At 33.9% G+C, this 288,358-nt stretch overlaps 3 protein-coding genes and 1 non-coding gene across 6 annotated transcripts in view; 3 read left to right on the top strand and 1 right to left on the bottom strand.

Annotated features, from left to right (window-relative positions):
• Positions 1–65,046: 65,046 nt before the first annotated feature.
• TSPAN19 (tetraspanin 19) lies at positions 65,047–86,123 on the bottom strand. The gene is made up of 9 exons (XM_074325336.1): positions 84,265–86,123; positions 80,559–80,651; positions 80,399–80,471; positions 77,601–77,725; positions 76,248–76,322; positions 71,534–71,644; positions 69,350–69,493; positions 68,112–68,195; positions 65,047–66,851 (listed from the first exon to the last, which is right to left on the bottom strand). Exons 2-9 carry the CDS (start codon positions 80,622–80,624, stop codon positions 66,783–66,785), a joined length of 747 nt encoding a protein of 248 aa, XP_074181437.1. The 5' UTR covers positions 80,625–80,651; positions 84,265–86,123; the 3' UTR covers positions 65,047–66,782.
• Positions 86,124–86,235: 112 nt separating this feature from the next.
• On the top strand, positions 86,236–270,320 carry LRRIQ1 (leucine rich repeats and IQ motif containing 1). Of its 3 annotated transcripts, XM_019754918.2 has the most exons (28): positions 86,240–86,278; positions 89,909–90,053; positions 91,174–91,285; positions 93,274–93,365; positions 94,574–94,691; positions 95,223–95,446; positions 98,819–98,893; positions 102,074–103,717; positions 104,623–104,775; positions 106,721–106,871; positions 127,328–127,521; positions 128,179–128,306; positions 135,925–135,998; positions 139,921–140,014; positions 156,175–156,354; positions 158,237–158,683; positions 163,755–163,965; positions 170,588–170,707; positions 187,847–187,936; positions 188,606–188,727; positions 189,255–189,350; positions 189,609–189,691; positions 197,942–198,043; positions 238,377–238,509; positions 240,796–240,856; positions 241,381–241,530; positions 249,461–249,581; positions 269,843–270,320. In XM_019754918.2, exons 2-28 carry the CDS (start codon positions 89,913–89,915, stop codon positions 269,983–269,985), a joined length of 5,259 nt encoding a protein of 1,752 aa, XP_019610477.2. In that variant the 5' UTR covers positions 86,240–86,278; positions 89,909–89,912; the 3' UTR covers positions 269,986–270,320. The 3 variants fall into 3 exon arrangements, with proteins under 3 accessions (XP_074181435.1, XP_019610477.2, XP_074181436.1); XM_074325334.1 differs by lacking the exon at positions 98,819–98,893 and having other exon boundaries at positions 86,236–86,278; XM_074325335.1 differs by lacking the exons at positions 95,223–95,446; positions 98,819–98,893 and having other exon boundaries at positions 103,359–103,717.
• Positions 230,025–230,133, top strand: LOC141570250 (U6 spliceosomal RNA). Its single transcript, XR_012494258.1, has one exon. It is a non-coding gene; the product is annotated as a U6 spliceosomal RNA (small nuclear RNA).
• A 17,282-nt stretch (positions 270,321–287,602) lies between the features above and the next one.
• Positions 287,603–288,358, top strand: part of ALX1 (ALX homeobox 1) — a 20,930-nt gene continuing 20,174 nt past the window's right edge. Inside the window, exon 1 of the mRNA XM_019754924.2 lies at positions 287,603–287,886. Coding sequence (XP_019610483.1) covers positions 287,661–287,886 — 226 coding nt within the window. The 5' untranslated portion in view covers positions 287,603–287,660. The remainder of the gene's footprint in view (positions 287,887–288,358) is intronic.

The raw sequence follows: 288,358 nt of genomic DNA, 5'->3' as shown, positions 1-288,358 counted from the left end.
GGAAGGCAGATTCAACTGCTCCATACTGGCTGCTGAGTATTGATTCTTTCATTCATTCATTTTTTATAAGTTATTGAACCCTATGACTCAGACTGTAAGTATATTGTATAACAATGTTCAAATATAACACATGGTTTTTGCTTAAAAATAGAAATCTACAACTAGTTAAGAGAGGGAGAGATAAAAACACAATTGGAGTACATTATACTACTTTCCCAAGGCAGCCAAATGTAAGCAAAAATTCCAAGAAGAAATAGAATAAATATTTATCTCTGAAGAGCCAATATTCACTAAAATTGAGCTCAAGTTCTGTGTTTTGAACACTCTACAATTTTGATTGTGTGTGTCTTAAAATTACACAAAAATTTGCATTTAGAAACCAAATCCTGCATGCTGATATCAACCTGGCATTTCTGGGATATACATTTAATTGTCTCTCTCAGTGCCCTCTTACACACCCTGCCAGTGAATACAAGGACTGTCATAACTCAAACTTTAGCCTTGACTTCTCACGTTCGCTTCCATATCTTGCTTTTCTAAAATCAACCATCTCACTTTTCCAAGGACTGTACTACTTCTTGATTCAATAATGTGGAACCTCTTCTAGTTTCCTCAAAATCAAACTGATTTTTCGTACTTCTGAATCTTTGTTCATGCTGTTTTCCATACCTAAACTACCATTGCAACTTGTTCCCCTAGTAAACTCTATTTATCCTTTAAAACTGTCTTATATTTACACTCTGTGAAGCCTCCTCCAAGGCCACAGAGTTAACTAGTCCTACTTGTTCCTCTGGAATTATATTTAAAAGTTTTTATTTTGCATATATCACATAATATTGTAAATGTTTGCTATTTTCCTTCTGTCTCTGCCTGGAGAAAGAACCTTGAGACTAAGAGGCATAACATTCATTTATATTTTAATTATCTCTCACATTATTGGGATACAGTAGTTGTTAAGTAAACATTAATTGATTAAAATGAGTTTAATGACCATTTTATAAGGTATTGTTGTTGTTGTTGTTTTGTGCAAATGAAAGTGATTTCTAAGTATCTACATTTACAATTTGCCTCTCAAGAAGAACTAGTTTGCCAGATTCTTCTAGCCAACACTACTTCATAATTTTCTGTTAGACTCACAGAATAAAACTAGATTAATAAATTAAGATTACTCTTGGAGAGCCTAGATGGCAGGTGACATAAACACTGCACCTGCCCACTTCAATGAACAAACTAAAATTACAAATAAATTATAGAACAATCAACCTGGACAATAATCTGAAGTCTGATTTAACAGAAGTTTTATAACTAATAATATAAAAAAGAAGCCACATTGAGACTGGTAGGAGGGGCAGAGATACGGAACAGAATAACACCAAACCTCCGTGTGGCAGTTCAGAATCTGGAGGATTATATTGGCTGAGGAAGTTCCCCTCAGAGGCATGAGGGACCCAAGCCCCATGCTGGCCTCCCCCGCCCATGTACTGGTGACAGGAAGAGGAACCACCACAACAGGCGGTTGTGAAAAACAGTGGGGATACTGACCATCAGGACAGTCCAGAAGGTGGCAGGAAACACAGGCATCCTCTTAAAGGGCCTGTGTGCAGACTCTCTCACTCCCAGGCACTCACCTTGGACTCCAGTAAGGGACAATAACTCCAACATACAGGTGGCAGACTGAGTTTTGTGGCTTTGAGGTAAGGGCTAGAGGACAGTCACCACTTTTCCTGTGAGGGGGCCTTCTCCCATACAGCCAGCTGGCTGGCACCATCTTTCCTGTGTTGAGCACTCCTCTATGCTTACGGCCAAATCTGAATCTGATTGGTCTGGTAAGCTCTGCAGCTCTGCTCTGCTGACTCACTGGGACCTCACCCCACCTAACTACCCCAAGAGGCACTTTCTCCAAGAGCAGCCAGCCCCACCAGCACTGTACTCTTTCTTGGAAAACTCTCAGAGTTCAACAGACCCAGGATGGGTGGCAACTCTCTTCTGTGTGCTCTGAGACTTTTGCTGAGTAGCTTCAGGCTCAGCACTGGCATCAAACCAGAGTTTACATTAACTTGGTGACCACAACTCTTCCCACTCTAGTGATTCCCTGAGACACTGCCTCACCCAACTTGCATACTGCAGGAAGCTTTATCAATGGCAGCAGGCCTCAGGGTGTCCTGGCCTTTTTGTGGAGCTACCCTGGCCCAGGACGGGTGGCAGATAACCTAGGTTTCCAACATGGCCTCCCCTACACACATCCAGGGTTAGCATAGTCAGTAAACAATGACAGATTGCTTTGCAACTCCTACCAGGTAGTTCTCAGCTGGTAACAGGAAGTAGGTAAACTGGGCCTGCACCAGAGCCCCTTGAAAGAGGCCCCAGAACCAACAATCTTGGAGGTTGGCTTCAGACCACAGCAGAGCACCCAATTAGCCCCACAAATGGCACACACAAAGGGCAGTCTCAACAGGCACCACAGCCAACTGGGGCAAATCCCACTCAGTGGGATAAGCCCCCTGCAAAGAAGCTTGTAAGCTGTGGATGTGGCCAAACATCAGCTAATCAGGCTGAAGGATCAATCCCATCTACTGACTTGCCAGTAGCAACAAAGGCTCAACTATATAACAAAAAGGCACATACAACTCACACAGGGACCCTCCTGGAGCACCCAGTGCATAAGAGCAGGAAGACTGTGCCACTGGGCCCCACAGAACATCTACTACATAAGGCCACTGGACAAGACTGGAGGACATAGCAGAGCTACTCAATACATAGAAACAAACAGAGAGGCAGCCAAAATCAGGAAACCAAGAAAAACGTCCCAAATGAAAGACAGGACAAAACTTCAGAAAAAGAACTAAACAAAATGGAGGCAAACAACATACCAGATACAGAGTTCAAAACAATGGTTATAAGGATAACCAATAAACTAGTGAGAACTTCAAGAAAGAGAGGAAAAAATGTAGAAACCACAAAACAAGAACCAGTCAGAAGTAAAGAATACAATAACTGAAAAAAAAAAAAAAAAATGCATTAGAAGGAATCACCAGTAGAGGAGATAAAGCAGAGAATCGAGTCAGTGATTTAGAAGACAAGGTGGCAGAATAGGCCCAATCAGAACAGCAGAAAGAAAGAAAGAATCCAATAGTCAGGATAGTTTTGGAGACATCTGGGGCAACATCAAGCATGACAACATTGGCATGATAAGAGTACCAGAAGGAGAATAGAGAAAGCAAGGGGTTGAGAACCTATTTGAAGATATAATGACTGAAAACTTTCCTAATCTGGCAAAGGAAACAGACATACAACTTCAGGAAGCACAGAGAATCCCAAACAAGGAGAACCTAAAAAGCCCAACCAAGACACATTATAATTAGAATGGCAAAGTTTAAAGGCAAAGACAGAATCCTAAAAGCAGTAAGAGAAGGGCAACTAGTAACTTACAAGGGAGCTACCATAAGATTGTCAGCTGATTTCTCAACAGAAACTTTGCAGGCCAGAAGGGATTGGCACAAAATATTCAACGTGATGAAAAGCAAGGACCTACAACCAAGATTCTCTACCCATCAAAACTATCATTTAAAATTGATGGACAGATAAAGAGATCCCAGACAAGAAAAAGCTAAAGCTCATCATCACCAAGCCAGTTTTGCAAGGAATGTTAGAGGGACTTCTTTAAGATGGAAAGAAAAAAAGATCAAAATTATGAATAATAAATGGCAATAGCTACATACCAACAATTACTTCCCATGTAAATAGATTAAGTGCTCCACTCAAAAGACATAGGAGGGATGAATGGATAAGAAAACAAAACCCTTAAAATATGCTGCATACAAGAGACAAACTTCAGATTTAAAAACATAGACAGAAAGTAAAGAGATGGAAAAAAGATATTTCATGAAAATGGAAATGAGAAAAAAAAAACAAAAAAAAAACAGCAAAAATTCTGAGGTAGCAATACTTATACCAGACAAAATAGACTTGAAAACAAAGTCTATAACAAGAGACAAAGAAGACCCAGTAAGCCCACTTCAGGATATTTATCTGAAGTAACCCAAGTGCTACTTTGAGGGGATATGTGCATCTATATGTTCATTGCAGCATTGTTTACAATGGCCAAGATGTGGAGGCGGCCTGGGTGTCTGTTGATGGATGAATGGATAAAGAGGTGGTGCATATTACAGTGGAATATTGCTTGGCCGTGGAAGGGAATGGGTTCTTGCCATCTGCCGTGGCATGGATGGACCTGGAGAGTATTTTGCTGAATGGAGTGTTGGACAGAGAAAGACAGATGCAATGGGGTTTTACTTATATGGGGAATCTAAAGAACAAAATAAACAAACAAAACAGAAACAAACTCATAGATGTAGAGAGCATTTTGATGGTTGCTAGATGGGGTGGGGGCTTGGAGATGAGTGATAAATGGGAAGGGATTGAAAAGTACAAATTGGTTGTTACACAGTAATCATGGGATGTAGGGTATAGCATAAAGAATATAGTCAATAATATAGTAATAACTATGTATGATGTCATATTGGCTATATTTGTTGGGGTGATAGATGGGAGGGGGTTGGGGGACAGGGTGTAAAAGATGAAGAGAGTAGAGAGTAAGAAGTATAAACTTGTAATTATGAAATAGTCATGGGGATGTAAAGTATAAGAAATATAATCAACAATATTGTAATAACTCTGTAGGGTGCGAAATGGGTACTAGACTAGTCAGGGGGATCAAGTCTTAAAATATAAATGTCTAACCACTATGCTGTACACCTGAAATTAATATAAAATAATATTGAATGTCAAGTGTCATGCAGGGCAGCCTGCAGGGTCTCAGCTCCCACTCCCCACATAAGAACGCAGGATGTGGCCAGGCCAAAAGAGGAACACCCATGGAGCCATAAGTAGGGGAGTCATACCACTATAGTCTCATTGGAGGCTGGAGTCACCCAACATGCGACCTGCTGTCCACTTTTGTGCCAACTGACCAACTCCCCCTCCCCAACTGACCAAGCAATGCAGCCCTGGCAGTTATATCAGTGGGCAATTGGCTAACTGGCTACAGCTGACGGCCAACTAACCACAGCCAACAGCCATCTACTACCCGAGTCAGCACCCCTCCACGTGAGGCCGAGAGCCTGGAAACTGCTCTCTGGGGCTCTGTCCCCACATCAACTGTAAGTCAAAAAATTTAAAAAAGGGGAAACGGTGAAGGGGAATAAGAGGTTTAAATCAAGTATAAAACAAATAAGTCATGAGGATGTAGTGTACAGCATAGGGAATATAGTCAATAATATTGTGATAATGTTACTGGGAATGACGTTGTACCTTGGCTCTCCGTCTTCTTGAAGGAAAGAATTCAGTCAAAAAACAGAGTTTCTGCAGCATAGAACAAACAGCAAGAAGTTTATTAGTAAAAACTAGTACACTCGGAGACATGGAGCGGGCTGACCCAAGAGAGGGAAGCAGCCTCGCCTTACATTGTGTGAGAGTTATATTTCTATGGCTAGAATTCTCTACCTCTTTCCCTCTCATTACCTCCCTCTCCAGTACCTCTCATTCTCTGAGCTGGTGTACCTCATACTCCCTTTTTTCTTCCAAGGTTGTCTGAGTTCATTACAATGGCCCTGAAAAGTAGGGTGTACATACTGATAAGTGGAATGGTTTCTCTCTCTCCAACATGTTTTTCTTTTTCTAACGATATATCTTGATCTCAGTACCTTGCTGAGCAATCAAGGTGTTTGTGCCCCAAGTAAGAACAGCTGCAAGGGGCCTCCTTACTGGGGCTGGTTCCTTCCTTCTCCTGCTTATTTCTATCTACTTACCCTATCAATAGTGTGGTACAGCGTCAGATGGTTGCCGGACTTACCACTGTGATCAGTTCTTTAGGTATATAAATGTTGAATAATTATGGTGTACCGCTGAAACTAATATAATGTTGTATGTTAGCGGTATTTTAACAAAAATCTTTAAAAAATAAATTAACATTACTCTATAACAGGAAGTAAACCTCAAAGAATGGGATCTCAGTGTAGCTAACGTATTTTTCAAGCATACAACCTTGAAATATGTTAAAGACAGCTAATTCTCTTTTATTATATCTTCACCTGGAACCACTTTTCAAAACTACCAACATTTATCTTTTGTTCACAACTCCAAACGAGGAAACTATGTATGTGTTTCCAGGTGAAGTAACTCCTAGGTACTCTAGGAAGTACATATTTTTCAAATGGTGGAGTACTCAAATTGACAAAGAAAACCTGTTACTCTAAAAGGTACATATCAATCTTTCTATTGATAAGAAAGTGAGATTGATAACTGAATTATCTAGATTCTTATTATTTCAGGTGAAACCCAGTAATATTACAGTAAAAATCTTAATGATTTCTGTGCATTGGCTTCTTTCAATATATTATATTTCTGTTATCTCACTGAATTAACACATTAGTCCAGGTTTATGTATCTTGACCTTTTGAGAAATGGTTCCATATTGGTTGCCTGACAATGTTTGAACCATTTCTTAATAGTAGAATAATTCATCTGCCACTGAGAAATGTTTTTATAATCATCAGTGAAACCAGCAAAATAATAACAAAATTAGAATGTTTGTATCTGGGCCAGGGTTTTCTCTAGTTATTGCAGTGCTTTGCCTGGGGTAGCGGTGGGGAAGATAAATTTTAAGGGAGAATTCCTTAATGCCCTCATATTTTAAAATTTCAAAAAAAAAATCCTAATGTTCCTAAATTTTACATTCATTTTAATACAAATAATAAAGTTAGTTTAGAACACAAAGTAAATGGCATATAAAATGTATAGCTATACAATAATGACAACAAGCACCAAGATATAAAAACAGAGGAGTTAGTTCTAGAATAAACTTTTAAGAGGTGATTCATTCTACGCTGGTTTAGTGTGGAAACTTATTTATGAAACTGAGAGCAATTACGACTTCCAACCTACTTTTATTCACCAGAGGACATAAACGAATCTATGCTAAAGGAAGAGCAAGCATCAGCCCATCTTTTCACCCTTAAAAGTAGTTCCCTTGATTTTTGGAATTGAAAGCAATGTGTCATGATTATGTTCGTGTGACTGGAAATGAAAGTAGAAAGTGACTGGACATAAAATGAACAACAACAACAAAAAAGGCAGTTTCACTGATGAACATAATGGTACTAAACAGCATCTAGATTCTGTGATTTTGTTTCCTTTACTGTGTTATTATCATGATCTCTAAATTTTCCTGCATTTGCATCTGTAATTCTCATCTCCCCCACCTGATTTCAAAAGAAATCACTGCATACTCTGTGTTCCATATCTTGTGTTCTAAACCCAGATGCTAGAGTAATTTTTATGATCTCATACTCAACACTGTTACTGCTTAAAATTGGGCAGTGAGTGTGATTTTATACACAGATATTTGCAGGTAGTATTAAAAAAAAAGGCTAGCAATGCTGGAATTATGAAATCCAACTTTGTTACCAGGCTTCAAGTCAGTATTGGAAAGTATACAGGTCTTCTCATATACTCAACATTGTTTCCCGTCCACATTACTGCAAATACAGAGATGTCACTCTGGAAGGAATAAGTATTGTCCATTAGAAATAAAACCCTGTGAATGATGTTCGATGAAAACAAATAGGTGATTGATAATTAGCCAGCAACAGAGGGTGAAAGGCAAATATTGTCACTAATTTGTGGCCAAGTCTGGTATCCCTGAAAAGGATGGAATTATTAAAAATACTACCAAGTACTGTTTTGCCACAATTATTTGTAGCCAAGCTCCCCAAGCATATTTAAACAGCCCACTGCTGGCACCTTAACCCAGTGTTGTACATTTTCAGACATCAAAAGTGTTGTGTTTATATATAGATACTGGAAGCAACCAGACACATTGGAAACGCAGTGGAAGTAGAAATATTCCTGATGCAACCTCAAAAGACTGACAAATATAGCTGTATGTTTCATTTTGAAATTCAGTCCACTCTAATAACTTGAATTATACGTCATTGCTAAGGACTTTTAGTGCTCACAGAATACTTTTTATAATCAAAAACTGCAAATTAATCAAATAAATACAGGTAAAATAAAATAAAACAATGCAATCCACACAGTGATTTTCCATGTTACACAAGTTATAATGTGTAATGTTACATTTCAAGTGATTGACTACATGAGGCAATGAAAAACATCACTACATCACATGTAATGTAGATTTAAAATGGAACAATGTTGTCTTTGTCAGATTGTACCGATGTTTTTTACATTTCATAAATACCTTTTTCTTTTTTCAATTTTAATTAAGCTATAACTCAAACCAACAAATTTCTTTTAAAATACAAATCATGTTTCTGGGCAAATTTGTACATGTTCAAAAAGTTCAATCAAATGTTAGAAAGGATTAAGAAAGCCATAGTCGGGTAAAATGAGTTTAATACACATATCCTATTATAAGGCACTTATGTGAAACAAAATTAAGATTTCTAAATGGATTAAAATGTTCAGTCTTATGGTATGGTTTAGTTTCTTCTAAGACATTCTTCCTTTTGCAGCTTGATATTACGAAACAGTCATTTATAATCATAGAAATCCATTCCTTTATTTATCTGTTAATCTCACGTTTATTAATTGCCTTCTATTGAATTGTTTTTAAGGAATACTGTATGTAGTTGATATCTGAATTTTTTCTCTTCTAGGCAGATAAGAATGTTCAAAAAAGCAATTACATCTTCTTGAAAATGATAAGAGAATCACAGAATTAGTCAAATTTGAACCTGATCTTGAGCAATGCATGGGATCCCAATAGTTATAGATGAGTGAGAGTGATATTTCAGGGCTGGGGGAAGCATAGACACATGTGAAGAAATAAGTAAGTGCTTTGTTTCCTTCCTTCTTTCCTTCCTCCCTCCCTTCCTTCTTTCTTTTAATTTCCTTCCCCCTCTCTCTCATATTATATCTTCCTTTCCTTTTTCCATCTCTTCCATTCCCCCTTCCCTTTCTTCAATCCATAAGTACTTTGGGGACAACTATTAACCATAATGGATAATAAGATCAAAATAAATAACCCCTGTCCTCTAGAACCATAGGGTCAAAATGCAATACACCTCTATTTGTTTGGTAGAAATAAAAATGATCTCTGCAAAACAACTTTTTTCTGTCCTTCTTAGAATTCAGATAATAGAACAATTCTATAAATATAAATATGTTTTTAAAATAATACATTTTGTAGAAGGTGGTTTTAAATCCTTGGGGTATGTCAAGAGGCCACAAATTATAAATTGCCCTAAGTCTATTTAGAATGTGATAATTTAGATAAGAAGAAGACAAATAAGTTGCCTTTTACATGAAATATTTAAATTTCTTTGAAACTCATTCATACAATTAATAAATATTAAATCTGACTCTACTGTTATGCTACGTGCTAGCATCTTAAAAATAATGGTTCCAGAACTTTTTAAAGAAACTGCGTTGCTGATAATTTTTCATTTGGCTTAAATAATTATCAAATGAAACCTGTGAGTACAAAATCAAATAAAAAGACATATTGTTTCTTAAAAAAAAAAAAAAGGATAACTTGATGAAGAAAGGATAGAGGGGTACTATATATATAAACTTAAAGATTACACACACACAGTGGAAATGTTCTTACATTGTTAAGAGGACAATCTTACCTTTATATGATAAAATCTAAATTTAAATTAATCGCAATTATTCTGAGAAATTAATCTATTCTTCAAGATAAGACCTTCAAAAGAGTGAAATATTCTTTATTTATATTGCCAACTATAAAATTGCTTTCATTTGATAGCCAGAAAATCTGACAGTTAATTAAATGTTAAACACATTTCATAACTCTTAAAGACAAAATGGATCCTGGCAGTAAGATTTGAGATATTCAAAGTTATTTCTGTTCAGTATGCTTTAGTTTGTAGTTTTCCAATTTAATGTACGTCTGTGGCCAAAGTATTTTTTTCTATTATAAACAGTATTCTTAAAATAGAGATTCAATAATTTTTTCCTCTGTTAAAATTTTTAAAAAGTTTCCACATACATTAAATTACCTAATATAAATGAGGACAGTTAAATGAAAACATTGCCACTATTTCATTTAACATAGAACTTGCACAAGATTATTTTAACAGATGTCTGCTTCACACTTTACATTGTTTGTTTAGACATAACTTGTCATACTTTAAGGGGGGTATTTTCTACAAAAATCTAAGACAAAAGTAGCGTGGATTACAGTGTAAATCATCATTATTCCATTATTTAATGCAGTGCACAAAATTCGGCCTATATAGGCAGTTCCCAAATTATAAACACAATTATCTCCAAAACTTTATTTATAAAAATGTATTTTTCAGAAATGGGAAATGGTGGTGACTTCCCTAGACAATCCCATCGAATGTTTATTTCATCCACAAATCAGATGTCCTAGTAAACATTAATGCTATATTAATTTCTGTGTGTAAGATTATTCAGAGAACATAAGATACAAAAGAAGTAAAAACTAAGAACAATATAATTGGACAAATTGTAGTAGGAATTATTAATGAGAAATAAATGGAAATGAGCATTTTATTTGGATTATTTTTTCAAAAATTTATCTGGGTAAATACATACTATCAAATCAAGGGTTTTAACAAAGCAATATACTGTATTAGATATTATTGTTACCTCTAATTATTCCCTTTAATTGTTTATAACTTTCTTTCCAAAGTGTTAGCCCAGTTGTTTGTAAGATTGATCTCAGTTCCCATTAGGCACTGTGAGTAATCTAAGCCTTTCATTCTCAATGCTGGCAGCACATTAGAATGAGAAGGAAGGTTTCTTAAAATTAAAGATGCTAGGGTCTCATTTCCACAGCCTCTGATTAGTCCTTTTTGCTTTTCATCTCTTTCTTCTGTGCAACCGTGATTGAGAATCACTTGTCTAAGTTAATCATAATATTACTGTCACCTGTCCAGTGAGTGTTTTAGGAATCAGGATTGGTTCAGATATGGGCATTATTTGTGGGTCCTGATTAGGCTGCAGCATTTCATCTCTCCAGACAAATCAGAGATTAGATGCCCACAGACAGATGAAACTTACAGTGCATTGCCTATGGGTGATGCCTAGTGACAGTTCTATAACTTGCCTAAGACATAGCAGAATGGCTCTAGTTGCATTTTATGATATCTCAGCTGATACCCTTCATGAGTACAGGCATTCTTTCTCTCTGAACATACATACCTGACATGTGGTGTGAAAGGAATGCTTACCCAGTTCATGATGTTTCCCATTCTAGAGGAAGTTAGAAGAACAGCATGGAGTTTAAGATTTCATCTTAGTTAAATAAAAGACCAACTACAGCAGCCCTAATTTGTAATAGGAGGTTGTAAATTTTACAGTTTCTCGCCCATCTCTTAAGAATGGAGCTTTTCCAGGGGGCTATCAAACAGATCAAAGAGTGAGACTTCTCTAAGGATGAGGGTTTCTCAGGTGTTCCAAACCTGAAAAACTTCCAAGCTGGAAGTTTGCCAGTTTCCAGTGTTTGCCAGACTGTTCATTTTAACATCTAACAATCTATCACAGTTGTGAGGCTGCTGGTTTTCAAGGCGACTTTGGAATTGGGATAGGGCAAGTTAAAACACTGTGAATGTCATTCTTTTTAACCAAGTATCTGCCATTTTTCTTGAATAAAAAAACCATTCAGATTGTTGTAAGACTTATTTTTATAGTTCTAAAAAGTTAACTTTTAACAATTGATAGCTTTCTCATAGTTCCTATGGAGAAATGGATTTTTATTGCCCTTACTCCAACACTCCGGACATACTAGGTTCCACCCATTTTGAAGGACCAGTTTGCATTCTTTTTATCTGTTTTACCTCCAGTTTAAATTTGGTCTAAAATCAGATGCTATTTCTTTACTCTAGATGGTTAGAGCCTTTCTTATGGCCATACGTAGATCAAGATGGAAAATCTTTGTGTAGCTGCTAGGGTCAATTATAAAGAATACTTCAATGCTCATGGCATAAAATGTGTTAAACCAGATATTATTTTAGCATTGGCAGAGAATAATTTGTTTATTTTCTTTTGATGCTTTGGAGAAAGAAGGAGCTGAGATAAATAGGGTATACTGGAATACTATTTGTCAGTACACATAAATAAATTTAAAAATTCTGAATAACAGAATGCTACACTCTGTGGCTGGAGAGTAAAATAAAATCCCATATCATATCCTCAGAGCAAAGTTTTTTTTTCCCCTGGGGCTTATGAGGAAGAGCATGGCAATTTGTGGGGTGAGAGAGCCACTCTGAATCAAACATCTAAAAATAGATGGTCAGGACTGACTATGCGTGGTGAACACACAATGTGATACATAGATGATGTATTACAGAATTGTACACTTGAAACTTATGTAATTTTACTAACCATTGTCACCCCAATGAATTTTAATTTATCAAAAATAATAATAATAAATAAAAGTAATAATAGATGGTCAGGGTATATCACCTGTTTTGTTTATTTGTTTGTTTGTTTAATTAACATTTATCGGGGTAACAATTGTTAGTAAAGTTACATGGATTTCAGGTGTACAATTCTGTATTACATCATCTATAAATCCCATTGTGTGTTCACCACCCAGAATCAGATCTCCTTCCATCACATATATTAGATCCCCTTTACCCTCATCTACCACCCCTATCCCACCTGACCCTCTGGTAACCACTAAACTATAGTCAGTATCTATGAGTTTTTGTTTCTCATTTGTTTGTCTTGTTCTTTTGTTGTTTTTGGTTTATATGCCACATATCAGTGAATTATATGGTTCTCTGCTTTTTCTGTTAGACTTATTTCGCTTAGCATTATAATCTCAAGATCCATCCATGTTGTCACAAATGGTCCTATTTCATCTTTTCTTACTGCCAAAAAGTATTCCATTGTGTATACATACCACAACTTCTTTATCCATTCATCTATCAAAGGACATTTTGGTTGTTTCCATGTCTTGGCCATCGTAAACAAAGCTGCAATGAACATTGGAGCACACGTGTCTTTATGGATAAATGTTTTCAGAGTTTTGGGTAAATACCCAAGACAGGGATTGCTGGGTCATATGATAATTCTATTCATAATTTTTTGAGGAACCTCCACACTGCCTTCCATAACAGCAGCACCAATCTGCATTCCCTCCAACAGTGTATGAGGGTTCCTTTTTCTCCACAGTCTCTCCAACACTTGTTACTGTTTGTCTTCTTGATGTTAGCCATTCTAACTGGGGTGAGGTGATATCTCATTGTGGTTTTTATTTGCATTTCTCTGATGATTAGTGATGTTGAGCATTTTTTCATATGTCTATTTGCCATTTGTATGTCCTCTTTGGAGAAATGTCTCTTCAGGTCGTCTGCCCATTTCTCAATTGGGTTGTTTGTTTTTAGTTGTTGAGTTGCATGAGTTCCTTGTATATTTTGGATATTATCCCCTTATAGGAGGCACTGTTCGCAAAAATCTTCTCCCATTCAGTTGGTTACCTCTTTATTTTGTCGATGGTTTCCTTTGCTTGCAGAAGGTTTTCAGTTTGTTATAGTAATATTCATTTATTGTAGCTTTTAGTTCCCTTGCCTTTGGTGTCAAATTCATAAAATGCTCTTTGAACCCAAGATCCATAAGTTTAGAACCTATGTTTTCTTCTATGCAGTTTATTGTTTCAGGTCTTATGCTTAAGTCTTTGATTCATTTTGAATTAATTTTGGTACATGGTGACAGATAGCAGTCCAATTTCATTCTTTTGCACATGGCTATCCAATTCTCCCAGCACCATTTATTGAAGAGGCTGTCTTTTCTCCATTGTATGTTTTTTGCTTCTTTGTCAAAAATTATCTGTCCATATTTATGTGGGGATTTTTTTCTAGGTTCTCCATTCTATTCCATTGGTCTATGTGTCTGTTTTTCTGCCAATATAATGCTGTTTTGATTATTGTTACCCTGTAGTACAATCTAAAGTCAGGGAGTGTGATACCTCCAACATTGTTCTTTTTCCTTAATATTGCTTTGGCTATTCAGGGTCTTTTGTGGTTCCAAACAAATATGATGATTTTTTGTTCTATTTCTTTAAAAAATGTCATTGTGATTTTGATGGGGATCTCATTAAATCTGTATATTGCTTAGGGTAATATGGCAATTTTAACTATGTTGATTCTTCCAATCGATGAGCATGGAATGTCTTCTTCAATTTCTTTGAAAAATGTCTTATAGTTTTTAGCATATAGATCTTTCACATCCGTGGTTAAATTTATTCCTAGGTATTTTATTATTTTTGCTGCAATTGCAAAAGGAATTGTTTTTGTTTTTTATTTCTTATACTGAGATTTCATTGTTAGTGTATAGGAATGCAATGGACTTTGGTACATTGATTTTGTACTTTACTGTATTCGCTGATTATTTCTAATAGCTTTTTGTGGAGTCTTTAGGGTTTTCTATGTATAGCATCATGTCATCTGCAAAGAGTGACATTTAAATTCTTCATTTCCAATTTGGATGTCTTTTATTTCTTTCTCTTGCCTGATTGCTCTGACACTAATAAACAAAATCAGAAATGAAAAAGGGGAAGTTATCATGGATGCCAAAGAAACACAAAGGACATCCAAGAATACTATGAAGGACTATATGCCACCAAATTCAATAACCTAGAAGAAATGGACAAGTTCTTAGAAACATACAGCCTCCCTAGGCTGAACCATGAACAATTGGAAAATCTAAATAGACGATCACAAGTAACAAAATTGAATCAGTCATCCAAAACCTTCCCAAAAGCAAAAGTCCGGGACCAGATGGCCTCACTAGTGAATTCTACCAAACCTTCAAAGAGGATCTAATACCAATCCTGCTCAAACTCTTCCAAAAAATTGAAGAAGAGACAGTACTCCTTAACTCATTTTATGAGGCCAACATTACCCTGATACCAAAACCTGGTAAGGACAACACAAAAAAAGAAAACTACAGACCAATATCTGATGAATACAGATGCAAAAATCCTAAACAAAATTCTAGCAAATCGAATGCAACAATGCATTAAAAAGATTATTCGTCCTAACCAAGTGGGGTTCATTCCCGGGGACAAGGATGGTTCAACATATGAAAATCAATCAATGTGATACATCATATAAACAAAATAAAGGACAAAAATCATATGATTATATCAATTGATGCAGAAAAAGTATTTGACAAGATACAACACCCATTTATGATTAAAACACTTAATAAAATAGGTATAGAAGGGAAATACCTTAACATAATATAGGCCATATATGACAAGCCCTCAGCTAATCTCATAATTAATGGTGAAAAACTGAAACCCTTTGTGCTACATACAGGAACATGAGAGGGCTGTCCCCTATCACCTCTGCTTTTCAACATCCTCGCCAGAGCAATCAGGCAAGAGAAAGTAATACAAATGATATAAAGCTATCCAGCAGCAGAAGTAACATAAATGGTAGGAAGGTAGCTATAATCAGAAAGAAGTAAACGCTTTCCCCAGGGAAACCCTGAGGTTAATCATAATAATTAATGCTAGCTTCTGCAACAGACAGCATCCACATTTTAAAGGCTTACCACAAAAGATTTATTTATCATTTACATCACATCTAGTGTAGCTCAGGTTGCTCTTCTACAAAAACTTTGTTCTAAGTAATGACTGAAGAATCCAGAATGTTCCTATCTGGCAACTACCATTTGTAAATTGTTTCCGGTTACAGAGAGGAGAAAAAAGCAATAAAGTGAAGAGACCCACACATCCTTGGCTGCATTAAACCAGAGTGAGCCATCACCTCACTTCCTCTCACAATAAATTGGAGATAAATCACCATCTTCACCCAGCTAGACATGCAGGGTCTCTGAAATGTAGAACGACACTTCGGTATTTGATGAGCATGACAGTTTCTGCCTGACTTTCACAACCTAAAAACCAAACAAGAATCAACATGAAACTAGTTCTTCTATTGTCTCCCTGATCGAATTTGACAGTTCCAACTTCCACCTTGTCATTTCTATCAGGTAGAGTTTCCTTCGGCTTTCTCTTCTCAGTGACTGATTGCTAAAATTAAAAAAAAAATAAAATAAAATCCACTAATACAGCTTTATATTTTCTATATAAATTATTGAAGTGATCATAATTATATATCCAATTTTACTATGTAAGAAAAGACATAAGGAATTAGATATCATTTTAAAGTCAGAGTGAAAGTAAAATTGATTCAGTAGTTCTGGGCAAGATGGCGGAGTAGGTAAACACTGTACTTGTCACTTCCCATGAACACATTAAAATTACAACTAAGTAATAAAACAACCAACCTGGAGAACCATCTGAAGACTAGCAAAACAGAACTCCTATAACTAAGGATATAAAGAAGAGGGCACCTGGAGACTGGAAGGAGGGGAGGAGATGTAAAACAGGCTGGCCCCACACCCACCTGTGGTCGGTCACACAGCTAGTGAACAGTGAGGCTGGGATTTAAATTAGCCTGTCAGACTCCAAGGTGTGTATCGTAACATAACATTGTAGCCACTATTACATTATACTGTCTTGCTACTGTGCTGTGACTAAAACTATGGTTTCCTTTCACAGTCAACATAACTCTCATTGATGTAATAAAGGCCTTTCCTTGGAGAAATGCATATACATATAAAGAATTAATGTTTATATTTCAAATTGATTGCCTTAAAAGTTAATGCCTGTATTTTAAATTTATATTTTTCTTTTACAAAATTTGGAATTGCGTTCAGATTCAACTTTCAGATTTGCTTCATATCAACAATGCCTTTCCAGTACGTTGCTTATTTCTACCTATTTTAGCACAAGTTTTTCATCTGTACCATAGCTAAATGGCATGGCTACTGTGAGGTGAAGACAAAAAAACAAAAATGTTGTAATGTATTAGCACAGTGTGTGAAATATACCCACCTTTTAATAAGTATAATTAGTAATAATAGTTCTTTAGAATTCATCAACAGGTTTTGGTTTTACAATATTAGGTGGGGGAAGTGCTCCCAGCATGACATAATTACCATTCCCATAAGGATTATAACATAGTTATTCTTTTTGCAATGTTTGTAACATCCTCTCATGTTTACTGTTTCAGAACAGTAAAATACCTTGAGCATTATGAGGCTTAGTTGAATAAAATTTCACTATATATATACATTTATAAGCTTACAATTCTTGACAAGTTAAGGTTTATTGTTCAATATATCCAGAGTAGCCTGTTGTTAAATGTCATGGTTAAGTAACTATGTAGCATAAAAAGATATAACCTATTGCTTTACTATTTAATTTCAGTGATATACTTTTATTTCAAGAGAGATGAATAAAATGCTTCTAAGTTTGTTCTTAAATATAAAATACTTACATAATATTGAGTTTATTAGATCATTGCATTGGCTCTTTAAAGGTACATATGCATCAACAGTGCACTTCGAGTTTTATTTCCATTGGTAATCTTATTTAATGGCAGATTTCTTCATATCTTTAAATTAAGAAAAAGGACATAAAAATCCCTTACTTCTATTTACACTCCAAAAAAAGTCAACAAAAAAAGCTGTGTTGTACAGGAAATAATATACATTTAACTTGTAAATGCCACAGGATTTATTCCAAAATTGTAGACTAATGTTCAGTTATGAATGTACACTTTGAGGATTAGCCTGTGGGTACAGGAAACAACATGTTTAAGAGATCTCCTTTTCAGAACAGTAAAATACCTAAAGCATTATGAGGCTTAGTTGAATAAAATTTCACCATATACACACATTTATAAGCTACAACTCTTGACAAGTTAAAACTTCATCAAGAATTCAACATCAAATAAAAATGAATTTCTACCAGTAATGTTGCATGAAACCCTAATCCAGACAGAATATTACTAACACCTGCATTCTTTGTCCAAGTCACAGTTGCCCCTGTGCTAATTTTAAAATGTGTTTCTATTTTCTACATTCCCCTTGAAGAAAATGTAATAAATAACTGGCACCACATTCTCAGGAGATTGTTTTCAAAAGGGCAAGACTTTAAAAAGTTCCATTTTCCTAGAAGGGAACAGATCCAAGACAGTAAAAAATACACATATGAAGCTACAAAATATTACTAGCCTTTCATAAATTAGCAATAGGAATGTAAGAATAAATATATTAACAATACTCATCATAGATATAAACATGGAAAAATCAGGATTGAAAAATGTTCTCTATCTTCCTCATAGCTTTCTCTTTTCCTTCTTCCCACTTTAGAACATATTCAAAAATACCTTTCTTGTTCTGTTTATTTGGTTTTTAGGAAGAACTTTATTAGACCACTTAACAAGTCACTTAACCTCTCATTGCCTCAGTTTTCTCATCCACAAAATAAGGAGGCAGGATTTGAATATGATTATGTGACCCACAAAATTTGTGGTGTGTAAAAACCAACATGCATGAGCTTGTTGAAATAAAGATTCCCAAGACCTGCCTCACAAATTCTCATTCTCTAGGGCTTTATTAGTTTCAAAGCCTCTTACTTGCGTTTTTAAACAAGCCCCTAGAGATTTTTGAAGCAGGTAGTCTGCAGACTCCATTGTGAAATCCTGAAAATATGGTAAATTTTCCCCAAACTTCATCCCACATCTCATATGTCCCAAAAACATTCTTTTCTCTAGATTCCATAAAAATAATGAAAACTGATTTTCTGGCTTATAAAAGTGAAGAAAGAAATTTTGATAACATTAAAACATTCCAATTAATCTATTCAATTTTTTAGCATCTATCTGGAGGCCGTTCTACAAGTCAACAGAGTTTTGCAAGAGAAATATATCTTTTTTCAGGGATTCGATTGTAGCTTATGGAGCATTTCACTGAGTATTACAAAACTATACAGAATACTATTATGCAAAGCAAGCAGCTTTCTTTGGAAACTGTATTGATCTTTTAATATCTTCAAGGTTACAACAGAAATAAAATTAATAGACACGTTGTCTTTTTATCTTGAATTTCTGTTTGTGTTAAAACAGTTAAAGAAATCAAAATTACAAAGTTTTAGACCTTAATTATACTCTAGAGCCTATTTTACACATTTCTGTCCCCTGTAAGGTGTTATCAGCCTATTATACCCATAATCATGGTGTATTTGTGTTTGTGTTCTCATTGCACAGTGCCTGCCTCATTGTAGACACTCAAAAAAGTTCACAAGTGAATGAGTGAATAAATACATGGAAACAGAATAAATGAATCCCATCACTGAAGTACTTACAGAGAGTGAAGTAAGGTACTTGACATCACTCATTTGGTGAGTGACAGGCCTAGGTGTAGAGTCATTCAGATCCTGAGTCCCAAGAAACGCTTTTAAACGTTTGTGCTGTGCTTCTGTGAATAAAGAACTCTTAAGTTTTCAAAAACAATGTGTTGAAAGCTGCCTCTCATCTTCACTCATCTCTACGTTCATCTTCCGCAACACAGCTTGAAATACTGAGGGTAGTGACATTTTATAATATGTAAGAAATCTTTGTTTTTTTTATGAGTTTCAACTTTACAAAACAGCATAATGATTATACATTTACACCCCTCAAAAAGTGATAATCCCACCGTCTATTATCCATCTCACATTGTACATATGAAGCTACAATACAATTGATTAAATTCCCTATGCTGTACTTTGCATCTCGTGACTATATGATGTGTATGTATATGTATATATATATGAGCATGTATAAATAATTATAATTGACAGTTGATATTATTTTATATTAGTTTCAGGTATACAGTGAAGTGGTTAGGCATTTATATAATCTATGAAGTGATCCCCTGATAAGTCCAGTACCTATCTGACACCCTACATAATCTTTACAACATTATTGATTATATTCCCCATATTATATTTCACATCCTCATGATTATTTTGTGACTACTAATTTGTACTTCCTAATCCCTTCACCTTTCTCACCCATCCCTCAACACCCCCCTCCATCTAGCAACCATCAATTTGTTCTCTGTAACCATGAGTCTATTACTGTTTTGTTTGCTCATTTATTCTGTTCTTTAGATTCGAGGTATAAATGACATCATGTGGTATTTGTCTTTCTCAGTCTGACTTATTTCACTTAATATAACATCCTCTGGGTCCATCCATGTTGTTGCAAATGGTAAAATTTTATTCTTTTTTATGGCAAAGCAATACTCCATTGTGTAAATGTACCAAAATTTCTTTATCCAATAGTCTGTTTATAGGCATTTTGGTTGTTTCCATATCTTAGCTATTGTGAATAGCAGTGCAGTAAACATAGGGGTGCATATATTTTTTCTAATTAGTGTTTTGGATTTATTTGGATAAATACCCAGGAGTGGAATCGCTGGGTCATAAAGTAGTTCCATTTCCAATTTTTTGAGATACCTCCACACCGCCTTCCATAGCGCCTGCACCAATCTGCAATCCCACCAACAGTGTACGAGGGAACTCTTTTCTCCACATCCTCACCAGGACTTGTTACTATTTGTCTTGTTGATGATAACCATTCTGACAGGAGTGAGGTGGTATCTCATTGTGCTTTTTATTTGCATTTCTCTGGTTATTAGTGATGTTGAGCATGTTTTCATATGTCAATTGGCCATCTGTTAGTCCTCTTTGGAGAAATGTCTATTCAGATCCTTGGCCCATTTTTCAATTGGATTGTTTGTTTTTCTTGGTGTTGAGTTGTACGTGTTCTTTATAAATTTTGGATATTAACCCCTTATCAGATATATCATTGGTGAATATTTTCTCCCATTCAGTAGGGTGTCTTTTTGTTTTGTTGATGGTTTTCTTTGCTGTGAAAAAATTTTTAGTTTGATGTTTATTTTTTCTTTTGTTTCCCTTACCTGAGGAGATATATCAGTAAAAATATCACTAAGGGTAATGCCTGAGAGTTTATTTCCTCTATTTTCTTCTAAGAGTTTTATGATTTCAGGTCTTACATTTAAGTCTTTAATCCATTTTGCATTTATTCTTGTATATGGCATAAGGAGGTGATCTTGTTTCATTTTTTTGCATGTTTTTCCAGCACCATTTATTAAAGAGATTGTCGTTACCTCAATGTAAATTATTGCTTACTTTGTCATAAATTAAATAACCATATAGGCATGGATTTATTTCTGGGATCTCTATTCTGTTCCATTGATCTATGTGTCTGTTTTTATGCCAATACCAAGCTGTTTTAATTACTATAGACTTGTAATATAATTTGGTATAGGCAGTGTGATACCTCCAGCTTTGTTCATATTTCTCAGGATTGCCATGGCTATTTGGGGTCTCTTGTGGTTCTGTATAAATTTTAGGATTATTTGTTCTAGTTCTGAGAAAAATGAAATTAGTATTTTGATAGGTATTGCATTGAATCTATATATTGACTTGGATAGTATGGACATTTTAATTATATTTTCTTCCTATCCATGAGCATGGTATATGTTCCCATTTATTTGTATGTTATTTAATTTCTCTCTTCAATATCTTATAATTTTCTGAGTACAGGTCTTTTACTTCCTTGGTTAAATTTATTCCTAAGTATTTTTTTTCCTGATACAATTGAAAATGGGATTGTTTTATTAATTTCCCTTTCTGATAGTTTTTATTGGTGTATAAAAATGCAGCTATTTTTCATTATTTTGCATCTTACTACTTTACTTAATTCATTTTTCTAAGAGTTCTAAGAGTTTTCTGGGGAAATCTTTGGGGTTCTCTATAAATTGTATAATGTCATCTGCAAATAATGACAATTTTGCTTCTTCCATTCCGATTTGGATGCCTTTTTTCCCCCTGTCTGATTGCTGTGACTAGAACTTCCAGCACTATGTTGAATAAAAATAGTGAAAGTGGGCAATGTTGTCTTATTCCTGATCTTAAAAGGACTGCTTTAAGCTTTTCCCCATTGAGTATGATATTAGTTGAGGGTTTGTCATAGATAGTCTTTACTATGTTGAAATATGTTCCCACTTGGCTGAGAGTTTTTATCATAAATGGATTCTGGTTCTTGTCAAATGCTTTTTCTGCATCTACTGATATCAACATATGATTTTTATTTTTCATTTTGTATTTGTGGTGTATCATGTTAATTGATTTGGGGATATTGAAACAACTTACATAGCACCAGGAATGAATCCCATTTGATCATGGTCCATGATTTTTTTAATGTATCACAGAATTTGGTTTGCTAATATTTTGTTGAGGATTTTTGCATCTAACTTCATCAGGGATATTGGCCTATAGCTTTCTTTTTTTGTCATGTCTTTGTCTGGTTTTGGAATCAGGGTGATGGTGAACTCGTAAAAAGAGCTTGTGCACAGCCCCTCTTCTTGAATTTTTTGGAATAGTTTGAGGAGTATAGTTGTTAATTATTGTTTGAGTATATGGTAAAGTTCACCTGTGAATCCATCAGGTCCAGGACTTTTGTTTGTTGGGAGCTTGTCGATTACTGATTTAGTTTCATTAGTAGTAATAGGTCTGTTCAAATTTTCTGCTTCTCCTTGATTCAACCTTGGAAGATGCTGTACTTCTAGAAAATTATCCACTTCTTCCAGATTTTCCAGATTGTTCAATTTGTTGGCACATAGTTGTTTGTAGTATTTTCTTACCCCTTTTTTTTTTTTTTTTGTATTTCTGTGGTGTCAGTTGTTACGTCTCTTTCATTTCTGATTTTATTTATTTGGGTCCTCTCATTTCTTCTTGATGAGTCGGGCTAAAGGTTTGTCACTTTTTTTTTTTAACTTTTCAAAAATACACCTCTTGGTTTCATTTATCTTTTGTATTTTTTTTTAGTTTTTATTTGCTTATTTCCACTCTGATATTTACTACTTCTTTTTACTTCTTTCCTTGTACTCACTTTGGGTTTTGTTTGCTGTTCTTGTTCCATTATCCTTAGGTGTAAATTTAGTCTATTGATTTGAGATTTTTATTGTTTCTTTAGGTAGGTCTGTATTGCTGTGAATTTCCCTTTTAAGACAGCTTTTGCTGTGTCCCATAAATTTGGGGTCTTTATGTTTTAATTTTCAGTTGTCTCAAGGTAGCTTTTGATTGCTTCCTTGATCTCATTGTTGTCCATTATTTAGTACAATGTTATTTAGTCTCCATGTGTTTGTACGTTTTCAAGGTGTTTTTTTTTCCTTGTAATTAATGTATATCTTCATACCACTGGGTCAGAGAAGATGCTTGATATAATTTCAATCTTCTTAAATTTATTGAGGCTTGTTTTGTGGCCTAACATGTGGTCTATCTTGGAGAATGTTCTATACATACTTGGAAAGAACGTATATTCTGATGCTTTTAGAGGAAATGCTTTAAAAATATCAATTGAATCCATCTGTTCTAGTGTGTAATTTAAGGCGACTCTTTCCATGCTGATTTTCTGTATGGAGATCTGTCCATTGGTGTCAGTGAGGTGTTCAAGTCCCCTACTATGCTTGTAATACTATTGCTCTCTGAATTTATGTCATTCAATATTTGCTTTATATATTAGGTGCTCCTATGTTAGGTGCATAAATGTTTATTAGGGTGATATCCTCTTATTTGATTGATCCCTTTATTATTATGTAATGTCTTTCCTTGTCTTTTATTATAGCCTTCATTTTAATGTCTATTTTGTCTGGTATAAGTATTGCTGCCCAGCATTTTTCTCATTTCCATTTGTGTGAAATATCTTTCTCCGTTCCTTTACTTTGGTCTGTGAATGTCTTTAGTTTGAGTTGGGTCTCTTACAAACAGCATATGCATGGATGTTGTTTTCTTATCCATTCAGCTACCCTATGTCTTTTGATTGGAACATTTGATCTATTTATATTTAAAGTGATTATTGATAGGTACGTAGTTATTGCCATTTTATTATTCATATTTTTTATCTTTGTTTTTTTTTTTCTCCTTCCTTCTTCTTAAAAAAGTCCTTTTAACATTTCTCGCAATACTGGCTTGGCGGTAATGAATTCCTTTAGCTTTTTCTTGTGTGGGAAGCTCTTTATCTCTCCTTTGATTTTAAATGCAGGCCTTGCTGGGTAAAGTAATCGTGGTAGTAGGATCTCATTTTCCATCACATTGAATATTTCTTGCCACTCCCTTCTGGTCTGCAAAATTTCTGTTGAGAAATCAGCAGATAGTCTAATGGGAGCTTCCTCGTAAGTAACTAGTTGTCTTTCCCTTGCTGCATTTAGGATTTTCTCTTTGTCTTTAACCTTTGACATTTTAATTATAATGTGTTTTGATGTGGGCCTCTTTGGGTTCATCGTGTTTGGGACTCTCTGCACTTCTGGGGCTTATATGTCTATTTCCTTCACCAGGTTAGGAAAATTTTCAATCATTATTTCTTCAAATAGGTATTAAAATTTATTGGGGGTGACAATGGTTAGCAAAATTACATAGGTTTCAAATGTACAATTCTGTAATACATAATCTATATATCACATTGTGTGTTCACCACTCAGAATCAGTTCTTCCATCACCATAATTCTTTTTTTTTACACTCTTCCTTCTCATTTCAGCTCTCACACTAAACAAGTGTGCTTTCTGTGGTCTATCTAGTGCCTTGTTTTTCATATTTTTGTGTTTTTTGTTAGTGATTTTGCTGTTTAAAATGACCCCAAGCATAGTGCTGAAGTGTTAGCTAGTGTTCCTAAGTGCAAGAAGACCATGACGTGCCTTATGAGAAAATAGGTGTGTTAGATAAGCTTTGTTCAGGCATGAGTTACAGTGTTGTTGGCTGTGACTTCAGTGTAAATGAATCAAATATATATATATATATATATATATATATATATATATATACATATATGATAAGATATCTTAAAAATAGAAATATACAGAAAACAAGGTTCTGTATTAATCAGTTGAAGAAAATGTAACTAGAGGTTTACAAAAACCTAACTGTATTTCTCCTGGGAGCAGTGCTTTAGTATTCATGAATTCAGTGTTTTCAGTAACTTTGTAGAATGTAGATATGCTAATCAACTATATATGGGTATTAAATGAATCATGCTGACTAGGTTGATTGAAATAAAGAACTCAGATCATCTGAAGAAATACTGAAGACATACTGAGTACTTCAGATCATTTTAGAGGTTGATAAAACTCATTATTAGTTTCATTTCAGAGTTAAATATATTTCTGTTCAACAGTTGTTTTTTAATTTATTGAGGTGACAATTGTTAGTAAAATTACACAGATTTCAGGTGTACAATTCTGTATTACATCATCTATAAATCCCATTGTGTGTTCACCACCCAGAGTCAGTTCTCCTTCCATCACCTTATATTCGATCCCCTTTACCCTCATCTCCCACCCCTCTCCCCCCTTACCCTCTGGTAACCACTAAACTGTTGACTGTGTTTATGAGTTTTTGTTTCTCATTTGTTTGTCTTATTCTTTTGTTGTTTTTGGTTTATATACCACATATCAGTGAAAGCATATGTTTCTCTGCTTTTTCTGTCTGACTCATTACACTTAACATTATACTCTCAAGATCCATCCATGTTGTAACAAATGTTCCTATATCATCTTTTCTTAGTATTCCATCGTGTATATATAACGCAACTTCTTTATCCATTCATCTATCAAAGGACATTTTGGTTGTTTCCATGTCTTGGCCACCGTAAACAAAGCTTCAGTGAACATTGGATCACATGTGTCTTTAAGTATAAATGTTTTCAGATTTTATGGGTAGATACCCAGGAGAGGGATTGCTGGGTCATATGGTAATTCTATTCATAATTTTTCAGGAACCTCCACACTGCCTTCCATAACGGCTGCACCAGTCTGCATTACCACCAACAGTGTATGAGGGTTCCTTTTTCTCCACAGCCACTCCAACACTTGTTACTATTTGTCTTGTTGATGATAGCCATTCTGACTGGGGTGAGGTGATATCTCATTGTGGTTTTTATTTGCATTTCTCTGATGATTAGTGATGTTGAGCATTTTTTCATATGTGTATTTACCATTTGTAAGTCCTCTTTGGAGAAACGTCTCTTCAGGTCGTCCACCCACTTCTCAATTGGGTTGTTTGTTTTTTTGTTGTTGAGTTGTATGAGTTCCTTGTATATATGGATATTAGCCCCTTGTTGGAGGCCCTGTTTGCAAAAATCTTCTCCCATTCAGTTGGATGCCTCTTTATTTTGTCGATGGTTTCTTTTGCTGTGCAGCAGCTTTTAAGTTTCATATAGTCCCATTCGTTTATTTTAGCTTTTACTTCCCTTGCCTTTGGAGTCAAATTCATAAAATGCTCTTTGAACCCAAGATCCACAAGTTTAGTACCTATGTTTTCTTCTATGCAGTTTATTGTGTCAGGTCTTATGCTTAAGTCTTTGATCCATTTTGAATTAATTTTGGTACATGGTGACAGATAACAGTCCAATTTCTTTGTTTTGCACGTGGCTATCCAATTCTCCCAGCACCATTTATTGAAGAGGCTGTCTTTTCTCCATTGTTGTTTTTTGCTTCTTTGTTAAAAATTATCTGTCCATATTTATGTGGTTTTATTTCTGGGATCTCAATTCTATTCCATTGGTCTATGTGCCTGTTTTCTGCCAGTACCATGCTGTTTTGATTATTGTACCCCTGTAGTACAAGCTAAAGTCAGGAAGTGTGATACCTCCAGTATTGTTCTTTTTTCTTTAGATTGCTTTGGCTATTCGGGGTCCTTTTCGTTCCAAACAAATCTGATGACTTTTTGTTCTATTTCTTTAAAAAATGCCATTGGGATTTTGATGGGGATCACATTAAATCTGCATATTGCTTTGGGTAATATGGCCATTTTAACTATGTTGATTCTTCCAGTCTATGAGCATGGAATGTGTCTTTCCATTTCTTTGTGTCTTCTTCAATTTCTTCTAAAAATGTCTTGCAGTTTTCAGCATATAGGTCTTTCACATCCTTGGTTAAGTTTATTCCTAGGTATTTTATTTTTTTGCTGCAATTGCAAAAGGAATTGTTTTTTGTATTTCTTTTTCTGAGATTTCATTGTTAATATATAGGAATGCAATGGACTTTTATGCGTTGATTTTGTTGACAGCAACTGTACTGTATTCGTTGATTGTTTCCAATAGCTTTTTGGTGGAGTCTTTAGGGTTTTCTATATGTAGCATCATGTTGTCTGCAAAGAGTGATAATTTAACTTCTTCATTCCCAATTTGGATGCCTTTTATTTCTTTCTCTTGCCTGATTGCTCTGGCAAGGACTGCCAACACTATGTTGAAAAGCAGAGGTGATAGGGTTCAGCCCTGTCGTGTTCCTGAATGTAGAGCAAAGGGCTTCAGTTTTTCACCGTTAATTATGAGATTAGCTGAGGGTTTGTCATATATGGCCTTTATTATGTTAATGCATTTTCCTTCTATACCTATTTTATTAAGTGTTTTAATCATAAATGGATGTTGTATCTTGTTAAATGCTTTTTTGCATCAATTGATATAATCATATGATTGTTGTCCTTTATTTTGTTTATGTGACATATCACATTAATGGATTTGGGGATGTTGAACAATGCTTGTGCCCCGGGGATGAACCCCACTTGGTCGTGGTGAATAATCTTTCTTTTTAATGCATTTGTTATATTCGATTTGCTAGAATTTTGTTTAGGTTTTTTGCATCTGTATTCATCAGAGATATGTGGTGTCCGTGATAACTTCCCCTTTTTCATTTCTGATTTTGTTAATTAGTGTCTTCTCTCTTTTATCTTAGTGAGTCTAGGCATAGGTTTGTTAATTTTGTTAATCTTTTCAAAGAACCAGCTCTTTGTCACATTAATTTTTTCTATTGTCTTTTTGTTCTCTATTTCATTTAGCTCTGCTCCTATTTTTGTGATTTCCTTTCTTCTGCTGACCTTGGGTTTCATTTGTTCTTCTTTTTCTAGTTCTTTAAGGTGTAACATGAGGTAATTTATTTGGGATTTTTCTTGTTTCTTGAGATAGGCCTGTAATGATATAAATTTCCCTCTTAAACTGCTTTCGCTGCATCCCAAAAATTTTGGTGGGATGTATTTTCATTGTCATTTGTTTCTATGTATCTTTTGATCTCTCCTCTAATTTCTTCTTTGACCCGGTCATTCTTTAAAAGCATGTTGTTTAATCTCCATGTATTTCTGTTTTTTCCTGCTTTCTTTTGTAGTTGATATCCAATTTCAAAGCCTTGTGATCAGAAAATATGCTTTGTATGATTTCAATCTACTTAAATTTGCTGAGGCTGATTTTATGTCCCAATATATGGTCTATCCTTGAGAATGCTCATTGTACACTAGAAAAAAATGTATAGTCCAATGTTTTAGGATGAAGTGCTCTGTATATGTCAATTATGTCCATTTCATCTAATGTGTCATTTAGGGCTGCTATTTCGTTATTTATTTTCTGTTTGTGATCTATCCACAGCTGTCAATGATGTATTTAAGTCCCCTAGTATAATTGTGTTTTGGTCAATTTTTCCCTTTAGTGCTGTTAGTAGTTGCTTGGTATATTTTGGTGCTCCCTGATTGGGGGCATAAATATTGATGACTGTTATGTCTTCTTGTTGCATAGTCCCTTTTACCATTATGAAATGTCCATCTTTGTCTCTTGTTACTTTTTTCACCCTGAAGTCTATTTCATCTGATATCAGTATGGATACACCTAATTTTCTCTGGATACCATTTGCTTGGAGTTTCAATTTCCACCCTTTCACTTTGAGTCTATGCTTGTCCTTGTAGCTGAGATGTGTCTCTTGGAGGCAGCATATGGTTGGGTTTAGTTTTTTGATCCAATCTGCTACTTTGTGCCTTTTTATTGGTGAGTTCAGTCCATTTACATTTAGGGTGATTATCGATATGTGAGGATTTCCTATCATTCTATCTTTAGTTTTCTGGTAAGACTGTGTCTCCATTGTTTCTTTGCCTTTTTGTTGTTGTCTATTATTTCTGTGTGGTGGTATTCTATGATGTTTCCCTCTGTTTCTTCTTTTATTACAGTATGTATTTCAGTTCTAGATTTATTTTGAGTGGTTACCCTTAAGTTTATGTAATCATGCTAGGGCTTATTTTCGGTTAGGTCTTATTTTCGGGGAAGTACGGTAGCCTCCTATCTTTCATAGGTTTACTTCTTCCTGAGAGCAATTTGGAGATATTGAATATAATTTGTATTTTCTCCACTTTCTTCACACATAAAGATATGAGTTTAATAAATCAGAGCAATCTTCTGGTGAGGTTTAGTTGACCAAATTGTCTGATTTAAAACACATTTTAAAGCAAATCATGTTCACTATTTAATATCTAATCATCAGTATTAAATTTTATCTCTATTTTCTAAAGATAGCAAATACTCGTAGAGGAAAACAAAGCCCAGGCCACAGGCTGACAACTGCTTTACTTTAAAAACAAATACACAAAAGAAAAACAAAAATAAAAACAGAAAACAACACCTAACCTCCAAGAATACATAATCCAAAAATTACTTAAGAAATATGGTGTCAGTTCACATATGCTTGAGTGTAGTCCTCTCTTTAAATCATAGAAGAAAATGACAAGTTTGTATTTTTATTATACAAAAGTTAAAAAAAAAAAAATCTTTCAATCTGCTCTGAAACATTGGTGCCTTAATAGAGCTCCACCACATGATCAGGAGAAAGGACTGGATCACGACCTCGCTAAACCCTAGACATCAGAGGTCCTTCCTATAACTAACTATATAACTAACTAGTACACTGAACAAGTGGGTGTCATGAAACGTAATCGGAAAGCACTTGTTTTTGCCTCTGTGGGGGAATTATTTCTTGCCTCTAGGAGGGCAGTTCCATGATATTACATCTTTTTCTTATGTAATTAAAATTCCCTTGACCTCTTTAAATCACACAAAAAAGTATCAATTCAATATTTAGAGCATTTGGTCCTATGTACTCGTCAAAGCTTTCAATTTCATTTAAGTTTATAATCTCCTTTTGCCGCAGGCTTCCAACTCTTTAATTACAGCTTGGATTCCTCAGAGTTGGAACAGAGGGAGGCAGGAAAGAGGGGGGAGAAATCCAGGTCTTACTTGGCTGGTATTCTTGTACCCTGTCTTCATTCTTAATGTGCATACTGGATATTTAAAGCCGACAACGTACTTCCATTTTAGCTGTGTTTGTGCATCCTTCAGAGGCTCCCTCAACCTGAGTGAATGCTTTTCTTCTCTCTTGTGGCTTCTTGCTTAATCTTGCAATCCCTAAGAATATAGCAATATATCACTTAAGGCTGAGGCTCTTCTGCTATTGTTAAGTTATCCTACTAGCTAAAGCCTGAGATTATCTGCATGCTAGCTTTCTTTTTCATGCATCCCACACGCGCGGCCCTCAGGAAATACTCAGGCATCCTTTTCTCCTATAAGAAGTGAGAATGAAAGTTGATCCTAACTAGGAGGCAAAATCCTTTTACTTTAGCCCACCTCTGCCATTTAGATTCATGCTTGAGAGCCTGTAATAAATGCAATATACTTCTCTAATCTTAGGGGACAGATATCAAGTTTTCTGAGCAAACTGTTGAACTGTGTCTACTTGTGAGGAAGAGGTAACACCCCACTACACTGCTCTGGGAAAGGTTCTAGTCAGGATCTAGCCCCTCACTCCTTTTATCTTTATGTGCCCAGGTAAGTGGGGGTTCAAGATTCATATAACTGTTTTTTTGTTTGTTTGTTTTTATTCTATCCTTTTTGAAATTCTTCAGCACAGTCTTATTTTGGTATCTGAGTAGCAGAATAATGTAATATAGTTAAAAGCATTGACTCTGGAACTATATTTCCTAGCTTCAAGTTCCAACTTACCCTTTCTAGCTTCAGTTTCCTCTTCTATAAAAACTTGACTGGCATTGATAATGCCTACTTCTTACATTTACTATGATGATTAAATAAGTTTATAGCATAGGACACTGAAAAGAGTGGCCCAGAAGTCAAGATGAGAAGAATCTTATTTTAACATCCTGATAACATTTTCATTATTCCAGGAAATGTTAATCAAAGCTGGAATATCAAACGTGGTGGAGAAGTTAGCTGTATACTAGGTTGGAGGATGAAGTCTAAAGATACTCTTTGAAATTAACCTTGCATTAGCCAGAAGACCTGGACAGAGGTTCAATATAGCTACTGAGTAACTTGTGTGATCTAAGGTAGGTCCCTTGATAACTTGTATGTGCTTTGTCTCATTTATATGTAACATTCAATGTTTTTATCCCCATTCTAGGACATGCAATTTCTTTGAAAAGCAATTTATTCATTCAACAAGTACTTATTAAGCATATACTATGTATCAGGTACTCTAGGCCCTGAGGAGATGGCAGTATACAAAACCTGAGAAATTATCTTTGCCATCATGGAGGTTTGATATTAGTGGCTAGATCAAACAACAAACACATAAAATATGTGTTATGTCTTATAGTTGCCCCACTGCCACATGGGGACTTGAGCTTGGGAGATGAGGAATGACGTGGATGTCCTCACCACCTTGTGACAAAAGTAATCCCATGTTTAGGATATAATATAATTAGCATTTCCAGGCAAATAAGGGTGGTAAGGCTGTGAATAGTGTTCTGGAAAGGAAAGAAGGAGGCTTTTACCAGGAGCGTGCATAGTTCTGGAGTCTTCCTCTTTTGCTGGACAGTGACGACATTGATGTCAGTAAGGAATGGTCTTACTTAGAACACACAGATCTTCTGGGCTCTCTTGACTCCTGATGGAGTCTGGAAACTGAGGAAGAACAGCCTTACCTAGAGGTCCTTGTCCCATGCTCCTTTGTGATTCTTAGAGCAAGACATCTCTAATACTTTCTGTGGTATCCTGCAGATGGGGGCATAAAGGAAGAGGAAAAATAATCACTTGTTTAACAGGATTACATGTGTTTTAGAATTCTTTCCAAACAGACTGAAACACTGTTTCTGTGACCTATAAAAGAAGAACCTAGAAATACAGGCATCATTTTAAAAATCTTACATCTGTCAGATTGTCTAACATTAAAGAAGACTGACAATGTGAAATGTGGGTGAGAATGTAGACTAAACTGAGCTCTCATATACTATTAGTGGAAGTGGAAAGTGGTACAACCACTCTGAAAAAAAGTCTGGCAATATCTGTAAAATGAAGCATACACCAGCCCTGTCGTCCAGAATTTATTCAAGAGAAATGGAAACATGTTCACACACACACACACACACACACACACACACAAATACAAGAATGTTCATAGCAGCTTATTCATAAAAGCTCAAAACTAGACATAGCTTGGATGCCCACCAATAGGAGGACAGATAAATAAATTGTGGCTTATTCATGCAATAGATGACTACTCAGCAATAAAAGAAAAATAAAAAAAATAAAAAAATGAAACTACATGGAGAAATCTCAAACACATAGTGCTGAGTGAAAGAAGTCTTATACAAAAGAGTACCTGCCTTATGATATGTATGAAATTCTAGAATAGGAAAAGAAATCCATGGAAAGAAAAAAAGAATAGTGGCTGTTTCTGGAGTGGTGGAACAAGGATTGATTGAGAAGCATGAAGGAACTTCCTGGGGTGATAGTAAACTTCTGTATCTTGATAGTTTAGGGGGTTACACAAGTGTATGTACTGTGAATGGTTCCTGAACGTATTGAATGGTACCCTTAAGGCTATTGCGTTTCATTGTATGTAAATTTTATCTCAAGAGGAAAAGTAATTCTGTAAAATATGAAGCTCTAGATAATGCTATACATGCTTAAACATTGGAAGAATGCATGCAAGTTATTTATAAAAGCATCTAAAAACAATATGGACTAATGAATGAAGAGTGGGAAGGATAGATAATTATGTGATCAGCAAGTATAATTAATCATAGAATCTAGGTGGTGGGTACATGTTTATGTACTATAAAATTATTTTTTATGCTTGATAATTTTTAAAATGAAGTTTTAGGATAAAAGTCTAGTTTGAGGTAGAAATATGATCTTTTATTATCATGCCTTGCATATTGCAAAAATTTAAACAATATGAAAATCTCATAGCTTTGTTATGAGGTAATAAAGATGACAAAATATGTATTCATTCACTCAATGATTATTTATTGAGCAACTCATTATCAATCTCCGATAAGGACAGGAACAATAGACTGTTCCTGATCTTATATTTGAATGGAGGAAAAAAAGATCTTTATTTTATAATTATTCTGCTAATAAATAATACACTACTTACATTGCAAATAATTTTAAACAAAATAATTTTCCTTTAAAATCCCCAATGCTGCTTGGATATTTTACAAATATTTGATTATAAATTAAATCAATAAAGAATAATGAAGTATTATGAAAACAAGTTCTAGAAATAGGTTTTGTGGTTATTCCTATATTGAACCAGTAGCTACCAAATTATCTCCAATTAATGTGCTTCATATCTTTGATGTGAAGTATAGTCATAGAATATTAGTTTCTGAAATAAGTTCATCAAAATCCAATCAGTTGAATAAGTAACCATTAAGAAGCACAATGCAGAACATTTTTAAAAATAAAAATAAAAAAATTCTTTTTTTCTGAAACATAAGCCCACAACATCACAAGATTTGTCTTTAATACCTACATAATGTAAATTACATCTGGCATGTCTCCTTTCCAAAGCCACAGTGCCCAGACATAACTAAAGTAAATATCTTTAAGCCAGTTAATTTATAATCTCATCCAGTGAGTGTATATGCAGCTGTCAAAAAACATTAGTCTTCTAGTTACTGACTTTAAATACAAATCCTATTATCTCTATTACTGAAAATGCTAAAAGCAAGCTTTAGACCAGTAGGACCTTAGGTTCAGTTCTCCTATTCTTTCTCCATATTCTTCTGTGAATTTGCCCATCTGACCTTTCCCCTAAGCTCTAGTCTTATTTCTCCTGTAGAATACTGAATATTTTTCTTTAAACATTGGCAACACTAAACTTTTCACCTTCCTCCCAAAAGAGTCCTATAACTTTCCTGTTTTAATCATAGCTCTACTATTTTCTCATCATTCAGATGCTAAATCTGATCCATTTTTCTTTTAATCTAGTGTAGTAAACTGCTGAATTTTGTTAGTTTTTTCCCCTCAAAAAGGTGTTTCATGCCTCTTTCTTTCTCTGTTCTCATTACCACCAGCCTTGGTCAATGATATAGTATTGAACTATTGCCACAGCTTTTAAAAGTAGAATTTATTGGGGCCGGCCCGGTGGCTCAGGCGGTTAGAGCTCCATGCTCCTAACTCCGAAGGCTGCTGGTTCAATTCCCACATGGGCCAGTGGGCTCTCAACCACCAGGTTGCCAGTTCAATTCCTCGAGTCCCGCAAGGGATGGTGGGCAGCGCCCCATGCAACTAAGATTGAACACGGCACCTTGAGCTGAGCTGCCCCCCGATGGCTCAGTTGGTTGGAGTGCATCCTCTCAACCACAAGGTTGCTGCTTCGACTCCCACAAAGGATGGTGGGCTGCACCCCCTGCAACTAGCAATGGCAACTGGACCTGGAGCTGAGCTGCGCCCTCCACAACTAAGATTGAAAGGACAACAACTTGACTTGGAAAAAAGTCCTGGAAGTACATACTGTTCCCCAATAAAGTCCTGTACCCCTTCCCCAATAAAAAGAAAAGTAGAATTTATTGTTATTATTTAAATTTTGTTTTTAAAGAATTTAAAAAACAATTTTTGGTGCTTCTATGAGCTAGTTAAAAACTATTCACATTTTGTTGTATATGCTTCTAGTTGCTTAGTACTCCTTTGAAAACATTATTTTTAATTGTGTATAAAACTTTCTCACAACACTAAATTTGCATATTTAATCCCTATATTTTCATATTTATTTCATTACTAATTTTTTTATTATAAATAACACTGATATGGACATCTGTTTATATACATGTTTGTATGAATCTCTGATAATTTCCTAGAGATAAATGTCAAGAGGTGAAAATAGTTAAAAAGTATAAATTACTGAAACTTTAAAAATTATCTTGTCAAATTGAGACAGGTTAGTTAGTATGACATCAGGCAGTTAGAGACTCCTTGGTAGACTGAGCAAAAACAGAACAAAAACAGAACACCAGGCAACCGTACCAGAACAAAAATGTCATCAATCATGCTCTGGGACAAATGGGTTTGTTTCAATGGTCTCCCCCCAACCTGAGCAGTAGAGCGAGTCTGGGAAACACTGTATCCATAGGCACCCACATCCCAACATCCCCCTCCCAGGTAGAAATAAAGGTATATAAACACAAGCTTTTGCCTTAGCTAGTGGGCATTCCAGTTTTGGGTACCCCCTCCTGCTCAGGAGCTGTAACTCTTTGCTTACTGTAATAAACTATCTTCCTGTGTAACTCTTTGCCTATCCCTGGTCCGTGTATCCATTCTTCGGCTCCACAAGACTACGAACGCCGGCATTCACTAAGCAACATCCTGCATCAAAATTTCCTTCCAAATCTACTTCCAACAGTGTATGAGTATCTGTTTTGTCACCCTTCAAAAAAAAAAATAATATATATATAATTTAAAAAAACATTTCTTAATATTATAGCTTAAAATAGTATCTTATTTTAATTCTCAGCCCTATTTAATTCCCAACAAAGTCACTTTTTATAAATTTATTGGCCATTTATAGTTTTTTTGTAAATTACCTATTCATGTCTTCAGTCCACTTTTATTTTAAAGGCTTTGTCCTTTGTTAATTCATTTTGCCATAGTTTTACAATCAATGTGTTTGTCTCCAGCTACGCCCAATTCCAACATATCCTGTGTTTCATTTCAAGAGGAATATACCTAATACAGCATTCACTTGTCCAAACTACAAATGGTTTTCCATTCTGCTACAGAATCAAGACTTTAACATCCAAGAATTCAAATTTCTCTATCTAAGCCTATCAGCACGTATCATCATCCTCAACACCAATGATATCTCCATCCTTCCCACGTGTGTGCAAAGATATTCTTCTTTAACAGCTCCCCCGCTTCTCCATCTAAAACTTACCTTTCCTTTGGACTCATGCCCTGTGTATGCGTAAACCTGACCTGATAACTCCAGCTCACAAGAATCTTTCTTGGTGGAATTTTGAGTGTACTCTTCCACTATTCTACCTGCCTGACACTGCCAGAAATTGGGGACACTTTGCTGATACTTTCCTCTCCTTTATATGTGTAACCCATGTCCAAGTACTCTTAATTCTACTTTACAAATACAGTCGAATTCTCTTACTTATGTCTCTGAACACTGTCACCATCCCAGACCACATCTCAATCCTGCAGTACCTCCTTCCTACCTGTAATTCATTCTCTTTTAAAAGGCAAATCTGATCACAGAAATTGCTCTCTTGCTTACAACTCTGTCAATAGACTTTTCCTGCCCTTAGGATATAATCCAAAATCCTTTACGTGGCCTGCAGTATCCTCCAGGATCTGGCCACTCTTCATCATCATCTTACTACTTCCTCACCCTCAACCCTGCTCACTATCATCCTCAAATGCCCTAAACTTAACCAGCACGTTCTTCTGTCCTTCTTTCTCTGAATTACTCTCTTCTCTGCACTCACAACCTATTCCTGAAGTTACCAGCTTAAATCTAACTCCTTCAGAGTTCACTTCTCAATGCTCTGGACTAGATAATATTCCTATATTGCCAAGGTTTACAGCAGGGCTTGTGATAATTTGTATCACTACCCTATCCTTGCAGTTATTATTTTAATATATGTTGCCTTTACAAGAGCAAAGACCATGTCTGTATTTTCAACACTGTACCCTGAGTGTTAAGCAGAATGCCTTGCAAAAACAAGAGACTCAATAAACATTTTGTGGCATTAAAAAATAATAGTTAAAGCCTAGAGTATCCTATACTTAACTTGCTGTTCTCTCACTTATTCCTGTGGTTCAGTTTTATTTTGCTCATCATATTGCATTTTTTCATGTCAAAGACCATGTCCCATGCTTCTCTATGATCCCAATACCAGAGAATAGTTCTGCCACACAGCAGACATTAAGTATATAACCAGCTGAGATAAATGTGCAGTTGAAGAGTCACAACTCTGACCTTTTGAAAAGACTTTGAGGGGCAGTTGGTTAAAACAAAATTGGGAATGAGGGAAAAGAGAAGAGGAGATAAAATCATCACTATGGGGGTTGACTAATAATCAAATTATTAATATTGATAATCTTAGTTTTCCAATTGCTTTGTTTTCTTCTTAACTGACATGAGGAATTTTCTGTTAATGCAGAAAAATTAATTGCTTGAATGCAATACAAACGAGAAGTTAAATTTATTTTAAAAATTGTCATTTTGTCCTTATATAATAAGTATTATTAACTATTTTTTTATTGCCCCATCAAATGATTCTTTTTAAGGATCAATTTAATCAGGTAAAGAGACTTCGAGAGGTGGGTGGTAAAGTCAAGGAAAAACCCAAATCAAATTTCAAAATAAAACTATAGTTAAGTCTGAATTACTTAGTGGCAGCTGAACCCAGTGAGGATACAGCCATATCCACTACCTTTCATTGCTGTAATTAAGTATGGCCAGCAGCCAACAAATGTTGATGGTCAACACTGCACAACCCAGACTGGAGAGAGAAAGGCAGCTTTGGGATTGCAGGGGAAGGATGACTATTGAGAGCAATTCTGTTATGGGAAGCCCAGAACATTCTCTTTATCTAGAACAGAAATGCTAGGATCTAGTCCTCAACTCAGACCCTCAGTAGAGCCTAAAATCACTATCAGTTAACCACTGCCAAATTATTCAGTGTCTCTGGCTGTGTGTTGTTTTCTCAGGTCTGTTGTGTTTCAGAGTGGAACTGCCTTTTTCTTCCTACCATCCACACCTACCTCATGAGCAACAGTTGTTTTTTGTTTTGTTTTTCATAGATGGATGCAGTGCAAATACTTCCTTTGAAATAGTGTATCATATGAACCCCTGGTCCCAGTCTCTGAGTTCCTGCATCCTCAGAATGCAAATTTGAGTTGAGGGGTCAAAGGGAACTGACTTGTTCTTCAGGATTGAAGAATTAAGCACTCTAGGAGAGAACTTTAGGGGTAAGAAATAGGGTCCAGGTGAAGAGACCAAAGGGAAGAGTTTGTGTGTGGAGAGGGTGGGAGAGGGAGGGGGCAGCATGGAAGGCTGTCACCTGCCCCAACGATGATTCCTTCTCCCAAATCTCCAGTTGAATGTACTGAAGTCCGTAAAATATGTAGTCCAAGTAGACTGCTTGTACAAACTATTGAAAGAGCTAAGATTCATTTTCAAGTTAGCCTGAGATAGAATAGCAGAGGCAAAAGGGACATGGTCTCAAGCAGAAGCAAGAATCTCTAAAGAGTAATTCCCAAAGAAGAGAGTGTGGTAAGATCTTTGAACATCCACAGTTTACTAAGTTTCAGTGGCTGCAAAGGGGCCAAGTGTCTAAAACTAACATTCCCAACTAAAATCTGTGTTTCATCTTCTTTGGCAGAAAGCAAGAGCATTACTTAAGGAAAACACAGTAAAATTCAGTGACATTATACATTAATTAGTTGAAATAACAAAGAGGCTAAATAAAAGGAACAAGTTAGAATCATCAAAATTATTTAGGGAGAACAATCCTGTAAACTAAATCAGTGATTAAGTTTATGGGATTCTTTGACATATTATGCAAATTATCAAAATATAAATTACAATTCTATTTCTTCCATTAAAGTTTTTATCTTGAACCAAGTTATTTTACAGTCTTGTTGAGACTGTTTATTTACACATGTGATTGATAATATTTTGCAGTATGTGTCAAGGCTGGATGAGAATTGTATCTCTCAAAACTATGATTTTCTTTATGCATAACTAAATTGAATATTAAAATATATATTTTGTTCCCATTATTTATAATTTAATTATCTAAAACAAGCTCATGCTGATTAGTAAAATAAATGTCATTAAATAATTTCATTTTCTTAATTTTAGTAAAGGACTCTTATGGAAAATGAAATAGGGGTATGCAGGGTAAAATACAAACAAACAAACAAATCTTCTAAGAGAGTTCTGAATAATATAGTCCCCATAAACAGATAATTGAGTAATTTATTCTATCCTTATTATGCCTTTTTTGTTATATTTCAAGATAGATCCTTCAGTTTTATATAGAAAAAAATAAATGTGCACATTTAAAATATTTCAAATTATGATATAAGGCAATATTTTAATTTCAAAACTCAGATAATATTGTTAATTTCTGGTTTCCTGTTTATTTGTTTTCCTTTTTTCATTTTAATCTGATCTCTCTTTTTTCTGAATGGACACTGCTTCTACTTCGGGCAAAATCCTAAAACAGTAAGCCAGTACCTAGCAATAACACATATTTATGTGAAAATGTATGATTTAAAAATATATTTACATGTAAACATTCCAAACCCACGTGTTATTGATTTTTCTTAGTTTACATACAGGGAAACTGAGACTCAGAGGGTTGAATTCCAATATCATATTGCCATCAGTGGGAAGGAATGAATTCAAGTCCCTATTTCTGAGTTAAATACATCGTTTTTAATTTTACCAAAACATGGAGAACACAGAGGTAATACAGATATACATAAATGGCACCGAAAAGCCTAAACCACTTTTTGTGCCCCAAATATTTAGAGATTTCAGATGATTCTATCTTTAATAACATTATTAATTCATATTTGCAATAGCAACATGAAAAGTAATACTGCCTCAGTGAGTTAGTTAGGTAATGTGCTCCATTCCTCTCACTTTAATTAGTTGAATAATTGCTTCAGCTCTTTGTCCATAGAGACTTAACTTGAGACTCAATTTTCATTGCACGAAAACCACATTCAGATTTTTCCAAAATAATCTGTTCAATTTTGTTCACCAGAATGATTGACAGCTGTTCAGAAAGAAGAAAATCCAACAAAGCCAAGCATTGAGAATCAGGGAGCCATAAAAATATATTTTTTTTAACTCTGAAAACAAAATTATATCACTTTGTATATGTATACATTTGTATATTTATGTCATAAAGTTCATTGACTTATCTGTATTTATATTTTTATATATTTATTTCTGGATCTTAAGTACTAAGTATTTTTAAAAGGTATGTGGGATCTCCAAGTTTGAAACACATTTACTTTAAGTAAAATCCGGAGAAAGAGAGCATGCACAATGAACTATGCAAAGATATAGAAATTAGAAATTCAAATGTAATGTAAACTTGACTGCATTTTCTATACATGACCTGTATTTTGTGTATTTCATATATTTCTTAATATCTTTAAAATGAGATTTAGCCTACTCATGAAGGCAATTAATTGATTTCATAAGAAGAAGAAAGAAAATCATTTTATTGAACTGGATTCAGCTCAGTATTTTAAAGCCTGTGCAATCACATGGCATATGTAAAATCCTAACACTTAGAGGCAAACTGACTTTGAATACTTTGAGCTGTTTCAAACCATCATGTGTTTGTGTGTGTAGCATGTGACATAGAATAGCCACAGTTCTTGCCATCTGTAATGTTGCCCTTAGCAACAGAAAAGCATGTGACTGTTCTTATGTGACTTTGCTGGCCTGCTAACAGTGTGTAGAAGGATTTAAGCAAAATGAAACAGACAGAAACATTGCTCCAGTTAACTGGAGTTTTCAAGTGTGTTGTAATCATAATGCAGATTGTTAAGGGAAGATAAGTAAGAGGTAAAAAAACAAGTAGAGAAAATGAAATGAAAAACTATGGTAACATAAAGGGGTACTGTAAAGCTGAATTTAAATGATGTACATGTAGAACAGATGTGGTCATTTTATTCCTTTGTCGCCATCATCGTATAATTTGTATTTTGTAAATAAGACTAAACCTTACTCTGCTGCTTGATATGAACAGAGTCGTTCTAGAATCGTAAGCACCTTCCCCTGTTATCATCACCGTTAAGAACAAGATTGAGGATTCTGTTAACTATTACCATGCTCACTTAAAGGAAGCTAGAGAAATACATTTTTTAGAGGAAATTCCTTTTTTGGAGTTCATAAAACAGCTTCAATTAAATAGAATTGCAAGACCACATATATGGAATAACATTACATAATCGTGCTTAATGCAAAACCATGAGATTGTTGCAAATGCAATTTTTTTTAACTTGGGTAATAATAATTAAACTGTGAGAGGGAAGGTTCTATAGAGCACATATGAACCAACTCAATTTATTCACTGTGTTAAGAAACTCTGGCTCTATACCTTCAACCAGAAAGAAAAAGATGCAAATGTACTTACACAAGGACCAATGTTAGATGCATATCATGGAAACTAATAAGCTTCTGTGCCATGTACTCTTCCTTGTAAGTTTCAATGCATTTGGTAGTCTATTGTAAAGAGAATTATGATGGAGAGAATGAATCTCAAAAGGGAAACTTTACTGTCTTTATGTTTATTCTTGTGAAGAGTAGAAGAAATACATGAACTTGACACTTACCAAATAGTTCAACTGATGGGAGAACCAACAAATACTTAACTCTTGTGATATTTATGTTCCCTTATATAATTTCATTGCAAAAGCAGTATGACGTACATGGTGTTATACCCATTTTACAGATGAGAAGCTTGAAACTTCAATAGCTCAAGTGACTCTCCCAGGGCTATCCCTTAAAAATTGAATGTGTATTTACACTCAATGGAACCACACACTTGCTTACTACTAAGCCGCTTAGACAAAAGCATGTCTGTGTGCCTGCACATTCAATATCATAAGGTCCTGTACAATTGCAAAAGCTGGGCAGTGCATTTTAATCTGAGCTTCCAAAAGGCAAACCAATAGAATAAATACATGATCAGTTATAATTCTCTTGATTTTTCAACAGATATTTGCTCGGTACCTCCTCTGTGTGTGCAGACTCTGTGCTGGGCTCTAGAAATACAAGGGAGAGAAAACAGACCTAGTTCTTGTAAGGCAAAGGTTCTGTGAATCAAACTGGAGTTTTAGCTCAGTGCTCAATTATGTCCATTGATATTACTCATTGCTGTTGTAGCCGTGTAATGGACAGTGCTTACATATACAACTTTTTCCTTTCATTGCCTCCAAACAAATCTTCACACATCAGTTTCAACTGCAAATTACGTGTGATAGAATAAAGAACAAGAGACTAAAAAGTGCAGTAGCTTAAACAATGTCATTTCTGTCTTTTAGTTGTTAATCTGGGTTGATCTTTTAGTGCTGGCATGCCATCTCCATTGTTAGGGACCCCGACACTTTCCACTCTGTTGCTCTGCCATTGCTAAAATATTGCCCTCATCCACAGAGCAAAAGATGGTTCACAATCACATCCACAGTTCAGCCCCAGAAGGGGAAAAAGGAAGTAGGGAGAACATGGGTTTTCATTTTACGGTTATGGCCTAGCTGTTGAAAACACCACTTCTATTCACATTCATTGAGCAGAAATTAGTTACATCGCCACCTGAGCTGCAAGTGGGGTCAGAACATTCAGTCTTTGGTGGGTGGATACTAGTCCAGATAAGTCTTATAGAGAAGAATTGGAGGAGAGGAATTGAAGACACAAATGTTGATGTCTGCCATAGTCTGCCAAGCCCAGTCCACTTGAACCCCTATGTTCTAACATTGCTGACTATCTGCAGCTGTTTGCCAAGCTACTTACTCTGAAAACTGTGGGTTCATGCACAGAATGATGCAATATTATTCTGAGAAGAAAAATATTTTGGAGTTTATTCTTTCATACCTCTTTGCATGCCACATAGTGAGCTTTCATTGTAAAGGGGTCATAAAGCTGAATAAAGGTCAGATGGGAAGGGCCCCAGGCAGGAACAGCAAGATTTTCCTGTGAGCTTAATGAAAAAGAAATCGGAAATAATCCTCAATGTCTTTTCAACATTGATAAGAATTCATAAAGAATGTGGTATTCATAACATCTTGTTATTTTTCCTCTACTGAGAGCAATATGCTAAGAGAAATATAGCGAAAAATAAAATACAGATGAAAAAGATGCAAAGGAATATGGACATAGAAAAGTATTGTGTGTTTTTTTGGGTTTTTTCCTGCTGAGGAAAATGCAAACCCTTTTTCTCTCTGCTAAAAAAAAAAAAAAGACTGTGGTGCTTTTGAAAAGCATGTGACTTTTAATTAATAGACTTTCTAACATTAATCCAGACCTTGAAGTTCTCTAATGTTTGATAGATTAACGCAAAAGAATGTTAGCCTTTTCAAAATCTATTGTCTGTTTTGAAAAAGGTGTCATGTGTCTTTAGGACTTAGATATTGCAAATAATCGTATAGTTGATTTTTATTTTTATTTTTTGATCAAACTTTGATTCAAAAGAAAAGAAAAAAGGAAGTTGGTGTCTGACAGTCCTGGCAGTCAGTCTAGGTGCTCTGACTCCTCTGTCAGAAGCAACAGCACCTGGGCAGCTGCTCCCAGATGCGACACTCTGTCTCCTGGGTTCTGAGGAAGGAACAGCGCAGGCTAGTTGAGGCGATGGGCTTTCTCCTTCCTGTAAAACATCGCAGATAGACGATGGCCATATTAGTTTGCTGGAGCTGTAAACTAAGCCACAGATTACGTGGCTTAAACGACAGCAATGTATTTTCTCATGGTTCTAGAGGCGGAAAGTTCTGAAGTCTCTCTCCTTGGTTGGCAGATGGCCTCCTTCATTGTACCCTCACAGGGATTTGCCTCTGTGTGCATGCATCTCTGCTGTCCCTCTTCTTAAGGATACCAGTGATATTGGATATTATGGACTGAATGTTTGTGTCCCCTCCAAAATTTGTATACTGTAATCGTAACCCCAGGACGATAGTATCAGGAGGTGGGATTTTGGGGAAGTGATAACTTCATGAGGGTGGAGCCCTCATGAATGATATGAGGGTCCTTAGTAAAGAGACCCCAGATTGCTTCCTGGACACGTTCACCATCTGAGGACTCAGCAAGAAGGCACTATGTATGACCCAGAAAACATGATTTTACTAGATACTGAATCTGCTGACACCGTGACCTTGGATGTCCAGCCTCCAGAACTGTGAGAAAATAAATTTCTGTTGTTTATAAGCCACCCAACTTATGGCATTTTGTTATAGCAGCACAAATGAGCTGACATTGGATTTGGGCCCCACCTTTATAACCTCATTTAACTTTAATTACTTTAAAGCCCTATCTCCAAGTATAGTCACAGCTCAGATTAGGGCTTCAAAATACGAATTTTGAGAAGGAGATACAATTCAGTCCACAACAGTGACTATTATATATTATACTTCTTTACTTTAGCATTCTATTTTTCACTTTGTTTCAGGTTGAATAAATAAAAATATTGCTAATTTTATTCATATACTCTCTGCTATAATCATATTACTATTACTATGAACTAAGTTTTATAAAGGACTCTATGTGCTTATTTGGCAAATGTACTGATGTCTATTAATTAATTAATTCATTCATTCATTCATTCATTCATTCATTCATTCATTTATTCATTCATTTCATTCTTTATTCTCAATCCCATTTCCACCATGACATTTGTGGTTTTTTGTTATGTGCATGCATCTATTTGCAATTCACATAAATGGTATTGTGTTTAACACATTATTCTATTTCTTAACTTTTCAGACTCAACATTTTGTTTTTAAGTTCCACCCATGATTCTCAGTGGGGTTGCTCTGACTTCTAGGGAGTACTTCGAAAACCTGTGGGAGTATTTTCATAAAGACTTGGAGGACCACACTGGCTTTTAGTGGATAGGATCCAGGAATGACAGATGCCATATAATATGGGCACAACCCACAAAGACTGCATCCTACACTGCTTTTGAATGTCCTGTGTTTTGAATTATCTGAGAAAATAAATGAATTTTTATATAAGCATACATTATTTTATGCAATTTGAAATAAACTCATGTTTTTTGTTTTTATTTTCAGGAATGCAACTACCAAATAAATCAAAGACTATACTTTGCATTGCTTAGAATCTACCAAGATTTGGTCACCATTTTGTAATATCGCCTCTTCTATCAGTGCTATATTTATTGTTTATATTTATTATTATAGTTATTTTGCTGTATCTGAGTTGCCAATGCAATATTGCTATCAGTATGTGTCTCTATCTGTCACATTCACAGTAGTTGCAAGCTTCCATTTTGTTACTCTTTTCTTGTAGTCACATGCAAGTCACACGCAAGTATTTACGTATTGAAATATGTATAATTTTCTCATAATTACTTTTCAATTATTTCTCCATTATTTTAAAATTAGAGCATAATATGCAATTTTTAAATTGTTAGTATAGGTGGGGTTTTTCTAAGTGCTAATATTTCTGAATTCCATAAGCTTGAGAATATTGATTTAATGCATTACTTCTAATTGCCACATAGGACTCTAAGGTGTGCATCCACTACTTTTGCCTATCAGCTCTCAAGTGATGGACACCTATCTTGCCTCCAACTCTCCAGAGACCCAATCTGTGCTGAGATGAACATCTAATGTCCCCTTGTGCATGTGTGTGTGAAATATATATAATGTGTAATCATATGACTTTGCAGTTATAAAATACTCCATGACATTCATATTGACATGTGAATTTCCCTGGAATATTTATGCAATTGAAAAATCGTAGTGTATATGTGTGCTTCATTTGAGTACGTACTGCCAGACTGTTCTTCAGAAAGTCCACACTACTCTATGCTTTCAGAAGCAGTACTAAAGCTTTACATTGACATCAACTTTGGGGTTATTCAGCCTTCCACTTTTCACCAGGTCAATATAATGACATAATAACTTATTGCTGTTTAATTGTGCATTTCTTTTTTATTTTTTTAAACTAATGAGTTTGAACATCTCATTATGAACCTCTTATATGATGGTCCTTCGGTTTCTTTTTTTGTAAATTGCCTGAACATATCCATGCCCATTTTTCCACTGGGAGTTGTCTTTTTTTTTTTTTTTTAATCATAAATTTCTAAGAGTTTCTATATATAATAGCTAAAATCTTTATTGGTTTTAAACATTAAAAATGTCTTCTTCCCAATATTATCTATCTGTTAACTTTGTATATAGAGTCCTCTGCTGACCAGAACATTTTAGTTTTGATGTATTCAATTTTTTTCCATAGAGTTTGTGCTCTTAACATAAGGGTATTCTCTTTTATTCTATTAACTTTATAAATTTATATTTCATTACAAGTATTTTATTCCATCTGACTTTCACCTTTGTATGTGAAGTTCGTTAGGGATCCTCTTTTATTTTTCTCCATATGGGAATTCATTTTCCCCAGCATTTTTACCAAATATTCCTATATTTGCTTTTGATATGTGGTGGTAAATTTATCACTTATTTAATGCCCATACATACACAGGTGAGTTTCTGAGTTTCTGAGTGTTCTGTTCTTTAAAGTGTTATTTTTTCTGATCATTCTACAACTACCCTTCCTTATTCTTTTGGTTGTTCTAGGATTTTAGTATGTGGAAGGGTATTTCCTCAATCTTTTTTTTTTTTTTTTTGGTTGTTGTTGTTTACATGGGTATTCATAAAGCTTTATTCTTGAATATAAATTTTGGAGCAAGCTAATTTTTTATTACTCAAAATATTCACCTGGAATTTTTATTGAAATTGTATTAAATGGATGAATTAAATTGTGAAGAATCGATATAATATTATTCTTGCCATGAGTATGAAATTATTTCTATTTTGCATCTCATTCATGTCCCTTTTTAAAAACAGTTTTCTCTATAGATGTTTGTGCAACCTGAGTTATTTTATTTGAAATACACTTCGTAGTAACTTTTGCTATTGTAAATGGTATCTCGTTTTTATTAGATTTCTATTATTGGTGGGACAAATAGTGTAAATTTTGAATTCAGAAAATTGCCTCAGCTATCTTATTAGTTCTAAAAGCATTCACCTTGGTTCTATTGTTCTTGTTAAGTAGATGATCATCTTTTCTGCAGATTATCAGTTTGTCTTAACCTCTGTTTTCACATTTCTGTTTGGCATCCAATGAGCACTTAGAACTTGAGATATTTTATTCCCTTTAGTGTAGTCTCTTTTTCTTTCCCTGGAGCTCTTTATTTTCTAATTTTACTTCCCATATCTATCAGCTTTTCTCATGTAGTATCCTTCTGCCCCTTCCTGGGCGAATTCCTTAGATGGAACTTTCTGACTCACAGCTACGTTCTCCAGTAGCGAGCATCTTGCTTTTTCTTCCATCCACTCTGTTCATTTCAATCACTGTATTTTTCATGCTTAGTGTAAAATATCTTAACTTGGAGTTTGGGGGGGAGAGTATCTTTTGTTCTCATTTCTATTTATTCCTATCTATTTTGTCTCTTTAAGTATATTTATCAAGCTTTTTAAAAATTCTTAGTTTATCTGTTCTGTAATACTTCTTCAGATGGTACATTTTGTTCAACTTTTTCCCTATCTTTCCATTGTGGTAATTGCACTTCCATGATTTATGCTTATTTTTGTCTATGAGGTCATGTTATTCAAAAAGACATCAGTTACTCTGGTAATGCATATGAGAAAAGGCCAAAAGCCAGGTTCTAGTCTGTGTCTGCCCTGGTTAGTTTAATGAGATTAAAGTAAATGACCCTCCAAAGTAGAATGAAATGAAAATAGCAGTATGTTGTTTATTTTGAGTTTCTGATAATCTATGCAGCAAATCTGTTGTGATTCTTGATTTACTACCTTGATATCTGTGGTCTAGATCACATATTCCAACTTCTTTGGTAAAAGGCAAGATACTGATTGTCTGAAGGAAATGTGAGCTAATAAAAAAGCAAAATATGTAATCAAAATTAGAAACAGAATCAGTGTGAAAAATAATAGAATAGATGCAGCTGAAGAAGGAATTAGTGAACCAGACTGTCAGATTGACAAATTATTTCAGAATGCAGCAAGATGCAATAATGTAGTATTTAAAATAATAATAATAATTTAAAAATACAACTAAAATACATAGAGGATAGAAATAGAAGTGTATGGAGTATAATATGGATGAATCATTTAGCCGATGAGCAGGCAAACCAGCCATGTCTAAACATATCTCATAGTACACTTTAACTTGTGTGAAGCTATAGAACTATATTTCTTTGTGGAAAATAAGACAATTCCTAACTTTAGTGATCAAAATGAAATGAAAGTCAAGAGATCAAAAACCTGATGTCTTTTACCCATAAAATATGTTTAAAAATTGCATATCAAATGTCATTCCATTTGGATAAGATTCATGAAAGTGTTTTAGAGAGGGTTTTTCTCATTGCAAAAGATGTTCATCAAACAAGAGATAGAATATTAGTGAAATTTCAAATATGGTTAACTTTTTATAGCATGTTATAATTAATTTAAAAGAAATTCAAGAGTCTCTGTGAATAATTCCATGAGGCAACAGGACAACTGAAGTCATTTGCATTGCTACTGAACTTGACTATAAGTTGGTTTGAAAATTTTAATTGCTTTTGAATAGACAATTGGAGCCATGAAGAGGTGGCAACAGCTCTTCGTGTTGCCATGGTAACATTTCCTCCCCAGCTGAGGAAGCTGTATAGAAGAAAAGATATAGGTCAGAAAGTGTTTACACTGACAAAGCAACTGCCTATTAAAATCAAATGCTTTTGTAAACATCAAATGCCAAAGGAGAATTGTGAATCCTAGTTCTAGGCTATTAAAGACAGACTGATTCATCTTTGGGATGATGGATGTAGCAATCTGTGCTGTGAAACACTCAAGGTCAAGAATATTCTCCTCCCTGCATATTGGCAGTTCAACGAAAAAGAAAAAAAGAAAAAAAATGGGGCCATGATAGAACTTCTCTGCTGGTCTGTTTGTATTTCTTGAAATGGAGATATATTCAATTGAAGCATTCTCCCTGAAACAGTTCATCACACAATTAAGTACTCCAGGGTAAGAAAGATCAACTCTGTGTTTAATAAATATCTGTTGGTTAGTTAATTCTGTAGCTTGATTTATGACCAAAATCTCTGAAGTGCCACTGAAGCAAGATATAACTAAAGTGAAGGAGGAAATAGGGGTAAGAAACACAGGAAAGAACATATTAAAGTTAGTCTATAGCCCAGAGGTAAATAGAATGAAAGAAAGAACAAAATAAGGAAGGAAAAAAAAGAAGGAAAGAAGGAAGGAAGGAAGGAAGGAAGGAAGGAAGGAAGGAAGGAAGGAAGGAAGGAAGGAATAAAAAACACTGGGAAGTATTGGATGAAGATGGCATTTGCAAGACTGTGTAAAATGAAACAACCGTATCTTTCTCATCTGGAGAATTCACACTTTGCATTTTTAAAGAATTTGGTTTGGAGGGCATTAACTGGATGCCCAGTTCTAAGGGTAGTGTCTGAATGGCTTACATTAATAATACATTCCATTCTCCAATGGACAAAGTAATTAATTCAAGGATGGGCAAATGATCCAATCTGAACCAGTACTTACATGTTCTTTGGTATTTCTAAAAAAAGAAATCCCCAGTCTTCTCCTGGAGTAGCATAAGAAGATTTGAGGTCTTCCTGCAGCCAGCTGGGGGACCACAAGGGAAAAGCTTGAAGCCGATAGAAGTCACCAAAGAAAGCTAGAGATAGAGATACCCCCAGAGGAACATAAACCAAGACATGGATCACGTGACATTTCACCCTTGAACTGAACCAGACCAGAAAGCCTAACTGCCCATGAACTGCTCAGTTGCAGGGCCAATTACAGCCTTGGTCTTGCCTAAACCAGTTCAAGTTGGGTTTTCCATTTTTTGCTTTTGAGAACGAATTCTGATAAACCAATTCCCAAATCTTCTCACTCCTTTGAGCCAGAAGAAGATAACTGAAGTAATTGAAGCACAAAATAATGGTTGTAGCCTTGGGTTTGGAATCTATAAAAATTCCTTGAACATGCATTATGACCTCCAGTGGGCAACGCACTAGAAAGGATATGAAAATGAAAAAGACAAAGCCTGTGACATTAAGAGCATAGAAATGAGCCAGGAACTAGGATAAGTAACAAATGCTTAGCAATGAGATCCATATTTTATTTTCACCATTTACAAATGAGAAAATTGAGGCACTGAATTTAAGTAACTGCTTCAAGAGGTGACAGAGTGATGAGGGAAGGATCTGTGAAACAAGGCACTTTGAATTATACAAACTGCCAGCCAAGAAATAGGTAGTAGCAGGTATTTTGAGTAGTCTGTATTAAATTCATACACCCATATATTCCATCTGTTTATTGAGACACTGTATCTATTAGTAATAAAACAGCATAACTGCGGTTATCATACATAATTCGGCCTTTGTCTCTGTTTCCTAGGAAGACAATTAAATCCTGAATTTTCCTCCCTGGTAAAAGTTTTTGTTATTCATAGTGGACCCTAACAGTTTATACAAATGAGGTGACTCACAGGGGGCCCCTAGGTAACTTATGCTAACAAGATGATGTAGGATGGGGTAGGTCACTCCAGAAACACCAACCATATGATTAAAGGGTTAGAGCTTGGGGCCACATGTTATCAGCAAAATTCCTGACCTCCCAGGAAGGGACCAAAGACTAGAGATTGAGTTCAGTTATGTGGCCAATGATTGAATCAATCCTGCTAGTGTAAAAAAAAAACTGCAGTAAAAGTTCTGGGCACCAAAACTCAATGAAGCTTCCTGTTTCATAAATATGCTGATATGATGGGAGGGTGATGCACCCTGATTCCATAGGGAGAGAGCATAGAAGCTCTCTGTTCCTTCCCAAACCTTACCCTCTGTGCTCATTCATTTGAAGAGTGGTCCTGACTTGTATTTTTCATTATTTTTTAAAATCCATAATCATAAATACAGTGCTTTTCTGAATTCTGGGCATCATTTGAACGAATTATCGAAACTGAGGGTGTTATGGACACCTGCAAATATACAGCCAGTCAGCTAGAATTGCTGTGGCCCTTGATGACACTTAAGTATGACTGCCATCTGAATGAAGATCAGTTTTTTTGGGGGATTGTTCTCTTTAATTTGTGAGGACTTCCCCAACTCCAGGTGGTTAATGCCAGAATTCAATTGCAGTACCCTACTTAGTTTTAGACCAATCGGGTTGAAATGGAATAATAACATGATAATGAAATTTCAGGGCTTTGCAAAAACTAAGAAAATATTGTTTAACACAATGGCATTTGGGGGAAAAAAAACATTTTCCTTAGGCTTTTTTCTCCAGTATGGCATCACTGGAGTTCCAGAAGAGCTTTAGGGAATGTTTGGAACTTTTAGGAGACAATTTGATGAATCTATGAAGAGGGTTATTTTCCAACAGCTTCTAAATAAGAGCTGCTGATATTCACAGCTCACAGTTGGAGGATGAGACAAACAAGAGAATTACAATATCGCATGAAGGCAGCCATGTATGAATTCCCTTCTGCACCTCCTTCCATAACAGGGACAGATTACTTTCGAGATATTTTGCTTGCTGTCAAAGTCAGCTGAGGTGAGTTGAGTAGAAAGGAGCTTTGAGGCTCATGTAATTATGTGACTGTAGAGCATATATGGAATAGACCCAGGGTTCAACTTCAGGTTATATAATCCCTGTGTGTTTTTTTTTTCTGCCATAATGTGTTGGTCTAAGGATTAAGGTGGGTTTTCCTAAATCCAAAACCAGGAAACACGTCTTTGCATATTTATTATTTATGATCATTTTTATGGTTCCTGAAGGAATACTTCCTCACTTCTCCTTCACTCCACAGTACCCTGCACAATTACTCCCCATGAAAGAAAATCACTAGCACTGCCAGGAAGTATGAAGTCCTGATTTAACGTCAGTGATCATGATTTTATAATGTTCTGTGCAGCTATAATATTTTCCTTCGTAAACTCCAACTACTCCAGAACTAGCATAGACTTGGCTGCTGAGATTAGGGAGAGATAAGGATGGTTGTAAAGAAGTTACTAATGAGTTATGAATTCTATTAAATAAAAAAGGAGGTAAAGACAGGAGGTGGGTGTAACAGTGAGGAGGTAGAGGAGTCAATAGACGGGAGGGCTACAAAGATAAAATAACTGTATTTATGGGGCACTTGTGGGCAGAGTGGCAGAATTTTGAGCAGATACCAAAATGTTTTTCTAGTCTCACCTTCAGTCTTCTGCGTTCAAAGGCCGAGTCCCAACTACCTTAATTGGTTGGATTTAAAAAAACAGATTTACCAGGTCTGGCAATTAAGTTTGTGAACTTGTTGCAATGATGTTGCTAACTTTTTTTGGTATCAGAGGGATTATTCATTATGAATTTGTACCAATTGGACAAACAGTTAACCGAGTTTCCTATTTGGAAGTGCTAAAAAGGATGCATGAAAAAGTTAGACAACCTGAACTTGTCGCTAATAATTCATGGCTCTTGCATCACAATAATGCACCAGCTCACACGGCACTGTCTGTGAGGGAGGTTTTAGCCAGTAAACAAATAACTGTATTGGAACATCCTCTCTACTCACCTGATCTGGCCCCCAATGACTTCTTTCTTTACCCAATGATAAAGGAAATATGAAAAGAAGACATTTTGATGACATTCAGGACATCAAGGGTAATACGACGACAGTTCTGATGGCCATTCCAGAAAAAGAGTTCCAAAATTGCTTTGAAGAGTGGACTGGGTGCTGGCATTGGTGCATAGCTTCCCAAAGGCAGTGCTTCTAGGTGATCATAGTGATATTCAGCAATGAGGTAGGTAGCACTTTTTCTAGGATGAATTCGCGAACTTAATTATCTGACACATATTACTCAAAATCAAACACTTGTAAGACCCAAAAATAAACACTAAAACTGATCATATTTTCAATATCCAACAGACTTGAAAAGCAAAGTTCCTAATGCTGTAACTGTTTTGTTCACAATTTATTTCTAAGTTATTGATCATATTCGACAGATTTTCACATAAAATCATTCTAGACATTTTAAAATAGCGCCCCCCTGAAGTAGTCCTGAATCAGGCGCAGAACAACTTACCACATTCTACCTGCTATTCCAGGAGACTGGGAGGGCGGTTCAGTGGCTCATCACGACAGGAAACACTCCTTTTCTCAAAGTCTACTCCATCACCCTTTCCCATGGCACCTCATGTACAAGTAGCTTCCTCAGAGCAATTAGGAAACTGATGTAATATAATCTTCAGAGCAATGATGAAGCTGGTATAATTTGTGTATTTTTTTAAAAATTAAAGTTTATTGGGGGTGACAACGGTTAGTAAAGTTAGATACATTTCAAGTGTACAGTTCTGTAATACATCATCTATATATCACATTGTGTGTTCACCACCAAGTAATTCACGTATTTTACAAATACATAAATAATGTTCATTTACAATGTGCTATGTATAGTTTTAAACACTTTACAAATATCGAATCCTTTAATCCTAACACAGTAGTACCTACTCTATCGGAATACTTTTTTTGGGGGAAGGGGGTTCACTAGCATTTTTTTATTTTATTAGTTTCAGGTACACAAGACAAAGTAATACTTAGACATTTCTCATTTATATCCCTCACACTGTGTGAACCCACTTCCCCCCATCCACTATCCCTCTGACATCGCAGAGAGCCATTACATTTCCACTGTCTCTATTCCTAATGCTGTATTACGCTTCTTGTAAGTATATACATACATATATATACATATATATACATATATACATATATATTTAAAATTATAGTTGGCATTCATTATTGTTCAACTTCAGGTGTAAAGTGCAGTGATCAGGCATCTACATCATTCCTGAGGTGGTCTCCCACATAAGACAAGTGTCCATCGGATACCCCAGAAAATCTTTACAACATTATTTACTACATTCCCCAAATTAATTTTCAAAACCCCATGTCCATCTTGTGGTTACCGACTGTTTTCTAATCCCCTCACCTTCCCCCTTATCCCCACATCCCCGCCCATCTAGCAGCCCTCAGTTTTTCCTCTGTCTCTAAAACTATTTCTGATTAGTTCATTTACTTATTCTTTTCTTTAGATTCCACATATAAGTGAGATCATATGGTATTTCTCTTTCTCTGTCTGACTTATTTCATATAACATAATGTTCTTGCAAATGTTGCAAATGATATGATTTCTTTCTTCCTTATGGCTGCATAATACTCCATTGTATAAATGTACCACAGTTTCTTAATCTAGTCATCTACCAATGGGCATTTCAGTTGTTTCAATGACTTGGCTATTGTGTATAGTGCTGCAATAAACATTGGAGTGCATAAAGATTTTTGAATTAGAGTTTTGGATTTCTCCGGATAGTTACCTAGGAGTGGAATTGCTGGATCATAAGGTAGTTTCATGTTCAGATTTTTGAGATATTTATTGATGGTTTCCTTTGCTGTGAAAAAACTTTTTAGTTTGATGTAATCCCACATGTTTATTTTTTCTCTTACTTCCCTCGCACGAGGGGATATATCGGTAAAAATCTTACTCCAGGTAATGTCTGTGAAGTTTCTTCCAGGAATTTTATGGTTTCAGATCTTACATTTAAGTCTTTAAGCCATTTTGAATTTATTTTTGTATATGGTGTAAGGAGGTGGTCCAGCTTCATTTTTTTGCATGTATCTGTCCAGGTTTCCCAGCACCATTTATTGAATAGACTGTCTTTACCCCACTGTACATTCTTGCTTACATTGTCATAGATTAAATGTCCATATAGCCATGGATTTATTTCTGGACTCTCTATTCTGTTCCATTAATCTATGTGTCTGTTTTTATGCCAGTACCATGCTGTTTTGATTACTGTAGCCTTGTAGTATAATTTCATGTCAGGTATTATTATACCTCCCACTTTGTTCTTATTTCTCAAGATTGCTGAGGGTATCTAGGGTCTTTTATGGTCCCATTTAAATTTTAGGATTATATGTTCTATTTCTGTGAAAAACGTCGTTGGTAGTTTGATAGGAATTGCGTTGAATATGTATATTGCCTAAGGTAATATGGACATTTTAACTATATTAATTCTTCCTATCCATGAACATGGGATGTGTTTCCATCTATTTGTATCTTCTTTCATTTCTTTCTTCAGTGTCATAATTTTCTGAGTACAGATCTTTTACTTCTTTGGTTAAATTTATTCCCAGGTATTTTATAATCTTTGGAGCAATTGTAAATGGGATTGCTTTTTAAATTTCTCCTTCTGATGTTTTATTATTGGTGTATACAAATGCAACTGATTTCTGTTGCATTAATATTTGAATATTAATTTTGTATCCCGCTGCTTTACTAAATTCATCTATCAGCTCTAATAGTTTCTTGGTGGAGTCTTTAGGGTTCTCTATATATAGTATCATGTCATCTGCATACAATAACAATTTTACTTCCTCCTTACCAATTTGGATGCCTTTTATTTATTTTTCTTCTCTTATTGCTGTGGCTAGAACTTCCAGCACTATGTTGAATAGAAGTGGAGAAAGTGGACAACCTTGCCTTGTTCCTGATCTTAAGGGGAATGGTTTTAGCCTTTCCCCATTGAGTATGGTGTTAGCTGTGGGTTTATCATATATGGCCTTTATTATGTTGAGATATGATCCCTCTATTCCCACTTTCTTAAGGGTTTTTATCATAAATGGCTGCTGGATTTTATCAAATGCTTTTTCTGCATCCATTGATATGATCCTGTGATTTTTATTTTTCATTTTGTTAATGCGGTATATCACATTAATTGATTTGCGGATGTTGAACCACCTTTGCATACCAGGGATGAATCCCACTTGATCATGGTGTATGATCTTTTTAATGTATTGCTGAATTCTGTTCGCTAATATTTTATTGAGGATTTTTGCATCTACATTCATTAGAGATATTGGCCTGTAGTTTTCTTTTTTTGTAGTGTCTTTGTCTGATTTTGGTATCAGGGTGATAGTGGCTTCTTAAAAAGTGCTTGGGAGTCTTCCCTCCTTCTGGATTTTTTGGAAGAGCTTGAGGAGAATAGGTGATAATTCTTTTTTGAACGTTTTGTAAAATTCACCTGTAAAGCCATCTGGTCCAGGGGTTTTGTTTGTTGGGAGATTGTTGATTACTGATTCAATTTCCCTGGTGGTAATCAGTCTATTCAGGTTTTCTGTTTCTTCTTGAGTTAGCCTTGGAAGGTTGTAGGCCTCTAGAAAATTGTCCATTTCTTCCAGATTGTCAAATCTGTTGGCATATAGTTGCTCATAGTAATATCTTAAAATTTTTTGTATCTCTGCAGTGTCTGTTTTAACTTCTCCTCTTTCATTTCTGATTTTATTAATTTGGGTCCTCTCTCTCTTTTTTTTAATGAGTCTGGCTAAAGGTTTGTCAATTTTGTTTATCTTCTCTAAGAACCAACTCTTGGATTCATTGATCTTTTGTATTGTTTTTCTGGTTTCTATTTCATTTATTTCCACTCTGATCTTTATTATCTCCTTCCTTGTACTCCCTTTGGGCTTATTTTGCTATTCTTTTTCCAGATCCCTTAAGTGTGAAGATAAACTGTTGATTAGTGATGGTTCTTGTTTCTTTAGGTAGGCCTGCAATGCTATGAATTACCCTCTTAGGACTGCTTTTGTGGCATCCCATAGATTTTGGATCGTCATGTTTTCATTTTTGTTTGTCTCAAGATATCTTTTGATTTCTTCCTTGATCTCCTGGTTGACCCATTCATTATTTAGTAACATATTATTCAGCCTCCATGAATTTGTGTGTCTTCCAGTTTTTTTCCTGTAGTTCATTTCTAATTTCATAGCGCTGTGGTCAGAGAAGTGAATTGGTATGATTTCAATTTTCTTAAATTTATCAAGACTTGTTTTGTGGCCTAACATATGGTCTATCTTGGAAAATGTTCCATGTGCGCTTGAGAAGAACGTGTATTCTGCAGCTTTGGGGTGAAATGCTCTGAAAATATCGATTAAATCCAAGTGGTCCAATGTGTCATTTAAGGCTGTTGTTTCCATATTGATTTTCTGTCTGGAAGACCTGTCCCTTGTTGTCAGAGGTGTGTTGAAGTCCCCTACTATGATAGTGTTACTGTTGATCTCTGTCTTTATGTCAGCCAATATCTGTTTTATATATTTAGGTGCTCCTATGTTGGGTGCATAGATGTTTACTAGGGTTATGTCCTCTTGTTGGATCGATCCCTTTATTATTATATAGTGCCCATCTTTGTCTTTTTATGTTCTTCATTTTAAAGTCTATTTTGTCAGATGTAAGTATTGCAACTCCAACTTTTTCTCATTTCCATTTGCATGAAATATCTTACTCCAACCCTTCACTTTCAGCCTTTGTGTGTCTTTTGATCTGAGGTGAGTCTCTTGTATACAGCATATACAAGGGTCTTGCTTTCTTATCCACTCAGCCACCCTATGTCTCTTGATTGGAGCATTTAATCCATTTACATTTAAAGTGATTATTGATAGGTACATAGTTATTGCCATTTTTAAATTTGTAGTTAGATTGTTTTCATCTTTCTTCTATTTACAGAAGTCCTTTTAGTATTTCTTGCAATGCTGGCTTGGTGGTAATAAATTCCTTTAGCTTATTCTTTTCTGGGAAGCTCTTTATCTCTCCATCAACTTTAAATGATAGCCTTGCTGGATAAAGCAATCTAGGTTGTAGGCCTTTGTTTTCCATCACTTTGAGTATCTCCTGCCACTCCCTCCTGGCCTTCAATGTTTCTGTAGAAAAGACATTTGATAGTCTTATGGGAGTTCCCTTGTATGTAACCCTCTGTCTTTCTCTTGCTGCTTTTAGGATTCTCTCTTTGTCTTTAACCTTTGCCATTTTAACTATAATGTGTCTTGGTGTGGGCCTGTTTGGGTTTATCCTGGTTGGAACTCTCTGCACTTCCTTCATCAGGTTAGGGAAGTTTTCGGACATTATTACTTCAAATATGTTCTTAATCCCTTGCTTCCTCTCTTCACCTTCTGGTATTCCTATGATGCACATGTTGTTGCGCTTGATGTTATCCCAGAGGTCTCTTAAACCATCTTCATTGTTTTTTATTCATTATTCTTTCTGTTGTTCTGTTTGGGTGATCTCTGCTAACTTGTTTTCTGAGTTGCTGATTCGATCCTCTGCTTCATCTAACCTGCTGTTAATTCCTTCAAGTGAGTTCTTTATTTCAGTAATTGTGTTCTTTCGTTCTAACTGGTTGTTAATTATGATTTCTACATCCTTCTTTATGTCGTAGCGCCTAAGCTCCTTAAACATTCTTATCATCAGTGTTCTGAACTCTGTCGCTGATAGGTTGGTTACCTCTGTTTCATTTGGTTCCATTTCTGGAGGTTTCTTCTGTTCTTTTATTTGGGACATGTTTCTTTGTTTCCCCATTCTGGCTGACTCTGCGTTTGCTTTGATGTATTAGGTAGATCACCTAGAGTTCTTAGGTCTTGCTGGGTTATCTTATGTAGTATGTGTCCTTTATATTTGACTTGCACTACTTCGTTCTTCTCCTTGCGCGTGCTCCAAAGGTGACTCTTGTGTTGTGTACATTGTCCTGTTAAAGAAGATCTTTAATTGCTTTTTGCTTGTGAGTAGGTGGGGTTAACTCCTAGACTGACTAGTTGTGAGAATTGGCTATGCCCACAGCAGGGTGTTGTGCTGCGTGAGGGTTGACCACTTAAATGTGGTTTGGCCTCTATGGGCTCTTGTGCCTGTAGAGATTTCCCTTTGGGTGTATCACTTGTAGGTCAAACCCGGTAGTACTCTGGTTTGGTCTGGAGTTGGCCTCCGGGTGTGTTGAATCTTGTGCCTCTTAAGCTGGGCCCTGGTAGAGCAATTTCAGAACAAAGCAAATCACCAAGCACAACAACATCAACAACAAAGAAAAAAATCAAATACCTTCACATGTAAAAACAATTGACAACCCCGACTCAACACAGGCAAAGATATCAAAGATATAGACAAAACAAAACAAAACAAAAAGCAGAGCGTCTTGGCTTAAGCCCACCAAGTAATCTCCAGGTTGTATTCTACTGTACCAAAGAGTCCTCTGCATATTGTGCAGGCAGAGCCGGTCACCTGGTGCCCAGAGTGACATTGGAACTGCAGATTTAGATGCGTGGGGCTGAGTCATCTGGATGGTAGTTTCTACAAAGTCAGTGCAGTTTCTGCTCTTGCCTGCACATATGCACACTGAGAGTAGCACCACCAGCCAGGTGTCCAGTTCTCCTGAGTCTTAGGGCACTTCTTCCGTGTGTGCGTGGTGTGTGTGTGTGTGTGTGTGTGTGTGTGTGTGTGTGGCGGGCGGGAGATTTCTGAGTTGCTGAAAGCCCCGAGCTGCATCTGCCGCTTATTGCTGATCCCTGCGAGTGCCTTTGCAGTTGTAATTGCCCCACCCTAGGCAGGCCAGAAAGGGTGGGTGCTGGGGAGGGAGGGGTCTTCTCTCTCCCAGCCCAGCCGTGTCACACTCTTCCTGCAGGCCAGAAAAGGTGGTGGCTGGGGGTGGAGGTGTCTCTTCTCTCTTAGCCCAGCAAAAATCCCACTCTTCCCAGCCTCTTCCCTGGGTCAGAGCTGCAGGCCAGTCTTCCCAGAGCCTGAGCCCTAAGGCTCCTCTGTAATCTGACACGACTCCTCAGTTCAGGGGCCAGTTTAAGTCTCTGAAAGGGCAGGGGTAGGATTGGAAGAGCAGGGGGAGGGGCCCAGGTATGGAGTTTGTGTCCTTTATCTGGCCTAGGGCCCAACTGGAGGTCTCACTGAGGTTATTGCCTCAAATGCTGGATATGCTGCCCCCTTGGGGGGAGAGATCAGCTATGGGACACAGGGAAAGAGCCCACATCCTGGCTTTTGTGTTCTCTGTTCCATCCTGGGATCCCCTGCGTCTCTGCAGCTGCAGATGCTGGCGGTCGCGTTTCCACTCTGCTCCCTTCCCTCTTCCCCTGCTCGCCTAATTTGCCCACTTTCAAGTAATCCTTGCACGAGTCTCTTAGCTGTTCTGCGTGATGAGCAGAGAGTCCTTTGATGGGTTATAGATGTCCTGTTTGTGATAAAATCCGGAGGAGAACTCAAAAAGTGCGCCCTGCTGTCCCCATTCCTATGACGTCACCAACAGGTATACTTTTTATTATATGTAATTTTCAAATGAGCTACAGAGAGCAGACATAAGTTGCTGAAGTTTGTAGCTAGTAATTGGTATGATTTGAGGGCAGATCACCTTATTTCAAAATCATGAACGAACCACTCCACTTTCCTGTCTCCATTTTCCTGTGGTGTTTAAACACCATTAGGTTTCTGCCCGAGGGTGAGTTAGAGGAGGCATTCAGTGAAACAGGAATAGAATGAGCAGACATGGAGAGGAACAGGAGACTTCATGTGAAAATTCTGGTGAGCTCAGACTGATTTATTGGCTGATTTTATGGTGGGATGGAATAGGAGTGGCAATTGAGAAACAGTTATAAGCTAGTAATAGTATCAACTACCAGAATAAGCATACAAAGCACATATTTTGAGTGAAGGTAATAAATTTCTGTGTAATGATAGCATCATTCCTCCACTTCAAGCTCTTGGCTAGAAACTGAATTCTTTCCAGAGAGTGTGTTGACTATTCCAGGTTCAGTGATTCACTAGAAGGACTCACAAGACTCAGCAAATAATTTTACTCATGGCTAAGATTTATTACAGTGAAAGAATACAAAGCAAAATCAGCAGAGGGAAAAGGTGCATGGGACCTAAGTATGGAAGAAACCATGGACCAGCTTTTGAGAGTCTTTTTCCAAGTGGAATCACACTGCACACATTACATTAGGTAATTCATCAGAGGCTTAGTGCCCAAAGTTTTTACTGGGGACTGGGCACATAGTTACCCTCTCTCTAGCATGTATATGAATTCTAGCATCCCAAAGGAAAAGCAGGTGTTCAGCCTAAACCACATTACTTGTATAAACAGTTCAGGCACAGTGAGCCATTCTTATCACTTAAAGATTCTTTTTATATCAGTAGGGAACAGTTTATCAGTCGAGTTCCCAGGTGCAAGCCAAGGGTCAACCTTGCAAGAAGGATTTCCTAAGGCTAGGACGTCTCAGGCCTACTATGCTAACTCTACTGCACAGAGCATCTCCAACAAAATGTCCTGTATAAGGTAAAAGTTATTGCCTTTTAGTCTGAGTATAAGAATCCAAGTGAAAGAGGCATCCATGCTTTCTTTAATAGATTTATTTGATGTATGCTTGTGATAAGAGACAGTAACTCACAACGCTCAAAGCTGGCTTACATGTAGACTAAATGAGGGCTCAGGATGGCAGTCTTGCAAAGATGGCCCAAGTGTACTGGGAAAACCTTAGTCTATGCATCAAGATTTTATGGAGCAGTGATCCTAGAGGGCTTAATGAGATCTGGATGCCCAGAAAATGAGAGGACCCTTTTTTTAAAAAAATCTTGCCAACACATGAGTCTCCCTGTAGAAACCTAGGGAAAGGAAATGTTCACCCAGCTAGGGTTACGATATTGGGGCTCATAGGTTTAACTTAGAGAAAATAAAGACAGGTGAGGTTTCTGAAAAAAAAAAAGCAAAGCAAAACACAAAACTAAATTTTCTGATGGCAAATCCACACCTGGTACAGTTTATAGATTGAATAGAAATATCAGCAATATTAAAGTATTGGTAGGCTTTGAAATACACTAAAATTGAAAGATGGAAAAATAATGGTGATATTTTTAATGAAAATGGGTGAATATATGCTACTATAAATATATAACATAAATGTATGGAAATTGGTATAACCAATTCAGGGTAATCTGTTTCTTGTGTTTATTAAGAATTACTAATTTAAGTCACAGTTTCAGGTATCCAGTAATAGTTCAGGCAGGTTGGATTTAAAAGAAAAATTTTAAACCAGAAAGTCAAACATCAATACACACAAAAGTAAACACTGAAACTCAGTATCTTTATATCATACAGACTTGAAAAATAATCTTCCCAATGTTATGACTGTTTTGTTTCTAATTCATTTTGAGGTTGTTTATGTTTGCCAGATTTTTTAATAGAATTGTATACCTTTCAAAACACATTGTATTTTTTTTTTTTAACACAGAAGAAAGTCTTATAATCTCAATTGACTTAAATTTGTGGTCCATGACAGTCTAGCCATTTTTCATTTATTAGAATTTAGATACATTAGTGATATACTTAATACAATGTGAAAATTGCTGATTTTGTTAAATCAGATTTTGTTAAATATTTCCTAATACTTTCAGTTTTCTAGAGTTTCCATAGTAATAAAAAACATTTCAAAATGAAAAAACAAAAACAAAAACAAAATTTCCTCCTGAGCAAAATGAAATAAATGAATAAATAGTAAAAAACTTACATTGGAATATCAGTTATAAAATTTGACTTACCCACACTTCAACATGTCTATATTTTAGAAAATTCAGGAAAGGATTGATTTTTTCATGTATCTTTTTTCTAATTCCACTACATATAATACTTTAAATGTTATTTATATACATACACTTACACACACATTAAACTAACTTTTTGTATTTTCCTTAAAACTGTAGCAATCACTACAGACATGTCCTTTACATGTTTCCTGTGAAATAAAATATGCAAATGCAATGAACTATTAATTAGAGAAATCAACAATTCTGCATGTTTCATTCCATATATCTTTTCAGACATCCAGGAGAATGTCTACTGTACTTGAATACAATTAGTAATGAGTTTTAATAATTTTCAACAATTATACACTTTGTTTTCACATTACAAATGCTGTTGTACAAAAATATTTTCTTTTACGTTGTTCCACATATTCAGAATACTAGCAAAGGCTTAATCTGTATAATTTATTTTGTCAAGGAATAGCTTCTGTTCTCCCTGGTTTTATCATTCATATAGTGTTAAAAACCCATTGTTGTTCAATAAATATAGATTTACTGGAATATGCCATTATTCTTTTTCATCTAATGGGTGCTTCAAAAATAAATAGGAATGGAGAGGAAAAATGAAAATAAATAAGAGACTAAACAATGGAATATAAGAAGTAGTATAAAATAAAAGTTTTTTTGTTTGTTTTTTTGCTTTTGCAGTCCTATATCACGGCAGTGAAAACATTCGATTTTTGTTTTTTTCCTTTTGCCAAGAAGTCTTACATCCCTGAATAATTACTCTCCCAATTACTCTCCAGAAAAAGAAAATAAAGTATACAAATATTAAACAGATGTTGCAGACATTAAACAAAAACTTAGGATTATCCGACAGTATTTCTATTGTGTTATTTTTTTAAGTGTTTCAATGATATCCTTTTAAAGAAGATTTTGTTTAGCTAACATTCATCATTCAGGTTCCTGGAGAAAGGAGATGTGGGTGGCAGTGACTAATTGAACTAGCAGCTACTAATTACCAAACAAGTTTGGACAGATGATATTTGTGATAGCCTAATGAAATCAAAACCATTGAGTACAGTCAGCACCCGACAACCTAAGAGGGCAATAGGGTTTTATCTGATGGCATACTGAGTAATCTGACTTACTATAGTTCATTAACACTTGTTGGCCACCTACATTGCCAAATATTGAGCAAGGCTTTGGAACTGCAGAGATGGCTCAAAACATCACTAGCCTTGAGTTTCTTGCAGGCTAGTAGGGGATTCAGACACATGAAAAATCATTTCTGTAGGATTTTTGAAGTGCTAAATGTTAACTTAAAATACCTTGCTTCTCCCAAAGTCTGTAAGTGGTGACTCCATCTTTCCAGTTACTCAAGTAATTTTTGACTCCTCTTTTTTTTCTTTTACCTCTACACTCAACTATGGGCACATTATGATGACCCCACCACAAAACATGTATACAATCTGATCATTTCTCACCAACTCCACCTATATTCTCTGGCTAAACTTACTATCATCTCTTATCTGGGTTAGTAAATAAAAATATCTGTTCTCCCTGCTTCCGCACTTGTGCCTTTTAATCTATTTTCACCATGGCAGCAAGATTGCTCTTTCTGAAATACAAGCCTACCATGTCACTTGTACAAAACATGTCAATTGCTTCTCATTTTTGTTTCAGTAAACTCTAAATCTCCAGAGTGGTTGACAAGCCTCTAGAAGACCTTTCCTCCCTCTGAACATTTCATCCCAGCCTCCCCGTGCCTCCCTAACCCCACTTCAGTCTAGTCACACTGGCTTCTTTGTCCTTCCTTGAAATCAGCACGTTCACTTTTGCCTCAGGTCTTTTCTTCCTTCCTGCTTGCTGTTTCCTCTTGCTTGCAGTGTCCTTTCCCCACCCTCTCATCGCCTTCATTTCTTTACTCAAAAGTCATTTTCTCTGTGAGGCTCTATGAGACCTTCTTTGCACATACTATTAAAAACTGCAATCCTCTTAATTCCCCAACACTTTGTATTCTACCCTGATTTATATTTTCTCTATACTTCTTCCCACCATCTGATATATTAGTTTTGTTGTTTGGGCTCTCCTGACTAGAATGTAACCTCCGTGAGTGCAATTTTGTTTGTTTGTTTTTGTTTTAGTCACGATTCTCTAGCATCTAGAAAACTGCTCAGTACATAGCAGTTACTCAATAAATAATTGTTGAAAAGGGTTCTCCTTCTTGAAGTGCTCTCTGATCCTCTAAGGCAAACTTAGGATGCTCTTTTTTATTCATATGTCAGGCTGTGTGATTGAGTTTAACTAGAGGGACAGGGCTGGCTACCTAATTTACAGAGCCTAGCACAAAATGTAAATGTGACATCCATTGTTCTAAAATTATTAAAATTTTAAGATGGCAACTGCCAAGTATTAAACCAAGTATGGGGCTCTGCAAAGGAGAGGCTGTATGGCCATGAAGCCAGCCCTGTAGGGGAACACGTGTCTCTTCATCTTCATATCCCAATAGGTAGCGATGGTCCTGGCACATAGTTGGTGTGCCATAAATGCGTGATGACTGAATGCACATATCCTTATCTATTAGATAGATTAGATAGACTATCCTTATAATAGAAGCATTTGAAAGTATTCCACTTGTGTAGCATCATCACAAAATCACCCTGAATTTTAGAAGCATAATTAAAATGAAGAGCCTGAAGCAAGTTAAATGTGTTTATGTAAGCGATACAACATTTTGAAGGGGAAGTCAGGATTAGGTGCTGCCGTAAATTCTAAACTAAATTGAACAGTTCAATTCTAAACCAGATTGATTTTCAGAACTTAATGTTTTCTATCTCAGAAATTAAAAAAAAACACACAGAAGACAAGATTAAAGAGAGAGACATGATCATGATATACTCTTTTATTTTACCAAACACGTCTTTATTTTTTGCAAGGCGTAAACCAACATCCTTCAGATACCATGTTTCCCAGAAAATAAGACTGGGTCTTATACTGTATTTCCCCAAAAATAAGAGCGGGTCTTATATTAATTTTTGTTCCAAAAGATGCATTAGGGCGTATTTTCAGGGGATGTCTTATTTTTCCATGTACAACAATCTACATTTATTCAAATATAGTCATGTCATCTTTTTTCTGGATCTTCATCAGAACGTACTAAATGCGTCTGTCTGGCTGACGATCTTAACTGGGGCTTATTTTTGGGGTAGGTCTTATTTTCAGGGAAACACAGTAATATTCCGGAGAATCATAAAGCTGATAGGTTCAGTGAGTGGTGCATACATTTTGTGAGTTAACGGTATTAAATGAAAATAGGAAACCTAGTATGTAGAAAACCTTTTTTATTTCCTTGATGCAAAAACAAATATATGTAATCAAATAATCTATATTTATTTGATTACCAGGAAGTTCATTTTCAACTCCCAAGTAACAGAGAGATTTTTACTATTAGTGTATTCTTGTGGCATATTTTTGAGAAAATAGGAATTTGAAAGAGCTTTAAATCCCAAGAGAATTTTCCTTAAAGCATAGAAGGCATATCTATTTACAGGTTGCTTTTGAAAAATCTCGGTTATTCTATTTTCTTTTGTGCTGACTTAAATTTTTTTTTCTATAGGTCTCTGAAATCTGCAATGTACTGAATACATGGATAAAAAAAGATATGACTAAATTAGTAAATGACAGTGAACCTTCTATAAGAGTGGGAGCAACGTGGGATCTTTAGTTAATCTATCCTTTTTTCATTTTCTCAAGGTCAAGACAGCCTTTTGTTATAAAAAGACAACAATACAGTAATACCTCACATCTGAATAGTTTTTATTTTTCAAAGGATTCTTTTTCTGTTCTCATAATATTATTGCTATAAAAATAGAATGGGTAGGTTATTTCTGTATTCTTCAGAGAATTGTGCAGGCACACATGGAACAAAATTCAAGGAAAAAGAAGAAAATGAGGAACAAGAGAATTCAGTGATAATTTAGAATAGACTTTTTTTTTTTTGGCTACAGTTAAAAATTGATTACTACTTTATTATTTTATTATTGCCACAAAGTATATTCAAATCTCTAAAATGTTAAGTTTATTATCCACTTGTAAGCATTACCAGAAGAGAGAAATACATGATTAATTCAGTATACAAGTGTCATGAAGATTTTCAATTTTCTTTTAAATCTCCTATAAATCAGTATTGTTTTATTAAATTTTGCAAATGTTAGGTACATATTATAATTGCTTACTTAATTAGTATTTTCTGAACATCATATAGGTATTTTTTCTACATAAAAAACTCAAAACATTGTGTGGTACTGCAGCGCATTTTGAATTAATATATGCAGTGATATCCTCTGAATTCAGAAACTAAGTCAAGGTCAAATTCTGAGCTACAGAGTATTTTGATATTTTCTAATTTTTGATATTTTAGAAAACAAAAATTAATAAAAAACTCATGGAATTATTTGTTATAATTTCAATAATTTTATGTTACCTATAACCAATGACTTCATTAAGTAATTCATTACACTACACTTCATTAATGTAATTCATGAGTTTTTTAAGAATAAAATAATACACAATGATTATTTTGAGAATTAACTCAAATCTTCTGTACAAATTAATATCCAAAGATCACATTTCTGCATATATTCTATTCTTGATATGTCTGAGGAAAGAGACAGTTAATGAGATTTGCAAAACCTAGAAGAAAAGGAAATAATAAGAGATCAAAATGTAATCAATAAGAATAATTTATAAAGTTAACGCTACGTATATAATCATCCAAATGCGTACAGTAAAGGGAAAATGGATAAAACAGCGTAAGAAAATTTCAGAGTAAGGGACTACAATGGTGAATAAAAAGTCTGCAGGGTGGGTCTGCTAGAGTACCGCAGTAGTCACCAAGTTCATTTATAGAGGAATAGACTGTTCAGCTTTACTTACCTTGGCTGTTATTGGGCTAGCTGCCTTGATGAACCTTTTTTTCTGTTTGTTTGTTTGTCATCTAACTATATGATCAATCCTACAATACTGCCTCTTTTTGGCATAGGATCATGAAAACTGGTGTGTAAAGGGTAGATATTAAAATAGAGCACAGATACCATCACCCCTCAGTGTTGTCTTAAATATCTCAGCATGGACACACAAGAGAACAAACATTTCAAAAGAACGATATTAATGCTCATACAAATGTCTTGGTTTACCCTCATTCTGAGACTAAAACTTACCAGTTGAAGAGAATTTATGGAACCTTAAGTCAGTGTTTTTGTGGACCAACATAAAAGTAAATTCAGTATCTTGCTTTGGTCAAACTCTGCATTCTATATTCATTCCAAGATTATCTAACACTGCGATAATCTACCCACTGTCACAGTTTCCTTGAGTCCACAGCCTTCACTTGCTCTCATCAGTCTTCACTGAGACTGGGAATCGAAGTCCTGCTTCTAACTCTCAACTCTGCAGTTGGTAACCCTCACGTTATGGAATATGTCTATTTTGCTTCACACTGTATCTCTAACATCTAGTACAGTATCTGACAAACATGTTCTCCCCCTCTCCAAATTTACTGAATGAATGAATGAATTATTGCGTCTATGAGTGAACAGAATTACTAACATCAAACATCTGCCTGGATTTCAGAAGTTTACCAATTTGCAGACTCCTCAACATGGTGGTCTCACTGCCAAGACAGGAAGTATTATTTTTACATATATGTCACAAAGCAAGGAAGTCACTACCTGCCAGGATGACCACTTATTAACGGGCTCCACCCACTTGATTGATTTAGGGATGTTACCTACAGTTGAGACCTACACCTGTCCTTGGTGTGAAGAGTCTCGGGGTCCTGGTTCCTATTGGATTAACTTGTCTGATTAGGTCTCCACCTGGTTGTTCTACAGTTTATTCTGTATAGCTTATACTTAATATTTTTTATCTTTAAACACAGGAACAAAAGCTTACCTCTGTAACCAAAAGGCCAAAGTTAATTCCAATTAATGTTAAAGCATTAGCTTGATACCATGTGTTGATTTTGTTTTCACAACCCTAAGGAAAAGAAGTCACTTAAATTGATTTGGAGGCAGATATAGTCTTATACATAATTCTATCACAAAGAAGAAGAGACATAGAGATTAGAAATTTACCACAGTCTAGGGGAGTGTGGGGTGGGAGATGAGGGTAAGGGGGATCAAATATATCGTGATGGAAGGAGAACTGACTCTGGGTGGTGAACACACAATGGGATTTATAGATGATGTAATACAGAATTGTACACCTGAAATCTATGTAATTTTACTAACAATTGTCACCCCAATAAATAAAAAAATAAAATATATTTAAAAAAAAAGAAATTTACCAAAGTCTAAAAAGCAAGTCAATGTCTAACTGGAGACTGGACTTTTTAGTCCAGGGAACTTCATATGATAGCAGGGCACTTCAGTTGCTATTTTTGAAATTGCTGAGATGCTGGCATGCAATTGAAATCAGAGATTTATTAAGTTTTGAGAGGGATTTGATTTTCTGCAGACCATTGTAATTCAGCAGGGTATATACTACTACCTAAAATGATTAGTACCCAAGTAGGCTAAGCTTTAAAAAAAATAATGCCCTATTTATCTATGAATAAATTATGTAATTAAAAGTTACATCTTAAAATTAGAATTACATTAGTATGTGAGCTATACAAACTGTTAGAAGTTCTTGGGATGGGACTCCCTAGTTTGTCACTATCTCATTACCTATAAGTAGCAGCAGGTGAATCTGTACTCTTGCTTCAGCCACTGTTACCTGAACACCACTTTTGTCATTGCTGGGTCCCCTCCCTTCAGGTTTTGCTGATCCTTACACCACTTTAACTCTGCTATAGCAGTTCTCTTCCCAATATATTTGCCAAAAGTGCATCCTCCCTCTGCAAGGATTTGGAAAAGATGGTTGGAGAGAAAGGTTGTCGGTATCAGTTCTAGGAGGACTTAGATGACACACTCCCAGAGAGTTTATTTATTTATTATATATCTGAAATAATACTACAATTTACCTAATTATTGTTTCAATGTAGTGAAGTCACTTAAGAACATAATCATGGTTATTAATCACCATGAATAACATAATTTTTATATAAAAATTTGCTCTGAATTCTAAACTGACCTGCAAACAGAGGGGAGGGGACCCTATAAATACTAGCAGCCTTGACTTATCTTTACCTCTAGGTAAATTGCATTCAGTGGCTCATCACAAAACCACTTTTTCAATGTAGAATTCGTGCAAGAACATGGCACCTGTTCTGAATTTTCTTTATTCTTATTCTTTATCCAATCGGTGTAATTGTGTTGGCCACAACACTGTAACTAGAAAGAAGAGTCTATGAATTTTACTATAAAATACTTCAAAATAAAGTTAATTATATAATTCCCATGCATATTAAAAGATTTTCATGATGAATTTATTCATTTATTCTCCATTGAAATGTAGCGAGTTGAACAAATAAGTACATTTATGTTTGTTTAATCTATCTTTGTTGTTGCTATTGTTGATGTTAACCAGAGATAAAAATCTCTACTTATACAAGTGGGCTATGTTTGGATGAAATTGTTCTATCTGAATTTATCTTATAGGAGCCCAGGATGAAAGGTATGTTTTATTTTTACTAAAGCTATAAATCATGTTTAGGGCCAGAACATAGAAGAATCACATTAGCCACACCTGCCTCTTAACTATAGCAGTTATCTTTATATTTATGCCAAATATGCTGCTATATGTGTTTAATATACATAAAGAGATTCAGGATTATTTCTACTTTTTTAGGATTAATGTGAGATGTAAATTTTTTTATTATGTAAAAAACTGCCACAAAGAACCAAAAAAAATATGGTTAGGAAGATAGTCATAAGAATGACTTAACATCTAAGAAATGTCTAACTTCCAATCCTATCAAGTTGAGTTGGGAGGATATGAAAGAATCAGATTATACATTTATCACCTAGGAAATAAGAAAATGTTGAAGTGAGTATTTCACTTTTGATTGCTTTTTATACTTTTTTTGAAAACTATAACATCAGTACTGCCTATGTTACAATATGTGCCAACAATCTTGGCACAATCTTGGAAATGTTGAATGACTAAAATAGAGCTTTAAAGTTTGGATATTGAAAGTTACTTCAACCAATCAAACCTAATAAACTATATCAATTATATTCTTGGTTAGAAACTGTAAGCTGGATTCTCATTAATTATACTATATATATATAGTATATTATAATATACTATAGTAATGCCCTATAGTAATTATAGTCATACATAGAGCTATTTTCTTGTTTATTGGTTTATGACCATAAGAAACTTCCATACTCTGCAATTTGAAAATGCAATATATGTACAGATCACATACATTAGAGAAAAAAGTATGCAGAGTAAAAGCATTTATAATTACATTTCAATTCTCCTAAAATGCATTTGTTATAAAAATAATAACTGTTTTGTGTGAGGCCTCTAGTGTAGCAGTTAAGAGTACAAAAATCTAGAGCTAGATTGTCTGGGATTGAATCTTGGCTCTGCCATTTATAAACTGGGTGACACTGGTTCAGTTACTGAATTTCTCTGTCGTTCACCTATAGAATGAGGATAAGAGTTCTGGCCTCATTGGGTTGGAGGATTAAATGAGTTTTTTTAATATGCAAACCACTTACCAAAGGGCCTGTTACTATGTAACTGTTTCTTATTTTCTTTATCAAGCAATTACTATGTTCCATGTGCTGATCTATTCCTGTAAATTACTTGGCTGATCATACCAATTCCCTTCCCTGCCCAGAAAAATCTGAACTGTTAAATAATAATTCTAGCAACATTAGCTGATAAGTGTGTGTTGCTTACTATGTCCCAGATCCACGGCTTTCTAAATGTTTAACATTTTATTTCATTAATTCCTGCCAACCAAAGGTAGGAGTTATTCTGCTTATGTTACTAATATTTTCATGAAGTTCAGAAAATGACTTGTCCAGGGTCACCAAGCTATTGCATGGCAATCCCGACATTCAGGCTCCAATGGGAACCACCATGCACTGTGCTGCCTGCAGGGACTGTGCTCAGACATACCTCCCACAGGGGCAGGGGGCAGATGACCCCTCCTTCTGCCACTTTTATAGGTGAAACCAGGGTAAAATGCACATCAATTAATCCAGAAAAGGAGATGTAAAAGGAGATGTAAGTTACACAAGGAAGATAAAACTCAAGATCTATAAGTGGGGAAACTGCAATTAAACCCTGTTTGGAAGAAATACTATAACCTTTCATTCCTCTGCCAGCATCCCCTGCCCCTCCCTGTCTCCCCACTACCCTACAAGGGTCACATTTCACATTTAATTTTTAGTTTCATGCTAATTGTGTCTTACTGTTTTCTGTAAAGTATTCAGAATAGTCCACTTTGGGATGTCTTCAGGCATATCTTCAGATCCATACTGAGAAATGACTAAGTCTATTTCGTCATGCCATACTTGGTGAACCTGTTGAAAATTGTATCAAAAGTGAAATTTTGATAGAAACTTTCTTTATGGCTCATCATAAAAGAGTATTGTAAGTCAGTCTGCTATTTTATGCTTATTTCTAGGTGCTTTTTTTTTGCTTTCTTATAGCTATTTTTAGCAATCTCAGTGAATGTGAATGTACTTGGTCTTACTTATGCATTCAAAAGTTGATATGACATTCACAACTAATTCCTAATTTGGTCCTCAAAATTACCAAAAGTTATGAAGGACAAATACTATTCCCATTTAATGAACAAGGACACAGAGACTCAGAATATTTAACTGTTTGCTTTGTGTACATGAATAAGGAAGAGGAGCTGAGACTTTTAAATATGATTCATTTAAATTCTAGTGTAATGTTTTTCATAGCATTATGCTGTCTTTGAATAATGAAAATGAAATAACTGATAAGAATACTACAGAAATTAAAACATCTGTACAAGTTAAACTCTTACACAGTTACTTACATATCTACACTGTAATACATTTAAGATTAGAATAACATGAAGTATTTAGATCTGTAAGTTACCTATTTAACTTACTCTCTAAGTTGATTTTTACTTAGAATAGAAAATGATATATTTTTCTTTTTATATTGGTGTGGAGAAAGGGCAGACTTATGTTCTCATTTACCCTCTAAGCATTATTTGGAAGACTGGGGTTCATATGAACCACACCTTAGTACATATAAGTAAAGATGATTTTCATAAATAATCTGCCTGACCAGTACATAAATAAAATGCCCTCAGACATATTCAACTTGATAGACATCCATTGAAGCCTTAATACATCTCCAAAATTGAATAAGACACTGTAAATGGCATATAAGATTTAGACTCTCCCCCCCAAACTATTAGAAACAATAAACAAATACAGTAAGTTGAAACATACAAAATAAATGTACAAAAATCCATTGCATTCCTATAGATAAACAATGAAATTTCAGAAAAAGAAATGAAAAACAAATTATTTTGCAATTGCAACAAAAATAATACCTAGCAATAAACTTAACAAAGATTGTGAAGGACCTATACACTGACAACTATAAGAAATTACAAGAAATGGAAGAGGATAAAAAGAAATAGAAAGATATCCCATGTTCATGGATTGGAAGAATTGGCATAGTTAAAATGGCCATATTACCCAAAGGAATATACAGATTTAATGCAATCCCCATCAAAATCCCAATGGCATTTATTCAAGAAATAGCACCAAAAAATTTATCAGATTTGTATGAAATCCCAAAAGACCCTGAATAGCCATAGCAATCCTAAAAGACACTACAAAAAAGACACTACAAAAAAAAGACACTACAAAAAAAAGAAAACTATAGGCTGATATCCCTAATGAACATAGGTGCAAAATCCTCAATAAAATATTAGCAAATCAAATTCAGCAATATGTTAAAAGATCATACATAAATATAAAGAACAAGTTGGGAGGTTTCACACTCCATGACTTCAAATGATACTACAAAGCTACAATAATCTAAATAGCATGGTTTTGGCAGAAAAACAGAACACAGACCAATGAAATTGATTTGAGAACCCAGAAATAAATCCACATATATATGGGCAGATAATTTTCAACCCAGGAGCCAAAAACATACAATGGAGAAAATAAAGCCTCTTTAATAAATGGTGCTGGGAAAATTGGAAAGCCACATGCAAAAGAATGAAACTAGACTGCTATCCGTCTCCATATGCCAAAATTAACTCAAAATGGATCAAAGACCTAAATATAAGACCTTAAACAATAAATTGCATAAAAGAAAGCATAGGTATTAAACTTATGGACCTTGAGTTCAGAGAGGATTTTATGAATTTGACCTCAAAGGCAAGGGAAGTAAAAGCAAAAATAAATGAATGGGACTACATAAAACTAAATAGCTTCTGCACAGAAAAAGAAACCATCAATAAAACAAAGAGGCAACTGACCAAATGGGAGAAGATAATTGCAAACAACACCTCCAATAAAGGGCTAATATCCAAAATATATAAAGAACTCATAAAACTCAACAACAACAACAACAAAAACAATCCAATTAAAAAATGGGCAGAATACCTGAAAAGACACTTCTCCTAAGACATAAAAATGGCCAACAGATATATGAAAAAATGCTCAACTCACTACCTATTAGGGAAATGCAAATCGAAACCACAATGAGATACCACATCACACCTGTTAGAATGGCTATTATCAACAAGACAAGTCATAACAAGTGTCAGAGAGGTTGTGGAGAAAAATGAACCCTCAAACACTGCTGATGGGAATGTAAATTGGTACAGCCACTATGGAAAATAATATGGAAGTTCCCCCAAAAAATTAAGAATAGAATTACCATACGACCCAGCAATCCCTCTTCTGGGTATCTACCCAGAAAATATCTAAAGACTTATTCATAAACATGTATGTACTCCTATGTTCAATGCAGCATTATTCACAGTGGTCAAGACATAGAAATTCCCAGTGTCTTTTGATAGATGATTGGACAAAGAAGATGTGGTATATACACAATGGAATATTTCTCAGCCGTAAGACAAAATGAAATAGTGCCATTTGCGACAATATGGATGGATCTTGAGACTATCATGTTAAACGAAGTAAGTCAGACAAAAAAAGTCAAGAACTATACGATTTCACTCATATGTGGGATATAAAACTGGGAAAGCAAGAAACAAGACAAACAAGCAAAACCTCATAGACACAGACAACAGTTTAGTGGTTACCAGAGGGTGAGGCGGGGGGGGTGGTAGAACAGGATAAAGGGGGTCAAATATATGGTGATGGAAGGAGAACTGACTCTGGGAGGTGAACACACAACGCAATATACAGATGGCGTATTATAGAATTGCATGTTTGAAACCTATAGCATTTTACTAGACAATGTCCCCAATAAGTTTAATAAAATTTTTAAATTAAATTTATTGGGGGTGATAATGGTTAGTAAAATTACATACGTAAGCTTTAAAAGAAAAATATAGAGCGCATAAGACCTTAATCCGGTTTGAATGCAGAAAACAAATCAATGTCAACAACGCTGTTATCTCTGGGATCAGGTAATAAGAGTTTGAGTCCAGGCTCTCAAACTCGAAGCCATCATATATTTAAGCAAGTATTTCCCCTCTCGAAGCTTCAGTCTCCTGTTCTTGAAAGTAGGACTAATAATGTTTCTCTACGGGTTGTTGTGCAGATTGATATCCCTAGAAAGTGCTTATCATAGTCTTCTGGCACATAGTAATAATTGTTAAATTATTCTTTTTATTCTAAAAGTAAGTAGAGAGCAGTATATGAATAATGCTTAAGTACATATGGGTGACCCTGATAAACTATATTTATGTGTTAAGGGTCCTTAAGTGTTATATTCAAGTTCTATCACTAGGTGCATAGGTTACAAGCTGATGGGTTGGGATCTGGTGCTTTGCCACCAAAGCGGATTTACAGGACTCACCTGCTGTATGCGCGTGTGAACACACACACACACACACACACACACACACACACACACACATTCTGGATGTGGAGAGAAGAAGTTTTAGCTACAAATGCCAGGCCATTGACCTTAAGTAATTAGATATCCGGGTTAGATGCCAAGCACAAGAGAAGAAATGAAGTTGGATGGCAGTGGTGTTACATAGGAAAGATTCTCCTGGGGTTTGGCTGTTGCTTAGGAGTCTACATATAGTGAGAATCTGAATGCTAGGAAGCAGAGGAATTAATCAGGGGCTCCTAAATTAATAAAGGGAAGGAAGAGAGCTCTTAAATAGCTCCTCTATGACAGGAAGTTGTCTGTTAATGATAACTCTATGAGGTAGGTGGGTGCTAACTTCCCTTCATACTTTACAGATGAAGACAGAGCTTAGGGCTATTAAGCAGCTTGTTGATCTCTAGTCATAATGCAGATCTGGATGACTTCAAGTTCACGCTCTTTTCACTAACTGAGGATCTCTCATGATACAAAGACAGACCTTGACTGCAATGAACCGCTGAAACTTCTTAAAGGATTAAAAGTAACCATAGGCTCTAATAGGTAAGTTTTTGTTACATAAATTTTTTCAGGCAATTTATCATGTGCTGTTTTAAATTGAACTTGATAAATATAAACCTTGTTCTAATTAATTTAACTATCACTCCTGACCATACCTGTGCAAAATATATGAATTACTCAGTCCACCTTACGTACTTACATGAAATTGCTAAATTTCAAATTAGTACAAGTCTAAAAGTATTTCTTTATAAGAATAGAATATAGTAAAGTGATTGGGTCAGCAGTAGTACAGAGAGCAGGCTGGGCTGGCGGAGGGGTGGGAGGCAAAGCAATTTTGGATTTTCCACACTCAGCATCACCTCTTCTCCCACATTCCTTGTTACTTCTGCAAACAGAGTTAAAGACAAGTGCTTGAACACATCCTTCCAATCTAATCTCTGGTCCCTTCCTATATAGAATTCTAGTACTTCTATTGACTCTCCCCATCCCCCAAAAAAGACATTCACTTTAGCCTTGTATATAGGCCAATAGTCTCAAAAATCTAAGGTATCCAATTATCTTTAGATTTCAAATAAAAAGATGATCTTTCCTTACCTCCTCTTTCTTTATGAAGATTAGTGCTGAAAGTACAACCTGAACACCAAAGGCCCACATTAACAGCACTGCGTACTGAAACAAAAGAAAAATAGAGATGACAACTATGCTTGTAAAATATTTTTAGATGCTACAATGATGGGAAAATGGACATCAGGTGAAATACTGTCTTAAAATATACACAGGCACCACTGAAGTTTCCTGCCCTCATATACATGCGTGACATTTTAAAAACAAACAAACAAACAAACAAACAAACAAAACAGAGGAAAAAAATGTCACTGAGCATTTGGGTAAGAGTAAGATAGAAAGAGGTGATAGTATTTCATGACAGTATTTCATGATAGTATTTCATGACACCCCTCGCAGACTACATGGTCTGATGGAGTTGTTGATAACTTCTTCATTCAGATCTAAATCTGTCACAGAAGGAAATTCAATTAGTACCTTTGAGCAATAGACTGAAAACCACAGTCCAGAGTGACCACTCAGAATTTCAGTGATAAATAAAAGCTAAGTATCTTGGCATTCTTCCTGGCAAGACACATGACTGCAGTTAAATGTCTTATCTGTTTGACAGGAGAGTGCCTGTGAAATTAAAATCACTTAGATTTAAAGAAATTGTAACAACTATATTCCATCTAAGGGTGTGAACCGTGATCCATACCTACCATATGTATGGTAAATGGCTTATGTTCAGGTCCATATTCCTGATTATAATTTATCTTTTCATGCTACATGCCTTGGGGGCGAAGGAGAGAGAGACAGAGAGAGAGAGACAGAGAGAGAGACAGAGAGAGAGAGAGAGACAGAGAGAGAGAGAGATAGAGAGAGAGACAGAGAGACAGAGAGAGACAGAGAGAGCCAGATGCTGGGATCTGCCTCTCTCAGCAGTTACATTTCTCTTTTTTTAAATAATAAAGTGTGATCTCAGTTATGTTAGGTTTCTACATGGTGTGCCCATAGGAGAAAATGTGCTGACTACAGGATGTTGCCTTTTCCTTGCTAAGCTACATTGCTCATTGACTTTAATATACTTTATTCTGATTTTAGTCTTCAGATTCTTAAGTTTGGTTCCTTGTAGTTCACCCTAGGAGATATGTTCCTATTGATACTGTGCTAAAAATTAATATCTAAGTATGCAAGTGCTGAGGTACAGAGATGACCCATGGAAAACTCTTCAAGAAAATTCTACCTGGAACAGTTTCTCGGGATGGGGCATTTCATTTACCTTATGCCCAGGGGCACACTATCCTGCAGTGTTATGGTAACATAAATAATTCAGTTCATTTGTGTGACTTGGACAGTCAACATGGAAGATACACATTCAGGATATTGAAGTGAAATACATACCAGTATTAGGAGACATCTGATTTCACTGTGAATTCCCAAATAACCCAAGAGACAAACCAGAACAACAGCCGATCCAGTTCCAATCAAAATTCGAAAAATACATACTATCAAGTAATTATTTTCATCTGTGGAAATCACAGAATAACTTATTATTAAGTGATATTTGTTTTCTGTTTAATAATAAATTCAGTAACCCAAGTTTTCCCTAAGCAATGGTTGCCAAACTGCTAGTATTCTTTCACTCTCTTTTTAAAATCTCATTCTAGGTCCTCTTACTTACTCTTAGCAAGAGCAAGTAACTTTTCTTTTCTTCCTTTAGTGCCATGATGGATAATGTCTTCAATCTCAGAACATCTCTTTTATCTTTACATCATCTTCATTGTCTTCTATAAAAGAAGACAATTTTTTCTAAGGTGAACTCTTCTATGACTAATGTGCATCCAAACATTTATGTATTCATTCATTCATTCAGTCATTCATTATTTCATAAAAAATTAAATACCTAATATGTAGGTTAAGTTACCCTGAATCTATTACTAATATGAACCCATTAAAACTATTATTTTCTTCTCTTCACTTCTAGACTGAGCTTTGTGCTAGAGAATTATATATATATATATATATATATATATATATATATATATTCATTCAACAGACTGTTAAATGCTTAGTGCTATTGTACAGACTATAGAACACTAAATGCTCAACAAATATTTGTTAAAAAAGCGGGGGGGGGGGAATAAATATATTAAATATGGCCTAGGTTCTATGGGAGAACAGTAGAGGCAGTGGTATGCTGGAGCCAGCTTGCTCTGGCTCATAAAACCCAATTGCCGATTTTCCACAAAATTTGTAAGCCGACTCAATTCACATTGGCACCTTGAGCTCGGCCTTTATAGGAGTATTTAAAGCACGGAAATCAGCAAATACCATAAATCAAGACTCTCCATCTATTTTCCAGCACACCATTGGGAACAAGAGCACCCAATCCATTGGGGGGGGGGGGAGTTTGGTAGGTGGGCAAGGTTACTGGATAGGCTTTAAATGATAATTGGAAACACCTAGGTTGGAATGATAGCAGCACCTGAGACACACAAAAGCACAGCTTGTGTAGGAAGCTCAGCTTTGCTGGTGCTTACAGTTTGAGGCATGTGAGACTGGAAAGGTTTCAGGGCCCAAATTATGGGCACTTTATATGGTGTTTTCCAGTCTTCCTCACTGGAATTAAACTCTATGAAGACAGGACCTTTATCTTTCTTTTATACTACTGTATCCTTAGCTCACGGGATGGTGCCCAACAGGTAGAAAGTGCTCTATAACTATATTCGTCATATGAATAAATAATGGCAGTGGTGAGTCAGAGAAAGGCTTTTAATGTTACATGGTTAAATTCCCCTTTTAAATTAATTACTTCAGTGGTATCTGGAAGATGGCTGAGAGAGGAGGTTAGGGCACCAGGCTATTAAAGTCTATTACAGTGATGGAGAATAGATGGAGATGTTAGGTGGCATGGTGGTATTATGAATGGAGAGGTGAGGGCAGGTAAATTTAAAAAGAGGCAAATTAATTGAAAGATGGAAGTAAAGAAGAGGGGAGGACCCCACTGATTTTGCCTCAAACTGTTATTTTCAGTTCTCTGTACTGAAACCTCAAATGAGATTTCACTAAGTATTTTAAATGCACAATTAAATAAACAAACAAACAAAGAAACAAAACAATATTAATTTTGGCTCCAAATGACTCATTAGAGCCAATGGTCCGGCTAGGTCTTATTTTCGGGGAAACACGGCAAAACCTTGTGTAACTTTAAAGTATACAATGTATTGGCTTAGTACATTTATATACTGCAATATGATTACTATAGTAGCATTAGCTAACCCCTTCATCATGTCACATATTTATCATTTCTTTTTGAGTTGAGAATAATTAAGATTTGGTCTATTAGTGACTTTGAAATTTATAATACAGTATTGTTGATTATAATTATTATGTTGTGCGTTAGATCACGAGAACTTAATTATCTACTAATTATAAGTTTGAACCCTTCAACAACATATCTCCAATTCCCCCACCCCACAGCCCCAGATAACCGTCATTCTACTCTCTCTTGTTACAAGGTTAGTTCTTTTTAGATTCCACATATAAGGGATATCATACAGTATTTGTCCCTCTATTTGATTTATCTCGCTTAGCATAAGGCTTTCAAGGTCCATCCATGGTGTCACAAATAGCAGGATTTTCTTCTTTCTCATGACTGAATAATATTATATTATATATATATATATATATATATATAAGATATGCCACATTTTAATATATGGCATATATATATGCCACATTTTCGTTATCCATTTGTCCATTGATAGACACTTAGGTTGTTTAATAGGGAATATTATATTTTATTTCTAACCATATGATGGTGAAAGTAGATGGTAACTGAGTCTTAAAAGATTTAAATAATTTTAACTTGGGCAGTGAAACTATGTTGATTTCCATTATCTTTTCAAGTTTACAGATCTGTAAAGGTCCAGAGTTAGCAGAATAACCCCAATTTTCCATTTATATTATCCCTCTTAGCCAAAGTTCCTAAATATCTTTCCCCAAATTCTCTCTCCTTTATGGTCTTGACTTTAAGTACTATTATTTAATAAGCTGTTTCTAAAACTGATTGACAGACCTTCAGAGGGAAAACTGAGTTTTAAAGAAATACTGCCACCTGCTGAGTACATCATGTATGCAATTGTTTAAAATGGAATATCTTATTTCATTCAGAGAGAAAAAGGAAAACAGGCACATACCTAGAGCAGTGATAAAATTATTTCTATCTAATAAAAGCCATGCAGCAAATCCCATGAGTGAAAGTCCAAAAACCTGCAAAAAAGAGTCAATGCGATTTTTAGTGATTGCCAATAAAAACACATTACATTTTCTTTACTAAATAATTTTGAAGGGTCTTACCAAAAAAGCTCCATTAACGAGAGTAAGAAAGTATTTTAAAATTAATGGTTTGCTGTTCCTTAACATTCTTTCTCTCCCCAGATACTGATGATTCTGAAAAGATAAGCCCAACTTTTACTATAAACTCTCGCCACAGTAACAATGTTAAATAATTTTGCGTACTAATGTCGTTTATTTGTATACTTTTCTTCTCATACCAGTGTTCAGTATAACATTCCCCTCTGCCCTCGAGAATATAAGGACATATTGGAGATACCTTGAAACTGTACCTTTTTTTCTCTATCTGTATTTTTGTATAACATCTCAATAGCTGCCTTACGGAACTTGCAATTTTCAGAAAGTAAAATATTCTGTATAGTTTGCAGTCTTAACACTTTTCTCCTTGCTAGAAAGCTTTACTTCACCTCTCCATGTCCCTACTCTTTCCCAGAATGTCAGATCCTCCTTGAGTTTTTCCATTGCCTAATTTCAATTTTGACCTATTTTCTCCTTGACTTGTCTTTCTTCCTACATTGTCTCTGAGGCTTTAAGGGAAGAGAGTAGGTCTTATATACCATTATAACGCCAGAGTCTAGCACATAGTAGGTACTCAACAGGTAATTGTTGAATGAATGAATTATACAGAGGGTGACAAAAATGTATGCACATTTTAAGAAAGGAAAAAAAAAGTGTATTAACATTGTAATACAATGAATGACACTAGCATTCTTTTAATTAACACCATCTTTTCAGCAAACATCATACTACACATTGTTAAGTAATTCAATTCAACTTTGAGAAATAATACATAGATAACATGTCTTAAAATGTGTACATTTTTTGGCACCCCAGTATTATTTAATTTGTCTATAATTTAGGGCATATACAGTGTAATTTAATGTTGTTTTAATTAAAACGTATTTTCCAGAAAGCCAATTTTCCTAAAACCTCTATGGAAAAATTAACACCCCATTCGTTTTTGGTGCTTTATTAGATACCAAAGTTTTAAATTTTCCTGGGTAAGTTTCTGGGTTTTCTTTTTTCCTTCATTGTTTTAATTCTAGCTAGCCCATAAAAAATTGTAATTTACGTGTTTTAATACATGCAATGACCACTTCACATGATGACAGATTTAATGGGACAAAGTTGAAGCTATTTTTGCCTAGTTAGGAAGAAACCAATCTATTTGTTGGCATGACATACGCATTGGAAAGTAGAGACATAAGAAATGTTTAGGTTAGAGCTCACGCACCTCCCTCTCTACTTTGACCTGAGTGCACATTCCTCCTAAAAACTCCCAAGGTGCTTTTTCCCCCGGGTTGAGGGAAGCCTCCCCAGGCGTTGTATTCCATCCTTTACTTTGAACTCTCCTGCTGTCTTTTAGTTTCTCCAATTTCTGGCCGCTACTTTTATTCCTGGATTCCTCCAGTGCCTGGCCTGTTTGAATGGGACACTTAGTGGGAAAGACTGCCTGAGTTTTAGTAGTCTGCCATGACAAAATAACTGCTTGAGTTAAAGCCGACCCATCTGCCTAATTTTTTATTTGTTTCTCCCCAAGATGTAGTTCTGTATTTATTTATTTATTTATTTATTTATTTATTTATTTATTTATTTATTTAGCATCAATTCCATTTACTTCAGCATGTGAGAAAGTTGTGCTCTTCTCATATAGGATGAACAAAAACTTAGGCCGAAAGTCCTGACCTCTGTGAATAAGAAAGTAAAAGGAGACTATGAATGAGATCTCGCTGAGTAACTCTGGTGTGAAATGCTGAAGGCATATACTTGACTGTTGTTTGGTAGTAATTAGCACATTAGAGTCAAAGCTAAAATATTCTATTAAAGGACCCAAATATAAATATAAACTGAAGTTTATGTTTCTCTCAGTCTAAGTCTAAGATGGGTAATTTTTTTTCTATGAAATCATCTTGGGAACCTGGGGCTTTCTCCAGCCTGTTCAATATATTCCTCCCAAATGTGCTTAAGGTGTCATCCTTTATCGCCCGCAGACAACAGAAGAAGATAAGTAGCCTCAGTCAAGCATCTTTTAACCAAGTGAGGCTGAAGCTGCACATTTCTCAGCTCACATGCCCCTGGCACAGACTTAGTCATTTGGCAATACACAGCTGGAGGTGGAGGCAACTCTGTGCCCAAGATGAAGGCAAGAATGACAAGGTGGGGAGAGCCAAACAAAATGCCTGACAGTTAGGAAAGGGCATTATAATAGATAATTAGAGGGAGAAAAAGAGGGCTTGGATACAATTTCCATATGCTTTACTATGGAGAATAATCAAAGATGATGAGAAGGATTCCTGTAGGATGGGAAAATAAAAGAATGATCATAATCACTGGAAATAGAAAAAATGTTTGAAAAAATTCATAAATTTAATATTTAGAAATTGAGTTTAAATTGGTACAGATATCTTTGTGCACCAGAAGTGGATAGTGTAAGCTATGCAGTCTTGGGTGTCATCCATAGAGAGGTGATGTTATGGGAATGAATCAAAGAGAAGAGGGATTGACTATTGCTAAAAATGAGCAGAGGTCTGATGGTAGAGAATGATATAATTAGGAATTTGGATTTTTTAAAGCAGACTTTTACAAAACAGAAGATAAGCAAAGCATGATCTCAGAGAAACCAATAGAGGAAGAAATTTCACAAAATGGTGTTAAATAATATAGAGGTCAAAAAGCGTGAGATAGTTTGAGGTAAGCAGTTTTTAAGATAGATGGAACACTGTTCACAAGCTTTCCAATGAAATACATGGGGACATGGTCAGAGTGGCAAGAGATGAAAGATAAGTGGACTCAATATAGATTATGAAGGATCATGTATGCTTTGCTAAGAATTTGCTTTTATTTTCTGAAGGTAATGGGGACCCATAATTCTGTCACCAGTGTGGAAGTCAAATTAGAAAAGAAAACTAAGGCAGAGATCATTTTCAAAGCTAATGCATTAGTTCATAGGAAATGAATGTGGTCTAAATTGCAAGATGGCTGTGGAAGACTTATAGGATATCAGAGATAAAATAGGAAGTAGAATTGCCAGCATTGGGATGTTAGAGGCAAAGATGAAACTTGAACCCTGGTCTGTAGAACTTAAATATGCAAACTATTAGCATTATCCCATATCCTAAAATGTGTCATTTATATTAATTCTCTTGGTTATCAAAATTTTGTAAATTCGGCACTATTATGGTATCACTCTCAGAGTAACCAGTGAGGAAAGAGACTCAGGAAAGTAAAATAACTTTCTTGAGATTGCCCAGTTATTATGTGGCAGAGCTGAGGTTCAAACCCAGAGATATAAATCATGTAAGTCATCATCTGTAAATGCCCATTATAATAACACACAACTTAAAGGGATGTTGTGAAAATTAAATGAGATATTTGCAAAGCACTTAGACCATTGGCAGTCTAAATAGCTATTTATCTTATTATACCCCATTTTAGTATAGAAATATTAAAATTATTATACAGGGGAGGTGGGCATGAGGATGCAAAATGGGATGGGAACTGTCGGAAAGAGATGGACTCTGAAGTAGGTGGTTGTGGCAGCTGCAAGGAGAGAGCACAAAAAGGTTAGAGAGGAAACTTGAAAGTCTGGAGTAGTCTTTCAGTGGAAAGAGAGAAGCAGAGGTCTAAGAATTCAACACATTGGGTTGCATATTAAAAATATTATGACTCAATAATTACCCTTAAGAAAATGAAACAAACAAGCAAATACCTGCTACACAGCTATTTGAGCACTACAAGGATCTTCCAGAATATTTAAATCACATTACTGCCATATGAAGAATAAGTCATCTGTTGAAGAATACTATACTTTAAAGTCCACCATCAATTACCATTTTCAAACAAATCTTATAGTTATCTAAGGAACAAGCAGTTCTCTATCATCCTTTCATTCCCTCAATAAATATTACATTCTTTCTAGGGAAATACATTGTGTTAGGCCAATAGCATATAAACCAACCAGACCTGTGGATAATTTTCAAAATAGGATAAAAGTTAATGAAAAGAACAATGCTTATTATAAAAGAAAAAGGAAAAAACCTACTCAGGTTAAAAGGGTTGGGGCAAACTAACATACTCAATTTTAGGCTACAATTTCTAGGAAGGTTGCAATTAAATAGATTTCTGCTCAACACTGCATCATTACATAATAATTTCAAGTTAAATTGATTTATATTCTATAACTATTTGAGATAACTATTGTAGTTTGTTCCTTAATTCGTGATTTTAAATAGTGATCACTAAGGTGTGACTAATTGATACAGTTGTCAGTTTTCTTCCAAAGTGAAAAATGACGTGAGAATATAAGAGATGTAGTAACACTCACCATGGATTAATTTTTCAGAACTTCCAATATTTTTATTTTAGCTCTCAATTTGTTTGACAAAGTAAACTTTAAGCAGGAAAGCAGTTTGGACATCACCTTCGAATTAGCTGATTACTAAATTAGCTATTTAAAATTTATTTTAGAAATTATTTGATTACTAATGAATTCTAGTTTTTTAGGAAAAGACTGAATAGTTTCAGAAGTACAAATAAAATTAATGTTAAGATTTTTACATGTGAATTTCAACATAATATTGTAGCCTGACCATTTTAAGTGAGGAGTTTGAATAGTCTATGCACCAGCAGTAAAACTAAACTGAAACAAAGGGGGCATATTAGGATGGACTTCGATAATGAAAATATCCTAAATTTAATTAGATCTAAAACCAGGAATAGTTTATTTTTGAAAATCATTATCTTTCTTGAATGAGGCACTACTATGTTTTTTTAATATCAAAAGTCTACTGATTTCTCACTCTACTATTATCTAATTATTACTTCTTATGTTGATGTACAAGTTTATTGTTACCAGGAAATATTCTATTTCCTTTGAAAGTCTCAAGGCAATGTTTGCTTTTAGCTTATTGTATCTAAGATATCTTTTACAATTATGATTAACCACTTCCTCTTGGATTCAATGCTTTGTTTGTAAACTTTAAAAAATTAAAATCAAAATATCCATTATTAACTAAAATGAAATTTCACATTTTGTACATTATATATTTGCTACACACACAAAAAAAAAGTTGATCAATTTTTAAGTTAAAATTAAATAGCATGATGTATACTTAAACTTCAAATTTTATATTAAAATAGTGGGTGTCACCGTCAATATTTTACAGTAACACATATTCCAGCAAACAATTTTTCTAATTTCTCACCCCACACACCTATTTATTTAGAGGTTTTTGATAGGCATTGAGTGATATTTGACATGTTTTCCTTTTTCAAAAGAAATTGTTGTCATAGAAGGCAAACAATTTATTGGCTTCTCTTTCATATTTCCAGACCTCACAAATCACTATTCAGGATTAAGGTTTTGTGGAATGAACGATTTACAGATAGGCAACTCTACATTCACTAGTTGCAAGTAATAAATATAGATAGATTAGAAACGTTTTACTGATCAGGCTATCTCTACTTGGGTAATCGTAGCAAAGTACTATTTCTTTATTAAAAACTTTCCAAAATTATTTAAATATTAAAATCTACTTAACTTCCGTATCCCGCTCCTGAGATGCAGCGTTCGTTCTAATTACGAATGGATATAGTTTGTCCTACTGGAGCACCGGTAAGAACAAACCGGTCCATCTTCCTTGGGATTGGATGTTGCCATAGTTACACTTTGTTTGGAGCCACTGGGCGCTGTCTTCCTACCGAGCCCAGGAATGTAGCTGCTGGTGGGTGAGCCGGGGCCCCTCAAGGCAGGGAGGGGTCCTTGGTGTGGGAGCACAGGTAGTGCTGTGGCTGCGCCGGAGCCAGGTCCCTCTGCGCTAAGGCCGGGCGTTAGGGCAAAGCCGGGAGGAGGACCGCGGGCCGAAGGGGTGGCCGCGCGAATCTGTGGGGCTCGAGCCTCCCTGTAGTTTTGGAGATTTTGGCAGCTCACTCAAAACTCGAAGAGCCACTCTATCTAGTGAGCCTTCGATAATTACTTTTTTTTACCGCCGTTAGGTGACACTGTCTCCCTCTCTCCCTCCCGATGATCTTCTCTCTGTTCCTTTTGCTTGCTTGCTTTTTTCATATATAATTTTCATGACTACCTTTTAAAGTAGATTTTGTTCCCCTTTCTTTATAGTTGAACTCCAGTTGAGTTCCTTAAGATTTCCTACTTTTGGAAGCTTTAGTCAAGTCTAAGTGATTTATCAACTTGAAGCGGCTTAGTGTAGCCCATTTGCTCTGGGATCCATCTAAGCCTGTCCGGTAACCACTAGCTGAAGGAGGCTGTCGGGGGCTTGAAATGCAGCCAGTCAGAATTGAAATGTGCCATGGGTGTAAAATACACATCAGATTTTGGATAATTAGTATGCAAAACAAGAATGTAAACTTTTTACATTGATCTTAATATTTTTTATTGATTACATGCTGAAATAGTATTTTGGATAAAATGAGTTAAATAAAATATATTATTGAGATTAATTTCACCTGTTTCTGGTTGTTTTTTTACAAGTTGCTACTAGGAATTTAAAATTACATATGTGTTCGAATATGTAATTAGACAGGGCTTATCTAAAGAGCCAATAGATGAGCAGAGTGGTACATATAATGGAAGTGACTCTTCCTTATTTTCCTGCCTTTCAACATAAAGTTTTGGGTACTTGTGCATTCTGCTATATAGCCACATTAAAACAAACAAAACAAATAAACAACAAACAAACAAAGAAAAAACTAATTTCCACCTAACAAAGCTTTGAATCGCACTTTAAGTTAGTTTGATTGCAGGATAGCATTTTACACTGGTAGTGTTGTTTTGTTTTCCTTTGGAGGAGAGAGGGTAAAATTTAGTGTTTTTAAACCAACTTTTAAAATTATAAAAGTAGCACCTATTCATTATTTAAAAAATCACCTAGCATAAAGGTATGGAATGGAAATTAACAGGTCCCCAGTGTCTTTCAGAAAGTTTCTATGTCTAAAAATTGTGTGTATGTGTGTATGTGATTACATAAAAGTGATGTTACTCTGCCTATTTTTCTGCCACTTATCTTTTTTCAGTCATTCCTTCTTGGCTACCTTTCCAAAGGAGAACAGTAAATGTATTTTTTTAGAGGTTTGTATATTATTCCATTCTTGGATCCATTATAATTTATTTAACTGTTTTCTTAGTACTTAGGATATCTTTAATTAATTTTTTTATTAGTTTCAGGTGTACAAAACAATGCAATAGTTAGACATTTCACCTCTCTCAAAGTGATAACCCCCTTCTCCAATCTATTGCCTGTCTGACATCATATATATCTATTACAATTCCATTGACTCTATTTCCTATGCTATACACCATATTCTGTGACTACATATATTAAATTATAGTTCACATACAATATTATTCAACTTCAGCTTCAGGTGTACAGTGCAGTCAGTGGTCAAGCATCTACACCGTCCATGAAGAAGTGGTCTCCCTAATAAGAAATGTTCCCATCTGACACCCTACAAAATCTTTGCAACATTATTGTTTATATTCCCTAAACTGTCTTTCATATCACCGTGGCAATGTTGTAGCTGCCAATTTGTGCTTCCTAATCCCTTCCCCTTCTTCCTCATCCCCACCCCTGTCCCTTCTAACAACCATGTTTTTCCTCTATATCTTGAGACTGTTTCTGTTTACTTTGCTCATTTATTCAGATCTTTAGATTGCACATGTAAGTGAGATCATATGGTATTTGTCTTTCTCTGAGTATTTCACTTAGCATAATGTTCTCTAGGTCCATCCATATCGTTGCAAATGGTAAGATTGCATTCTTCTTTATGGCTGAGTAATACTCCGTTGTATAAATGTACCACAGTTTCTTAATCCATTCGTCTACCAATGGGCATTTCGGTTGTTTCCAAGTTTTGGCTATTGTAAATAATGCCGCAGTAAACATAGGGGTGCATATATATTTTTTGAATTAGCATCTTGGATTTATCTGGATAGATACCTAAGAGTGGAATTGCTGGGTCATAAAGTAGTTCCATTTCCAGTTTTTTGAGATACTTCCATACTGATTTTCATAGTGGCTACACCAATCTGCATTCCAACCAATAGTGTACTAGGGTTCCCTTTACTCTACAACCTCGTCAGCACTTGTTGTTTGTTGATTTATTGATGATATCCACTCTGACTGGAGTGAGGTGGTATCTCATTGTGTTTTTTATTTGCATTTCTCTAATGATTAGTGAGGTAGAGCATTTCATATGTCTGTTGGCCATCTGAATGCCCTCTTCAGAGAAATGTCTCTTCATGTCCTCTGCCCATTTTTTAATTGGGTTGCTTGTCTTTAATTAAATTTTATTGATGCAATTGTAGATTCACATCCAGTTTTAAGAAATAATATAGAAGTATCCCTTGTGAACTCTGTATAGTGTCTCCCAATGGTAATATTTTGTAAAATATATAATATCATGACTGGGATACTAATATTGATACAATCTCCTTATCTTATTCAGATTTCCTCAATTTTACTTGTACTCATTTGTGTGTATATTTTCTATACGTTCGTACTATCTGAATATGCTCCCTTACCTACTACCACAATCAAGATACTAAACAGTTGCAACACTACAAGGATCTCTCATGTTGCCCTTTTATCACCATAACCCCCTTTTTCCAACCCAATGTACCCCCAGCTCCTGGCTTTCACTAATCTGTTCTCCATTTATAAAATTGTGTAATCTTAAAAATGTTATAGAAATGGAATCATACAGTTATGTCATGCTTTGGTTACTCAGCATAGTTCATGGAGATTCATCGTATCTGTGCCATGTATTGGGCATGTATCAGTTCATTTGTTTTATTGTTGAGTGTTATTCCATGGTAGGCATGTACTAGAGTTTTTTAACATTAACCTTTTGAGGGACATTTTGGTTGTTTTCAGGTTGGGACTATTATGAATAAAACTTGTGAACACTCATGTACAAATTTTGGTGTGAACATAAGTTCTCTTATACGTATTTTAATCTCTGAATATTCAAGCTGTTCAAAGGTATTTTGCCATTAATCATTTCCATAAGGGTGAGTTTTACTGTGGAGTATCTTGGTTCAGGAAGGTAAGCCAGCCCATTCCACGTAACTTTTCCCTTAGAGAATTAAAAGACTATTATTAGAATCGATCATTTTATAGTCAAACATTAAAGAAAAAAATGAATGAATGGAGAGATAAAACAATGTTCTTTAATATATGGTGCATCCCTAATAACGTATGATAAAAGTTTGTTAAACTAAAACATGTTTACAAGAATAGTATTTGATTGGTATGACATATTAAAGAACCCATAAATTTTATTGGCCTATTAGCCTCTTTAACGTTCTTTAAATGGTTCTGTGTTTTACTATGAAGGACGATGGAAGACAACGACTCTGATGATGCAAAGCTCAAAGAAGAAATAGAAGCAGAGTTGGATAAAATCAGCATTACTTCCTTGGAAAAAGATGATATTGATAGTGATTCAAAATCAGAAACCCAGAGTGATGATAGTGATAAAGTAAGTATTAAGTGTTGGACTTTTGAGCCTTTTAGCTGCAGTAAGTTTTTCAGGAGTATATTCCTTTCTCAGTTTGTTTTATGTATTTATTTCATTTTTAACCTTAGGATCACCTTTAAGCAATGTATATTGATAGCTATTTAAATATAAAAAAAATATGTTGAAAATAGAAATCACCATATGTATATATGTGCATGTTTGGGTAAAATTAGGGTTATACTATATTATGTATATATATATATATATATATGTTTGCATATAAATTTGTATCCTGCTATTTTATTTACTCATGAACATTCTAATTTGATCATATATAGGTGAAAAGCAGAATTTATATGAAGTATTTAAACCTATAGAAAGTTACTGTTTGAGAATCAAACATATTGTCTTGTCATATGTGTATTTTCCCTGTTTATATGCTTAGAAAATTTATTCATGGATTCATTCTTTTACATTAAAATCCTTAATCAGGTATTTTCAGGTATATTATGTAATGAAGATCTAATTTGAAATTTTCTCATGTTTCACTTGTTTTGTGATCCACTTCTCAATTGATGTTTCATATCTTTTGTTTATATTTAGTTGTTATATATATAATCTATCCAAGGTTACCTATTCCTTTCTATTATTCTGTTAATTTTTCCCCATTGCAATTTTACATTTTTAAATATCAAATGGGTTAAATTCCTTTAGTTGTTTTGCTGTTTCAAATCTTCTCAACTAATTTTTTTCCAAAAATACTCATTTGTAAAGTTTCAAAAAATAATTACACTTTGGGTTTCAATTAGGATTTCAATAATCTACATATTACTTTTGGAAAAAATAATACTTTTACATTACTGTGTCTTTTTATCTACAGCTAATTTAAGTGAAAAGAAAAATCCTGAGATTCTTCATTTGATTATGAAATCCAAAAGAGTCGTGGATAATTCATGACACTTGAAAATGCAAAGTAAATTTTGACCAAGTGTATTTGTTTGAACTATGCTCTTTATATGGTGCCTTTTATTTCTTTTACACATTCTGCTCAAATTTTGGGTGTGGAATGCAGGAGGGAATAATTGACACATAGTTTTTTGATAAACAATATTATAGTTTCTTTCATTATTGAAACTTTTAGGATTTAGTTGAATTACCTGAGTCAGTTCTTCACTGTATTAACATCATAAAGAATAAGAGTAAAACGGCTGAAGAACTCATTCTTCAGGACTTAGAAGATACTGATGTTTTAAGTAAGTATAGTTTTCATTGCTTGGCAGATAAGTTTTCTGTAAGTATGAGTAATTTATAATTTAGAAAATTAAACCGCTTGAAGTTCTGATCTCTTATGCATATGTATATATGCATATATATGTATATGTATACATATATATGTATGCACATATATACATATATGCATACATATATGCATATATGCATACATATATATGTGTGTATATATATATACATATATATATATATACTTTAATATAATGTCTATAGTATGTTGGACTGTTCAATTTAGTTTATTTACTCATTTTCTGTACTACGTTCCTTATGTCTCCAATAAATACTAGCCACCAACATTTGTTTTCACCAATCGTAATTAAAACCAGACATTCTATTTATATTAAAGAAAAGAAACCTAATTTTGGGACTGACTTTTTGGAGAAAAATATAATTTATATAAAAAGCCTAACGATCTTTATTGTCTTCAACTGAGCAAATTTACTCCTTGGAATTATTCTAATAATAATAGAGTAATCGAAGATTTAACTAAAATTAATCATGGTTTGGTTTAATGAAAAATGGCAACAACTTAAATGTTCAACAGTACCTTGGTGTGTTCAACAATGCACCCATTCAAAAAGGTGGCTTAGACAAATATTTAATGACCTAAGAAATATTCACGGTATGTTATTAAAATTGGTAGAAAATTCAATGTTATTTATGCAAGACAATTATTTAATGACATAAGAAATATTCATGATATATTATTAAAATTGTTATAAAAATCAATGTCACTTATGCAAATATTAGCATACATTATAATGTGGATATTCATTGATCTTCATTCAACAAATATTGCTGTGTGACAGTGTTGTTCAGATCATTCTAGCCACTGAAAATACAGCCGAGAACAAAACAGGCAAAGGTTCTACTCTCCTGTTCTAATGTTCCAGTGTGAGGAGAAAGACAATAAGCAAATAAATAAATATGTAATATTTCAAGAGATAATTGCTGTGAAGGCAAGCAATCAATGTAAAGGGATAGAGTTTGGAGGTTGCTATTATAGATAAGGTAGTCAGGAAAAGCCCCTCTGAAGAAGTGCTAGTTGAACAATGACTGAGAAGGTATCTTAATGAGTAAGAAGATGAGCCACGAGGACATTTAGTGAGCTGGTGTTCCAGAAAGAGGGAATTGTAAAGGCTGAGGCCCCTTGACTGGGCTTAATGTGTTTGAAGAACAGTAAGCCCTCATAATTGTATATAAGAACACCAGGGATCAGATCATATACGGCTCTTATAAACCATGGTGTGGAACTGCAGTTCTGTTCTGCATATATGAAGGTTTTTGAGTAAGGAGTGACAGTATCTGACTTATATTTTGGGACAATCATTCTGGTGACTGTAGATAAGATGCCTTGAGGTAACAAGAGTCTACACAAGACTATTTTGATAGTATGGTTAGACATGACAGTGATTTGAGTAGAAATGATGAAATGGTCACATTCTAGAAACCATTTTTAAGGTAGAAGAACCAAAAGGATTTATTGATGGAATGGTATAAGAGGAAGAGAGGAAAGTGGCCCCAAGATTTTGTCCTGAGCATCTGTGTGAATGGGTATGTAAACATTATAGATGCTTCAAATTTTGGCAGTGATTTTCTATAGTTAAGTTATAGGGGAATTTAACTTGTTTATATATTTTGAGTTGTGTTTTATACAATGAAAATGTAAATATATTGGCAATTATATAGCTTAGTTATGAAAAAAATCAAAGGGCCAATTATAGAAAATTAGTTACATAAAAGGTTATATAACTACAATTGTAGCAGTGCTTTAGAAAACTGAGAAGATCCCGTTTTTTATTCTTCACCATTTTTCTGTTGTTTTGAGTTACTGATCAAGAATATACTATGATAAGATTTGAGATTAAAGGATGATGAATGGGTTTCGGATTTTAACATGTTATGCCCTACTCTAGTATTTAAAGTTATGATATTTTTTTTCTTTCTCTAGGCTGTAGTTATGGAGCAACTTCTAATAATCATATGCATTTGAGGATAGAATTACCAACTGGATGTAAAGAAAATCCAGACCAATTAATGAAGGTATATGTTCAGCATTTGACTAGAAGTACTCAATATTACAGTGAGAAATCTACTTTTCCTTCTTAGGATGGTATTTCACGGGTTTAAAAAGTTTACTGATTTAAAAATTAATTGTATTTAAGAATATAATTTTTGGTTTTATGTTTTCTTGGCATACAATACAAAACCACTCAAACTTAATCTTTAAAAATATTAGAAATAGTGATTTGAAGCATCAATACTTGTGAATTGAATGTGCTGTTGATAAAACAGAACTGCAGTGCATATTTTTCCCTAAAAACTGAGAAAAATAATGAATATAGTCTATTGTTTATTACCTTGCTAAGGAATGTACTGTGTTCCAACAGAGACTTTAAATATTCTATAGAAACTTTAAACATAGAACATCTTATGTTACTTTTTTAAAGATAAAATTAAATATCCCTGAAAAAGTCAGAATTAAGGAGAGTTAGCTAACATTTTTGGTTAACCTCCCCATCTCCCCCAAAATATATTTACAGGAAAAATCTCTTCTACAATTCAGCATCTTGGATTCATTTTTAACTCTCATTTTACCTAACTCTATTTTTTTTTAATCTAACTCTATTCCTACTCCCTAAGATGTCTAAAATAATATGAAAATTACTTACATGATGTCTATTACTCTTTTTTTGGTAACACTGAACCTTGAAATATTAGTTTTGAGTTATCATACTGCCATTTCATTGTAATAGAGAACCTATTTCTTTCCAACTAGATTATAGTGGATATCTAATTATAGACAAGTATTCATCAAAATTACGACTTATGTATAATTCAGACTAGAGAATAGTTCTGTTTTTTAAATATACTGAATATATTAGCAATTTGTATAGGTGAGCAATAACTACAGATAAGATAGATAGAAGTGTATGAGGAGAAAAACAAATATTAGTAGAAACATTCTGAAATTATTATCAGGTAGTTTAATTGAATGTTGTGGATTAAATTATAGAGCGATTAGAGTTCTGCAAAACATAAAGAGGGTAAAATACAATCGGCTTGCATAGTAAAACATTTTTATTCACCATAAAGACAATAATTACTAATGTGTTATAGAATAATATTTGAGAGAGGTTTGAAGTAAATGAAGTTCTGGACATGTGTATATAAATATTTAATATATTATTAAAATGATAGATTTACTATTTTGGTTATCTTTAATTATTGGTACTCTTTTAACCTCTTAGATATTATCTGAAATAGAAAAGGAAGAATTTCTGAGAAGTAAAACCCGGTGTGGCAGTCCTGATTCTGTTCCAGAGCCTGCTCCTCATGACTTGCCTGTAGATGAACATGTTTTGCCAGGTGGACTAAACTGCTCAATTATATTTTTAATAAATTTTATCTGATCATAGCCATCTAAGAAAATTTAGAATTTTTTTTCTTTCGACAAAGAAAAGCACAATCACAATATTTGAAATTATGCCTTTACTTATTTAATTACATATTCTCATAGTTTTCTTTATATTTCCTAAATAAATTTGATTTAAATATATTTATAATTTTTCCACATATATAACTGACTGCAATACATATACCCAACCTTCAATTTATTAAGTGGCTCTTACCTACACACGCACACACACACACACACATTATGTTTTTATATTAAGTTTTATGAAATACCTTAAGACAAGTTATGTGTTTTCTTTATTAACTGCAATGGAATTTCCAGGTATATTCAAGACTATATTTTTGTGTATTTTATCACTTTTTTGCTTTGGTGATATGCTGAAATTATTCCTTCATTTCAAAATTACTTTAATGCTTTATATTGGATCACTTTTGACAGGTTTGATCTTAAAAAAATAATAATATTCCTCTTCATGAGTGCAGATGATGGTGAAATAAATTTTGGATACTGTGAAGTGGAGGAAAGATGTAGGCAGTCTTTTGAGGCTTGGCAAGACAAACAAAAAGAACTAGAAGACCAAGAGAAAGAAACACTCAAAGCTCAGAGGGATAGAGAAGAAAAGCAATTTCAAGAAGAAGAAGCAAAGAGACATTGCTGGATGAAACAATTTGAAATTGAAAAGAATAAATTAGAGGATATTCGGAAGGTAAGAGTGCTTTGGTACTCTTGGTTTTTATTTTTCATACATTTTTTTTTTTTGAACCACAGCTACTTCTGAAGTGTATTGATATTTTGGATTGTAGTGTAGACTGAGCTCTGATCTATGGCTTTTAATTACTCCGGATAATAGAAGCGATTGACTATAAATTGAAAATATTTAATATGAGCTCCTTGATTAGTTTTTGTTGAAATTCATTGGAATTTCAGGTACTGCTTTGGATTATGGGAATGCTTAGATTCTATGAGATTTTAAAAAGCATCCTAGAAAGGCTGACATTTACAGCGTAATTTGTTGCTTTTTTATACGCTTCTAATCATAGGAAAAGGTAACAATTTTATTGATACGCAATGTGGTCTGATAAATAGCAATTATGTAAGACATATTTGGCTAAAGAGGTTCAAGCATGTAGATGATGCTTTTGTACTTCATCTATCTTCATAACTGAGCTAATTCCTTTGACTAGAAATTTTTTGGTGTGGAGGAGATTTGTGTTGTTTTTATTTTGGTTTTCTGCCTAACATTACCCCAGGAGGTCTACACTTTCAGTTGACCGTAGTGGCATATTGAGAAACTGGTAGATTTTTAGGACCCTACTGGGGAATATTAGATCTTCAGAATGTTTACAAAGCAGGCAGGACTGACTTCTCTGTCTTAGATCACTTAAGTTGACTTAGCTATTACTCAGAACTTGCTAGATTTGAGTATTCCATATATAGAAAGAACATTGGCACATGCTCACCTGGGCAGTTCAGGGTATTCTAACCCTCCAAGTTGAGTACATTGCATTTCCTAATTACATAGAAAATAAACAGATTAAAAATAATTATAATATTGTAGAACCACTTTGGTTATGGCTTTTTTAGTAGTATACAATTGATCTTTAGCTTTCCTTTGGTTATAGTTACCTTCCCACACACTAAATTAATGTGGTCATTTCCATCATAAAATCATGATTTTCAAAAAATGACAGTAGGTTTAATGAGTTCCTTAATGCATGCTTTCTTATGCCTTGGGGCTTAAAAGCGTTCCAGAAGGGCCATTCCAAAATTTTATAATGATGTTCTAAATATATGACTGACTTCCTTTTAGTGTTTTTTTTCCTGTGTCTTTTGTTAGCATCCTCTTCTTACTCCCCAAAACTGCTATTGTAAATCTCTTTCCATAAAAGTTCCACCTCATTATTAGCATATGATCACACAACATTTTTGCATCAATGGACTTCCTCTCCTTTCTAACCCCATATGTAGTTAGCATCAACCTCTATATTCACCCTTTTTTTTTTTTTGCTTTTGCTTCTATCTCAATAACAAAGATTTTTTCCTTCTACCAAAGGTTAGCTTTTCCTCCTCTGTTCTATATTCTATCATTTTCCAATTTACCCCTGGTTTTTCCTATATGCGAAACACCTCATCAACTTCCTCCTTTCTTATTGTTTATAAGCATGTTAATTTTCTCCCATCATACAAACGAAACAAAGGAAAAACCATGCGATCACCTTTGCCCATATATCTCACTTTAGCAAGCTCTTTAGCTTTGCTCATCATAGTCAGGCTTCTTAAAAGAGTAGTTATTTTTGCTATATCCATTTCCTTGCCTCTCATTATTGTAATCCTGCTAGGTGTTTACCAACATCCCACTGAGTGAAACTGCTTGTGATAAAAATAACCAATGACTTCTGGGTTTATACTCACAGGTTCTTTTCCAGTTCTTGTTTTGGCCTCTGTAGCAATTTACACCAGTAAAACATTGTTGACCATTTCTCTTTCTCTTGGCTTCTCTGGGACCGTACTGACTTGATTCTCTTTCTTACATGTTTGGAAGTTCCTCCTTTTTAAGCTTTTTTTTTCTCTCTCCTTGAATGTAGTACCCAAGACTTTCCTTCTTTGTCCTTCCTTTTCTTATTCCATATACTTTGTCTCTCAATAATCTCATCCTTCGCCTTGGTTGCTCAGAACCAAGTCTATATTGATAACAACAACAAAGAAGTGAACTACATAGCTCTCCTACAGGTACGTCACAGTCAGAACTTAATGTACCTAAAACTGAGTGTATTGTCTTTCTTTCTGAATCATGCTCCTCCCCTGGTATTCATTAATTTGATGAGCCATACTACCAGCATAGCCCAAGCTAGAAAAGTGAGGACTGTTTTTGATCTTCCCTCTCTCCTATTACCCTCTTCCTTTTAAGAGTTTTATTATCCATCTTTCCATCCATATAGGTACTGCTCCTTCCTACTTTAGGATATCCTAAAATCTAGCTTGGAATGTTCACTGTACGCTGTAATTGTTCACCCTACTTTTAATCATCCACAAATTCACCCACCATAGTGCTATCTGAAGGATATTTATTAAAAAACAAAAACAAAAAATGCACATTATTTTCCTTCATAAATCCTATCAAAAGTTCCCAGAGCTCATATATGGTAATGTCCAAAGAAGTTTTCCCACTTCCTTCATATGCAGTCATTTAACAATCTGTGGCAATTTCATGTTTACATTGTCTTTGTGTCTGTTCTGGCTCCTGCCACGCTCTCTACAGAAGGCCCTTACTGATTCTCACGTGGGCTTCTCTCGTACCTGCCTTACTGATCTCCTTAGTGGCCTTGGCTTTTTGTTTCTAACTCTAGCTAATGTAACATTATGATTTCCATGAAAGCGGAGCTGTAATTTTCCTAGTTCAAAAACATTTAATAAATGTCACTGTAAACTATTGAAAGCCAAGTCATTTCAAATATAACCTTCTGCATGAAACCTTTATGATCTTCCAATGATGAGACCTATTTCTACTGTGACCCTTTATAGTCTTCTCTTACAATAAGCTTATATTGCTAAATTTGGGGTAATGTGTGAACTTGTGATAGGTAAAATCTTAAAAGGATTATATTTTACTGATTAGTTTATTCTTCAGATCCCTAACAAAATATGTTATAATAAAAAGTTATTAAAAGAAAATCATTACCCACTGAACTAGTTTATTATATAAATTAAATGGGATGGTGTAGAGAGAAAAATATTATAATGCAAAGCCCATTTTACAAACATTATTATTTATAATTTTACATTACCCAATAGTATTTCTAGCCAATGCTCTTTATTATGTGAATAAACATATTCAAATAAGTAAAACAACTTTCCCAGGTTACAAACATCTTTATCTATTCAAAATGAGAACCCTAGCTATCATTTATATGACACTTTAGATTGAGATTAAAGATGTTATCCCAGTACTAATAACTGAAAATCAATGGGTGAGCTATTTTAAACATTGTTTACAAATATATGTAGTGAGAATTACATATAATGGACATAATGTTCTTTGATATGTGAATATAATATTTTAATATTGTCATCTGTTCAGCAAGAACAGGACAAGATGAATGATGAACTCCATAAAGAAAAGAAAATGTGGAAAGAGAAATTTAAACAGCATGAGGTATCTATTAGTTGTTTTTACTCAGTGCAATAATCATTTTTCCTTTAAAATAAATGACTGTGCTTGAAATAGACATTTTAAAATAATATTGCCTAACTGGTATAAGATTTAATTTACTAAAGCTTTAAACATTCATTAATCATTAGAAACTCTTCTTGAAACAGAATGTCCTGAAAATTAATATAAACTGGTTAGTGAGTGAGCATGTTTATATAAAATTATAATTCCAAATTTCTTTTGAGGTTGGAGGAAACATACAATTATGAACATATCATTACGATTGAAAATTACTGCATTTCTTGAACACAGTTCATTGAATGTGCTAAATAACCCCATTAAATGTAAGATGATTCTGATAACACATTTATTAAAATGTAACTTTATCCCAATTTCTATATAAAATTATTTTAAGTAATTGCAAGTATAAAGTAGATAAAATTTCCCATACTCCTGCTGTTCACCTTTCTTTGTATTTCCTTCAAGTCTTCCCTTTATTTATATAAACATACCCCAGAAAAGGTAGGTTTTTACTGGCTATACTTTTTTTTATCATTTTTAAACAACTTTATTAAGATTACATACAACAAGCTACATTGTACTACATATAATAAACTACACATATTTAAAGTGTACAATTTGATTAATTTTAACATATATAAATCATTCAAGCCATAAGCACAAACAAAATACTGAACAATGACACCATATCTGTTTTCTTGCACCGTTTCATAATCTCTCTTTTCTACCCTCTTCAGAACCCCCTTTTCCCTCCCTCGGCAACCACTGATCTGTTTTCTGTCATTATAGATTAGTTTGTGTTTTCTAGAATTTTACAAAAATGGAATATATACAGTTCTCTTTTGTCTGACTTCTTTCATTCAGCATACTTTTTAAAAATATCGATCCATGTTCTTGCATATTTAAATTGTTTTTCCTGAGTAGTATTCCATCATATGAATATACCTTATTTTGTTGATCTTGTCACCTATTGATGCATATTTGGGTTGTTTTCAGTTTATGGCTATTACAAATAAAGCTTCTGTAGATATTAAATGTATAAATTTTTGTGTAGATAGATACTTTCACATCTCTTGGCTAAAAGCCTGGAAATGGATCATTGGATGGAATCATTGGTGAACATTTACCATTTAAAAACATTTTTAAAAGATTTTTATTAGAATATAGCTAACATACAATATTATGTTAGTTTCAGGTGTACACTATAGTTATTCAACATTTATACACCTAAAGAAGTGATCAGCGTAAGTCCTGCAACCATCTGACACCGTACCACACTATCACAATATTGTTAACTGTGTTCCCCATGCTGTACATTACATCCCCATGACTTTTTTGTTTTATTCCTGGAAATATGAACCTCTATTCTCCTTCATCTTTTCCCCATTTTAAAATTTTCAATTACAATTGACATTCAATATTGTTTTATATTAATTTCAGGTGTACAGCATAGTGGTTAGACATTTATATAATTTAAGAAGTGATCCCCCTGACTAATCTAGTACTCACTTGGCACTATACTTAATTAATACCATATTATTGACTATATTCCCTATACTTTATTTTATATCCCCATGACTATTTTATAACTACTAATTTGTACTTCCTAATCCTTTCCCCTTTTTCACCCACTGTCAACCCCCCTCCTATCTGACAACCATCAAAGTATTCTCTGTATCTGTGGATTTGCTTCTGTTTTGTTTGTTTATTTTGTTCTTCAGATCCCACATATAAGTGAAATCACATTACATCTGTCTTTTTCTGTCTGACGTACTCCACTCATCACAGGTTCATCCATGCCCTCACAGATGGCAAGAACCCATTCCCTTCCATGGCCAAGCAATATTGCATTGTATATACGTACCACCTCTTCTATATCCATTTATTCATTGCGGGACACCCAGGCTGCCTTCACATTTGGCCATTGTAAACAATGCTGCAATGAACATATGGATGCACACGCCCCTCAAAAGAGCATTTTGGGTTTGTTCAGATAAACACACAGAAGTGGGATTACTGGGACGTTCTTTGTCTCTTGTTATAGCCGTTGTTTAAAAGCCCATTTTACCTGGTATGATTATCACTACTCCAGCTTTTGTTTGTTTCTTTGTTTCCATTTTCATAACATATCTTTTTCCCATCTCTTTACTTTGAATCTATGTTTGTCTTTCGGTCTGAAGTGAGTCTTTTTCAGGTAGCACATATAAGGGTCTTGTTTTCTTATTCATTTAGCCACCCTATGTCTTCTAATTGGAGCATTTATTCCATTTACATTTAAAGTAATTCTGAAGAGATAATAGTTGAAATGGTTTCAAATTATTAAAAAATCAGAATATTCAAAGATGATTAATGATCCCCAAGTAGAATCCATACAAAGAAAATCACAACTAGAAATTTAATAGTATAACTATTGAAATTAAAGACAAGGAAGGAAAAGTCTTAAAAGCAGCCAGTGGGGAAAAAAAGACACATTGCATAAAAAAGTATTTTCATTGCCTCACATTTGTGTGAGTTTTCCTCAGATATTTGCTGAATTTTGTTGATATGTTTATTTGTGTTTTAGGAGTCTTGTGACAATGATATTTTCTCACCAAACTGCAAATTATCTCGTTTAACTCACTATGTGCTTATCAGTTCTGTTAATAGTTGAGAAAGGATAAGGTGTGTGACTGGGCTAGTTCTTCATATAGCTCATATGTATGTTTTACCTCACCTTCCTGTATCATAAGTCTCACACAAAAAAATTCCCTGCTTCTGCAGTCTCTGTGCTAGCTCTAGGAATCTCCTTTATGACAACCCTCATCTCAGAAAGTTGAAGTCCTTTTTTTCCACACAGATTTTGGCTTATGTTTCTCTTGCTTTTTGTTCTGTGTTACTCTGATTTCATATGCTTTCTATACTCAAGGAATGCCTCAATTTATTCTGCATGGCTTAGTATAGGCATAATATTTAGAGTATCAACTGACATAATAGAAGCTCCTAAATATTAAAAAAAACAACTTAATATCCTTTAAAATAAATGACTTGAATTTTTCGAAGTGAATTTTACAGTAATTTCATTATGATTTCAATTTTAGTTTTGTTTTCAATTTGTATTTTAGATTATATTTTAATAACATCACACATTTAGTTTATGCTGACTACTATTCATCTTTATTTTAGGAGTTTATTAGAAACTTGCACTTACAAATGGAAGAAGAAAGAACACGATTTAAAGAACTACAGGAAAAAGAAAAAATACGTTTGTTAAAACTGCAACATAATGCAGCTGTAAAAATTCAAGCTAAATATAGAGCATTTGTGGCCTACCAAAAATATGGCCCAATCATAAAAGAACAAATAGAAAATAAGAAAAGGAAAGCACTAGAGTGGAAAGAAAAGGAAGCAAAAATACGAAAGATGGAAGAAGAAAAACGAAAAAAATTAGAGGAGGAACAAAGAATAGAAGAAGAGATAGAAAGGCAGAAAAAAGAAGAAAGAAAAAGGAGAGAGGAAGAATATGAAGAAAAAAAGAACATCTTGAGACAAGAAAAAGAGCAACTACTACACAAAGAAAAATTAAGATTAAAAGAAGAGAGAAGACAACAGCTAATGATAAGTAGAGCATTAAAAAATGGAGAACGTAATGCCGAACATTTAACTGTCAAAGATACATCAGAGAATCAGGATGATATAGTCAAAAAGCTAGGGGATGAAAAGTCAAAGAAGTGGGAAGATGTTCCCCTTTGGTTAGTTGAAGAATCGAATAAGGGAGAAAATGTAGATAGACAGCTTGTATTAAAAAAATCAATACAAGTGCAATTAAAAGAATCTATATCAAGCCAAGCAAATTTGGCAGAATTTAAAATAGAAGAAAAAAATGAAAAGCTAGCAAAACAACAATGTTCAGAAAAATTGGTCAAGCAAGAAAGAAAATATGAAAATATAGACAAAAAATCCGAATTGGAACATCCAGAGCTAAAAGATAATGTGAAAGAACAGTTTCTGCTGCAAAAATTAAAGTCTCCAATACAAAAAGAGGAAACCTTGAAGCCTACCATAAATAATAATATAATACAAGAAACCAAAATGATAATATTAGGACATAATCAAGAAATTAATGAGGTGAAAAACAATGAAGCACAGAAAATAATCAAAAATAATCAACAGAGTAAGATACGAAAAGTAGAAAAAGAAGAGATATTAGAACAGAGTGGAACATTATATGAAGAGAATAACAGTTCAGTGATTTCAATGAAACAAAAACGAATTTCAATGAAACTAATATTACAAAATTCTGAAAATATAGGGGGAAATGTAATACCACAAGAAAAAGCAACTGATGTAAAATCTAAAGAAACTGAGGAGAACCCCAAAAGCAATGCTCTGAATAGTGACGTGATTTGTAATACTAGTGATGCTATGATAAATGTAGAATGCAAAATAACCAAACAAAATTGTATTTTAGGTAGACATACTCCTTGTAAAGACGTGGATGGCTATAACACAAAAAACTCCTTGATTTTTAAAGAAGTAAACTCTCTGAAGTCTCCGGTTAAAGGAAGTGCAGAAGAATGTCATGAAAATGGAGCTGAACGTGAAAGTATGGTGACCTGCTCTGTACCAGAGCCAACACTTCTATCTTGTATTGAAGAAAAGAGACGAGCTTGGATAAAATCATTTAAACCCTGGTTTGAAATTTTAAAGCAAAATCAACAAAAAAAGATTGTTACGAGAAAGAGACTTGTAAAATGCCCAGCTGACGTTCTGCCCCCTTTGAATACACTAGAAATTCTTCAGTGTGGCCCTTGGAATACTTTACAGCAGGTATTTTGTAATTTTATAATACTTTTTCACATTTAATTTGAATTGGTTCTCTAAAATGTAACCTTTTAAATCTTAGTAGAAGGCATATTTTATTTTCAAGAATTCTGTCTCAATCAGTGAAATTGCTAGTGTAATGTTCCCATTTGAGAGGGGATGTATTTAAAGATCTCAATTTAAATTATTAAGGGCATCTTCTCCCTCAGTGAAGCGCTGTAAAAAGCTTTGATTTGTACCTTGAAGCCTGTGTTTAAGGGCCCTATAGCCATTATCAAGTTTCTAAGAGTGAATACATCTGGGAATGTAGGGTCCAGCTAGATAGAATAGGAAATTCCTAACTGATACTCCCTTAGTTTACTTTGGTTTTGCGCCACACCGCCACCTAGTGGCGCCTTTCTAAATGAAGTTGATTTCCCTGTGCTTAACACATGCGGTGAAAGAAGGGCTTATGAGGATAGAAGACTAGAATTTTTATAAAAACATGATTACTTAGTAATGCGCTATGTAAACATGGTGGTTATGTGCCTGGACTTTAATATAGTTGTCACCAAATATTATTAATTTGTTTATGGATATAGTGCAATTCTGAAAATCATGTCAAGGACATGAAAAACAAGGAAAGTGAATTTGGTGAAAAATTGGCATGAGCTAATAAATTATTGTTATTACTTTTATGCATATTCCTTTTGAACGTAAACTGGTAGTGGATGATTGCATTGTTTTGCCTTTCTATATGGGGAACAAGAGTCCAGATAGCTGAAATGAAATTGAGTTGTTAATAAATGTGGGTTTCAATATATATCATTATTTTTAGATGATTTTTTTAAAACAATGTTGCAAGGCTAATATAGTTTATATTCATTATTGTTAACTAATATTGTGCATGCCAATTTTCCTGATTTCTCTAGGTTACAACAGTTACATTTCAAGATTTGCCAGGTTGTAGTCTTTCCATATTGGCAGAGTGTACAAATCTTCAGTTTCTGTCTCTTCAACGCTGTGGATTAACTTCTTTGCATAGTCTGAGTAACTGCAAAAAACTGAAATATGTTGATGTGCAGGTATGCCCTCTGTTCTCATAATTATTTTTCTTATTAAAATAAAATATAATGTGGATTCACATTTACATTTCAGAAAAGAATATTTTAAAGAAACATTTACTAAAATAACATGTACATTATGATCAAGGCCAAAAATTTGTGAGAACTATAGAGGTAAGATGATTTGGTGGTATGTCCTGGAAATTAGTTATTTCTTCTTGTAGATGATTGCTTTTGTTACTTTTTGCTGGATAACAAATGACCACATTTCTTAGTAAATTACAACAACAGACATTTTATTTTGAGGCCAGGCTGGTCCAAGCATTTCTTCTGTTTCATATTGTGTTGACTGGGTCCCTTATATAATTTGCAGCTTGGGCTGGAATGTCTAAAATGCCTTCTCCTATGTGATTGGTACCTTGAGAGGTTGGGATTTCAATCTCTTTCTCTCTCTCCCCCCACCTCCCCCCCACACACACACCCTCCTGGACTTCTTTACAGGGTATCAGAATCCAAAACAGCAAGCTCCAATATACAAGTGCTTATCAAGCACCTACTGCCATCATGGTAGCTAATGTTCTGTTGGCCAAGCCCTTAGTTCATGTCGCAGGGAACTGTGTGGATGTATAAATATTGGGTTGTTAGGTTTATTGGGGGCTTTCAAAGTAACAGTCTACCACAGTCTACCCTCTGGCTCCTAATGAGTCACATTTTCCCCACATGCAAAATACTCTCATGTCCCAAAAACCCCAGTCTCATCAACTTACGGCATCAGACTCAGACTTGAAGTATAGAGTCTTCTCATCTAAATCAGATCCAAGTGGAGATGATCTGCTCTGATAGTTCTCTCAACTCAGACCTGTGTGTAGTAAACTAAGAAGTTACCATCCCTCTCCACACTGCCACACAAACACCCACATACAATGGTGAGACGAGGCTTCATTAATTACAGTAGTCATTGCCACTCAAAATGGGAGAAAACAACAAACCCATAGCAGTCCCTGGTCCATAGCTGAGCACATATCATCAATTCCTTAATAAGGACTCTCTTTCGCTCCATGGTAGTAGTTCTCTGTGACTCTTGATTCTGTCCACTGGGCTTTTGACTCCATTATCAAGACATACTTTCTTTCCCTAAAAGTGCCCCGTTCTGCAGCTGGGAATTTCTCTCAGCCTTTTTTTATTGTTGTTTGTTTTTAAATAGAAGGGTGGTGGGGCAGGGGCGGAGGAGTCCCTACAGGATTCATTTTCATTTTTAATTGAATTCTTTTCAGTTCAAACTGGTGGTACTTCCAACAATATATTTTCTTTTAAAACTTTGTGGGTTTCCTATGCTTCATATTAAGTTCACTCCATTAGACAAAGGCTATACTCATAAATATTTTTGAGAGAGATACAGTGGACTAAACCCTTACGTTTCTGAAAAGCCCATTTATCTTTCTGAGTTTTTCAAACACAGAATTGCTGTTGCGTCCTTGACACATGATCTGGACACAGAGACCAATATTATGCATTGCATAAATGTGTGTATATAGTGCAATTATAAACGTATACATGAGATATATATTTAACTCATGATGTTAGCGTTTCTTTAGAAAGGAAGTGATGAGGAACAGAAACGGGAGATTTCAAGTTTTTCAGTGTCTGCTTTCTTTAAAATTACAGTCCTGTAAGAACTATGACCCAATGTTCACTCTTGTTCATTTAGATTGAAATATGTTGTTATATAATCCTCTGTATTTTGTATATTTTAAAAGATTGTTAGTAATTACAAAATCAGTTAAATACTTATTAGGTTACTTAATATTTTTATCTAGATAGTATAACATTCTACACAGCTTTTTTAAAAGTTAGAGATTCAGGTATTCATTTGGAGATCGTATCAACCTTCCTTTTATTGCCAGCTTTAAATGTTTCATTAATAAGCCATTGAAATAAAACTAATTACATTTATTCTTTGTTTTAGGAAAACAATATTGAGACTATCAACTGTGAAAATTTGGAAAATCTCTGTGTTGTTCTTCTTAATAAAAATCAACTGACTTCTTTTCATGGTTTCGATGGCTGCACTAATATCCAGAATCTTGAACTTTCACATAATAAAATCACTCGAATTGGTGAGAACAATGGAATTTGAATATATAGGCATTTATTTCTCATGATTATATTTTGTTTCACTCTTTTCATTTTAAGAATAGGCCACCATCACAATTTTTTTTTAAAGTTTATTCAGGCCATACTTTTAAAATCTTTATTGTAATTTATCCAAGGAAATAGAATTATTTTTAATGTGTATAAAAGGAATATGTCCCCACCACTGGCAAATGCGTAGTTGTTAGAAGCTCTTCTATTACATATTCACCTCCCGTTTACTTTTCTTATAACCAGTAGTGATCTGAGCTCCACTGGAGAACATAATGCCCCAGTTTGCTGCCATCATATTTTTATGGATCCAACGCTTTCTACACTTGTCAGCAACTGTCATAACTGTTCCGTGGTAAACCCTTTCATCACTACTCTCCTTGCCTACATACATCACTTGCACTAACCTTTCCTTTAGATGAGGCTACTAATACTGCCTAAAAGAAATAATTCATCAATTTGAATCTTTCTAATCTTCCCTATCCCCACCATTTGTATATCTGAATGCCGAATATCTATATCTGTTTTCACCCTCATACTTTATAATCCATATAATCCAGCAATGAAACTGTCTTTCCTTGTTTAAGGCCAGTCCTTCTATTTCTATAAATACTGTATCTATCAGTCTCCTCTGGTACCTTACTCCGTCATTTATCACCTGTCTTACGTCAAATTCTTTCTATTGCCATCACTTTGACCATCACCTCATCTGTCTTCCTTTGCTGTCAAGTTTTATGAAAGAGTGTTCTGTTCTTGCTCTTACTTCTTACTACTCAACTTCTCTCTTTTACCTACTGAAATCCAACTTAAATTTCTATACTGTGTGTTCAGTATGATAATTCTAAAATAAAAGTCTCATTATATTCTTTGCTACCTGGCTTAAACTGTTTTGTTCTTTTTTATTATTTAACTTGTGAAATTCTCAAGGGACTTGATAGGGGCTTAACCAATGGTTAATATATAATGAGGATTTCCCCCCAAAAAAATCAGGAACTAGATAAAAACTTTACTCTGGTACAATACTGATGGTTTAAAATTTTGGACCCCCAAATGGTACCATCTTTTCCACTTCCTCTGTCTACAATCATTAGGAAATATGATCTAGATTGAAGTATCAGCGAGTGGGATAGGAGTAGATGGGTAGTAGAAGCAAGCCGACTTTCTGTACTTAGGCCTGGTTCTAATTAGGCCTCCTTGATAATAGTTTTGTTTGTTTGCTTATGTTTTGTTTTTTCTTTCTTTTTTATTGTTGAAAACTTCAAACATTTACAAAATAAATACACAAAGATTCCATATAATTATAGTCACGTGTGTTTCATCATTGATTTTTCTTGGTTTTGATTTTATTTTTTTAAAGCAAATCCCCAAAATACAATTTCATCCTTTCATACTTCAGGAAATGGTTTTTAATAATATGGTTCTTTCTAACTTAACCACAGTGCGTTGTGACACCTAATAAAATTGTGATTTTTTTGTGTGTATCAACTGATAATCCATAATACAATTTTTCTTATTTTTCCAAATGTATCTGGGTTTATTTGAATCATGCATAATACGTTTTATTTTTATCCAGGTCTTTGAAATCTCTCTAATCTGTAGCAATCCTTCCACTTTTTCCTTTATGCTACTGATTTGTTGCAGGGCCTATGTTAATTTTCCTATACAATGTCCCACATTCTGGATTTGTCCATTTACTTCCTTTTAGTGTCATTGAAATTTTTTCACTAAGTCCTGCATTTCCTGTAAATGGAAGTTAGCTCAAAGGCTTGGTTAGATTCATATTCAGTCATTTCAGCAAGACTTTTTCATAGGCGGTGCTCTGTGTGTCATCTTGCCTTAAATTAGGAATCATACAGTGTTTGTTTACTGTTGATTATGGTACAATTGAGTACTGGGTACAGCTAGTGATAGCCTAAACCCTCCATTATAAAGTTATTTACCAACCTTTTACATAATACTTTCATTCATTGATTAATGTGGCCTGAGTCCATTAATGCAATAGGGGATGCAAAAAGTTAACTTTTTCAATTTGATCATTCTTCCCATATTTTTAAGCTGGAGTCCTTTATTTAATATGAACTATTTAGTTATCATGAAATAGTTTGTAGAGGAAAGACAGGTATAAATGCCTGCCTTTGTATTGACAAATACAAAGTAATAAGAGCTTTCAGTTGTGCTAAACAATTTTTTTGCTTTATTTATTTTGCTTCGTTTGTGCACTTGTTTTTTCTCTCTCTCTCTCCCCCACACCCCATCTCCTTTTTTTAGTATTCTTATGAACTCAGAAATTTTTTATAATACAGAATATTTCAGTCAGTTGCTTTATTATGCTTTTTGATACTCAAGTTGTCCTGCCCTGTGAATTTGATTGAAGATATAAAATATTGATATCTCCAATTCATGTTTATTTTTTAAACTTTGTAATTGTATTTCTGTTTCTTACACTGTAATCCTTGGTTGATAATAACATTAATATAACTATTCACTCTCTCTTATAATATCCATAAAATAGCTTGAAAACAATGCCAATATTACTAAATATAAAACTAAATTAATTTTAAAATTTATTTGCATTTCTTTTTATCCTTGTGCTTTGTCCCCCAAAGTGATACCTGAAGTGTTTTATCTTTGTAATTGTTATGAATTTAAAATATAATTAGTTCACTTTTCCCTTTTGATTCAATTTTTTTTATATGTAAAACAGATGTTTCTAAAGTTAAACTACATTTAAAAAAGGCATGCTCAAAGAGATTTCGTTTTCATCCCTGTCTTTTTCACTCTGTTCTCCCATCTACTTTTATATATAGATGACTTTGCATTTATTTATATATAACATATATATGTATATAATATATGTGCAGCACATGTGTCTATATGTGTGTATAAATATACATACATACATAAAACAAAGAAATATATGTATATATGCTAATCCTTGGCTTTCAGAAAATATAGAACATTTTAAGTACTGTGCTTTATCTTGCTTTTTATCACTTAGCAGCATGTTATGGAGTTCATAGCATTCTTTTTCCATAGCTGCATAGTATTCGACTGTGTGGATGGACCAGAGTTTATTTCACTTGTCCCTGTTTGATGGACATTGGATGCTTTCCAGTCTTCCCCATTGCTATAGTGACTACTCTGATACCTACATCATTTCATACTTTTTCAGATATATTTTTAGGTTAGTTTCCCACAATAGATATTGTTGGGATAAAGGACATCTGTAATTTAGGAAGATATTGTTAGATGCCATTTATATGGATTGTACCATTTTGTACTCCTTCCACTAATATATGTTAATAACGGTTTCTTCTGATTTCTTTTGTTTATTATGTTTTTATTTTTTTATTTTTGAGTTAAATATTCAATCCCTTTATTTTTTTAACCTTCTTCAGTGTTGTTGACATAAATGCTTAAGTCGCTAAGCTTTCCTCTGAGTACTGCTTAGTCCATAACTTCTGATATATAGGTATTTTCATCGGTTCCACAATTTTATGATGTTTTTATCTCTTAGCTAAGATTTTAAATTTCCATATGGAAAGGACTTTTTTGTTGTTGTTATTCTTTCAAGTTTTATTGCATTATAGTCAAAGAATGATTTTGTACCATTTCTGCTTTTTTGGAACTTACTGTGGTTTTTTTAACCTGTGGTCAATTTTCAGGAATGTCATGTGTACTTGAGGAGAAGGTGATTGTCTTTTTATTTTTTACTTTTTATTGGAATGTAGTTTATGTTTTCATCTTTAAGCTCTACCTTAGCGATCATTTGTTTTAGGTGTTCTATGTCTACGTGATCTACCTTGGAATGAGGGAGTTGAGCTAGTTTAAATTTGTCTGTTGTTTATCAGCCTATTTATTTTTGTGTATCCTTTGATTTCTGCTTTATGAATGTTGCTCCATATAATTTCATAAATGTTCTTAACTGTATTATCTTCATTGTGCATTTTAGCCTTGAAAATTCTAATTTCCCTTTTTTGTCTCTTTAATGCTCTTGAGACTAAATTCTACCTTGTCTGCTATGGTTTCTTTTTGTTTGTCTTTGCCTACTTGGCCACTTAAAAAATAATTTTCTGTAATCTTTCTGAATCACTTTGTTTTAGGTGTGTACTTGTGTACAGCATAGATTTGGGTATTCTCTTTTGATCCAAACTTAAATGTTTCTTCTCTCATATAGACCGTAGACATTTGCATTTATTAATTCAACTTATGTACTTGGTCTCAGCACTGTCAGCCCCCTCAGGATGATGCTCTCTTTCTGAAGGTCTTGTTGATGATAATACATCGGTTCTTCCACCACCAGGAGACTTCCACTTCTTATTTATTCATTCAGTTTCCATAATTCCCTCTGGATGAGTGTTGTTCAGCCTGGATTGTGTTGTTCCTGGATACTTATTACCCCACTTAGAAAAAAATTTCAGCTTGTAATTTCTTCATTTCCTATTTACACTGGAAGGATAAATCGTGTGTATTTTTCCTTTTACTCTTTATAAATTTCTGGAGGAGGTATGGGGAGAGTAGGATCTAGGCAGTCACAATCATCTCCCACTTTGTTAAATATGGGAAAATACAGTTTCTTGCACAAAGCAAGCTTTTGTTTTGCAAGCATTTCAAGGCATACTTTTGAAAACATAATGTACAATATTCTTTAATGCGTTTATTTGCCTATGTGTCTGTGTTGACTTCTCCCATATGGAAATAATGCTACTTTTGATTTACATTTTTTTGTTTTTGTTTTAGAGTTTTAGTTTAAAATATCTATAGAAATAATTTTGTTGTTGTTGTTGTGGGAATGAAGGCAAATGCATTGATAATGTCTGTTACTATATTGGCACACACTGAAGCAAGCTTTAGAAAGAAAAAGGCTGTTTGTAAAAAGAAATGCTTGAACTCTCATTCACTTCATTTTCATTGCCAGCAGTACTCTATGGGATTTTTTGTAGCCAGTAGATTTCCTGGGATAGGATATCTGCAAGATTTATGTGAAAACTGCCTGCGTATTAATTGATGTACCTGAGGTATCTTTATGTAGTACAGAGCAAAGGAGGTAAAAGACATCTTTGCTGTCTGTTGGATACAATGAAAACACTGTATTTATTGAGTGTGAGAACAGTATACATGAAAAGGTAGATTTTCCGAAAACCAGTTGGAGTCTGTTTTTCATCTTCAGGACTGCTTACAGAGATTCTGGTTGAGCTAAGTGAAAAGCATAGATTTTGTCTTTCAGTGATAAATTGATGAAGGGGCACAAAGATAGATTTGTGTTTAAAAGTTAATAAGTTACTATTCCATGCTATATTTCTTAAGGAGGTGAAATAAAATTGGAAGCAGTACCACATATTTTACATGTGTAGTTTCAAGTGTAATTTGTTCCTAATTCTTACTAAACTATAGTTATTTCAGTAGTTAATATGTAATTTTAGCTCTAATTATTTTTATTAGAAAACATTAATGCACATTTCTACTTGACCTTCTTTGCATTTAAATGAATGAGCATAGCAAATGTGTCAATCTCTTTAAGGCAATTCATTTGAAATTATTTATGCTGAATGTTTTCCATTCTAATTAAACTGTTTAAAATGTAGAAATGGAAACACAATGTGAAATATACTATTTTTAAGTAATAATTTAAAATTTAATTCTATAATTGAAAGGCACAAAGTTAATAGAATTTTGTTATTGCCTTTAGTATTTAAACATGCTGTACCCTGTGGTTATGGAAAGAGATGGTTTTGGTTATTATTTATCATAACTGAAATATAAATTAAAATATAATTAAAATATCTCTAAAATATGTTACATATTTAGGTACAAATTATTCTCTGGCCAAATGTAGTAAAATATAAACTATAGACTCATACAAATTTTGTAGAATTTAAAGAACACTGTGTACATTTTTATATTATTTTGTATAATTGTTCCATTTTATTAACAAGGTTTTCATTGTAGAATACTTTGACTTAATTGAGTTATTCATGCATATTTTGAATGCACAAAACAATTGCTTTAAGTTCTTAAGTTCATTTTAGGTTGATGATTTTACAGATGAATTTATTTTAATCAAACGAGATTTTATTATACTTTTTATTAATTTCAAATATTTTATGATTTTTTTTTCTTTAAGTTACGTAACTATCATTTATAACTCAATTTAACACGGGTGGATTGCAGTTTAAATATAATGGTTTATTATAATGTCATTATTATATCTCATGCTGTTTTATTTTGCCTAAAATTTCCCATGGGTAAATTTTAGGCAAAATTGATAAAGCATTTTGTTTTCTACAAATAATTTGGAAAAAATATTTCTGAAATGGATGTTGCCACAGTGATCATTAAAGTTTACAAAATTGATTTTTGGAAAATCTTGTGTATTTTTTCTTTAGTTTTTTAATGACTAGCCAAAGCAAATGAAAAATAGTTGATAATTTATAATCTAGTTTTCTTTGTTCTTCCCATATTTATTTTGAATTTGATTGACTTTCTAGAACAAACATTTTGAAATTAATTTTGAAAAAAATGTATGCTGTATTAAAAAAATAGTTTTATGAAGTTTACTTTCAAAATTGTTTTATAAATTTTAAAATATGACAATGTAAATATAGTAATAGATAACTTTGTTTTTAACCACCTGGCATTTTATGTGCTTTGTATATATTAACTCATTTTCTTTTCATATAAGTGCTTCAGTTAGGTGCTTTTAAATCTTTTTTTGTTGTTTTGTTTTTCAGGTAAGAACTGAGGCACAGAGAGGTTAAGTAAATTATCAAAGATCACACCGTTAGCAAATGATAAGCCAGGATTCAACACTCAGCAGTCTAACCTTAGTACCTAATTTTTTAATTACCTCATACTGCCTCTCTGATAATTGTGCATTTAATATTTAAGATTATCACTATTTTGTAATACAGTATTACAATTCTTTATGCTGAAAATGTAATGATTTTAAGGTTTATTCATTAGTATGTTTATTAATGAGCAATTTTATTCAGCACCTACTATATGCAAGCACTTTTCCAGGCACTAGAACCCAGCACTGGGATATTACTGAGGATGCAGCAATAAACTAAACAATTGACTATCCTGACTTTCAGCAAGGTTATCTTAGTGATATGTATTTATATATAGAGAAAGAGAATACAGTGAATTGTTATATTTCATTTATTGAATATTGGTAAACATGAAACTAAGTATAATGTTAATGTGTAAAAGCAAACAGTCATTTTTATTTCCTTATTCAAAAAGCTTTTGTCTGCTATTTTATGAAAACTTTAATCTGGAAAATGTTTTTTTTTTAATACCAGCAGTTGTTTTTTAATAAATTTCAGGGAAAACATTGCTAGAAAACATCATTATAAATTGATAGAGCTATTAAAAGTTTTTATTGTTGTTTTTGTTGTTGTTGTTTTGCTACTGCTTTATTTTCAGGTCATGCTTCTCTCTAGAAAAGTAATACTAGTATAAGTATGAAAGATACTGAAATAATTCAACATTTTCGCATAGCTTCATTACTAAGTCGTATCTCATATGGGAAATGTCGCTGGGTTAATTCTTGCTACCCGATGTTGTCTTTGAAACATTAGAAAATAATGAAATAAAATAAAATAAATCTCTGGATATTTTTCTTGTAGAAATGTTTACTATTACATACTTAGTGAATTCTTTGGATACCACTAGATGGTGCTAGCTTACTCTTTAGTTCTGAAATGCAACACAATGCCTAGTACAAAGCTGAAAGGGATTTTACAGATCTGCCAGTCTAGGCTTCTCACTTTTCAGATGAAAAAACAGACCAACATAGTTTTCATCTAACTCCTGGCAGAGGTGGGGCTGGAAGCCAGGTTTCCTGATTCCTGTTTCAGTATTCTTGTTTCCATACAACATGTATGATCCTGAAGGACTTTTTAATTAAAATTAAAAATATCAAATGCAACTCAGCATGTTTGTACATAACTGTCAAACATATCAATCACTGAGGGAGCTAAAAGAGGGAGATGCTTACCAAGCACTTATTTAGTGAAAACCTCCAGCCTAATTTAACATCTTTAGTTTGTCTGTTCCTTACAGGAGAGTTCCCCCCACCCCCAACCCCGTGGTAGGAATGTTTTATTAGACTATAGGCTCATTTCTGTGGGAGGAATTCTTTGAAATAGATATTTGTAGTAAGTATATCCAAATGCTAATTTTGCCATGGGCAAGGGCCCTTTGAGGGATAAACACACTTGGCTTGAGTTTTATTCTGTGGGACCCAAGAAACTCTTAAAGAGCTAAAAAAGAATACATTGAAGCAGTAAACTCAAGAATGTTTAAGCCATCCTTTATATTTATTATATTTAAGTCCATTGAAAGAGGCTCTGAATTTTGTTTGTTTATTTATTTATTTATTTATTTATTTATTTGTGTGTTTTGGGGGGGGGAGGGGGATATTGTTTTATTTTGTTTTGGATGGGGAGTGGAAGGAATACCAGAAATTTTGACTGGGAAAAAATCATTTTCTTAGATATGTTGAGGAGTAATGGTGTTCCAAGGTAAGGCTTCCCCTAAGTCTGTTTTGCTCAGTTCTCATCCTTCATTTAACAGCAAAGAATTTATAAGATTAAAACAGGATGGGTGGCAATTTATTCTAACTTCTCATCTAGATTCTCCCTTTTGATCCAAATGCATTGACTGGATAAAATTATTGTTTAATCAGTTGTGTATAGACTTTTTTGAGTGTGTATCAAGATCCTCTTCCTTCTTCAAGGTTTAGCTCAAACATTTCTCTTTAAAGCCTTATTTGGTCACTGCAGTTATAGTTTTTAAACTCCTTGTTTTTATCGAGGATAATTGTTAGGACCCAATGATAGCTATCATTTTTAGTACCTAACATGTCAGTGTTATGCAAGCTACTTCAAAATATTATTTTTAATTCTCTCAATTTTTAATTCTTTCAATAGTATTATTTGTGAAATCACCCCCATTCCACAAATAAAGAAACAAAAATTAGTATTAAAAATAAAAAGAAGCAAAGCCTCAGAGAAGTTAAGTAATTTGTTTATATTCAGAGTGCTAGTTTTGAAATAGGCATGTTTATTGAAATTCAGGATTGCCTGTCTCATTTCTCATCATGCTGTACCGCCTCTTGATTAAATGGGGTACTGAACATGTTAGCATAGTCATGGAGAAAATTATACACGTGACTCCCATGATGATTATAGATGGTATATCTTTATTTTTATAGCCAGTTTTTTTCCTTTAAATATTTTTGAGGCCATGCTATTTGTTGCATACAAATTCATAACTGTCACATATTTCTGTTTTGAATTGACCAATTTTATCATTTGTAAATATCGCTTTTAATCTGTAGTAAAGCTCTCTGTCTTAGTTGTCTCTGTCTGATATAACCAAACTAACTTTCTTTTTAACTCAGGGCCCTTGAACACTCTTAAAAATGATTGCGGACCTCCCTCAAACAGCTTTCATTTATGTAGGTTATATCTGTCAATATTTACTGTATTAGAAAAAAGTAGAAAAGTGTTTTTTATTAATTTCTTCAGAGCTTAACATAATAAAGCCTTTGCATTCATAACAGTTTCATAAATTATAACTACATTTTTAAACAAAAAGAGTGAGAAGAGGGTCACTGTTACACATATTGGCAAATCTCTTTAACGTTTTGCTTAACACAAGACAGCTGGATTTCCATATTTTTCTTCTGCATTCAGTTTGCTAAAATATCACACCTCATGTTCCCTCTGGAAAATTCCGCTATGTGCTCTTGAACAATTGAGAGTGAAAAAGGCAAATAACGTCTTAGAATTATTATGAAAATAATTTTGACTCCATGGAACCTTTAAAAGCATCTCTGTGGAAGTTGGGCGAGGGGAGGGGGAAAGCGATATTTCTGGACCACACTCTGAGAATCACTAGTTTAGTGCTTATATAATAATATATCTTTTTCTTTCCTTTTACTTACAATATTTACAAATTGTATATTTGGTATGTCTCTTTACTGTAAAAATGTGTTGTTTTTGTTTTTTTATCAAAGCTGCCTAACAAATTCTAGCTTTGATTTGTAGAGTTTAGTCTCTAATAATCAATTTAATGTAATCAATAATTAAGTGCAATTATCAATATTTTTTTTCCCTCTCTCTTTTCTTGCCTTTTTGGTTGAGATTTTAAATTATTCCATTTTTCCTTTGTACTATACTACTGGTTATATATTCTTTTACTATTCTTTTGGTTTACTATAGATGTTGCATCATGCCTCTTGATTTACCAAATCTAAATTTATTTGGTACTTTCTTCTTTTTCCAAGGCAATGCCAGGGTCACAGAACACTTAAACCTCCTTCCAACTTAATGTGCTATTGTCGTGTATTTTACGTGTGCATGTGTGCATGTGTGTTTGGAATGCCTTAAGACATTATTATTTTATAAAGTCAGTATCATTTGTATTCGCCGACTTTTTAAAACATTTTGGATGTTCTTTATTTTATCTTTCATGTATGATATTCCTACTAATGCAGGTCTCCTGGGGAGAAATTCTTTCAGATTTTATTTGGTTCAGTATAGTTTTAACATAAATACACACACGTGCATAGATGTGTGCATGTATTTTGAGATATAGACATACCTTCTGACGTGCATTTTCTGCATTTTGACCATATTCCATTTTATTCTAGCTTTCCTTATGTTGATATGCATCAACCTAATTGTTGATCCTTGGAAGATAATTTTCTTCTTCCTTTTCTAAGATTTTTCTTTTTGTCTATTGTTTTCAACAGTTTACTCTGATGTTCCTACTTGTGTAGTCACCTTAGTATTCACCCTACTTCAATCCATTGTACCTCTTAAATCTGTGTCTTGGCATCTTTATTCAGTGTTGAAAATTCTGAGACATCATTTCATAAATATATATATAATTATGCGTATAAGAGGATTATATATTCCCCTTATATCCTATAATCCTCTTATACTCATATTCATAATTATTTTATATATCTTTTGCATCTCTATGTATCACTCTGGATGTTTTATTAGGATCTAATTAGTTCACTAAATATCTCTTCAACTGTGTCTAATATCATGTCCAATCTATTCTTGAAAGTCTTGTTTATAGTTATTGTAGTTTTTCAGTTTTAGAATTTTGTTGCTTTTTTAAAAATTCAATTAAAGTTTATAATATCTAATTTGTAAATTTTCAATTTTACGTCTTATTTAATGTGTTCAACGAAGTTTTGTTAATTTCTGTGACTGATAACTTCATTATATGGATTCCCTGTGGATGGTTTGTATTTTCTGTTGATTTTCTTGTTTTTTATTCTCATCATGTTATCTCTTTGCTTTAATTTTTTTATTATTTTGCAGTCAGAGAATAATAAGGAAAAACCTGCAGAATCAATTTGAGTTTATGATTTATTTTCCTCTCAGAGGTCTTCATTGTTTGCAACTACAAGCACTTGCAATCTCTGAGCAGCTGAATGCATACATATATTGATATTGAAATTATTTAAAGCCGGACTTCAGTATCTTGGGAGCTATTCTGTATTTGGATTAATATGTAGGACATGGAGGTCTGACCAAAAGTATGGTAGGGATTCATTAGGTCTCGTTCTCTGAGGAACAGATATAATATTGTTGTTTTTTCTCTGAGGAGAACTGTGCAGTCAACATTTTGACCCCCTACTGCTGCAAGCTCTCCTTTCCTAGAATTAATTGATTTCCTTAACACTCTTTTTCTGTAATTCTATTTTAGTTCTTTAATACCTTGAACAGATATAATATTGGCCTTTTTTTTGCTTGTTTGTTTCTGGTTATCAACAAACAGAAGAATTGTTTCTCATTACCTACTCCATCATTACTGTAAACAGAAAGCCTGTACTACATTTTCTATTACCCCACCCCCACCCCCCGCTTTTGTCTTCTTTTAGCTTGAAAGTTTGTTCTTTAGAGAGGATTTTTCAGATGTCGGGATAATCTAGAATCCTTTGTACTACATTGTGAGGTAAGTTTTATGATCACAATTAAAGTGATTTTCAGCTGCAAACCTATGGGAGAGTCAACTTGTGTTTATTAATTTAAAGGGGGGATTTTTTTCCCCTTTTGAAGATTACTGAGATTTGAGACAGTTTAATTTCCTGTCTTCCGGTAGGGTACAGCTGATCGAGCTTCTATATTTAATTGGGATTGTCTGTTATACTTGTCTATGATAGGTGAATTTTTAATTTTGTTTCCTCAAACTGTGAGGCTATAGAAATTGATCTTTCTATTCATCAAATTTAATAAATTTTCTCACACTGAAAGCTCACGTCTATTTGCCTACCATATTTATTTAGATTTTGGACTGAGACTTCTTTACTTTCTACGTAACTCATTTGGAGACATTTTTAAAAATGTAATAACCATCTGTAATTATTTTCAGAAGTATAGGTGATAAGGCTATATCTGAGCTGATATTTCTGCAAATTGAATTTCATATTTTTCTAAGTAACTTTCAATCTACACAATTAGTACATGCTTATTTAAACATTAGAATATAAAATTATAAAATAATAATCCATAATTCCACCATCTAGATATAGCCAGTATTGATGAAGTTTTCAGATTGTTTTCTATCCATTTAAAAAACCACTACTGTAATATTATTGTGTAATTTTCTTTAATCACTTAACAATAAATTTTGAAATTTTTTGCATGTCATAATTTAAAAAAATCTAATTATGTTTATCCTGTAAGAGATAGTTGACAGCCAATCGTTCCTACTTTTCCTATATAAATAAATGTACTAAGGGTAAAGTTTAATTAAAGGAAGTTTAGGTCATTGATTAAGTAAAGTTGAATTAATTAAACATTAGAAAAAAGTTTAATAATACCCGTGATTATTACAGTATACACATAGAATATTTTATATTCTAATATTAAAAAAACAGTTAACATTTTAGTACTGCTTTTGAGATGATGCAGATAACAGCTTTACCACTACTGAAATAGAATATCAACTTGATTATTTAAAAAGTACAATGGCTTATAAAGTAAGCAATGTTGAGATATATTAAGACATTGAAACCACTAAACTATTGTCTGTGTCTGTGAGTTTTTGTTTCTTTATTTGTTTGTCTTGTTCCTTTGTTGTTTTCAGTTTTATATCTCACATATCAGTGAAGTCATATGGTTCTCGACTTTTTCTGTGTGCCTTATTTTGCTTAGCATAATAATCTCAAGATCCATCCATGTTGTTGCAAATGGCACTATTTCATCTTTTCTTATGGCAGAGTAGTATTTCATTGTGTATATATACCACATCTTCTTTATCTAATCATCTATCGAAGGGCACTTTGGTTGTTTCCATGTCTTGGCCTCTGTAAATAAAGGTGCAATGAACACTGGAGTACATACTCATATATCTTTACGGATAAATGTTTTCAGATTTTTTGAGTATATACCCAGGAGAGGGATTGCTCGGTCAAATGGTAATTCTATTCGTAATTTTTTGAGGAACCTCCACACTGCCGTCCATAGTGGCTGCACCAGTCTGCATTCCCACCAACAGTGTATGAGGGTTCCTTTTTCTCCACAGCCCCTCCAACACTTATTATTTGTCTTGATGATGATAGCCATTCTGACTGGGGTGAGGTGATATCTCATGTGGTTTTTATTTGCATTTCTCTGATGATTAGTGATGTTGAGCATCTTTTCATGTGTCTATTTGCCATTTGTCCTCTTTGGAGAAATGTCTCTTCAGGTCCTCTGCCCATTTCTTAAGGGGGAAGAAGGGTGATAGATGAGGGTAAATGATCAAATATATGGTGATGGAAGGAGAACTGACTCTGGGTGGTGAACACACAATGTGATGTATAGATGATGTATTACAGAATTGTACACTTGAAACCTATGCAATTTCACTAACCATTATCACCCCAATAAATTTTCATTAGAAAAAGAAAAGATACTGTAAAATAATCTTATGGTGAGCAAAAACCATCCACATGTGAGTTGCTGGCTAGAAACATTCATTTTCCTACAGACAATTTACTAAATTGGGACATATTTTAAAACTCCCAAAAGTATTACTAAACAATAGAGCGGGAAATTATATTACAATGTTTTGGCTTCAGAATTTTAGACCACAGTTATTTGGCTTCCTCATACTTATGATGATAAAATTATCTCATTTCCACTTCCATCTTCCCTTTCCAATTTTGTCAGTTATAATATCATTTTTGTTGTTCAGTAATTTATTAAAACATGGGCTTTCAATTTATCTATTTTAGACAATACTAACTACTCTTCAAGAAAATAGAATAAATTAGAATACTTATACTTTCTCTAATCATTTTTCCCCCTCACTGTTTTTATTATTCACAGTAGAACTTATGACTCTGTATGTTCTTTAGCCGCATTGGATTTGTATAAAAATGGGTCAGTATCAGTGCTTTTTACAACAACTGCTTCTTTCATCTTTTTCTTGTCTAGATTACATGGTTCATTAACTCTTTTTATCTTATTTTTCAAAGATGAGCTAATGGATGCTGTATTCCCTGAATTCCTTCACGTTTGAGGATATCTGTCAGTTGCCTTGATACTTAAATGAGAATATAGTTGTGCATTGTGTTTTTAGGTCACACTTTTACTTGGTACTCTGTGGACATTGCTTCATTGCATATGTGATATTATGTGTTGCTGTAGTAAACCTTGACACTAATTTTATTTTTTTTCTCCTAACTGATTTCTGTCTAAATATCTGCATAACATTTCTTCATCCTTGATCAGTGACATAACCAAGAAACATCCTATTATCAATAAATCCACATAAATTTGTCTCAGTACGTAATAGTCTTTTCAGACTGCAGATTAAGTTATTATTTCATTCCTGGAAAACTTTGGGTTTTATATATTTGAAAAATTTTTTGGCTTGAATCTATATTTTTAGTCCTAGATGACCCATATTTTGGTTGACTTTATCTGTCTGTCATGTATTTTATTACTTAATTAATTTAAGTTATATCTTTTTATCTTTTGCTTCTTCACTTTTTATTCTCAGGGTGATTATCTCTGCTTTGTGAGCAATTCAATCTTTAGCTCTCTGTTCTATCAGTATTTCTAAATGATTTGTTCTGGCTTGGTCCTTTTGGTCCATTTCATTAGCTATATCTGTCGTTTTAATATTTTTCAATTCTGGTTACATTGAATTTCTTTAAGTGTCTTCAGACTAGAATACTTACTATATTAGTTATATATTGTTGTAAAGCAAAGTACCCTGAAATTTAGAATTTAAAACTGCAAACATGTATTACCTTATGTTTTCTGTGGATCAGGAATCTGGTAGTGGCTTAGCCGGGTGGTTTTGGCTCAGGGTCTCTCATGAGATTACAGTCAAGTTGTTAACCAGACTTGCCTTCATCTCAGGGCTCAATGAGGCTGAAAGATCTACTTCCAAGCTCACTAGCATGGTTGTTGGCAGACCTCAGGTCCATGTGTTTCTTAGTTGATTTTCTTTTCTTTTTCTCATTAGGCTAATTTTTAGGTTATATAATCAATATTTGTTGTTGTTATTTTTTTTTTAAATACATATCCTTCTTCACTGTTATATTTAGACCAGTGTTTTAGAGGTCCTACCAAGTCTCCTTTTTACTATTTCAGTGAATTTCCTTTGAAATTTTTATCTTAAAATCTAAATATTCTCTCCCATCTATGTACAGAGTTCTCCACTTTGGCTATATAACAAACCCTTTTGATGGATAATAGAATCAGGTTTTCTCAAGTTTTTCTTCATTTCAGCAACCATTTGTTGTTGGTAGTGAAGATCAGGATTAAATACAGGGTAACAGTTCTATTCAATAATATTCTGATTTAATTTTTTTTTAACTATTACACAAGAAGTCCATACATTCTCATTTAAAGAATTTAAAACTAGAGAAGTATACAGGTAAGCAGTGAAATTTTCTCTCACTCTTATACCTCTCTTTCTTATTTTGTAGGAGTTAACAGTTGATTATAAATCAGTCAAGACCTTGTCCTATACAATGCAATTACAGATGTGTAGACTTAGATTCAGTTATACTCAATAGTTAAAAGTCTATATATGTAACCTAGGTTTTCCATACAGTACTATATCATGGACATTCTTCTATGTCAGACTACTTCTATTGAACATTGTTTGTATTCATTTTATAGATATTCCATAATTTATTAACTATTTCCTTACTGATAGATGTTTAGCTCCATTTCTTTTTTTAAATAATATGGCAAATTTTATATATATATATATATATATATATATATATATATATATACACACACACACATATATATGTATATACATATACATATATACATATATGTATGTATATATAATTATAATTTATATATACATTAATTTATATACATATATCATTTTATAGTTTTGTGTTTATTTCTGTATAATGGGTTTCTAGAAGGAGAAATGCTCAGTCAAATATGCCTCTGTATCTGGAGCTTGAAATCATGGTAATTTAACCATATTGGAATCTCTCACAGATTGTAGAATAGACTAATCATACTTTCGCTTTTATTGATTAAAAATCATGTTGTCTTAATATTTGAAATTAGCAGATAAGTTTTATTTTATTCTTCCTAGTTTAACATGTCACAGACTGATAGTTGTTTCTTACATATTCAGAGAGCCCTAAAATGGAAGCGTCTATGGCATATTTGAAGAGTAGCTAGGAAGTTAGCACGTTAGATTAAACCAAGATAAGGGGAGTGAGAAGTAGAGGATGAGTTCAGAGATACAGTTTTGTGGGCCATTTTAAGGATTGCATTATCAAATATCTAAAAAGTTGTCTATACTCATTGTCTCACTCACACTGCACTGTGGCTTCTAAACTGATTACTCCATTGGTGCCTCTCGTGAAAGCTGCTTCAAAGCTGTGGCCTCTTCATACTCCTTTGCCCACTCTGGCTCGCACTGTTGACCTTATATAATATAAAGTAAATAAAAATGCGTTTGATAATTGTAAATTATATATTATTTTATTCTAATTTTTACTGACCGCTATCATCATCACAGAATTCTGTTTGCCTTTTCTTCCTTTCCCGATTGTTCTCCTACTATTTCTGCTATTTCCTTTCAGCTTCTTATGTCAAGTCTTTCACCTTTCCTCAGTATGTAACCTAATGTTTCATTCTTGGTTCTGTTTTGGGGTGACCTTTGAAAAGTTTCACAAATGTGTTCCCCACTCTAAATGAGTTAATAGAAAATTCTATTTCTGATTAGCTCTGAAAAACTTAAGAGCAATGTGCTGGGCTTTTAAAAATATTGAGTTTCTAAAGTAGATTGTGTAAGACATTTAAATATGTGATAAAAGACATTTTAGGTTACACAGCTACAAATTAATATTAATTAATATTTCCTTCTGCCTGGAATCACAAGGCATACTAAACTCCAAAGTGTTTTCTATTTTAGCAGTTTAAATTACATTGTGGTTAATATATATTTACTATTATATGTAATATACTATTTATAATCCCTTTGAATTGGTAATATATCATTGGTCTGTTATTTTAACTTAGTCAAATATTTTATAGGGCAGTAAGTTCACTCCCTGAATAGCATGAGATAACGATTTTCTCTAAGTCATAGTTGCTGTTTTACATTACAGGAAAATACCAGTACACTGATCCTAGATAAGAACTTAAAAATGTATGATTACTGTCTGAATTTAAATTTCAGTCTCTCTTTTCGTCTATGGGTCTTCTATACATTTTCTTCCTTCTCATAGATAGTTCATATTTACTTTTTATTATAAGAAAATTTACTTTTTAGCATAACATTTTATTTTTATAAGAAATAATCACTTAATACTAAGGTGATTTCACTCAAACTATGAGAGATATTGCCATTTTGAAATATAATTTTTCTTGACATGTATCTCTATGCAGTGTTTTTGCAATACACTTATAATCTTAACTATTATCTGAATTTTAAAAACATCATGTGGAATTATGCTTTCTTGTGATATTTTGATAATGCTACCTGATTGTTTTATATCTCCATTTTTTTATGTAAACAGGGTGTATGCTTTTCTGTAAATGACAGTATATAATCTAAAGAGCAAATCTTAATTAAATACTTTAAATTCTTCCAGGATGAATTTATTACGTACATTTCAGGTATGAGTTTTTATACATAATTATGCTTCTTTCAAGATTATCTTTAAATTTATTATCAAATGACTTTTTTAGTGGAAAAACTCATGTCTATTCCAACATTTAATTGAAGAAAATATTTTGTGGGGTTTTGACAAGAAAATCAAAATGAAGCTTAATTCTGCAAGGTTCAGCCTCACTGGCTCTCACACGTGAAATATTCACTGAAGACATTCTGCTTATCAGTACTTACTCTACACTTTAAATGATAGTTCCGTTTTTACAATTGTTTATGTCATATAACAGGGTTCTACCTGTAAAGAACATATATAGTCCATTATTCAATCTAAACATTTTCTAGTTTTTAATATTTCCCATAAAACCTTTTTTTCAGTTTTATTGAGAAATAATTAACATACATCACTGAATAAGTTTAAGGTATACAGCATGATAGTTTGATTTATATATATTGTGAAATGATTATTACATTAGGATCAGTTAATATCCATCTTCTTATATAGACACAATAAAAAGAAAAGAAAAAAATGAAAATAATTATCCTCGTGATGACAACTGATAGGATTTACTCTCTTAACAACTTTCTTATATATTATACAGCGGTGTTAGCCATCGTCATCGAGTTGTACATTATATCCCTAGTATTTACTTATCTTATAACTGGTAGTTTGTACCTTTTGATCGCCTTCCTCCACTTAACTGCACGCCACTCTCTGCTTCTGGTAACCACAACTCTGGTCTCTTTTTCTATGAATTTGGGGATTTTTTATTTTTTATTTTTTTAGATTGCACATATACGTGAGATTATACAGTATTTGTCTTTCTCTGCCTGGCTTATTTCATTTAGCACAATGCCATAAAGCTCCATCCATGTTGTCACAAATGGTAGGATTTCCTCATTTTTTTATGTGTGAATAATTCTTCCAAGAAACTTTTACGGACTTCCTCAGCATCTCTTTCCAATGCTAACTCCTGATAGCTTCTTTAAACAACATCCTCAGTTTTTTCCTTATGACCACTGAGTTATAGTCTAAGCCTCCTCTGATAGTTTTTAGATACTATCATATTGATTTTATCTGAGCATAAAGGAGTCCACTTGTGACAATCTTGAAATACCTGAGTAATACTTGAAATACTTGAAATATTTGTAGAAATCACTCAGGGGAGGTTTGTTTATATTTGTAAAAAATATAGTCCTTGGAAAATACAAGAGATAGTTAATTTAATTCAGAAGGATGTCTCATTCTTTCTAATTTATTTTTATTTTTTAAATTTATTTTCAATTCCAGTTGACATACAATATTATATTAATTTCAGGTGTACAACATAGTGATTAGATATTTATATACCTATGAAGTGATCACCCCCATTAAGTCTAGTACCGATCTGACATCATACATAGTTCTTAAAAATTATTAAATATGTTCCTTATGTTATAACTTACAACCTCATCACCATTTTTTATAACTAGCAATTTGTACTTAATCCATTTCACCTTTTTTCACCCATCTGTTTCACTCCCCTGCAATCGGACAACTATCTATTAGTTCTCTGTAACTATGACTTCGTTCCTGTTTTGTTTGTCTGTTTATTTTGTTTTTTCAGATTCCACACGTAAGTGAAATCATATGGTATTTGTCTTTCTTTGTCTGACTTATTTCACTTAGCATTCCACCCTCCAGGTCCATCCATGTTGTTACAAATGGCAACATTTCATTCTTTTTTATGACAGAGTAATATTCCATGTGTATGTATGACCTCTTCTTTATCCCTTTCTCTATTAATGAACACTTAGGTTGTGTTATTTCTTCGTTGGTTTTAATATGGTTGCAACTACTTCATTTGAGAATCTAAAGTAGATATCTCAATGGTAGGAAAATGGCATTCTAGTGTTATATATTCAAACTTAGGTAAGGATTCAAAATTCAAACCTCTGAAACTGAGTTAAAAACTTTCTTTTTTTTTTTTTTAAAGAAAGACTACTTCCATCTATCCTTTATTCCGCTGAAATTTGAAAACAAAACATTGAGTGCCCAATGTATGCCTTTTAGCATTTTGTTCAATTTTCAATTGATATATAATTTTATCAGTCAAAAATATACCTCCCAGGTGCTAGTTTAAATAATAATACCTCTTACACTGACACATTTTTCACCAGGAATTCTATCTAAGTCTTCACTTGTAAGTAGAAATACTGGGAAACACAAATATACAATTATTTAGGAAAGCAAAACAAAACAAAACAAATTCTCCTTTAGACTCTAGAAGAATGATGATACAAGTGACCTTGGAAATTTTTCTTCCAGGTGGTTTAGAATCTTTGAAAAATCTTCAGAAACTAGTTGTGGACCACAATCAGTTAATCAGTACGAAAGGTCTTTGCCATACTCCTACCATTATATACCTGGATTGCTCACATAATCATCTTACTGAAGCTGAGGGGATTGAAAACTGTGGATTGCTCCAAATACTAAAGTTACAGGGAAATTATATAAGTGAGGTAATTGCTTTGAATTAATTTATATGATTAATGCAACGTTTTTTTTCTTTTGATGGAAATATCAACCACCCATTTTAAAAGCAATTTTGATTAATTTTCCCTTGTTCTTTTTTGATTGTCAGCTATATCTGATTTTCAGTTTACTTTGAACTATTACATACTTTTCTCTATTTAAAAAAAGTATTTATCATAATTAGAATATTTTCCAAAGAAATATAGTTTAACATTAGTTTTTCGTAATACCAAAATATAATAAATCATAACTTTTAGTTATATTTCAGTATGTTGTGGGACCAAATTCTCTTCATGAAATTTTAATTAATATTATTCTTCATATTTTATAAAAAATAAATTCTAATTATGAGGTTAATTCTTAAGAAATTTTATTTATACTAAAATTCTCGTAACATTATCTTTAATTTATTATATACAGTTTACCAGAATCTATATATATGTGTATATATATATGTTGTTATATATATATATTATATATGTGTGTTATATATAATATATATATTATAATATATATTATAATATATATATATATATATATATATATATATATATATATATATGTTGAAGTTGTTACTTTTAAATTTGGTTAAATGGCAAACATATTTTCTTTGCTATAAGCTAATGACCTAAATTTAAATGCAGCTTCCATCCTTAGCGAATCATGTTCTACTAAGAGAATTGTACTTGGATGATAACAGCATTTCAACTGTAGAAGAACTTTCTTCATTTTGGCTGCCTTTACTACAGAACTTGACTCTTTCTCAGAACAGGTAAAAACAAGCTTTGCTTGAACAATAAGCGCAATGAATGATAAACTAAATGTGTGATCTTCATAAAAAGTAGAAACGCTGTTAGTTTTTTCTAGCAATTCAGTGAAAGAGCATAATAATAAACACATACATAACTTATAAATATAACTTCATAGATTTTAAAAAATTAGTGTGTTGACATACTCTTGAATTTTAGTAGACTTTTAATTTTCACTTATCCGACTCTTTGTTTCTTCTTAAAGACATACTTGTAGAAATCTCTCAGGGGAGGTTTGTTTATGTTTGTAAAGAATACGGTCCTTGGAAAATACAAGAGGTAGTTAATTTAATTCAGAAGGATGTCTCATTCTCTCAAATGGTACTTATTAAGTCAGGGAAGAACGATTTTTACTCTGCTCTACTTGCATGTCGTTTTGTAACTGTTAAGATTGATGTAAATTTGATTTCCCTAAGGATATAAAGTAACACTTAAAAAAATACCTTAACATTAATTTGAGATGGGTACCTGCCACAGAAGATCCATTTGAAACCAGCAAACATCTGGATCTTTGCAGAGAATAACTGTCTGAAACCAGGAGCACAATATGTGTATGTCTTCTTCTGCTTAATATTTCATTGAGACATATTTGCTAATATGATTAATTTGTTCATGAAAGGCACATGAAATAGGAGAAAGAAACCACCTTTAACCAGAAATTTCTTCTTTGAGTTATACAATTCTTGCGAAACAAGTGAACAAGGAAAACCCAATGTTAATATGCATATCTATTTTTCCTTTAAAAAAATAAAGTTTTCTCTCAATCTCTGCCATAATAGTGCTTGTCCTTTAAGCATGTATGTCCCAAATTATTTAATTTGCACTTAGTAAACTATTCCACTATTTAACAACAAATCAAAAAATTGAATTTTATTCAAAAATCCCTGCAAGTTGTTTTAATCAGATCTAAAATATAAAAGATGATTTTGCTTTCAAAAGACATTGATTCCAAAGCCAGCTCTATCAGATTAATTACACTGTTTAACTAATTTGGGCCATCCACAAACCCATTGGATGGTTTCTCAATATTTCTGGGTAAGAAATAACATTTTAATAGAAATAGCTATCTTTAGATATATGCATTAAATCACTCAGTAATTGACATAGCTAACTTATACCATAGAAATTGATCTCAAGCCACACTGATGAGCATAAGATTTTAAAAGATTAGAAATATTTAAATCGTGATTTGTTTTTTGAGAAATAATGTTTTTAATTTAATTGAGGGGGGGTTCTTTCTTATTGTTATTTCCTAATTCTTTTTTGCCTTTAATTTCTTTGGATAATTTAAATCATCAAAGAAATATTCTACTTTTAAAAGTTAAAATTAATACTAGTTGAAACTTTTCCCCTATGAATCCAGTATGGCTAGGAATTATATAAACTACACTATTAAATTCTCTTTCAGAATTGATAACAATAAGTGGTATACTTAAACCAAACAATACTTATTTAGAATTTTGTTTGTTTAGCTTTATAAAATTTGGATATTGAGGTGGTATTTGCTATTTTGGGGGCTACAAAACATAGTAATATGTATCCTTACCCTCAAGAAACTCTTGGAAATAAAAATTTTTTTGAACTCAACTATATTAAAAAAGGTAAAATTATTATATAATATATGCTGTTTTGAATTTTTTTAATAGTACTGCTACCTTTATTTGAATATAGTTTCTGTGGATCTCAAAACTTTTTGCACATGTAACCTACCATTTCTGAGAGGATGAAGCAAGAAGGTCTTAGGGAACCAGGAAAATGTGATTGATATGAATGGACATATATAGTGTGAAATTATTTTCTACAATCATAGTGAAAAATATTAACTGTAAAAAGTACACATCTTACATTAATCTTTTACACGTGCATTGAATTTTTCAGAACCATAGCAGGTTTGGTAAAAGTGAAGGTCAGCAGATCTAAGTTTGAATTCTTTATCTACAATTTATCTGTCAGTTGACATTGAACAACTCTGTTTTTACTACCTGAACTTCACTTTTTTTTAATGTGTGAAAAAAGGTAGCAATCCCTATCTTACCTATTTTATGAGGTTTTAATGATGAGCCAAAAGGAAAATGTATGTGAATACATTTTGGAAACCTGAGAAGAATTTTGTAAGTGTGATATTTGGATTTGTGGCTGGTATGTCTTTTAAATTGTGTATATTTTTCTTTTAATTTTTGATAAATATTTTCATCACAAGGAAGAAATTATGTGTCCATATGCTTTTTTTCCCCAACAAATGAAATACATATAAAGAATGATACTTAGTACATATTGTTTGAAATACTTGTTTCATCCTGACTTCTGTTTTAAATTTTGGTTAGGACATGTGACTGTTTAAGTTTGACTCAGCGGAGTTCTAACTTGAAGACTCTCAGGCTTCATAAGCCTTTCTACTTCCAGTGAAATTCTAAGTAGGAGCAGAAAGGGGAAACTATTACCCATTGGCTGCTCATTGTACAAATCTTTTGCTTTTTGTCGACTTTGAAATTTATATCTTTTTTATGCCCAAGGCTAATGTGACAAGGTCAAATGGTATTAGGTTTTCACTAATGTCCTTTGTCTTTCTGGTTTGAATTTTCTTAGAAAAAAATACACAGAATGTCAGTAAAAAGGAAAAGTTCTAGAGGTTTTTCTTTTGTTTTTGTTGTTTTTTTTTTTTTTTTAAACAGGATACTACTATTAGGTTTCTACCATCCTAATGAATAGTCATAAAGGTGAATGAATAGCCAGTTTCTTGATGACATTTCCACAAAAAGAGCATGATTCTAAAAGCATGGCTATCTGAAAAGATAAAATTCAATATTATAAAAATATTTGGTGAAAACAAATATTTCTTTATTTGGTATCTGCAAAGGGGATTTTTGTTTTTAACTCTAAAACTTTATTGGCTATTTTTATTTGATGTCTTCATATAACCTGTTATATATGTTACCTATATATTACCATATAACTTACTGGTTGAAAACAGAGATATTCTGAAAAAAGAGAAAAACGCTTAATCTTTTATCGATTAATCTTTCCAAATCCTTTCAAGGGCAAAGACTTAGTATTATAAATATATTAAAGGTAGAAAACAAATAATAATTTTCTTGTTAATAAATACACGTGTTATAATTATATTTTCACTTGAAGAACTTCAATTTGTCACTTATAATAATGATCTAAAACATGCCTGATAGGATATGTCATAATATTAGGGCTTAAATCCACTAATTATATATTGTCAAAGTTTTAAGTTTGTCTTCCTTCCTTCCTTCCTTCCTTCCTTCCTTCCTTCCTTCCTTCCTTCCTTCCTTCCTTTCTTTTCTGTATACATGTGACGTTTCAGTAAATTTTGCTATTAAAGAGTGTGTGTACAAATAATGAAGTGTATGTGTAAATATAATAGCCAATATTTATTCACTTTTTCTTTCATTACCTTGGGGTTTTTTCTCACTGGAAATTGTTTTTAAGAAGTAGTGTGTATAGGTTCAATATAAATAGTAATATTATATATAGGATTGGCTACATTCAGAAAGACCTTCTTCCATCCTATTATTTGGTCTATTTTTTCATCAGTAGTATCTTATATCTCTTTGCTAATATAGAACAGGATAGTACAAGAGAGGAGTCAAGGGAAATAGAAGGGTTAGTTCTATGCCAGACCCATGAGGCCTTGATTCACAGCATTACTCTGTAAGCTTCTGACCTTACAATAATAGTATTTCCACCACCCCACCCACGTCATGGCAGAGAGCTGTTAGAAACAAAGATGTAAAAATCTCCACCAGGATAACTGGAGGGACAGTATTGAAAGAAAGAAGGAAGGAAGGAGGGAGGGAGGGAGGAAGGGAGGGAGGAAGTGAAGGGAGGGAGGGAGGGAGGGACGGAGGGAAAGGAAGGAAGGAAGGAAGAAGAAAAGAGGAAGGAAAGGAAAGAAAGTAAAAGAACTGGAAATTAATGCATATATATAATATATATGTGTGTGTGTGTGTGTGTGTGTGTATATATATATGTGTGTATATATATATATATACACACACATTTTTTGTACCCAAAATACTCCTTTAGTTGAAGCATATTTTGAATAGTTATGGAGTTCCAACATTTATATGGGGGATTAGTTCAGAATACTTTTGTATTTGTGATGTGAATATATATATATATATATATATATATATATATATATATATATATATATGTAATGTGTCTTTTATTTACTTATTTTTATTTTTTATTAGTTTCAGGTGCACAAGACAAAGTAATACTAGATGTTTATCATTTATATCTCTCACACTGTGTGAACTCCCCTCCCCCATCCATTATCCCTCTGACATCGCACAGAGCCATTACATTTCCACTGTCTCTGTTCCTAATGCTGTACTCTGCTTCTTGTAAGTATACACACACACACATATATATAATTCTAGTTGGCATTCATTATTGTTCAGCTTCAGCTTCAGGTGTACAGTGCAGTGATCAGGCATCTACATCATCCCTGAGGTGGTCTCCCAAATGGGACAAGTGTCCATCAGATACCCTACTAAATCTTTACAACATTATTGATTACATTCCCCAAATTAATTTTCAAAACCCCGTGGCCATCTTGTGGTTACTGACTGTTTTCTAATCCCCTCACCTTCCCCCTTATCCCCATCCCAGCGCCCATCTAGCAGGCCTCAGTTTTTCCTCTATGTCTCCAAAACTGTTTCTTATTAGTTCATTCACTTATTGTTTTCTTTAGATTCCACATATAAGTGAGATCATGTGGTATTTGTCTTTCTCTGTCTGACTTATTTCACTTAACATAATGTTCTTTAGGTCCATCCATGTTGTTGCAAATGGTAAGATTTCTTTCTTCTTTATGGCTGCGTAATACTTCATTGTATAAATGTACCACAGTTTCTTAATCCAGTTATCTACTGATGAGCACTTCGGTTGTTTCCATGTCTTGGCTATTGTGTATAGTGCTGCAATAAACATAAGAGTGCATAAAGTTTTTTGAATTAAAGGTTTGGATTTCTCCAGGTAGATACCTAGGAGTGGAATTGCTGAATCATAAGGTAGTTCCATTTTCAGATATTTGAGATACCTCCATACTGTTTTCCATAGTGGCTGCACCAATCTGCAATCCCACCAACAGTGCACAAGCGTTCCCTTTTCTCCACATCTGTGCCAGCACTTGTTTGTTGATTTATTGATGATAGCCATTTTGAATGGGGCGAGGTGGTATCTCATTGGGGTTTTTATTTGCATTTATCTGATGGTTAGTGAGGTTGAGCATTTCTTCATATGTCTGTTTGCCATCTGTATGTCCTTTTTAGAAAAGTGTCTCTTCATGTCCTCTGCCCATTTTTTAATTGGGTTGTTTGTTTTTTTGGAGTTGAGTTGAGTGAGTTTTTTATAAATTTGTGATATTAACCCTTTATCAGATATATCATTGGCAAATATCTTTTCCCATTCAGTAGGATCCCTTTTTGTTTTATTGATGGTTGCCTTTGCTGTTAAAAAACTTTTTAATTTGATGTAATGGCACATGTTTATTTTTTATCTTACTTCCCTCGTGCAAGGGGATATATTGCCTAAGGCAGTATACATATTCAACGCAATTCCTATCAAACTACCAATGACGTTTTTCACAGAAATAGAACATATAATCCTAAAATTTATATGGGACCATAAAAGACCCCAGATAGCCTCAGCAATCTTGAGAAATAAGAACAAAGTGGGAGGTATAACAATACCTGACATCAAATTATACTACAAGGCTACAGTTATCAAAACAGCATGGTACTGGCATAAAAACAGATCCATAGATCAATGGAATAGAATAAAGAGTCCAGAAATAAATCCATGCCTATATGGCCACTTAATCTACGACAATGGAAGCAAGAATGTACGGTGGGGTAAAGACAGTCTGCTCAATAAATGGTGCTGGGAAACCTGGACAGACGCATGCAAAAAAATGAAGCTGGACCACCTCCTTACACCATATACAAAAATAAATTCAAAATGACTTAAAGACTTAAATGTAAGATCTGAAACTATAAAATTCCTAGAAGAAAATATAGGAAGAAACTTCACAGATATTACCCGGAGTAAGATTTTTTGTGATGTGAATATATTTTATATGAAGGAATTTTTGTCTTATATAAAGATTTAGAAGAGCTGGCTAAATTTTTATTTACAAATAGCTAGGGTAATGTGATTTTATGTTTAGAGTAAGTATAGACTTGTCTTAGTTAGAAATGTAAATCAACTAAAGTTAAATTTCCTTTCATAGTTTTTGTTTCCAAAATGTGAATATTTTCAGTATCTCTTATGTTTCTTGCTTGAATATAGGTTCTTAATGATAAGTTTATCTTAGAAAATGATAGAAACGTGTAAAAATAGGAGGGGAGTTTATTATTATTAGAATTTGAATATGGATGAGTTAATGAGTATTGATTTTAAATATTTATATATTTCTATCAGATTTAAATCTATTATATTGATATAAAACATTTTCTATTATTGTGCTCCTTGGATGAATATTTCCAATTTAAAAATAACCCATCTGGTCAAAAAGTGAAAATAAATATTTCTATGAATTCACCTCTTAATGGTTTAAATTATATGTTTGATCCAGGAAAAATGAGTAAATAATATAAAACCTCTGTATATTTGGCTTTACACAAAGACAAAACAAAACAATAATAACAAAATACCCACTTATTTAAATCCCAAGTACACATTAAAATCCATGATACTTGTCATTGCAATTGGTAATTGCCTGGTAATTTAGAAATGAATATAAATTTTCCATTATAGAATACTTAAAATTCTATAATTATTATATTTTAATAAGTACTGTTAATAAATGTTATTATGATTGTACCTTATTTTATAAATACAATTACATATATAGTACGTATAATTGCATATCATCATAAGGTATGGCAATTAAGTTCGTGAACTTTTTGCAATGAAGTTGCTAACCTTTCTGATATCAGAGGGATTATTCATTATGGATTTGTACCAACTGGAAAAACTGCTAACCAAGTTTACTATATGGGAGTGATGAGAAGGCTGCATGAAAAAGTTAGATGAAAACGACCTGAACTTTTTGCCAACAATTCATGGCTCTTGCATCACGACAATGTACCAGCTCACACAGCACTGTCTGTGAGGGAGTTTTTAGCCAGTAAACAAATCAATGTATTGGAACACCCTCCCTACTCACCTGATCTGGCCCCCAATGACTTCTTTCTTTACTGGGAGATAAAGGAAATATTCAAAGGAAGACATTTGGATGCCATTCAGGACATCAAGGGTAATACAACGACAGCTCTGATGACCATTCCAGAAAAAGAGTTCCAAAATTGCTTTGAAGGGTGAACTAGGTGCTGGTATCAGTGCATAGCTTCCCAGAGGGAATACTTCGAAGGTTACCATAGTGATATTCAGCAATGAGGTGTGTAGCACTTTTTTCTAGGATAAGTTTGTGAACTTAATTGTCAGACCCTGGTATAATTATGTTATGTAAGTGTATGATTTTATAGTTAGTTCCGTAATATTAAGGACATTCTAATTTAAAATTTTTATGATTTTTTTTTTCAGCTTGACAAAAATCATACCACTTTTTCATTTTGTTTCTCTGGAAAAGCTAGATGTCAGCAACAATTGTCTTTCTGGTAAGTTTAGAATAATATATAATTTTTAAAAAATAGGCTTTTGAGTTTCTGTTTCATATATAGTGAGGGGTTGTTTTGATACATGTGTATGTGTTAATGGCATTAACAGTATATATACGCACACACACACGGTAAGGTATAGAGAAAGAAAATTTTCTTTTTAAGGTCTTAGGCTGGATCTAAGAATTAAACTGACACAAGACAGGAAAAAAGAATACAAGTTTTAATTTTTTTTTACATGTACATGGGAGTTCTCACAAGAAAAATAAAGACCCTAAAAAGCAATTAGAATTAACCACTTAAATAGTGAGTTGGACAAAAGCAGTGAACATATGACAAGGCAAAGGTGCTTGGGCTAACGTAGATAATTGGCTGGAAAAGTGACTAGGAAATAAGGGCTAGTTTAACAGGTGTGTACACATCTCTCTTAGCCTCTACTTCCCATCCTTGTGATAAGAATGTCTCTTTGCTCATGGTTTAGGGAGGGCATCTTTTACATAGGAATTTCATCTCCTACTTAAAGAAAAAGAAGGAAGGTCAGAGTATCCCTGCATCTGCTGTTTTTAAGTTTCTATTCTGGCATATTGAGGCTGCATGGCCTTAACTCCTTCAAAGTCATCATGAAATAATTTAATTAAATCTTTTTTCCACTTTTAAAATCATTTTACTTCCACATCTTTCTGGTAGGCCTGAGCAAATGTCACAATGATATTTTAATTTTAAATTTATGCATCTTTTACCTGTAAATTAAGTATCTTAGTATAGATGACTAAACAAACTTGTTTAACCTGTTGACTCCTAATAGGTATAGAGGAGACACCCATTAAAAATGTATTAAATTAATTACTGACATTTGAGACAAAATGGATGAATCTTGAGAGTATCGTGCAAAGCAAAATAAGTCAGAGAGAAAAAGTTGAGAACCATATGATTTCACTCATAAAACTGAAAGAAACAAACAAATAAGAGAAGCAAAAACTCGTAGACACAAACAACAATGTAGTGGTTACCAGAGGGAAAAGGGCGGGAGGAGGAAAGTAGAAAAGGGTAAAGTGGGTCAATATATGGTGAGAGAAGATTTCACTTTGAATGGTGAACACATAATGCGATCTACAAATGATGTATTATAGAATTGTATACTTGAAACCCATATAATTTTATTAACCAATGTTACCTTAATACATATAATAAAAAAAAATGTACTAAATTAAAGACTGTTGATTGTTTAACTAATTCCCCCCAAATTTCCCCATCCCCATTCCCAGTCAACCCTCTCATTGAGATAACTCTGGTTTTAATTTGTCACCACTGGTTAATTTTGGTTGTTCTACATCTTTTTATTAATGGGATCAAATATTACATTCTCTTTTGCCTCCAGTTTTCTTTGCTGAGCATTCATATGATATTGTTGTTTATATATCAGTAGTTTGTTTTTGTTTGTTTGTTTGTTTGTTTGCTGAATGTAGACCATTGTATTAATATATAATATATCACAATTTGTCCAGTTTCCTGTTGATTGATATTTTGATTGTTTGGAGTTTGGGGCTAATATGATTATAAAGTTCCTATGGAAATTCTTGTACAAATATTTTTGTGGACATATGTTTTCAGATGTCTTGGGTAAATATGTAAGAGTGTAATTGCTGGGTAATACAGTAGACGTATATTTAACTTTTTGAGAAACTGAAAAAACTATTTTCCAAAGTAATTGTAACATTTTAAACCTCCACCAGGTATGTATGAGAGTTCCAATAGCTCCATTCTAGAGGGTGTTTCGTATTTCATCGTATTATCACATTCTGGTTTTAGTTTGCAATTTCCTGATGAGTAATGATAATGTGCCTCTTTGCATGCATTTATTGATGATATCTGTGTATTATTTTGTGTCTATTCAAGTGTCTTACCGTTCTTTTAATTTGTTTTTTTCCTTATGATTTGAATAAATTCTTTATATATTCTAGATAAAATACTTTGTCAGATACATGTTTTGAAATATTTTCTCCCAGCCCTCTTTTGATGAAATTTATCATTTTTAATAATTATTGCCCTTTGTAGTATTTTCCCACCTCCAGACTGTAAAGGTGATTTTCTATGCTTTTTTATAGAAGTTTTGTACTTTTAGTTTTACCATTGGGTCTATGTTCCATCTCAGATTAACTTTTATGAATTGTATGAAATAAGGGATGAGTTCAGGTTTTAACATGGTTATCTAGTTCCAGCATCATTTGTTGACCAACCTTTTCTCATCTTTGAAATACTTTGGTGTTTTTGTCAAAAAAATCGATTTACACTTGGCTACTGTGGATGTGTTTGTATTAACTGGTTTTCTCTTGATAAGTCATATTTTTCTATTTTTTTATATGTCTAGTGATTTTTAAATCTATCTTGAATGTTGTACATAATACAGTGTACTGAGTCTGGACATTATTGTCTTCCTTTTTTTGTTCTTTTTTATTTTATTTTTTTAATTAAAATTTATTGGGGTGATGTTGACTTCCTTTTAAAGTTTGTTAAAAATAATTCTCTGAAAGATAGTTAAAATATAAATGAGTAATTTTGTTTCTGTCAGCCTTAATTTCATTCTCTCCTAGGACAAGTCATTTTAGTTTTCAACGCTTAATGCATGCCCCTACCCCAGGCATTTTCTTCACTCCTAATGCATAATGCATAGTCTTTCTGGATTTAAGCTAAATCACTGAGATACTCAATTGGGTTTCATTCCGGCTGGGCTGATACTCCAATGTCTTTCATTACTGCATGACCTTGAATGTCATCATTCAGCTCTTAGCCCTACAGAAGGTGATCTCTGCTAGGTTTTTCAGAGTCTGGCCCTGCCTATGTAATACTAGCCCTTGTCCAAGGACGTGTGGTAAATCTTCACATAGACTTATTTCCCCAACTCTCTCCCCCACAACATATACACACACAGCTACTTTTCAGTACATTTTACTATACGTTCCAGGTTCAGTTCTAATTTTTGCATCCTTTCTCAGCAAAACAGCCTCTTTGCTTGTTCTCCACTTTCCTGCTCTGAAGTGGTAAAATGCTTTCAGGAATAAAACCATTGCGATTGTAGGCTCACCGTGTATGCTTCCATTCTCTCAGTCAGGCTTAAAAACAGGTGCTTCGTATATATTGCAGAGTTTTATGATTGTTTTCTGTGGGATAGCAATTCCAGCATAAATTTCTCTGTAATGTACCCTAGATGAACCTACTATTTTTACATTTGAAAGTTTAATAGGTCTGTGTAATTCTATTTAAGTATGTGCTCAATTTTACCACTTATCCTATTACTTTAGATTTTCACTTTTTCAGATTTGTGTTCACAGTCTTCCATGAACTCTTTCAAGCCCTTTACACACATTATTTCATTAATTCAGACCCTATGAGATAGTTATGAAACTGATCATAAATCAGTTGTATGATTTGTGTAAGTTCACACAGCTGTTAAATAGTATAAATAAATATTCTGACGGCAGAGTCTGTGGTCTTAATACAGTCTCCTTTTAAAATATGTGGCATATAAAACTGAAAACAACAAAAGAATAAGACAAAAAATGAAGAAACAAAAACTCATAGACACAGACAATAGATTAGTGGTTACCAGAGGGTAAGGGGGAAAAGGGGTGGTAGATGAGGGTAAAGAGGATCAAATATATGGTGATGGCAAGAGAACTGACTCTGGGTGGTGAACACACAATGTGATATATAGATGATGTATTACAGAATTGTACTCCTGAAATCTATGTAACTTTACTAACAATTGTCACCCCAATTAACTTTAATTTTTAAGAAAAGCAAATTTTCTGCATAGAAAAAAATTTTGTTTATTTTCTTTAATAGCTAATTAAATAAAATGATCATTAATCTGTGAATACTTTATCTGAGATGCGTTTCATAATGATTCTTATTATTTTTGTAGATCTTACAAGTGCCTTAAATGGGTTTAATGCATGCTATTCTCTGTGTGAATTGACTCTCATGGGAAATCCACTTCTTCAAGAAATAAACTGGAGGTAAACAAACATTGTTGCACCCTATGTACATACTTCATTATAGTTGCAGAAAACATAGTTTGATGACAGTTGTTCTGTGTATACTAATTGCTTGGGAAAAGTTAATAAAAATATAAAAATTACTTAAGACAAAAAAGGTTTTATAAAAAAAGTTTTAAAATATCTTCAGTCTAAAATAATTTTTTGCATATGTATGAACTAATGCAAATTTGAAATAATAATTCTGATCCATATAATTGATTATGTGACAATTTTAGTATGGTGTTAACTTGGGTTTTGTATTTATAGAAAATGTATTTGTTGGGAATTACTGTGTATGAGTCATCTAAGTCACATAGCTTGCTACTTAAAATTATTTCCATTCTGCCTATTATTTGATTTTGTTTCAATTTCTTAAAAGAGAAGTTTGGTATCTGTTAAGTATGTATTATAAAAATATCTGAATTCATGTCTCTCACTGGAATACTGCAGTATCTAGATGTAAATGAAGAAAAATGTTTTGTAATTTTAAAATAAATTTTCTTTTATAAAAAAGCTTTTTTTCTAAACTGAAAGTTATATTATGCTAACACCTTTTCCCAAAGTTGACTAGCGTTTTTTCTTATAATCAACTTTCTTGAGACAATTTACATATAATAAACTTCATCAATTTTATTTATGAGTATGTGTAAAATCTATCACAGATAAGATATTGGACATTTCTGTCATCTCAGAAAATCACCTCATATGCTTTTGCAGTCAGACTCCTCTCTCCAGCATCTTTATGGTTTTTGTTGTTTTTGACCTGAAGTCTGCTGTCATTCTTATCTTAATTTCTCTGTTCCTGAATACTTTTAAGATTTTCTCTTTATCAGCAGTTTTCCACAATTTGATTACTGTGTGTTTTGGTGTGGTTTTATACACATTTACTCTGCTCAGGATTAATTGAATCTCTTGGACCTAATCAATTTATTGTTTCCATAAAATTTGGAAATTTTTTGGCCTTTATTTCAAAGATGTTTTTTTTCCCTGCCTCCTTCATGTTTTGTCCTACTAGGACTCCAATTTACAAATATTATACCACTTGATATATCCCAGAAGTCGCTATTTATCTATTCTTTTATTTAATGTACTTTTTTCCTGCTTGGTTTTCACTCTTAGTAGTTATTGCTCTTTTCAAGTTCTCTGATACATTCTTTCTGTTTATCTACTCTGTAATTAATCCCATCTATACTATTTTTCAGTTCAAATTTCAAATATTGTGTTTTTCATCTCTAGAAGTTTCATTTATGTATTTCTTTTTAACATTTGAAATTTCTCTCCTAATCTTGCTCATGTTTTCCTGAATCATCTTGAACATAGGAGAATATTTACTTATTTAATTTATTTTTTAAGATTTTTATTAAAAATATAGTTAGTGTACTATATTATACTGTTTCAGATGTACACAACAGTTTATAGTTCCAAGATTTATATAGCTAAAGAAGTGAGCTTTAGCTATATAAGCGTGATAAAAGTCTAGCAACCATCTGGCACCATACCATGCTATCACAATATTATTGACAATGTTCCCTGTGCTGTACATCACATCCCCGTGACTTACTTGTCTTATACCTGGAAATTTGGACCACTTATTGCCCTTTACCTTCCCCTCCTTTTTAATTTTTCAGTTACAGTTGACATTCAGTATTATTTTATATTAATTTCAGGTGTACATTGATTAGATGTTTATATATTTCAAGAAGTGGTCCATTCCCTGACTAGTGTGTTACTCATCTGACACTATACATAGTTATTTTCATATTATTGACTATATTCCCTTTGCTTTACTTTACATCCCCATGACTATTTTGTAGCTACCAATTTGTACTTCTTAATCCCTTCACCTTTTGCTGGGCCCCTCCCATCTATCAACCTGATAAATCTAGTACCCATCTGATACCATGCGTAGTTATTACAATATGATTGACTATAATCCTTATGCTATACCCTACATTCCCATGACTACTTTGTAACAACCAATTTGTACTTCTTAGTCCCTTTCCCCTTTCATTGACTCCCTCAACCCCCCTCCCATCTGGCAACCATCAAAATGGTCTCTGTATCTATGAGTCTGTTTCTGTTTTGTTTGTTTATTTTGTTCTTTAGATTACACATATAAATGAAATCACATTGTATTTGTCTTTTACTGCCTGATGGTACTTCACTGAACACAATGCCCTCCATGTCCATCCATGCCACTGCATATGGCGAGAACCCCATTCCCTTCCATAGCAGAGCAATACTCTACTGTATATGTGTACCACCTCTTCTTTATCCATTCTTCTGTGGACAGACAACAGGCTGCCTTAACCTCTTGGCCATTGTAAACAATGCTGCAATGAACATATGAATGTACACATCCCCTTGAAGGGGGCATGTATTTCTTTGTTTCCTCATTTTGGCCTCCTCTCCATGTTTGTTTCTTTGTATTACATAGGGCTGCTATGTCTCCCAGGCTTGCCAGGTGGCTTTAAGTACTAGGGGTCCTGTGGGTCCCAGTGGCACAGTCTCCCTGGTCACCTGAGCCAGGAGTGTTCCTTGTGTGGGTTGTGTGTGCCCTCTTGTTATAGTTGAGCTTTCATTGCTGTGGGCATATCAGTGGGTGGTATTGACCCCCCGGTTGACTGGCTGTGGGGTTTGGCTTATGAATTGCTGTGCTGGGGCTTACCCCAAATAGTGGGATTCACCTCAGCAGGCTCCGGTACCTGTTGAGACTGCCCTTTGAGTGTGCCACCTGTGGGGCTAATTGGGTGGTGCTCTGCTGTGGTCTGAAGCCAACCTCCAAGTATGTTGGTTCTGGTGCCTCTTGGGAGGGGCTCCAGGGCACACCCTGGTCAGTCACTGCCTGTAACTGGCAGGGGGAGTACCTGGTAGTAGCTACAAAGTGATCCACAGTTGGCTGCTGCCTGTGCTCCATCTAGAGATGTGTGGGAGAGGCCACACTGCAAACCTAGGATGGCTGCCACCAGTACTGGGCCTGGGGTAGCTCCACAAAAATCCAGGACATTCTGAGGCCTGCTGCTACCTGCCGGCTCCTGTAAGGTTCAGCTGCTGATAAAGCCTCCTACGGTAAGTACATTGGATGAGGAAGGGTCTCAGTGAGTAAGCAGGATGGAGCAGTGGAGCTCACAGGCCAATCAGGATCAGATTTGGCCTGTGGGGGTGGGTTCAACACAGGAAGGATGGCACCCACCTGCTGACTGCTTGGGAGAAAGGCCCCACACAGGGCAAATGGGGACTGTCCCTCCAGTACTTGCCCTGAAGTTACACAACTCAGTCTCTCCCCATATGTCTCCGAGACTCCCAGTGTCACCATTTCTCCACCGGAGACCAGGGTGAGAGCCGGTGTGGGCCCTTTAAGAGGATAGCTGGGTTTCTCACAGCTTTCTGTCACAGCCTGAAGTTATAGGGCTTCTCTTCCTAGGACCAGGACTCTGGGCTCGGGAGTCTGGTGTGAGTGGCTGGGGTCACTCACTCCTTCATGGAAACCTCGGTGGCCAAGATATCTCTCTTGATTTTCAACCACCACACAGGTGGGATTAGCACATTTCACATCTCTGCCATTCCTACCAGTCTCGCTGTGCCTCTTCTTTATATCAGCAGTTATAAAACTTCTGTTCAGCTAAACTTCAGATGGTTCTCCAGATTGATTGTTCTATAAGTTAGTTGTACTATTGATGTGTTCACAGGATGAGGCAAGCACAGCGTTTATCTACTGCGTCATTTTGGATCTCCTCCCACTTCCGGAAAATGTTTATAATAGCTCTTTTAACATTCTTTTCTGCTAGTTCCATCATCTCTATTATTTTGAGGTTGATTTTCATTGACTTATTTCTGATTCTTGGTCATATTTCCTTGCTGCTTGCATGATTGGTCAATTTTGGTTGTGTTCTGGACATTTAAAATTTTATATTGTTGATTTCTTAATTTTTTCCCTTTAAATAGCATCTATTTTGTTTCTGACATGCAGTGGCTAACTTGCTTGGAATTAGTGATATACTTTCAAAGCTTGCTTTTAAGTTCTTAAGAAAATCTTTAGACTAGTACTAATTTAGCCCCAATACTACGGTGCTGACTTTCTGAGTATTCTCCCTGATGCCTCTTGTATGTATTTTTTTCAGCTATTGCTGATGAGACTTATTCCAGCCGTACATGGTTTCCTGTGATTTTTCTGCCTCTTGCTTCCCAGTGGTTCTTTTCCTTGTCCTTACATTGATTTGTCTCACACATCCTCAGATCATTACACATTTACTCAGGTGAATTATATCCCAGAATACTGAAAGACTTGTGTATGTCCACTTTGTGATGTTTCTGGTGATGATTCTGGCCTAAACTGTTGTCTCGTTTAATTTCCAACAGGATTAGTTAAATGGTTTAAACATGATTTATTGTACAGTTGGCACTTGTGTCTTATCAGGTATGGGTACATCAAGGCAGGGCAGGCCAAGAATATACAGGGCTAATTTAGCCTAATTTTGCAAGGTGAGTTGGCAATGTGCTAAATGTAGGGAAAGGCAAATGTTTACTAAAATTCAGGTGGAAAATCTATTTCAGGATCCTCAGAGTTTAGATCAAGTCAGCAAGTCATATTAATTTTATCAGGTAGTGAAAATACAACATTTATAAACAATATGTAGACAAGAAGGAATGAATGATTTTTAAAAGGGTTGTTGTGACATCTGATTTTAGGGCAAAATAATAGACTCTTTGCCCTTATTTGGTTTCCCTGTGATATATGGCCACAGTCAAGACTTCAGAAGGAATATAATATATCTTAAAGAGGAATCAATGATCTGGTTATGTTTAAACTTTCTGTATCTGATTTGATCCAACTGTAGAACAAGATAAGAGAGTCTAGGGAGTAGTCTCTGTTCCTTCCCTTGTCTGAGGCCACTGCAAACCTCAGACACTCTCTTTCCGTATGTATTGACTTCCTGAATTTGTTAATGCTTCTTTGGTTAAGAAAATAACAGCATTTTCACACTAAGTCAAACACCTGTGCAATTTGCTACTCAGTTAACTTGTATATCACAGTAGAGTTACTGTCTTTGCCAGAAAGCCTTTTTCTTTCCTTTTCTTTAAAGCTTGGTTTTCACATAAGTTTCTAATGTTACACCGTTTTTTCTTAGGGAGACCTGGTATGTATCCACATGTTTTAGAATAGAATTTGTTGACTTCCCCTTTAGAAACATGTTTCCAAGTACAATTTAAGCTGTGTAGCATAGAGGAAAGGGTATAACCCAGTGCAATGATTATCAGAGTTGTGTCTCCAGACCAGCAACTTCAGCATCACCTGGAAACCTGTTAGAAATGCAAAAATTTGGACACTGTCCAGACCCACTTAATCAGAACTTAAGGAGGGTTGCCCAGTCTGTGTTGTAACATGCTCTTTGGGTGATTCAATGCATACTGAAATTTGGAAATCACAGTGTTTTGAACAAGGACTTTCTAACTCTGCCCTATACTGAGTAGATCTTGGTCAAGTAACTTAACTTTTCTATGTCTCTGAATCCTCATTGGTAAAATGAGGATAATAATAGTACCTGTCTTATGGAGTAGTTATGAGAATTTAATGGGATAATACACACATTTTATTGAGAACAATACCTGTAACGTGGTAAGCACATACAAAAAAATCTATTTTCCAAACCTAGGCTAACCGGACCATATCTATCTATCTATCTATCTATCTATCTATCTATCTATCTATCTATCTATCTATCTATCTACATATACATACATATATATACACACACATATATCTATATATTTAGTGTGTATATGTTTAGTGTATATATAGATATGTATATATATTTAGTGTATATCTATATACATATACACACACACTTAGTGTAAGCCTACTATATGCAACCAGTGTCCTAACTTGTTGGACATTATACAGGAAATCCAATATAATCCATGATTTGAAGTCATTTTATAATCTTGTTAGAGATATAGACAGTATGATAACCATGAAAACTAATAATGATAGCAAACACTCAAATAGTGTTTACTTTGTGTCCACTGTTTCATTTAATCCTCACAATATGCATAACGGAATAACCACCTAGTATATCCATTTTATAGTTAAAGAAAACGAGTCACACACAGGCTAAATAACTTGCCCAGGGTGAAATAACTAGCAGGTGGAGGAGCCAGTATTCAAACCCATGCAGACTGGGTCCAGAGTCTGTGCTGTGAACTTAGATTTCAGTACCTAACACTAGTGTCAAATTATAGTTGTAGGCAACAGATATACTTTAAAAATTTGGAAACACCACCTTAATTTATTGCAACTAAGAAAAACAGTCTTTGCTGAAGAGGCATACCTTGAATTAAACCTCTAAAGGTTGGTAAGTTTTAAAATCAAGTTAAAAGCAAAAAAAAAAAAAAAAAAAAAAAAAATCTTCTGATACAGGAAATATCCAAGAAAAGGCAGGAATGTGAAATGTGAGGTCAGGCTCTTTTAGCTGGCTACTCTATTCAGGTGTAAAGTGGGTACACTGGGAAATATCATTGGAAAGATATAATAAATCAAGTACTTAAACATTGTGTCAGAGAGTGGGCTAAGTACTTATACGTATCACTTTACTGCACAGCAACTCTGAGTTGAGTTCTGTAATTATCATTCTCATTTTACAGAGGTATTTACTGAAGCTTCGATACTTGTGATATGCCCAGCTATGATGTGAGTAAGTGTCAAGGGAGGGATTTGGGTTCAGAAGCTTGGAATTGAAACACTATGCTCTGTTGTTTCACATGATGTATTACCACCAGATTGTTAAGGGCCCTGTGTGCTAGGATTAAAAAGAAAGTCTCCTTTACACTGTGCTCATGGAGGGGGACTACCGCATCGTTGATATATGTTTAGCCTTGTAAGTAAACTGCTCAGGTGCATATCTAGTTCCACCGTTTCCTGTTTACCTTGCAAGGGTTATTTAATCTTATATATCTGAGTTTCTTCATCAATAAAATGGGTATAGTAATCGTTCCTACCTCATAGGATGTATTCATTAGGGTATGCTACACAACACTAGACACAGAACTCAATGCATTTTAATACAATAGAAGTTTATTTTTTGTTTACGTTATATCTGATGTGTGTCCTGTGTAATCTAAACAGACTCAGAAACTCAGGCTTCTTCCGTTTTGTGCCTCTATGTCATGCAACCTCAATGTAATCTGACTTTTTACAGTAGTAGATTGTGGTGGGAGACAGGGGAAAAGACCACAGGGAAAACAATAATTGACATTTAAACACTCTGCCATCAAAAGTGGCAATGATCATTACTCTCATATTTTATTAGCTGTAACCAGTCATATGGCCAAATACCTGCAAAAGAAGCTGGGAAACATAGAGAAGCACATGCATATCAGAGGACACTATACAGACCAAGTCTATAATGAGAAATAAAAGTAGGTAGTTGTGCCCATTATTCAAAGCAAGCTCTTTAGGGGTACTGGGTTTTCTATTAGGTTGTGGGCAAATAAGACATGAATTCTCTTGCTGATCTGGTATCAGTTTCCATCCAAAGAGCTGCCATGTTGCCAGTTGCAACAACTAGAAACAAACCTGTATCCTGAATAACCCTTGAGTTCATTTATTTTTATTTCTGTTTGTATGGAGCATAAACATTATTTTGTTAAATAAAATATTGTCGTAGTAAGTATATTTATAGGTTTATTATAAATATATAAAGATATTCACATTTTACACTTACTAAGTACATATACTTTACAGCTTTAAAAATATTTAATTAGAAATAATCAATACTGAAAGAAAATAGGTAGTGTTTATATAATATTACAAATACACATGTAATTTAGCTATTAAAATTTCTATATTTAAATGAACTTTTCTGGATTAAACGCCAATTTGAAACTGTTACCTATCTAATTCCACGTAGATTAGTTGGCCTAATACAGCTTTCATAATTTAAAAATGAGATTAATTTATCTAAAAGGTTAGTATCTTGTAATCTATAAAATATGGATTCGTTAATGAATGGATCAACTCAAACTTTAAGCAGTGCATTCCAATGAACTTTACATAACCCCCTGTTACCAACAAAGGGATTAGTTGTAGATTTTCCCAACTGGCTTCTTACTTTCATGTCTAGCCAGTGATAACATGGACAAAACTGATGTACTAAAAAAATCTCTTTTTAAAACTTAAACCACAGACCCAGTTTGGAATCTCCTTTGGGAATGTGTTTCATTCGCTAATGATTAATAGGGCTTGTTAAGTGACAGAATATTCACCAGGAAGTTTTCACTAAATGAAATATTGATTCAGCCCTTGACTTGGAGGAGCCCAGCTGGAAAAACTAATGTTGAGATCCACAGTATTCTTATACTTCATTTCCAACATGAATCAACTGGTTACAGCACTTTCTAATACATTCATCATAGACTCTTATAAGGCTGCATTTGAAGTTAATTAAGTCCAATCTTTACACCACTAACTTACACGGATCTGAAAACTGTTCCCTTATAAACAAAACAAAACAAAAAAGAAAGAAAGAAAAAAGAAATTAAACACTAAATCCACTCTAGATATTTGTTATATAAACCACAAATTTTAAGAAATTGTCACACTTTTGAAGTTGCCAAGTAAACTAAATTTTCTGTCTTAAGGAAATTCAGAATATTCTGACTGAAATAAATCTTTTGGGAACTTTTTTACCTAAAGATGATAAATAGAACATCAAAATATTCCCAAGGTAAAAATTCATGCCCTACTGGCCCACAGTCTCTAGAATTATTCCCTATAGCTAAAGTGGTGTACTTAATGATATCTGTATCAATAACCATGCCCAAATTATAGTATTTTGTGATAAAATTATCATTTTGCCCTTTGTAGATCCAGTGTCAGTTAGCATCAGAATATTACACATAATGCCAGTTGTAACACCTGGAAACAAACCCAAGTCCTGTATTACATTTGAATTTATTTATTTTTAATTATTTTGTTTCTCAAGGGCATGGACACTTGTTTTATTAAGTAAAACATGCTGTGGTTAAATATTGATCTGTTTATTAATCTGATAAAGCAAATTCTTTTTCCCCTCTCTATGATTGTATTAAATGATTTGGTAAAATGGCTCTTCGTTTTATCATCAGTTATTTCCGAACAGAAAGTTTGTTTCCCCTATATATTTGATATGTACTCTCTAATTTCACTGTTAAATACTTTTCTGAAAAACTTTCATGCAATTTATATAAAACCAATGGCTGTGCTAACCAGTGAACACATTGTTGGACTATAATTGCCCAGGTCCATAATACCCCTTCATTTAGCAAGTTCTTCTGATATCATTGATATATAGGTTATTCTATAAGTTTCCAAGAAAGCTGTATTTTTCTTGAAAATTAGAGACAATTATCACATGATTAGAATTTCAGAGTTGTTTTTTTAAATTTAAACCAGAGGTCTCTGATTGTAGAGTACTGTATGGTCCTCTATTTTCTTCCTAATGCAGTGGTTCTTATTCTTTAAGGTGAACAAGAAAGGCTGTATTTTAAAAAGAGAGATTCCCCCAAACCCACCAGTACATGTCTTTGGTGTAACTGAAGAGTCTGCATTTTATTTATTTATTTATTTATTTATTTATTTATTTATTTATTTATTCATTCATTCATTCATTCATTTTTAATCAATTGCTTTAATTAAATTAGGGTGATCTAAGTTTACAAATTCCTATCCATAAGGGTACTTTTTAACGTTTAATGAAGAGTAACTTCTTAAGAATTAACTAATAGTTCCTGAGACTATATAGCACATTGAAGTCAATAAAACCTGGAATTATGTGGTTCTTGACTTTTTCTGACTTATTTTGCTTAGCATGATAATCTCAAAATCTATCCTTATTGTAGCAAATAGCACTATTTTATCTTTTCTTATGGCCCAGTAATATTCCATTGTGTATATATATCACATTTACTTCTATAATTATAAGAAAGAAGTTGAGATAGAGCAAGAGACTAAAGAGAGTCAGAAAGATATCTACCACCTACATTTAATATTATTCTACTTGAAATTATTCTATTTTATCATTAACAAGATTAACAAATCTTTGGAAAACCAATGCTTTGCTTGGTTTTATCTTTTCTGCAATATTTTCCTTTACATTTGTGAACTGAAGCTGGCTTCCCTGTGAAATTTGTCTTCACATTCAGTGACTTTTATTTTCTAAACATTTTAGTACAGTAGTTGTGTTAAATCTAGCTGTTTTGATTTTTTTCTTTCATACATTTTTTTTTAAATTTTTATTTGTTGGGGTGACATTGGTTAGTAAAATTATATAGGTTTGAATTGTATAATTCTATAATACATCACCTGTATATTGCATTGTGTGTTCACTGCTCAGAGTCAGTTGTCCTTCCATCACCATATATTTGACCCCCTTTATCCTCATCTATCCCCCTCCCCCATTACCCTAGGGTAACCACTAAACTGTTGACTGCGTCTACGTTCTTTTGCTTGTTTGTTTTGTTTGTTTCAGTTTTATATCCCTCATATGAGTGAAATTATATGGTTCTTGACTTTTTCTGTCTGACTTATTTTGCTTAGCATGGTGATCTCAAAATCCATCCTTGTTGTAAGAAATAGCAGTAGTTCATCTTTTCTTATGGCCCAGTAGTATTCCATTGTGTGTGTGTGTGTGTGTGTGTGTGTATATATATATATATATATATATACACACACACACAGATATATAGATATATAGATATATAGATATATAGATATATAGATATATATCACATTTTCTTTATCCAGTCATCTATCAAAGGAGCCTTTGGTTGTTTCCATGTCTTGGCCACCATGAATAATGCTGCAATGAACATCTTTACAGATAAATGTTTTCAGACTTTTTTGGGTAGATACCCAGAACAGTGAATGCTGGGTTATATCATAATTCTATTGTTAATTTTTTGATGAACCTCCATATTGTTTTTCATATTGGCAATACCAATTTACATTTCCACCAGCAGTGTATGAGGGTTCTTTTTTCTCCACAACCTCTCCAACACTTGTTATCTCTTATTTTGTTGATATCCTGTTTCCCCGAAAATAAGACCCAGCTGGACAATCAGCTCTAATGCGTCTTGGAGCAAAAATTGATATAAGACCCGGTGTTATATAATATAATATAATATAATATAATATAATATAATATAATATAATATAATATAATATAATACCAGGTCTTATATCAATTTTTGCTCCAAAAGACGCATTAGAACTGATTGTCCAGCTAGGTCTTATTTTGAGGGAAACACGGTAATAGCCATTCTAACAGGTGTGAGGTGGTATCTCATTGCGATTTTGATTTGCATTTCCCTAATAGCTAGTGAGGTTGAGCATTTTTTCATACATCTGTTCGCTGTTTATATGTCTTCATGGTAGAAGTGTCTGTTAGGTCCATTTTTTAATTGGATTGTTTGGCTTTTTTTGTTGTTGAGTTGTATGATTTCCTCATATATTAAGGATATTAGCTTCTTATCAGAGGTGTTGTTTGCAAATATTTTCTCCCATTCTATTGGTTGCCTCTTTGTTTTATTGATGGTTTCTTTTGCTGTGCAGATGCTTTTAAGTTTGATATAGTCTCATTCATTGATTTTTGCTTTTACTTCCCTTGCAATCTTTTCAGTAACTACCCTGCCGGCTTCGAGGCACACATAGAGATCTAGCCTTGAATTCTCATCTCAGTGGATTTAGAGTGAATAAGTTAAAGAAGAGATGTGTTAGACTCTGTGGTTCTAAGGCAAGAAATTGCCTTTCTTTTCTAGACACATCCTCAGTTAGCCAAAATGAGACCTGAAAGGTGGCTGCTGAAGAGAGTCTTATCAGTATTACTGCATCTGCACTACACTGTGGGTCCTGGATCCTGGTGAAAATTTTAATATGTCCAACAGCTTACTCTTATTATTTAACCAGAAATGATTATACCCTAAAAGAAAAAAAATCAGCTTTACCTAACTCCTAAGAAATCCAACATATAATAAGAAAATCTGGTTTATTAATTTTTCTTATAAGATACACCTATTTCAAAGACAAGAGCTTGGCATTGGCATACCTCATTCCCTATGCTCCTCACATCCACTCTGGAGACCAAGTCAGAAATTTACTTGATGCTCAAAGATTTAGAACTGTTGGTTATTCTCAATGACTGTTTCCTTCAAATTATTGAAGTCTTATATTTACTCCTCTATAGTTTAGGAAATTTAATCTAAAGAAACAGGAACAGTAATAGAATTAAAACATCGTCTTTTTTAAGTTGGAAAAACAGTACAGTCTTAACTTGCATTACCCTTTATTGTCACTTCTCAAAAATGAAATTTTATACCTGACATTTTATAATTATAACTAAATAAATTATTTTGACATTATAGTCATCTTGATAAACTTCACTAGGCACATTGTTGAAGATGTAAAATACAGTGGAGCTTCATTAGTAATGTAATAAACAATTTGGTAGGGTGGCGTATGGATAAGATAGTTCATCTCTCCATTATGTTTTTTATTTATTAAGTTTATTGGCGTGTCACTGATTAGTAAAATTATATAGGTTTCAAATGTACAGTTCTATAATACATCATCTGTATATTGCATGGAAACAACCAAAATGTCCTTTGATAGATGATTAGATAAAGAAGATGGTGGTACATATACACAATGGAATACTATTCTGTCATAAGAAAGGATGAAATACTGCCATGAATCTTGAGATTATTAAGCTAAACGAAATAAGTCAGAAAAAGTCAAAAATCATATGATTTCACTTATACGTAAGATATAAAACTGAAATCTCCATTATATTTTCATTATTGCCAGTTTCACTTTCAGAGAGTAATCTTTCCCTGCTTTGAGAAGAGCCTTGGTGAAAAATTTCACATTATGTTTAAAATTGTATCTCTGTGGTAAATAACTCTGACTACCTCATCACCTTATGATGAATAGATATTATCTTAATATAGCATTCTGCTTTTGAACCATATCTTAAAATGAATCCCACCAGAAACACAATATATGCCATTTATTTCACACTTTGTGTTAAATGTGTTCTTTTGGGGCAAACACTGGTAGTGTCAAGCCTACTAAAAAAGTTAAAAATATCTGGACCCAAACTTTCTTAATTAGCTCGGACTCTTCGTTAGCAAAGCATTAAGCTTTTCATCTGCTTCTTAATATTGTAAAATATCTGATAATTGCTCTGAAGATCCAAATTTAATTATTTTCTCTCTAATCTTATTTAAATATTGGTAAAGTATAAAAGAAAGGCATTATTTGTGGAGGGTAGGGAGTTAATTCATCATCTCTTTTTCCAGAAAATGAGAAACTTTAGTGTTCCTCTTTTGGACTTTCATGCAGGGAGATGTTTATACCTCTCTTGTGATTAATTTTATTTAATATCAAGACTACGAAGATCATAGCTATACAGAGGACTACATTATGCTTTTTGTTGGCCCTAGGGATTTTTGCCTTAATAGAACCCTTCCTTAATAAAAAACATATTAAAATTATATTTTACAACTGTGCTTGTATAAATGTATATATCAATCCTGACTATATACTAGCTAGGTAGAAAAAATAACTAATACTAGGCTGTCACTGGAGTTTTCCTTGTTGAGCCTTAGCATGTAGTAATCTTAACCTTGCTATCCTTCACTTAATGTTTAAGAACTGGTTTGTTTTTTAATTAATAAACTTTATTTTAGAGCAATTTTAGGCTAACAGCAAAATTGAGCAGAATGTTCAGAAAGTTCCCACATGTCCCTTTGTCCCCACACACGCCCCCACTATCAACATGCCACATCAAAGTCGTACACTGTTTACACTCGATGAATCTGTATTGGCACATCATTATCACCCAAAGTCCACAGTTTACTTTAGGGTTCCCTCAGTGTTCTGTGTTATGGGTTTGACAAATGCATAATGACATATATCCACCATGAATATTACACGGAATAGTTTCACTGCCCTTAAAATCCTCTGTGCTTCACCTATTCATTCCTCAACTCTACCTTAACCCCTGGCAACCACTAATCTTTTTTGTCTGCTTGGTTTTGCTTTTTCCAGATGTAACATAGTTGGAATCATAACAGCATATAGCCTTTTTAGATTGGCTTCTTTCACTTGGTAATATATACCTAAGGTTCGCTCATGTCTGTTCATAGCTTGATAGCTCATTTCTTTTTAGAGCTAAATAATGTTCCATTATATGATGCACCACAGTTTATTTATCCATTCACCTATGGAAGGGACTCTTGGCTGCTTTCAAGCTTTGGCAAATACAAATAAGGTTGCTATAAACTACTATGTGGACATAAGTTTTCAGTTCATTTGGGTAAATACTAAGGAGCCTGATTGCTGAATCAAATGGTAAAAGTATGTTTAGTTTTGTAAGAAACCACCAAACTTCCTTCCAAAGTTGTAGTATCATTTGCATTTTCACCAGCACTTAATGAGAATTCCTGTTTCTCCACATCCACACCAGTATTTAGTGTTATGAGTGTTTTTTATTTTGGCCATTTTAATAGTAGGCAGTGGTATTTCATTGCTGTTTTAATTGGCAGTTCCTAAAAAGTCATTACCATACCCAAGGTCATCTAGATTTTTCCTATGTTATTTCTGGGAGTCTCAGAGTTTTACATTTTACTTTTAGGTCTGTGATCCCTACTGTGTTAATTTTCATAAAGAATGAAGGATCTTAGTCTAGATTTTTTTGTTTTTTTGAATGTGGCTATCCAGTTGTTCTAGCACCATTTATCTTTTCTCCATTGCATGCATTTGCTTCTTAGTCAAATATTAGTTAACTGTATATATGTGGCTCTATTTCTGGGCTCTCTCCTTTTGTTCCATTGATCTATTTGTCTATTCTTTTCCCAATACTACTACACTGTCTTGATTACTGTAGCTTGATAGTAAATCTTGAAGTCAGGTAATGGTAGTTCACTAACTTTGTTCTCCTTCAATATGGAGTTAGATGTTCTGGGTGTTTTGCCTCTCCATATAAACTTTAGAAGTTTGTTGATACCCACAAAATATCTTGCTGGTATTTTCTTTTTAAAAAATTTGTGTTAAGTTTATTGGGGTGACATTGGTTACTAAAATTACACAGGTTTCAAGTGTACAATGCTATAATATATAATCTATATATTTCAGTTTGTGTTCACCACCCAGAATCAAATCTCCTTTCATCACCATATATTTACTCCCTTTGCCACCTTCTTGCTGGTATTTTGATTGGGATTGTGTTGAATATATAGATCAAGTTGGGAACAACTGACTTATGGACAATATTGAATCTTCTTGTATATGAAAATATCTTCATGGGTCATCTTTTCATTTATTTCGTTTTCTTTCATATATTTTGTCAGTTTTGTAGTTTTCTTCATAGGAACAGTGAGTTTTTAACTAAGGAATTTTACTCACTCAAGATGCCCATTTTGGCCTTGCAACCATCAATAGTAACCTTGTGAAAAGAGGCCAGTACTCTCCTTGGGAAAATCTTGGAGAGTACTTCGAAATGGCTAAGCTTGGTAGAAAATTCTTGCTGTCTGACCTGTGTTTTCACAGCATTATTCTTTTAAGTTGATACTGACTTTTGCTCATATCTTGAAAATTTTTATTATTATAATCCTTAGCAATTTCAAGGAGAGATAACATAATTTTCAATTTCCCAGACCATGAAAACCAGGGGAATCCCTACCCTTCTTGTTTTAGCCCTACTCTCACTATATTTTACCAAGAGAAACAATCAAAATTCACCTTTATTTCTCAAATAAATGGTAACTTTTAGTCAAACTATTTTAATGATATTATTTTTTTAAAAGTATATCTGATATTATTTTTATAATGTAGTCTTTTATTTACTCCCTGCCCAAGTTTCCAGCTACTTGAATTTCCCATTTATGTTTTTGAATAAAGCAGTTAAATATATGTTAAGAATGCTAAAACTTGTTTTGTACATGAGATGATACCATAAAATTTTAAGACAAATTTAGCAGTATAATTTTCTCTACAAAATCAATAACTATTTCTGAAATATACTCTGTACTTATTTAAGTAATAGGCATATTGTTATAGATATACACTCTCTTTTTCAAGATTTTCTCTTTCATGCTTTCAATAGGCATTCTCTGCTTAAAACGTTGCCTGCTCTAAGAATCCTCAATGGTGAAATGCTAAACTCTTTTTCAAAAAGCCACACTGAAGAACACTATGGACTAGAATTGGAACGATTCCGGATACTTTGTCAGTCCCAGATTAGAGAATTCAAATTACTAATTGAAAACTATGATACTGGAAATGGGTAAGACTATTTGTTATCTTTCCCTTGTCATAATGAAAATATGTAATGCAATTGGTACTTATGATTAAAATATATTGTGATTAACACAACCGTATTTTCTTTTTATTAGAACAGTGTGTCTTAGGGATACTCTTCCTTTAAAAAAGTCTGAGCATCATCTTTTTATTGTTGGAATGCTATTAACATGTATTTTGAACATAATTTCAAAACTAAAATCATAGAGAAAATAAAGTATGAGGATAGCTTCAAGACAATATGTAAACATTCATTCAGTCATTCAATTAGTCAGTCATAAATTTATTCAACAATTGTGAACAAGACACACAATCATCTAATTATACCCTCAAATAATTCACAGATTAACATAAGAGATAATCAGATAAATAAATTGTTACATGGGGCAAGGTAAGTTTTATAATACATGCAATATGTATTATATATAAGGTGTGTTACACATATATTTATATGTTAATATAAAGCAGTCAACACATGTACATATTCAGAGGACAGAAGCTGAGATTACAGTCCTAATAAAATATCAGAGAGCACTTCCCATTCCTCATCCCAAATTCTGAATGCACTAGTATGAATGAATTACAGTTGATTCTTCTGTAACTGTGTTTTCTAATTTGCATTGCTCCAGAAGATAAAAATGAAAAAGGATTCATATTTCACTTATGATGATACTCCATTATAACTGGAACAATAATATGTGCTTCCAAATGACTAAACTTAATTACTAAATGAGATGATTAAATTAGATTTAAATTAAATTTAGGTTTTTCAATTCCATTGGACAATTTATTGTCATTGAAATTTTAACATCGAAAATAGAATATATTTATATGTTTAAGCATGAACAGTAGTAAATTTAACAGCTAACCATAAACATTTGCTATCCCAATATTGAATTGAACCTTTCTGCATTATTAGCCAACAAAATTAATGAAATACAAACTATCAAAAGTATATTGGAGGATTCTATGCTAACATCTAATAATACCTTTGTGAACATAGGACTGTCTAATTATTTCTACATCTTAGGAAATATAATTTTCATTTTGTACGATACAGGTAAAAGTTTTATATTTATTTATATCCTGCATTGTTTCGGAAAAAAAAACTTAAGGCAGTTTGGGCTATATATTAAATATAGTCAGAATATATATATTGAAAGTCAGTAAAATTAACAGAAAAATAAAACAGAAATAAAGGAAGATAAAGAAAATGTAGCCAAGAATAATGTTCACGCAAGTGTGAAGTCCTTTACATTTGCTATTGATAACCGTAAATCTAGTGAACAGTTTGATTAATTACACAAGCTATAACCTCAATAAGATAAAAATACAACAATTGTTCAAGAGAATCACAACCATTTATGTCAAAGTATTTGAATTTTCTTTGCAATGCTTTTTTTTTTCCAGAGAAAAATGGGAATAAAAACTTTCCCATAATATAAGTTCTCAGTTTAAAAGTCCAATACAAATATTTTGCATGGCAAGTGTCAATGTAGAAAGTACTTTTAACTTTGTTTCATAAATAACTTCTCCAAATTTAGGCAGCCATGATGTCTCATGTTTATGGTAATAAAAGCATGGATTTTTCTCATTCATTTGTACCAAAAATACCAACAATAAAAATGGTTCTGAAACTTCCAGACATTTTGTCTGGATTGACAAGTTTAAATTAACTAAACAAGGATTTCGAATTTTGTTGGAAATCAGATCAACTTTTTGTCTAAACAACCTGAAATAGGTTTTTAATGAATGTTGTAGTAAAGTTTAGTGTTCATGTAAGACCACACAGGCAAAATTTCAAAGTTTATACAATTTTTATTTGCTGATATGTTTCTTCTTATTAAATGTTCTCATTATTTCCTCAGAAACATATTCACCTTGGATGCTGCAGAAAATCTCTGTCATTATTTTAAGAAATTGATGACACTGAGTAATGAATACCGATGTGCACATGAACACGGGGATATAAGTTTTGCCAAGACAGATGAATCAGAAGCCCAGCAAAATCATTTGGCTCCTACAGACAGTGATAGCACACTGCAGACTGGAGTTCTCCATTCTTGTGCAAATGAACATAAACTGAACTCACCAAATATTTCTGAGAAATGGATGGACTCTGGTTCTAGTCATTCTCCATTAACCAACTCCTCCTTGTATGAAGATATGGAAGGAATAAATCAGGAAAAAACAGACGAGAAAAGAGAAGAGAGTAGGGCAAGACGTATCCCCACCAAAAGAATCACATTTGAGGAAACAGTAATGACAAGTTCTCTGCTGAGAAATCACCCAAATATTGAACATTGTGAAAAAATGTAAGATTTATATCATTTTTATTTTACAGTTGTGTATGTTTTATTTTTTATAGATAATATTAAGTCAATGTTACTAAATAATAACCTGGTAAAGGATTTAAATCATAATATTTCATATTAATTATCTTAATTATGTTTTTATGATGTGCACAGATTATTAATTATAGTATAATATAGTATATATAAATTTTGGCAGGGTCTGATTAATTGAGTAGTATTCATTTAAAATGAGTCAATGTAAAATTATTTTTCTGCCTTCTAATCTCTAAATAATTAAAATGAATTTTTAAGGAGAAATAAAACACTGTTATTCTCAAAATAATATTAAAATACTTTCTAAATATCTTTTAAAATACACCTTTTCAAGTGCTATTTATCTGCTTATTGACCTAGTAAACATTTAATCAGCATCTATGCAAGTATTTGAATGCATGTGCTATAACTTTCTTTGATATAACAACTCTGTGAGGTGGGGCAATATTCTTCGAGATTAGTCACATATACCACCCCCTTCCAACTATTAAACACTTTTAAAAAGGAAATGGTGGCTTTAAATTTTTTTCTTTTTGTTTAACAAGCAAAGATGGTTTTTTACTATGGCCTGTCAACTTTTCCTGTTCTTTTGACTTTTGGCCTCATTATAAAGCCAACAAAATTTAAAAGGGTCAAATTCAGCTTCTATAATAACAGGTGCTGAGCAAGGCAGCATGCAGGATATCACAGTAGATAATCTTGCTTTTCCCAATTTTCATTCTTTCAGTTGTCAATGTGAATGGTGATTTCTTTTCTGGGAGCTATATTAAAATGTTTAATATACTGAAATAAACATGTATTTCCTAATGCATTTTTTTCTTTTAATTTTACTGAAAAGCTCGTTAACATCTTGATTTATATTTTACCAACTTATTTAATTGATTGCTTTTGCTCTATAGGGAGGAAAAATATTTTTTTTCTTCTGCCCATCAAAATTCTTTGCTGGGACCCCTGTAACAAAAGATAGATTAATGACAGAAACCCTCACAAATTTATTTAATACGAATTCTATGTGATATGGGAGCCTGCATAAAAAAATGAAGACCGAAAGAAAGAGTTAAACCAGAGCATATTTAGGTTTGATGAAGAGTGGAAGGTGTTGGAAATATATGATATGACAAAGGATATTAGATAAGGATAGTAAACTAGGGGAAATTTAGCAAGACTTCTTCATTCATATTCCTGTTGTCCTTCACCTTTGGATAAGAATACTTTTCCTCTGTGGAAAAGAGAGAGCACCTCTTACATGAAAGCCTTATGACTCACTTCCCCAAAAGGTGAGAAAATCCTTACTGCGCAAGCCTTTTCTCAGATTCCTTCAGATTAAAATATTCAGTATGCCAGGGTACCAAATTTTGGGGTAGTATGTGAGAAGGACCAAAGTTTTACCACCCCAAAATGCCATGTGGGATATTGATTTTAAGCAGATAATTAGGTAACAAAATACTTGGAAGAAACCTTTGACTCTACCCCTTTACCTGACTAAAGGACCTGCTCCAGGAAAGGGGATATCATCACAGATCACTACAGTTTGATATAAACTAATGTGTAATACAGAGGAACCTAACAAGGCCCATTTATTTAGTCTTTTCTGTGTCACTTTGTTAAATATGACCTAGCAAACATTTATTTACTAAACATTTGCTTTTCATCTCCATGTGAATTGCCTTTGAAGTCCCAAACCATGACCCCCCGCCATCTTCTCTGTAGCCAAAGAATGGCATATAAACCTCAACTATCCAATGCCTCTTTGGATCTCGTATCTTGTATCACTGCCGAATATACATCCATAATAAACTTGCACAGTTTCTCCCATTAATCTGTCTCTGTTAAATTTGATTATTAGCTTAGCTAAAAGAATTAGAAGTGGGAGGGAAATTATTTTTTGCACCCCCATACATGTCCTGAATCCTGCTAACTCTAAACATGTAATATACAGATGATGTATAATAGGGTTGTACACTTGAAACCTATATAATTTTATTAACTAATGTCACCCCAATAGTAAAATAAAAACTTACATGTGTAGATATATACCAATGTATTAGCTGTTTATTAAAATCATTTTTATAGTAGCAAAATTGGAAACAATCAAAATGTGCATCTTCAGAGACTGGGTAAAGTATGTAATGTAGTCAAACAATTAATACACCTTTAAAGAGAATGAGGTAGACAGAGTGAGAAATGGCCTCAAGAAATTACGTAAAAAAGAAAGTTATAGAACCAAAAATTAGCATGACCCCATTTATGCTAATGATAGCTAGATAGATAGGTGGACGGTAGATAGATAGATAGATAGATAGATAGATAGATAGATAGATAGATAAATGAATAGATATGCAAACTCTCACACATATATAGAGAAAAATTTGAGGACCTTCAACTGCTCAACTGTTAAAAGTTAGCTCTGGAAAATGAAAATGTGGAAAGATATTTCACTTTTATCATTTTAAAGCTGAATTTTACAATGAGAAGCATACATTTTATAATAAAAATATTAAACAAAACCAATTGAAAATAAAATGCCACTCTCAGATACCTGAAAAACAAAAAAAAGAAATTTCACATTTACAATATTTAGACATTCTTAATCCCTGGTAAATAAAATAGCCAAATGATGATAATAAGGAAGGATGGAGAACTGAAAATATAGACAAAGCGAAGACTTAAAGAATAAAGGGAAAATCAAACGTGTACCCACTTACTGAATGAACTTTGCCGTTCAGTGATTCAGGAAGAATCACTGTCAGGTGTGTAGATGTTTTCTAAGTGATTTGTGTATGTTTCTTATGCTAAGAACATTTTTATCATTATTTTGGCTAAAAAAAATTGATGATGATGGTGATGATAATGATGATGGTAATAGTAATAATAGGAGTTGTTTTTCCTCAATATGAAGAGCATCCTAAATTAAGGAAGCCCCAAAGTTAGCTTTCACTGCTTTCAATATAGTGAAAACAATCTTTGTGTTACTGTCACTGAAGAATATATTCCTAATCAACCTCCTCCCCAGCACCCCTGCCCCCACCTTTGGAAAACTTTGATGATATTGGACTGAGGAATTCAAGTATTCAATGGCTGGTCAGTTTTAGAAGAAATTGACAATTACAGTCAGTGAAACTTGTATGTATCTGTAGAGAAATGTATGATGCTGTCTCAGGTTAAATGTGTTTTCTTTAGTGTCTCATTCTTTATCCGTTATGCGTTGCAAGTACATTTTCAGATTCTTTTCTTTGTCACCCAAAGCACCTATTATAGTGTTTTAAAATTTCCTAACTCGTTTTTGTTCAGAAGATGAAGGAGTGAATTGATGGTTGAATGACTGAATGTGAATTAAACCCATAGCAAAATTTACAAAGTTCTGTTCACCCTGGAGAGAGGAAATGATTTGATGGAATGTGATGTTAAAAAGCAAAATTCAACCAAGTAAATTTGAAGATCTAATTGGCTTTATTATTAAAAGATTCATGAATCGGGTAGCATCCCATCTAGCAGCTAGAAGGGGTTATACAAAATAAAAGGTTTTTATAAGAAGAAGGGTGAGATAAGGGAGCTAGTAACAAAAGAAAGGATTATTTGGGGTCAGGACATTTTTTCTTCGGGGGAAGAGAACTGAAGTGGTTTGTTTTTTTTTGTTGTTGTTGTTGTTTTTGTTTGTTGGTTGGTTTGTTTTATCATAAAGACTGCCTCTTTCTCTGGGGGATGGAGAGAGCCCATATGACAAATTACCTTACTGGTGCTTGACCAGAAAATCCAGACTGGTTGGGTAAGATTATGTTTCTGGGAGAGGCTGAAACTACAGTTAGATCAGGTATGAAATCTAGGTTTAGTGTCATCGTTTTTTTAGTAGGAGTGATACCATTTTGGGCCTGTGTTTTCTCTTTAACAGTGATTATTTTTTTCTGAGTATTAGGAGTACATGTAATTTATCTTAAGCCAGAAGTTTTGTCTATTAACTTCAATTTTCTATTCATAGCAAAATAGATTGAAGGCTTCTACAGGCTTTAGGTAAAATGCTACTGGTGCTGCTGCTGATGATGATAATGATAACAATAGTAATAATAATAATAATGTAAAATCTGAGAAAATAGTTACATCATTCTTTTCTAATTTTCCATAAATACATAACTATGAGAAAAAAATCAGTCATATCTGGCAGAGTTTACCACTTAACTCCACTTTGCTTTAAACTCACTAGTACAAAGAAGGATAAAGTATCATTGGCTGTGGCAATTATAAAATTATTGAAAACTGTTTCAAGGGAGCACTGGAGAAGGATACTAAGCAAGAAAAGCTTCTTCATATGACTTTTAAACTGAACTGAGGAATCAGAAGAGAGATTAAGACAGAATAGTTAGCATTTTGACTATATACCTCGATAATATTCCTTCAATGATCTATGTGGGAAAGGAGAAGGTATCCAATTAGGAAGAGTTAAATAATTAAGCACACTGAGAACCCACTTACAATCAAGGTACATTTCTATTCAAGTTTTGCTAATGTTATTGCGCAGCCTAGGGGGATGTGGAATAATCACAGCATGGATTGTTTCAGTGCCAGAAATTGGCAAATACACATGTGGGCTGGCAAAGTGTTATTGTATGATTAAGTATTTGTCCACAGGCAGGGAGGAAAGTGAAGCTAGTAAAGACCTGATGGATTGGCCCTTCCTCTCCAAATCTCATCTCTCCATTGTGAACAGGATCCCACCCTCTCTTGCCGACTCCACATTGGCTCCTATATATTTATCCCCTCTCTTCTGAATCACCACTGGATCAACATCCTCAGTATCGTTCAAAATCTAAATATCTCCTTCCTTAGAAGAATCAAACAAATACCCTTGTACTTACATCCCTGTCTAAGTTACTGGCCCATTTCTGTCTTTCATAGTTGAAGGTTTCCATACTATCTTTACTTCTATGACTGTAGTTAAACAAAAGATGCAGCCTTATTTTTAAGTAGTTTATTTATGAAGACCTCTTATCTTCAACTGTGTATTTTTAGGTACTAAAAATGTTGTCTTTTCTCCTCTTAATAGTATGGCAGCTACGATAATCCAGGCATACTGGCGTGGTTACATTGTGCGCAGACAGATTCATTTCTCCACAAAGCGACATACTGCTGCAACAGGACCCATGGGATCCCGTCCAAATTCCTGCATCAAGAATCAAACTATTTTAAACCAAGAAAAAAGAGAAAATACTGAGACTATCCAAGAACAAAGGGAAAAGGCTGCTATTCTTATTCAGGTTACTTTTAATCTTTTGGTGAAATAGTATTAGCCACCTTTCACTTGGTTATTCTGTATAGCAGACAACCCCCAGATCTTAGCGTTTTACAAATAATGGATGTATTTCTTATTCATGTGACATGTAAGCTGCAGGTTTGCTGCAGGTCTGCTGTGTCTCTGCTTAGTATCTAGGCTGAAGGAGTAGTCTGTAATTTGGAAAGACTATTCTCATGCCTGAGGGCCAAGCTAAACCACACAATCATATTTAAAGCCTCTGCTCACATGTATCAATTGTCACATATGCTAACATTTGGTTAGCCAAAGCAGGCTGCACTTGGCCTGATCTATACAACCGTTTTTAGAAGCACGTTTTAAAATCTAAAATAATTGTTACAGTCCTTCAAATGCACATTTAACTTAAAAATTAAGAAAGCAGATAGTGAATATGCGTAGACTTGATTCAACTTCACCAAGACCAGATTTCAGAATGAAGTTCAACCTGATCATATTCATCCTTTATTTCTTTACTCAGCAAATATTTTTTAGAACCAACTATTTGTCAAGCACTGTTCTAAGGCTCAGGAAACATAACTATGTTGTTGTATAAAAAAATACAAGATCTCAGCCGTCATGGGGTTTACATCCTGGTAGAAGAGGCAGACATGAACTAAATAAATACACAAAATAAGGTCTATAGAAATTCATGCTACTACACCTGAACTGAATCCTAGTAACTAAACACCAATTTAGGGCTCCCCTTTATTCACTCATTCAGCAATTATTTTTCGGCACAAAAGTCTCACTAGCTTTCATTCTGTGAAGGTGCACAGTTAATAAATAACTACGCTAGGTAGTGATAAGTACTAAGGGAAAATATAATATAAATCAGGAGAAGTGGGATAGGGAGTATCAAGGGCAAGTTTATCATATTAGACAGGATGGATATGGGAGACCAGCGAAGATGACATGGAAGGCAGTGAAAGAGGAAGCCGCTGGGTATCTGGAGAAAGTTTATTCCAGGCAGAGGAATATCAGATTCAAAGGCACTGATATAGGAGCATACTGCAGTGTTTAAAGAGCAGCAAGAAGCTAGTGAGACTGGAGAGTGACGAAGGGGAAAAGAGTGATACGTATAAATCATACGTCATTATAATGATTTGGGCTTTTAGTCTGAATGACATGGGGAGATACTATAGGAATCTGAGCAGTAGACTCACATGATCGAGTTTACTTTATGACGTGATTATACTGTAGGAAGGCAGGAATGGAAGCAGCAAAATCAATTAGAAGGCCTTTGCAGAACTCCAAACGAGAAAATGGCAGCATGGGCAAGAGTGTCAGAGTAGAAGTGATAGGAAAATTACATTCCAGGATCTATGTTAATTTATCTTGAGGGTATGCATATATACTTTGAAGGCAGAGCTGATATTATCAATTCATGAGGATGTGGTATATGAGAAGTAAGGAGGGGTCTGGGATGCATCCAAGGTGTTGGTATAAGCAACTGGAAGAATAGCTTTAAAATAAAGTTGCTGCTTTGGCTATTAAAGTGATAGTTTTCAAAAGAATTATCTTTGCTTGGTTCTAATGAGTATATTCAGTATTTCAGTGGACTTGATTTCTCTGGACTGTACTCCTAAGGGCAATGCCTCGTCCAAACTGTTACAAATGCCTGAATGGTGGTGGGAGCCGGGGGAGGGTAGTGGGCTCAAGGTAACTGAGGAAAAGAAAGAAACCTCAGGTCCTATCTCAAAATATGATACTGCTGCATGAACAATGAATGTGTCATGCAGTCCAAACTCTCTCTTAGCATCAGCTGATGAGCAATACATTTTTCAGCATTGACAGTAAATGGATATTCAACTGTTGCTTCATTTTGTTCAATAAAGAGAAATTCATTACTTTATAAGACAAGCTAGTTCAGTGAGGGACATCTCAGTTGAATGTTCTTTTGAATATTTTGAATTTCTTATTTCTGTGAGAAAAGTAAGCATAAGTTAGCTTTTCTTTGCAACTTAGAAAACGAGTCTATTTTGTGGTAATCATGGTACTTAAAGTCATAGAAGTCAGCTCAAATTCCCTTTCTCTTCTCCTGAGTACAATCATCTAGATTTTAAAACCATTCATCTTAAAACGTGAATACTAGGCTGCCCAACCATCCTGGGGAGCAGGACATGATATAGAAGAAACAGCCTAGGCTTTCTTTTATTTTTGGTTATGTTTCAGAATTTTTCAAATTTATTTATTAAATTTACCAGGGTGACATTGGTCAGCAACATCCTAGGCTTTCGAGCATGAAGATTTCATGAATGACGTGGTGAAGACTGCTCACTCTCACTGAAACTTACCCTCTTCACTTCTTCCTAGCATGCAGCCAGCTTTCCTCACACTTGAGCACTTTACGATGGCCCCTTTTCTGAGTTCCAGTCAATAGAACATGACTGAAAGATATGTGCATCACTTCCATATCTGGCCCCTAAAACTTCCCACTGACATGCCTCCGTATGCTTTTCCCTTTCTGGCCGGCTGAAATGCAGACAGCCTGTGAGGCCGCCGTGGAGGTTGTCTGTTGGGACTGCAGTCTGCAGAGCCTGGGTACCTGAATCGTTTTATGTGAACACCCTCCCCCATGATCTTGTCTATCCTCTCAATGTTTGTTATGTGGTCAAGAAATAAACTATTGTTCCTGAGTTATTCTACAGTTTTGGATATTTTTTGTTAGAGCACTTAGCTTACCCTAACTAATATGAAGGATGTCAGATACACTTTGAGAAGTAGCTAGTGTTCAATGTAAATGTGGGAGGTAATGGAATTTCAAGTATAGATAACCGTGGAAGAAAAAGAACATAGGATTTCATATTACTGGAATAATAAGAAGTTGTAGTGCAACTAGACTACCGTAAGTACTAGGATATAAGGAAACATAGGAGGAATGTTGTCAGAGATGTGTGAAGGATTCTAACACAGAATAATTGTATGGTATGCTCTAGGATGGGAGTTGATGGTAGTTGGAGAAGAAAAAGATATGAGATGTGTCGAATCCAGATATAGTTGTCTGGCCAGGGAATTGATTTGAACATGTGAAAGATGAATTAATCATAGATGGATTACCGGGAGGAAAGTTGAAGCCTTGACAGAAATAAATAAGTTAGAAGGAGAATCTGAACATCACTTATCACACATGTATATTACCATCATTTCTCATCCACGGAATAGAGATGGCTGCAACTTGAATTCCTGATGCACATTATTGAGGGAGATGTCTGTTAAGTATCATACCAGAAAAATACACACTATGGATTATAGTCTAGAGCTTTGCTGAAGTTCTATCACTGATGAGTTGGGCTGGATCCACTGTGAGCTTCAGTGAATAAATCTTTGTCACTGAAGGCCTGGATTAAAGAATTCCCTCTCCACCCTCTTTTCCCTGGGTCTGTACCTAATGTTGATATCTTCTGTCATCAAGTCTTCTATAACCAACACACTTCTCCCTTCTCCTTACTAGATTATTTGAAACAAATCCCAGATATCATTCTCTTTGTCAATAAATCAGTATAACTTCTATAAGATCTATTGTTTTAAGTATAACTGCAGTACATTACCAACCTAAAAACCAACAATTATTTTTCAAAATCACCAAATATTGAATTAATATTCAGATTTCTCTACTGGTTCATAAATATTTGTTGATAGATTTTTCTTCATCAAAATATAAACAGGGTCATCCCTTTGCCATGGGTTTATTCGTTACTTAAGTCTTTAAGCATATAATAACCCCTTCTCTCTTCTCTTCTTTGCAATTTATTCATTGAGGAAACCAGGTCTTTTGTCCTGTAAAGGTCTATGTTTTCTGAATTTTGACAAATGCATCCTTATGACATCATTTAATATGTTTCTTATTCTCTTTGTTTTCTGTAAACTGACAGTAAGATCTAACATTTGATGTGATTTGGGTTTGGTTTTTTAATTGAGAATACTTCATAGGCGTTGGTATATAGCACAGTGAGGAGGGAGGTACAAAGTGTCTGGTTGTCTCTCTTTTAGGAATATTAGTGGCCATTGATAATCACTGCCTAGATCAGTTCTTTTTTAATGATTTGCAAAATGTTGATACTCTATCATTTTTTCTTTATTTGTTAACTAAAATATGTCTATAAAGAGAAACTTTGTCTAATCAACTACTTAGTTAATCTGAGGTACAGTTTATAAAAGGCAGATCAAATGCTTGATGCTCTCCCTTTATTTACCAATTTTTAGATCAGTGAGCTTTGCTAGCATCCTCCTGAGATCACCATAATGTGTTCTGTCATAATGTGCACATAAATTTTTTAAATGTATGATGTACCTAATTCCATTGCAGTTATAATTCTTATTGGTACTCACATTGTCCTTTATTTAGCCAGTGGTGGTCTATTCAAGTTAGCTTTTAAAACACAATTTAGTAGTCTTTGAAAGTTCCTTTTCTTTTTAATGCCACATCATGTTCCAGGTTCATTTTTCATACATTCTGCCTCAGGCCAGAATTCAGTCATTGCTGCAAATATCCTTCGTTCCTTTAGTGGAAATAATATTTAAAGACTCCAGTCTGGATTGTAGGAGTGCTTTAGGATTTTAGGACTGCTTATTTCTACTGGTGGGGTCATTGTTTTTAATTTTTTTCAATATACTGATCTTAAAAATACATACTTTTAAGAAAGAAATATATGGGTTCATACGGATATTTTAAAATTAAATTTAGGACTATAGCATTTTTACTTATTTGATTTTATATTTGCATTTCTTCTATAGAAAGTCCTGGTTCCTAATGACATTAACATAAATGCTCTTTTTCTCGCCCAGTATGTATGTGTGTGTGTGTACGCACATACATACTGGAAATAAACAAGGGACACACAAATGAGAAAAAAAAAGGCTCTATATTCAGGGTGTGCTGTAGCAAAGCAGTCAGCCACCATCACTTGTCATTGGCACAGACTCAAGGGAAGTAAAGGGAGTGGGAAATTGTTATAGTGGGGAAGAAAGAGAGAGAAGGCTTTAGGCATGCTCTGATTGGAGGTTGTCGGCCTCGGGAAGATGGGTGGCAGGCCACTAGAACTGGGCATCTGATGTGATTGGTTTGGGCAGCATATTTAGCTACATCTGGTTGGTCCCAAGTTAGAAGAAGTAGGGACAAAAAATAGAGAAGCTGGCAGTCATTGACCAAGTCTTGACCATTCTTGGCTAATAGTTGCAGAGGTTGTGGTTTGGCTTCCTAGGCTGTTTGCTGTGGGGGTTGTCATATATGGTCTGTCCATTGTCTGTATTTTCCACTTCTCAATATATATATTTGTCAGCTTAACAATATCAATATTATTACTAACATTATGATTACTGAAAACATATTTAAGGCATTTTTTATAATTAAATTTCTCTTTGGAGTATATTTCACTAGGGATATAGTCAAGTAAATCTATTTTAAAGTCACTTTAAATAACTTCTATACGGTTATGCCCACAGCATGAAACATATTTTTATATTTTTCTCATGAATTTTTTCACATTTGTTTTACCATAATCTTAAACATGTACACAGTTCTGAAGTCAAATCCAAACAAGGTATATTCAGAGAAGTCGAGCTTATATTGCTGTAATTTCTACCTGAATCTCTGCCGCTATAGTTAATATTTTTTACAATGAATTTTATGACTTATACTTTCACTTTTTAAGTATTAGAAACCACATATACATATATTTAAATACATATTTATATAACATATATTTGTTATATATTTATATACAATCTCTCATAGATAAATGGTAACATGAATTTATCTATGAAAACAATTAAATATGAAGAGATGAAAACATCCCACTCTTTCTACCTTGTTTTTTTACACTTAATATATCCTGAAGTTCACTCCCTAGCCGTATATAAAGATACTCATTTTTTAAATATATGGTGACAGAAGAAGATTTGATTCTGGGTAGTGAATACACAATGCAATATATATAGATGATGTATTATAGAATTGTACACTTGAAACCTAAATAATTTTATTAACCAGTATCACCCCAATAAATTTAATTTTTTTAAAAGCTGTGACATTTTTGGAGTTATAGTTAGGAAAGCTTTCCCTTCTCCTAAGTTATTGAGGAATCTGAATGTTTTTAATTCTATTATTTTGTGTTTAGTTTCTTTAAAAATGAAATCAGTTAATTGTTATGGGTGAGGATACCACTTGTCTAACATGGCCATTTACGTATAGTAAAATTTTCCTAAATTTGTGTTAGTTTATTTTATACATAGTCATCTGAAAATTAGCAGAATTGGTTTTCCTTTGTATCTTTTTCTTCTTAGTTTAGAGTGGGTCCTGGAGGAATTATCAGATAATTGATTGGTTGACCTACATGTGCAGTTGAGGGAGTTTTAAAGATTCTTTTCTGCTTACCACAAGGAAAGTCTCCTGAGATTCAGAACTTTAGACACAGGCAGTTGTTTAATTTATCTTGCAGTTCTAAGTGTCACATAAAGTTCAAAACACAGATTACTGAGCCATTAAACTAAAGTCTAAGATGTTTTATCTTCCTAATGGGATAATACAGAGAATCTGGTTTGGAGTTTGATCTATAACCTTGTATAACATGCTTTAAATTTTTGTTTAGGCCATTTGGAAGGGCTTTCTTTTGCGAAAGAAACTGACAGCAGCTCTAGAAGCTATTAAGAATGACGAATCTGAAGAAGAATATGAAGAAATAGATTTAGAGGATTTTACATTTGATGAAGTAAGTACCAAGAGCATTGGTCTTAAAATGTTTTTAGTATACTATTTTGAAGTTAAACCAGTTTCTAAGGTTTAACTACACCTTAGTGAAAATCTATAACGGTGTTATAAATTTTTTTACAGATTTTTTTCAAATAACACTTGAAAAAGTATGCTTTTAATTTCCTAAAATCTTCATTTACCTACAAGCTCATACAGTGTGTAAACATGGTCATAGCCTATTTACAAGAGTTCCTGTGTATTCTTCACCCAGATTTACTCATTTTGTTTATCAATTATTCTTCATAAAATATAACTATGACCTTATTAATGCCCTGTTCAACAACTGTCCATAGCTCCCTGTTGTCTAGAAAAGTGAGAACATCCGCCTTAAACTGTCATTTCAGTGTTCTACAGTAACAAAGAAAACTCTCCAGAAACATCCACCACTTCTCCCTGGTTTCTTCCATATGCTCCAACCAAACCGAGCAACCTCTTACTGTGCAGAGTACTTGCCATTACATTCTTAGTTTTGCTCATCTGTTCTATCTTCCCTAGATAGTTCTCAACCGTCAGATTAAGATATAGAACATACTAACACCCCTGAAAGACTTCCTTATGCCTCCATAGTATTCACACCTCGGTTATCATAGAATAGCTTTGCCTATTTTTGAACTTCCTGTAAGTGGAATTATAGACTATGTACTCTTTTTTCACATAATATTATGTCTGTGAGATTTATCTATGTGGTTGAGTGTAGCTGTATGTATGCCACTCTTCTGAATATACACTTTTTATCTATTCTTTGAATATATCACTTTTTAAAAGTGGTATTCTATTTTAAAATAGTATTGGTAGATTATTTGCTGTTGAATTATTTCTACTATTGCCTATTATGACTAAAGATGCTATGAACATTCTTATGCATGTCTTTTGATATGTTTATTCACATTTCTTTTGGAAATAGAATTTCTAGGTGATAGTGTTTACCTACGTTTAGTAGATAGTGCCTAATGGTACTCCAGAGTAGGTTTGTGGTGGTATCTCATTTTGATTTGCATTTTTCTCATAACTAATAATGTTGAATGCCTTTTCATATTCTTACTGGCCATTTAAATGTCTACTTTTGTGACATGATCAAGTGTGCATTTTCAGTTGAGTTGCACATCATTTTTCTTACTAATTTGTAGAAGTTCTTTATATATTCTGAATACTACTCTGTTTTCCCTTGCAAATGTCCTCTCTACATTCTGGGGCTTTCTTTTTTATTCTATTTGTAGTTTATTTTGATGAACACAATGTTTCTAATTTTAAATTAAAAACAAAATGTTTTAAATTTAAACCAAAGTTTTTAATTGTAAAATATAAGAAAATTTTGCCTACTCTTAGATCTAGAAATATTCCAGAAACAGATCTAGAAATATTCTAGAAACTTTACTAACTTAACTTTTAGAATTTAAGTCTATGATGCATCTGGAATTAATTTTTGTGAGTAGTGTGAGGAAAAGGGTCAAGATCCCCCTATACACACATTTGTTGTTACAGACTTTTCACAGTGGATTGCAATTGAAGCTTTGTTTAGATTCAGGTAACTGTGTAAGTGGGTTCTCTTAATTTTTCTCATTGTTCTGTTGTTTAGCCTTACACCACTACTTTATTGGTGTATAATTTATAATAATTTTGATATCTAGTCTTATAAGAGCTCCAACTTTGTTCTTTCTCTTCAAGAAAGAACTACTACTGCTCTGTTGACCCTTTTTGTTTTTGTATGAATTTTAGAATCATCCTGTCAATTTACACAATTAGTATTAGGATTTTGTCTGAGATTGCAGTGCATCTGTAAATCAATTTGGGAAACCAGGTCATGAATATTACATTTTTAAATTCATGAACACAGAATATCCTACTATTTATTTAAGTCATTTAAGATTCCTGTCTGCAATGCTCTGTAATTTTCTTCATAGTGATATTGTAAATTTTGAGTTAGATTTATTCTTAGGTATTTGATGTTTTCTGACATTATATTTATTTTTGTAAATATATTAAACTCATAGTTAGCCACTTTGTTGAAATCACTTATTAATTTTAGTAGTTTCTCTCTCAAGTCTTTTGAATATTCTGTATATACAGTCACATCACCTGAGGATAATGACAGTTTTATTTTTATTTTTTCCAATTCTTATGACTTGCATTATTTTTCTTGCCTTATTATCCTGACTACTACCTCCAGTAAAATGAGCCTGGATACTACTGTTAGCAGACATCGTTTTCTAGCCCCTGGTCTCAAGGTGAACGTTTTCAATATACCACCACTGAGTAAAATGTTTACTATATGTTCTTGAAGAAACTATATTTGATTAAGGGAGTTATGTTCTTTAACATCTTCTTCCCTTTCCAAGAGGTTAATATGATGATGATTATGATGATGATGATAATGATGATGATGATGATTCTATGTATGATTTGTATTTTGTTCTTGTATTCCTAGAATAAACCAACTTCACTATATTGTATTATCTTTTTTTATATCTATGAATTTGATTTGCTAATATTTTACTTAGGATTTTTGCATTTATATTCAAGAAGTGGGCCTGTAAATTTTCTTTCTTGTAAAACTCTCTTCAGATTTGCTATCAAGGTTATGTTGACCTTATACAGCTGGTTGGGAAGTGTTTCCTCTATTTCTATTATCTGGAAGAGTTTGATGTAAGATTGATGCTTGTTCCTTAAAAAATTGTCTCAGCATATAATCTATTTTGGGAAATGTTCTATACATACTTAAAAGTAATGTGCAGGGGTGGCCGGTTAGCTCAGTTGGTTAGAGTATGGTGCTGATAACACCAAGTTTGCAGTTTCAATCCCTGAATGGGCCACTGTGAGCTGTACCCTCCTTAAAAAATAAAAAAATAAAATAAGAAAAAATAAAAAAGAAATGCAACATTAAAAAAAGGAATGCGCATTCTGCAGGTGTTAAATATATTGTTAGTAAGAAATTAATTGCTTCACTTTTATTAATTGTGCTTTTCAAATCTTTTGTATCCTTAGTGATGGTTAGGGTAGGGGAATTCTATCAGTTATTGATAGAAGAATGCTAAAATCTCTTACTATGATGGGTGTTTCTCTAAATCAGCTGTTAATTCTAAAAAGTTTGCCTCATACTTTGAGGCTATGTTATCAAGGCATACACATTTAAGATAGTTATATCATTGTATTATTAAACCTTTTAACATAATAAAAAATTTCTTCTTTAACTCTAGCTTCCTTCTTTAACTAACTGCAGTGATGACTTTTTCCTCTGATATTTTCATAACTACAGCTTTCTTTTTATTGGAAATTTCATAATATATATTTCTCTAACCCTGCTCCTTCAACATTTCTGTGCTTTTGTATTTAAAGTTGACCCTTAAAAGATTATTTTTATATTTTGTTCTGACATTATTTTTTCTTTTTATTTATGTAGTTACACTATTTTAATTTATTTTAATTAAGAGTGTAATTAGGCTTATATATGTCATCTTTCTATTTGTTTTCTATTTCTCCTATATGTTCTATGTTTCTTTTTTCCTTCTTTTTTATTAATCACATATTTTTGATTTTTCTTTTCATTTCCTTCATTAGCTTGCTAGTTTGTGGTTATCTTTTTCTTTGCACTTCATTCCTTCCTGCATTAACAGGCTTCCACCCGGGATAATTTTCCTTTGCCTAAAGGACTTCCTTTAGCATTTATTTCAGTTCAGGTCAGTTTTTGATTGCTTAAAAATCTATTTTACTTTAACTTTTGAAAAATAGCTTCTCTAGGTATAGATTTTTAGGTAGGATTTTTGTGTTTAAAGATGCCATTTCATTAACTTCTGGCTTCCACAATAGATTCTGTTGAAAATTCAGTAATAAAACTTATATTATCTTCTCTGAAGATATTTCCACCCTAGTCCCCAGACTACTTTTAAGGTTCAATTTCTGTTTTTATTTTTCAGTATGGATATGATTTTCTTTGTATTTTCTCAGCTTGGAGAAGGGAAACTCATATGTCTTCTTGAATCTGTGGTTGATGTATTTTATCAGTTTGGGGAATTGCTTAGCCAGAGTTATTTCAAATATTTAGCTTTTTTTAAAATTCTCTTCTTTGAAGTAAAGTGGCGCCAAAAACACATATGCTAGAATTTCTCTCCATTTTACATGTGTTTCTTAGACTCTTTTTTAAATTGTTCTCTTTATGCTTCTATTTTTTTTTTTTTTTAATTTGGATGTTTCCTAGCCTGTAATTCACTAACCATCTCTGTTGAGTTATTTAAGTATTTTTAGTCTATCTATTGAATTCTTCATTTTAGTTATTGTATTCTTCATTTCTGACTGGTATTTTCCTGTGTTTTCTATCTCCAGTTTTATGTTTTCTACCTCTTTGTTGAAGTTTTCCTTGAGTTCCTTGAGCATCTTTATAACCAGCATTTTGAACTCTGCATCTGGTAGATTTCTTATCTCCATTTTGTTTAGTCCTTTTTTCTGTAGCTTTGCTCTGATCTTTATTTGGGACATGTTTCTTTGTCTCCTCATTTTGGCACCTTCCTGTGTTCCTGTATTAGATAGAGCTGCTACGTCTCCTTAGTAGAGTGGTCTTATGTACTAGATGTGCTACTGGGCTCAGTGGCACACTTTTCCAGGTCACTTGAGCTGTGCACTCCAGGTGTGTCCCTTTTGTGGGTTGTGTGTACCCTCATATTTTAGTTGAAACTTACATGCTATTTACACATCAGTGGGAGGAACTGACCCTCAGAATTATTGGTTGTGAGAACTAGCCATGACTGTAGTGGAGGAGCTGCTGTGTGGAGCTGACCCTATAGAGCAGGATTTGTTTTAGCAGGACTCTGGTGCCTGCCCTTTGGGTGTGTCATTTGTGGAGGTGATTGGATGATTCTCTAGTGTGGTCTGAAGCTGGCCACCAGGGGTGTTAGTTCTGGAGCCTCCTGGGAGGGGCTCTGATGCAGGTCAAGTTCAGCTGCTGCTTGTGCCCTGCACAGAGTCACTAGTATGAACTACAAAGTGATCTGCAGATGGTCATCACTTGTGCTGGGCTTGGAGGTACCTGGGAGAAGCTAAGCTGAGAACTGAGGCCGGCTGCCACTAGTGCCAGGCTTGAGGCTGCTTAGCAAGAGGTATAGGACACACTGCAGCCAGATGCTACTTATTTGGGGCTTGTGAACCTTTGAGAGATTTTGGGAAAGTCTGCAGCATGAGCCAAGAGACACCATTTGTATGTAAAAGCCACTGGAAGTGGCTTGGGTGGGCCCATAAGTTGGGTGTAGTAGGGGTCTCCGAGAATCACCAAGGTGGGGTGAATGGTATTAACCAGGTTGATGGAGACTCAGATATGAGGCCCACCTAAGTCTGCATGCTGGTGGGGGGGAGGCTTAACAAAGAACAGTCTGTCTCCCAGCACTTCTGTCTGGGAGAAAGCTGTCCTTCCAGCCCTCGCTTGAAGCCTGAGAATTCAGTTCCTCCCCATATGCCTCTGATGCCTTTTGAGATGCTGCCCCAGTGCTGGAGCTCAGAGCGAATAAGTCTGTTAGTAAGTCTATGTGTGGGCCCTTTAATATAAACTACTGGAACTCCAGCTTTTCTCTATCTCCCTCAGCCACAATCGCCACTGGTTTTCAGAGTAGTGGAGACTTCTCTTCCTGGCACTGGAACCCTGGGCCTGGGGAGCCTGGTGTGTGGCTGGGACTGCTTGTTCCTCAGGGGGAACCTCCAAAGCCCAGATATCCCTCCTTATTTTTAACTACCACATGTGGATGTGGGACCAGTCCATTATGCATCTTTGCCCCTCCTACCTGTCACTTCCTCTTTATATCATTAGTTATAGAACTTCTGTTTAGACTCCAGGCAATTCTCAATGATGGTTATTCTGTAGTTTAGTTATAATTTTGTGGTGATCGTGGGAGGAGGAGAGTAGAGCGTTTACCTACTTCGCCATCTTGACCTCCCTGAACATACTAATATGGCACTTTCAAAGCTTTTTTAGTTAATTGCAACATCTGGATCACTTGTGGGTTTATCCATTGACAGTTTATCTCTTGTATTTTGAATCAGTTGATTCTTTTTCTTAGCATTTAATCTTTGATTACATATCAGACATAACGTGTAAAGAACCTGGAACATGTTTTCTTTCTCTAGAGGATTTAATAATATTCTGGCAGGCAGATATTATATGGTCAGAGATCCTTTTGAGGCTTCAAGCTTCATTAGGGCTGATCTATTTCTGGTTTCTCTGAATGCTACCCCAGTATGGTGTCTCACCTGAAAGTGAGATATTTACCAGGTTACCTTCATTCTGTCTCTGAATTCTAATCCCTTTCTCCAAAGCATAGAGTGACTGAACAAATTTCTTCTTAGCTTTTTAGCACCCCAGCTGTTGCTATTGCTCTTTGACTTTAGGAATCTCTCCTATGCCTGCACTACTTTCAATTGACAAGCACATGAAGGGAAATGTTGTACATGACAGCACTGACATTGCACTGGGTGTCTGTCTACTCCTGAGGATCTTGTCCCTTTGATCCTAGCTGCCTTGGTATCCCTCACTTCAACCTCTGTCTCTTCATCCCAGTGAAACCACTACAAGCGGGCCTCAGATTTCTGTTGGGCTTCTCTTTCCTGTTAGCAAAATTGGGAATTTCCCTGAAGGAAAATATGGAGGGAAATATAGGCTATACATCAGCATGCGACTCTACTCTCTGGGATCTAGACTTTAAATTCTGACTGCTTTGATTGCTCTTGATTGCCTTCCGCTCTTTTTTCTTTTTAATCCATTATTTATAGATGTTCTCAGGAGGATCTTAATTCTAATTAAACCTAAAACAGAATGGAATGTTTATAAATGAATATTTCAAGTCAATGATAACCTCAAATGTTCCAGGCATTGTTTTCATCACAGTGAACAAAAGAGATAAGATTCCTGACTTCACAAAACTTACATTTAACTTGAGTTGACAGGGAATAAATATATAAATATACAGAACACTATAAGATATTGAAAATTACTATAAAAACAAACTTTAAGGGATAGAGCATAGAATCTGATTGGAAGATCAGGGAAGGTCTGTATAAGATATAATATTTTAATAGAGATGTGAAAATAAAATGAAGGAATAGCCACAGGGTAATACTTCTCTGGGCTAAGTATAAGGCAAGAATGGGAGCCTTGAAACAGGAACTCCATTAGTATATTAAAGGAACAAGAAGTTTACAATAGGTAGATATAATTGGTAGTGGAGAAAACTCAGAGATAAGAAAGAAACAGAAAAATGGCCAAGGCTCATTCCACATGTGAATAAAGCCTGGGATATAATGTCACAAATTTTAGATTTTATTTCAAATGTGATAGAAAATTATTATTGTTTTTTAATTATATTCGTTTCAGGATTACAAAACAATATAATGATTAGACATTTACACTCCTCACAAAGTGATAACCCCTCCCAAGTCTACTTCCCCTCTGACATCATATATAGCTGTTACAATATCATTGACTATGTTCCCTATGCTGTACTTACATCCGATGACTATATATATATATATATATATATATATATATATATATATATATATATATATAAAATTATAGTTGACATTCAATATTATTCTACTTTACCTTCAAGTGTACAGTGAAGTGGTCAGGCTTCTACACAATCTATGAAGTGATCCCCCTGATAAGTCCAGTACCCATCTGACACGCTACATAGTCTTTACAACATTATTGATTATATTCATCATACTGTATTTCACATCCCCGTGACTATTTTGTGACTACCAATTTGTACTTTCTAGTCTCTTTACCTTCTCCCCATCCCCCAACCATCCCTCCCATGATACAGAGAAAAAAAACTTATTGTGTTTTCAGCAAGAGAGTTAATGTTTTTGTTTTAAGTGGATGACTTTGTTTACAATGAAGAGCTTATTCTTTAGAGCTAGGAATTTTTTTAAATTAAATTTATTGGTGTTACACTGGTTAGTAAAATTAAATCGGTTTCAAGCATATAATTCTATATCATCTGTATATTACATTGTGTGTTCACCATCAAAGTCAGTTCTCCTTCCATCACCATATATTTGACCCCCTTCACCATCTTCTATCATCCTCCTTCCTCACTTACCCTCTGGTAACCATTAAACTGTTCTTTGTGTCTATGAGCTTTTGCTTGTTTATTTGTCTTGTTTGTTTGTTGCTTTCAGTTTTATATCGAACATACGAGTAAAATCATATGGTTCTTGACTTTTTCTGTCTGACTTATTTTGCTTAGTATGATAATCTCAAGATCCATCCATGTTGTTGCAAATGGCGGTATTTCATCTTTTCTTATGGCTGAGTATATTCCATTGTGTGTATGTACCACATCTTCTTTATTTAATTATCTATTGAAGGGCACTTAGATTGTTTCCGTGTCTTGGCCAGTGTGATTAATGCTACAGTGAACATAGGGGTACAAATATCTTTACGGATATATATTTTCAGATTTTTTGGGTCGATACCCAGAAGAGGGATAGCTGTGTTGTATGGTAATTCTATTCTTAATTTTTTGAGGAACCTCCATATTGTTTTCCATAGTGGCTGTAACCAGTTTACATTCCCGCCAGTAATGTACAAATGTTCCTTTTTCTCCACAGCCTCTCCAACACTTGTAATTACTTGTCTTGTTGATAATAGTCATTCTAACAGGTGTAAGGTGGCGTCTCATTGTGCTTTTGATTTGCATTTCCCTAATAGATAGTAAAGTTGAGCATCTTTTCATATATATATATGTTCGCTGTTTGTCTACTTTGCAGAAGTATCTATTTAGGTTTTCTGCCATGTTTTTAATTGGATTGTTTGTTTTTTGTTGTTGTATTTTATGAGTTATGGATATTAGCCCCTTATCAGAGGTGTTGTTTGGAAATATCTTCTTCTATTTGGTTGGTTGCCTCTTTGTTTTGTTAATGGTTTCTTTTGCTGTGCAGAAGCTTTTTTAATGTAACCCCATTCATTTATTTTTGCTTTTACTTCACATGCCTTTGAGGTCAAATTCATAAAAAACCCTCTCTGAACCCCAGGTCTATAAGTTTAGTACCTATGCTTTCTTCTATGCAATTTAATATTGCAGGTCTTATATTTAGGTCTTTGATCCATTTTGTGTTAATTTTGATGTATGGTGATGGATAGCAGTCTAATTTCATTCTTTTGCATGTGGCTTTCCAATTTTCCCAGAACCATTTATTGAAGATACTTTCTTTTCTCCATTGTATGTTTTCAGCTACTTTGTTGAAAATTATCTGCACATATATATGTGGGTTTATTTCTGGGTTTTCAATTCTATTCCATTGGTTTGTGTGTCTGTTTTTCTGCCAATACCATGCTTTGATTATTGTCACTTTGTAGTATAAATTGAAGTCAGGGAGTGTATATCTCCGGCCTTATTCTTTTTTCTCAAGATTTCTTTGTATTTGGGGTCTTTTGTGATTCCATACAAATCTGATAATTTTTTGTTCTATTTCTTTTAAAAAGTTCCATTGTAATTTTGATGGGGATTGCATTAAATTTGTATAATGCTTTGGACAATATGTCCATTTTAACTATGTTGATTCTTCTAATCCATTAGCATTGAATAGCTTTCCATTTCTTTGTGTCTCCTTCAATTTCTTTTAATAATGTCTTATAGTTTTCAGTGTATGGGTCCTTCACATCCTTTGTTAATTCCTAGATATTTTATTTTAATTTATTTTATTTTTTATGTTTTTACAATTGCTAAGAATTAAAGCCAAATACCAGTTAGGAAGGTATTTGCCTTCGTTTCACATTTTTTACCTGTTTCCCATTGCTGTCACTTCATTTTAAAATTATCTTACAACTTCAGATTACATAACTAAATTATTAAAGCGTCCCTGTGTTTTCTTATTTCTTTTTTTAACTTTCCTGCTTACAAGTATAAGACTTATCTAACCAGGTCTTCCCTTTCATCACTTATTTAGGTAATAAAAATAGTTCCTTTTGGATTCAGTCCATACTTCCCTTTTCTTTAAAACGTATCACAGTATAGTCCTATACCATCTGTTCAAATTTATTTTTTCCCTTCCAGCCCACAAATTACTGAATACTTACACTATGGCAGACACCATACTTGGAGCTGGGATAGGTACACGGACAGTTATAACCTGGACTCAAATTTAGAGCACGTTAGAAATATATTTGGATATTTGCATTGAATTACAATTTCTTAGAAAAGTAAATATAAAATTGTCTTGATAAACTGGGCTGGATTAAAAACTCTGAATCAATCTGCCATGAATTTTTTGTATTGGTTTTCTGCCTCTCTGAAATGCGATTGCATTTAAGAAATGGTTAACCAAAAAGGCACTAATAAACAAGAATCAGTTTGTTGTAATTTTATTAAACATAGTTTATCTTAACTTAATTTTAAGTGCCAAGAATTGTGAGGGATCTGAGATTTTTATCCTGCATGCAGTCTAACAAGTTAAGCTGCCACACTTTCATGGATACTGGCAGACGATCTGAGACATTTATTACTTGTCACATCAGGCTGCAGGAGCTTCATGTATATAGAAGTTCCTCTTAGCCCCCTAAGTTCTACAGGGAAGAATCTAAAGAATTTCTCCTATAGAAATTCTGAGCCTGGAAAATCCCATGTTTCTTAAAGGGCTGCTAGCAATTCTGCCCATCCCATGCTCTAGAGAAAGTCATTATCTTTATTATATCAAACAACAAACACATTTTGACTTCTGCCCCAGAGGGAAATACTAAAAGACTGTCTCCATCTTCCAAGCCTGTTAGCTGTACTAACATCTTTGAAAAGATAGTCTGGAACAAAAGCTACCATAAGTCATTCAGAAATGTTAGACACCAGGAGAAAATTGGCTCCCAACCATATCTACCCCTTGTAGACTACACGGTAAATTTTCCCCTAAGTAGCTACTCCAGTGGTCACTCTGAGTAATCTGACAGGGACTAGGACAAAAACCAGTAGGTTATCCTCATGATACATTTAATGAAAGTTACTATTAGTGTCCCAGGTGGTTTTCCCTCTATGTTTCTGTATTTACCTTCCAACTAGACTTGAGGGTTTCATCCAGGTTTAGCGGCCAGTAGTCGCTATTATGCAGACTCCTTCTTGGCCCTCAAGGAGGAAGTTTAAGGCAATTCTGCCATCTAAAACAACCCTGACCAGTGAGTTGAGGCTGACTTAAATACTTTCCAGGAACATAGTTGGTATTTTCTTAAACACTTGAGGGTGATTTATGAGCAGGGCATCTTCCAGGTGGCATTTCTGTGCTCCTCGGGATGACAGAGAATCGGGGTGGGGAAAACATAGGAGATAATGACATGGGAGGTACAGGATCTGTGCTCTGTCCCTGCTGTCAGGCTGTCCCCTGCTGTCATGAGAGAATTCTCAGTGAAGTTAAGGGAAATAACTATAAATTATAGTTCACAACCTGCTGGAAAGGGATGGCAGACCCAGCAATAAGTTAAATTTAAGGTGCTTGCAGCAGTTTGGGAGAGCCTTCCAGGGCCATTTTTCTTGAGGAAGAAGCAAAGCTTCAGGGGTAGTTCTGAAGGACAAAAGATCATTAATATCCTTCATTTCCCTAGACCTCTCAGAATCGAAGGTGTTCCCTGCAAAGGTACCACGCACGTATTCTCCATCTACCTCCTTACAATCAGAGTGTTCCATTTCACTTAGCTATCACTCCACTTTTTTTCCGAATCATTCTCTATTCACACCTAGCTTTCCTCTGGAAAACACACGTAACTGTCAGACTCCAATGCAGAAAGCTGAACAACTATGCAACATTTCAAGGGTCACAGTTATATGCCTAAAATCAGCTGATGGATAACCTGGAAAGGTATCAACAGTGGTACATTATTGAAGGTATAATGTAGTTAAATTTCCAAAAGCAGGTAGAGGCAAGGATCCGTGCAATGGGACCTCATCCACCTTAAGACAAATAGGGCAATTTTGCAGAAGTCACAAGTCTGGCATGCATTGGTAGCCTCCACGTCAGAATCAGAATTAGGCACAATCAGGGACCTGATTCTAGTCGTCGTCTCATCAGGTAATGGACCCTTACCATGGACATCCATAGGAGTAATCAAAACAGTCCTATATGCAGCTGTAATTTGCTTCCCCTGTGTGAAGGCCCTAAACAGAGTGTCTTTTGTCAACATGTTATAGCTTTCCACATGGCAGATCAAACTGTGAGGCCATTGGCTACTGTACAAGAGTCTGTTGAGTTTCAGCTTAGCTGAATCATCCCTGAACCAGGCCCAAGCACATAGAACCAGAATGAATTAAAGTCCCTCCAAGCCAGCAGCTTTGGATCAGGCCATGGAGTGGAGATAAAGTTTTCCTGAGAAGTATAGCTTCCGCTTTTTCACGTGAAACCAAGATGCCATGGGGGCCAGGCTGGCTATTCTTTTTGACAAGTGAGGCTTTGGGAGACCTTCATACCTTGTTAGTCTTTGAATCTGAGTTGTTCCACCCCAAATGGGAGGCATCAGGCCAGAGAGTCACAAGGCCTCTAGGGGTCAGTCATTGAGTTTCTAACATAGTCCAGTAGGAAGGTAATAGCTGTTTTTTTTAATAGGAATATGCATGGTATCTGTGTCGGAAAGGCCACAAATCCAAAATCACAAAGGATGCTGCCAGGTGAAGCCAGAGGATCCAACTGGCAAAATCATCGGTCACAGAAAATTGTATTATCTCTACTACTGAAAGGATCTGATAAGATGTTGGGCATCCTTTTTGTGGTAAAAGGCTGAAGAGACAGGAGTTTTTCCGGGCTGCTGGAGAGAGTGAACATCATACATTCTCTCACATAGTCAACTTCCAAGGAACTACTTGATGCACAGGCTTCAGAATGGAGGTTCCAGGATTTTGTTTCATTTTATCAGCCAGCCCCTGAATGCAGAGGTGTGTGATAATATTCACCATAATCAGGGCAGCTGAAACTAAGGCTTTTTTAAATTGAGATATAATTCGCATCTCACCAACAGGGTATCATCTATATAGTGAAAGCTTTGGACATCAGAGGGACCACACTAAATCCTAACCCAGTAGTTGTTCCACAAGTGACAAAGCACAAGAGAGTTTATCACATTAGTGCTTCTCTACCTGCAACTTTCCCCTATTGGGATAATCCCCTCTGGCACTTAGGGGATAGAAAAGTAAAACATGTAACAGGTCAATTTCTACTCCACATTCAGAAGCAACAACAGTACGCTGAATTGTCCTAAAGGGCCCCACTACAAAATAACTTTACCTCCTTCCTTCCCTGTGAGCATGTCCAAACCCCATCCATTGAATCAGTGTGCCACATTCCACATGAGTCTGGGTCACATAGTGCCCACTAAGATAGGGTGAGACACTACCTTTTATGCTCCCAGGATGTTTGCTGTACAAAGATCCTGAAAAAGATTATCTGCAAAAAAAGCTGTCACAAAACATGCAGAAATGTGGGAGAACCATGGAGAATTGTCTCCCAACACTAACCACCAAGCACCTAATACGTACTACTCATAATGGACATCTGAAATAGCGATGAATAAGACATTTTCTTGGTCCTGAGTCCACAATGCACAATCTTTTTAAAATAATTATTTTAGCAGAAGTTTTAATGAGCCTAGGTCTCAATCTACTTTGTGGGGAATTTTTGCCACTTTGTCATGAAATATCATAATAAATATCTAAAATAATATTAGGTCTGATGTGGCTCAGTGATCTACGTTGGCCCTTTTATTTTGGACTTTTTAAAAAGTAAGTTTTATAAAGTTGATATTATTACTGATTGACTTAATTTAACAGTTTATTTTCTCTTTTACATATGCTCTTTGCGAGCAACATACAATGAACCAATGAACTTGTCTTTAAATTTTAACAACCAATCCTCTTATGAGTCCCAGAGACGAGAAAAGCTAATATATCATAAATACAGAAAGCCACAACAGTCAAATGTGGGGTTTTTTGTTTGTTTGTTTTGTTTTGTTTTGCTGCGGACCAAAGTCAAATTCAATAAGTAGATAGGAATAATTTTTGAGAAGGTGGCAAAATGCATGCAGCTGGGCAACTTTCAGCTCTAGAGTTCATTTTTGATCACTGTCTCAAATTAACCTCACAGACTATTACATATTATAGTACATTGCAGGGAAAGAAAGAAACAAACAAACCTAAATTATAGGCAAGGAAAAAGCTAAAGAGAAGTGAAAAGAGGCCTACCTGGAATATAACAGTCTCCAACAATAAGGGCAGTGATGCTTTTGCATAATGATGAAGGAGAGGGTTTAGAAAATGAGATTTGGGATTCAGGATAAGCAAAGGTTCCAAACTGTAAGAATGTTGAGATGCTACAGAAGTTGTCAAAAAGTGTTAGAAGAAAATCTGGGGGGCAGGATAGCAAGAGGCAAGTTGGGCAGAAGAAGAAGAAAGTATTGGGGCAGCGTAGGGGGTCATGAAGGGTGTAGATAAAAAAAAAAAATCAAGTCACAGCTTTTAGAATTTCTAGAACTTGTTCTACTCTGACTTACGGCTTAGGGAATGTCTGATCCTAGTGTTATGTGTCATATGAAAGCATTATACTAGATGGAGTGAAAATTTTTGCATATACATAATACAAATAAACATGAATGTTATTTTCAGGTCCTCTTTCTGATAGCCTTATGTTCTACTCTCTCAAAGTTGGATTATAGAATAATGATTTCTTCTCAAAAGCCAAATGGATATATATCTGATCAAATGCTCAACTGTGATCACACCATTGCAAACTTATCGAAGTTTAAGTTCATTTTTAATATATAAGTAAGTTTGATAATAGTATTCAAGTAACCAGAAGGCTTTCCAGATCCTTAGTTGTAAATTAAAGAATATCTGAACAGAAGCTTTTCTTAAGCAACAACTGACATTTCTATAAATATCCAGTGCTAAGCGTGATATATTAATATACATTTTTAAAACAGTAGTCTATTTATAGCCTTGGCCAATTCTTCCCGACATTTTGAGATTTTATTTTTTTCTCAACATACTAAGTACTGCCAAATATACTTGATAGTAATAAGCTTGAACTCATAAAGCATTAGTTTTGATAACATTATTTGACTATAATTATATAATTACTAAAAGTTTCTTTATCATTTTATATTAAATATTATTTATGCTGCTAGAAGATTTTTAATGAATATCCTAGTCTTTAATGTCTGGCTCCCAAAAGAGAAAAATGAAGAGGCAGGGAGAAGGACACCAGCCCTTTAAATCCCCTGGAAGTCACTTAGCTGGTAGGGCAGAGGCTTACACTAGAGGAGGTGCAAGAACAAAGGCTCTTTGCACCCATTTGCATTTCTGTAATCAGAAGAAACAATCAGCAATTAGAGGACAGATCCCCAATATTCGGAAGACAGCGTCCTCATTGTCAATCCTGACTCCTCCAAGCTGTGTGCAAACCAGTGCAGGAACACATGAACAGCTGCCTGCCTCAGGGTCGGGGAGTGGAAGATCGATAGCTGCTACTGTGCTAAGAGCTGAACCGGACCAAAACTAACCACTATGTACCACTCAGTTCTTCCTCTGGAAGCTAGAAGCCTTCACTAGACTCCAGAGTTCCAAAATCCTTACATCAGACAGATTCTGCCAGTGCAATTGTTGTCTAGTTGGGGAGATGGATTCCTGGTGCTTCCTTCTCTGCCATCTTCCCAGAGTCGTCTGGCATACTGCCTTTTATATATTGTCTCTACAGCTTCACATCTTCTCTTCACTTTAGCATTTTTCAGAATAGGGAGAATACTAATTTGATGATAGCTGATATGCTGTAGGTCTTGATAGTTCCTGAAATAGATCTGGATTTCCTTTTATTTGTCATTCAAAATAAAGCATTACAAAATCAGAGACCTGAATCCTGTTTGCACTTTTGCCTCAATTCACATTCTTAAACCAGATATATATTCTTAAACCAGACATAACTGGTAGTATATAGCTGTGATATATATGTTAATAATCTCTGACTAGAAGGAATGGGACAATGTACCTGTATAACAACTATGTAGAGGTGTCCTACTGCATAGATATTGAAATAACATGAATTTGATTAGGTTTCCTAAGATTAAATGTTAGAAGTAAGTCTATCATTGCACTGCTAGCCTGTGGTCAGGATGTCTTAGTCTTGCCTTCCCAATGGTCTTTCAAGTGATGGTAAAGAAAGTTTGAAATGGTATAAATGGAAAATTGCTCTGAAGTCTCCTCAGAATATAATCATTCTAGTTTCTAAATTATAAGTATGTCTGATCATTTTAGAACCTTTTAAGAAACAAGTTTATTAGTATTCTGATCATCCTTTTTTCATAAAGATTCAAAAAACATTAAAGAACCACAGAAGTTTATTCTCAACTATATTAGATAATCCAAGCAAATAAAATTTAGATAATTATATTCTCACTTATACAAACTAGCATAACTCGTGTAGTTCCTTTGTAGACAGATAAAAAAAATTGGGGAATTACATAAATGGAATAAAGATGTTTGAAGATAGAATGAAGGAATTTAAAATAGTATCTTTTCAAAATTTGTATTTTTATCATTGAACTACTTGAATTAGAGAATATGATATCAACAACCATGTTTCTTATATTGCCATAAAATTCTTTTTTTCCACCTATTAAGAAGATTTGTGAAATTTTGGGGAAAAATTAGGTAAAAGCTATCTTACCGTGTTTATAGAAAAATTGATACTAATATGTTAAATACATTTTCAATAGTGAGATTTAATGGAAAATATGGTATATATTACAATGAACTAATAGATTATTGCCTTCAGTTACATCTAGAGTTGGCTCAGAGTCATACTTATCAAACAGTAAAATACACTGAACAATCCACCACTTCTCTTATTTTTTTAGAGCACTTCAGTACTTGAGTTCTCACTTTATCCCACTGGGGATAAAAAGAAAAATCTTATACTGTTTTTAAGAATGCTTGCATTAAACAGATGCAAAACATCTCACAATAGCAAGTAGCACATTTTCCTGTAAATAAAAATTCTGATATACTTTCGTAACTTTTGTAGCATATAAGACAATTTAAAGACTCTTTGTAAAAGTTATGCAAGCTAACTTATGTACATCGATGTTTTATTTGTGCAGGCTGCCTTAGAAAAAGAATGGCCAGCTTTAGATTCCGCCCGCTTCCCTTCACAAACACTGCTTCTCCCAAACCAGCTGCACTGGCCAAAGGTAACATGTCATGGAAACATCTCAGTGCTCAATCTTTGCTCATTTTTTAAGGTTATGCTATGCAGCAGTGATTAATAATACAATTTATTGACTTGAAAAACATAATTACTTTTAGAAGCCTCTGACTTCCTCCTCGTCCCCAGATGTAATTATTCATGTAGCTTTTCTTTCATTTGCTCCTCATTTTTTTCTTTATTTTGGATTTCTTTCAACACTTTGTTTCACAGTAGCAAAAAAAAAAAAAAAAAAAAAAAAATGATACACTTCAGCTGCATATTTGGCAGTAGACTAAAATCACTAGTTGAAAGCACTTTAAAAATATAAAAATATGCATTAAGAGGGTAACAGCTGAAGATTTTCAGTCAGAGGTCAATGGACTGCAATATCTGCTATTTATTTGATAATCTTTGAAGTTTTTGTTTCCTGAGATTTTTTAAAGATCTTTGCAATTAATCATTTTGTATAGGCAAACTATACCAAAAAGCATATTCCTTGCCACTATAACAAAAAATATTTATATGTGTATTCCATAAATTTTATTTTCATTTTCAATTTTTATAAGTTTTCCTTAGGAGGCTACTTTGTACTATGCAAGTAGAGTAATACAATATTAATCCTAGAATTTTTCAATTTATTTTAAAATCATGTACATTTTTTTTTTTTGATAAGTTATCTGGAACCTTAAATTATGATGACACTTCACTTAATTTACCAAGTCATCCAACTCAAACATGGCTATGTAATAAGAAAGAAAATGTGTTTTCATCGGAACACACACAGTTTAATGGCAGGTAAGCTGAATTACTCCTTTAGAAGATCAACCTATGAATGGCATACCTTGAAGAATACTATACTCCTTACAAAATTAATAAAATAATTAAAATAACAGCAAGTTTATTTGATTAGAAGATGGAAGAACATTTAGTGTTAAGATATAATGATTTTCTATAGTTTTCAGTGTAAGAAAAATGTGTAAGGTAGATTTATTCAAGCAACTGCAAAACTTAAATAAAATAATGTAATTAATTGTTTTAAACAAGTAGATTTTTAAATACTGTTATATAGGTAGAGATAAGGATTAGAATAAAAATTCCAGTGCTGCATTTCTTTCGACAAAAGGATTGAAATATGCTTCAAGTAATTGAAATGTAAACATTTTAAATTAATGGCAGACATTTATTGCTTTTCAAGATAAAGCTTTTCTGTAACTTAAATGGATTTTATTTTCAAGTTTGAGACAACATAAAAACCCTTGTAGTTTTAAAAAGTGCTTATATACTTGTGTTGATTCAGTTGTGTGGCATTTTTCTATTGCCAGATCAGAAAATAGAACTTTATCCCAGACACCTGAATCAAAGACCAGCAGAAAGAGTTTGCTAAAATCTGAAAAGGAGGAAAAAATTTCAGAAGAATGGTATGTAGTCTACTTTACACTAAACTACTGAGACTTAAAATTGAGAGATTTTTAAATGTCCAAGGCCGATGTTTTTCAAGATTTCAATAGTGCTTTTATTTATTTTTAAGAAACTATATATCTGTTAAATTACAGATTCTTAAATTGGAATCCAAATTTGTTTTAATATAATTCAGATACTTATGTTTATATGTATATGCATATATAAATATGATCTGAATATTTGTTTTGCCTTTATTTAATTTAATATTTTAACAGGGGCTTTAAAGATATTTCTACTGCTCAGCAAATGCTGAAGAGAGCACAAAAAATGAAATCAAAGAAATTAAGGAAAAAATTGGGTATGTAATCAATGCTCTTTGATTAACTGTGTGTTTGATATGGAAGAGGCATTGTTTTAAAATATTTTAACTAAATTGCATTTAATAAGAACAGAAATGAAATGCACAGATATGAGTATGTCTAAGGTAATAATTCTCCGAAAAACAAGAAAACTTAGAGCAAATTATGTTATTGCATTAAATAATTTGTTATACTCTTAAATGCTATTTTTACTTTTCTCTTGTTTCTCATCTACTTTGCTATTGATTATTCTATCTATCTTACTCTGAAAATTATGCTTTAATTTATTTCTAAGCTGATTTATTTTGGCAAAATTTGATTCTAAACAGCGTCTGCTTCATGTGCTTATTCCTTTGTGTGTTTTTAAATTGCTTGTTTATTAAATAAAATATTTATATAAATTCATCAGTTCCATGAGTATCAGCTACAGAGTCTTCAGAACTTGACGCTTTGGGAAAGGAGCACAATAATATGTATCTTTCATGATTATGCAGAACTTGGGAAATGTTCAAAGGCATCTTTTCTTCTACCCTGTTTGTCAGGCTAATTCTTCACGTCATTTATCTTTCTTGAATACCTTTAATCATTTTAGTGTTAATTACTTAATATGTGGAGTAGTTTATAGTTGTCAGGGCAAGAAGTAGCAGGTTATTGTGACTTTATATCCACTTAAAAACTATTTAAAATTATTTGCATATTTTATATAACTTTGCATTTACTCATAATTTTATAAATATTTACTCCTGAACTCATAAACTTTAATATAAGTAACATGACTTTTTAAAAACTGTTTTGGGCTTCTCTTGCTCATCGTTTCCTTGTATTAAGATCTTAACGTCAGTGAAATGTTTCCATAAAAGTACCATTAGTCCTGAGAAGAGCAAGGAATCTATATTTATTCTATAGTTCTAGCTTAGAAAAGCAGACAGAGATGCTTAATTTTTCTAGTTATCATTTTTAATCATTAGTTTAATACAATTCTAAGAAATATATACTACATATGTATTTAATTTAAAAATAAATAAATAAAAATAACTAGAATACTGTTGGTTCCCAAGGAATAACTAATATTTGTTGACATGCACTTACTAGCCATTGATAAAACACTGATGATTCATTTTCATATTCACAAATGTTCAACTTTCCTTTTTTGGTGTTATATTAGTGTAGTGATATCTTGATTTTATTTTTTTGAGGTAACTAATTTATTTTGTTGTGCACTGAAAGTTTGTCAGGTTTGAAATATTGAAATTTTAAGCATTTTTAAGGAAGATGTAAATGTATGCTCTATTGCCAACTTACTTTGCACCTCCCACACTTTTATTTTGTAAAGTCCTATTAAAGTTTGTCAGGGCTCTATGAACTGAATACAACGAGGTGATTTCCCAGAAAAATAGTAACTCAAACCGTTCATAATAGTGAGATTCTCAGTCCTGGAGAAGTAGAATCCAGTACAGTAAATTTGATGAACACTTTTTATTGTTTTGACATATATTTCTATTCATCTTCAACAGTATCAACAAACATTATTTAAATAACTGTTTTAAGAATGATGAAAGTTTCTGAAACTTCTGGGGCAAGTTCAAATATCTGAATTATATAAGAACTGATTTAGCCAGTGTTAAACAAATAATTATTACTTATTTAAGTTCAATATTTATATTGTTATTTTTTTTTTTTTTTTAGATATTTACAGTGTTTGCCTAGTCTCTGATAGTGAAGCTAAGAAAAAGTTTATTGTGTTAGAATCAGTCTCTGGAAACATAAAGGTCTTTCTTGCTAATTCTTGTAACAGTGATTTTTTTTTTTAGGTTGAATACATTTTTAATAAATGAGCATAGTAAATAATATGTTTTAGCAAAAGTTTCAACAAGGAATATATGCTCACACATTAAAAAAATCATTGCTTTAATGGCCAAAAATTAGACATAATTATTATCAAACAAAAATTAAACCTCTTTTCATCTGTCACAAGGGGGCATGGTAGGGTAACAAATAAAAAATTACCAGACATCCGAGTTAACAACCATATCTTAAATTTAACATTTTGACAGTGGTCATTAAACATGACCTGTTAGGTAAAAAAACAAAATGACAATTGTATAATTTTTATGGGGATGTTGAATTACATGACTGTAAACCCAGTTCCATTCTTATTACTATGTTAGGTTCTGTATCTCTTTACTAAGCCCCCCCCCTTTTTTGGGGGGGCTTTTTGTTTTGTCAAAATACTATTAAATTAATGAAATAAAAGCCCTTTTATTCTCTAAAATTTGAATTCTGAAACGTAAGTCTTTGTGATAACCTTTAAATTGTCCTCACACTCTCTTTACTCCCCTTCACAACAGATATATAGAATCGAGATAAATATTCAAAGTAGGATTAAAGATGGAAAACATGAAAATCAGTGGGATCTTCTCCAATTATGATGCTCTAATCTTCTACTAGGTTGATGATGTAGCATTTATGTCATTTTTTATCTGTGAGCAAATTATGTAAGACTCTGTAACTTGGGTTTTCTTCTTATAAAATAAAGCATTTTCTAGTACTTTTCCAATTTTATAATGCAATCAGCCTGTGATATGCTATTAATTTATTTGAATCTGCCTAAAATAATGGCCAAAATTTTAAAATTTTACTCACTAATAAATTAAAATAATATTTTAAATATTTAAATTCTGTTGAAAGTTAATTTTGTATTAACAATTTTCAAACGTTAATGGAGATATATCTTACATAGACAACTGTCCAGCTTAAAATTTTCAAGCCACCAGAGGGCAACATTGTCCATAAAACTACTGGAGACCAACCTGCTCTGTCTGGGTTGGGAGGGTGGCAGGTGAGGATTCAGAGAACAGAAACTTAATTAAATGGAACCGGTTACATCCTACACTCTAACAAAGTGGTGATCCTCAAGGAGGTGGAGTATAAAATGCAGGGGGTATAGAAATTTTAATTCAAATTTCTGCCATGAAAAGCCTTAGAGCACATTGCTCTGTAGCAAACACTTAATATTTCCTTTTTGTATATTTTACATATATTTATTAGCCAAGGGATATATAAGTCAATAATATTTTATTTATGGTAAGAGTGAAAATAGGGCAAAAGGCATGGGGTCATTACCTAAAGAAAGTTGTAAATAGAGGCAGAATACCACTTAGAACATTGGTTACCACTGAGTAAGGAAGAAGCAAGGGACTGAGGAAACATGCAGTGTGGGCTGCCATCCAGGGAGACTCCACATTGATGCCTTCTAGTTTAAAGCAGATGGGATAAATGAGCCCATCTGCTTTAAACAAAAGGAGCAGGAGGAGGAGGGGCAAGGGGAGAGAAACTGATGGGAAGCCACAGGAGGCAATCTAACATTGTGAGGAGTTACCATGATTTACTCAGTTTGGGTTTGGTTCTAATTGTTGTTATTCCTAGGAAGTTGTTGCTCTTTCCCTCATGATGGACATAAGCAGGAACTAGTTATAACTGGTCTTGTCTTTTGGGGAGTGGTATTTGTTTGTCCTGCACAGAAGTAATTTCAGAATGTGGAGATCTGTGTTGGAAATGAGCAGATACCCAGGGAAGTTTAGAGTTTAGTACTGCAGTAAAGCACATCATGTGTTAAGGTGGGAATCGCTGGCTTATTGAAAACCTGAGAGTCAATAACCTAAAAGTTACGAGCATGATTGGTGGCAAGACTGAGATGACTCAGGTGGGGAAAGAAAGTGAGTGACTGACTGGTCTTGACATAGAACACTCAAAAAGAATGAGTTGAGTATAGGGATTTTGGTGGAGAGCAGATGGTAAGATGCTTGAGGGCTAAGGATAGAAGGATGGAGCCATAATGAGGCTTTCCAACATTTATCATATTTATGCATTTCACATTTCCTAACTAAAGAAGAGGAAGAGCACAATGAAGCAAATAAGGTTAATTTGGTTAGAAATGTAAAGCCACAACCAGGGTTAAGAATTATTTTGTAGCTGTTTGTAACACCTAGCACACTTGTCAAGTACTTGTTAAACATTCAGTGTTTGCTAATTTTATTTCAATGAAGAAAATAGCTTAAGATGGTTGGTAACATTTAGTTATAGCCAAGAATTAAGCCAGCTAGAAAATAAGACAGGTTAACTTTTTAATATGAATTAAGCAGTTCATTGGCTATAGCAAAGAGATCAGGTTACAAAATGGTAAGATAACTATGTTACAGGGGAAGTATCACAAGGGAACAGTATAGACAAAACTGTAGTAAAAAAAAGTTTATTGATGATTTGTTTTGTTTACCTCAGCGATTTCCAAAAAGAATTCACAAGAATTTTGATGAAATGTTACTTTGTTGTGCTCTCAACAAATCAATAACAAAACCCGTTTGAACATCAGATCCTTGAGGGTCAAGACTCTACTTGTCCCCACTGAATTCCCGGAACCTAATGCCATGCCTGGTATATGGTAGATGTTCAATAAATAACAGTTAACCAAATCAGCCACAAATTAGATAAAAGTCACTAAATTTTATAACATTTGACTGTATGTATATGTATTATAGTAATTTAAGTACATGTTTATATTTGGGAAGGCAACTTTAAATAAGTAAATAATATGAGATGATGAAGCATAGCTAGTCATTCAACCTTAACATAAAACTTCTCACAGCACTATTGTTCTTGGCAATACAGAAAACGGGTAATTACCAGATTTTTCTGTATGAAGTTAACAAGAATGACATAAACCAGTAAACTAAGATTAGGATTACAGAAACTGAAAAGGGATTACACAGTGAAGGAAATAATTTCAGGATATTCTAATCCCTACATAAAATCATGTTACTTAGATGAGATAATGGATATAAAGTGTTGAGTACAGAGCCACGCGCATCATAGAAACTCAGTTTACTTATGGGTTTCTTTAAATATTTTATAAAGATATATTGAAGACCTATATCCCAGGCACTGGGTAAGTCATACTGGGAGATACAAAGACTGGGGAAAAAAAACACAGCAAGATAGATGCACTATTGATGATCTCAGAGGAGTTGATTCTAATGTACAAACCTGACATTACAATGCAAGAAAAAGGTGTCACAAGCTGTACTCATTATCTCCAGGCTTTCTTACTCAATTGTGTACATTTTGAGGGTAAGAATAGTATCTTATTCACGGTGTTATCTCCAGGGATTATCAAAATCAAGTCATCCCCACACCCACCCCCCTCCCCCGCATCTAGAAGTATTAGGTTGGTGCAAAAGCAATTGCGTTTTTTGCAATTTTAACCTTTTAAACTGCATTTACCTTTACACCAACCTAATACTATGTTTCTTGATTGTTATTATCCTTTTGCAATTTGAATTGTTTTAAGTCAATTTAAAGTGGTATAATCAGAATGTTTTCAAATGAAAGGTTAAGGAGCACTCATATACTGTTGGTGGGAATACAGATTTTTGCAGCCACTAGGGAAGGCAGTGTGGAGGTTCCTCAAAAAATTAAGAATAGAATTAGTATATGACCCAGCAATCCCTCTCCTGGGTATCTACTTAAAAAACTCTGAAAACATTTATCCATAAAGATATATGTGCTCCGATGTTCATTGAATATTCAACCTTACAGTGGCCAAGGCATGGAAACAACCAAAATGTCCTTCGATAGATGATTGGGTAAAGAAGATGTGGTATATATACAAAATGGAATATTCTTCAATAAGAAAAGATGAAATAATGCCATTTGCGACAACATGGATGGATCTTGAAATTATTATGCTAAACAAAATAAATCAGACAGAAAAAAATAGAGAACCATATGATTTCACTGATATGTGTGATATAAAACTGAAAACAACAAAAGAACAAGGCAAACAAATGAAGAAATAAAAACTCATAGACACAGACAATAGTTCAGTGGTTACCAGAGGGTAAGAGAGGAGGGGGTTGGTAGATGAGGTAAAAGTGATCAAATATATGGTGATGGAAGGAGATTGACTCTGGGTGGTGAACACACAATGTGATATATAGATGATGTATTATAGAATTGTACACCTGAAATCTATGCAACACTACTAACAATTGTCACCCCAATAAACTTTAATTTTAAAACAGTAAAATAAATACAAGGTCATTGAAAATGTAGCACTCATTATGTGCTCTTGAAAAATAAAATTGCTTATTGAGTAAATTGAGCTAAACAACTCTTAAATATTTTATATGTATTAGTTTATTTAAGCTTAGCTTGCTAATAGTATGAGGCAAGTGCTATTGTTATCCATGTTTAACATAACTAAAAATCAAGTTACAGATTGTTATTTTCCCAAGGAGTGCCAAAGAATTTATAAAGGGTCCATAGATTTTATTCCATGTACTATATTGAGTAAAACAAAATTGATTATGAATCCATCAATCTATTTCCAATATATCCCACCTTACTCTATGAAGGATTTAATATTTTTTAAGACTATAAGTTAAAAATATTATTGTTGTTTATGTTGTAATTATATGTTTACTAGCTGCCATTAGTGGAGCAGCTACACTTATACAGGCCCAAGTCTTGATGGGTTGCACACATTATCTCATTAAATCTCACACTGATACTTTAAAGTCAATATTATTTCTGTTAGACAAAGGACGAGGCAGAGGGTGAGAGCAATTTGTCCAGTCATACAACTAGTATAAATTGGAGCTTGGATCTAACCCAGGTCTGTTTAACTGTAATGTCTTTGTTCAGGAAATACATATTCAAATAGAAAGGCAGGAAAATGTGAGGGAAAAAGAGCAAGTTATAATACAGTATCATTACAGTGTGTAAACCCATGCTGATCTGTCTTCCCTGAGTGACTAATGCTCCTTTTGACTTGCCAATGTATTTTTGGAAATTACTTAGATGTTTTATTCTATTAAATATATATACAAGGTTTTTTATTATTCTTACTGATAATTCACATTGAATACATCTAGAAGCTCCCAACTCTTATAATACCTTAGGTCACATATAATTATGAGAAGTGACCGAATATTGACATATATTTTCCCTAATCTTGAGAAATACACTCTCTTAAAGCATGTAAGTCATGCTTAGTAAGGATAAATTATTACTAGAAGACTAATGGAAATCTTCATTTTGTTCATGCTTGAGAATAACTGCAAATACTATTCTGCTTTTCTAATTTCTAAAAAACTGTTACCTTAACATTTAATTAAAATATGTATTTTGAGCTTTATGATATTTGAAATCTTATTTTTCCATTTAGTATATTCAGTTCTATTACATAGATCTCAATCAAGGATTCTTAAAGTGTCCTTTTGCAAGATGATGTAAGATATTAAGAAAATGTACGCTGACTTAAATTGTGGTTTTATGGTAACCTACTTTATTATTTTTTTATTGAGGTTTAAACTAACATGCACCGTTTTGTTAGTTTCAGGTATACAACTAAGTTAACTTAAATGCATAACTGTCCACTCTTATTCTACTCCCTGTTACTTACTTAACTATTTACTTTTCTTACAGTTCATCAACAAGCAAGAACCTTTTGTCTTAATTCAACTGCACCCAATTCCAATTTACTATTCTACAGAACCACTCATTACAAATAAAAAATTATACAGCCCTTCATTTACAATTATCCTATGTATTTTGTAAAATCAATACATTTAAATTGTCTTGGCTCTAAAAATATATAGAATTTGTACCGCATTGTTATGTAAAATACAATATATTAGGGCAAAAGAGAACCTATTAATTTATCTGTAAAATTAATGAAATAATCATTTTCTACCTGTTCTTCATTCCATTAGTGGTAAGGTAGTTATCTTGCTTCCATCTCATCTATGTAGTTTAGAGGAGAAAAATGTAGGGTATATGGTTATTCCTGTAATAGCTTTCACCTATTACGCATTTATGGAAATTTTACTTTATTCCATCAGAAATATCAGGAATTAAGAAAGGAGCTGAGATAACAGTGAAGCAACTCCCCAAATAAAAACATTAAAAATATGATGCCATAACTGGAAAATTTAAATGTAAATGTTTTCACATTATTAGCATTTCTATTTTTGTATTAGGTAGTGGCTATGTGTTTAGTCAGATATCCAAGAATATATGAATGGTTGGTTACCTTTTCATATTATGAGTCTTTTAAAAATATCATCATCAATTTGACAGAGTTTTATAGAGTGGGTATCATTTTCTTAATATTATCATAAAAATATATAGCCATTTCAGAGAAGGAATGAGCCAGAGCTGAACTTTTGTCTTATCTTGCTTTTTTTGTCTAGATCCCACTGTGAACCTAGCATTATTCAGAAACAACAAAAGTAAAGTTTCTGTTACAAAATCACCAAAGAAGACACAACCCAGTAGAGATGGTTACTTTGAAGGTATGTTTTAATCACAGATACATAGAAAGGTAAAAATTCTCAGTTGTTCTAAAGTACATATATGAAAATTGTATATAAAATATAATTAAATAAATATCAAAATATGACTCTTGGAGGTAAAATACTAATTTAGTGTACTGATTCATTAGCACACTAGCTTAGTATTTGTATTAAGCTTATATAAATGTGAATTCCTTGTAGTTTTTTGTGAAACTCTTATACTGCTGTATCATTAATGTTACTAATTTTTATTTAAATTTTACACTGACAGATATTAGCCTATATCAAGGGAAGTGATCACATGTTGAAATTATATTCTGATATAGTCACTTTACTGCCAATATACACAAATTGCATTAAAAGTCAAAATCAAACTCTGGAATTTTAAATAATTTACTATTTGAATTTATTTGAAGTTTGCCCAACACACTTTTTTGGGTGGAGTATTGGCACATCTAAATGGCCGTTTACATTTCTGATTTTAGCATTCAGAAGAATTGTGATTTACATTATTAAATAGAGGTATTTAAATGTAATAGAGCAGCAAACATGACCTAAAACAAGTTTGCTATTGCTTTCTCGTTAATATTAAAATGATGATAGTTTTACCTATACTTTTAGATTGCAATTTCTAATAGGAAAAATGGACTCAATTAAATTTGAATAGAAGTAAACTGTTTAGAATTTTTAATATTTTGTCTTCGGTAAATTTTAAATAATTCTCAAAATTTAGGCATCATTGTAGCTTGATTGAAAATAGATACACTTTGACATATATTTCTATTCAGTAATATCTCAAACTAAAGAAAATTTTGATAACCGTCTATTTTGTACTTTTCTAGAGATGCCTTTTAAGTTCGTAGGGGTGGAAGACATGGGGTCTAGAATTTTTGTTAAAGTGTATAGCAATAAATATATACATAGAAAAATAAGTAAAGCAAGTAAGGCAAATTATTGAAATTGTTGGATCAATAAATGCTGGTATTTGGAGGTTTATTGTGACCATTTAGTTTTTTTTAATATTTAAAATTTTCCATAGTACAACATTTAAAAAAATTTGGTGACTATTGAAGTTGTCAAAACAATATTATTTCAAAAATATTTATGCATTAGTATTTTAATAGAATTAAAATATATTCCCAATATAAAATAGGGTTTCAGTTTTAATCAGGGTTAATTTCTTGTTATAGTGTTAACTTCACCAGTCAGTATTTTTAAAAGGAAAAGTAGGAATTTTGCTAAAATCAATATCAGTTCTACGATATTGCCTTGTTAAATGGTTTCTTCAGAAAGGAAAAGCCTAGAAAGAAAGATAATTGTGGCATTTTTGCCCTTTAAATTAGCATGTATGACAATGTACTACAGATTCGGAAAGGAGAAATCTATCCTAACGTGTTCTATTGCAGTTTTCTCTTGTCCTGTGAAATGTAAAGCTATGTTAACATCAAGAATAGTATTTATATGTGTGTGCTATATTTATTAATTTGTGTACTAATATAAAATATACTAGGAACAGTTCAAATAATGATAGAGATAAAGTGGCCTATGGAACATGAAATATTGCTGTATGATAGGATGTGTGTTTTTATTTTCTTTCCCACATGAAATGTATTTAGTTTACTTTTTTTTTTCAACTTCAAATACATTTAGCATTTCATTTATGTCTCTATTTGACAAAATGGTCTTCATGCTATACTAGATATTCTAATGATTAATAGTTATTTTAAGGCTCTCTTTTATTTTTGGAAGGAATGGTCTTGGTAAAAACCAGTTTTGCATGGCAAAACTATTTTCCCCTCATTAATATGTTTATTTCTGCCCCATTTTTTAAGGGGAAAGAGATAATTTGATCATTGCTGGCCAGGGTGAACCCCGTATTATCTAACTGCTACTCTGGCTTCACTCACCTCCTAGAGTCACACTCTTATGGTCTGGCCACAAAGGCCAATCAACGCCCAAGTCAGCAGCTTGCCTAACCTCAGCTTCCCAGGACAGGATACATTTTTAAACCAGATCTTTTGAGATGAAACGTACATAGTATAAAATACCCATTTTCGTACAATTTAATGAACTTCTATATATTTACATTACACAACCATCACCACAGTCTACTTTTAGAATATTGGACACACACAATGGGATTTATAGATGATGTAATACAGAATTGTACACCTGAAATCTATGTAATTTTACTAACAATTGTCACCCCAATAAATTTAATAAAATAAAATTTAAAAAAAAAAGAATAATGGAAAGATGTTTCTTTTTTTCTCAAACATTTCAAATAAAATTAATAACTGGGCATCTTATCCCCCATAAATGAGGAAGATCAGAATTAAATTTTGCTGGAAGTTTGATAGAATGATTCTATGTGAAACAGTATCTCAACACAATGGCCGGCTGTCCCTGTTTTATCATTGCCTTGATTTTGTTGAAATTACATTATAGTATTTGATTATTTCTGTGTAGGATAACCATTTATTTTATAATAACATTGTCTGATTTTTAAAAAATTAAATTTAAAAATGCTTTCTTCACTTTACAATATTTCCATGATCCTGCTTATAAATTGTGCTAAAATTCTTTGATTAATATTACAGACTTTATTTGCACATCACTAGTAAGACAGAGAAGATTATAGATGTACTCTTGGTCTATGGTAAAATATATGCTTAAGTTTGTGGAATATTTAATACAAATATCAAGTTATGTTAAATGATATAAAGTGAATAATTATACTTTTTAATAAACTATGTTTTACAAAATATCCTTATATTTTGCCATATTCATAAATGTTGACAATTTTTGTCTAACTTGCCAGATTTAAAACTTTAACCCAATTAAGGCTGAGGAAACTTTGACCACACCTATTTGCAGGGTAACCTCATACTTGTGCAGTGTTTCAGATATCAGTCAGTTATTTCTATGATACACGATTCAGTACCTGAGGATTTTACAGATTCAACATTGGTTTACTTGATTTATTTGTTTATTTTCAATATTTGCATTTATTTTATGTCAGGTACCTGTCTTAGTTTATCCTGTATCACCCAGAATACCTACATGGTTTTCATTATCTGATCTTGCCTTGGAATCTGATTCTTGATTTGTCACTTTCTTGTTTATTACCTTAAATATCTCCTACCAAGTGTCCTTTTTGTTTGTTTGTTTCAAATATTCCATTTGGAGGCCTGATATACTCTTCTATAGGTATCACTGGAAGAAGCATGACTTAATTGATGTAAGTGTGTACTCTAGAGTTAGTGTAACACAGTTTGAATCTTGATTCCACCATTATTGACTATGTAACCTTGGCGACATTATTTGACTTACCTTTCTATTATTATTTTTTAATCTGTGAAATTGGATATTAGTAGTACCTAGTTGTTGGGGATTATGTGAAATCCTATTTGTGAAATGATTGCAACACATAGTATGAATACATAGTACATGCTTAAAACTTGTAATCTTTAGTAATGGTCACTCATTTTTAAAGTATAGCTTTATTTTTTCTCTTATTTGCTATTGATACTATTTATTGTATTTCTTGCTAAGTTTTATGCTGAGTTTTACTTAAATTCTCTGATTCAGCCTTATCAGAGACTCTGAAAATGTATTACAACTGTCAACATTTATCAGATAAGGAAACAGGTTTTAAGGGTTTGATAAGTGACTTGTCCAAAGTCATACAGAGTATAAGTGGCTGGAGGTAAATGGGGATAATTTCTTTATCAAAACAAGGCTATCAAAAATCAAACAAAATACAGAATTCAAGAGCAAAGGCTCATAGGTAACCCTGAAATGTGTACAAATTTAGAAGCAAAATATTTATGAAAGAAATAAAGGCTAATTATTAAATCAGGTAAAACTCTGGGAAACTCATAATCAGTTTTGTTATTTCTTTCTCAAAGCTTTAATTAACGTAATTAAGAAACAGTTTAGTGCCAACATGGTGATAAACATCTCATCTGTTCCCAGTAATTAGCTACTACCTCAGCTAATATTAATATTATCATGATTAACTAACATAATTAAGTACCAAATATATTAGACTCTAAGTAAAGAATGACCATATTTTCAATCACCTATTTTAGTTTTTAGATAGATGTGGACCTTTTCACACAGCCCAAAAGTAAACACCATGCTTTGGCTTTACTTATTACTTTTTACTTATACATAAATTTAATGACTTCCCTGCCTTAATCGGCTGAAGTTTTTAAATTTGCTATTCCTAAAGCCAAAATCAAATTCGGACTTCTGGCTTTGGCCAAGGAAGGAAGCTACACAAGCCAGGAAAAAAATTGGACCTGGCCCAACAACCTTTTCAGAGAGGAAGGTTTTGTCTTAGCTCCTCCATTATCTGGGGCAATTTTCCTTGATTTTAAAGTCAAGTTTTCTCAATTCCCAGTCTGGTGCTGTCATCACTAACATGCTTCCTATTTTTTGTCTTATAAAACTGAGCATTTACACATACCATATGTCCATATACATCATAGATGTTGAAATATTTCTGTATTAGACTTTTGAGTATTGAAGGCATTAAACGACGTTTAATTTCTATAATGTTTACTTCAGACCATTTCTAATCAAATCATCTTCCTTTGTGGTATTTTTTTTACTGTATGATTACAAGCATTTTCTACTCCAGCTTTCTCCTTTTTAATACCAGCCTAGAGCGTAGAGTCACAGTATATAGATTGTTTTAAAATAGGTCTTGTATTTCTATAGCTATATAGAGCAGTTGCTAATAGTGCCAACATGCCTAGATATTAAGAACTAGTAGAATAAATGCCACTGGGTGTATGCAGGCAACCAAAGACTACCTGAAGGCATACTTTAAGAAGAGATGCTCAGAATCATTTCCACTGAGCAAGACTCAACATTAGTCACAGTAGACATGGATATGTATATTTATAAAATATGATTTGTCCATCAGTATCTCAGTTTCCAACAATCACTATACTTTGCATTACTGTTTTCCTACTCAATATTAAGTTTCATGTATCCACAGCCCTTTGCATAGTTCCTAATGCATAACTGATGAGTAAGAAATGTTTTGTAATAAACAAATAAAAGCACAGAGAATACTACTCTTAAATGGCTTCAAATATAGATGGAGATGCACTGTGCTTTAAGATGTTATTGAGCATGCTGCTTCCTTTGACAAATGGGATTCACTGTCCTATGCATTATGGAAAATCTCCTCACTTGGCTAACTCTTGTCATCTCAGATACTAATCACTTAGGGAAACTTTTCTGATTCTAGCTTGGAGCACCACTCACTGGACCCCCTGAATAAACTTTATCTACCATATATTGTAATGTAGTATGATATAATTTAATAGCCTCTTTACCTTTGCCTGTCATGTACCACTTGTGCAAGCCATTGTTCCAAATGCTTTACCTATAATAACTAATGAAATCCCCACAACAACCTTTTGAGGTGTGAGACGAAACTTCATTCTTTTTAGAAAAGTGAAAATCTGTCTGCACTAACAAGGAATCAACTGGCAAAATCTTACAGTTCAATTTTTGTATGATTTTTTTTATGTATATAATCTCAACTTGACTAATAGAGAGAAAAGGACCTGAGGAAAGAGACAGTAGCAAAAATAAATAAAATTGAAAAGTAAGTTAGAGGCCCAAGTTAAAGATAGTTGAAGATCAGAAGCTATATTTTAATTTTTTAATTGAATATGATAGCCTTTTATATAACTATGTATGTAAAATCTTTGTAAGGCCTCCCATTGCACTTACAAACAAAAGCCATACTCTATATCATGGCCCACCTGACTGTAACCAATGCCACAGGGCATTGCCTGCAATTTCTTCTTTCTATTTTCTCGAATATGGTAAGCATTTTCTTTGGGGCTTTTGTACTTTATCTTTCTGCCTAGAAACGCTGCCCTACACACTTTGCACAAAGGGCTCTTCTCATTGCTTAGTTTGCACTTGTAGTCCCCTCAGAGGGCTTTCCATTGCAATAAATCCTAAAAAAACCCTCTCCTCGCTATCCAGTTGCTCTCTCTAATGGCACCCACTGCATTCATAGTATTTATCTGCTATTGTCTTATTTATTAATTTAAAATGTTACTTACATGTTGTGTTTCCACCAATAGAATACAGTTCCATGAAAGGAGAACCATTATAGTCTTATTCACTGTATATTCTCAGCACCTAGAATAGAGACAGGTACATAATTGGTACTCAATAAATATTTGAATACAGAAGAAAATAAGTGTATATGACATACTTATAATTAAAACCCTCTAAATATATTCTAGGGGCTATCATACTATTTGGTAAATAAAGTTTGGAGTCAGTGAAATTTTATACAGAAAAAAATAAGGTTATTAGGAAACTTAGTTGAAGGGAATGGCAATCTAGGGTGAAAAAAGAATGTTATTAAACTCTTCTTTATCTACATCAGTTATAATTTGTATTTCTAATTTCCCCCCAAATTTAGCCATAGTTGAATATATATATATATATATATTCTATTCCAACATATATATTTATATATACACATGTATCATATATACCTTATATATGTATGGTTTTCATATATTATATATAAAGGTATAATATATAATTGCCGAATATATACTTTATATATATATGTTTCACGTGTGTGTATATATATATGTATATACATGCAGATAGAAATATATGATGTGTATATGGTTAAGTTAAAAATGAAAAGGGATTTTAGAACTCTTAGAGTTTTTTGAAATGAACCATGATATGTAGCCTGTGAGATTTTATTACTTACTTTTCATTTAAAAAAATAAAAGAGGAGTTCTCCTTCTGATAATAGAGGACTATGTAATTCAGACCAACCCTCCTGCAGAGAATAACCACAAGAGTTAGAAATTTTATTTTTTACAAATCTGCTTTAAGTGATTGAAAAACTAACAAATAAGTAAAGAATTATGACTCAAGAAGAGAAGGAAATCTAGAGAGCTGAGAAGCTGAGCAAAGCTTTTGATCATGTCACCAGTCTAGGTGAACTAGAAATAGACTTCCTATTAGACTCTTGCCAGGAATAAACATAAACCATCTCCAAAAAAGATAACAAGCTTCAAATTGTCTGTATAATTCCTCCTGTACAATAGTTGGCACATAATAAAAAATAGGCATAGAAGGAGATGAGACAACATCATTTAAAACCACAAAAAACAATAGAAATAGAGCCAACAAGATTTCAGATAACTTTGGGGATATGGAAGAGGAAATTGAGCATTTCAACAAGATATTAAAGCTATAAACATATCCAAATGGAACATGTATAATTTAAAATCACAACAACTGCAATTAAGAAGTCAATGGATGGATTTAACTATAAAACTGAAGAGAGAATACGGGTCTGGAAAATAGCTGTGAAAGGAATATCCAAATTGAAGAATGATATGAGAGAGAATAAAAAATATAGAAAAGAGACATGCGAAATACAGCAGAAATGGCTAACACATGTAATTACAGAACGAGAAAGAGAGGTGAAAGAGTAGAAGTAAATATTTTAAGAGTTAATTGTTGAGCATTTACCAAAAGTGAAGAAAAACCTCAAGTTATGGATTCACAAAACTCCGTAAGAGACTAACCTTGCTACATAGCAGCTTGATCTCAGACTCCTAGTCTTCAGAGCTACAAGGAAATAAATTCATGTTGTTTAAGTCCGCAGTCTGTGGTATTTTCTTATGGCAGCCCAAACTGATTAATACACAATGTAATGATACATTCAGAGTGCTAAAAGAAAATAAGTTCCACCATGAAAGTCTCCACCAAAACTTTGTCCTTCAAAAATGAGAGCAAGGAATTCCTATCACCAAGCTCCCTAGCTGCTGCTTCTCTGTACAGCCACACAGAAGGACGAGGACACCTGAATTCCTGAGCCAAAGCTTCACAGAGGAAGTGGGGAAAATATGTGGTTCCAGGAGAAGCCCATAGCACCCTTTCTTTATCTGTGTTGTCCGTTGCCTCTGAAAGAAACCTCTCTCCCTACCTATATATGATGCATGTGTACTGGCTACCTAGGATACTTTCTATATTTCTGGGACAGCCCATAATCCTCTCAAAGCCTCAGAGAATTATTACAAAACTTTATATAAAGTTTATCATCACGAACTTAGTCTTCTATCTAAATGAAGTAACAATGGATTTGGACTGAGAAGACTTTAGGTTTGAATCTTATACAGACACTCACTAGCTGTATGATCCATGTCTTTGTTTTCTCAGCTGCAATTGGGAACACCAATTTTCTTACATTATTTTGAAAATACGATAATCTTAGGCCTTCCAGATAAAGATGATGGATATGAAAACCCTCACTAAAATTTCAGTGGAGATATCGTTAAGATACATACATACTAACAAATATGGGAATGTTAGGAAGACACAACAGCAATATAATTTTTTTTTAGTCTAGAAAATAAAAATATGAGTAATTATGATACAACAAAAGTTTAAACCAGCAAAGAAATGTGAGAACTATCTCAAACTCAAAGTTTCAGGAATTGATAGTATTAGGACTTCTAAAAGTGCGGTTAAGAGGGTATTCAAATAAGTAAGTCTGGGTTACTCTTGCAAAACTCTTGAACTTAATTCTTTAGATTGGAATAACGCAGTCTCTGAACTCAGGAACACCAGGCTTATTTGAGAATCTTGGCACCTTGCTAAAATTAAGAAGAAAAATTATACGTATATACAATACATGTTATAGTCCCAGCTCTTCCCCTGCTCAGCTCTCAGAATGCTGATAATCATGATTTTTAGTCAACCTGAATGGCCATAACAAAATACCATAGACTGGGTGGCTTAAAAAACAGAAATTTATTTTTCACACTTCTGGAGGCTGGAAAGTCCAAGATCAAGTACCAGCTGATTTGATTCCTGGTGAGAGCTCTTTTTGTGGCTTAGAGATGACCACCTTCTTGCTACGTACACATGTGGCTTTTTCTAGGTGCATGCACAGAGAGAGATGAATATGTGTCTTCCTCTTCTTATGGGGCCATAAATCCCATCATGAGGGCCCCACCCTATGACCTAATTTAACCCTAATTACCTCCCAAAGATCCATCTCCAAATACCATTTAAAGTTTCAATATAGTAATTTCAGGGGGACACCAACATTTGGTTCACAACACCATGCCTTTAACCACCAGGCAAGAGATTAGAAGAGTCTTGCTGGAGAGTTGTATCAGTCCAAGAGGAAGTAGCTAAATACTGACATCAGGTATTTCCAATATAGGACTCAGACAGGTCACCTCAAGGTGAAGATCTCAGAGGATAGGCCATGCCCACTTGCGAAGAGTTTCCTAGAACTTTATAGACCACAACTCTAAAACATAAGCACAGGGGCCTGCCTGGTGGCTCAGGCAGTTAGAGCTCCATGCTCCTAACTCCAAAGGCTGCCGGTTTGATTCCCACATGGTCCAGTCACTATCAACCACAAGGTTGTTGGTTCAACTCAAGAGTCCCACAAGGGTTGGTGGGCTCCACCCTCTGCAACTAAGATTGAACATGGCACCTTGAGCTGAGCTGCCACTGAGCTCCCAGATGGCTCAGTTGGTTGGAGCGTGTCCTCTCAACCACAAGGTTGCGGGTTCAACTCCCGCAAGGGATGGTGGGCTGCGCCCTCTGCAAATAGTAACAGCAACTGGACCTGGAGCTGAGCTGCGCCCTCCACAACTAAGACTGAAAGGACAACAACTTGAAGCTGAACGGCACCCTCCACAACTAAGATTGAAAGGACAACTTGACTTGGAAAAAAGCCCTGGAAGTACACACTGTTCCCCAATAAAGTCCTGTTCCCCTTCCCCAATAAAAAATCTTTAAAAGGAAAAAAACAAACAAAAAACACGACCCTTGAAACCATCAGATGTGATTTGAAAAAAATAATAATAATAAAAATAAAACGTAGGCACACAAATGTGGATTCTTAAACACCTGAAAGAAAGCTATGACAACAAAGAAAACAAAGTAACGATCAACTTGAAAGAAACAGACTGTAGCAGGTGAAGAAATCTTCAAAAAATACTATGAACATTCTCATAGACCTAAGAAAAGATTTCATCTATGAAACACAAAAGAAAGGGATTAGAAAAGAACCTCTTCAAAAATATACCATTATAATAGAAGTGAAAACTTGGAAGACAATAAAGTTAGAAGATAGTAATAAAGCAATTTCCCAAAAAGAAAAAGGAGAGATTTAGTCCAGGAGGTCCAACCCTTGATAAATAATAATAGGATATTCAGAAAGGCAGAACATGACAACAAATTGATTGAAGGAAATTATCAGAGAAACATTCCAAAAATGTCCAAAACTAAGGGGTACCAATTTCTAGATCAAGAGGGCCCATTAAATGTTAGGAAAATGAATGAAAATTAAGCTGTCTTTGTGGCACATCTTAGAAAAATGTCATAAAACCAGGGGCAATCGAAAGACCCTAAATGTGCTCCAGAAAGCAAAACACAGAACACTTGCAATGGATCAGTTATCAGTTGAAGTTCTCAACCTTCATCTTAAAACCAGAAGATAGTAGAACAGTACACGAGTATTCAACATTTTTAGGAAAAGTTATTTCAACCCACAATTCTATAAACAGGCAAACTATTAATCACATTCAAAAATATAAAAGCATAACAAATCTTAATTTATCTCCCTTGCAGTCTCGTTCAGGAAGCTACTGGAGGAACTTCTCCACAAAAATAAAAAAGTAGACCATGAAAAAGGAATGCATGAGTTTTAGCAAGGAAAAGAGACAAAGGAATCTCTACAATGGTGGTGAAGGGAGATACCAAGGTGATAGCTCATGCAGGCTTAGAAAATAAACACTCTGTGATGACAGAAAACATCGTAAGTAATCTCTCTGAGAGGGGAAAAAAAAATCTGTCTGACTGTCTGATGGGCTGGAACATACGAGTATTTGATAGGAGTTATACTCTAGGAAGAGAGTTCTGGGGTGACCTATGGATACGTCTACAGAACACTAACTCATGGACATACAGTAGATGTACCCTGCGAACAGAGAATTTGCAGATTCATGTAGTATGTAGGAAACTAACTATATGTAAAAAGTGAGATAGCTAAATGTGAGAGAACAAGTCATACAAGAAAGGAAATGTAATTGGTACCTGCTGTGCCACTTCTTTTCTATTAGCAGCTGTTGATTACCAAATCAACACTTAAATTTGCGGAACACAGTAGGCCTGACACAGCTCTACGTTTCCTAAGCTTTAAAAACAAAGGCTTCTGTTTCTCATTTGTTTCTCATTTGTTTGTCTTGTTCTTTTGTTGTTTTTGGTTTATATACCACATAACAGAAACTCATAGACACAGACAATAGTTTAGTGGTTACCAGAGGGTAAGGGGGATCAAATATATGGTGATGGAGGGAGAACTGACTCTGGGTGGTGAACACACAATGGGATTTATAGATGATGTAATACAGAATTGTACTCCTGAAATTTATGTAATTTTACTAACAATTGTCACCCCAATAAATTTAAAAAAGAAAAAAAAAAAAAAAAAAACGACGAGAAGATCACACAGCATGCTTAGGACAGTGGGGACACTATAATGCCTGGTCACAGCATCTGATGTCCTACTCATTCTGGACATAAATGCATGGGCGTGGCAGATGAGGCTGTGAACCTGCAGACAATCTCACAGTTCAAGGAAGCCATCAGCTCTGGAGATCCCAGCTGCTTCTATAATCAGTTCGTCATATATTCTCCCCAGGTACCTGACCAGTTAGTAACCCAGTCCACTTAGGGGTATGTGACTAGCTCCCCTTTCCTGGTGCAGTTGCATTTCCTCAATATTGATTACTTAGTGCTCAATAAGCCATCTCAACCATTAGGTGAAAGCTGTGCTTGGTCTAGTGCAGCTGCATTCTCATGGATCTTGGATTCAGTATAGATTAAATTCTAACCATTTCTTGACCTGAGGATCAAATCCTCATACCTCCCTCTAGCCGGAGGAAAAACCATAGAACAAGCTATTAACCTTTACGTTCCAGGACCCTATATGGCTCAACTGTAAATGATATTTATATAGTCGTAAATAGGTAAACACGAAATCATGATCTAACTAAAAATTATAAATTGTCTGGGAAATGGGAAGGGGGCACATATTCAATACATATAGGCACATATGGAAGAGGTGCTATAAAAGGGCTAAATCTCTATCCTTAATATTGTGAAGTCAATAGATTATATTAGAATAAACAAAGACATCAACATGTATGTGGGCCAATAGAAGCAATGACTAACCATGTGGTTGCCTGTAAGAGTGTAAACTGGGCATGTTTAACTTGCTTCCGACCTACTGAATGAAAAGAATGATGCCTATTCCCTAGCGTAGTAGTGAGGGGTGAAATCACTGCTCAGTACAGTGCTCGGTATATGGCAGCGAGCATTATTTTTATTTCCATTAGCATTCCAAATTCACTATGACTTTCTTTCTCGCTTAGTAAATGCTGTCCCACTTCCTTTCCAAGACTACACTTTTAATCTTTACTTCGGATAGTATTCTGCTGCCTGATCCCATGATATTTTACATGTTTAGTTATCTTCTATCTTTTGTTTCTTAAATTTCTGTCTCTACTGTATCTACTAACTTCTTAAAAATCAACATATGAATAAACTCTAGCTCTGCCATTGAAAATATGATTGTATCTACTTTTCAAGCTCCTATCCTATCTCTCTCTCTCTCTCTCTCTCTCTCTCTTTTATGTATCAAGCCCCCTAAGCAGTCTGATCAGTGTCTTTATTCTGTACCTTCTGTTCTTTCTACATTTTTCATTCAGAAAGAAAGAATTTTTGAGCCTCTATTTTCCTTTCTTTTACTTGAGACTGGAGGCACAACAATCACAACAACAACAAAACAAACAAACAAAACAACAGTTCCTACTTCAGCCTAGTGATAGACAAACGAATACACTGTAATTTATCATCTCATGCACCATTCTTTTGTAAAATCAAGCAGTGTACACTTCTAGTCACATGCCCATCATTCTACTCAAACTACATTCACTACAGCCATCAATGTTAACCTCTTAATTGCTAACCTCAAGAACTTCTTTCCTGCCCTCATTCTATTTGCCCTTTCTTCAAGAATTTCTCTCCCTAGAATTTATCTTCTCTCTTTTTCATATTCAATCCCCACTCTCTTCTGATTCTCCTATTTATGTAGCTATTCCTTTTTAATTGTCTTCTCTGCCTATTCCTGTTACTTAAATGTCAATATCCTATAGAATTTTGTCTCTGACCTTATTCTCTATTCAATCCTCATATTGGTTTTCTCATACAGCAGACGCTTCTTTTGTCACTCTTCAAATCCAGCATGTCTAACACGAAGTGTATTATATTATTCCACTTGCCCACCTGTTTAATTCTTTTTATTCCCTGTTCCTGATAATAGTATCATTAAACATTCACTCACTTAACCTAGACAAATCAGAATCATTCTTTTTTCTTAATTTTATTTTTTTTATTTTTTTATTAAATTGATTGAAGTGACAATGGTTAGTAAAATTACATAGGCTTCAAGTGTACAATTCTCTAATACGTCATCTACAATATCACATTTGTTTTCTCATTTGCTAAATATAAGCACTATTCCCGCATGAGCCATTGCCTGCAATGTCTGTTGCCTTGAAATATTGTAGTAGCCTACTTTCTAATACCCATACATCTCTCAGTCTTGTGAATGCTATCATGTATACCTGTACTGCAATGTCTTTCTAAACTCTAATCCTGCATACAGCATACCCCTGTTCAAAAATCTTGCAACGTCTTTCTGTTTCCTCAGGTACAAATTCCAAAGACTTAAGCATACAATGCCCTTTACATACTGTTCCCAACCTACCTTTTCCAGCACCACCTTATACCATTTCTCCCCCACCTCTAAAATATCCCCTAACCATATTGAACTACTTCGGTATATCCCCAACTATAATGGACTGCTTGTTCTTTTCCCAAAAAAAAAAATGTCCTTCCTTTCATACTTTCATGCTATTTCCTTTATCTCTAGTGCTTTTCCTCACCTTTCTAGTTTCAGACTTCTACTTATCCTTCATGACTCAGATAAATGTTATTTCATCTGTAAGTCATTCCTAATATTACCAAGCCTCCCATAGGCCTTTGCCCATGTCTCTCTAATACTGTCCTATAACTATATGTTTTCATCGATTTCTTCCCCTGACTGTAAATTTTTCCAAGGTTAAGGATCGAATCTTAGTCATATTTCTGTTTCCTCCCATCCCCAGAACCTAACAACAGTATTAGATTCATCTATACTAGGCACTCAATAAGTATTTGTTGAATTAATAAACAGTTCTGACCTTAAAAAAAATATCTTTGGATTTTCAGAAACACTCCTTCTGCCAATTGCTATTACTCAAAGTCAGATATTGGCCTATTCCCAACTTAAACTTACAACTCATTCAGTGTTCACATTCAAGCTTTAGGTACCACTGTCTCAACCTCCCCTTAGATCTATTTAGCAAACTTGGGAATTCATTTAGTCATTTCCTACTTAAGTTCAACCAGCTGTGAGGTTTTGGGTCTTGAAAAAATTCATCATTATAAACAGTGTCCCTTCATAGTTTTTAAAACATTTTTTGGAAGAATAGAGTTGAGTAATATAATAAAGTCAATGTATATTTTTATGTTTCTCAGAAAACTAAATGATTTCTATTTTCCATTTAGATTTTATAGTAGTTTAATAGAACTGTGGGATCACATATGTGTTTCCTAAGCTTTACTACCTTCTGCAAGACTTTTCAAGATCATTATTTTAATTTAAAAAAAATGATAACCTAATGTTTAAGAGAGTAAGCAAGCTATGGAGCCAGACAACCTAGGTTTAAATCCCAGCTCTGCTGTATTAGGAACATAACTTAACATAACATTTCTGTATTTGTTTCCTCATTTATAAAACTGGTATAATGAGATGAGATAATATATAGATCGCAGGCTTGAGTAAATGAATCAGTGCATGGAAAATGCTGCGAACAGTACCTAATGCATAGGGAGCTTGGTACATTTTAGCTGTTGCTATTATCAGAAACAGTTGTCATTTACAATGAAATTTATACAACTTAGAAGTTGATTATAATACTGGATACATTTTGAAACATTATATTTTAAAATACCATGGATGTTTGTTGGGGAAATTATTATTCTGCTCAGTTATTATTCTTCCATGGAAAGGGATTTTCCAGGTGAAGGTAAATAAATGCATATGCCTGAGTGAATAGATAGGATACAGATTCTGGTCAGTGATCCATTATACTCTAAATTTTAGCTGCTTCATTGTATTGATTCAAAATGACAATAATCAAAACAGCATAGTATTGGCAGAAAAAACAGACACACAGACCAATGGAACAGAATTGAGAAGCCAGAAATAAACCCACATATATATGGGCAAATAATTTTCAACAAAAGATCCAAAAACATACAATAGAGAAAAGAAAGTCTCTTCAATAAAAAGTGCTGGGAAAATTGGAAAGCCACATGCAAAAGAATAAAACTAGACTGCTATTTGTCACCATATACCAAAATTAACTCAAAATGGATCAAAGAACTAAACATAAGACCTGAAACAATAAATTGCATGGGGGAAAGCACAGGTACTAAGTTTATGAACCATGGGTATAGAGAGGATTTTATGGCTTTGACCTCAAAAGCAAGAGAAGTTAAAGCAAAAATAAATTAAAGGGACTATATCAAATTGAAAAGCTTCTGCACAGGAAAAAAAAATATCAACAAAACAAAGAGGCAACCAACTGAACAGGAGAAGATATTTGCAAAAAAAACCTCACATAAGGGATTAATATCCAAAATATATAAAGAACTCATACAACTCACAACAACAACAAAAATAATCCAATTTAAAAATGGACAGAGGAACTGAACAGACATTTCTCCCAAGAGGACATGCAAACAGCCAACAGATATATGAAAAAATACTCAACTTCAGTATCTATGAGGGAAATGCAAATCAAAACCACAAGGAGAGACGACCTCACTCCTGTTAGAATGGCTATCATCAACAAGAAAAGTAATAATAAGAGTTGAAGAGGTTGGGGTGGGGTGGGAAAGGAACCCTCATAAACTTCTGGTGGGAATGTAAATTTGTAGTCACTATGGAGGTTCCTCAATAAATTAAAAATAGAATTACAAAAAGATTATATCAAACACCAGCAAGCTCTCTTCTGGGTATCTACCAAAAAAATCTGAAAACATGTATTGGTAAAGTTATATGTACCCTTACTTTCGTTGCATCATTATTCATGGTGGCCAAGATGTGGAAACAACCAAAGTATCTTCGACAGGTGATTAGATAGAGATTCAGTACATATATATATAATGGAATATTACTCAGCCATAAGAAAAGATTAAACACTGCCATTTGCGACAACATGCATGGATCTTGAGATTATCATGCTAAGAGAAATATGTCAGACAGAAAAAGTATAGAGAACCATATGATTTTACTCATATGTGGGATATAAAACTGAAAGCAGCAAATGAACAAAACAAATAAGCAAAAACTCATAGATACAGGCAACAGTTTAGTTGTTACCAAATGGTAAGGGGGTGATAGAAGAGGGTAAAGGGGTCAAATATGTGATGATGGAAGGAGAACTGTCTCCGGGTGGTGAGCATACAATGCAATATATAGATGATGTATTGTAGAATTATATCCTTGAAATCTATATAATTTTACTAACCAATGCCACCCAAGTAAATTTAATTAAAAAGTAAAATAAAAATGTAAACTAAATAAATAAATAAGTTTTGGCTGGACAAATTTGATGGTATTAATAGCTTCAATCCAGATTTCTAAAAGTGATGTCAATCAATCAATCAGTCACACTTCTGGCATTAACCTACCACCCCCAGTGTATATGCTATCCCTTGTCATTTCTTTTCTTCACTCTGTATAAGGTCTTGAACCTAGGTAGTCCATTGAAGCATGAATTAAAGAAGAAAATGATACCTTTAAACATTCCAGTAAAAAATCTAATTATAAAAATTAACTTAGTTTTTATCTCCCACTTAGAGATAAAATATTTTGATTCAGATATTGATACGTTTTATAAGATAAAATTTATTTTGCATTCAAGAATGGGGAAAAAAACAACTAATACTTTCAAAATTTCTGAGGTAGAGCAGCAAATTGATGCTATATTATAGAAATGTACTCTTGAAACCTATATGATTTTACTAACCAATGTCACCCCAATACATTTAATAAAATAAAAAATAATAATTTTCTAAAATTCTTGTGATTCTAGAATTTATTTTTTTAACAATTTGCAGTGTTTGTCAATATTATGTAGAAATAAAATTATCCGTTGAAGTTTTCTAAAATATACCCTATGATTCTTTGCACTAGTGACCTTAACTTGTATATGAGATTTCCTATTTAGAGCAAAACGATTATATCAAATACTATATGCAAGTTAGTTAAATGAATTATTATTAGCAGTAATATTTTGACTTAATTTTAAGAAATTACACCATTTACCATAGAGTCAATATTTTATCATCACCCAAATGCTAAATGCAAAGTTTACATCAAACTCAAAGTTGCAAGTTTTTCAGAATTGTCAGCGATAAATGATATGCTTATGTTCAAATGTAATTGTGTTTGTAGTGGAGTATACCTTGAAGCTGCTTTCCAATCTCATGTGCTCATTTCCATTCTCATATACTTATCTACACATGCATATGCACAAACTTCCATCTGAGGAAATTAGTTCTTATTCTTGGCGATACATCGGTAAATTGGAATTCATACATTTTCCCTTAAACTGCTTGTCTTATCGGACACTGTATTGAAACCCAGACTTTACATTTAAAATGTCCCTTAAATTTAACTTTATGTTTTTCCTTTGGTGTATTTCTGTTAATTTTAGAAGAGCAAATATCCAAATATATTACTGAGTAAACTTTTTTATGGCTCTGTGTTAGGAATTTATATATTTGAGTATTTTTATATTTAAAAAAATTCTTAAATAACTTGAATGTTCATAGTAAAACTTTCATTGCATTTGGAACCTTAGGTCCTAGGAGAATTGAATATATTCTTCAAAAATGTCTATACAAATCTTACCCTTTTGCACTGTTCCTTCAGAGAAGAAAATAATGTTCATATTCAAAAAATACTAATAGTTATCACCAAAAATGTCATCCAATCATCTCTGAGTTTGAAATATTTTACTTTGTGAAGGACGTAAGAGCACCTGAATTATGTTTCTACAACTCATCTCATCCATGATAAGAAGAAAATGTTGTAGCAATAAAAACAATAACAGCGTTGGTATAAAAGAAGGAGAATAGGCCCTTTTATGTATTTTTATTTGACTATTAACTAAAATTGTGTGTGCCAAGCTTTAAGTTAGTTGAAACCCCCTACAAACTGGGCTTTTGGAAACAGTAACTGATCCTTCTAACATTGTGATTTTTAATACACCACAAGAATGCATTTCCCAAAAAGTCTAAGATCCCTATCTTGAAATGTGATGAAATGCTTGAAAAAATTCTGTACTAGAGGAGAAACATCTTTCTTAAAATTTGAAATCATATAGTTAATATTAGCTCACACAATAGAGACCGGCACATTGAAATATTTTCTCATTTTGTAAGGGAATTAATGGCTCTTCACCAACCCTTTAACATGTAAAATGAGTAAGTTACTTGTGTCCAGTATATCCAAAAAAGAGCCAGGATAAAATAAACATAAGGGGTTGGATATCTTGGAAAAAATCTGTCATGGGTTTGGGTTAATCATCTCCAGAAGAAATTCAACTTGATGCCTGAAATGTAAGACTTCTTGGAGAAAGCAGAAAGGCCCGAGGCAGTGTTGATCTGAAGGAGTGCTCTCCATGGGTCAGAGCTGCTCTGCTGGCAGAGTGCAAACCCAGTTCACAACCAAGGCCTCAGAAAACTTGTAAAAGACTGCAGGGGCCTTCCAGTGCACGCACTCCAGCTTTGGTTACATAGTTTTAATGGCCCAGTTTCTTATTATAAAATAAAACTTAAAAATAAAATCTGTGCCTAATTTTCCAACTTCTGTCCATCAGTGATAGGATAGCTTCCTTTAACATTTGTGGAATAAAACATCTATTTCTTACCTTTTCATAATGATATAGAACAGTATGTAAATATAGGACACCTTTATTTGGTGCAATTTTCATAATGTCCTATTCTGAGGCTTTGCGAACATTGGAAAGTGAGTTATTTCAACAATACTTTGCCTTAATTCTCTTCTACCACTGTTCATTATGTTTTTAAAATATTTTTTCCAGTCTTCTGCTTCCCTTTGCGTAAAATCCCTGATACCGCATGCCTTGGAAACTGTGCAAAATGATAATTTTGATTTCCAGTAATGATCATGTACTCTAGGGAAATTAATCTAATGCTAAATGGCGCAACTAAAAGATTTACTCATTTTGCCCCAACTTCCCCCTATTTTACCTATTTCCATCATCAAAGATAGATTGTATTCACTTGAAGTATGTAAGTTGACTATAAAAACGGAAAAAAAAAAAACTATCATGGACTTGGGTTAATCATTATTACAAAGGAATAATTATATGCTTTTATCCATATAATAGTAAAATGTGCTGCTAAACTAGCATAGCAAGTTATAAGTCTGCTTTGGAAGAAAAAAATAGGATAGAGAAATAACTTTAAAGTTCCCTTTGCTTTTACCCCAATTTTATTGCATCCAATTGCCAAGGGAGTTTTATTAGTCTTGGACTTAGATAAGTTGTTAATTAAAATATCTGTGCATATCCTAAAGAATGTTCTTTTTTGTAACTATAGAAAGCTGTTCACTTATACTCATAATCTGTATATACTCTGTGAATTTTTTTAAAAATTGCTGTAATTATATAGGCATAAACTGACTTATTCCAGTAAAGAAAGTTCAACCTTTAAACAACATAGGAGTCAATCATTTCAATGAATAGAGTTCTAAGTGCTGAAGCATTTCAAATCCTTTTTCATTTGACCACTCAGTGACCTGATAACTATTTCCTGTCCCTAAATAAGGTTGTGACCCAGGTCTTAGAGTGTGAAACTCAGATAATTTTAGAAACAAGTCAAATGCCATAGAATTAAAGAAGTAGATGACAGTTTGACTAAAATTCTTCTTTTTAAAGTAGAATTATGTATTTTAAATATGAAAGAATCAAAATGAAATGTATCGTCTTCTATTTGCTCATCATGTTTAAAACTACCAAAATCACCGATTTTATTGCCCGTTATGATGGATAATCACCAAGTGTCTCTAAAAGATTAACTTGAAGAAAATTCCTCATTTCTCTTCCTTTAAGGTAATTCAAATAATAAGATAAATACGTAAATAAATTATAAATAATGCTATTTCAATAACTCACCAGAATAGTTTGAGAACTGTGATTTTAAAATTGACTCCATTTATATATGTACGTGTATACGTGAATTTGTGTGTGTGAGTGTAATCTGTCTTTATTAGTATTTATAGCTACAGAAAGGCTAAAATCATAAAAGAATAACAACATATCAACAAAAAAACTATATATTTCAAAAAGTATGAAAGGAATGTTTCTAACCACCTATTTGAGCAGCTAAAATGCCTTTGGCAATTGGATTAGGGGAAGGAAGACTCTTACAAGTGCATTTTGCTGATCTGAAAATGTAATTGACTATAGTTTATTTTGATAATTTTTTTGGCTTTTCCATAATTTGGATGTGAAATATAATGTTATGAAACGTTAATTATTTTAATCAGGTCAAGAAGTGTTTCCTTAAAATAACAGTTTTAATGTTTAACATACGTTTGATACTCTTTCTCCTTATACAATTACCAAATTTACGAAGTAAAAATAGAACTAAACTTAAAAATATGATTTTAAAAAGTAAATATTGAGAAAAGTCTCTGACATTGACACTTAATTTGGGCTGTTTAAACTAAACTGAGATTTACACTTCCCACAGGGATCATATAATTTATCAAACAATATAAATTCTCAGTTTTGATCTCACACATTCTAAAGAATCATAAAATAAGCAACTAAAAGCTATAGGGTTTGTTGAACAACAAATGCATGCATTTAAATGAAAGTTTGTTGTTAAGGTCAGAAAACAAAAAAAAATTGAACATTTATATGATCAAAAGAAAATTGCAGTTGTAAGTTTAAAAACTGTAAGGAATTAAGACTAGAAAGTAAGCACTAAGTACCAGTATAAAGAATTCAGATTTAACCTACAGATGACCTGGACTTGTTTGTTCAGATGACAATTCTAAAAGTGTGCAGGGAATATTCCTGTTTAACACAATTATTTGCCGCAAGCCTTGACCTCAGTGACTGTCAGGGACCAGATTTGAATTGGCCCATTCTCTGATATGGTGACATTGCTTCTGTTGCCTCGATTGTGACCTCTGATTGCACGGTACCCTTGAGAGTTCTATGTAACAAGCGTGACTCCTGGTTTTTAGCCAGGAAGGTTGGTCTGCCTGCATAGATCTGTCAGCCACCTTAGTCTGAATTACACATGCTGTCTATCCTACCAGGGTGTAAAACTATGTTATTTTGTGTATATACATCTGTCGGAGTACTTTAATAGTAGTATTTCACAGCTAGTGAAATACACAAACAATGTCTTTTTTCAGATATGGAGGAATCTGTGTGATTCATTAGTTTTTAGAATAAATGCTCATTTATCTTCAAGTGGGCTTTATTGTTATAGTGCATTTTTAAAGTGTATATATCTAATGGTTTTGTATGTGTATACCTTTTCCTGCTTCAAAGAACACGCTGCGTTCCTCACTCCCTCTTTTCCTCCCTCCCCAATCTACCCCTGTCTAGGGTATAGAAACTTGATGTGGAGAGGTGGCATGGTGTAGTGTAATAATGGTAAGGATTAGAGAAGGCAGGCTGCCAGCTGTAACTCATAGCTTCACCATTGTCACTGGGGCAAACTACTCAATTCACATTTTCTCACCTTAAAAATGGGGAGCATCACTCAGGCTTTTTAAGAATTAAATAACAATTAGTGTAATGTGAAGGGCATATGACAACTCCCAGCACATACTGTAATAATTATTCTGGTGATATTCCTTTCTTTATATGCCTCCCAAAGCAGGGTAAAACATGGATACCCTTGCACATAACGAACACAAGGTAGTCCCAGAATTCTTACAGTTGCACTATGGGATGGAACCTGCTCCATGCATAGCAGCCCAAATAGAATACTTTGCATAGCTTTCTTCAGTCTAACTGAAACTAGGATCAGAATCATTTGGAATCATTTGTTTGTCAGTCCTGTATTTAGATGTGGTTTGGTTATTTGAAGTCAAATTACAAATGGGCGGTGGAGTTGAAATTTAATTTAAACATTTTTATGCTGATTATGGTTTGTCCACCAGATGAATGATTTTCAAACTGTATATTTTAGCAGAAAACCTCTTTCTTTAAATGAAATATTGTCCCACATTCAATATAGTATGTAAAACAGCTAAGAGTGCATCTGATCTCCTGGCTACTTCCCTTATCAGCTACTGACATGCACTTTGCAAAGCCTCCTAGGGCTTCCAAAGCACATTATAAAAACAGTATTCCTGATTAGAATTTACCAAAGAACAATTCACTTTTTATTTATTCCCATTGAACCTAGGACTGATTTACTTGTCCTAAGTGCTTATCATATGTCTTTATGTCATATGCTGCTGAAGTTCAGGACTGTTGGTTCACTGCTAGATCCTTATACCTTAGAATAATGTCTGACAATAGTAGGCACTCAATAAATAAATAAACAATAAATAAATAAATAAGCAATTCACATAAAGTATATCAAATTTATATTAGAGTAACAATCAAAAATTAGGTTGCATAAATCTTGTTTTGGGCTGGCTAATTTAATGATCAAGATTGTCTGTTACAGATAATTGTATTTCATATTCTAGAACATAGTCTGCTGATAAAAACATCAATAACTTCATTAGTATTTCATTGATTTTAAGATATTCTTTTTTTTTTTTTTACACTTTACCCTCTCTGAACTCAGAATACATCTCATAATTGATGGAAGCTTAAAAGTTGACATCAGCCAGGTAGTAGTTGACATATTATATGAAAACCTTCAATCGTCACTTTCCAGCAAGATCAAGATCAAAACATAGATACTATGAAATAATATAGTGCTCTAAAATTTAAGAGCACATAAATAGAGCTGATAGAGACTGACATATATAAGTATGACTGAAATCTGTTCTTATTTGATTGGTAAACAGTAGTTCCTTGAGCCTCTCCCCACGATAGCCATGCCATCCATTAAGGCTTCATTACCCCTCCCGTGGAAAGCCCCTCGCAAGTCTATACTATTCAGTAACCAAAGAATTATGGGCCTGCACAATAAGAGTCCTCCAGAACTGTGCTCTAGTTCAAAGCCAGTGTCCTTTCTGATTGGTAAGTGCCATGTCATAAAGCTTTGAAAATTTTAGCATCGCCCCTATTACACATTAATCTTTTAATATGATTCAACTCTGATAGTATGGCAAAGGAATTGTTGTAATCCCCAAATTGTATATTAATAATTAAGAAACAAGACTCATCAAGGCAATGTTACCTCTCCAGTTCTGCAAACCTCATTCTGAACTGATGCCTTAAGTAATAAGGACGGAAAAGGTAGAGAATCTCAAATCCAAGCAAGTATAGGCACAAAATTTATGAGATTAAAAGATCAAGTTATTAAAACATAAATTTGAAAATATATATGCACCCCTATGTTCATTGCAGCATTATTTTCACTAGCCAAGATATGGAAGCAATCTAGGTGTCCATCAATGGATAGATGGATAATGAAATTATGGTGTGTATATATACAATGGAATATTATGCAGCAATAAAAAAGAATGAAATTTTGTTATTTGTGACAACATGGATGGATCTAGAAGGTACTATGCTAAATGAAATAAGTCAGGCAGAGAAAGACAAATATTGTATATTCACTTATATGTACAATCCAAAAACAAAACAACAAGAGACTCATAGAAATAAAGACCGAAGAAATGGTTACCAGAAGAGAGGGGGTAGGGGGAAGGGTGGAAGGGAAATATAATCAATAATGTTGTGATAAGTTTGCATGGTGACTGCTAATTACTAGAATTGGTGGAGTGAGCACAGTGTAAGGTATAAAAATGTCAAATCACTGTGTTGTACACCTAAAACTATATAGCCAATATAAGATTGTATACCAACTATACTTAAATTTAAAGTAAAATAAAAAAATAACCCTGAATTTAAAAAAAATAATTGAATAAGCAAAATCCCAGTAAAAGATAGCCAGATAATTAATTCAAAAGCATTCCTTCAGCCAGGGTGTGCTTCCTGAGAGTGAAGTAGCTCGTCTCCAAGAAGGCTGGCGTGGGACCTACAGTAGAAGCTAAGAAAAAGGAAATAGTTAGATTCAATAGTGAGGGGAAACATTGAATATCACCATTCTCCTGACAGCCCTGACATTACTCAATGAATGGAATGATCCAAAGTAATTGGAAATGTGCCCTCTAGGACCTAGCAGAAGCACTCAACAATCTTTCAGAGTTGGACAGTTTAAATTTACACCTCTCAAGATTCCCATTAGTGTAGATCTAAAGAACATAAACAAGCTAAAACAGTAACAAAATTACTAAACACTTTAGGAAAAAAGCCAGGAGAGTGAGAATAAAAAAAAAAAAACCCACAAAAATCAAACTACAGATCAGTCCATTGAATTAAAAGTAGTAGACTTATCAGGTATAGAATAAAACATAAGCATCTTTAAGTACATAATACATGATGTACTTTCATACATAAATATGGATTTGAAAATATAATGAAGCAGTAAGAGATGAGTAAAATTCGGAAGCTTTGAAAAAACCAGATAGTACTTCTAGAAGTTAAATGTGATTAATAATCATAAAAAATGAACTATAATTGATATTACAAACTCACTGGATGGATTAAACATAAAATCAGATTAACTGAAGAAAAGATTAGTGAACCTGGGCTACTGTTAGAATGCATTACCTATACCATTAGCAATTAAAGTCCAAAGACAGCACACTGTGTTTTAGACTGTTTCCTAATGTTATAAACCTGAGGTTTACTCAGCGCTCATATGACCTAATGTACTGGTATTTTTCTGTAGAAACTTAAGATACTATTTCTGTCTTCTGGCTCCATAACTCAAAAGAATATATTAGTGGGTGCTCTTGACCCAAATTAACATGGAAGGTATTCACCTGTGCTTTCAGGCAACTCTAAACTCACCAGTTGACTTAGTACAGTGGTACCTCGGTTTTCGAATGTCTCCATTGATGAACATTTCGGTTTATGAATTCTGTAAACCCGGAAGTAAATGCTTCAGTTTTCGAACACGACTCAGAAGTTGAACATGTCACACGGCTTCCGCTGAGTGCAAGATCCTGAGGCCTAGCTGTCGGCTGTTTTCTAATGTTTCAGAACTCGTGCATTACGTTTGAAAACCAAGGTACCACTGTATTAGCAATATAGTAAAGAGGGCACAAGTATAAGACTTAGATGTTTTCTTGTTTGTCACTAGTTAGCCATTGCATCCTCTGTAAATCCTTAACTTTTCTGAATCTCAGTTTTCTCATAAAAAACAAAACAAAAATTGTAGATATTTTTAGGAAAGAAATTCATTTTCATGTGTAAATGTATCTCTGATTATAACTATAATAAATATATAAAGACGAATTCTCTATCCCCAGGCTAGTAATTAAGCAATATGATAAGGAACTTTAGTAAATATCTATACTGAGAATTAGATATCTAATATTCTTAATACATTGAGGTAGCTGCCTCAGAGGAAGAGAAGATAGAATGCTATTTTTTGAGCAACCAGAACTCTCTCTAGGGACTCGGTATATCTCATTGTGTTTTCACAACATTCTTGTAAGAAAAAATAGAATTATCCCCATAGTTTTGAAGAATGCAACTAATGTTTTGGGCTAACGTCAGAGAACTATGAATTTGAACCCACATCTGGCTGATTCCAAAGCCGATGGTGTTTCTCCTTCATCAGGAGGCCATATTTCCCCACAAAATCTCCCGTAATGTCATAGTTCTGAATATGGAAATGAATGACATTTTAAAATGTTCTTAATATACCAGCTGTAATAAATAACACAGGATTTCTATTTCTCTTGTGAATAACTTTTGGAAAATAAGAAATAATTTTGAAATAAAATTTTCCATGTTTAGTCTCAGAGGAATTTGTAAATGTCTACTAAACGTATTTAGTTGTTAAGTTATGGGAATGAATAAGCACAATAAACATTGTAGCCATAGAAAATTATGTATGAATTGATCAAAAACCACAGTATTCTCTAACTCTGTACTTTTCCTGTAGAAAATAGTTTCTAAAGAATAGCTTTTTTCACGCATTTGGAGACTGAATGAATTTGTGACTATTTAAAGCATACTTTTTATCTATGCCCACTAAAACACTAAAATAGTGTTTAACCACACATGTTTCTGCAGTACAACAGAATTATAAAACAGCATATTTTTACCTAATGATAGAACTTATTGCTTTTTTTCTTATTGTTTTTTGTTTTCTCCTTTTAAACTTCATTGTAAATAGTTTGGCTTTTTTTTATTATTATGAATATGGTTTTCAAATTAGTAAAACAATTTTATAAAGATAATTTTTTTACAAATTGAACACTCAAAATTAGAAAATAATAGGACATAGTATTTTGGTTAGATTTACTATAATTATAGGGTTACTTAAGTCTGACAGTCCATTTCAGAAGAAAATCCCAGATGAAAAACTCATGTTGCAAGAAGATAGAAAAAGATGATAAATAACAAATATGTTGGTAAAATCAAATGAATATGAATAGCAATAATATGTCTTGTGATATTAAGTCATAAAATACAAATAAATATTAATGTATATAAGTCAAAATGAAGTTAAATTGAGTTAAAGTATTTTATAATTATTATATTCCATAGAAGGAGGGAAAATTTGGTTAATTTTAGATTATGTTAACTAGATATGTTATGATACCCAGGGCAAAAACTAAAATGATTATATGCAAATGCTATTAATTCCACACTAGTAGAAAGAAAACAACAGAAATAAAAAAAAACATTCAATTAAAAATGAAGCCAAAAAAGTAAAGAAAAAGAACATAGTGTACTCAGGAAAATAGAAAGCTCAAAACAAGATGATATATACACTGAACGATATCAGTATTTATACTACCTATAAATGGTTAAATAAACCAGTTACCAGAAAACAGTCATACACACACACACACACACACACACATACAAAGAACTGTCACTACCCAACTTCAAAACTTGCTATAAAGTTACAGTGTAGTATTAGCAAAACAATAGATAATAACAGATCAGTGGAACAGAAATAGATGCACCCAGAAATAGCTGTACACAAATATGGTCAATTGATCTTTCACAAAGAAGCAAAGGTAATACAACAGAACAAAGACAGTCTTTACAACAAATGTTTGGTACTAGAGCAAGTGGACATCCACATGCAGAAATAAATAAATAAATAAATCTAGATACAGACCTTATACCATTCACAAATATTAAGTCAAAATGGATCACAGATATAAATGTAAAATGCAAAACTATAAAACTCCTAGAAGACAACATTGGAGAAAACCTAGATAACCTTGCATATGGCTTTGACTTTTTAATTATGACACCAAAGGCACAATGCCTGAAAGAAATACTTGATAAGTTGGGCTTTCTGCTTTGCTGAACACAATGTTAAGAGACTAAAAGACAAGCCATAGACTGGGAGAAAATACTTGCAAAACACTTATCTGATACAGGACTACTATCCAAGCTATACAAAGAATTCTTAAATCTCAACAAGAAGAAAACAAACAACCAGATTTTAAAAATGGGCCAAAGACCTTGACAAACACTTCACCAAAGAAGATTTGCAGATGACAAATAAGCAAATAAAAAGATTCTGCGCATCCTATTTCATTAAGGAAATCCATGTTACACCAGTGAGATACTACTACACTCTTAGTATTAGAATGGCCTCAATGCAGAACACGGACAACACCCAATACTGACGAGGATGTGGAGCAAAAGAACTCTCATTCCTTGCTGGTAGGAATGCAAAATGGTACAGCCTCTTTGGAGGGCAGTTTGGGATTTCTTACAAAACTAAACATACTCTAACCAAATGATCCAACAATCATACTCTGGTATTTACCCAAATGAGTTGGAAATTTATGTCCAGACAAAAACTTGCACACACATGTTTATAACAGCTTCATTCATAATTGACAAAATTTGGAAGCAACTGAGATGTCCTTTGGTAGGTGAATGGATAAACTGTGGCACACCTACACAATGGAATATTGTTCAGTGCTAAAAACAGATGAGCTATCAAACCATGAAGGGACATGGGGGAAGCTTAAATGCATATTACTAAGTGAAAGAAGCCAACCTGAACAGGCTACATACTGTATGATCCTATATGACATTCTAAAAAAAAGGCAAGACTGGAGACAAAAAGATCAGTATTACCAAGAGTTGGGACAGGAGAGAAGGGATGAAGAGGCAGAGCACGGAGGATTTTTAGAACAGTGAAACTATTCTGTACGATACCATAATGATGGATACAACATCATTATACATTTGTCTAAACCCATAGAGTGTACCGTAAAAAAAGTGAGCCCTAATATAAACTATGGAGTTTTGGTGATTATGTCTCCATGTAAGTTCACAGATTATAACAAATGTACCACTGGGTGGGAAGAGGGGAGTATGTTGATAATGAGGGAGGCTTTGCTTTTGTGGGGGCAGAGAGTATATGGAAAAATCTCTCTCCCTTCCTCCTAATTTTGTTTTAAACTTAAATTGCTCTGAAAAATGAAATGTTATTTATTAAGCTTTTTGAAAATAATATAAGGCAAAGATTAAAGAAGTACCAAGGAAATGTTGAAAATTCCAAACTATACTGGGAGGATTTTAACATATCTTTCTTAGTAATTTGTAGAACAATCACTCAAAAAATCAATAAGGACATGATTTGATAAACCAATTTAATAACATTTGCTTAAAAGACGTGTATAGAACATTCAACAACTAGAGAATGAATGCACGTGATCATCAAGTACACACAGAATATTTACAAAACTTTGACTTATACTGGCCTTAAATCAGGTACCAAAAATTTCTTAAGGATTGAAATCATATACTGCACTGTGTTTTCTGAATATAATGCTAATGACTATAAATTAAAAATAGATGACTAGGAAATCATTATTTTATTGAAAATTAAGAGACATCTAAAAAATGTATGAGTCAAAGAAATCATGATGAAATTTTAAAAATTAACAGATAACGAAAGACTATATATTGTAATATAAGAGCAGTAGTTAATGAAATAGAAAAAATGTAAAACAATGCATCAATAAAGCTAATTTTAAAAAGAATTTTGATGGAAAATCTGATCATGAAAATAAAAGAAAGTATAAATAGTAGTAGGAATGAAAATTATGTGGGATAACAAATGATACACAACTTCAAACTGTAACAAGAGAATATCATGAATGATTTTATGGCAATAACTTTAAAAATTTGGAGGAAATGAAAAATTCCTAGAAAAATATAACTTACCAAAACTTACCTTAACCATAATCTTTTTTTTTAATGAAAATTTATTGGGGTGACAATGGTTAGTAAAATTACATAGGTATCAGGTGTACAATTCTGTAATACATCATCTATATATCACACTGTATGTTCACCACCCAGAGTCAGTTCTCCTTCCATCACCATATATTTGATCCCCTTACCCTCATCTACCATCCCACCCCTCTGCCTCCTTACCCTCTGGTAACCACTAGACTGATATCTGTGTCTATGAGTTTTTGTTTCTTTATTTGTTTGTCTTTTTCCTTTGTTGCTTTCAGTTTTATATCCCACATATCAGTGAAGTCATATGATTCTTATAGAAGAAAACATAGGTATTAAACTTGCGGACCTTAAGTTCAAAGAGGAATTTATGAATTTGACCTCAGAAGCAAGTGAAGTAAAATCTAAAATAAATGAATGAGACTATTTCAAATCTTAACAGTAATCTTAAACCTAACATTATAAGCAAGCAACCAGGAAGAAAGAAAATTGCCACTGGTGATAGTACTTTTTAATCATATGCCTAAGAATGCATCTCACAAAAGATGTGCAAGACCTTATGGGGAAGTTATAAAAGTATATCAAGGATGTCAAAGTTTTTTTTTAATGAACATTGACAAGCAGAATGTGAAATTTGTATGGAAAGTCAAAATCCACAAATAAGCAAAACACACTCAACAAAGATGAATAAAATGTGAGAATTTGCCAAATACCACAACTTATTATAGAGCTGAAGTAAATGACACAGTGAAGACAGTGTGGTATGGTATGGTATTATATAGTATGGATGGTATAGTATGAATTGGATGGGATGGGATGGGATGGGATGGGATGGGATGGGATGGGATGGGATAATAGTAATTGTAGGATAGGGTAGGGTAGAGTAAGTTAGGGTAGAATAAAGTAGTATAGAAAACAACTACTGATAGGGGCCCATGCATAGATGCTTAACTGATATTATAAGAGAGATTACATTTTAAATCATTAGGGAATAATTAATAGACCTTTCAGTAAATCTTACTTAAACAATTATCTATGCTAAAATAATTATTACTAGCTACATCAAAGACCTAAATGTAAGAAGCAAAAATATGAAACTTATAGAAGGCAATGTGAAAGAATATATTCATAATCTTGGATATTAAATCGGTTCTTTAAAAATATGCAAAAAGTACTGGTGATGTTGATAAATATATTTACATTAAAATTAAGAATCTCTGTAAATCCGAAAATGTCATAACAGTAGTAAAAGAACAACACACAGAGATTGAGAAGGTTTTCCACACATAACCAACACAGGTCTCATATCCAAAATATATAATTTCTAAAAATCATTAAAATACAAACAACCTAATAGAAAAAAATAAACAAGAGTCTTCAACATATATTTCAACTAGGGAGAAATCCAAATAACGTGTAAACATACAAAGTAGTTTATTTCACTTGGTAGCATAGAAATGCAAATGAAAACCACAAATTAAAACTGCAAATTAAAAACTAAAAGCCCAAGAAAAGTAAGTGTTGGAGAATATATAACCAATGCAACTCTTATGTTTTGCTGATTGGCATGTAATTTGGTACAAACATTTGGAAAACAATTTGGCATTACAGTAGAGTTGAATATATGCATACCATATGATCTTCAATTATAATCCTAGATATTTGCTCTATAGAAACTCTTGTACAAGGATAATCGGCAGTGTTGTTTTTAATAGCAAAAAACCAGAAATACCCCATGTGTCCAACAATAATGGAATGGATAAACTCTAATACATTCATACAGTAGAATACAGTAAGAAACAAAAAATAATAAATTAGATCTATACACAGGAACGTAGATGAATCTCATAAACACTATTGAAGAACTGAAGACAAAATCACCTTACCGAATTGTTCCATTTACGTCTAGTTCAAAATGAAATAAAGCTGCACTATAATATTTAATATATAAGTGGTAAAAATTACAAAGAAAGTCAAGGTTATAAACTACAGACAAGTGGTTATCCCTAGGAAAAGTAAGAGATTTTGGATCAGGACTTCTGATGCGCAAGCAGTGTTCTATTATTTTTTAATTTTCATAGATCACATGGAATATTTAATTACATTTTATTTATATCATTATTATGAATAACTTATGCACAATTTATATCATTTCTGTAATTATTTATATATTTATAATGCAATTATTTATAAATTGCGAAATTGTAAACACCTGATATATGCAATCTTTTGTGTACGTTGTATATATCATGTAAAATAAAATGAATTAAAGAGAGCTTCCAGTGCTCAGTCCTGCAGCACATATACAGTCCTAAAATTGGAACGATATAGAGATTAGCATAGCCCTTGCACAAGCATGACACACAAATTTATGAAGCATTCCATATTTTGCTTTGCTTTTTAATGTTTATGGATGACAAAACTACGTCTCTAATAAGTGAGGTGAATTGCCCAATTGAGAGCCCTTCAAGCTTAAAACCTTACCCCCCAATTCCTCCAAAAAATATGAAAGAGCTTCCACAAATCAATATGTATATATTTATATATTTATATTTACATATATATATGATCATATTATAAACTATGAAAATGTTGACTCACTGTATTGTACACCTGAAACTAATATGACCAATATAGTATTTTATACCAATGATACTTACATAAAAAATAAATTTAAAACAAGAAAAAATATTTATATAGATACTTTAAAGCTAAAAATTTTCTTTGTAGAAGAGACCTATAATGCCTGATCTTGATTTCTTTATTAGAATATAAGTAGATTAGTAATGTTTTTTCCTATCTTTTTAGTTAAAAAGTGAAATCCATGGAAGGATTTACTGATCATTTACTGATAAAGTTCTGCTACATAAAATAAAACTCTATCTTTCTAAAGGTAATAAAATAAAAGATTAAAATTCTGTATTAATGCAGTATTCACTTAGAAAATTCTTACATCTTCAGCAGGCTATGGGTTTACTTGCTTAAGTTATTACCTATGGAAAACAATGAGTTTGGGACTAGGTTTATTAGTCCCTAATATGTTGTCACTTGAATTGTGAAAAAAAAAATGATTTTACTTATATTTATTTATTGCTTTTTGTAATACCAGCAATTTTAATATATATTCAGTGTGTCATATGTTATTTCTGTAACAAGCACACCTGTATTCTGAAGTTTGATAAGTAAAGAAATCATCAGATGCAGACAATTAATAGACAATGAGAAATGCATTATGGATGTATAGACATATGTGCTATGAGCCTGTTTTATAGCTATAAAAAGCAATGATTGCAAAAAAAAAGCAATGATTGCAATGATATTTAAAAAAATGTTTAATTGGTCCATCAACCCTCTATATTAATGTATAACTATCTATTAATACTTGACCTTCAGTTAATAACCACATGAATGAGTAGAGTTAAGGATGTCTTTTTACCCAAGATTAGAAATGTTTAAATATGTCAGGGACTTGAAGTCTAAAACTATACTGGAAAAAAAAAAGCAAAAAACGAAAAAACAAAGAAAAACAGGTTGTAGTAGAATTTATGAAGCCACTGTGTCCATATTATTTTGAAAGCCAACTGACTTACATCATCAGACATTATTCTATCAGGTGGGCCTGTGTTTGGATGACCTACTATATTAACACTCCCTGAGGGAGTCTAAGTTGGATACGGGAATATTTTCCAAGAATAATTAAATTGAGAGAGTGAAACAGGAGAGCATCATGTCAATGAAAGCTCTGTCATGGTTATTACTGAGCAATTGCTAAAAATTATTTAAAATAACTTCAAATCAATTAGGACAGTGTACCCTTCTTATCTTTTCGAAATTATTTTTTCTATATTAAAGACAGTAAAAAACCTTATATATTATGAAATAAATACATTAAAAAAGTACCTGTTATGGATTTAGAATTCTGGTAATGAGGACTTCCTGGACCCCCAGAATATTGTTCTGTCTAGTTTGGTGGTTAATCCTGGAATTTTCCCCTCCTGCCAGTTGACCCCAGGAACCTTGTTTTTGGTGGTTGAGACTATAGTCTCAACCCTAGGATAGGTAAGTGTTTGCCCTTTGCAGTTGAGATAGCATTAAGACTATCCATAATAGAACTGATTTCATTTTAAAAAAAATAGCAAAGTGGCTGCAGTTATTAAATCATTAGTATACATTAGACATTATATGTGATCTATTATTTTGTATCATTATATACATATTTTTACAATAAATTTTATTGGGAAATATTGGGGAACAGTGTGTTCCTCCAGGGCCCATCAGCTGCAAATAGTTGTCCTTCAATCTAGTTGTGGAGGGCACAGTACAGCTCCAAGTCCAGTAGCTATTTTTAATCTTTAGAATTGATCCGGCAACTTTATCGTTAAGAGCTGTGCTCTAACCATCTGAGCCATCTGGCTGCCCCTCCGGAAGCTCAGAAGCAGTTCATTGTCTTCAACCTAGTTGTGTAGGGCGCAGCTCACTGGCCCATGTGGAAATCCAACCAGCAACCCTGTTGTTCAGAGCTTGTGCTCTAACCAACTGAGCCATCCGGCCGCCCTGTATACATTTTAAGAGGAGGATACTGAGGCCAAGAAAAGGTAAATAATTTACTCAACATTACAAAGCTAGTAAGTGAAAAAGCCAGCTTACTATGTGCAAGTTAATTGCTATGCAGATAGAAAGATGCCTAAGGTGAAGCCTCTTCTTTAAAAACTGAATTCATGTATTCTATAATTAATTTCTCCTATGTCCCAATCCCAGGGCCTCTTCTAATGAAAAATTAAATGGTATTCCAGATTTACAGGAAAGGGTAGAAAGAAATCTTAGACAATGACAATTTTAAAAACAATATCCTGTTGACATTTATTAGTATTTCTTAGAAATGGGTAAATCTGCTAATGCCATGGCAGAGAATTGGTATTACTGATTTTTTCCCTTTTTCCTCAAGCTCCAATAGAGCTTGATCCCATCACTGAAGGTTTTGGCATTTTGTTTATCATGGATTTTTTCATTGATTTTGATTTTAAAATATTACATTAAAATATTATTTATCTTGATTATTGAGTGTTTTTGTCACCACCTTAAATTTTGTGCCTAACATAAGTATCTCATTTGTCCTATTTGACTTACCCTAGTTCCAGCCCTGGTTAACGTCAAACATGGAGACACATTGTACATTAATATCTATATGACTGTATCAACCCATGGTTTTCTTGAGTTATGCAGCTCTCACAGGAGAAACCAAAGAGCCACCCTTTATGTTGTATTTGATACTCCACTGTAAAGATATTACTGAGGAGATACAGATCAACTGAACAATATAAATGGCAAAACATGTAGAATTATACTTGGGTTGAATACAGAACACATTATAATTGGTTAATAGGCAGTTACATCCACTTTGTGAAGAGATGTTTCTGTTATTCTAAAGAGATTGGTTTAAATTTAGCAATTCCATAATATTTAAAAGTGTGTCTGCAAAAATCATATATTTTTAAAGATATAATTTAGTAACTCACTTTTATTTTTCTTTGCTTTTATAAAGGAAATTCATATACTCTATATACTACCCAACCCCACAAACGGATGAATTATGAAAATCAATTCAAATGTCAGGAACTAGCAAATATTTTTCATTCTAGTTTTTTTTTTCTTTTTTCTACCCTCTCTGCCGTAAAATATAGTGAAATATGTAAAGGAATGATTAGTGCTGCAGTTAGCCTTTCACCCTTACATATAGTTTTGGCTCTATTCCCAAAATTTCTGTTTTTAAACTTTTGTACCAACAATCCTCTTCTTTATCCGTGAAGTCATTTTTTCCTTAGTGATCAATTGAGTATATATTTAAATCTATTTTTAAAGAATAGGGATGTTGCTTGTCACACACAAATGGCTCTTAGAGAATTATTGGTTTCATGCCAGTGCTGTCAACATTCCAACAACAGATTGGATTGGTTAAGGAAGAAGCCATAAACAGCCTATCAACAAGTATTTATAGAGATGTTAATGAATTTAAAATTCTGTTAGTGTAACATTTATGCCAAACTCCAATTTTATTTGTGCTTTATTTGTGAGGTCTGATGCAATAACTTCTTTTAATAAACACATACAGACCATTTATACTTTATAATGTAAATCATATTTTTAGTATTTCCACCATAAGATACATAGAATCAACCATTTATCAAAGTTACCAAAAATATTTCCATCACATAAAGCATTTTCCTCAGCACGCAACCATGTCTTCCAAAAGTTTTTGGTAAAGAAATGAACTCATCTCCATCCATGAAACCAAGAGTATTTTATTATTATATTACTGAGAAAAGCCATTAAGGGAAAAGAAAATAGTCATGGGAAAGTTGCCATATGTACAGAAATATAAATGATTAGCTTCTTTTTGTGTGCCCCAAATGACAATTGAATCTTAATCTCCCTCTGTATAGGACATTATGCTATATTGAAAATTTAGAAAACTGATTTATTAGAAGCATATGGGTTTAATGAATTTTGCTTTTCATGAAGAAAGCAATATTTCCATTAATTTTTTAAAAGACTTTATTTATTTTGGTGCACTTATAAAGCTGAACTGCTTTTCTCTAGGATTGTGTACATTGTGAACATTTTATAAAGTAGCCTTACATAGCAGAGTAGTTTTTTGTTTGTTTTTGTTTTTTAATTTGCTACCTTTGGTTGTCAATTTTTATTCCAATCTAATTGAGACTTTTGGGGCTGTTTGTATTATAATAATTAAGTCAATCATGTTTAGATATCTTTATCCTCCGCAATGCACAGGCTTGTCTATATGCTAAAAAGCTAAATTCTAGCTCTACATTTCTCAGGGCACTTAGAGAACATTAATTGACTATGACAATTATCCCTTTATTTCACTAATTTTTGTTGAGCACCATTCTACTATGTACCACTTAAATAGCCTATATTCTAATAGGCAAAACAGATTCATGAATAGGAAAGTAAAATATAGTGTAATAGATGCTATCATGGGGTCTCTACAGCATCCTTGGAGAATATCTTTTATTAATACCTAATTTGAATGAGGAATGCAGTGTTGGAAGATCAGTGTTGGCTTATCCAAAGAATTTAATTTCTAAACTGAGACTTGAAGACCTGAAGCAAGAACATCACTGGTAAACTGGATAATCCCAAGCATATGTTCTATAGGAAAAAGAGATTATTTTGAATAATTATAATATACCTGGGTGATTGAAACAAGAACCTAACAGATGTGTGTGAAGGTATATGCAGGACCTGTGTGCTATGTAAAATTTTTTTAACTTTATCCAAAAAGCAGTTGAGAGCCAGGAGTTTAACCTATCAAGTAACATAATTAGAGGTGTTCTGCAGCAAGACCATGTGCCATGTGGAGATAATATACGTAGGAGCAAGAGCAGGAGCAAAAGACCAGTGAGTGAGAGGTTATTAGAGTAACTCAGAAGAGATGATGGTAGCCTGAATTAAAATAGTGGCAAAGGGAATACACGTTGACAGGTTGGGGGAAAAAAATGTAGGAGGTAAAATATGCAGTTGGAAGGTGAGGAAAAATGCTGGTTCAGCACAGCACTCTGTTTCTTGAGTTGTACGCTGATGATGGTGGTAGCATGATTGGAACTTGGCAAAGGTGGGATAATAAATCAGTTTAGCCTTTTTACATACTTGATTTAAGTTATCTGTGGGATACTTAAGTGGAGAGGCTACTGGTGGATATGTTTCAGAAGTATATAAGAAAAGAGATTTAAAAACTTGAATGAATATTCTCTTACAGAAAGAGGATAGCCTAAGAATAAGGTGAGTCCAGGATAGAACCCCAGAAAGGAATACCTAAATTCGAAGGGATGGCAAGGGAAGAGGAGCTTTGAAGGAGACTGAGGGTTAGACAAAAGGTCAGAGAAAAGCATGGAGACTGTAATGAAACAAAACCCAAAAGAATAAGCCTTTTAAGAAGGAAAGGGTGGACAACAGAGTGAATATTAAGTCAGTAAGATAAGTCAGAAAGATAAGAACTTCAAACAGTCCCAAAAATTTAGCAGTATTAGTGATCTTGGTTGGACAATTCCAGTGAAATGGTGTAGGGAAGAAGACATATTGCAATGGGTATGAATGGTAATAAGTCAACAGAGACTGGGTTTTGTCAAGAACTTTATCTAATTAGGGGAGAAGAGAGAAAAGAATGGCTAGAGGGGAAGATATAGAGCCATTTTTGAGAGGGACTGGAAATACAGAAAAAAATAAAATATTGATGGCAAGAGATCCTAAATTACATGGAATGCGTAGGATCCAAAACACAGTTGAGGGCATGGGGCTTAGGAGGAGGGGTGCCTATTCTATTTTGAAAGATAAGAAAGGTACCTTTGCACATGTCGCCACACACAAGCCTGCTGTGGGCTCTGTTGATTATCAGGGTCACTGAATCCTCACTGTTTTCTGTCACTGCACTCATGGGTCCAATATCTGGTCTGGTCAATCAAGAAAGCAGATAAAAGGCTTGAACTCTGCTGGAGAAGAGATTTAATTCTCTGCAGGAACTGGGTGCAGCAGCTCCAAATCTTTCTTCTGTTTGAGTCTCTTTTATACTCTCTATATCTATAAGGCCATTTATCAAAGTGGTGTCTGCTCAAGGCTTCAATCATCAGCTCTTGCATGTGAAGTAACTGTTCCTCCTACATCCCAACTATGGATGGGTTGGCTTAAGCTCAGGATGCAAAGGGTGTGGTCATTTTAGAAACATACGGTGCCACGAGAAGTAACAAAGTTAATTTTACTAAATCACATAAAGTTTAGAGAAATAAACATTCTGATTTTTAGCTTTCCTAAGAACTGACTCCAATATGAAAACTAGAGTCTTTTCACCAACTATAACAGCAACTTTTAAGGGCAAAAAACAAAGACATAATAAATGTATCGACATACTCAGAATGACAAATGTTAAGCATATATATATATATATATATATATATATATATATATATATATGTATATATGTATATACACACACACATGTTTATATTATATGTATATGCTTATATATATATATATATATATGTGTGTGTGTGTGTGTGTGTGTGTGTGGCCAAAAAATGTATACACATTTTAAGAAAGGAAAAAAAAACTGTATTAACATATACTAATAACAAAAGATGACTGCAAATCATGTTTGACTTCTGCAATTACAAGAGGTGCCCAAAGTAGTTACCATCAGCGTCCAGACATTTCTGATTATGGCAAACTACTGCTTGAGCAATGTTGACCAAAGTGTTAACATCTCTTAAAAAAAAACATATATATATATATATATATATATATATATATATATATATATATATATACACACACATATATATACACACACACACACATATATATATATGCACCCTCTGTATATAATATGTAATATACTGGGGATGCCAAAAAATGTATACACTTGTATTCATCTTTTGTTATCAATATATATATTGAGTATTACAATTTTAATACAGTTTTTTTCTTTTTTAAAATGTGCATACATGTTTTTGGCACCCTCTGTATATATGTACACATACGTGTCACTGTGTGTGCACGTGCATCAAGCATTCAAAACAGGTTTTACACCATGTTTAATTTGTGTTCCAAACAACTCGTAAATATAAGGTGACTTTCTACTTACAAAGAACAAAAGTGAAATAATAGTTCAAATTAAAAAATTGACATTTTAAATATCAGGGTTTAAATTATCGCTTTCTTGTTTGATTACCATGAGTTAATTTTCAAGAGGTACCTTTCTCTGGTGTATGGTCAATCAAACCTACAAAGCTAGTAAGGCCCTAAACATGGTGATGGCATCAAAAAAGAAGCGGGCTAAAAAATCAAATCCATGGAGGAAGTTTCTAAAACAAAAGTTGTTCAGTGTAACTCTGAAATGCATGACATGGATGTAGCAGACTTTTTTTTTTTTTTACATACAAATATATAGAGAGTACATTTTACATTTAAATATAAGGATTGTATTTTTCTTTTTTCTCTTATGTTTGTTATCTTGTATTCTTACATTATATAATTCCTCTCTTGCATATTTTCCATAAATATCTTTATTGTTATGCTCCGCCCCCCCATGTTTGAAATACTTGGTGTGGCATAAGGGCAGGTTCCCTAACCCCGATGTACATTGTATTTCTAGCTTAAAATATTATATTATCTTATACAAACCAAGCTTAGTTTTATATAAAATTAAAATTCCATTTCAAATACTCTCAATATAATTTATATTTTCGACATATGGATAACTTGGGCTTTAAAATAGCCTAAAAAGATACCATAGTGGACAGATATTCTTTTTATACAAGAATTCTACCAGCTACCAAAAATGATTCTTTCAATTTTCTAACTATAAAAACAAAGAACAACTTACAAAATGTTGGTTGCATTAAAACATTTCCTTTGTTTTCAAAATAGGTGCGTTTGACCTGAGCAGGAAAAACACTTAATCTGTAAGTGACTGACATTTTCTTACAGGTGATTTAGCTCACATGACTGAGTCCTATTTTTTTTTTCCATTTTGGGGATAAAATTGTTAGCCTAGACTAAACCACATGGACAAAATTTGATGCCTTTAAATAACAAATAAACTTTCTATATTTTGTTCCCAGGTAAGGAAGAAAAATTTATCCACAAGGATACCATGTCACATGAAAAATTAGAAAGGAGTCAAGAATATACATACCAATGGCTTCACACACAGGTTGCAGTTCATGAAACAACTAGTTCCAGAAATATAGAATGGTGAGGTCATTTCCTTTAAATTAGATTTTTGTATTGTAAACACATCTTGAAAAGTGAAACCTAGGTTAATTGTGCTAAAACAAATATGACTTTATAGCCAAAGGCCAATACACCAGGATGCCAGGTTATAAAAAGGACTCTTATATAGAATAGTTGTAATTGCTCTTTATATTTTTCACCCTGAAATGTTTGAGATCTCTGTTTTGGTAAGGCTTAAAAACAACAGATGAACTACACAAATGATTCTACTTTGTAAAGTAAAATGCATGGTATTCATTAACTGTTTATAAATATCATATGTATTGCAGGTTGTATTTCATTTTGTGTTGTTTTTGTTATCATTTATATTTGCCAGTCAAAATTATAATTCAGTTCCGAAGCTGCCACTTTACCAGTCATGTAACTAATTTTTAATGATGTCTCAATACTCAGTTTCCTCTCCTTTATAGTGACATGATAATATCTATCTCACAGAATAGAGGTGAGCTCACAAAGTTGAGGACATTAAATGTTTTATTTAGAAACAAATAAGGTCAATTAATTTTAGTTACATTAACATATGTATTAGTTTGCTAGGGCTGCTATGTTTGCTAGGGCTACCACAGATTGGTGGTTTAGAAATTAGCAGAGATTTATTTTCTCACAGTTCTGGAGATTATAAATCCCAGATCAAGGAGTCAGCAAGTTTGGTTTCTTTGAAGGTCTCTCTCCTTGGCTTGCTCTCTCCACCTTCTTACTGTGTCCTCACCTGATTATCCCTCCATCTGTGTTACCTGCGTTCTAATCTCTTCTTTTAAGGACACTAGTCATGGATTATGGCCCACCCATACGACCTCATTTCACCTTAATTACCTCTTTTAATACCCTCTCTTTAAATGTATTGAGGGTTAGGACTTCAACACATGGATTTTGAGGCAATGAAAATCAGCCAATAAAATGTAATATAAAGCAAACCGTGCGTAACCACTGAAACAGTTTCAAGGAAATAAAAACCTAGAGATAATGTTTTGACATAAGTTTCAAGACTTTCATTTAAGCTACATATATCTACAGAAAAGTAAAAAATGTGTTATTTTAAGCATTTGTTAAGTATCTAAACCGATATTGAATCTAAATGTAGATGATGCTTTGGAAATGTTTCCAGGCATTGTGAGTAATTACTAAGTAAATGAGTAACAAACAATTAAAATCCTAAAATTATGAGGGTTAGAACTTAATTTAACAGCAAGTTAAAATATATAAAAAGGGAAACCTTTTTTATGATATACATGAATTGAAACCTTCGTATGTCATCAATTTTATCAATGTAATTAATACATTTAAAACTATGGAAAAGAAAGTGAAGAATGAAAGTGAAATTAAAATATTTTATTCTGAACTGTTATATCCTATTTCATTACAAGCAGAGACAATAGGAATAAAGTAATCAACATTTGAGAATTTTTTTTATCTTACTAAGTATTCTAATTAATACAAGCATAATTTATTTTATGTTGTATTGATCAATGTAGTGTAATTCATAAGATGAAATTCCTGGGACTATAAATAAATATAATATAACCCATAACTTACCATCTGTATTAATCAGGTATATGAGGTTTGGTTCAGAGATTTTTAAACATTAGTGTAGATAATGTGAAAAATAAAAGCAAAATATTTTCAGGATGTAGTTTAGACATGCTCACATTTTAACAAAATCCCTTACTCCTAAATAAGTTATATTTAAATATATGATGCAACAGGCAATTGTGTATGGATTTTCTCTTTTGAAAATATAATATGTAAAGGAATAGGTAATAATATTTTAAGAAATACTGTTTTCAAGAATGGAAGTTGTTGAAAAATCAAACATTAATGTTCTTGTTTTAAACAAGTTAATTATGAGCATTAGTATAATGTATTAAACACACTAAAACTAGTTTAAAAATAGGAAACTTTGCCTTTCTTATAAGACAAGTAAGGTATATAAGTAAATGTAAATAAAACATTTGTTTTTTAATAATTTATTAGCTATCATTAGTGCTGTCATATTTTTGCTTATTGTATGTGTTTATATTTGGCAAAAAAGAGTAGCATTGCAGTATTATTTAGGAATTTAAATTTTATGTCAAATTGAATTTAAAAATGACTATGGAAAGATGTAAATTTGTATATATCTTTGCAAGTAACCTAATTTAAAAAAACTATTATTCCCATTTCATAAATTACTGATTTCTCCCAAACTTTTCATTGAGCATTTCTTTCATATTCTTCCTCTAAATGATTTTTATTTCTGTAACTCTGCAGCAATCATTTCTTGCCTGAGTTGGATCCAGATGTACTTAATGGTGGAAGAGTTCAGCTTGTGGTAAGAAATGTCTTTAAAGTTACAGAAAAATGTTGTAAATACCTGTACTCAGTAAATGGCACTTTAAAATATGTTAATAAATTAGTATAAATTATGAAAATATCACAATTGTATATCTGGGATAATATCAAAATTCTATATATTAAAATAATGTTTTCTCCATTTGTAATATAATTTTAAAATATGATATTACATTAAAATATTTCTCCATGGCAGATTTTAAGATATTAGTTACAGTCTTTAAAATAAAATTAGATGGGAAATTACATGATGAAATTACTTTTCTGAGTATTTTCAAAGAGTAGAATATTTGAGTGAAAGAGCAAAGTACCCTCACAGCTTAGAAAATTAAACCAGATAAACATATTAACAAGTACGTTGAACTCAAATACTAGAAATAGTAAAGTGTAAATTATCAGAGCTTTAGGGAAAAAACAAGTTCTATACATGGTGACTAGAGTATAGGCTCTAGACTGTATAACTATATGTGCATTTCTAAAGTCAATTGTACTATATGCTATTAGAAGGAAGACTATCTTAACAGAAGAAGAACGGCCAATATGAAGTCTAGAGAAATGGAGCCCACAAAACATGAAATTTTCAGTGTGCTTCCTGAAATTTCCAGAGAAGATGGTGCCCTGACCAGTGACACAAGTGTATGGCTTCCTTGGCAGGTGAGAATGGATGCATCAGATCATCCTAACTTTCTGACACCTTCCATTTATATCAACTGACTATTACTCCTTCTCAAATTCTACATTCACCAAGAAAACCAATTATAATTTAGCTTTCCATGTAGAATTTAATATAAAAAGATAATGCACTTTCTAACAGAAACTAGTATTATGTTATCCAGGACACTTACATTCATCATTCTCATGAACAAATCATTTAAGGACTCTTCCTGAAAGAAGAGCAAAATTAGGGTAATAGATAAAATTAATCTTTGTTTTGAAAATATTTATAGAATGTAGATTGGAAACAATTACTCTGTAAATATTTTCTTGCATTTTAATCAAGAGCCCTCTGGCGGAGTGGCATGGAGATTACCATAGGAAAATTGGCACTTCAGTCTGTTAACACCATACCTATTACTCATACTTTCTCACATATTTTTGAGTGTCCACTTTAGAGTAAAAATGGAGAATATAAAAGTGCCAGGTAATGCCAGGGCAAAGAAGTAATATTACATTTAATGTACTTCTTTAAATGAATGTAAATAGATCGGGTACATTATTAATCAAAATGCTTGTATGAGATTAATGCTCTGACATTAATCCCCTTCTTTCATATACACTATATTATACTGCATGCAAATACATGACAAATTCATATCAATGATGGATGCTTTTTTTCCTATTGAAGAAGTAATGCTGAACACAAAACAGGTAAATGGTAGTAAAACATAAACAGAGATTTGTGTGTGTGTAGACATGGGAAAGGATCAAGCAAGGACATATGCCAAAGGATGCTGGGCTAACCAAAGGCCCAGGGTAGAAATCTTGCAGAGTGTTGGAGAATGAAAGCACCCTACTTGTGCTGGGGAACTTGGAAAGCTGGGACCAGGCCATAACAAAGAAGAAAGAAAAACCTTCAACTGCCTGTACTATAAGATCCTCCAAGACATAAGAATAGCATCCATAATAAAAGGACAGTAAATTATAAAACAACCCAATTTTAATTAGAGGACAGGTGGATTATACAAACGAGTCTGTTGTAAATTCTGGAAATAAAAAAAATATCATCATTGAAATAAACTCTGGAATGGATACCATAAAGAGAGAATTAGTGAATTGAAAGATTATCTATAAAAGAGCAATAATTAAGTTAACAGCTGACATCATATCAGAACTAATGCATACCAAATAACAGTGAAGCTATTTCTTTATATTAGGGATAAATATAAATATCACCCACTTCACTAACTTTCAAGAGTGGGGATAGAATAAAACAATTACATTCTGGGTTTTGATAACATCTCTGTCTTCCAAACAAAATCAAAGCATATTGTGTAACTGACAGGAAGGAGAAAAATGAAAAAAAAAACACATCATTTTGCTTATGTCCAAATATATATCAGAAGGTGCATTGTTGATCTAGACAACTGTATAGCTGATTAAACTTATCCCCCAAAACTCCCGGATTTTCCTACAGAAATAATCATAGTTCAAGTTCCCCAGGAAACATACTCTGAGATTTTGATATTTGAGTGCAGGACATGTTTGAGTGGATGGATTTCAGGAACAAGTACTTCAAGCGATGAAAGTAGCAGGATTGAACTGAGAGAAAATGTGAACTGCCATAGAGTTGCAGCAGAAGTAGTGAGATCTGGTTGTGGAAAGGCCCTTTTGAGTCGTTTCAGCTTGAGGCAATTGGACCAGGATTTCATGCTCCTGCATTGCCTGAGGAGAGGGTGTGACTTAGGCAAGGCACCGCTGATTCAGCTGAGAGCCACCAGGCTTCAATTTTCTCAGCAGCTGGAGGAATCTGACTCAGTTGCTAAAAGTTACCTGAGTGTGATACCATAATAATCACTATACTCAATAAGTTTTTCATTCATGGATGCAACAACTAAGTATATAAAGTGTGTCAATTGTGCCCAAATCTTTAAATTAAAAGCAATTTGAAACAAAAGTACAGCTGATCTTTTTAGATTTTTCACTTGAAATATTTCTTTCTTAAATGTGTGTTGGTGAATAAAAACCCAGTATTATAGAAGTCAACTTTGAAAATGAAGAGCAACTGGTGTCAGAATATAAAGACATAGTACAAAGCTAAAGTAAGCTTTATGGTGCTGGCACAGGCATGGATAAAAGGCTAATGGAAGTGAATAGTAAGTTCAGGAGCAGACCTATAACAATATTGGAATGTAGTATATGATAAAGGTAGGAAAGGTCAGATTGCTTAGTAAATACCATTCAGTAAGCTAACATTAAAAACAATCAGGGCTTTCTGTAGACCACATACACCTTTTACAATAGTCAAATGGACTTCAGAAGGTTTGAAGATTCAAATGTGAAAGGTAAAGCAATAAAACTGATCAAATAAAAAAGAAAATCTTTGCAACTTAGCAGCAAAAAAAATTTCTTTAAAAAGATACAAAATAGTATAAAGTATACTGCAAAAAAAATTGATTGACTATGTTAAATATTCCTTCCAATGAAGGATTTTGTGGAAAACTATTTCCAGTGCCTAAAACTAGCAATAGCTTAATATCTAAATATGAAAAGTCTACTGCAAGTGAATAATATAAACTCAGGTAACCCAATTTACATAGACAGTTCGCACAGATGATGCCCAAATGCATAAATGAATATGAAGAGATGCTCAGTTATATGACCAGAAGAATAAAAATTAAAAGTAAGCAATTACATAACTATACTCATCAGAATGGCAAAAATTTAAAAACTGGGTAACGCAAAGTACTATCAACAATGTGGAAACATGTGTAGGGCTGGTGAAAATAGAAGCTGGTACAGTCATTCAGGGAAAAAAATCTGTTACTATTAGAGAGAGAGAAAGAGCGAGAGAAAGAGAGAATATGAAATTTTCTCTTCGAGGATATGGTTTGACTTTTCATTTCTTTTCATTTTCTGAATGGTTTCTTTCTAAGTTCAAATGCTTTTAAATTTGATGAAGTACAATTTATATATTTTTTTATTTATGATTTTTGTGTTCTAAGAAATCTTTGCCTACCCTCATTTCTGTGAAAATACCTTACTATCTTTTCTTTGAGAAGTTTTATAATTTTACCTTTTATGTTTGGGCCCCTAATTCTTGTCAAATTCAGCTTTAAGTATGATGGAAGAAGTCAAGATGCACTTTTTTTTTTCTGTGTAGATATCCAATTATCCAACACTATTTTTGAAAAAAAATTATTCTTTCCTTTTAAGGAAAATCAATTAACCTTACCAGCGTGATATTTTTCTGGACTCTGTTCTTTTCCATTGATTTATTTTTCTATCTTTATGCACATAATACACAGTCTTGATTACTGGAGCTTCATAGCAAATCTTGAAATCAGTTAATGTGTTATCTTAACATTCTTTTTCAAGATTTGACTGACTATTCTAAGTCTGTTGCATTTGCATATACATTTTAAAATTTGTTCCTTTCTACTAAAGAGCTTTCTAGCAGTATACCATGTTTCTCTGAAAATAAGACCTACCCCAAAAATAAGCCACAGTTAAGCTTGTCAGCCAGATGGAAGCATTTAGTATGTTATGACAATGTTCCAGAAGAAGATGACATGACTGTATTTGAATAAATGTAGGTTGTTGTACATGAAAAAATAAGACATCCCCTGAAAATAAGCCCTAATGAAGCAAAAATTAATGTAAGACCCAGTCTTATTTTTGGGGAAACATGGTATTGAATTTTTAGATCCTTTGTGGAGAATTGACATTTAACAATTTGAGTCTTCCTACTCATGAATATGGTATATCTCTTTGATTTTTTTTGAAAGCAATGTTTTATAGTTATCTTTGTAGGAGACTTGCACATCTTAATGTTAACATTTTTCCTGAGGTAGTTCACATTTTTTACATTTTGGTAAATGGAATGTTTTTTTAAATAAAATTTTCTAGCTTATTTATATATATTTATATATATTACATATAATTATAAATATATTCATATATGATAATACAGAAATATAAATATATATGCATATTGTGTATATGTATATACATATATGTATTTATATATGTATATATATTTTTCTTTCCAATAATGAGCTTGAATAGTAATAGTGCATACAAAGACCTACTTTAATACAAACGGAAAGATTTCTTTTCAGAATAACTGTGCCAGCTTCTACTTTTACAAGCTATACGTATGTGTTTCCACATCGTGGACAGTACTTTGCATTACCCAATTTTCTAATTTTTGCCATTCTGATGAGTATAGTCATGTAACTCCTTTTTTATTTTTTATTCTTCTGGTCATATAACAGCCCTCACCCCCACCCCTCCACTTGTAAACAATCCCTCACCCACATATACACATCTAGCAAGGGACATATATCCTTAAAACACCCTCACAGATACCCCTAGAAATAGTTCAGTCAACTATCTGGATACTCTGTGGCCCAATGAACTTGACACATAAATTAACCCTCATAGTAGTTATCTGTAACAAATAATTGAACTGAACAGTATAACTAGAAATGAGCAAAAGACTTGAATACTTCACCAAAGAGAATACTCAGATTAAAAGTAGCACATGAAAAGATTTTAAACATTATAAATCACTTAGGGAACTGTTAAAGTCACTATATAATACAGCAATACACCTATTACAGTGGTTAAAATAAAATACTGCCAATACCAAGTGCAGATGAATATGTGAAGCAATTGGATCTCATATATTGCTGCTGAGAGTAGTAAAACCCCTGGAAAAAAAAAAAGTTTGTCAATTTTTTATAAATATATTATTAACATATGATTCAACAATTCTGAAACTAAGCATTATTCCTACAGAAATGAACTTATGTTTAATCAAAAGTCTATACATAAATATTCATAGTATTTTTATTTGTAATAACCAAAATTGGAAACAACCCAAATCTCATTTAGAGAATTAAAGAATAAACAAATAGTGGTGCATATATATAACGGATATACAATAAAAATAAATAAAAAAGCCACAAACAAAAACAAACTCTTGATGCATACAAAGATATTGATGGATCTCAAGAGCATTATGCTGAGTGAGAAAAAGACAATCTCAAAAAGTTACATACTGTATGATATCATTTACATAACATTCTCAAAATCATGTAATTATAGTAATAGTTGCCAGTGAGGGGGAGGGTATGATTCTAAAGGGAGAGCAATGGAGTTTCTTTGAGAAGATAGAACAGTTCTGACCCTGATTACAGTGGTAGTTATATGCTTTATGCATATGATAAAATGTCAAAAAGGGGTTTGTGCGATGATGATAATATATTATGAATGGAGGGGTTGTGTAATTCAGCTTTCTGCAACCAAAAATAAAAATGGTTTCAAATCACTCATATATCTAGAAAACTCTATTTGTTTTAAATACCTATATATAGAAATACTATAAGATAGCTTATGAGTGGACGTCACTGTATAACATTTTATTTCTCTTTTTAAAAACTATCTGGAAGATAAGTAAATAGGTATTCATTTTTATGTGTGCCATTTAGTCTTAACTTCTAAAAATACAAAAATTTAAAAATAAGTATTTAATAAAATACTGTTTATGAAAAATATCAATAAAGAGAGATTGTCTATTTTTAATTAAGTTTCCTGGGTTTGATGTGAATCAGGATCCAAATGCTTAGAAGTCATGTTCCAAAATTCAAACTCCTCATTTCATTGTGAAAATATGTAGAAAAAGTGTTACAAACCTGGTAGATTGGGCTACCATTGTGACCTGTTCAGAAAACAAAGACCTAAAACAATTTTGCAAAACTACTCTTTAATAAATATTTAAATATTTACTGTTGAATTGCACATGAGAAAATTATCTGACGTTAACTTGAAACTGTTTGTGTTATAACTATACAAAATGTTTAATATTACAGTTTTTTAGAACTAATGTTACAGTTTTTGTAGAATTAGTGTTAAAAACATGATCAGTTATACTCAGTTTTTAAGTATATCCATTTTCCATGATATAGAAGAACAAATGTATTCTCTTTATGATATCTCTATTTGTTAGCAATAAGAGGAAGAATTATGTTCAATTTGAAAGCCAATGTTTTCAAAAATAGAATCTGAATATTAATTCCCAGGTGTCTGTGTCAGATGCACTAATGGACCTATGTATGACTAGACCCTTTAAAAATTTCTGGTTTGCATTTGAGCAGCTAGGTGGCACCACTGTGAAATCGTGTATTACTGTTAAATTTCACTTCTAAATTTGAATCCCTGTTTTAATCTGGCCCAAACAGTAAGTGACATTGTTTTCTATTTCGGAAAAAAAAAAAAAGAAGATATGTTGGATGTTAATGGCTTAGATTATAACAAGATTTTTGGGAAGACATGTATTCACAAGTAATTTCTGGACACGTAGATACTGTCTTTTTTGGAGGGGGTGGAATTTCTACTTTCTATTTAGGCAGAGTGAAATTATGTCATCGAATTAAAGCAAATAAATCCTGATTTTAAAATCTTGAGGCTTATAGTTATAGCCTCTTTAGCCAGCATGAGGGTGCCCTATGTGGTTAATATGTTTTTCCTTATTTTATAACTGGTCTCACAACTGTGGTATTGCTTTGGTATTTTCCCCTTATTCTTGACTGTGTTTTTTTTTAAGTCATAATATTAATGAAGCTATTCTAATGAGAACATTAAACACATAGCCTTGTGTACTAATTGAAATAAAATTCAGAAAGAATGTGTAACACTTTTCATACTAATCACAATTGGAAGCCGGTTGTTCTTATTTCATTTTAAGCAATTTTCTATTGAGATTTTTTTTTTTTTTTTGGACAATGCAATTTGTCACTTAGCAAGGTATATGAAAATGTGACTGACGTTATACAATGGTTTCTATTCTGAATTCAGCAATAACAAACTTGCTTACTTAACCATGAGAAATTCATACATGTAAGGGTGGGAAGGGGGATGTAAAGAAGAGCAAACATCTGAATTTGAAAAAGTATGATCTTTAGATTCTGCTTTCATGAGTTTTTCTAGCTCATGATATGGGATTGACTTTTGAACAACAGTGATGATTTTAAGGCTTTATTTTGCTCTATTTAAATTTTCTCATGTCAAAAATTAAGACAGTGCTTTCTCACAGGATTTCAAACATCCTGTGGTTTGGGCTAAATCCCAACTACTTTAAGGCTGCTTTGCTTTCCTTTATGGCATTTCCCCCCACTTCAGGGCTGAATCCTGATAAATCCTTACTTAATGATATTAGATATTATGTAAGACAATATTTTACAGGCAAGAAGCAATTATTTCAAATCTTAGGTTCAGTCCAAAATAGTAATAAAATCAAGTGGTAATTTTAGTTGAAATAAATTATCTAATCTTTATGTCCTTAAAATAATATATCTTGAAATTTCTATGTATTTAGCATTACCTTTGAATTAGACTTAATGTATAGTATTTGTATATCAATAATTATTGTAATGAGAAGGTATAGATCTTTTGTGACTTTATAGCATACAATTGGGGGATGAAAGATATTTCAGGGAATTTTATTGAGAAAATAATGCTGATAAGTGGTACAATATAAACATTGCAGAAAACAATCAAATATGACATTTCTAGCATTCAATTAAGAATTAAATAATATTCTTGGTAAGTAAGTGATGTTAAGCTGTATAGTTTCATCAGTTGCCTTTAAGATTGATTTTCGTCAAAATTACTGTACTAAAATGTTTTCTTTTGTTGTACAGACTCAAATAGCAAACCTCAATTTTAAAATCGTCTCTTATTTGCAAAAAATGCTTTGACATAGTGCATTTGTTCTGCCTGGGCAGCAATAAAGGATTGTGGTATCATTTTGAAGAAGGTTGTTTGACAGAGCCTGTTTGTTTATTTGAGGTAATGTGAGCTGCATTCAGAAAATGCCATATTTTGTTTCATGATTGTATACATTCTCTCCCATTGCTCCCAGGCACGACTTGTAAGCAGAGAAGACACAGATTTAGACCTTTTTTCCATGACCAGTGGAAGTGCTTTGTCTGTGAAGAGAGAGAAAAAAAATCAGGCACACAGACACTCAGCGGGATCTTCAAGTAAGTTGTGGTTTCCTTCAGAATTAATTTAGAAATCACAAATGAATTGATGGAACCTAATGCCAACAAGCATTCTTTTACATATAGGGGGTAGAATGCCAGCAACCAGAACTGCCCAAAAAACGTATATTGCAATTTTTTCTTTCCTTAAATGCCTTCTTTTGATATAGGCAAAATTAAATTATTTCTAAAATTAACAGCATCAGTTTTTATTTTAATTATATTCTATGACTCAATGGTTTACTCCCCCAACCCCTGATGGATCACATTGAATTCTTTGCTCATTTAGTTCTAAAAGAATTTTAGGCTAATTGTAAAAAGTTGGATTTATATATCAAAGTGGTATGTTTTGGATTTCTGTCATCGATTTAATAGATGTAGGTAAAGTTAATTTTTAAAGGAAACATTTTTAAAATAGCAGATTTTAGATAATAGTATTATACTGTCAAAACCATGCTTTAAAAAACTACTTCCATTAAATAGATGACAGTTTATATTTATTAATGATGGCTTTCTACATTTGTAAACCTGTCACACACATCTATTACCTTTATCACGTTTTCAATAAGAAGTGCATTGCAGTTAGTGCTGAAAAAATGTAAACACTAAAAATATCTACATCTTGTGCATCTGGGGGTAATAGAGCCTAATTTTTTTCAAACTTTTCATTTGACTTACACCCCAAGGGTTTTCAAATGTCTTCTAAAATATTATGGTATATTAGCAAAAAAGATGTTTTATTTGATATCATATTTTGTTAATTTCCCCAAAGTACAGTGAACCTCAAAAGTCAACAAATTATGTTACACTTCATTATAAACACTAAGTTATTCTTGAAAAAGATTTATTGTTCATTGATATTATAGTTATATACATACAAAGTCAATATTTGATTGAATGTAAAAAATTCAATGATCCAGATGACACTCTCCAGATAAATGAAAATTTCAGAATGATTCTCTGACTTACACTTTTCACCCAGGTACTTGGTATTATTAGATCCCAGTCATTTAAATTCATTAACCAGTGCAAGTTCATTTTGACAAATTTTAATTTGTTTTTGAAATAATAATTTTAAAATGTCTAATTTAAATATATTTATCAGGATTTAAAGTTCTTGAAGTGTTTGAATTTCCTTACCTATTATAGAATATGGATACTGAAAGGTTACTCTAATCAATATAGTTAACAAAGAAATAGTTTTGATTTATTCACCTTAATATATATTTTTTGCATTATTAACATCTTGTATTAATTACATCAATTTTCAAAATATATATTACATTTCAGAAGGAATCAATCTGTGCCACAAATAATAATGAATAACACTATATCCATTTTAAGCACTGCATATTGCAAGCTCATAAGATAGCACTTTGGAGCAGTGTAGGTAAAAAGAAACAAACCTAATAAAAAAAAATTGTCTTAGGACTTTACAGAATATCAGTTTCTGTTCATAATGTATCATCTGAATGCTAAAACATAAATACTCAATAAATCAGCAACTATCCTGAAATACACAAGCTTCATCTTTTACTTATATGATATTGAATCATAGATTTTTAAAGTATGCAAAGTATTATATAGAATTCATTTCTTAGCACATTATCTAAGAAACTGAACAAAGGTTGTTCTCACTGTAATTCTAATTAGTTGTCAATAACTACTGATCTCTAAGTCTGTTTACTAAGTGACAATTAACAACAAGCTACTTTCGAAAAATATTTCTTTTTCTTAAATAACAGAATACTACTTGTCTAATTATTGTAGTTACCAGTTTACTATAACACTAGCATAACATAATGGTAAAGAGTGTGGGCTCTGACGTCAATTTGCCTGGATGTGACTCATGATTTAATTTCCTCATTCTTAAAATGAGAATAGTAATAATGGAAGTACCTACCTTGCAGAATTGTCTTCAGCATCAAATGTAGAGCATTTAGAGCAATACCTGGCATAAGTGCATAATAAAAATGTTCTTTATAATTGCCACCTACACACAGATGTAAAAGAAGAATCAAATAAGGTAAGATATTGAAGTCACTAGAATCTAGGCACATGGGCTAACTAGCTCAGCTTATAAGGAACTTACTCTTAATAGTTGCTTGACTAAAAAACTTGGCATAGCCTATTTTTTATAGAAGTCTTTTAACCTTCAAAGTCATTGGGTCCTAGGCCTCCATGGCCCTGTGCCAACCACTTACAGCTTTGGTATTTTGAAAGCTCTTTTTCCCCTAGCTTTCTCTGTCTGTCTCTCAAAACTTGTCACCTTATTAAAGCTAAAGTATTTCTCTCAGTCTTGCAAGCTAAATCTAGAGAGTAGTTTATGGGCTGCAGCTATAAAACTCTTTCAGCCTTTGAACTTTTCTAGATATTTCTCTTTCAATGTTGCTATAATATTTATAACATGTATCCTTTGAAATCAGACGAACAGGTTTAAAATCCCAATACCACCATCACATACAACGTGTAACCTTGGATGCATTATTAAACCTCTAAGAATGAGTTTACTATCTGAAAAATAGGAATACTGTTTTTCTCATAGAGTTTGAATGAGAAAGAAATGAGTAAAAATATATGTAAAGCATGTATTGCCTAACATATATAGTAAGTAGTTTATACTATTAAAGACCAGTACTTGTTGTTTATATTGTTTGTTTTATGTTGCTGTTGCATAATTTTAAACAACTTCAAGGTAGATTATCTTCCTTTTCTGTGTGTCAGATAATATCAGAAACAGTGTACTTTCAGCATGCCAGCCAACTCAAGCAATACATACTGTCTTTCCTTAGAAAATTTCCTAAGTTTTCTGTCCCTTTCCTTTTAGGTCTTACTGCTGTCTTAATAGAGGCCAAGGAAGTCTTCTGCTACCTAGCTTTCTAATCTATCTTATGGTTTAAAGAAAGATGAAAGAGGTCACATTCTTATTTAAAAATTGCCATTTATAAAATGAATATGCCAAGAGATTTCCTCATTTAGACAATATTTAGAAAAAATATTTGGTTTCCTTAAATGGTTTTGGTTTTCTCAATTAATTTCTCGTTTAGCACTTAAAATAAAGGATGCATTACAATAATAATAAATTTATTGCTAAATAATTTATAGCTTTACAACTTTCTTTTAATTATCTTTTCTTATTTATAATGATTATTTTTCTTTGACAGCTAATATAAATAAGACTCAGAGAGTTTATTAAACATGCATTTGGCACAAATTTCTTAGGAAGGGAAAGCAGCAGCTTGAACCCAGCTTTTCTTATTCCAAACCCAGTGTTGTATTGCCTTTTATTCTTCTGAGGATTAAAATATATAGCTTAGTGGGTAACAGTAGAACATAATTTACATAGTGTTCATTCATTCATTCAAGAGCCATTTATTGAATGATCAGTGCTCAGTCTATACCTAGGTTAGGTTTCCAGTTGCCTCCTTCAAACATCTCTGCACTTTCCAGGACATACTCCATTTTCAAAGTTAGCCAGGAATTGAGAATCCAGAAATCACTCTTAATAGTGCATAATCAGCCCGAAGTCAAGTTCTTTGAGCATATCTAATTTTTTATGAAATATGAGTTCTTTTAATATGGTTCTGAATTTTCTGAATCTGGAAAAAAATATTAAAAAAGTGAAGCAGCTAACGTAGATGAAGTGAGTGAGGAAGGCTTCTTTTCTCTACCTACAATGACATTTGGGATTTAAGTAAGGAAAGAAGTGGAAGAAAGCCATCTAAACACAGGCAAAGGGTAACATATGAATATACATATATTCTTCAACGATATATATATATGTGTGTGTGTGTGTGTGTGTGTGTGTATGTGAATCAGTCTGCTTGAACCACAGGTTCCACATACTAAAATAGTACAAAATAAGGTTGGATTAAAAATGAAGCCTAGTTTCAGGTAAGTTGGAAAGTAAAGCAGTAGGAGTGGAGTTTACTACTGATAATGCATAGCTAACAAAGATTTCTGAAAATACCTTAATGTTTTAGAAAGCTGAAGATTAGTTGAAGAACAGTATTTTGAGTCAGTCCTAATATTATACAATGCTTCCAATATATTGACAAAATAATTTTATAGCTCTTATCAAAAAAGATTAATTTTGGTTATCAAAAGTACAAAGTTTACCAACTATTTACCAAAGTAAATAGTTTGCAGTAATATATGCAGTTCCAGAGACTAAAGGTTTAACCAAAGCAAGAGTAGATCCCAAAGATAACCATTAAAGTTTATTGCAAATTTACTAAGCACATTCCATTAACGTAATTTTAAATTTGCAAATCAAGAATTATTAGCGTGTTGTATATTCATGTATGTTTCCATGTATATATATGTATGGATATCTAATTTGTCATAGCTATTATATATACCAGGGGTGGAAAATAAAATGTATACACATTTTAAGAGATGTTAACACTTCGGTCAACGTTTCCCAAGCAGTAGTTCCCCATAATCAGAAGTGTCTGGACGCTGATGGTAACCACTTTGAGCACCTCTTGGAATTGTAGAAGTCAAACGTTACTTGTATTCATCATTTTTATCAGTATATATTAATACATTTTTTTTCCTTTCTTAAAATGTGTATACATTTTTTTGGCAACTTCTGTATACTATGCATTTGTAGTCCCTCACTGTAGTTGTAACTACAGTATATATTTAATATTAATTTATAATCCCTCACTGAGACTTGAATTATTCAATTATTAAATTATTATTGAATATATCTGTGGGTCATTATCTAAACCATACAAAGCCATTATTGCCTACAATGTGCAAAGCACTATACAGGTCATTGGATACAAAGATGGGGAGGCACAAAACCTAGAAGAATAGCCACCACAATATTGTAGGATGAGAATGTTACTGAAGGACCAACACACTCAATTTAAATACTTCCTATTATAAAGGGAAATTCAAATTAAAACCAAATACCACAACACACCTTTTGGAATGGCCAAGATCCAGAACACTGAAAATAGCAAAGGCTGACAAGGATGTGGAGTAGCAGGAACTCTTATTCATTGCTGATGGGAAATGCAAAATGGTACAGCCACTTGGGAAGAAAGTTTGGTCGTTTCTTATAAAACCAAACATACTCTTACCATATGATCTTGTAATCATGCTCCTTGGTATTTACCCAAAGGAGTTGAAAACTTATGTCCACACAAATACCTGCACATGGATGTTATACCGTGTTTCCCCCAAACTAAGACCGGGTCTTATATTATTTTTTGCTCCAAAATATGCATTAGGGCTTATGTTCAGGGAATGTCATCCTGAAAAATCATGCTAGGGCTTATTTTCCAGTTAGGTCTTATTTTCGGGGAAACATGGTAGCAGTTTTATTCATAATCGACGAATCTTGGAAGCAACCATGATGTCTGTTAGTAGTTGAATGGCTAAATAATCTGTGGTCCATTCAGACAATGGAATATTATTCAGTGCTAAAAAGAAAGGAGCTATCGAGCCATGAAAGGTGGACAAAACTTACTAATAAATGTACATTACTAGGTAAAAAAAAGCCAATCTGAAAGGTTACTTACTGTATGATTCCAACTGTGTGACATTCTTGAAAAGGCAAAACTACACAAACCAAAAATAGCAGTTGTTGCCAGGGGGCTGAGGGGAGGGGAAATGAACAGAGTTGAGCACAGAGGGTTTTTAGGGCAGTGAAAATACTCTGATATCATAATGATGAATGCATGTCATTCATTATATATGTTTCCAAACCCATAGAATGTACAAAACCAAGTGAACTACATAATATAAACTATGGAATTTGGGTGATTATGTTGCATCAATTTACGTTTATCAGTTGTAACAAATGTTCCTCTCTGCTGGGGCATGTTGATAATGGGGCGTCCATGCATGTGTGGGGGTAGGAGATGTGGGGGGAATCTTTATCTCCCACTCAATTTTACTGTGAACCTGAAACTGCTCTAAAAAAATAAAGTCTTAATGTTATAAAGGGTGGGTGGGGAGGAAAAGAAATAAAAAAGGAAAATAAAAGCTCAGAAAGGTGTTTCTTGCCAGCTATTGCCTGAGATTTACTTTGGAACAGATGGGATTTAGATTTTAAAATTGTAAATGTAAATTGCCCAGCATTAAGGAGGCAGAAAGCTGTAGAACTGAGACTCTAATCTAGACCTTCTGATTCCTACTGTAAAGATGTTGCTTCCCCCCCATCCAACTTTTCTGCACCATAAATGTTTTGCTTCTATCTTAATATAAAGATGCAGCAAAAAGGCACTATTATAAATTTGGATTTCTTTAAAAAATATAAAGTACAAAGATGAACTGCATGTGCTTAGCACATAGAAGGCACTTACATTAAGAGAATAAATAAATATATCAGCCATTGTTGCTTTTCTCCTGTATTATCTAGTCATATCATCTTATTTTTCAATGGATATTGTCTTGTCCAGCACAAGGGAAAAAATTAATTAACATTTTACGGCCTTCTCTCCAAACTGTGTACGAAATTTACTTTAATATATGATTACAGATATTAAAGAAAGTTTGTAATATATTATAAATTACCCCCTACATGGAATTTAATCAATATGAAGATGGGATATTAAAGGACTTGGCCTCTCAGGCAGGGAAATCACTCTCAGAAATGCTAAATAGGCTTCATTTCTGATTCTGTTGGCCACAAGTAGTTCTTTTTTAATGTTTGTCGTTGATTCACTTCTCCCTCTGCTAGTGTGTATGTTCCAGGAGGGCAAGGAAGTAAATGAAGTATCCTAAGTACCCAGAACAGCTACCTGGCATATGGTAGGCTCTTTGATGTGTATTTGATGAATAAATTAATGGATGAATAAATGAACACGACCATCCTTTAGTTGCATAAGAGGTAGGAAAGGAATATTTTACATTTTCATGCTCTATAGTGAGAGGCAGGCTGTACTGTACAAGATTGACTGTTTGGTAGACATGCAACAATGTCTGCCAAAGTTTTGAAGAGCACCTGATCTGATCACAATTCTGGTGTTACTAAAGAGTACAGTCTTTCCAAATGGTAAGGGCTTTCTTCCAGTCATAAGATGCCCAGTCATAAGATGCAAGTTCCCATGGATCCAGCCTACACGAAACCAATTCTGTCCTGTGTTCATTCAGAAATATTTATGGAGTGCTCCTTGAAGGCCCAGTGCATTTCAAAGGGGAGAGAGTGCTGAGCACTACCAGTACACGTCCAGCCTTCATGGAGTTTACAATCTAGTAAAACACATGCTGTCACAGTCTGGTTCCAATCAGGAGATAGCTACTATACAGTAAGTTAGACAGGGAAAGTTTAACTATTATTATCTATACTAAAGGAGCAGCTATAAAATATAACGAAACGCTCTATGGTACCCAAGTGCTGAGTGAGAGAACCCAAGGAAGAACAAACTTGAAAAGGGTGCAGACCTCACTGGAGAAGGTGTGGTTCAGACACAGGACAGCAGTTCCCTGGTCTGGCCAGACCAAAGGTCATCAGGAGTTATGGGGCAAACAGTAGGCAACTCTCTGCATGCTGGATGGGGAGCAGGCGATGAGCAATCTATCAGTAGCACAGGCAGGCGGTAAGTGTTTGCCCCCATGGGGCAAGTGTGGCAGGCTTTGGCTTCCCATGGGGCAAGTGTGGCAGGCTTTGGCTTCCCATGGGGCAAGTGTGGCAGGCTTTGGCTTCCCATGGGACCAGTGTGGCAGGCTTTGGAGAGGATAGCACACAAGTTGTCACTAGGTGGAAGATGCAAGGTTGCAGAGGGATCTCATGGGTCTCAAGCAGGCTGCATCAGAGAGGTCCTCAAACTCACAAGGCCAACCCCAGTGCAACCTATGCCCCAAACTTCAAAGCCTCTTCCTCTGGCAGTGCCCTCCAGGACCCTCTACTGAGAAAGCTTAACATTTTCCTCACTTTAAAGAAGTGCATAAAGGAATTCTTTTATCATAAAACATGTAATGACAGGGATATTCATTGCTCAGAGGCAATAAATTGATAACTGATGTACAAGTATATGCATGCGCTAAGTTACTACTCTCTGAATCTAGTAATATATATCTGTGTGGATTATAGGTATGTATGTGAAAAGTATCTTTACAATAGTAAATTAGACTCAATATTCTTCTCTTTAGAAGAGATTCACAGCTTGGACCCAATAAAGGCCTAGTATTATTTTACTTATAGCATCTTTAGCTAGGAAATGTGATTCAGTGAGAAAAATTGAGGGAAAGTATATGACCTCAAATTGTTAAGAAAATGTTGCTGCATCATTCTTTCTCTCTTTCTTCTGTTTTATATTCTGTTTCCAGCCTATAAAGCTATGTCATAAACGAGGGTGACAGTTAACTAGGGAATGACTTTAATAACATAGTGTAGCCCTCAATAAACTGGAATTATCACCTATAGAAGTAAGAGATCATTGTATTTTTAAACATGGTGAGAGTGTCGTATTGGTAATGATGTTCAGAGACTGTTCAGATGTTCAGAGACTGGGAAATCAATTTCTAGTCTTGGCTTAGCTCTTCCCCAGCTTGTCTGTGACCTTGATTAAGTCACTTAACAACTTCTTTGTAAATTTAGTAGGTAAAAGGCAGCCTGGCATAGTGGAAAGAAATTTGGAATAGGCCAGATTTGAATTTAAATCCCATTTCTCTCACAGTTATGTTTTGGTGAGCTTGGATGAGATCGTTCAGGTTTGATTTGTCTATGTAGAAGGTATCATGGTAGACATTAGGTGAATATATAAATATATATTTTGTGTCCATGTGAGAAAAGGGGTAAAGAATGAAAAACAAACATAAAGGAGACCCCTAAATTCTCACAGCTTTTAAACGCCATGTTCTGCCACTAGAACAATAAAATTTTGTATATGACAAGTTCCCAATTAAAAAGCAATGGAAGCTATTATTTTTTTATGTTTTATAGTATGAAAATCATGTTTGTAAGTGAAAATGTTTTACATGCTAGAATACTTCTAAATGACCCTGATTTTAAATGTTGTTTAAATTGTCTCTAATTAGTTTAGCTAAGCACAGTCAACTGTCATGAGGAAAAAAATAAATGAGTCCTTTAAATGTTTTCCACATAAAAATTAGAAAATTCCACCATCTATGAGAAATGATAGTTATTTTATAAAATCAAGTTGAGTTTTAAAAAGCTAGAAGTGATTCTGAAAGTCAGCATGCCTACTGAAATAATTTGGCTTAAGAATACATTACTATACTTAGTAGTTGATATCTTAATATGCCAATATATTATTTTAAAAGAAAAAAAATAAAGCAATTTCATATTGAGAACCCAGTCAACATTTCATAGGGTAGCATTTGGAAGTGATCTTTAGCTTAGTCTTTACCTAGCTGTTTACCTTTAGGAAGAAGTTGTTGCTTGTCAATTTAAAATTAAAGACCTTAAAGATGTAATTAGGTATCCATTCAAGGTAATGTAATAAATAAGTTATCCTGAAAGTAATTAGTAAAGCCTATGATGTGTTCAAATGTGAAATGTTATTTCAAGAAACATAAAGTAATAGGATGTTAAAAACAAAGGAATAAGCTATCCTGTTTAAGAGAAATGTCAGTTTTTCAATTTACAGGACTGTGTGAAAGATGGCCTTGTTTTTAAATCTGATTATTCTCGTGCAGAATATTAATTAGAGAATCAGGCCTACAGTCTCTACTGAAGAAAGTAATGTATGTTTTGAAGAGAACACTAGTATATTTATGGGCCCAAACTGGGAGGATACAGAGGGATTCTCTTTTTGAAGTTAAGGTTAATAATACTTTAAATCCAGCCTTGAATTGTACCTTTGAAGTTATTTGTGGCTCTTTGATTCAATGTACATTTATTTAGCACTTAATATATATTTGGCACATGTTGTAGAGATAATTTCAAATTCAATTAATTGTCAAATTTTTCAACTTTTAAAAAACACAGGTCAGACTCTGTACCTTGCAATTACACTTAATATAGTAAAAGTTGTAATTTTTTAATAGAGCTTAAATTTCCTTTCAAAAATTATTTTGGTATTCAGAAATATATAGGCAATATCTGTTATGTGAAATAGCTTGGGTTATTCTCTCTGAAAGTGTTAATAATAAACCCCACCCAATGCACAGATTTGTTAATTAATTGCAGTGTTAATTTTTAATGTGGAAGGACCTGCATCTGTGGTCAGCAGCTGTTTCTTTCTCTCCACTCCTACATAAGAAAATTTGATTGGGTGAGAAAAAAATGTGCTCTCCAAAGAGACTCTTCTAAATTTAAACACATGGCTCACTCTGGGCCATCCTCCTTAAGAACTTATCATTAATAAGTCACAGTCGGAGTAACTACAGTTACTATGTCTAAGAATATTCCAAAATAAACTGCCCATATGGGGGCCATACAGTTCTCTCAACACTAAGGGCCCTAGTATTTTTTAAGGAATTATAGCCCTGGTACTGGACTAGCTGCTGCTGTTCAAAATCATCTAGGGAGTATTTTTCAACACAACAAAAGTGGCAATTTTTAACAAAACAAAAGTGGCGATATTCACACTTTATTGTCCCCTGACAGCCAGAACAATAACATTCCCATCATAGAGTCTCTTACTGTTAAAGAAAGAGAAAACCATAATTATATGGCATTTTCATAGTACTGTTTCCTATTTGAATCACAGATTTACAATTTTACATAAAATACCAGGCCAAAAAGATATAGATGATAGATAGATAGATAGATAGATAGATAGATAGATAGATAGACAGACAGACAGACAGACAGACAGACAGATAGATGATAGATAGATGATAGATACACACACAACTTTACCTCCTAATTCTTGCTACATTACCATTTACATTCAGTCGCAAGCATGATTTTCAAACTGTAAAACATCATAAATAATATCTACATAGTTATAAATGGTTTTATTTTTATTTATAAATATAATATGAATCACTGATTCTTCACTGGAGGATTGACCTTCCCATTTTGTCATCTTTCTGGTCTCCAAGTCCTCTGCCACTTCGCTTCTAACCTTTATTTCCTTTGAAATTTCCCTTTATCAAGGCCCCAAAATCTCTAGCATTTTAACAATTTTGGCAGCTCTGCTACTTCCTATTGATCATTTATATTCCATAACTTAAATTTACAAATCAATAATTTCCTCACTGAATGGTTAGAAACATTTTACATTTAATTTAATTTTCTATCACAGAGTGGTCAAAAGATGAGTGAAAATTATCTTTAATCATGTCCCTACTTGCATATTCAGTATAGACTAAAACTATATACAAAAAGAATAAATTGAGTTTTGTTTCAATTGTGCACTAATTAACTAGTATGTTAGTTTTACTTGTACCTAACCTTTAGAAAATCTGAATAATTATATATTTCTGATCGATTTTTCTCATATATTCTCTTAAAGAAAAGACATGTAGTCTCTAGTATTTTATGTTTATTTTTGCAAAGTTTACAGGAGACACTATTCATTAATTCATTTATTAAAGTATGTGTTCATGTCATACAACCGAAATCCCTCAAATATGGGAGTATTCTTTGAACAGCTTCAGAAATTATGGTAATACCTAGTTTACAAAGACCTTGAAGTGCAGAAAGACATAAGTAAAGATAAGAAAGCCTGTAAAACGTTTTTACAAATTATTAAATTTTAAAAATCATGTAAGGGTTATGAAATCATAACCTATATTATAGATACAGGTAGATATAGATATGAATACAGATATAGAAATATCTTTCTGTGTTTCCTTATAGAAATTGAGGATAGTATTGGTTTCCATTGATACATTTATTCATTTGTAGTTTCATAGCCCTTATTTCCAGGTAATGGACAGTTTTTTTCCATTCCAAGGCATGCAAAAACAGATATGCATCTTACATTTGCTACTGAATGGTTTTCTTTATGGTACTATTATATTAGAGGCATACTTTATTTCCAAATATTAAATAAGATGTTGTCTTCTTTATGATAAACTTTTGTCATGTAAAGCCATGTTTCAATTGCATTACTATCATTTACCTTCAGGCAAGTAATTTAACTGTGTTTCCTCAGTTTCCCCATTTTAAAAATGAGGGTGATATGTATCTTGCAGACTTGTAAGGATGATAAAAAGAGATGGTGAATATAAAGTGCCAAGGCAGGATTTGGGACATGGTGGACTCTTAAATCACTACTACTTCTTCAATGTGAATTTTCAGGAGAGTTAGGAGTGAATTAACACTGACAGAGAATTAAAGAGCAAATGGGTGATGAGAAAATATGGGCAATAACACCTAATACTCTTTTAATAGATTTGATAGTCAAAAGTAATGTAATTGTGTTCATGAAAAAATTTTGTTGATGCTAAACTTTAATTAACTGGCATACATTTGATTAATTGTCATACTTATAAATGATGATGTTCTGCCTACAAAATCTTCTAATAAAATAATACTGTGATACCACTGTATATGCCAATTGCTGCAAAATTTCATTGTACAAGAAGTAAAATTTGATTATCATATTTCACATTTAAAAGATTCAAACTTCAATCCCACTCTAGACGTTATATTTTTTGCCCAGATAAAAGTAAATATATGATGATAGGAGAACTGACTCTGGGTGGTGAACCACAATGCAATAGATAGATGATGTATTATAGAAATATACACTTAAAATCTGTATAATTTTACTAACTAATGTCACCCCAATAAATTTAATAAAAAATTAAAATAAAACAAATTAAAAAATAATAAGGTAGAGATAAGATTTTGTAAACAATTGTGGCCAAGTTAAACTTTTTTGTTATATATATATAAAATGAAATCTGGCTTTGTTTCTCCTCTTTTGTTTTTTATCTGACGTATTCAATTTAAAGTAACATGTCAATAAAGAAGTTAAACCTACATCACATAGAACTATTTTTGTTGTTGTTGTTCAGCAAGAGTTGTTCTCTAATAATGTCAGTTTTTAAACTTTAAGGTTCTTTTTATTAACTTTGATTTTTCTTGGTCTCAAGGTTTTTGACAGGAGCTTTCAAAATGCAGATTTGTTAGGTTTTGATATTTTTGTCCCTGAATTTTGACAATCAATTGAACAAACATATTAACATTAACACTTCAACCCTTAAAATATTCCCATAACCGGAACTGGATAGTCAAAGTTAATTACTATTATACCAAAAGCATGATTACATGGATAGTGGATTCATGTAATAGATGTATATCAAAAGTCTAGTACAGCATAGGCACATAATGTAGCTGTTGATTTAATGTCCTTTAACAGTTTGATACTGCCAATTTCAAAGATCTGAGACAGTTTAATGAAACAGTCAACAATGATTCCAGACACAGTTAAATATAACAGTTATTAGTAACCACAGAATAATGTTTACAGACCTAAAACAGTAGTTAGTTTCACCAGCCCTTGACATCATCCAGAGAAAGACAAATTTCAACTGTATTTGTATGAGAGAACTAGTTGTACATATGTCAGCTACATTTATTCTTTGTGAAAAAAATATATATATATGCATTTTAAGATTTTTAAGGAGGTGATCCATGTATGCTCTATTGATAATAGATTAAAGCACCATGTTTCTAACTGTAGTATTTTAGTTTTCACCCCTTCATGATCCTCTTCTTTCTTACACAAACTGTTTTACTCTGATACTTTTTTTTTTTTTTTTTTTGGTTATTATTGTTGCTTTCAAGCCAATTTTTTATACTAGCTAACATGGTGCAAAAATAAATGGGTATGGTCAAATGTGAAATGCACTTGTCAAATGAATGAAACCTAAGTGCAATAATATAACTCCTTAGGCTAGTCATGTTTATTGTTGCCAAATGCCTCTCTGCTAAGTACTAATAAGCATGAAAAGGGATAATGAAAGTTTTCATGAAAAGATTTTGAGAAACCTATCCACAAGTCTTCACTATCTGGGAATGTGAAAATAAGTATTTGTTTTATAGAAGTTCCATATAAGGACTGTAAAGATAGAATTATGAAAAGAGAGTCAGATGGAAAGCAATTACAGTTTGATAGTTACTAATATTCTTTGGCACATGGAAGAAAATTGACAGGAAAGCTCCATTGAAAGGCAGAATGGAACAAACAGTGCCTGCTAAATAAATACATGTTGAATTCATATGTAAATAAAAGGAAGATTTTAAATTAAAGCTTCCAAAGACCCCAGGTGATCTTGAAAATCTAATTTAGATTTTAAATGTTTACATTCCAAAGGATAACTACTCAGTGGTAAACATTTTGGAATTTACTTAAAATGCATATTTTTGCTAAACATTCACTTTGGCAAAATTAACATGGGAAAATGGGGGTAAGAGGAGATTATTAGAATTTAAATATAATGTTATATAACAACTGGGTTGTTTCAAAGGACTATGAATATCGATTAAGGGTAAACAATTCTCTCAATAATTAGCATTGTTTATGCTATTATTCTTTAATTACAAACACTTATGGACACTTGTAATTATTATAAAATTGAATAGAGTCCAAAGAGAACTTAAAAAAAAAATAGATGGGAGAAGCTGGGAACGGACCTTCCCTGCTTTGACAAGAGTAAAGGGATATATGACCTGATTTTAAAACCAACTGTGGGCCGTAGAAAATGAATACTTGGGTAGCTTATAGTTTGTTAAATTTCATTCTTAATGTCTTATTGAGTTACATTTTTTATTACTAATCAGTTTAGAAGTTTAAATACAGTAGTTCCCCTTATTTGTGGTTTCACCTTCCATGGTTCCAGTTTCCTGTGGTCAACCACAGTCCGAAAATATTAAATGGAGAATTCCAGAAATAAACAATTCATAAGTTTTATTTATTTTCTTTTAATATTGTTCTAATTAGGTTACTGATACCAGACATGAAGCAGGAATTGGTCTAGGCATTTAGCTTACATTATGTCACTAACTTCTCACAACAATCATGTAAGGGAGATACTTTTTCTATTTTATAAATAATATTTATCACATTAAATGGATAGGAAATATTAAATGAAAAATTCCAGAAATAAACAATTCATAAGTTGTAAATTGCCACCATTCCAAGTACTAGGATGAAATCTCACTCTGTCTCTCTCTGTCCTGCCCAGAACATCCTTTTGTCCAGCTGTATAGCACTGCTTACCATTAGTCACTTAGCTGCTGTCTTGGTTATCAGATCAACTGTGGTGGTATCACAGTGCTGTGTTCAAGTTACCATTATTTGACTTAGTAATGGCCCTAAAGTGCAAGAGTAATGATGCTAGCAAATCAGAAATGCCAAAGAGAAACCATAAAGTGCTTCCTTTAAATCAAAAGATATGTATGTACAGGAAAAACATATATATGAATCAGTACTATCCGAGGTTGCAAGCATCCACTGGGGGTCTTGGAACATATCTCCCATGGATAAGGGGGGATAACTGTACTCAATAAGAGTCTACTGGTTTCATGAGAAACCAGAAAACTGTAAAAACCAGAGTTATACAGAATGAAAAGTGTTTTAGTTAATTTAAGGGCCACATGACAGAAAGCAAATGTAATCCTGGGAAAAAAATCACAAAACCTATTTAGATATTGAAACCAAAAATAAATCACTCAAAAAAAAAAAAAAGTTCCTTCAGAAAAAAAAAAAGAAAACAAATTCTGTAGTATAAGAACCACAGAATTTATAGAAACAAGATAGTATTTTTCAGCACCACATTCTAGCCACCTTTATCTGTGTATAGACAGTCACAAGATATCTTTAAGAAGAAATAAACTCAGCAGTGTGTTAAAAAATAATAAAACCTGGGAAAACAGTGCATATTATAAGGAGGCCTCAAAGACTGTAAATCAACTATGAATAGTAGCTATTATAAAAGATCAAGAAATAGACAATATACAAAAGTAAAAACCTGTCCAATATCTACCAAAATAAGATTCCCCATCCTACATAAGTATTAGCTTTTATCATTAAGAATCGTTTTTTTTAAATAAGTATACATAGACAAAGCTAATTATTTGTCACACATGTTAATTAAAAAATAAATAACTGGCAGTGTGACTTTTAACAACAAATACTGTGTATATTTTTGTGAGTATCAAAAAAAAACCACCTGTTTTATTATTTATATGTCTCTTAAATTTTGGGTAAGAAGGATAACTAAATGTCATTGTCCAATTGGGATTTCGAAAATCAGGTATTTTGTTAATCTTTTTATAAGTTTTATTAAAAAGTTTTATTCACTGAAGAAACTTGAAAAAAAACTCAAAAACAAGCAAAATCTCCATGTTACTTTAAGGAAATCCAAATATGATGTAAACAACCTGCTGGTTATTTATTTTAATTCTTAATGTGAGACTTTAAACTATCTACCTGAAGTTCACTGTAAATGATCATTATAATTCAAGGTTGGATATAGCAATGGCCTTAAAAAGCAACTGTTATTTGAACACTGTAATATTTACCTCAACCTCAGACTTGCCAAATGTAACTCATTCATAGCACTTAAAGTGATGTAAATGCTTTCCTGCTAAAAATTTGTTCTGGTCACTTTCATTAAAATGTTGAATATTTTTGTTTCTCCATGCTTTACTTATGCTCTATCTGCTGTTAAGCAATACAATATGGGAAGAGCTTTGAAATAATTTCTATATCCAGACACACAGTGTTAAGTGTATCAATGAAAATCTAATGACGTATTACTATACAACATGAAATTTTTATTTTGACCTGTTTAATGAAGTTTTTTTGTTGTTTTTTTTTTGTTTTTTTTTTTTTTATCCATACCAGGAAAGTCATTCAAAGCATTTTACATATTGAATTACTTATCAAAACACAGCATATATAGACCTTGACATTTGTTAAAGAACCAAGAATTTAACAAAAAAACAAAAGTATTTATGAGACCAAAACAAATCTTTAGCAGAATGCAGATTATGTGGCAAAGAAGTGATGTATTGGAAGATAAAGCATACTTATCAAGACACACTTTCAGCTTATTTGTAAGAGACAATTGGTTGATTGGTAAGATCACCTGTAAATATGCAGCAAACTCTTGTTAAAGAAACATAAAATCTATAACAATAATGTTGCAGGAAAGAAAAAAACTGTAAATCTCCTTTAGTCATATTTTTTTTAATTCCAGAAACCCATCAGTAGGTCTAGCTCTAATATCAATTTTGTGAGGCGAGATTCTCTCACTATTGTATTTTCCTGTGGGTAAGTAATTTTAGAATGATTATACATTGACTGTATTAAATTGCTTTTTTTTTTCATTTCTAGAGTAATCATAGGACAAAGTAATAGCTTTGCACTGAATTCCAATATGCGGTTCATTAATAGATGTGTTGTTTTACTCCTCAATTTATTTTCTATATATCTGGTGGTTCAAGAATTTATATGATAACAAAAATAATCTCACTAAATGCAATGAGAGAATAAGCTATATTGATTACTGCTCAAATTGTTTATACGTAGCAAAACAATAAAATACAAGTCTTTAATCACATCTAAAATATTGTTTTTTAAAAAACAGCATTCACGTGTGTTTATGTAATTTTAAAGACTAATTTCCTACAGCATTTTCATTTCACTGAAAATATACTTCAAAATTGCTATAAAACTGCCTTGTACTTGTCACACAATGTGTTTTGTCACACAATATGTTTTTTAACTTATAATTATTATTTGCTGAAGGAATTACACTAAACAATGAAATATTTACAAACTTCCTTTTAAATATAGGGTTACATTAAGTACAAAAAGACATGAAGATTCAGTAGCAGCTTCAAAATAATAAAAACAACAGAACAGTATCAGGGAAATAAATAAATAACTAAATAAACTTGTACCATACCGTAAATTTGTAGTCAATAGAAAAATCTTTTAGAATGTAGAAATACTGTTAAAAATTAAGATTTGATCTGGAAAAAAAAAAAAAAGCTATACTTTGATGTAATTCAATTTATTTCATTTTGAAGTAATTATTTTAGTATATGAAATTATATGTAAATATTTCAATACTTTATACAGAAAGTACTACCCTTCTTCCATATGTATTATTTGCAATCTTTGATAAAATCCTTATATTAAGAATAAAGGCATTAAATAATACATCTTTATACTATTAAGATTCTTTCATCAAAAATATAAACCAATAATGAACTATGTTATTGCATTATATTTTTAAAATGCACACTTGTTGCTAGTTATTACCTTGGATAATGCTTGCAAGGAACTTGATTTAGCTTTCTCTACTGGAACAAAACATTTGTGTTAGCCATTTCTAGGAATCCACTCTTTTATTTATCTCTCTTTTTTTTTTCCTTCTGAAGTAAGTACATCTGAGTTCTAAAGGTGGTCCAAGCTCTTCATTTCTCAGATCTCCCTGCTGCCTCACCCCTCCAGTGTCAGAATTCTCCTTAAGTAATATGTTCTAGTAAATATACACTTGTTATCCAGGATACAGTTTATTCATCAAAGAATTTTTACTGCTGGGGCAAGAGGAGGGTTTACGGTTAATGGTGTGTGTGTGTGTGTGTGTGTGTGTGTGTGTGTGTGTGTGTGTGTGTTTTAAATAGGCCAAAGTAGGCATTCCACTCTGTTATGTGGTAAAAATATATTTCCATTATGTAACTAGTAAACAGAAAGTGGATAAGCTTTTAGCATGCTTTCTTACGTTTTTTTAGGCTTCTATTTTATCATTAGGAAATTCTTGCTTTTCTGCACCAGTAATATTCCTGTTGCTTGAAAGAATTCTTAGAGTCTCACAAAGGACTACTGACTTACTGACAGGGAGTAGCTTAATGCAGGCTCAATCCGGCCGGCACATGAAAGCCAACCCCACTTGGCATCTCCTAGTGGTTCTCTGCTGAGAGAGCCTTCAGGAGCACCAGCTGTGGAGGTCTCTCAACTCCTGAGCTCTGTTCTGTCTCGGACTCCATTGCAGACTCCTGCTTGTAGCTATTAGCTTCTTGGTGCCTAGCGCACACTTTCCCAAACAATAGCTTTTCATTTGTCCCTACCCTTCAGGAATGTTCTCTTTGTAGACTAAGAGTAAAATAGGCTTCGTTTATAGATGCTCATTAACTCTTTTGAATGTGTTTTCCTAATCACAATTTTAAGATTAAAAACCAAAAGGGTTTTATTTGAAAAGAGCTTTTAAATACAAAATGGACTTTTACAATCAATATTCACCATCATGTTGCACCATAGGTTTCCTAACCTGTCTATATGGTCATATATTTTTAAAATATCAAAAATTTTAGTTAGGAAAGTATTAATTTCAGGTAAAAAATAATTAGATATCCCCCAAAAATTTACATAAAGTACAAAAGTTTCACAACCCAGAGTAGCGTGGCATGAACCTTCGCTGCAGCCATTACTTAGGGATCTCTGAAACGCCTCACTCTGGGCTTTTCAAACCCCTTCCCCACAGATACAGCCCTGTGTGCTGGCTTAATCCCCACGGGATTTAAAGCAGATGATCATAATTCTTTCATAAAATTATTGATACAGCATCTTATAGTCTTTCTGAGAAAACATTGCTAATGCACTATTCCATTCTCCCAACTGCTATTTGATTTTAACCTCCAACAGTTTTTCGTTACTCTTTCTCTAGAGAAATTCTGATTTGTTGAATGCAAATAATAATGTCTTCCGTTTATAGCACCTGTTTACAAAGCACTCTCACAGATTTTACCACTGCTGAAATATGATCAGAAGCAATCTCCATGACAACCTGTAATGTAGATTATTTCCCTCATTTATAAAACTAAGGCTCAGAAAGGCTGTGATCTGTCCAGAGTTGCAAACCTGTTTTATGCAGCCAGACTAGAACCCATGAGTATCTTTAGAATCTAGATCTAGTATGTTTTCCATTTTAACTAGAATTGTTTTTTCTGAAGTTTTTAATTCAATCAGACTATTTCTAAAACAAATTTTAACACATTTCTATAAAAATATAAGCAATTACGAAAATGTAAATTATGAAGATATAAACAAATTTAAATGTCTAAATACTGAAATGACATTATCTCACAGTCTTGAAATACTAGAGATATTGAATTGTAGCTAAAAGGAAACTATTGTATCTATTTAACGTTTTTAGTCAGTTCCTCTTATTTAACCTAAATATAATTTATCCAGAACTTTGATTATATTATTTTGCATATAAAAAGGAAACTCAATATATTTTTTTAAACTCAAAGACCATAAAATTTTAAAATGCATGTTGTTAACAAATATATTTCTTACTTTAAAGAATAACTTTACTTGGATCAAGTTAAGTGAAAATGTACACTTAATATCACTGTCTAGGTTTTTCAATTAAAGGAATACTTGCACCAATGATAACAAATTCAGGACCTTCTAAGAAAGAACGCATGTCATTCCGTGACAATCCTGTGCATCTCAGTGGCGGATGGGGGAGTGGCAAGAAGAAGGAGAAAACTTCACACTAATCCTTCAAGCTTCAGCAAATGGCACACTATTTCTTTTCAAGAGGTCTGTGAATATCTGGTCAGGTTACCAATTGGATACAAGGTTTTAGACTACTGTATTTCAGTTGCATTATTATGCATAGTTCATAATTTTGTTTTATGATGAGTTAGCCTATTTCCCATCTGTAAAATACAGTTTTGCTTCTGTTTCTGTATTGATGGAGAATGGCTTCCAGAAATCAGTTCTTGAAATATTGCAATGGAATTTGCATATCCAATTTCTTCTTTTGTTTAAAATTTTATGACATGTATTAAATATGGCTGTTGTTATTAATAATAAATTGTAATAGCATACACATGGGAGCATATGACTGTATTTTATTGACACTCTATAGTATTAATAAATAACTAATGTATTAAATTTGATTTGACCAGATTACACAATTGGATATTTCAAAGATAAACTGATATATAAAGTAATTCAGAATAGACAATGAAAATGGCCACTTTTTTTAAGTTATCTTAATTAGATTAGAATTATGTTAAGAAAATATACATTCTTTAAATTAAAATGAAATATACATTTGAGTATTTATCAATTTAATTAATTGAATATTTTATGTGTAAGGTTTCATTCAGATGTATGTTACTCTTATTTATAAAAGGTAGATGCTAATTCTGGATCAGTAACATTATTCCACTGACTCAAAGTACTCCATAGTTTTAATTTTTGTTAAAGTGCCTTAAAATTATCATTTAGAAATATTTTCAAAGCTCAACCTTATAATTTTGCAATATTCATATATTGTCTAAAATGACAGATACATTTTACTAAACTCTTACTATTGTGTGGCTAATATTCTGTGTTATTGTATTAAATACAATGTGCAAAAATGCTGCATTTACCTTTAATGATCCTCAGGATCTTTTGCTCTCCTGAGTCTGGACCTTTCTTCACAAAGCTAAGTTCTCCCATGACTTTCCAGTGTGTTACTGTGGAATAGGAACCAGTGAAGTTTAGGGTTTTTGTTTTCTTTGTTTTTCCTTTGTTTTCCCTACCCTTTATTTAAACATTTTATCTAAAACTGACTAAGCAGGTTTAGAGATGCATTTATTTAGTTTGTGCCTGCCCCCCATCTATTTTTAGAGCTCGATTGCACTTCAAACTTATAAATCTCTTTTAGCTTGATTGAGACAGAAATGTTAATGAGGCTTGAACTGTCAATCAATAGAGAAAACATAGATTCATATGTTGTGACCTAGAAATTGAGCTTTGGAATGTAAGCTCCATGTGTATTTGCTTTATTAACAAGCTGTTATATCATCCTGTTACTAACAGCATCCAAAAACCAACATAATGTAATGATGGAAAATATTTTATCTTAGCTCATTGTGAACCCTGCAGGAGAAAGCCACATTAAAGCTGATATTGATGGGGTTTTATGGTTTGTGTGCTCAAATCAATGAAGTGGAAAGGCTAGTGAGCTGGTTATGATTAAACTATTTTATTGCCTACAAATAATTTAATCTATAGTTTCCTTATTCTATGATCGGTGTAATTGTTTCATAATATTAATTTTGAGGAAAATGGTAAATGCTGATGCTCCTTAAATTTTAGGTAATGACAGATATTTATGTCAATAAAATAGTTTCCTAATTATGGTATTAAATTGGAAGTTGTTTGTAGTGTTGTTTATCGAGTCTAGTCTTAAAAATTATCATTTAAAAAATATTTCAGAGTTCAAACTTATCATTTTAATATTAATTTGTGTTTATAAAAATAGAAAAGGTAAATTTTTAAATTGAATAAATTTTTAAAAATTGAGTAAAACCTGAAAGAAATCAAACCAAAAGATATTCTTTCTCCTGTCCCTTTGGGGAGACAGTAGGGCAAATATTTGTCTTTAAGATTTGGGAAGTTAAAAATATGAGCCCAAATTGTCACTTACGTAGCTAAAATATGGATAGACAGTGATAGACCTAAGCAATGCTACTATTCAAATGCAGGACCTATAATGACATTTGGGTCATTTTATCCAACCCTTTCCCAACTCAATCCTCACCTGCCTACCTGTCCTCCCCCAGTGCTATCTGAAACAATCATCAGCATTTCTATTAAGAATACTAAAATGAATCACTAATCACAAAAAGACTGATAAAAATATTAGCTAGGGTGTTTGGAAATTCCAGAATGTCTTGATTTGAGAGTGAACTTTATTGGTTTATGCATATATCAGCTTCCCCAGGTTTGGTCTGCCAACAAGATCTTTGTGTACATAATGCATTATAAGAGATCTTATTAGATGTTTTGGGAAGCAGTTCAAACCCTAATTTCTTTATTGTGCTCATAAATTATTTAGAGACACAGCACTCACATTAAAAAAAGAAAAGTGTAGAATAACAAAAACCAAAGCACTGCTATAGGTACTGCTCTGCCTGAGAGGCAAAAGAAAGAATACAGCAGGATTCTTGGAAATTAGTTGTCAGTCTTTCTTTTGTGGAGAAAACAAGGAAGAATGCATTTTCAGTTAGAAAGAATATGTTGTTGGAAGGCACAGACAAGGATTAAAAGGTTTTTGAAATTGAAATTGCAAGTGAATAATAAATAGCAGTGTTTTAAGAGATCTTCCCTAATTTTAAATCCTCATATCATCAGCCTAATAAGCTTCAGTTCTTGTATTTCTTGATTATGTTGTTTAGTTATTGAAATTGGTCATTGCCATGATTTTCCCTTATTTCATAATTTACTCATATTTTCTCAAAATCTGGGTAGCACTGATCTAAAGTTTAGAATAGTAAAAGTAAATATGTAGAATATATTTTGATAATATTTTACTGGTAATGTTCTCTAATCAAAGTAACTACAATAAGTTTCTCAGAAAAAAGAAAAATTTTTGTTTATTCTTTTGAAAAATAATTTCATTTGTCATTCACTTAATAGAGATCAAATAAATGGATAAATTAGCCTCTTGTTATATTTCTTTATTATCATATTTTCTGCCAGATGCAGTTTCCAATATCTTTAAAGGCCAGAAAAGTATTCATCTGGATTTATGATATTCATGACTGTACAGGGGGAAAGTGAATTATCTAGTAAATATACTTCAGTTTCGGGAAAAAAGACCCCTAAGCAGTCTATAGACTAATGGTTGTTAAGGCTAATTTCCAAATAATTACTAATAGATCTAGTTCTGTTCCTTTCAGTATATAAAAAATCCATTGTCTACCATCATATTTTTGCTTACCTAGATGAAGCATTTTTTGTCATTGATGATTGTAAGATGCAGAGAAAGCCTCTTTCTAGCAGATAAAAAACTACATTCTAGATCAATGCTGTCTAAAACATTAGCCACTAGCCACATGTAGCTACAGGTACTTTCAATACAGTTAGTCTGAATTGAGATATGAAATATAGAACAGCAAATTTCAAACATTTAGTATGAAAACAGAATAAAAAATTGCCTAATTTTATATTGATTGTGTTCAAACAATAGTATTGTGGCTTAAGTAAAATGTATTACAAAATAATTTCATCTATTTCTTTTTCATTTTTTAAATGTGAGTACTAGAAAATTTTAAATTACATATTATTTAACATTTTATTTCTATTGGATAGCACTGATCTGGAGGCTATTCTGTGAGATAGGTAGAGTGTATTGATACAGAAAATAATTGGTAAGATAATAGATAAACGATAGTGACCACAGAAAACAGGGCACAAAAATCCTAATTTATAAGGAAAGGGAACTTTGATTCTGCTAACCATAGTTAATCCTGTGAAATAAAAAGATAACCTCCATCGTGGTTCAGTTCTAGACTTTAAGATGGCATAATTGAATTTAACTGTGCATCAATGAAATTGATACATACATATGTTTTTGTAATTTGGTTTTAAAAACAGACTATCTTATAAAATCATATTGAAATTTTTATGTTACTGGTGGAAGAAACAGAATTACGTAGCATCTGCCTTGTGGTTTATATCAGCCTTTACATACAAATAGCTGCTAATTTTTCAAATGGCATGACTTGAACTGTGACATAGATGGGGTCTTTTAATGGGAGCCATATTATATTTGGCACCTTGTCGTATTAAAAATCCAGTTTCAATCTAAAACATAAAACATTAAAATCAATAACAGTTACATATATGAAAATAATACATTTTAAAATAACAAATGTAGTGGTAGTGTGTTTATAACTTCTAAAAACATATAATCTACAAATACTTTATGCAGTACTGCCTGACTACCGTTCTTCCTTTCCCTCTAAATATGTCGTTCATCTCCATTCCTAGGAACCAGAATTTTACCCAAATTAAAAATTGAAGTGAAACTTTTCATGTGATTTTTCATTTATAACTTATATCCCTGCCTGCACTTTAGGGACAGAATCCTCTAGTAGATGTGGAATGGCCACCTATAGGAAGGAGTCTGAGGACTCTTTACAGCCCAGTGAGGAAGAATGAATGAAGCAGCATGACAGACTGGTACTGTCTCCTTTAGCATTGGGAGGGTAGTGTGAGGGCTTCTCTGGTACTTGTTTTTCTTCTTTGCTTTTGGACAATAACTAGCCAACGTGCTACAAAAAGAAAGACGCTTTCTATGAAGCTTTTGAGAAAAGTGAACCAATTCAACTAACATTACAACAGGGAAAGTTTTCCTTTTATTTCAAGGCTTATTTTTACCATATCTGGATGTAATCTGCACAGCATCCCTACATTTTAGGAGGTGATGTTATAACCACTTTTACACGGCAAGAACAAAGGTGAGAGAACATTTCAAGCCTATGCTTGCCTTCTGGGGGCCTGAATGCATCTACCAGTGACAACCAGGTGAGTAAATATAAAATGACTTTTCAAAATAAATATGTCATTCAAATTTCTAAAAGGCAGTTTTCTCCTGCAAAGGCTGTAACAGAAACATTCAAACATGTTTTATAATCCTCATAGAATTGGTCTAGATCAGCACTGTACAATGCAAATATAATGACAGCCAGATATGTAATTTTACATTTTCTAGTAGCCATATCAACAATGTAAAAATAAATTGATAAAATTAATGTATTTTACTTAATCCAAATAGCCAATACTTCTTCATCAAATAGAATTATAAACACATTATCTTACAAGAGAAAACTTCAGCTATTCTATCCCCTAAAATTACATGTCTTGGAGAAAAATAAAAAGGTATAAAATAAGATGATTTCTGATTGATATCTATAAATATACAACTGTTAGTAATATTTAACTATGCATATTCAAATCAAATAAATAAATGCTAACTCTACTGCTTTGCCCCTTTATGGGGATTTGAGGTTTCCTCCCACATTATTGGATTCAAGATTTCTCTCCAAAGTTCATGTGTCAGCAGAAAATTACAAGAAGAAATAGTAAAGGGGGTTTTGTTTCTTATCTCTCTCTGGATCATGTAGGTTTAGTCTAACCACAGACTTTTTATTAACGTCCACACGAAACCAATGCTTAGACTCACTCAAGATAATACATAGAACAAAGTGAGACATTAGCATAGCAATTTCATTCTGTTCAATACATATTTTGATATGATACATATGGAAGAAAGCAGAAAGAACATGATTTTTGTAATCTAACTGTCCTGTGTTCTAATCTTCACTGGTATATCATCTTGGACAAGTAGCAAATTCTATGAACAAATTCTCTCACCACTAAATTAAGATTATAACTCATAGGGTGTTAGAGGTCACATGATGATGTATATGAAAAGCTCCTGGTTCATTATCTTGGTAGCATAAATGGTGACGACACAGAAAACCTTTCCAGACCAATCTTCCAAAATTAAACCAAAAGCCCGATTAATTCTGCATACCTTATTTAGGAAGTATCTCCATGAAAGAATGGAAAAATATTTTAAAAGATCTTTTAAATAGATTCTCTAGATTTGCCTTGAAATGGCAGTGGACTTCAATGCTTCAAATGTATACATATTGAGCATCCTCCACTGAAAGTGTGCAGAATACTTTGGCAATGTAAAAGACATATATTTCTAATAGCATGTTAACAATTTTTCACATGGACAAGTGAAAGACATATTTCTAGAAAACAGACTGAAATGTCAGCCCTGGAACTCTGCAGGCAATACTGTATACTCCAGGAGAGACCCATCAAATGTTTCCAGTGATGCCACGTAATTGGCTAGACGGGCTCTCCATTTCTTTCACATTCTCCACTTCTCATCTCTCCCCCTTCAAAGGAAAATGCTGGCTTATTTTCTCTCGAGGGAGACAAAAGGATATCCATCCCTTGATTTGATGTCTTAATCTTTATTATCTTCAAATATAAACTAATTTGAAAAGATGACTATTAACCTAGACCCAATAAACAACATTATAAGTAACTTTTATTTTACTATCCTAATAGGGGATAAAAAATGTTTCGGGCATGGAATGGATTTGTTTCAAACGAGAATAGACATGGAAAAGGTGTTTTCGTATTCTGTTTAACTGATCTTGAAGGATGAGTTGATACTGAGGGCACCAATTTAGGCAAAGGATACAGCCTGGATAAATACTTGAAGACAGATAACAGTGATATGTACAGGGAATGGAAAGTAGAACAATCCAGGGACTGGATTATTGAACAGAAGCGAGAGCACCTGGTGAAAGAGATTGGGAGTTAGTGGGAAATGTGACTGAGAAGTAGGATTGGATAAAAGAGCCTGAAATCTGTCCAACCTATAAATTTTTGTGTGTATGTGTTGTCTCTCGATGGAAAACTGCTATGTTATGGTTTTCAAAAATAGGACGGCAATAGTATTGTCAGATAACATTATTACCAATAATTATGGGGATTAAAAAGTAGACATGATTCGGGGAAAATATTGATTTGTTTCAAATATGAAAAATAGTTAAAGTTACTTATACCAGTCTTTGATTAATAGGTATACTGATTTGTGTGTGTGTGTGTGTGTGTGTGTGTGTGTGTGTGTGTGTGAAGTGCAAAAAAACTTAAATGATTTACGGAGGCATTACCTTTTCCAAGTCTGTTGAAAGTTGATTTGCATATGCTGATTGTTCTTACATCTGAATGAAGCTACTTCCAAGTATAGATACTGGCAGATATCTTTGCAAATGTTTTTTGTGCAAGGATATTGATACAGACAGTGACTTCTTGAACAAGCTGTTTACCTCTGGGAATGAGTTCCATGAGGACTTCAGAAGCAGTATGCTGAGTCCTCTGGTTTCCTCGATGAGTCTAGTAATGGCTGGAAAAAAGTGCATTTCTAGTGTTTATTTGGAGTATATTAGAATCAAAATATTGGAAGGCCTCTGTCTTTTTCTTCTTGGGCTGCTCTAATGAAATACCATATACTGAATGACTTAAACAACAAATGTTTATTTCTCACAGTTCTGGAGTGTTGAATTCCAACATCAGGGTTCTGAAATGGTTGAGTTAATGGCGAGAGCTCTCTTTCTTGTTTACAGATGGCCATCTTCTAGCCTTATCCTCACACAGTAGGGAGAGGGACCTCATTTCTCTTCATCTATTTATGAGAGCATTCATTTCATCATGAGGGCTTCACTCTCATGAGGGAATGTCACCCTATGTACCTCCCAAAGACCCCACCTCCAAATGCCATCACACTGGGGATGAAGATTTTAACCTATGAATTTTGAAGGGGACTCAAACATCAGTCCATGGCAGCCTCTTAGGGACCACATAGTTTAATTGATAAGAATTGTATTTCTAATAAATAACTTCAATATGTTATTTTTTCAGTACATTGATTATAATGAGGATATTTTAATTAGAAAAGTTAAGATCTTAATAGGTAACTGTATTTGTTTTAGGTTATACAGATTGATGTGTTAATAACAGAACTGGGAGTAGGACCCAGTCTCCCAAGTCACAAAAATCTTTTTAAAAATGTTAGGGGTAATATGTTTATATTTAAAAAATGTTTCCAATCTAACAATAGTGGTTTGGGGCAAGCACACTTACCTTAAACTAGTACATACACCTCAGGACACAGAATCCTCATGGAGATTTGTTCCCCGTGTATGATTCTTTCTCCTCTATTTCTTAAATAATGATAATTATGTATTTTATTTCTTAAGTAGTTGAATTTTCTATTTTTAAAGTGACTTTTCATTTCATAGCACCATTAGTTTATTTTTACTATGCCCATGATCTTAGCTAAGTGATTTCACATTCTAAATGTTTAAAATCATAGTAATAGTCAACACACAGTGCGTATGATATGGTCAGGCACTGTCCCTGAATGCTTTAGATACATTACCTCTCTTTATATTTCATCTCATCCTTTCAGGTAGATACTCTTCCAAGCCCCACTGTACAGAAGATGATACTAAATCATAGAATTGTTTTTCAGCATCAGACAGCCAGCAGACGGTTGAGCTGGACCCAAACCCTGGAAGTCTCAATCTAGTCTGTACTTTACTACACTTGTTAGGTTATAGATGAAATAGATATTCATACATATACATTTTCATAGAAATTGTGTGTAGCCAGTTAGCCAAACTTACCATTCATGGGTTATCAAAAAGTTTAGAGAATAAAAATATAGGCATGGCAGAATAATACTATCGTTATTTGACTGGAAGCCCTTGTTTTCTAAGTATAGTCTTTAATTTCAGCTCACAATTAAGGCAAAATATGATAAAAATAGTTTTTCTACTTAGAGAAAGTTAATAATCTCCATTTGGAAGTTAATCATACAATAGTTTTTTTCTGTGACAGAAACTTCAGTAATATAATGCTATTGTAAACATTGAGGACATATTTGGTAGCTTTGATTTGGAAGAAACTTGCACAGCAGAAATTTACCTCTGTAACATCTCCTCGAATAGTGTGCACCTTTCGGAATCAGCCTACTTTAGTCACAGAGAACTTTCATTGTTGAAATGATTGGTTTTTACATTAAAAAACTGTTCTCTCACTGAAGCAAATCCACCTAGTCCCATCACTAGGCTAAACTGAGAAAATTGAATCACTCTTTTGAATGTCTTCTCTTAACTGACAATCACTAATTGCTTTAACCATTATTTGCATGACATGGTTTCCAAATCCTCTTTGACTCACTCACTGTACATTAGAAAAGCTCAAAGTTATTAATTTATCTCTGTAGAAGTAGCTTCCACAGCACTTCTCAGTTCTCTAGATTTCTGCTATAATACAGTGTGTGGTAACCATCTGATCTTTCTTGCTGTGTGACTTCTTCACTTATGTTAATGTAATAGAAGTTAATTTTGTTTTAGCTACCTTAGCAACTAAATCATGCTATAAGACTCAAAATAGTCTCAGGTCTTTAATGTATGGACCCTTACAAGCTTTGTTTCCCCTTTCCTATATTTATTTTTATCCTTAATTTGCAACTTTATGTTTGTCTCCATTGGTTTAATTCTGTCATTTACCTTCTCCAAAAATATCTCCCAAGTGTTCTTGAATTCTAAAGCTTTAACTAGCTCTCCTAAGAATGCATCCTTTGTAAAACTTTTAAGTTCATTATCATACTTGAGTATTTGGTGAAAATATTGAATAGAATTAAGTTCCACTTTCAATGAATAATACTTGAAAGAAATTTTTACAAAACAAGTTACAGGATTCCAGAGTGTTCATGTCTGGAGCTAAAAAGTTGCATGAGATACTTTAGAGAAGCCCTTATATCCTATACAGTTTGCTTCAACTGTGATCAAGCATTTAGAGATACCCAGAGAGCTTATATAGCTCAAATGAGACATGCCCATAGCTCTATTTTATTACATGAAAAATAATTACATTAATAAAGTTTGTTTTCTTTACTCATTTTGCCAATGTTTATATTTCTTTTTAAACTCTAAGACAGTATTCAAAGTTGTATTAACATTAGAAAAAAGACAAGATTAAAGAGCATTCTTATTCAAAACAGAATATGTAGTTACTTAGATTTTTCTTAATTCAATTATTGAACAACTCTTAATGTAGTAAAAAAGAATTAGTGCAAACCCCTGTCCCCCAAAGTAGCACATGTGAATCAAATACACTGCGAAAGAAATAATTTCATTAACATTAGTCAGAAATTAACTTTATTGGAAATACTTGGATTCCGTATAAGTAACTGCATTAAAGAGATTTTCCCCAGAACAAGTTTCTTTAAAAATTAAAGTCCCGCTTAAGAATTGAGTTTATTAGAATTTTTTGGTATTGCTTAAGTGGTTGAAATCTCACAAAGAATCTAATATAAATGAAACATCTAAAGCCGATTTTTCTTTCTTTCTTTGTGGTAACCTGAAAAAACACTCGCTGAAGTAGTTGGTGAAAAAGCAGTAAACATTTCAATTGCTTGCTATATTTGAACTTTATTAATAAATTGTACATTCATGAGGTTTTGTGATCTGAGTGAGCAAACTGTGAAGGTAGAAAAGTGTTTAATTGCTCCGACTTTATAACAAAGGTCCACTTGAGGCATCTCTTGGGAGCTGAAACTGACGTAACTCGCTGAGGTCGAGAGGATTCCTTTTTAGCAGTCCTCTTCCACTGCGTCGGGCCCCACGCTGCCAGAGGTAGTGCGTCAGCTTTGTTTAGCACAAAGGACATCAAAACTCCAGTAAAGGTTAAGACATCTTCATTGTTAAACAAGCTCTTAAGAAGAAACTGGACCGCAGCCTGACATTTAACGTATCCGCTAGGAACCTCTTGCAGTCAGGCTGAAACCCGGCTTTCCCCAAAGGCGAAAGTGGCTCATTCGCTCTGGAAAACAGGTCGAAGAGTGAGGTGTGCGCGGTTTCACACGCGCGCACGCACACACGCCACTGTCACAGAGTTACAAATCTTCTGCTCTATCCCCTAAACTGCAGCAATTTGCGATATGGATTAATAATGATTGCCAATTGGTGAAACAAAAAGGGCACTGTCCTTTCCAGGGGACGGTTGGATGTTCCATTTGCCAACATCAATATTTGGGTGGAAAGCTTAAAATATGTTCTTTTCCCAAGAGTTAGGCTTTAAAGGAGGGGAAGCACTACTGATGAAATATTAACAGCAAATGGGTTAACCGCTAACTTCTTTCTGTAGACGCCGAAGCTCTTTTTAAGTTTACAGGAGAAGCGAAACTTCATTCTGTTTGCTCAGAAGGGAGACTCCTCCACAGAGGTGCCCTTAACCTCAGCTTTGTCCCGGGTCCTAGGTGACTACGCCTACTGCCTTGAGGCCAAATCAGGCAGTATTTAGAGACTCCCCCTGCGGCAGCCGCAGGCGGGTCGCCGGGATGGTGGTCCCACACCGAGGTGCGCACCAGCTGGCGGCCCACCGGTGCGAGGGTGCGCTCGGACCTGCCTCCGGAAGTTTACTAAGCTCACAGCCTTTGCACAATTTCCGCACAAAATAGCTCTGGCGTGAGGTCGAGCTGCAGATGCCTTTGGGCGACGGCGCAGGCTCCGGGGTGCGGGTCCGCGCGGCGGAGGCGCGGCTCGCAGAGCCTGGTCCTGCCTGCACCCCAAGGCCTGGCATCCCACGAGCACTGCTTGCCTTCTGCGAGCCACAGAGAGCTTTTTGTTCCGAAACTCTCCTTATGACACTGCAAGTTAAAACTCACTTTATCAAAATTCGTGTCAGGACTCCCTGTTGCTGGGCGCGGTCAGGACAGGTTGGAAGGCAGGAGTCAACGAACTTTAATCTTTACTTTCTCTTAAGTACTTTAATGGTTTTTCGAATAAAGGATTTGGCGTACTCTTCCCCCCACTTCTCTTTTCTGAATAATCCTTAATGTAATAAATGTGTTTGTGTTTTTCTTCTTTCTGTTGAATTCATAAAGCACCACGATAAAGAGAGTAAGCTAGATTGAAAATGGTTTTCAGCTATCTACAATGCGGTGCGTTCTAAACTCACCGCCTGAGCGACCAAACCCGGTCCTGAGGTAAAGATAACTGTGGTCGAGGGTGGAGCACAGTCAGTGGGGGTTTAACCCAAGGAGAATCTGCATCTCTGTTTGGGCCCGCCTGGAGTTTGTCTATTGGCCTTACCCTGATCGGATTTGGTTAATGACCATGGACTTGACACTTACATTGTATAATTCCAGTCCAAAGGAGAAACATCCGTCAAGTTATTTTGCTTCTATGTTGAGATGTTCTTTAAGGCAGTCTTTCCCGGAAACATGAAAACTCATCGCGTGAATGTGTATGTAAAACACCTTTTGGTGGAAAATGCTGTCCTTAATCCATAGCAAGTAAATCAGCAGGAAAATGTATCTAAAATATATCAGAATTTAAACCAGTTAATAGCTCAAATAAAATAGCGGGAGACTTGTGAAAGGTAAAAGATTAATACTTTGTTGGTGAAATCTGGGTTCATGCATTTAATACAGTTTAGCTTACCTATGTACTTACTATTTAAAGATGTACATCATAGAATAGCTCTAACTTTAACTGTCTTTTATTTTACAATATTCAGAACTTCCTGGAGCAATGACGAGCCACAGCAACAAGTAAAGGTGATCAGAAAATCGTGGTTGAATTAAGATTTTTTAATATTTGTAATAACATGCATTTCTATAATAAAAATAAACAATGTCTATAGTAAATGTAAACATTTGTTAGGTTGCTTTTTCTTTTTTACATTTCAATTGGACCCTTTAGGACAGCAGAAGTAAAATCCATTTCTCTCTTTAACAAAAGGGAAACTCTGCTAGAAACTATTGCCAAAATAAGCATAAATTCAAAACAAGCATCACTCTTTGAAAGATCATGTGTTTTTGAAATACCCAAATGCTTTATGTTATTATGGAATCACAGGTAAATATTATCTATTATATCTGAGAGTTGTGTAACAACACACTCGAACACAGACAAGATTGATTAAAACTCAGGTAATCGTTTTTTAAACTAAAATTCAGAAGCTTCAAATTGTGACAAAGTTACATATTAGTATGTGGGTGTTGTTTGTTTTCGGGAGTAGATGATGGGATGAGACATATATTTCAAAGAAAAGCTTAAATATTTTTGTGTGTGTGTGTCTATTTTTTATTTTGATGAAAACCTCTTGAGTTTCTTCAATGCAAAATATATTTCTGTATCTGTTCGGTTGGTAGAGCTGTGGGAAGGCTGAAGATGGAGCCAGGGAAGGAAAACAGAAGCGGAGCACACACAAACATGAGGCCACCTGGCTTCTTGCCAACATACATGACATTCAATTATTTTAGTACTTTTTCAAGAGCGCTTTCCCTCCACCCAGCTTCCCCTCCCCTCTCCAGACCCTTGCTTTTCTACATTTGGCATAGTTCATCTGATTCAGCACGCATTTTTCCTAGCTTTACTTATGCATATGCCTCAAACGACCCCCACAAAAGGAAAGTGCTAAGATTAAACTTTTTGCAATCCTATCTTGACATTCCCACTATTACTATATAAGTGTGACATTTCTTTCAATAAGTTGAGAAAGAAACTAAAGTGGTGTACACATTGCTTCAACTGTTGCTTTGATGTATGTACTCAAAATATTTTTGATTTCCCAAAATAAATTCTCATGGGGGGTGAGGGGCCTTAAAAGCAGCTTTTATACTGTGAGAATTTTTTAAATTAAAATAAGTCAAGCTGACAGGCAATCTCTTATCTGAACTTGACTTATCTGAACTTACCTTTGTGTGTATGTGTGGAGGGAGTCAAATTGTCATTTCAGAGGACTTTTCAATTACTTTTTTTATGTATTAATGTATTCAATTACTTTAGTTCTAGACTCTAAAGGGAACTAAGTAAAAAAAAAAAAAATACTTCCTTAAAACACATCAAACCTCTGTGTTTGGGGATTTAGCACCTAACAACAACAGCAACAACCACAAACTGCAGGAATGTTAGATGTAACTTCGAATCAGAGCATCAGAGTCACTCCACAAAATAGCCTTTTCACTGTGTTAGCATCCGATGATGCCAGAGACAAAACAGTGTTTCATTGTTTCAGAGGCTGAGACTTGAACCTGCAACACCTCTTGTTAACCCTTATCCTTTTGCTTTCTGGACTCTGCACATTCCTCCCTGAGATCTGAAAGTGCTGGAATCCTAGCATGTCCTAAATTTTGTTAGGCTTTAAAGGAAATCGATGGCTCCTGATCTATGTGCCTCTACTACCCCCACTCTTGCCTCACTCCCACTACCTCCTGCAAGTTTTGATGCCCATCTGTAAGGTTCAGATCTGAAGGAAGCAGAGGAGAAAAGGAGGCACAGAAGCTTTATTCACAGATTTCTTGATTGACATGAAAGATGGGGAGGAGAATCTTGGGTTTAGAACCCAGGTTCCAGGTATGGAAAGAGATGAACAATACTCTCAAAGTTGAAATAGAAAGGTGGAGTCATAGACTTAGGGTGATGGATGGGCTGAGCTTGCTGAGATAAAATCCCAATTAGAAACTTGCTTAATAAACTGGGTCTTAGCAGCTGATGGCTCCTCAGACACTAGCTCTCTGGGTGCCTGACCAAGGCAACTGTTTGGAATTGTGGAGGGTTGGGGTAAAGAGTGAAGACTAGGAGCAAGTTTTAAAAGCCTGCTCAGGAGGAAAGAGCCATGCGCTATCTGGATAGAGTAGCTGGAAGTATTTATCAAAGTGCTATGGTCATTTTCCAAGATTATCCTCCAAACATCACGCAAAAAAAGCCGAGATCTCAGGGGAGATGAGGCAGCTTCCAATCTGATTTCTTCTTTTTGTGACTTCCAAAAATCATTGATTAGTGTTTTAATTAGTATTATTTTAAATATATTGTTAATGCTCCAATGGCTAGAGCTGTGTCATTACCATAAACTCCATCTCAACCTCTTAAAATCTATTTAATGCAGCTCTTGGCAAACAGCAACCCAGGTTCTTGCCAAAAACTGCAGATTAAGCATTCGTTATGGGAGTTTGCCATTAGCTGTTCCTTCTGTTATAGGCACATGTGGTTACATGTCCCAAAACACACAGGATTCTGTGTAATAGATTTGAGTTTCCAGGAGGTTCCAGGGATGTTAAGTGGGGTTGGTGACACCTTGCACCCATCCCTCCAACCACTACCATCCAAAGTGGGTTTGAGGAATGGGATGGAAACGGTTTACTAGGCAGCTGTCGTCCTTGGCTCCCCTGTAGTTTCCTCTAGGAGCTGAACCTTTATTGGTATACAAGTACTTTAGAGCTCAGATCATATGTCTTTCATTTAAAAGACACCGAATGTTTTTCAGGGAATTTAGGGCTCTTAAGACGCATATTTATAAACAAGCTGACAGAGCTCAACGACATAAGTAAGTTTATAGCTAGGAGTTGTTTGTGTATTTCCTCAAGTCTGCAAGGCGTCGTTCTTGCTGCTGTGAATTTTTAGGGAAAGAAAAAAAAAACTATTAAACGGGGCTATTTCTCTTATCCTCCCCGCAGTTATTAGAGAAAATCAGACTTTCAGAATATCTAAAAGCAAGATACAGAGAAAGATAGCAGAGACTCGGAAAGCATCAACCCACACGGGAGTGAGTGGATAACTAACTCTACACTCAACTTCCTTTCAGGCGTAGCTCGGGGCCCCTCTAGAAAGTGCCTAGGGAGCGCTGGCTGCTCCTCCGCCCTAAGCAAGGCTGGGGATGCCCCAGGGTACGCTCTCACCAGAGTTTACATCTCTCGCCCCAGCTAAGGATGCCAGGCTTGGAGTCCCCGCGCCTTCAAGCAGTGTTTCTCCCGGAGCGCTGTCCCGGAAAGCTTTTCTTTGACCGCGCCCCCTTGAGATTTAACATTTCGTTGTTAGTGCCGGCTGTAGGGCTCTGGAGACAGTAATCATAATACAGCAAAAGTTATATAAATCCAAGAATAGTGTCAACACCACAGAACCTGACTGCGCGCTCAAGGGCACGCTGAGCGCGGCGCCACGTGAGCTGAGCTGGTGTGACTGCTCAGGAGAAGCGTCTGGGGGCGAAGCGAAGCTGCTACTCCCGGCCGCCCACTGGGCTCCCACCGGACCCGATCTGGGTGTTTCCGGCCTGCCCAGCTTCTGGGGCAAAGCAAAAGAACAGTTCTGAGGTGGGCAGCGCTCCATGATTGTTTCTCCCCGGCTGCGGCCTGCCCTGGCCTCCAAGAGGGTCTACCAGTGAGTCTTGAGTCATCCGAGACCCCAAGGAGGGTGGACATTCCTGATCTCGAACCCATCCGATGCCCACCAGAGTTGGGCTTGGCCTCGCCACCCCCAGATTCGGGGCTGCCTGATGCGCCCAAAGCCGAGGTGTGGTTCCCAGGCTGGCCTGGGGGATCGCGACAGGCGCTGCGGGCGTCCTTGCGAGAAACCCTGGAGCACATCCTTCCCTTGGAAGGCACAAGCCTTAGTCCCCAACTTGTGGGAGCTTTTCATCAGATTTGCCAGTTTCAGAGGCCTGTTGCAAATGGCTGCCTTTTCGTGCCCAAGGCCCTGAACGCATTTTCCTTAGACGCCGCGGGCTTCTCGGAGGCCAGAGTCAGTCCCAAAGCCACACAGGGGTCTTTCAACCCGGCAGTGCTGCCCTGCCCTCAGGAAGCGGCCAGCTCAGGGTCCGCCCTACTGTCCCCACCAGTGGGATCGGAGGTCCTGCCCTGCCCGCGCCCGGGATGCCGCCTCTCTCGTGCGCTCAGCTCCGCTCGCGCCCCTTGCTTTTCAAAGTAACTTCACCGCGTCTTTTAAAGAGTAAAAGTAATGAGGTTAAAAAAAAAATGCTGAAAGCCGTCCTCTTCCATAAACCTCTTTCTGTAGCGAGTCCCCTTTGGCATATACTAAGGAGGCAATTTTCCTATAAGGTTTTCTTAAAATAATCTGGATCTAACGATTAAATCGTGGACCACGGGGAAGGCTGCAGAGGAGGGTGGAAAGCTGGATGACATTGGTATAACGGTTTCAACGCCTCTTGCTGGGCTTCCCTCCCCACCCATCGTCACCAAGTCCACAGGCCGCCGCATTCCAGAAAGAAAGGCGAGGCCGTGTCAGAAGCGCGGTGAGCGCCGGGACGACCAGCTGCTCTGGCTTAGAATGAGAAGCGGCCCCGCTACCACGGCCGTCCCCGTTAATAGCTGCCAATATATCCGGCTTCTCGGGCTTCGGATTAATGTGTATCTTCCACATAAACGATTTACGGATGAAATAAAAGCCCTTTAGAGCAATATTTCCTTTCAAGTTCCTAAAACGCCTCTAAATCTTTCTGGTAGTGAGTGCCCGGCGTGGGGGCGGGGTGGGGACAGGGGGCAGGGCGGGCGGGCCGCGGGGGCGCAGAGAGCCCTGAGTGGAAGGTTAACTGCTTTGCGATCTCACCAGGCTCTTCCGAAATGCCAGTCCAGTGTCGCAGCAACAGTGTTTCTGGGTGTCGAGGCCTTGTCCCTCCTGGCATTTGTCTGAAATGGAGCTGTCTGTCTAACCTAGGCCTGGACGCGCCCAGGCTTCGGAAGTGGGGGAAGGTGGGGGTGGGGTGGGGGGCGGAGGGGTCCCGGGGTGGAGTTAGTAGCCTGCCTATTTTCATATTCATTAGAATTGGGAGGTTGCCCGAGTAGCCCAGCCGAGTTTCAAGATATAAAAGCAACATCGTGTGCCCCCTTTCCAGCCGGGACGTATTAAAGGGCTGGGAGCAGGGCAGCTCCCGGCGCTGCAGAGCTCGCTTCCCCTTCCCTCCTTTCGGCCCTCCCTCTTCCCGCCCACCCGCTCCCTCCCCCAGCTCTTTCCAGCCTCTGCGCCCCGGGAGTTCCACGACAGCTTCCAGGATTATGGAGTTTCTGAGCGAGAAGTTTGCCCTCAAGAGCCCGCCGAGTAAAAACAGTGACTTTTACATGGGCGCAGGAGGGGCGTTGGAGCACGTTATGGAGACGCTGGACAATGAGTCCTTTTACAGCAAAGCGTCGGCGGGCAAATGCGTGCAGGCCTTCGGGCCCCTGCCCCGCGCCGAGCATCACGTGCGCCTGGAGAGGACCTCGCCCTGTCAGGACAGCAGCGGTGAGTTCCCAGCCCCTGCCCGATCCGCTGCAGCCCTTCTGCAAACCAAAAGTTGCGAGGGACGGTCGGGACAGCCAGAGAGGTAGGAAGGAAGGAGAGAGGGAGAGAGAGAGCTGGAGGGCGGTGGAAGGCAGAGAAACGGTGCGCGTTTTAGAAAGCGGTGTTTTGCCGCGGACTTTGGGGGCCAAAGAAGGATTCAGCACCGGGTTGTCTCCGCGCGGTTCTCCTTTGGCTGTCGAGTCTAGTCCCCAGCGGTCCCTGAGTTCCTCCATCTAGGACCCAGGCGTAAACTGATAGGGCGGTAAATAAAGCGTAATTGAGTCAAGACAGCGCGCTTCCTCTGCGAGCCCGCCGCGCTGCCCCGGCAGGAGGAGCTGAAATCGTTCACAGCTCGTTAGAGAACGTCACTGTCGTCACGAATAAGAAAACTCTGGGCTCCTTTAGGTGAAAGACTCCCCCCCCCCCAAGACGT

The sequence above is a fragment of the Rhinolophus sinicus genome, linkage group LG02 (genome assembly GCF_036562045.2).
Source record: "Rhinolophus sinicus isolate RSC01 linkage group LG02, ASM3656204v1, whole genome shotgun sequence".
Lineage (NCBI taxonomy): Eukaryota > Metazoa > Chordata > Mammalia > Chiroptera > Rhinolophidae > Rhinolophus > Rhinolophus sinicus.
Note: the sequence above shows the minus strand (reverse complement) of the source record. Positions and strands in the feature narration are given on the sequence as shown.

Excerpts from the sequence above, each read along its gene's own strand:
- TSPAN19 (XM_074325336.1), bottom strand. The coding sequence starts at position 80,624 with ATGTTAAGGAACAGCAAACCATTAATTTTAAAATACTTTCTTACTCTC. Across the intron at positions 77,726-80,398 it reads TAATTTTATCACTGCTCTAG|ATGAAAATAATTACTTGATA; the intron begins GTATGTGCCTGT and ends TGATTTCCACAG. Across the intron at positions 69,494-71,533 it reads TGAATACTTTACAGAAAACA|TTACAGTGTTGTGGCCAACA; the intron begins GTAAGACACAAT and ends TCTTCTTTCTAG.
- LRRIQ1 (XM_019754918.2), top strand. The coding sequence starts at position 89,913 with ATGGAAGACAACGACTCTGATGATGCAAAGCTCAAAGAAGAAATAGAA. Across the intron at positions 93,366-94,573 it reads ATCCAGACCAATTAATGAAG|ATATTATCTGAAATAGAAAA; the intron begins GTATATGTTCAG and ends TTAACCTCTTAG. Across the intron at positions 94,692-95,222 it reads AGATGAACATGTTTTGCCAG|ATGATGGTGAAATAAATTTT; the intron begins GTGGACTAAACT and ends TCATGAGTGCAG.